At 37.0% G+C, this 269,980-nt stretch overlaps 3 protein-coding genes across 11 annotated transcripts; 1 reads left to right on the top strand and 2 right to left on the bottom strand.

Annotated features, from left to right (window-relative positions):
* Nucleotides 1–12,465: 12,465 nt before the first annotated feature.
* Nucleotides 12,466–189,713, top strand: PTPN13 (protein tyrosine phosphatase non-receptor type 13). Of its 9 annotated transcripts, none has more exons than XM_033106394.1 (48): nt 12,467–12,969; nt 56,474–56,593; nt 72,308–72,486; nt 79,592–79,657; nt 80,406–80,591; nt 86,004–86,091; nt 94,310–94,876; nt 107,892–107,987; nt 108,378–108,471; nt 117,144–117,363; nt 120,588–120,662; nt 120,786–120,960; nt 122,484–122,637; nt 122,909–123,047; nt 123,831–123,983; nt 125,766–125,948; nt 128,397–128,559; nt 132,957–133,374; nt 133,521–133,618; nt 135,216–135,272; nt 142,151–142,240; nt 142,552–142,659; nt 142,836–142,967; nt 146,752–147,215; nt 149,098–149,241; nt 150,467–150,560; nt 151,182–151,267; nt 151,965–152,127; nt 153,547–153,761; nt 153,876–153,974; nt 155,314–155,678; nt 156,889–157,063; nt 158,416–158,574; nt 159,828–159,999; nt 160,100–160,310; nt 163,165–163,235; nt 165,904–165,953; nt 168,136–168,229; nt 168,913–169,050; nt 169,149–169,237; nt 176,124–176,179; nt 177,555–177,658; nt 179,140–179,288; nt 180,606–180,696; nt 183,004–183,341; nt 184,890–185,105; nt 186,160–186,222; nt 189,033–189,713. In XM_033106394.1, the coding sequence occupies exons 2-48, from the start codon at nt 56,479–56,481 to the stop codon at nt 189,126–189,128; spliced, it is 7,458 nt and encodes a 2,485-aa protein (XP_032962285.1). In that variant the 5' UTR covers nt 12,467–12,969; nt 56,474–56,478; the 3' UTR covers nt 189,129–189,713. The 9 variants fall into 9 exon arrangements, with proteins under 9 accessions (XP_032962292.1, XP_032962285.1, XP_032962284.1 ...); XM_033106393.1 differs by having other exon boundaries at nt 117,141–117,363; nt 189,033–189,712; XM_033106395.1 differs by having other exon boundaries at nt 117,141–117,363; nt 149,098–149,226; nt 189,033–189,712.
* Nucleotides 189,714–194,073: 4,360 nt separating this feature from the next.
* On the bottom strand, nt 194,074–221,664 carry SLC10A6 (solute carrier family 10 member 6). Its single transcript, XM_033106778.1, has 6 exons — nt 221,040–221,664; nt 208,910–209,028; nt 207,213–207,301; nt 204,394–204,569; nt 199,560–199,717; nt 194,074–198,171 (listed from the first exon to the last, which is right to left on the bottom strand). Exons 1-6 carry the CDS (start codon nt 221,414–221,416, stop codon nt 197,957–197,959), a joined length of 1,134 nt encoding a protein of 377 aa, XP_032962669.1. The 5' UTR covers nt 221,417–221,664; the 3' UTR covers nt 194,074–197,956.
* A 13,565-nt stretch (nt 221,665–235,229) lies between these two features.
* Nucleotides 235,230–240,258, bottom strand: C5H4orf36 (chromosome 5 C4orf36 homolog). The gene is made up of 4 exons (XM_033106426.1): nt 240,125–240,258; nt 239,283–239,411; nt 236,042–236,196; nt 235,230–235,811 (listed from the first exon to the last, which is right to left on the bottom strand). Exons 2-4 carry the CDS (start codon nt 239,345–239,347, stop codon nt 235,678–235,680), a joined length of 354 nt encoding a protein of 117 aa, XP_032962317.1. The 5' UTR covers nt 239,348–239,411; nt 240,125–240,258; the 3' UTR covers nt 235,230–235,677.
* Between the last annotated feature and the right edge of the window lie 29,722 nt (nt 240,259–269,980).

The following is a 269,980-nucleotide window of genomic DNA, read 5'->3' on the forward strand; positions in this document are numbered from 1 at the left end:
GTTCATACCTCAAAACGAAGAGAGAGAAAAATTCAACATTTGTAAAAGAATTAAAAGAAGTTAAATATCTATTAAATAACTACCACAAGCAAAGAAGGCATATATGCCCCTTCCAACCACCCATAGGTTAAAAAATAACAATGCGCTATTAGAAACTTGAAGAAAAACTGTCAAATACAGATTATATCAGCTTTCTAAGAAAATTAAATCAAGATTCTGCCATGAATATTAATTATATTTACAAGCAGTAATATAAAAAACAAAGAAAAACAGTAAGCACTTTATCAAAACTCCACCGGTGATAATTGAATCACATCAAATCCTCCCAGTGAGTGTCTGTCTGAACAAATCTGTATGTTTATTCAGTTTTGCATAGCCAAGTCATCTTTCTTTGAGTTGTTTGTTATTGTGTGTATGTCTGCTTTTTGACGAAGATGAGATGTAAGAACTTGAAATTCTTTGTACAATCTATATCCATGCATCTTTGAATAGACTATCAATTTTAAAAAAATATTATTAATAGGAATAAAAGTACAATGTAACTGTTTAACTGCATGTTCTTGCTTGTGATTAGCTAGCATTAACAAGTTTCTAGAAATTATGAAAATATGTTAAGTCGTTCATACGTATCTTCAAACACTGAGGTGGAATACAAATCAAGTGATTTGCAGAATTGATAACCTACATAGGACTTTATTTTCTGTTAAAATATTATTAATCACATGCCAGGTATAATAGGAATTCTCAGGAGCTTCACAGTGAATCGATAGTCTTTTTCTTTATCTGCAAAAGTACAAGAAATATTTATCATCTATAAAAATGAAATAATAAATATCAAATCCATTTATGAAAGAATAGAAAAAGTAAGCCAAAAGTAATCTCTAGTTCTTTCAAAGTCAAAAATAATCCCTTTTGGGATGAAGAAATGTAAAAGTCCAAGGCAAATTAGCTAATACATTTTTCTTTACATTGTTAGAACTACAGTATACAATTATATTATTTTCAAGGGCTAGATCCATGTTACTAATATAAAATACATGCTTTTCAGAGAATGAGTACAATAGTAGTATGAAAGAGAATTAAGCAAGAGTTTTTGCACATTTCATGGAAATATAAATTCGGAAATTTGGTTTTACCAAAACTATACAAATTTTAACTCTCATTCATGATCATATCAAATTAACTACTTTAGCTCTTTGTTTTCCCCTTTGAAACAGGTCTCTTGTACCTTAGAGCTATTACATTTTACTTGGCTTAATCTATAACTAGAGCAAGACTGAAATAATCATCTGTGTCACCTACAAAAAAACATATTTATATGACACTGGGAGAAGAGAGACGCAGTGGCCTAGCACTGATGACCATCAAACAGAAATTGAGAACTAAACTGATGGCCCTTGAAGAGACTAGAAATTTGATAGGAAACTTTCTATAGTAACTGAGAAACCAATGATATTTTACATAAAATTTAATCTCTTTTTATAAGATTTTTGCATTTTACTTGATAACTTACAGTTATATTTTAATCTTACTACTGTGGCTGTAGTTGAACATATTATTAATACAACTGTTGAGGTGATATTTAAAAATATATATTTTTAATGAAAATATTGTATTATTTTTAAAATAATTCATTTAAAATTTGTTTTAAATTGAAATAGTCCATAAAGTTCTTGTTTGTTTACTTAAAGATTCTATGGAAAAAGTTATGCCTATAACCCGTTCACCCTACTCTCACCACCCACTGAACCTTAACTCTGCCTGTAGTACCTCCATTCTGGGGATGTGATGGTTGCCTAAATAAACCAATATATTTCCAAACCCTGTTTCCTGTGCCTGCCTTCACTAGAAGCTAGAAAGGGTAAGTATTTTCTTCCCTGCTTTCCTTGTATGTAGAAGGACAAAAATCTGGCCAATTATATGTAGGTGAAAGAGTACTGGAACAAAGTCTTTTAAGAAAAGTTCTTTAATTTTATATATTTCGGGGGTGTCAAAAAATGTATACAAATGGACACTTCGGTCAATGTTGCTCAAAAAGTAGTTCGCCATGATCAGAAGTGTCTGGATTCTGATGGTAACCACTCTGAGCACCTCCTGTAATAGCAGAAGCCAAACATGACTTGTGTTCATCTTTCATTATCGGTATATATTGAGTATTACAATTTTAATACAGTTTTCCTTTTTTAACATGTGTATACATTTTTTGGCACTACATACATACATACATATGAACAGCCAAGTCTGGCCCCACACTTCTCCATGCTTTTTTGGGTCTTGAAAGAGAATTGGATGTCTGGAGTTACAGCAGTCCTCTTATGATTATAGGAGGAAGACAAAGAGAATTGCAATAACTCTGGCTTGGACATCAGAAACAGTGGGTTAACACCTGATTTCTTATGTGAGAAAATAACCCTTTCTATTTAAGCTGCTGCTTATCAGATATTCTAGTGCTTGGAGCCAATCGCCTTTCCGATGTACTGCCTTCAAAGAGTTCATATTCTACTGAGAAAAACATGGTCCGATGCCCAAAGTAAATGACTATCTTTAAGTATCTCTCTCTTACCTTATTTAAAGAGAATATACCCATCACCCACTGCCACTGCCTGCAATATTCTGATTATCAGAGTCTGGCTGTGCTGAAAGGGAGAGCTGGTGACCTCTCAAAGCATCTATTTGAATGAGTTTATGCATAGAAGTGTTTTATTTTTGGCTGAAGAACAGGGAAAGAGTATGTGTGAAAGTGTGTGTGTGTGTGTGTGTGTGTGTGTGTGTGTGTGTGTGTGTGTGTGTGTAGGGTAATGACAGTAAAGGGAAAGGCATGGCATGGTGACCTCTTCCTTCACCTCCATCCACTTAAAATAGTTTATTTCATCAGAGACTTCATGGTATAATGAACACAAGCAACACTGCTTCAAGAACCAGGTAGCAAAGTGTGTCATAGTGGTGGCCTCACTTCAGCAGTTGCCCAGCCCAGCTCTGGCTCATTGGTGAATATCAGCAGTTGCCCAGCCCAGCTCTGGCTCATTGGTGAATAACTTGGAGCACTGAGAGACAATCCCATTGACACCAATTTTGTTTCTCTCGTGGAGGATAACAGCAGCAGTGGAAGTGACAAGCTCCCTATGTTCAGGCATTAGACTTTCAGAAAAGGTTTCAGCACAAGAACAAAGACACAGGTGAACTATCTCTTGGAATATCTTGGAAATCTGAGAAGTGGGTGAGAATTTTTCAGGAGTCTAAAGGTTCTATGAGAGCAGATGCGGCTAAATTTGAGTTACTAATGTAACTGGAATCTAGTCTGTAGCTCAAGCTGGTGAGAGTTATTTATTTATTATTTATTTATTGATTGATTGATTGATTTTAAGGAGGGCGCAGCTCACAGTGGCCCATGCCGGGATCCAACCAGCAACCTTGGTGTTATCAGCACTGTGCTCTAACCAATTGAGCTAACCGGCCACCCCCTGGTGAGAGTTTTAAAGATGGGGATTTTGGACTAGCAATGGTTTTTGGCTGACAGATGCTTTAACTCTTCCTCTAATTCAATTTGCCATTAGAGGTACTAAAAAGACTTTCCCATTAAGAGAACTAGACAAGAGAAAGGAACATAGGGGCAGCGGTTAGCTAAGTTGGTTAGAATGCAGTGCTCTTAACAAGGTGGCCGGTTCGATCCCCACTGGACCAGGGAGCTGTACCCTCCACAACTAGATTGAAACACTTACTTGACTTGGAGCTGATGAGCCCTGGAAAAACACACTTAAAAATAAATAAATAAAAGTTTAAGAAAACAAAAAAGAAAGGAGGATCAGTCAAACAACAATGAAGCAAGAGAATGTTTATTGAACGCTGAGTAATTGGAATATATTCTCTCATCAAAGGGAATAGAGTTCATTCTTCTTTGAGTTCATATTATTGGCATACTTTTTAGTAACTGTTTTGAGAGGGTAGAAAACACTCTTTTCCCCTCTGCACTCGAAGACTATGTATGCAATGCAAAAGCTCTTAGCTTTGCCCTTCCCTTTCTTTCCTTCTCTCCTCCTTGCTCTCTCCCTCCTTCCCTCAGTAGTGTAACAGAATAAAGAGATCAACCAACAATCAACAAAGATTAATATTTATGGAACATATATTGTGTATAAGATGTGTTAAACACTATATGGGGATTTTTCAAAATAAAACAGAAGCTCTAGCACATGACTTCACTTAGTCAATCCAGCAGATTAACCAATGTTCTCCATTCCATCTCTAAAACGCACAGATGAATGTGGGGCCTCTGAATGTTTACTGATGAGTTCTCTCATTGCACACCAGCACATTTATGCTTCCTCCATCTGAGTTATAACTACTAAGACACATTTATTCCCTTAATAGTATCTGAGTGCCTACTATGTGACAGGCATTGTTCTAGGACACAGGACACAGCAATGAATAAAACAAAAATCCTGTCCCTATGAAGCTTACATAAAACTCATTTTAGTTTCCCAAACTTTCAATATGAGTATTCTTGCTAATATAATAAGGCAATTAAATTTTCATATAATTATTAAAAATAAGGGCACAATATTCGTATTTTTCCTATTGAAAATGAGGTTGAAACTTAAAAATGGCAAAACGATACACTTTATGTTATATATGTTTTATCATAACTTTTAAAAAACGGAGCTGAATATTGTGGAAAGACAAATCACTGCTACAAATTATCATGGGCAAAACTGGAATATATTGCACAAATATGGAAGTATTCTAAACTATATTATTACACACGTGTCAGTTTCTGCGTTTGCTTTAACAAAAACCAAAACAGAACATTGTAGATTTTGCATTTGGAAATGGTTTATGTAAAAAAAGATAACCTAGAACTTGCAACAGCAAATTCATGGTCAGAGAGGCGCTTGGCCCAGCATCAAAAGATTGGCTAATAAATGCATAATGATAGGTTTTTAGTAAAAACAAAATGCTTAGGTTACATATGTATAATTTTTTTATAGTTCTCTAACGTTTCAGATGAGCTGAAGAACTACTCATCCTAACAGCTTCAACTCTCTAAGATAAATTTCCTCTCCTCACGTGGTTATAAACAGCATTTCCTCCACTTATATGAATATTTAGCCTGAAACTGATCATCCGTTTCTGCAGATAAGACCATCTTCCTTCTACATTTTCTATTAGACATTATAGAGGGAAGTGCAAAAATCAACGCACTCAACTTTCAAGAAATGTTTCACGAAGTGATGCTTTGTTTTATTAAACACTCCAACACCACTTAACAAAGCCCTTAATGAGCAACCTTCTTGCACAGCAACTCACTCCCAGCAGACAGTGCGAAATCACCCTCTTTAAAACAGAACATAAACTAGAAAGCTTAACTTCTGATTTGGCCTCCATTTCTGAGAACATTTAAAACAAGGAAAAAAATCAAGATTAGCAGTCGTGAACCCTAAGGCAAGTCCCTGTAGGTCAGATTTAGATGACAGCATATTCATATTAAATTACTCTGTGTATGTTCAAACATGGTTAAGTTTCAAACAACAGAAGGGTTACGCTTATTTGCCATACTCCCTTCATCCAAATTGAATAGGCGGTTACATAACTTGCCAGGACAAGTAGTAGAAATGACTCAGAGGCAGGACCAGCCCTAGTAAAAATTGTGAATTGGGCAGTTTGATTTCAGTGCCACACCCTCTTAGTGCTACATACACTTCCTTGATCCCCTCCCTTGGTATCATCGCCCTGGGGGTCACCCTCAAACCGCATTACCTCTCCCCCCACCAACGGCCTCTCTCTCCCTCTTTCTCTTCCACTCACACCGAAACTAGCTTCCCCTCTCTCCTCCTTCCCCTTCACTAATTAAAATTTACCTCTGCAGTGTCTCTTACCCTCAGGGTTTAAAGTGACAACTACCTAATCTGATAAACCTATCTACACTAAGTTCAAAGAGAGAAAGCTGGAAGGTAAAGTGCATTTTAACCTTGACCCTCTAAAGTTAACACCTTTGGAGTTTAACTCATTAGTGACTAAAAGTGAGAATTGCCAGCAAAGGCATTCAGGAGAAATATTTTGGTTCAGGTAGAGCCTGACAAGTGAAGCAGGAGTAGGCAAATGTTTTTAGCCTGATAGGCTGCCAGCCCTATTGAGGATACCTAACAAGCCTTGGTCAGTTTGGGGTCAGTAGGGGAAATTGGAAAGGAGCCAAGAATCTCTCATTGGCAAACAAAGTGGAAGTTATAGGAGCCGCACAATTAAATTTCTCTGACTTAACCTCCCATTGGACAAGCTAGCTTTGGTACCTAATATCTTCTAGTTTCTCTTCAGAATAAGAGATTATTTGAGAAAAAATTCTGAATAAGTCTAAAACACTAATTCCAAAAATCCGTACAGCTACTGTTGCTAATAGATTTTTTTAAAATAGTGGTTTAAAGTTTATAAATAGTTTCCATACATATATTTCATTTAATCCTATTGAATACTGAAAGAACATTACAGGCTATTATGTGTGGAACATACCAGCCATTCTTATTTCCTTCACTTTATAAATAAGGAAAATGATGCTCAAAGAAGTTGTTAAGTGGCTTGCCAAGATTTGTACTTAGGTCTTCTGAGTGCAAATGCTGTGTGCTCTTTCATTGTTCTAAGCTACTAGGCTGCCTCCCAACATTTAGTTATCTGTGCCATTGCTGTCATGTAACTCTACATCCTGGGGGAATTCTCAGGTTTTAAGGAGAGTTCAGCTACTACTAAAAGAAATAACCTGTTTATTCAATGAACCTGAGGGTAATTGTAGGCCTATCTGGTTTCCATTGCTGCATTATTTCCCTAGCTAATTCTTGGTCCACTGGGAAGTGTTAGTACTGCCTCACAAAGTCTTCCTTAAGCACCGTCAGAGTTTGTGCTCCAGTTACCTGCTCATGTTTTAGTGGATTACTTATCTGGCTTCTACTCTCACCTGGGCAAAGTTCCCATCACAGTCCTTACTCTGTAAGCAAGAAAGGATAATATGTTTCTGCGCTTAAAGGGGGAAAACACTAACATAGTTGATACAAGCCAAAATACAAATATTTCACATTGAGATGAACACAAGGAGCCAGCGGGGAAAAACACTGCTATTTACAGATTTAGATTAGCTCAGAGTTCATTTCAACCTTTGAGGTAAAAGCTGGTATTTTAAAAACATTAGCATTTAAAGAACACAGTCTTAACGTTTTGCAGAGATATAAACCCCTTTCTGAATTTATTGAAACATATAGATGCTTTCCCTAGAAAAATGCACAAACACACACACTTGGCATACAGTTTCAAGGGGTCCATTATGAGGTCCCCCATAAAATATTCCTAACTTAGAATGTCACAAGTATGGTCCCTAAGTGATGAACATTGTGAGGCCCATGGGCCACCCGGAAGCATAATTAAATTTCTGTTAGGATCAGCTATCTAATTTCTTATTAGCAGTAAAAATGTATGTTAACTTTTTGTAACAAAAATAACACGTGCTCGTTGAAAAGATTCTAAATAAAACCATTTCAGAAATGCAATGTTTTCTATAATTCTAATCCTCAGAGAAACTATTGTTAACAGTATGAATATTGTCATGTACAGATATATGTACTTTTGAAGAGAAATCAGATCATGCAGTACTGCAACGTGGTTTTGTCACTAGGTAATATATGAGTAGCTAGACTATAGTTTATGGCATCATTTCACTATCACGGACATTTATTTTTTAAAATTTTTATACCTGCCAAAAATACTGCAATGAATATTCTTGATCATATCTCTGCTTATGAATGTAAATATTTCTTTAGGATAAATTTCCAAAATGGAATAAATTAAAGGATATAAACATTATGAATTATGAAAGACATTGAAATAGCACTCCCAAATGAAATAAGCCAACATATAGTCCTACCAACAATCATGGGGCATTACCTATTTTACATATTTTCACCAAAACCAGGTATTATAAGTCTTTAAACATATTTCTCCAATTTGATAGTTATATATGCTAGCTCATTTTTGTTATTTTAATTTCTTCACATACCTGTTTTATTTTCAAATATGCATTGCTTTTCTGAATTTCTTCTTTTGTAAATTTCTTACTCATTGTTTTTATATAGAATCTTTATATTTTATGTAGTAAAATTTACAATTCTTTTAAAGTTTTTGGGGATAACTGGGTAGCTGTTGCTACCACCAAACTAAATTCCGCACAGATCAAAGAATAAAATGTGAAAAACAAAGCCATGAAAGTTCTCGAAGAAAACATGGGAGAATGTTTTTGGTAAAAGAAAATATCTTGTAAGCATAAAATACCTTTATGCTCATAATAGAAATGAAAATTACACCTGGAATGAGATGGCATTTTGTACCTGTTAGATTGGCAAAGGTCAAAAAAGTTTAATAATGCTATGTTGATGAGGAGTGGGGAAACATGGTCTGCTATCAAACTTTCTAACTGCGCTGAGATGACTGTAACTTGCACCGCTTTTCTAGAGGGCAGCTTGGTTTTCTTTATCAAAAGGTAAAACATGTTTGCTCTTTAATCTAGCAATTACACTTCTAGAAGCTAAACCTACAGTGTCACTCCACATATAAGCCAAGAGCAGGTACAAAGAAATGTAATTTAACGTGTAAGGAATAGCAGATGTTTGGGAATGACTTACATGTCCACTTAAAAGGTAGAAAAATAAATGATACTCCCTCTGTGAAAGGATTTCCATCTAACATGGAACTAGAGGATGTGAAATGGAAAATCTCACGCCTGTGCCTTCAGAATAACGGAATTTAGGAACGGAGAAACTGATTCCCCATAAATGCCTGATTTACAGAAGACTGAAACTTATCTCCTGACCAATGAACATCTGCAAGAATCTCTTCCCCTCTTCAAGCCAATGAATTTACTGCTTGGACTTCCCCCTCTTTGTATTCCTTGCCTATAAATAACAGCCCACCACAAATCCTCAACAGACTCACTTGTAGCTTGTTACAGCATGAGATTCCTAAATTGCTATTGCTAATTCTTCTGCTATTCCCAAATAAACTCAATTTCTGGTAATTTGATCTTGTCTAAGTTTACCTTTTTATTGAAGTTGACACATCTATGCAACAGATAGTATGGAGCCACTCAAAAGAGCTAGGCCCATCTAGAGATCTGATAATAGAGATCAAAGATTACGAAGATAAAAAATATCAAGGTATTAGATGAGTTTGTGATCTAACTATTCTTTGAAAAAGGATATGTATCTCTGTGCATGATGGAAATAACAGACTAGGAATAGCTACGTTTCTCACTGAACGATACGTTTTCCTTCTTTATCATATATTACACCTAGTCAACAACTTTATAGTATATCATACCTGGCCTGGAGTCAAGTCTGCTGCTAATCTTTGTCATTTATAACTTATTTTAATATCTTTTAGTGTGATTCCTCCTCATTTATTTTCTTTTTTAGCACCTCCTTGGATAGTTTTGAATGGTTAATCGTCCAAATTAACTTTTAAATTATTTCTTCAAATTCCCAAAAGTATTCCGTTACACAGTTGATTAGGATTGTAATGGATATAAGATTACTTTTAAAAGATATTATAATTATACAATGTTTGAATCTTAGTATTTAACCTAAAAGTATATCTTTTTTAAAAAAAAATTTTTGTCAAAAGTTTATAATTTTTAAAGTCAGTATTATTAATTTCTTTTAGTATTTATTTTCAGCTATTTAATTTTTTGTGGTTATTATAAATAGAATTCTTTTTATTATATTTTCTAAGTGGTTATGCTTTATACATAGGAAAGTTTTTAATTTTTGTATTTAATTTTTATAACTGGATACCTTAACTCATCTTTTATCGATTCTACAAGTTTTTCAATTGATCCTTGGGATTTTCATATCATTTACAAACAAATTACTATCCTAATTTATTTTCAGTATCTAATTTCTTATTTTTATTCCATATATAATTGCATTGGCTATCATTTCCTTACATGGTATGATGGTGGGCATTTCCTCCATGATTACCAGGGGAATAATTATAATGTTTCATTATAAAGCAAATTTCTGGCTTTGGTATAAAACATACATTTTTAAATTATCTATTTTAAATTCTTTAAATTCTTTAAAAGTTTTTATTAGGAATGATGCTGGATTTTACAAAATCCTTTTAGCATCAATTAAGACAAGCACACAGTTTTCTCCTTTGACTTATTCACATAGTCAACTGTATGAATATGTTTTTTACTATTGAACCTGGCTAAAATCCTCTTAATTTAGGCGTATCATTTGTAATGCAGTTCTGGCTTCTATTTGTAAATATTGTATTTTAATTTTCTATTATATCCAAAAGGAGGTTAACCTGTAGATTTCTCTTTTATGTGCTTATCAGGTTTTGGTATCACAGCCATTTATTTAAAAACTAGTCTCTCAGCTCACCAAAACAGAAGGATTACTCATGAAAAAGCCTTGAGGGCAACCACTTGAAATGATCTTAATGCAAAAAAAATGAAGAAAGGAAGGAAAGATGGGAGGAAGGGAGGAAGGAAGGGAGAAACAACACTGTGGTTTGTCTACTTTTGTGAAAATTTCCAACACCATACTCTTTCTATACCTTCTTTCTGACATGAATTCACAAGCTTTTCCAAGTATTATGAACATTGCTTTTCTTTACAACAAATACATGTACTTTCAGTGGCAGAGGCAGATGTCCCATGAAGATTTTATTCCCAGAAAATCTACCTCTCTCTCTCTACCTTACCAGCCTGATACATGAACCAGAGCAGTTAAAAACTCCTATTTCAGAAAATGGGGGAAGGGCTGGGAAAATGGCTCCAATCCTTCACTTCTGTCTCCAGTTTCGTTAGGTTGATCTTCTCACTGTTATTTACTTCCACCACTCTATTTCTGCTGCTGCTCTCTGGTTTTATGTTCTTTCCTTCAACTATCTTTCCTCATCTTCGATTCATCCATCCCACTACCTACCCTTCAAAACTGTTTAAATTTCCTTCCTCCGTAATCTGACTAATCCAGCCCATTCCACAGACTTTCATTTGCTAAGGTTCTCAAAGTTTGTCTGCACTTTCTAGGTATAATTGTTCTCAAATTGTTTCAAGAGTGCTAGTTTTCTTTTTTAGGCTTTGTGGTTAGCTTTTTGAGGGCAGGGGCCTTATCTTAAAATTCTGCTGTGCGTTTCCCATTGTGTTTAGCACTGAGTAATCACATTCAATGCATACTTGCAAGGCATATTTGACTGACGACCCATCATAGTTATTCATTTAGTAAATGAGATAATGAAAATTCAAGTGCTCGCCAAAGGTAAATCATTACTACTAATTCCCTCATTCATCATACATATACAGCAGCCTCAGGGGCTTGGGAACCTAGGATAGCAGCTTTTACTTTGATCTCTTCATTTTCATACCTAGGGCCCAACACTAGGGGTCCAAGATTAAATTTACCCCCAGGTCCCCTTCCCAGGGTGGACCAGGTTACCTTATACTTGTATCTCTGAGAATAAACCCAAACTTTTGAAACTCAAATGATAGGATTCCATTTGCTCATGAATTCAGCAAGATTTCCTTGTAAATTGTTGAAACCCAAATTTTAGCTTGCAGGAGGGAAATAACTGCTACTAGGACACACCTTTGCTAAATTGTAACGTGCAGTCCTACATAGAAAAGTGGATTTTTTTATTTTATTAGATTATGTTAAACGTTTTACTTAAATTTTAAACTTTAAGATACCTTAGTTTCAGAGGAAAACTAACAGTGCAAGAATTTACATACTTTTTCTTTTTTTCAAAAATAAGAGAATTTCAATTTTCCACAGGGCATTTGGCGTTGATGAAGTGCTCCCACCACAACCTTGAAGATCACTTTACAACTGTGGGAAAACTCACCGAGCAGCTTTCGTTGACCCCGCCATTTCCAAGTTGCTATATTGCTACAGGGAGCTGTCAGAACCCTGCCCTTTCTCTCTCTCTCCTCTTCTCACCCTTTAAAGCCAAATCCGCCCAGTGAGAATTTGGAAACAAGGCTGGAGGCAAGGGAAGGTAAGCAGGGGGAGGGGTTCTTTAGACCGATAGGGGAAGAGCTATCAGTTAAGCATTTTTCACTCTCCCTCGCACTCCCCAGGGCCTTAAAGTTCTGTTTCTGAAGTTGGAAGTGTGGGGGCGGTCTGCAGCATTTTCAACTTGGCCTAAAATTAGGAGTCCACACAGCAAGGGATAAGAACTTTGCCGCTGGGCCATCAACCTGAGCGTCTGGTTAGCCAGAAGAACACGAAAAGCCAGGCCCAAGGCACCGGTTGTCATGGGAACTGGAGCGCTGGTCTCCCGGGCGACCTCGTCCCTAGGGAGGGGGTGGGTCTGGAGGCCTAATGGACCAATCAGAACGAGGGGAGAGCGGGGTCGAAGATCCGCGGTCCTCTAGGAGCCCGGGAACCGTTGAGTGACAGGGACGGGGGCAGGGCCGGCACGGCCGCCTGAGGTGGAGCTGGAGTTGTGCAAGCAGCTCCTGCGGCCGTGGCGCGGCGAGGGTGACACACCATGATCACGGCCCCTAGAGACCATCGTGCTGGCGAGCAGCGCGCCCTGGTGCCCCCGTCCGCCTCAGCCACCTCGGTAGCGCTCGAAGCCGGCTGCAGGAGTTGAGCTGCCCCGCGCCAGAGGGGTTTGGAGAAGCCCTTGGAGGCGCGCTGAGCACAGGAGGGCGGAGAGGCTGCTTGAGCGCTCCTGGGTCAGGCGGTCGGCTGGGGTCGCCGCTCGAGGGGCGTTTCCGAGGCGTGGAGGAGGAGGAGGAGATGCTGCTCCTCTTCTCCCCCTCCCCAAGCTCCTTCTCTAGCTTCTTCTGCCCACGCCCGCAGCCGCTTGGGGGAGAAGAGGTGGTGGTTCTAGGCGCCCGCGGCGGCTGCCAGCTGCCCGCCCCGACGCCGTGTTCCCGCAGCCCTCGCCCAGCGCTTCAGTAGCAGGACTTGGTCTCCGGACGAGCGGGTAAGGACGTGAGCGGCCCTGGGCTCTGGGCAGGATGTGCAGAAGTGCAAAGCAAAGTACACCGCCCTCGCTCTCTTCCTCCTCTCTGCTTTTGCTCCAGCCCCTGAAACAACTCTGTTGCTCTGGTGGAAGATCGTTGTTTTTTTTTTTTTTTTTTTCCCTTGGTGGGGTGTTTTTGTATGTTAGAGTGGGGGTGGGGTGCCTGCACTGGGAAAGGATGAGATGAAGTTTCATTGTGAATTAGGTAGATCCCCCTCTTCCGCGGTGGAAAGCTGATTCTTGGGATGAAACCAGAGGGGGAGTAAGCGACTGGTGTTTAAAACAGGGAATGACATTGTCCCATCATGCTAGTATAGCTCTGCTCTCTGTGCGTGCTAAGGGAAGGGCTCCCGGAGTCTGTTTCTAATTTTTGTAAATGATTGTGGACATGGTGTGGTTAGAGGCCGCCCAGAAGAATGTGTATATGTAAGGGCTCGGAGAAGAGGGGCTGGGGTGGTGGGGACGGGGAGCAGAGAGAGAGAAAGAGAGAGACACTGCCTGATGCAGGCTCTATTACTGCTTTTCTTCTTCGTGCACAAGTTGAAACTCCCTCCCCCCTTTGCTCATTACAGGATACTGTAGTACAGGAAGCTGGGAAGCTGGAGTTTGGTAAAGTCAAGAAAGAGCTTACGAAGTTTAATTTCCTTCTGTTGTAAATATATTGGAGGAAGGGAAATGGGGAGAAATATTATCACTAAAATAGATTTACAGCAATATACGTAGGTTTCATTGGTCTTACACATATATGATCGACACCTCCACACACTTGCAATTAATCTCTTCGACAGCCTTGTGTCATTTTCGTTTAATTGCATCTTTGAAACAACAAACGCGGTGACTTCATAGGGAGCTGCCCCGAGCTGAGTTTACCTCTCAGAAAATGGGGCAATCGGGTTTGTTTTCAAGGCGGGGACCTAAACAAAATGTAGGACACCTGATCTGTGGGTTGAAGAACGCTGGTAACTAATTAGCAAGACTTAAAAAAATATATATCAGAGTTTACTAAAGGATGGGAAAAAAATAAAAGTCGCTGTATTATGAAACAAGCGTTGGTATTTTCCCAAATTCTTGATGACTTGGGCTGGCAGGGTCCAAGTGAAAACTTGCTTCACGCTCATTGGTTGCTTGTGGTAGTGCTATGAAACAAATCATTTCTCGTTTTAATATCATTAGCATTTTAAATTAAATGTATGCATATAGCGAGTCAGTAAATTCAGAGTCAAATTGAATGTTTTAACATCCAATCCTAAATTTATTGTACTTTTTCATAATAACATTGTGTTCTAACTTTGATATTCTTGAGGCTTTGTGGGAGTGTATGGGGGAGAGGCTAGCATGGAAACTGGAATTAAAAACAAGACTATCTAGGGTTAGATATTAAGAAAAAGATATTAGACTGTCTTTCACTTTTGTAATTGGAGAATTATGACCTCCTTTACCATTATGTCAGTTTGTCTTTTGAATTTACTTTTTCCCACCAAATTTTTACTTGCATGGAAAGGCTACTTATTTTTTGGAAGGCAATTACCACAAATATTTATAATTAGCTTTTCACATCACAAGTAACACGCATATACACAAACCATTAAAACCAGTGTCAATTTAAATGATATATTTTGATACTTTGATAGGAGTCAAAAAGTGTAAATGCTTACATTGTCTTCTTCTGGAGGTATGCTTCATAAATGCAGAAAGTGAATTTGAGAATTGGCTCATCAGTTGTTTTGGGGTAGATGACAGGTGTCAATCTTTAAATGAATGGAATTTATGTGTTAAAAAAATAGGTCAAATGCTTGCTTTATGTCACTTTTAAAAGGTTAAGGATTGGATGAGAAAGCATTGTAGCTGCTTTTGTATCAATTGAGTGTATATTTTTCCAGCTCATCTTATTGCCCAGCCCCAAGCATACTGGAGAAAAGTACATGGATAAGCTGTTGTTGCTGCTGCTGCTGCTGCTGCTGCTGCTGCTGCTGCTTCTGCTTTTTTGACAGAGTTGGTGATTTTTAAATAAACTACAAAACATTTTTTTGTGGTATAATTATATTGTAATTAATACCGTTTGAAATAAAAAAAAGAAACACTGCCATAGTTTAAGCCAGTGCATTTAGGAGTTACTCCTGTCAACATATTCTTATTTTGGAATATTCTCTGAGAGAAGTCTGTGCCATTAATTAGAATAGTGAGTTGAAGGTATTTTCCTATCTGGCCTCTGATGTAGCCAAGTGAGACTCATTTGAGTTAATGTCACTTTATAAGGTAGGGGCCTGGAAAAGGAGAAAAGATAATGGATCTCAGGATATAAGGATTAGTGCTAGTGGGAAGTTCTCTTGCTCTGGATTTCAGTTTTTCTCAGAAAACCTTTCTCTTTTAATTTGAAAATTAAGATGAGTTGAACAAATCAGGAACTGGATTTTTAAAGGATAGATTTTAGTGAGTATACCTATAAGCAAAGAAATGTCTTTGGCTGCATACTTCACCTATGCCTAATAAACAGTTTCTTATTTTATTTCTAGTTTAGTGACTGTGTTAGAATAATGAGTGGCTTTCAAATATCTTTATAACCAGGATTCAATCCAGACGAATTAAACAAGAATCTTTGCAGGGTGAGACTCAGGCATCCATATTATTGGAGACTCCCTAAAATGCTACAACATGGAGCCAACTTGTGAACCAATATTCTTTCTAGTCCACTCTAGAAGCTCAGTATGGAAAACTTGATTCCCAAAAATGCAGCAACATTTTTATATTGTATCATAGCCCTTTCCTTTTTATAAATCACAATTTTTTTTTAAATAAACATGTCTTAGAAGCATCTATGTATATGCTTGTCTACAGGATTTTTTACTATTTGAATCAGAATTTAAGGTACAAATGTTCCCCTCCAGTTCCTTAGAATTGCGCTGACCAATGTAGTAGTCCCAACCACAAGTGGCTAAATTTAAATTAATTAGATACAATTTAAAATTCAGTTCTTTGTTCCCACTAGCCCTATTTAAAATACTCAGTAGCCACTTGTGGCTAGTAGCTACTGTATTGGACAGCTCAGATGTGAAACATTTCTATCATCACAGAAAGTTCTGTATTACTCAGAGGTTTTAAAATTTGTATGCCAGTTTCTCATCATCTGAAATGGAATATATATATAGTCATTTCCTTTGGATTTATAATTTTAAAAATATATAATATTTTTGATAGTTGTTTTTTAAATGAGAGGAAATACCACATTTTTCTATGCTTATATTACCTCTTTCCTCAGTGTGTTGTACTTAGTAAGGTTTTCCTTTTTAAAGTTAACTGAGAGGAGGAACTTCAATGTCCTTATATTTATTATTTATATCAGTATGCTCTGAATCTAACCCTTGTGTATTACAACAGTTGCCCTTCTGGAAAAGGAGAAAGTCATCATTTCGACTCAAGTGTTGGAATTTGAGGTTTTTCTATCTGGTGAAAGTTCTTATTTTCTTTTACAAATAGATTCTTAGTTGTCATATGATATGATTGAATTTTTCAACAGAAAATCATCTTATTAGCTTTAACATGAACATGCAGGTACAACAAGAGACTTTGTTTTCCCATATGGGAAAGCATCCCCTTCAACAAAAAAATGAGGTTTCTAAATAATTTGAGATGGTTGTAAGCTAACAATATGTCATGAATTTTCATGGTGTTTGTTGCTGCTTGTTAACTACTGATGCACAGCTTAGAAGAAACTGTACAGTGTAGTTCATCTCACCCGCAACTCCTTAACACACCTAAAAAAATTTCAGTTTTCTCTATTGGTTTAGTGCACTCTGAGTAGAAATGGAAACAAAATTATTTTCAGTTAAAAGTATGCTTTCTTTAGTTTTTACCTTATTGGTAGATGGTACGTTTCTTTATACATAAATACATGCTTTTTCACCTACTCAGATAAGACAAATTTGCATCCAGAATGTGTGTTCTTTTTGAAAGGATGTCTGATGGAATGATTGGTATATAATACTATTTTCAAATATTAGTGCTTTTTCACCTAGCTCTAATGTAGGCTGTGGGACAAAAATGAAGCATTGTTGTTGAATAACTTAAATTAAGGTTAGAATGATTATATAATGTGAGAATGCAGCAAAAATATTCAAAGTTAGTGATAGTCTAGGAATTTTTTAAAAGAAGGGAACCCTTTTAAGAAATTTGTTTCTTTTAGCACTGCTTAAGTATTATTTAAGCACTTTTTTTAAGGAAAGTGTAATTTTGATAATAGACATTTAAACAATTAAGGGGTGATTAATTGTTTTAGTTCTTAGTGTAGTCAAATATCTCTTCTGGAAAATATAATGTAATTCATTTTTTGAAGTGAAAAAAAATAATTAGTATTTTGGTATAGGAATTTCCCTTATTGTTAAGGACTGAGCTTGAGGCAGTGATTCAAATGTAACGTCTCAATTTTCTAAGTACTGTGTGAAAATTGACCAAAGCTAAAATATATCCTTATAGCTGCACTTCATGAAAGCTGGAATAGATGTTTTGTTAAAACAAAACAAAAAAAGCCTAATAATTAAAACACCAATAAGTATAATAGAAACTTTAGTTCAGGAATGTTCAGTTATCAGATCAAAACTAGATAAAACTGTATTGTAGATACATACGATTTGCTTGAGTTCAATCAGAACTTTGAAATTCTGGCACTGCTTTGCAGTGTATAGAAATGAATAGCAAAGAGGATATGTGTTATTACATAGTACCGGCAGTATAATTCAAGTTGATATATCCTCCACTGTTCATAGTTATATAATTCTTATAGTTGCAATACAAATCTAGGCTACATCATTCTCTATTATTAAAAGAATGAGGGCCAGCCGGGTGCCTGAGGTGGTTGGAGCGCCATGTTCGTAACGCCAAGGTCGAGGTTGGATTCCACATGGGCCAGTGAGCTGCGCCCTCTACAGCGAACATTGTGAACAACAGCTCTCCCTGGAGCTGGGCCGCTGTGGGCTGCTGCTTGCTGCCAAGAGCAGCGGGTGGCCAGCGTGAGCGGCCGGCAGCTGGTGAGAGCTGCCATGAGCAGCCTACCTGCGACCAACTGCCTCAGGGGGGGAGCACAAGGCTTATCACACCAGCATGGGCCAGAGAGCTGTGTCCTACACAGCTAGACTGAGAAACAAAGGCTTGAACCAGAGTGGGGGTGGGGGTTGGGGTGGGAGTGGGGAGGCGGAAGAAGGGGGAAAAGATTAATGAGTATTTCCTTCAGCTTTTAAATAAAATATTTTAATGTGGTAACATACTATATGTATATTACACCCATTGTGTAACTAAAGACCAAACTGAGCTATGTTTTTTAAAATTTCCCCTGAATCTTTCTCAGTGTTTTTGTTAGTACATCAAGATTTCTAACTTCATAGGGATTTTAAGATTGTGTTGTGATACTAAGATTTAATTGAAAAATGGTTAATATTGTTGATATTTAATATTACTATTAAGGGGATACTAAAGAATCACTGTTGGTGAGCCAAGGTCATTGAGTGTTTTCTCGTAGTATCAATGATGAATTTGGTCTGATCTATCTACATTCTGATGCCCAGTTCTCTTTTTAATTGTTCTGTATTCTGTAAATATACAGTTAATTCCTATTTTCTTCCAGGCATTCTAGTAGGTACTAGTGGTACATAGAGAGGACACATTTCCAAGACAGCAGATAAATGGAATAGTCTGGCCACATAGCTTTAGTCATATGAATTCATGCCAAGTAAATCTATTGACAGGATATATTGATATAGAATAACTGAAGATAAAATTAACATGTAAAATTGCCTCGTAAAACTACCAACACATGGGTAACTATCTGAATATATGTGTATATGAATTTTTTTTAGATGCAGCTGTGCATGGCATTGACCACTCCTGTTTGATTTTGAGACAGTATCGCGTGGTATTTAGAGCATAGACTCTGGAGCCAGGCTGCCTGGGCTTTGATTTCTGACTTTATGGTTTATTAGCTCTGTGCCCTTGTGCAAATTTCTTAACCTCACTGTACTTTAGTTTCCTCATCTGCAAAACGAAGATAATAACCAGGCCTCTTTTATGGGATTGTTATAAAGAGCAAATGAGTTAATACATGTAAAGACTTAGAGCAATGACTAATGCATGCTAAGTATTTAATAAATTAGCTATTATTATTTTTGGTATATTTATGTTTGATTTATAACCGTTTTTTTTGTTGTTGTTGTTGTTTTTTAGCAGTAGTAAAGTTAATACATGGACTTAAATATGTATTTTTTGTTGCAGAGTTAGGGTCCTACTTTGTTCCTTGGGCTACATGTTTCTTCTATTCATTACTTGGGCTCATTGATATTGTTAACATGTGCCTAATTTTTATGTAGTTAGTGAAACTTATAAAAATAAACATTGTCTTCTTCAGACTACTCGTTTTTAGAACACTAGATCTCTTGTATCAGTTATTTCAGAGCATATGGCGTGTTGTTTTGAATATCCTTCCTAGTGGCATATCTCTTCTTTGAGAGTAGGTTGGTTCAATTAAGTAATATATATTCATGTTTTAGAAAGGTGAGTGGATGAGTATAATTTGAATTAAAATGAAAAATGATAATAAAGTAAAAGGAATCATTTTTGAGATACGGCAGTAAACTTTTGTTCACCAACTGATACTGTGCACACTGTAGAACTTTTAATATGTAACATACCTTATGAATCTCCAAGATGATATCGCATATGTCCTTTTTCATTAATTTGACCATTTAACTACAGAATTCATAGTACATCTCTTAGCATCTCTCATAATAGGAGCACTGATTTGGGAAATGCTGCCTGAGATATTCTTTGTGCTCACTCTGTTCAAGAATACTGCAATGAATGGTTTGTTCAGCTTCTTCCAGTTAGAAATTGCATTTGGGTTGTCGTATAAGAGACCGAGCATAACGATGGACTAAAGAAGGCAGGGATTTCTTTTTTCTAACATATCATAAAGAGCTAGTATGGCAGTTTCAAGACATGGCAATGAATCCAGACATCTTTTACTTTTCTTCTCCTCCTTAGTGCTTGGTTTTCATTCTCAAGATGGCCTCATGGTCACAAAATGGCTGATAACATTTTATTCAAAATGCTGTCTTTCCAGGCAGACAGACTATGGAAGAAATTGAGAAAATGGCAAAAAGAGTGGGACTTCCAGCTGATTCAGATCCTTTTAAAGAATTTTCTTGAAAGCCTTGCCCAATGACTTCTGTTTATATTGGCTACCCCTACATTCAAGGAAAACTGGGAATTGAAGTTCCTTGCTGGGCACTGGGTCGTCCCAAAACTAAAGAGAATAGATATTGGGCATCCAATTATTTTCTCTCTGGACTTCCTAACCTCTGATTTCTACTTGTTTCCGATTTAGTGGAATTTGGCTGTAGTACACATTGATAAATTATAGACCATATGCTAGGTTTGGTGTGTTTGTGGAGGGGGGGATGGGAGACTGGGTTTTATTCACTTGCTTACCACTTGATATCTAACACATAAATAATGCTGATTAAAGTGTCTTGACCTAGAGAATAGTTAAGAAACTGGATTCACTTTCTGTGAAGGTGATTTACAGCCATTAAGATTATTTGGTACTTGAATACTTTGCTTTGTTCGATAATTAATTCCTTGAAATAATATGTCTCATTCATACAATTTTTAAAAAATTAGTATTCAGCCTATCATTGAAATACTAAATTGAGTTTTTGTTAACCTTTAACAAGACAGAATTATTGTATTTATATCTGCTCTTGAATGTTTAGCTTTTGTGAAAACTAAATCTAGGTAGTGTCATGATTTATTTATTCTCATTAAGATATAAACTAGGAAGTACAGGGTAGTAGAAAACACACATTGTGAATTTTGATGGTCTTTGATTTGGGTTTTATCTCTTTTAGTAATTAGAGTCATCTTGGATAAGTAATTTAATCTTTCTGTGTCTGATCTGTAAAATGGAAAAAATATTATCTACTGTTAGCTTTTGTGAGCTTTATTCCTGAGTAACTGCACATTTAAAATGATTGGGCACAGCCCAGTGGTTAAGTTTATATGAATTACTTACCTTTTACTTCCCTCTTCAGCTCTATGTATTAGGGGAAATAGCAACCTAAGAAATACGATTAATAATACTGAGCTTTTAATACAAAAGCATGGCTTATCTCTTTATCACCCAGATTTTAGCCTCTAGTATACATTGTTTTGATTAGATAACTGGCTGCTTTGGTTATCAGATTGCTATATATGCTTATGTAAGGTCTTTTTAGACATGGTAGCTATATATAGGCCACTTTCAGACTAAACTGGTTGACATTTTAAAGGTAATAAAATAGGCAAATCTGCTATGTCCCCTTGAAAATGTGAAAAATATGGAAATTAGTAGAAAAAATACCCACAGCATTTATTATAGTTAAAATAGCAACTATTAGAAATGTTTCACAGTAATGTAAATTTATTTTTGTTTTGAATGTCTTTTGTTTCTTGTCTAAACTAACTATACAGCTTAAAGTATTTGACTGACTACTACTCTGTTCAGACTTGTTTTCTGTATTTTGAGAAATACTGAAAAATAAAAGGAAAATTGTCCCTACCAAAAACTTGAACACAATGTATAAGTGCATAACACTTAAGGAAGAAAGTGTGTCAGGATTTAATCAGAGGATTCACTTGGCAGGTAGAACTTGAGTGGTCTTGAAGACATTATTAGATGTCTGATAACAAGTAGTTATCATAGAGCAGAATAAGAGATGAGTGATGAAGATGGCACGTGAAAATGAGAGAAGTAGGAGGACAGACTATTAGGAAAGGAAAACAATTAGGAAAGTGTAATGTTAAAGAAAGTGCATTAGGAGAGTCTGTCAAGGAGTATGTCACCAATAGTGCTGAGCTGAAGAAAAACAGCTAAAGTAAAAACCAGAACAGAGTGATCAGTTGAATATTATTACCGTCAAAAGAGCCATTTTACTACACTGACAAGGAGGGGAAAAGGAAAGGAAATTGAGATGGATGATGGTATTTGGTGGCAAAATAGATGATATAGAAGATTTCATAGGTCAGAAAAAGATTCTTTTTAAGATTAAAGATGATGAAAGAACAGATTCTGTGAGATTAAGATGTTTAAAATGCCAGAAAGAGTGAAAACGAGTAATCTTTTGAGGCTCTGTTTGGATGGGAAGGAATGAGTCCTAGGTTAGAGGTGTTAGCTTTAGTCGTGAGGAGAGCAATGCTTTTCTGTAAGATTGAAGTTGGAAGGTTACGAAGATAGAAAAAGGCCTACTGATGATAGAAATGAAAATAAGGTTCTGTAAGAGAATTTGTGCTTAATGCTGTTATCTTCAGAAAATACTGGCAAAGGAGGCAAGATTACCTGCTTTCAATATCTACATTTATTGTAAAGCTGAAGTTGTGATCTGTTAGACATGACATTGTTTATGTAATCCAAAAGGTGGGAAAACTTGGAAATGGGGGATTAAGATTTCTGTTCAATTTTGGCTAGTGGTAGAGAATTAGAAGTTTGAGGAGAGAAGTAAAGGTTAGAAATGATCACTGTTGGGAAAGTAATAGGATATTGATAAAGGATTTACAGGCCTTATCAATTTGAAGTTGAATAATTTGTACAGTGATGGCCTAAATCTGTATCTGCAGAAAATGAAGAGTAAGGTCTAGGGGGATGGTGGAGTAAAATATGGGGACTCAAGTAAGGAGGAAACCTCACCCAGGCTGGAAAGAGTGGGTGAAATGGAAAGTGATTTTATTCAGCACTTTCTGAATTTACTCAATAAGCCAACCATTGATTGAATCAAAGATAATTTATCATTTGATGCTTTCTACCACTTTGTTAGAACAAGCTGACAAAGGATCTTGACTCTAAGTAAAGTGTGTCATGTTTGTTCAACTGATAATGCTATGTCGATTAGTTATTGTTTGGTTCACTTAATCTGAAGTTGGGGATTGTATTTAAAATGAGCCATCTAAACTATAAATTCAGAAAAAGTGTTTAGATAAAAACTTCATCCTGTTTAATATTCTGTTAGTTGGCTATCTTATTTGCCACTAGAGTAACTTTACTGTCAGCCATTATACTTATTTATTATGATGATTATTACTAGGATTTAAATTTTAAATTTATTGGGAATGTTTTCTGAAAATTGCATTGGGTACAAAAGAATTTTTTATTCTCTTCTTAGAAGTTAGCCTTATACTTGATAAATACCAACTCCTAAAAGATTTTGAAATGAGCCCTCTCCTTCCATTTTTAATTCAGATAAATGTTTTATCTGCTGTACCTAATGGGGTATAAAAAGTACAATTCAAAATATATTTACTATTTTACCAACTCAGGACTTGATTTATTTTTTTTAATTTCTGAAACAATATATTACAAAACTTCTTGGCTAATAGTGGATTGCCTAAACAGCAAAATTCAGTGTAGGCCTCTAAAAATAGTGTCTTATCTGGCCAAATCATCTAAAGGATTAATTGTTGTTGCCTTGATTGATAAAGTGTATAAATGGTGGCTGGTACATTTTCCTTTTCTGCTAATTTTTATATTACCACATATTTCTGAGCAAAAAAAAAAAAAAATCTAGAGGAAATGTTATTCTAGCTTATAAATTACTCCTAGTTCACTTAGATGACATGTTTTTTAATATATTTGACCTCTTCATCATGTGAAAAAGCCTTAATAAAGAATTTCTTGTTTTATCTCAATAGAAACAGTTTCAGTGATATGTGCTTTAAGCAGCAAAATTCATGTTTATGATTTCTTTAAAACTATTTAATTTTTTAAAAAATATGTAAATCCGCTTTTATAACCCTAGTGAGGGATGTTATATTTTCATATCTTTGTATTTAGACAATTAGCTTTTTAGACTGAACAATATTTTAAAAGCTATGATACAGCAGTTTATAAATGTGCGTCTGTACCATCATAATCTATAGAGTAAACTAATAGTTTATATACAAACCACACGTACTGTGTTTCCCCGAAAATAAGCCCTAACCAGAAAATAAGCCCTAGCATAATTTTTCAGGATGACATCCCCTGAATGTGTCTTTTGGAGCAAAACTTAATATAAGACCTGGTCTTATTTTCAAACCACCTCAATGAACATTAACAATGACAGGGTACTATTTGTGTATTTCCTATGTGCTCGATGAGAAAACTGAGGCTAAGAGAGGCTTAGTGAGGTGCCACAGTTCACGCAGCTAGTGGATGGGGGAGCAGGGATTTTGAATCCATGTCTCTCTGAGTCCGAAGTCAGTTATCTTAACCATAACTTCTCAGGTGAACAGTATCCTTTAAAATGAGCAGTATCAAAGAGGAGCAAAAATTATCTCAATTTACATAGAAAACATGAAAGAGAACTCCACAGTCTATGTTGGAATCGAAATTTTTGAAATTTTCATGAGCTTTTAAACACTTGTTCTTACTAGTATATTTTTTCAGCTCCTGCCTCCTCCCCCCCAAGGTTTCCCTCTACTAACCTGTGGTCTTCATATCATCAAATTTTACTCTAAACTGTTGAGTAAAGAAATGATAATAAAGTGTCCTTTTGAAAATGTTTAAAGATGTTTAAATGCTCATCACAGCATTATTTGTCATGGTATAAAATTAGAAACAACATAAATAGCTTACAGAGGAGGAATGGTTTACCGTGTTCTAAATCTTTACAATGGCACGTCTTATCAACAACTAGGTTGATAAGAGGTTTTTTTATAGCATGGGAATATAATATTAAATAGAAAAAATGAAACTTAGTAAATAAAGCATGATTATAACCATAGTTTTTGTCTTGCTTTATTTTTTATGAAAACTTTCATTTTTAAAAAAGCCAGAAAGAAAGAAAATTCCCCAAATGGTGATGATATATAAGGGAAAACCAACCTGTTTTAGAGAAGTGAAATGATTAGATTGTGAAGAATTTGTGACAGAGAATCTGTTCTGTTGAGTTGAGGAACAGATTATGATATTTTGCCTGAAGATTTGGGTTTTTTTTACTATGGAAAAGCCTTACTGATTGTAATGCATCCCATTATCTGTGCCAACGCTTTAGACAAACTAGAAGTTATACTTGAGGCTGGGTTACTAGTTTACAAGGATGTTTCAATGATAATATTGATAATACACACTTATAAAATGCACTGTTTAATGCACATTAATGTTTAATGTGAAAAATTCAATTTCTCAAAACAGCCTTAAGGTAGATACTACTATTATCTCCATTTTTACAGATACGGAAACGGGTAGAGTTAGATTAATTTACCCAAATAATGCAGATAGTTAAGTGAGAGAGCAAACATTTTATTTATTTATTTATTTATTTATTTACATTTTATTTTTTGTCTCTTCAATCAGCACCAATTTATTTTCTCATGGTTTTTGAGGTCAGGAGTCCTAAAATCAAGATGAGGGCAGGGTCTGGAGACTGTAAGGAAAATCCATTTCCTTGCCTTTTCTAGCTTCTATAGGCCACTTGCGTTCACTGGGTCATCATGGCTCCTATCCCCATCTTCAAGGACACCAGTGTAGCATCTTCCAATGTCTGGCTTCTCCTTTTGTCCAATTTTCTGTCTCTGAGAGCAAACATTTTAAATCCAGCTATGCTATCTGGTCCCAAACCCTGTGTACTTAAGCACTACGCACCATATATTTTAATTGTGAAAATCATTTATAACTTTTAGTTCAGGGTTAGAAGGAATGATCTTATTAAGGTGTGAATAGTTTATGACCAATTCTCCATTCCATTCTTAGTGCATTTAAAAAATGTCCTTTGGTTTGGTTGACAGCTGCTATTTACAGAGCCCCAGACTGTTGGTGACTGCTAACAAAGTTTCTTTTCTTCTCCTTTGAATCAATTCTTTCAGTAGGCTTGGATGCTTTGTATGTGTGGTATAAAAAGTGTCTGATAGGAGAACTACAAAAGTTTCTAAATTTTAGTTTAGCATATGGTTTTGAAATTCATTCACAATATAGTTGGTTGACATTAGCTCTTATTTGGAGAAATGGGAATTTATATTCTGGAGTTTTTCCAACATAAAATTAAAATCACTATTAACCCTTTCCCTTGTCTTCACATTCTTTTTTGCACTTAAGAGTCATATACTATTCTCATTCAAATAATTTAGATGATCATGCAGTTCTTTTATTAAGTAAACAGTTTTGTTGCCTTTAGAAAGGGATGAGTTGTGCAGACTTTAATTACCATATCAGGTAAAGTTTCTTTTCTTATTTTTAAGTATTTTATTCTTTAAAATGAGTAACATGTATATTGTACAAGATTAAGCCATCTTTCTATTTCTATTTCCAGGTCCCCTCCCTGGGGTGCTCTTCTGTAGCCTTCATTTTCAATAATATTAACAAAACCAGGAAGAAACATTAATGAATGATGTGACCAACTGATGTTTTAGTTTTCCTTAAAGTGAAACTTTACAAGTCCCCTCTTTGTATGCTAAAACGTTCTTTGCTTTTGAAAAATTTATACAGTCTCCTTTTTATAAATTGAAGTGCATTCTCATTTTTCTGGTTGTCATTTTTTTTTCCAAATTACCTCATTAGTCAAACATTTCTCACACTTTGACCTGTTAATCTCCATTCTTTTATTAGCAGTTAAAAAAATCTGTGAGTAAAATCAAACGTGGGTGTCTTACCATTAATTATACTGTTTTGTTTGTGAAGTTGAAAATTTTCTTTTAATTGAGATTGACAGGCACAGGGTATAGCTGAAGCTGGATCATTTTACAGTTGGAAGGGGAACTTAGAAATCTATTTCAACTCTTTATAGAGCACTGGGGTGCAAAGAAACCTCAATATATAGAATTTTTTGGTGTACAGAAATTTGGTATATAGCAGTTTTTTAAAACATGCTTTTCAAATTTCCTTTTTTTTTTTTTTTTGGTTTAAGCACAAATACTGAAGACTAAATATGAAATTACTCTTATTATGTACCTAATTTCACATGTTTTTTCTTGCTTAAATAGAGTGCATTGGGAGGGAAAGCATGCCAGAGCATAATTTTCTAATAACATTGTTTTACTTCTTTGTAATTATGCTTCCTTTTATGTATACCTTTTGAAATATAGGCAAAGGTAGGATAGAATGTGGTTTCCAAATTGAGCTATATCTGAATTACCTATGAATTTGTTAAAAGTGAACATTTTGGGATTACTTCCTAGACCCCCAGGAATCTAGTTAAAAAATGTGCTCCAAATATAGGTTTCCTACAATTGGGGAAAATGTACTCTTTTCAATGTATTTTTCTAGAAATCCTATCTCCCCTTTTAAAAAAGTAGATTTTTCAGTCATGCTTGTATACATTTGTACTCTAAATTTAAAAATACAAGTTAATTTGTTGCGATGTTATTGTATGTACCCTTGATCAGGTGTAATTAATTACCTGCTCAAGGAGCAAGAAGGGCCATTTGGGGAGGGAGGAAAACCATAGTAAATGATGGACACTAGTGAACTAAGTAAGGCCTTGGACTCAAGCTAGAGTGAACATCTGCTAGCCACCTTGAGTGCTACCATATCTCCAAGATTTTTATATGCAATCTCTCCAATTTGTGAAATATTCTAATTTGTAAATACTGGCCACAAATTCACACTTTTGTAAAATGTAATGTGGGCCATCACTCTAATATAACATGTCTGCAGGACAAATAGAGCCCATGTGCCACTAGTATGCAACCTATGCTCTAGATATTCTTAGCTATCTTATACTTGCATGAACTTGTTATATTTTGTTTTGACATTTATGAAGGGATAATGCTTCCAGCTATCTGCGTTGATTAATATTTCACTGTAGCATATTAGTTAAGTAAACATGGAATTTTTGGGTAGGAAGAAAGAACAGAACAAAAGTATTGCCTAAAATATGTAGAGATAATGCCTGATATGTCAATGTATCAGAGATTTTGTTTCCATGATTTTTCATAGAAAAATTTTAATCTCAACCTCTTTCCTTCTCAAGATCTGCCATTCTTCTTTCTCCTGCCTCTGCATTCAGTATCTCCCTGCTCTGCCCATGAATGTTCTTTTCATTTGCAAGAGTTATAAAAGAAAAATCCTTCTTACAGAAACTCTACAGAATGAAAATCACTTCGTGACTTACTAAGCTGCACAAACTTTAAGACATTCTTCCTTGTAGCATTAAAATTCCTTCCCCTTAATACTGTTTCTTTCAAATGTGCTTTTTAAACAGAAGAATGACTGCCTTTAAGGCAGTTAGTGAAAAGACCTACACAGAAACAATCTAGAGGGGCAGCCTCATAACCATGTAAGATCTGACCCCAGTCCATCAGGGATGATTGAACTGAGATGCCATTTACAGTGGTTCAGTACAGAAAAATAAACAAAATAAGCTAGCAAAACTTATGCTTTTAGCCGACATAGAGTAACAGGGACAAGATTTACCATCCTGCCCACAACAACTAAAAATGGACAATACATGTGAAACAACAATTTTCAAGACATTGAACAATGAAGACAATGATGAAGGCAGTGAAAGACAGTGATATTCCTGAAAGTCAAAAACAAAGTGAGCTTTATAATTGCTCAGCTTACTAAATTAACAGAATTTCTAGGCTGTGGTGCAAGGTGTGGGAAACCAGGTGGAGAATGGTAGACTCCATGAATTCAGGACATGTTCCTTAAAGTCTAGGGAGACACAGTCAGATAGAGTTAACAAGACAGAGTACTGGAGAAGTGAGAACTGCTGAGAGAGCACTCTGGAGATCTGTAGAGGTCCCCTTGGAGTATTCAGCTGAGTACTCAAACACTGACGTATGTGGAAACTTCTTGAGCTGGATTAGAGGGAATAGTACTGTGTATGTAGAGCCAGGGAAAATGCTTGTTTCCACAAACCAGACAGGAGAATCTCAAGATTCATGGGACACTAGGTAGAGTATATAGAAGAATTTTTCCCCAGTAGTGTGGAATAATTAGCCGTAGACTGAAAATTGGTCTTGACCAGCCTAACAAATCTTAAAGGATGAAAATTCCAAATTTTCAAATAATTTTAACTTCATCCACGAACAAACTCAAGAATATTTATAAACATATTCAGCCTTCAACAAGATAAAATTCACAATATGTGGAATCAAATTAAAAATTTTCAGGTATGCAAAGAAACAGGAAAATGTGACCTATATTAAAAGATAAATCAGTCAAAGTGATTCAGTATTAACACAGAGATTAGAATTAGCAGATAAGTGTATTAAAACTATTTTTATAATTGTTTTCCAAATGTTCAAAAGTTATGTAGGAACTCTTAAACTTGTAAAGATGAGAACTGTAATGCCTGAGATGAAAATTACACTGCATGGAATTAAAGGCAGATTAACTATTACCGAAGAAAAGATTAGTGAACTTGAAGACATACTAACATAAATTATTCATTAATGAAACAAAAATAATTTGAAAAATAAATAGTTCATCAGTGAATTTGGGGATAACTTCAAGTGGCCTATTATATGTGATATTTGAGTTCCTAGAGGAGAGGAGAAAGAAGACATGATGGCAAAAAGTATTTCAATGAATAATGGCTGAAACTCTTCTAAATTTGATGAAAACTATTCACAGATTCAGTGAATGCCAAGCATAAGGAAAGTGAAGAAAATTACACCAAGGCACCATGTGATAAAATCTTAAAGGCAGTTCAAAGAAAAAAAGATATTCTGTACAGAAGAACAAAGATAAGGATGACACCATATTTCTTGTCAAAATCAATGCAAACTAGAAAACAATGCAGTGACATCAGTACTGAAACTGTCAACCTAGAATTTTCCACCCAATGAAAGTATCTCAAAAAAGAGATGAAATTAAGATTTTTTTCAGAGATATAGTGGCTCAAAGAATTTATCACCAGGAGGTCTGCACTATAAGAAATATTGAAGTCCTTTAGGCAGAAGGGAAATAATACCAAAAGAACCTAGACAATGAAATAAAGAACATTGGAAATGCTAACTACATTGGTAAATATATATTTTTCCTGTTTATTAAAATATCTTTAAAAGAGAATTGCTAAAAGGTTGAGAAAAGTAGATTAATAGGCCTACTTTACAAGAATCCTGAAATGCAAAAATGAAATAATGACTAACATTTTGATCACTTGTTATGGGCAAGGAATTTTACCTATATCATTTCAAGTAATCCATGTAACAATCCTCTATAAGTACCATTATTGTTTTACCTCATTATTACAGATGAGGAAAGTCAGCTATAGGAAGGTGAAGTAACTAGTCCAAGATTACTCAACTATTAAATGAATAAGCTGGGCTTAAACTCATTCTACCTGACTCTAAAGCTTAGGTACTTTACCATTTTCTATGTTGCCATCAGGGAAGTAGGAAATAGTACAGAACAGATGATAGATCAAAGAGAATCAAGTAAAGAGTCAAGGAAGAAGGAATACAGGAGTTGACAGACAGCTTGGCAGATGTCACCAATTGTTCACACGTATAATACAGATTGTTTCCAGTTGGTTGCTTAAGGTCACTCATGTTGGCACTTTTAAATCTAATATTTTTTAATTCAAAACTTACACAGATGTGGGAACCAGCAAATCCAGGTCTCCTTTTCCAGTTTAATGTAGTTCAGAATGTGCCTCCTACAGTTATGAAATGGGGAGAAATCGTATCCTCATCTGTCTCAGGGAGGTGATGAACCCTGTCTTCAGGGAGCCAGCCTTTGCATCACCTCAGCCAGGTCTCTGACCAATTGGTTGGACTATAGACCTAAGTGATTTAACAACTTTTCTCTTTCATTTTTAATAACAGTTGTAATACTTTATGATTTTACTTACAAAATCAGATAACTAGGAGAAAAAAGTTTGGGTAATCTGACTTGTACTACAACTAGTAATGTTGATGTCACATGGTAATGGATTAAAAACTACCTGTGGGTAAAGATTGGTACTTTTTTAATGTGCTTATATTTGCTTATTTGTAGTAAACATTTTTTTGAAGGTAATTGTCTTTAAACAAAAAATAACATTGTATTATTGGGTTATAACACATGTAAAAGTGAAATGCATGTCAATAGCTCAAAGATTAGGTGAGGAGAAATGGAAGTATACCATTGTAGCTTTTTATATGAAGTGGTATAATATCACTTGAAGGTAGACTGTGCTAAGTTAAAGACTTGTATGTAAATCATATAGTAATGACAAAAATAAAATTTAAAACAGCTAATAGCTAAAAGCCAACAAAGGAGATAAAATGGAATCATAAAAATTATTGTTATTCCAAAGGCAAAAAAGGGGAAAAATCAGATGACAAATAAAAAACAAATAGCAAAATGATAAACCCAACTATATCAATAATAATACTTAATGTAAATGGTTTATACACCCCAATTAAATGGCAGGGCTTGTCAGATTACATTTAAAAAATGAAAATTCAGCTACATGCAATCTTGGTTAAAAGGATGGAAGAGATACACCTTGTTGACACTAATTAAAAAAATAACTGGCTGTATTAATATAAGACAAAGTAGATCTCAGGACAAAGAATGTTACCAGGGTGAAAAAATATTTTATAACAATGGGGTCAATTCATCAAGAAGGTATAATTCTAAGCATTTATACCCCTATAACAGAGCTTCAAAATACACAAAGCAAAAACAGAACGGCGAAGGAGACATTTTCAAATCCACAGATGTTGGAGATTTCAGTGTGTCTCTCAATAGTTGAGAGAACAAGTAGAAAATCAGTAAGATATAGAAGACTTTAACAACACGGTCAACTGACTTGATCTAACATTTATAGGACACTCCATCCAACAACAGCAGAATGCACATTCTTTACCAGTGCATACAGGATACTTACCAAGATAGTTCATATTCTGGGCCGTAAAGCAAGCTTTAATGCATTCAAATCTATTCTACTTATACAAAGCATCTCTGGGAAATCCTCAAATATTTGAAAACTAAATAACACATGGCTCAAAGAGGAAATGAGAAAGCATATTGTTTGGGATAGAAATAAAAAGACAATATATCAAAATATGTGGAATGCAAGCTTCTACAGCAAAACCTAGGGGAAAATTTACAGCACTAAATATCTGAAACCAGAGACCTCAGTTTCACCTAGAAAAAGCAAATTAGAAAACAGTAGAAAAGTAAGTAGAAGAAAAGATAGAATAAAGATCAGAGGAGACATCTAATAGAAAACCAAATAAAGGGAGAGAGGGAAAATAAAGCCAAAATCTAATTCTTTGAGAGGAGCAATTAAATATATAAATCTCTAGCAAGACTGATCAGGGAAAAGAGAAGACACTAATTACTAATCAGGAATGAGAGAGGTGACATCACAACAGATTCTGTACTTATTAAAAGAATGATAAAGGAATATTATCAATGATATTATGCCAACAAATTCAACAACTTACATGAAATGGACAGTGCTTTAAATAACCTACTGAAATATAGGCACTCTCCAACCTTAGATATTACTATTTAAAGAGATGTTACGAAATGAAAAATCTTCTGACACTGTTCTTTTCCCCCCCTTGCTTTTCTGGAGAAATTAACATACAATTTAAAAATCCCCAAGAATAATGTCTTCAGATAACCCTATTTTACTGTACATAATCAGTTTTTTAGAATCCTTGTAGAAGTACTTGTAAGGGTTCTTTGCAAATGATAAACTATCTTTTATTTTAAAATGTTGAACGTAAGTCTGGAGGTTCAAAGGTTTATTTTGTGGCTCAGTCATGGATTTCATAAGGTCTCTAGCTTTCTCTTGCTTACTTTTTTCTCCTACTGTTCTTCTGAATATTATCTTGCATCCTTAAAGCTTATCTTCTAGTGGTTGCAAGAAATATGGCTGCCACAGTTCCAGATACCGCCTATACATTGCCCACTGGCTTGTATGTTGGTAGTCCCCAAGACCAATCCAGGTTCTATTATTTGCTAGGCCTCACAGGAGTCAGCACAATAGATTTATTATAACAAAAGGGTACAAAGCAAAATCAACAAAGGGAAAAAGGCAACGGGAGGAGGCCTTGAGGAAACGAGGAGCAAACTTCCAAGACACTTCTCCCAGTGGAGCCACATGTGATGTGCTTAATTCCCTCAGCGATGAGTTGTTACAACATGTGTGAAAACGTCTACCAGGGAAGCTCACTGGAGACTTGGTGCTCAAGGTTTTTACTGGGGTCAGATCATGTGGGTAACTCAGACTAACGTGCACCAAAATCCCATGTTCCCAGAAGGAAAGCAGATGTTAATCTAAACCACATTGTGTGCACAGTGTAGATAGAGTGAGACACTCTTGTGAGTTCTGGGATGATGGGAACCCTCCTCCTGAAATGTATGTTTCCAGACTCCAGCCAAAGGCCAACTTTGCCAGCTGGCCAGCTATGTTAACTCTTTTCTGCATAGCAAGACAAAGAATAAAAACATTTCCTTTTGTGTATCATTTTTATTAGGAAGGAAAATCTGCTCCGGTTTCCCTCTCGTTAGATTCTGTCTCAGTACCATTGCTTAGGTTGGGTTGTTGCCTATATATCCTGACTGCAATGAGGCTTGGATATTAAATATCTGGCACTTCCAGCCTTTATAGTGGAAGACAGATTCTGCGAAGAAGGAAAAAGAGAAGTGGGAGTTGGGGGAGAATGTCTGTTAGGAAGTTGAATGTTTTTGTAACTCAATACTTACCAATCCTAGTATTTTTAAGAGTAAGGTACTAAGATATATGGCTAGGAAAAGTGAGTACCGTGGTCATTCACTTTTAGTATAATGGAAAATAGTAGCAGATTTTCAGTTTAGAGTAGTTTTTGTTGTATTTTAATATACAAGAGAGATTTGTATACAAATTATTTAAGACAAAATATCAGTAAACTAACAGGAAAATAAGGTTATATATTACTCCCATTTATAAACAAAACAAAATAATTCCAGTCTAAATTGCTCTTAATTGATTCATTAAAGGACTCGCTCTTTATTATAGTGAAATTTTATTGTCACACAGTGTTTTTGTCTACACTATTATAATGTTGATTATCCAAGTTGATGGAATACTGTTCTTCAAAAAGGATCACCTTATTTATCATAAGAACTTTCTTAGTGAAGTTATTATTTCTTTTTTTCCCCTTCTTTCTCCTCCCCGTCCCACTCTGGTTCAAGCCCTTCTTTCTCACTCTGGTTGTGTAGGACACAGCTCCCTGGCCCATGCTGGTATTGTGAGCCTTGCACTAGCCCTGGCTGAGGCAGTTGGTCACTGGTCAGCTCACGGCAGCTCTCGCTGGCTGCCGGCCACTCAAGATGGCTGCCAGCTGCTCATGGCAGCACACAGTAGCCCATGGCAGCCCGCAGCAGCTCACGCGAACCTCCGGCTGCTCACAGCAGCCCAGCTCCAGGGAGAGCCATTGTTCACAATCCTAACTGTAGAGGGTGCAGCTCACTGGCCCATGTGGGAATCGAACTGGTGACTGCAGCTTACTGGCCCCTGTGGGAATCGAACTGGTGACCTCAGCATTCAGAGTACAGCGCTCCAACCATTTGAGCCACCGGGCCGGCCCAAAATTATTATTTCTTGGTTTGACTTTTAAGAATTTCCTTTGCTTTTCATATAATACTTCTGCTTTGGTCAATTAAAGTCAACTGAAGCCAGAAACCAGTTGGAATTACCAATTGTAACAACTTGCAGCCTTTGAAGCCATCAGAATTCATTTCCTAGTATGAAGGTTGGGCTGTGTTGGCCATGGATTAAAACAGAACAGTCCTGTAATAGAGAATGTAAAACTTGCTTATCCAAAAATCTCAGTACAAAAGGAATGCTACCAATTCCAATAAGGTATTGTTGACTTTGGAAATGCTTCTAAAATTAGACTACTAAGATGTAGACTTAGGTTAAGAAAGCTGAAATGCCTTTCATAAAACAACATATGTAAAAATTATGCTTAGTTTTCAGATTAAGAGAAAACCTGATTGGAATATAATTGCACTGATTACCTAAGATTTAATGACTAATGGGAGTAAGAGGTTGTCATCCAGGTTCTGATTATTCACTAACAAGTTTGAATCTGCGGCTGAACCACATACGAATATTTAGTATTATACTAACATAAATTTTAATACACATTTTCTTTTTAGCTGTTTTTTTAAGGATCCTAAGGATTAATTGATCTATTCATGTAGATTTTAAGACTGCCTTTGTCATGGTCCACTGATTGGAATTAGCAACTAATGTTTTGTTGGTCTAAGTGGAATTTTAGAAGAAGACATATCTATTGAATTGATTTGTTTTCCCTAACCAACTACTTTTAACTTATGACTGACTCCCTAATAGTACAGATGCAGAAATTACATAGTGACCATGCGAATAAAATCTGGCAACTTAAGTAATATAAATGGTCCGTATTGTCAGTTTCATATGATTCAGCCTCATAGTTGGGTATATTTCTACAATACAGGTATAGAGTGTTCTTATTCAGTAGAATATTTGTTAGTTAACTCTATTTTGATTCTCACTTTCGTTCTCTGCTGTCTGTCAACCTTGAGAGTTATTACTTATGCCAAGCAGGAACCAACTTGTCAGAAAATGACTGATGTATTAACTTGCATTCATTATAGTATTTTACAGACAGTATAATACTAGACTTGGAAACATATTAGAGGTCGAGTAAGGCCACCCCATTCACCAAATATAGGAGAATGTGGCATCCCCCGCATATAGTTATATCCTTCTGTTTGACCACTTTAGATCAGTAGTTTCTCTATATTATTAGAAAGTCTGTATATTGAACTGAAAGTACCCAATTTTAACTCATCTGTCTCAATTCTGCATTCTGTTCAGAATACCATAAAAAGACTACTACTTCCAGTGGGCAATGTTTTTCTAATGTTTTGACATTAGAAAATAGGCACACTCTATGTACTTCACTCTCATCCCCAAGAGAAACAGTTCCAGCTATTTCCAATAAAAAATAGTTGTGATCTGATTTACAAAGTCTAGACTACTGTCAATTTGAATTCATCACATTGTCACTGATATTGTCATTGATGCAGCGCCATGTAAATAATGAGTACTGAATAAATATTTATTATATAAATGTGAGACTGAGAGAGGGTAAATGAGATTGAAGTTTATTTAGTCATTCAATAAATATTTATTGAGAATCTGCTGTGTGCCAGGCACTGTCCTAAACATTTGGGGATACACCAGTTAATGAGACAAACTCTGTCCTTCTGAGTTTTACATTTCATTCTGAGACATTCAAAACAGATTCATTCTATAATGTATTGTCGGATATTGTAAACACTATGAAGTGTTATGTAATTGATTAAGGGTATGAGAGAAAGAAAGTGGGTGATGCTCTATTTTAGATTGAGTGGCCAAGGAAAGCCTTTCTGCTAGGTAATAATTGATCCAGGGCTGGATAGAATGAGGAGGCTTAGCCATGTAGATATTTGAATCAAGAGGGTTGTAGACAAATACAAGGGCTTGTGTCACTAGGGCTGAAGTTGAGTGTGTTGGCAGTGATGGGGACAGTGAGAAGAGGTGGAAAGGCAGCCTGGGGAAAAATCATGTGGGGAGCTGTCAGCCTGAGTAGGGATTTGAGATTTTTGTTCTACGTGTGATGGGAAATCATGAAACAGGATTGATATGATTAGATCTACATTTCAAAAGGATTACTAGCTACTGCTTTGGGAACAGACCACAAAGGGGCCAGAGAGAAAGCAAAGAGACTCGTTATAACTCTATCATCATAATTTTCTAGATCTCCACCATCCAATACCCAATACGTTAGTCACATGTCACATGTAGCCACTTAAATATAAATTAATTAGAATTAGATAAAATTTAAAAATTCAGTTCCTTTCTTGCCCGTTAATGAAACCATCTTGCTAAGTTTTTCCTTAAGAATAGAATTTCCTTAAGTTTGTCTTTCCCATATTGTATTTGCATACTACTACCATCATAATCTTTGTGTTGTCCCAATGCCATTTGATTAATATTTTTGAAATGCATCATTTTTATGCTTGAATTTATTTATTTAGAAAGGAAATCTTAGATCAGTATTATTTCCTTAAATGGAAAAGCAGTAAAATAAATGTTCCATAAGTTGAAGGTAATTACAAAAGTCAACGTTATTATGATACGTGAACACAAAATGATGTTATTAAATATAAACTATAATAGGGTGGCCTGCCTGTATAGCAGTGCTCCAAGCTTGGGACATGTCTCTATTTGTTGAAAAGGGAGATGAGCAAGTAAACAAACATACAAGCTCTAAACTGGAATTTTCTCCATGACCAAATTAGAAGTATTGAAAGAGAATTAAAAACAGTCATTTGCTTATTGTGGAATTCAGTTTTCTAGAATTTAGCTGCAGAAGTTCTCTCTCACCACTAATATTACTCCACCTGAAGCCAAATTTAATAATCAGAGATGTTAGAAAAGACATTTAGGAATATGGAAATGGGATATAGTGATAGAGTTGAGTTTGGGTCTCTTCACCACCCTGCTTCTACTCGTAAGTAATGAAAGGCTTCAGGATGTGGAAGGCTTCCAGAATTGTCTCTCTTCCCTCTACGTATTTTAATGCAGTTTCAGTATGTTTGCTTACTAAAACAGCAAGCAATGCCCTTTTCTTTTTTAAGTTAAAATTTTCCTTTGTATTAGATATTTAAAAGATCAAAGAGCTTGAATTTTCTTTATCTGTAGGTTAAGCCTATCTCAGGCTAATGTGCTTGCAAAATGCAGCGTGCATTCTCCTTTATCAAATTTCCATCTCTGAGCTGCCAGAAAGACTGAAAAATCTAGTTATTTTTATTATGTTTTTTCATTGAAATCTCTCACTAATTTTTAATGATAATAACTAACATATATTAAGCAGTTATTATGTGCCAGACACATATTAACTCAGCGATCTCCGTTTTTTCAGATCAAGAAATCAGTCTGCCCATTATTAGCTCAGTTCAAAAACCAAATCTTTCTTTTTTCTTTTATTTCTTTTTATTTGCAGTTTGGCATTAGAAAAATACATTCTATAACTTGTAAAGTTCTTACAATAGGATTAAAGGGAATAAAGATACTTTTCTGTTTTTGGCGATATTGAAAAAGCTTCCTACTGGCACTTTTGACAAGTCCCTTATTCTGTAAAGTTATGAGTCAAAAAAAACCCCCAAAATTTAGTAAGGATTTTTATATGAGTACATAACATTGAAACTGTACTAGGCGGGTACTGAATGTTGAGAACATGACCAGACATTTCATCCATTTAGATACATGAAGTCTTTTGTTTACTGGAGTACAACGAGGTCTTCTTGAGTGTGTTCCATCCATTTATGCTATGATGTCACTAACATTACATGTAATATAAACAACAGAAAACAGAAGATGTTAAACATCGTATTCTTTTAATCATATATACTGGACCACATTCTCCTTGAGTAATGAACACAGAATATAATTACCTCACCACTATGCTCATTAATTAAATGTCAGTGTTTAAGTCTTGTTTGTACAATGCAGATTGCTAGAGTCCTAGCCATCTTCATATACTCTTAGATATTTTCAAATAGATAAAGTCACTGCTCTGGAGGTGATTTTAGAAGTATTTGTCACATAACTATTACTACTTTGCACCCCAGCTGTTTTCCCTCAAATTACCCGAGTTTACAACTAATTGATCATAGGGAAGATTTCTCTCTTTCTGGCAGTTTCTCTGTTTCTCTTGAAGCCTCTCATATCTCTCTAAAACACAGATATACCACATAACCCTCTGTCATGTTGGCTACCTTTTACCTCTAAGTAAATCTTGTGTTCCCAGTTTTTCACTGGCTTTTGGAATTCCTGTCACTCAGAAGGCAAAGCCCTGGCTTGGGTGCCCATGTGGAGTTCACACTGTAGGCCATGAATGGAGACTCAGTCCTTTGTTGAAGATGTGATCTCTTTAACACATCTTTAGTTAGTTGATTGAAAACTTATATTCACAATAATAAGCAATGGAACATTTGTCTTAAAATTTAACCTCCGTTTAAAAAAGATAGCCCTTAAATATAATCTTGACGTCACCATATAAATTTTAATTGGGTTCAATTCCATCCTTAAGTGCCTAGAATTATGCCATAGCGCTCCCAAAGATAATAGAATTTCTTATAAAGCTAGTGCGCCTCTTTAATGAAATATATGTTCACAATCCCTTATCTCCAGTTCCAGAATAAATACAAAAATGACTGAAAAAGCAAGAGTTTCCGTAACTCATTTGAAGGCAAACTTGACCTGAGCTTTTTTGGTGACAAAACTGACTTGAACTGACATGAGGCTGTTTATAGTTTTTATTCGTCCCACTTAGTGTCAATAGTCCTAAGTTTACTGCAGAAATGTTAATGTGTTAGATTACTGGACGCGGCCCTTGACCTCTGCTGGAGGTTGTTTCATAGGATACAGTAGAAGCACCACATTACTCTTCTAAAACTCGAGAACCTCTCACTACTAAAACACAGCTGGTCCACTTTCTCATAAGTGGTTGGGAACCCGTATATAAACAAGAGTATACATAAGAGATAATGGAAGCTAGATTTTTGTCCCTTTCTCATTCTTTTGCTACGCTCCTTTATCATATTCTTTTATCCCCTCTCCCTCTCCGTCTCTTCTTCTCCATCTCTTCCTCCTTATTCCTAAAAGTCAGCAGCTATAACTCAACTAGTGATATCAAATATGCTAACAGTTGTCTTTCAAACATTTTGATTGACCTTAAGTGCATTGTTTAAGTAATCCTTAATAGAACTTTAAATAAATACTGTTCTTTCTTAAAATCTTATGTGCTTTGTGTCTCTAAATGTCATTTGAGTTAATATTGCCACCTTGTCATTGGGTCATTTTATTTTCATCCTTCTAACTGCACATTGGGTAATTTACATACAGTGAAATTCTAATGAATTTATCTTCAGACTGATACAGTACGGAAAATAGGGCCATTGCCCAATTCCATGCCCAATGGAACAGTCTGAACAGAAATTATAAGTTTTACTTTGTATCATTTACTTTACCATAGATTTTTCTGGTAATGTTAATAAAACAAACACTGTCATTTTGAGAAAGATAATTGCAGAATACAGAATGCAGGCTTATGGAGTCTTTGCTAATAACTAAATAAATACATAAAATCTTTTTTAAAGTAATCAAATGAAGGCTAGAAAAATCTTATTTGCTGTGAATTCAGTTCATCTGTTTCTAGTGACGGGATCTAAAGCTTAACATAAGAGAAAAAATGGATTTTAAAATTATAACCAGTTTGTGTTCAACAAATCAATGGCATAAAATAACAAAGGAATTACTGTTTTAGATAAAAGAGACACACAATTATGGGCCTTGTTTGGATCCTGATTTGAACAAATAAAATTTTTAGAAAACCAAACCTGTTCTGAAGCAATTAGGATCTCTGAAAGAGGTGGGTTGGGGGCAAAGCCATTCCTGCTCAGTCTCCTTTTCTTATTAGTCCTTATTCCTCTGTCCATGGATGTTTCCTGTGTGTGCATGTATTGCCTTAGATATCTCATGAACTTTCAGAGCTTTAAAATACCATCTATATGCCAACAATATCTAAATATTTATCTCTATCTCAGATGTCTCCCATAAACGGCAGACTCATATCTAGCTATCTGCTTGGCATCTTCACTGGAATGTCTAGTTAGCATCACAGACTTGTACAAAATTGAGCTCTGACACGTCTCTTTCAAACCAACTCCTCACACAGTCTACTCCATCTTAGTTGATGGTAACTTCATTCTCCCAGTTTCTCAGGGCAAAGAGCATCTATAATCAGCAAATCCCTTTGGTTGTTCCTTCAAAATGTTTCTGAATCTGATCATTTTCCACCCATTCCACAGCTACCATCTTGGGCCAAGCTCCCATTGGTTCTTGCCTGGATTTTTGCAGGAGCTTCCTAATTGTCTCCGAGCTTCTACCCTTGCCCTTCTGTAGTCTGTTCTCAAAACAGCAGCCAGAGCTATCCTTTTAAAACAGATCTGCTCACATCTCTCCTCAAAACCTTGCATTTTCCATCTCAGTGTACTTGTCAGAGTTTTTTCAGTGATCTAAAAGACCCTATATAGTTTGTCTTCTATTTTTTAATTCCTCTCACTTAACTGTGTTTCTCTTTGCGATTCCTGGAATATTGTCCTGCCTCGGGATTTTTTCACTTCAGAATGTTCTTTCCCACATATCTGCACAACTTACTCTCTTACCTCTTTCAGATCTTTGGTCAAATGACAAATTCTCAGCAAGGACTTCCTTGACTATTTGAAATGCACTCTCTTTAAAGAAAAAATAAATAAATGTCATATTGACCTTTTTTGTCCTCTGTTATTTTATATTCTTTTTGAGGTTATTTTTCAGTATATCGGTTGTTGCTGTCATGGTTAAAAAAAATTTTATAAGAGTTTATTTGAGCCAAACTGACAACATATTTTGGGGAGTAAGATCTCAGATGTTCCTAAATATGAACCCTCTAACCTGGTATTCACTAGTCCTCCTTCTTGAGTTATTTTCCTCTGTAGCATTTATCACCTTATGATATTCTATTTACTTATTTATTTATTGTCTCTTTTTTCTCATAAAATTTAAACTCCATGAGGCCAGGTGTTTTTACAGTCTGGTTTGTTCACTGCTTTATCTTCAGTGCTGAAAAGAGTGCCTGGCTTATCATTGGTATGCAATAAATATTTGTTGATTGAATGAGTAAAAACCTAGCACTTAAACAATGCCTAACACACTGAGTTTTAGTAAATATTTGAATGAATGATTGAATGAGTGAATGAACAGTTAAATGATCCAGTTGCTGGATCAACCCATTCTCTCCCAATATAGTAAGTAGACTCACTTCTAACTTTATTTTCCTTTTATATCCAGCCTACATCTATGGTTTATGACTCAGTAACTCCTGGTGCAACTCTCAGCTGTTGCTCTTCTATCGTATCCACCAAGCAAACAACTGGCTTCTCTTTTCTTATTTGGTGGTTGCTAAGTTCAACCAGGACAAAGCTGAGCATCTGACTTCTGGGTCTATGGGTAGCAAAGAGAATACTTGGGGACCAGTATTCTCAATACGGGATGATACACAATTCTGTAGCTATATGCTACAACTCCAGCAGTTCCTTTGCTTTGGTTTTTTAGTTTTCTATGTTGAAAGGGTATCACTTAAAATAGCTCTTTATTCATTAGTTTATGAGCCTCCATGTGGGGACAGAGCCCCAAAAAGCAGTTTCCAGGCTCTCAGCCTCACATAGAAAGGTGCTGGCTCAGGTAGTAAATGGCCGTCGACTGTGATCAAATGGCCATCAGCTGTGGCTAGTTGGCCGTCAGCTGTAACCAGTGAGCCATTGGCCACTAATATAACTGCCGTGGCTACGCTAGCAGCAAATGGGGGCTAGCAAGAAGATGGTGGCTGAGCCTGCAAGCGGCGGAGTGAGGGTTGAGAATTGTGTGGCTCCTGTTTCTTGTTTCTCCAACCCAGCTGCCAGTGAGAGTATAGTGGAGTGACTCCCCTACCTATGGCTCCGTGGGTGTTCCTTTTTGGCCTCACCATGTCCTGCGTTCTTATGTGGGGAGCGGGACCAGAGACCCCGCATGACACCCTGCATGACACATGGCGAAGTCGGCAGGATCCCCTGCACTACAATAGGCACCTATATTTGTTGGGAACATACCACTATGTAGTGGAACTGGCAGATGTTTGCTATTGTGTCTTGACCGGCCGCCATCGAGAATATGTAAGCACCTTGACTGTGAGCCGCTGTTGTTCCAGCACGGTACCCTGAGAGGCCCAGAGAGAGTGGCAGTGCCCTGAGAGCCCTGGCTGAGCCCAGGAAGTCTGGCTGTGCCCAGAGAGAGTGGCAGTGCCCTGAGAGCCCTGGCTGTGTCCAGGAAGTCTGGCTGTGCCGAGAGTGGCAGTGCCCTGAGAGCCCTGGCTGAGTCCAGGAAGTCTGGCTGTGCCCAGAGAGAGTGGCAGTGCCCTGAGAGGCCCTCATGTGCCCGGGGAGACTAGTGGTACCCTATGAAGTCCAGGAAATCTGGCTGTGCCCAGAAGTACTGGTGGTGCCCTGAGAAACCCTGGCTGTGCCCTGGGAGACTAGTGGTACCCTAAGAAGTTCAGGAAGTCTGGCTGTGCCCAGAAGTACTGGTGGTGCCCTGAGAAACCCTGGCTGTGCCCTGGGAGACTAGTGGTACCCTAAGAAGTTCAGGAAGTCTGGCTGTGCCCAGAAGTACTGGTGGTGCCCTGAGAAACCCTGGCTGTGACCAGAGAGCTTGGCTGTGTCCAGGAAATAGCATTCACCTCCAGGCTCCTTGCACAAGGCCCCTCGCGGAAGACGCTTGTCGCGTAGATTGTGAGGCGAGAGCCTGTAGGGGTGGAGTGTGGGGACAGAGCCCCAAAAAGCAGTTTCCAGGCTCTCGGCCTCACATAGAAAGGTGCTGGCTCAGGTAGTAAATGGCCGTCGACTGTGATCAAATGGCCATCAGCTGTGGCTAGTTGGCCGTCAGCTGTAACCAGTGAGCCATTGGGCACTAATATAACTGCCGTGGCTAGGCTAGAAAGAAATGGGGGCTAGCAAGAAGATGGTGGCTGAGCCTGCAAGTGGAGCAGTGAGGGTTGAGAATTGTGTGGCTCCTGTTTCTTGTTTCTCCAACCCAGCCGCCAGCGAGAGTATAGTCCCCTACCTATGGCTCCGTGGGTGTTCCTTTTTGGCCTCACTATGTCCTGCATTCTTATGTGGGGAGCAGCGGGACCAGAGACCCCGCATGACACCCTGCATGACACTCCAATTGCTAGAAATCAAAGATGAGCATGGTAATAAAGTACTCAGATGGCTCATCTCTGAATCATAGGTAAAGTCTGACTTTGCCTACTCCCCTTTTAGAATTGGTATCAAGATATATAAAGAGCCAAATACCGTGTTTCCCCGAAAATAAGACCTAGCCGGACAATCAGCTCTAATGCGTCTTTTGGAGCAAAAATTAACATATTATTAACATCTTATTATAATATATAAGACCCGGTCTTATAGTAAAATAAGATAATACCTGATCTTATATTAATTTTTGCTCCAAAAGACGCATTAGAGCTGATTTCCGGCTAGGTCTTATTTTCGGGGAAACACAGTAGATAGATAGATAGATAGATGATAGATAGATAGATAGATAGATAGATAGATAGATAGATAGATAGATAGATAGATATAGATGATAAATATATAGATATAGATATATGCTATTCCTGAGTTGACTTAATTAGTTCTCTATAATTGAAACGATCCTTTAAAAATTTAAATTTCATCATTTTTATGCCTTGCTCTGAAATTTGTCAATGCCTCCCTGGAGGTTTCAGTATAAAATTCAAACAACTTAGCAAATCACAAAACTACCTTTCATGGTCTGGCTCATTTTTACTGGCTTCGCCTTATCTCTTGTCTCCCCTCCCTTTTTCTACATAATCTACAGAATTTGAACACCTTCCTTCATGTGTCACTGCTTAGATACAAAAATTGGTTGGATGTTTTAAAAATTGAAATGTATAAAATATTTCAAAATGCAAATTGGTAATAACAAAATCATTTTTAGAATAGAGCAGTTTGAGTAGAAATATTTGACTGTCTCCAAATATTAAGTTGGAACTATTATTGCGATTACTGGAATATGCCTGGATTTATTATGCTTCATCTGTCATTTGTGAACTTATTTGGGCTTACTGTTCTTGTTTTCTGTAGAATCAAAGTTTATTTTGTTCCACATTAATATAAATGACACTTGCTGCTTCATTTTACCCAAAATGTACCCTAAACTTTTTAGATTTAATATATTTGTAAGAAAGAACAAGAGAAGACAGACACTAACTTTCACCTTCAATATTCAACTTCTAGTATTTGCTGAGTAGATAGTGTTTGTTTTCTTCTGCCTTCTAATACCTTTAATACCTGGCTTCATGCTTACTAGTTAGATAATCAGAAATACTGCCTGATCCTGGGAATATTAAATGGTGGAAAATCAGAAACCTAAAAGGCACCTCTTTAAAAGGCTGTCACTGTTTGTTTTGCTTATGTTAGTTACTTTACTTTGGAGTGGAATGAGTTTTGGTCAAACTTTCTGGATGATCTAACCATACATCCCAAATAATATGATGAAAGGCACCTTGAACCATGAAGTGATAGGTTTGTAAGAAGCTTGAGATCTAGAAAGACAATTAATTTACCCAGAATGTTCCCAATCTTAGGAGATCCTTTTTAATAATCTGGCAGCGTTATCCAGAAAACCTAAGAGTGTAAGTCTAATAAGGGGGTTTACTTTATTATATTTTCTTCAAAATCTATATTCTGGTTGTATCAGTTTCTATTGTTATGCAATAAAGTATCACAAAGTTAGTAACTTAAAATCACGTAGATTTATTATCTTACAGTTCCTGTGGGTCGGGAGTCAGGAACATGTTAACAAGATCATCTGGTTAGGTTTGTACCAGGCTGAAATCAAGGTGTTTGCCAGAGCTGAAATCTCATCTGAGCCTTATGGTCTTTTTCTAAGCTCACTGGTTGTTGGCAAGATTCAGTTCCTTGCATCTGTAGATCCGAAGTTCCTTTTTTCTTGCTGGCTGTCACCTGGGGTGTGCTCTCAGCTCATCAATGCTACTGTCATGCTACCATCACATCCTTGCCGTGTGACCCTCTCCATAGGCCGTTTGCAACGTCGAAGGAATTTTTTTTTCTTAATTTTTTTATTGGGGAACAGTGTTTTTCCAGGGCCCATTTGCTCCAAGTCAAGTCGTTGTCCTTCAATCTAGTTGTGGAGAACGCAGACTCAGCTCCAAGTCCAGTTGCCGTTTTCAATCTTAGTTGCGGGGGCGCAGCCCACCATCCCACGTGGGAATTGAACCAGCAACCTTGTTGTTAAGAGCTCGCACTCTAACCAACTGAGCCATCCGGCCTCCCCAATATCGAAGGAATCTTGAGGGCAATCTCAGAATTCTGCCTACCACTCTAAATTTTTTACTATAATACACAGGACAAATATAAATTTTTAAATTTGGTCTTTTGTGCTTTTTACCTATTTGTTTCCTTTAGTGGCTGCCCGCTCTTGAGATATTTTAAGTCTGTATTTCATGAGGAAGACCAGCAAGTTTCCTGTAACAATGATCTTAATAAAAGTCAGTGGGTATGGAAGAGGGGTGATGTAGAAAGACAATACTCAAAACCCAAATTCTACCATAACATTGTTTTCTGTTGATACCTTTCAGTTGGTGAAGAGAAATACAACAAATATGAAATTGGAAAGTTTACTTTCTTCTTAAGTTTAAATGATACAGAGAGGGATTGAAGAATTCCAGCGTTTTTCTTCTGGTTTTTTGAAGCTGTCCTTTGAAAGCAGGGAGCAGGCATATATGATTTCTGTTTAGATAAGTAGTTGACATGAGCCAGAGACCCAGAAAGGCAATTTAGACTTGTGTTTGTTTTAGTTTCATTTCTCTCACTGGGAAAGTACAATGGAAAAGTTGACAAATATTAAGCATTGCTCCAACTTCAATAAAAACGTTTAGACACATGCTGTTTTCTACCTTGAGGCAACATCCAGTTAAAACTTGACTCAGTTTTCTCTTTTTCTCCTTAAAATCCCAATTCTTTCTTAGTCTTTCCTAACTATATTAGGTAATAATGTTTTTTTCTCTTCTACCTGGTCTATACCTACCCCTAATGGAAAGAAATATTAATATGTTTATTTTATTAGATTAGCTTTTAGTCTTCTAGAGCTCTAATAGTGTGCTTGTTATTTCTGCTTTGTATGCATATGCCTTTGTGTTGACCATTATGTACCAAAAGTTAAAAGGTAGAAATAACTTCACATTATCTAAATTGTCCTGTAATTGTAGTTATCATTTCAACTTTAAACTCTTTAGGAAATTAGAAGTTGAGAAAAATAAGAGATTGCTATGTTGAATAATGAATTTTTAAAAAATGATCGTGTTATCAATCCACAAATTCTGATTTTATAAACATATGAGTTACATGGCATCTTAGATATGCTTTGACTGTCTAAGAGAGAAGATCTCAGAACCTAACCTTGGTTTTGGTTTCTTTAGTTTTATAGCTTTTTGTTTTCAATGAGAAAAGTTAACTTTTAGAAAACAAATTCAAAAACAAAAACGTGTTACCTAGAGGTGTGGCTTGGTTTCTTCTGAAAATTAAAAAAAAAAAAAGAAAGGCGGGGGGAGGGGGGGTGGCGGCCCGGTGGCTCAGGCGGTTAGAGCTCCATGCTCCTAACTCCGAAGGCTGCTGGTTTGATTCCCACATGGGCCAGTGGGCTCTCAACCACAAGGTTGTCAGTTCAATTCCTCAAATCCTGCAAAAGGGATGGTGGGCTTCGCCCCCTGCAGCTTGCAACTGCAACTGGACCTGGAGCTGAGCTGCGCCCTCCACAACTAAGATTGAAAGGACAACTTGACTTGGGGGAAAAAAAAAAAAGTCCTGGAAGTACACACAATAAAGTCCTGTTCCCCTTCCCCAATAAAATCTTAAAAAAAAAAAAATCCAGACAGTTTCATGGGACAAAGGAAAGAAATACTGTCCTGGCTTTGTTTACTTTTAGTTTTTCTGGGGTTTTTTTTGGTGTTTTCTTTGTTTGTTTGTTTCATTAAAATGTATTAGGGTGACAATGGTTAGTAAAATTACATAGGTTTCAAATGTATAATTCTGTAATTCATCATCTATATACATATAACATTGTGTGTTTACCACCCCAAGTCGGTTCTCCTTCCGTCACCATATATTTGACCCCCTTTCAGTTTTAGTTTTTATTTTCTCTTTTTAATAGCTTTATTAAGGCATAGTTGACATAAAATAAACTATACTATCTAAACTATACAATTTATTAAGTTTTAACATACCAGGTTGGACAATTAAGTTCGTGAACTCATCCTAGAAAAAGTGCTACATTCCTCATTGCTGACTATTACTAAAGTCACCTTCAAAGTACTCTCCTTGGGAAGCTATGCACCTACGCCTGTACCTAGTCCACCCTTCAAAGCAATTTTGGGACTCTTTTTCTAGAATGGCCCTCAGAGCTATCATCATACTACTCCTTGATGTTCTGAATGTCATCAAAATGTCTTCCTTTCAGTATTTTCTTTATCTTCGGGTAAAGAAAGAAGTCACTGGGGGCCAAATCAGGTGAGTAAGGTGGGTGTTCCAAAACAGTTGTTTACTGGCTAAAAGCTCCTCCCTCACAGGCAGTGCCCTGTGAGCTGGTGCGTTGTGATGCAAGAGCCGTGAATTGTTGGTGAAAAGTTCAGGTCTTTTTTGTCTAACTTTTTCATGCAGCCTTTTCAGCACATCCAAATAGCAAACTTGGTTAACTGCTTGTCCAGTTGGTACTAATTCATAATGAATAATCCCTGTGATATCAAAAAAGATTAGCAACATCGTTGCAACACGTTCGTGAACTTAATTGTCAGACCTCGTATGTATGCACTGTGAAACCATTATCACAATCATGATAACGAACATATCCATTATTCCCGTTTTCTCATGCCCCTTTGTCATCACTCTGATATGCCTCTCTCTAGGGCACTGCCATCCTCAGGCAACTGATCTGCTTTCTGTAACAACACATCAGTTTTCATTTTCTAAAATTTGGCACAAGTGCAATCATAAAGCATGTACTCTTATCTAGCTTCCTTTATTCAGCATAATTATTTTGAGACCCATATTTTTGCATGTATCAGTGATTATTTACTCCTTTTTATTACTTAGTATTCCGTTGTAGGAATATATTAAAATCTGTTTATCCCTTCTCTTGTTTATAGATTTTGCTTGTTTCCAGTGTTTGTTACAAATAAAGCTGCTATGAAATTTGTGTGTGAGGTTTTGTATGGGTATGTGCTTTAATTTCTATTGGGAAAATAACTTGGAGTGGAATGGCTAGATCATATTACAGGCTTATATTTAACTTTTTGAGAAACTCTTTTAACAGCTTCCCAAAGAGTACCATTTCACATGATCACTAGCACTCCGTGAGAGTTCTGGTCCCTCCATGTCCTTGTCAACACTTAGCATGGTCAGTCTTTTTTCATTGTAGCCATTCTGATTGCTATGTAGCAGTGTCTCATTACTTTCATTTTCATTTCTCTAATGACTAATGATGTTGAGCATCTTTTCATGTGCTCAGTTTACCCTTTATATGTCTTCTTTGATGAAGTGTGTATTCAAATATTTTGTCCTTTAAAAAAAAAATGTTTATTTTCCTATTATTGAGTTTTGGGAGTTATGTATTCTTGATACAAGTCCTTTATCAGTTATGTTATCTGAAAATATTTTCTTTTAATTTGTGGCTTGTCTTTTCATTCTGTTGACAGTACTTTTCAAAGAGCAGAGATTTTAATTTTTCTTTTTTAGAGATTTTAATTTTGATGAAGCCCAGTTTACCTTATTTTTCTTGTAAATTGATCACATTTGGTGTCATATCTAAGAAAACTGTCTATTCCAGGATGACAATGATTATCTCCTAACTTAAAAACAAACAAGCAAACAAAAGGCCTCCAAGGTGTTCTCATACATAGAAAGCCTTAATTGAAAATTATTTTAAAATGAATACTTTTATTTAATGAAAAATTCTAAACCTAGTTCTTAAGCGGTTAACAGTACATTTCATTGTTGTATTTTTTCTGTAGATGTAGAAAATTTAAGTCACTTTCAAGGGGCCTTTTGATTGAGTATAATCCCATTTTCAAAATTTGTTAATTAAACTCCCTTAAATATTGTAAAACTGCATTTATATAATTTAAAGCCTATTTTAAAAGTATTTAGTAGTCTGACAAAAATCTTTCCAAGTACTTAAATAAATCTTCTAATGAATGAAAATGAATAAGTATATTATGGCTTAAGTGTCTTATGTACTCCAGTGACATTTTACACATTGTAAAATATCTCAACCCATTTCCTTAATTAACATTATTTAAATTGGAATCACAAGGCTGAGCTGTTACTCTAACTGAACTTATTTTCTTAAACATTATAAACAGCTAAAATACCAAATATATGTAGATTCTTTAATTAAAAAACTTTATATGGGTTTGCTTCTGTTAAACTTTTATAAACTTCATTGTGAATCTTACTGGATAAAAAATGCTTACAATTTTGCGGGTTGCCTTCTCAACTCACTGTGGTTTCTTACTGAGGAAAGAAATCCTGAGACAGGATGCTGAGTGTGGATCTTTGCCCCAAACTAGTGGCACAGAAGAGTTCTATTTTATAGTCGCTTTGTTCTTGAAACAGGGTACTCTTATGGCCTAATTTCCTTTGAATCAGTTTAAACATTGCTAATTCATTAGTCCACTCCTAGCTAGGTTGTTATATCATTTGATTGGATTCAGTTAATCTGTTTACTGTTTCATTCTGTACAAATCACTTGTGTGCTTCCTATCTGTGAGTGCCACAAATCCTTCAGGATTAAAATGACATCTGTTAGAATCCTTTTGTGGTTTTGTCTAACTGTGGGCACAGTTTTAAGGTCATGACAATAATACCTGTGTCAACCGAAGACATAATAATGGCTCGGGTTATGTAATATAATTGTTTTTTTCTTATTTGGAAGTCTTTCCAAAAACTGTCTAGTTATTATGTAGCCCACAACTTTCAAGGAAACAAAAGTGAATACCATGATTATGTTTATTGTAAATCAGGATCATTTTGATGGTAAGGTCATGCCAGTCATGTATCTGCACCCCAAGTTATCTAGTAGTGTGTCTAAAGGAAACAAACTAATAAACTTAAGAATTTCTTTCCCTCATCTGTTCATCTGTTGTTTGACATCAAGCTTTTTCTCCTCTACTTCCTTTCTTTTTCTTGCATCCTTCTTTCACGTCTGCATTTCTTCATTCCCTTGTCTACTTTTTTTTTCTGAGCTAATGATCAGGAGAGCTATGGCCAGTAAAGGTGAATAAAAATAACAGATGATGATAGGCATTTGCCAAACATAGTGATGACAGACAATTTATAAACTATAGTTTTGTTGTTGTTTGTCTGATTTTTAGAAAGTTACTTTAACATTACATTACATCTTGAGATTAGGTGATTACAAAGGTGAGGCAATTTTTTTAAATCTTAAACGTCAATTTTAGCAAAGCTATAAATTAAAAATAACAAATCTATTCTGTTACCTAGATGGCATTGTTTTACCAAAACAAATGTTCCATCTGTGTTTCAGAGTTCTAACAAGTTCCAACCAGAGATGCATACAGATACTTCACTGAATAGACCAAAAAAAAAAAAAAAATTTAGTAAAAATTCACAGAATTAATGAAATGTAATTCAGACCTGCTTGAATTAAGCCACAGAGGTGTGATTTGTAAACGTTGTAGATAGAAAAATCAAGCCATGAAAAAACTGTTGTATTGAAAGCTACTTTTACTTTTTCATAGGAAAAATTATATTTTAAAAACCAATTTCTTTAAAAATAAGTAAAAACCGGTATCTTAAGATTTAAAACTCTGTGTGTATAATACAAATACATTTGCTTTACAATATAACACATAAGGTATAATCAAAAGCAACTTATTTTGCTCGCTCTCTCTTTTTCTCTCTTTCTGTCTCTCTTTCATGAAGGGGAAGTGTTCCCCTTGTCTGTTACCGGTTCAAGGTTTGTGTGCCTGAAGCTTCAAAGTCCAATATTCAGAACATCAGAGTTTGAAATAAAGGCTTATTGATCGAGAAGGCTTGAAAAGATGGGGGGTCCTTACCACTTCCACAAATCCATCTTTAAGGCACCCCAAATTCAGGCATCTTTTATGTCAAGGGAAGGGAGGAGGGCGGGGTGAGAGGTGGGTGAGAACTGTAGACAGCTAGACGCTGACAGGGATCCAAGAAGAGCACGAAATCTCTAAATCTCTTTGTTCCCAACCGGTCCCCTGACCTCTGGTGATCTCAGCCTGAGGCTCCTATAAATCTCTGATAAGAGATTTTGTACATCTTTCCCCACCTTCTGGAGTCGTGTTCTGACAGGGGCCTTTTTTTTTTTTTTTTTTTTTTGCAAATACACAAGCCTTAAGCCGAATTCCTCCTGTTAATTAGCATATCTGTAGCAGGATCTATTAGCTTGAAGGCGATGGGAGAAATGCTGGTTGGTATTAGATAGAGTCAGAGAGAGAAGCATTTCAATGTTACACTTCTAGGTAACAACTCAGGTCCATAATTCTCTCCTCCTTTGATGATGATAATAACTATGGTCACTTAACTGGAAAACGCAATGTAAATTCCATAATTAAAAGTGACTAGTCAGTATATTAATCAACAATTCAATCACCATTGAAAGCTAAAACTTTCTCCTCCCCTAGCTAGGATTAGTTATAGGCTTCGGGGTTGGCTTTCTTTTTGTTCCTCATTTCGTCATTGGGCTATATCTGTTTCGTAAGTGGGCTATATCTGACCCCATCAGGATTTCAACTGCAGGAAGAAAGGTAAAGAGGCAAGCAATCTTTGCCTAATTCCTGATGTAAAATTGCTTCACTCTTTTTGAACTTGATTATGTGCATAAGGGTGACCCTTTCTCTTGTGTGTACTTTTGTGGGTTCTTCAGAGTCCTTCACCGGAGCACAAAGCACCTGTGACATTTCAAAACACAGGTTTTTTCTTATAGCCAATACCTAATTCTTCTTCCTCCTCTTTTCCCCCCACCCTTCCGCCCATTCTCCTTCTGGTGGTACTCTGGGAACCTCTAAGTGGTATTCCCGGTAGACTTTTTATTTTTTAACAGCTTTATTGAAATATAATTCACATATCATAAAATTCACCCTTTAAAAATATGCCTTCAGTGGTTTTTAGTATAAGCACAGAGTTGTACAACCATTACCACAATTTAAATTGGGGGAAGCTTTTTATCTTTCGGATAGGGTTTCATTAGCTCCAGGCTGACCCTCTGCGTTGCCCTGCTTCTGGTCCCCTCTGCATCCCTACCACGCTCCTTACTGGAAGAGTAACTAGCTCCCAGTCCAGCATGCTGTCTCCCGCTGACTCTCTGTGTGCTCTGTCCTCCCCACTGCTCGCTGCTCAGAGTGATAGACAAAGCCTTAGATCCCTAAAGTATCAGGCAACAGTCGGTCCCTACTAACTCCAGAGAACACACACCGAGCACTCCATGGGGTCTCACTGAAGCCTCTGTCACTGGCTTGAGGTAAAACAATGACACTTCCCACACCCCTCCTGTTTTGGGGAAGCAAGAAAATCAGCACAATTCTCTTTAACAAAATTCTCCTTATGTAATTTTCTCTCTACTCTTTATACCCTGTGTGTTGGCTTTAAAGCTAAACTGAAATTTGTAACATATTACTTCGGAAATTTGTAACAGGATAGTGTTTCTCACAAGTCATGTTGGTATCTCATTGCTAATAGTATCTTGGTGCCCCTACTAAAGCTTCCAATTTACCATATTTTTCCGTGTATGATGTGCTCCTGTGTATAATGCATACCCACGTTTTGGGCCCAAACTTTCAGGGGAAAAAACTCTTTCGTTTTAATTTTTTAATTCAAATGTTTATTTGTTTACATTAGGTACTTGTTTTTTTGTACTATAAAGGAATTTTAGCATTTATTTTTTTAACATATTATGGTACAAGAAATTTTATGTAACAAATAATTACAAAACACAAGAACAGATACAAAGTACAAGAAATTTTATGTACCAGTAACAAATTTAGGATATGTACGCATCATAGAAGGCCAAGAACTCTTCGTCATTGCAAGTCTGTTGTAAGTTCGACAAAACCGATTATCCTATTCCAGGGTATTATTTTGCATACGGATATCGTTATTGATTTCTAGAGTTACACTTTTAACTCATAAGCATAAATAAAAGAATTAAAAACATTTATATAGATTCAGGATTAGTATTACCCATGTAAGAAGTGCATTCTTATTTTTCGCTCACAAATTTGGGCAAAAAGTGAGCATTATACAGGACAAAATACAGTAATATAGTGTTGTATTTGGAAGATAACTCAGATGTCACTTAGAAAGGAATGAAGCTTCTATTTTTTCCCTTTAATAAATTTAATTTTTTTCTTTTTTATCATATAGTAAAGTACATGAAAAACCTAGAGAATTTTAGTGGGGGAGAGGGATCTGAATAAATAATCACACTTTTTATACAAACCAAATAAACTCGTCGTTTTTTTAAAGTAATACCTTATAGCTTCCCTTTTAACTACTACCTTGTGCATTTAAATAGACACCCCTCAAGGCAAACTCTAAGCATAAAATGCTATAGTAAACATTTGAAAAAGAAAGTAACGGGACAAGGGTGACCTAATTTGAAGCTGGAGTTGCTTTTTTCAGTCTGAGTTAAATTACCATAAATGTTAATTAAAACAAAGTATTGACTTTTTTTTTTAATTTATTGGGGTGACAATTGTTAGTAAAATTACATAGATTTCAGGTGTACAATTCTGTATCACATCATCTATAGATTACATTGTGTGTTCACCATCCAGAGTCAGTTCTCCTTCCATCACCATATATTTGATCCCCCTTACCCTCATCTCCCACCCCCCACCCCCCTTACCCTCTGGTAACCACTAAACTATTGTCTGTGTCTATGAGGTTTTTTTTTACTTAGACATTTATCATTTATATCCCTCACACTGTGGACCCCCCGCCCCCCATCCACTCTCTCTCTGACATCGCACCGAGCCATCCCATTTCCACTATCTCCACTCGCAATGCTGTACTCTGCCTCTTGTAAATATATACATACCTATATATACATATATATATATATATATAATACTATAGTTGGCATTCATTATTGTTCAGCTTCAGGTGTACAGTGCAGTGATCAGGCAGACTTTTCTTGTTAGTTGACAAACAGGTATTTTTATAGGTTAATTTCAAAATTTAATGAAAGGTATAACTACAGAAAGTATTTAACATTTCCACTCCCCCTAGCTTCTTTTCCAAACCCATCTGCTTCTACCTACCATTAGGTATACATTATACATTGTGCTTAAATTGGTTTGGTCTGGGTAGACATCATAGTAATCACTGTAAAGAGCAATTTTCTTTTCAAGACATCAATTCAGAAAAATCTATATAGGAGGTTTCGACTAGCTGCATTTCTCCCTTCCAAAATGAAAATAGGCTTATCGAGCCCCATAGAAAACCTTAAATGTTATCAGTATATCATCTACTTAATTGAATGGCATTATAAAAATCGACCCTACAAAAATGTAACCACAAAGGCACCTTTTTAAATTATTATTAATTCAACTTCTGTAGAGTCTTAGATTACAAAGCATGTTTATAGGCATAACCTCTCCTTGTCATGTTAATAGTGGCGTTATTATTACTATTATTATTCCTATGTCACAAATGGGAAACTGAGGTTTAGAAGTGAAAGGACTTTCCCAGGGGCAAATGGTAAACTGGCAGTGGAGTGGAGGAAGAAACTTTACTCGTCAAGGTTCTTTCGGTTGGTCTAATAGTTAAATCTACATGAGACAGATGAAAAAGAGAAAATAATCAAATTTGATTACATACGTACATATGAGAACCCCACATACATGAGAGGTTCAGAGACAGAAAGGGAAACTGAGGTACATATGGCATTCTGAGCTAAGGATGAGGTAAGGCTCCTTGAGGCTTCGGGGTGGGTGGGGGGGAAGGTCATTTGAAGGACAGTAAGAAGAGCAGATGTTCAGTAATTTGATGTTTGTCCTGCTCTCTAGATAGTTCCAAAAAAGTTATCTTTTGTAATAACTCTTGTTATGGACAAGGCCCCAAATTTAAATTCTTCAAGGGAGAAGTACAAGTTTCTCAAGAGCTCTCAGGGTCTCAGTTGCCATCAGCTCAAAACAATTACCATGCCAAAGTGGCACATCTTGGAGAGGCCTGTTGTGAACCCCTTTAGCAGCAAAGCTGGGTCTAGAAATAGTTAAGTACATTCAGTGCACAATTTATAGTTAAAGTATATATATATATATTATATATACAATATATATATATAATATAATGTATATATTATATACAAATCAATCCATGAATAGAAGAGATGTATTCCATCTTATTCCCAACTATACCCCCACTATGGCTATAGGGTCTCCTCTGTAGTCCTCCTCCTCTGTTTACTTGGATGGACAGGATGAAACCCGGAACTGTAATCTGAAGACCTTCAGTATAGTCTGGCTGTTTTGGCTTCATCATCTGCACTCTGGCCTCCCAGGACCCTGCGGTCTCTGTCTCCTCACATGAAGTAGTCGCACCACTATTATGCAGTTCTGTCTCTGTGGTTGACCCTATTGTGCTAGGGCAAGTGGTTGTTTTCAGGGTTTTTCCCTCCAATTCTTTCACCCTCTACGAGTTTAAGTATTTAGATTGGAGACCATATTGAGAAATTAGGTAGACCGGGACCTCATAGTCCCTTATCTCTGATGTAGAACTTTCACTACTGCAAGTGCAGTAAAGTTGTGGATGTGCAGACCATCTGTTATCTTTGTTTCCTAGGTAATATGCACGTGTCACTAGCTGAGGCCCTGGAGGTTCGGGGTGGACCACTGCAGGAGGAAGAAATATGGGCTGTATTAAATCAAAGTGCTGAAAGTCTCCAAGAATTATTCAGGAAAGGTAAGCCTTTTCTTAATTTGAGTGTTGGGCAGCTGAAAATAGATAAAGGAGCAGAGTATAGAGGAATGCTTTTCTTACCTCTCTTAGGGCTAAAATAGCTCAGATTTTGTCTACCTTTATTTGAGCATCTTCTATATGCCCTAATACTGATACTGTGCTAGGGACTGAAAATATAATGATGATGAAAACCAAAAACATTCCCCGTCTGTCGGGAACTCACAGTCCAGTGTAGAAAATAGATATTAACAAAATATTTACATAAACAATTGTAAAACCTTCAACCATGACAAGGGCTACAAAGGAGGGGATTCAGTGACTCTATGAGAGCCCATGAGAAGAAGATTTGACGTGGTCATCGGGAAGGACAAAACGGAAGGCCTCCCTGCCTAAGTCACCCACAAGCTAAGACCTGAACGAGGAGAAGTTAACCAGCTAAGAGGGAGGAAAAGGCCTTCCAGGCAGAGAGAATAATATGTGCATCCCTGTACTTCTAAATTGGGGTAATGTATACTGAATAACGGGTTTGCTGCCTCTCTGTGGAGGTAGTCATTGCCCCAAATGGTTGTGTGGCATTTTGGAGCTGGAAAAGTGAGAGTCACCCTTTGGTTGTCCAATAACGTGATACCACGCTGAAAAACTCCACCTGAAGATGATGTTTGCCAATCATTCCACATGATCAACACCTATTTAGAACAGTAGGTAAAGAAACCAGACTTCATCTAAGGGAAGAGTAAATCTTTATAAATGACTTGAATGACTACATCAGGTACAATAAACGTAACAGAAATAGATGAGGTTCTGAGGATAGTAGCAGTTCTCAAAGTCTGGGCCCTGGCTGAGTAGCATCAGAGTAATCTCAGTGATACAGAGAAATTGAATTTGGGTTCCTTGGCAGTCTAGAGATTACCAACTATTATGCTTGCCAATTGGAAATGCTATTTATTTGATTTAGTTTATCCGAAGTCTATGGTTTTCCATTTCTTGTATTTGATAGTGCAATGTCCTTTTGCCACAGGTTTTTCTCCTTACTCTTGTAACAAACTGAAATTTTAAAAAATTACCGGTTCCCTGCTATCCGAAAGTCGAGCATTCCTATAAAACCTTTCATTAAGCCGAAATGGCGTAAATCGAAGAAGCAATTGCCGTTCATTTATATGGAAAAATTTTTGAGTGTTCCCAGACCCCCCCCTAAATAACCTACCAAATCACACCAGATACGTTTAAGTACATCTAGTTTTATGCTAAACGTAAGTAACACTTTTATAAACTCTCTCAGGCTTTGCTGATACCTTAGGGTACATTTTTGTAATGGATACACAAAATAAATGGAGATAAAGCACAGATCCTCACAGACACAGTTCCAAGCTATGGCAGCTTGATGCTGAGATGCTGAGTGTGCTTCCAGGAAAGGAGCTTGGCGGTGCCACTTTCTTTGCCTGTGGTGCACTGCCTCTATAATGGCTCCCTGCAAAACAAACACTAAATACTATTTTTGCTTTTGGCCTTTTTTTGTGAAAGCGAAAATCCTCTTTGGATTTTAGTTAGCAGAAAACAAACATTAATGTAGATATTTTTAAAAAGCCACGTGGAGTAAAGCAGACTTTTGAAAAACGGGATACCTATATTTGCTTGTTTTGTGGATGAATGGTGTTGGTCTTGGTTCTCTACCCTTATGAATAAGGCAGGATTGTTAGGGGGGAAAAGTAGGAAAAATACAGTGGTCTCCAAGAAGTTTGGTTTTCTAAAATGTGTCTTCCTCTCTTGGTTTTATCTTCCTGTGTCTGTTATACAAACCTTTGTTTTAGTTCTTATGGATGGCTTTTCCTCCTGTCTTTTTGAACTTGTATGTTGCTCCTGTGTCTTTTTTAGTTTTTAAGTGAAAGTTGATGTTCCTATGAATAAAAGGCTGGAAATAAGCATTTCTACCAGAGAGTTATTGAACTCTAGTAAAGAAAATTAATCTATTTCTTCATCGTTTTGAGCCTCCTAGTAATCTAAGTCTTTCACCCTTTTTTAAGTAAATTGTTGTAGTTGTTATTCATAGAATAATGGTACCTAAGCATGACTTTGTTGAAAAACATCATATTCAAATGAGTTTCTCCTCAGAAGACAAAAAATTTAAAACTGTTTTAAATACATAATTCCAAACATTTAGATTATTATGGTGATACTGATTGGTTTTCTTTGTTATAAGTTTCTTAGTTTTATTGTTTTGTGATTATTAAAATGTATAGTCTGTGTGATTACTTTTTAGAGTTTTTTTGAGATTTGCTTGTGGCCTTGTACATGGTCTGTTTTTGTGGGCATTTGGAAAGAATGTATGTTCTGTTTCTAGGGTATAACTTAAGCATTCTATCTAGTCTGCTTTCAACATTGCCATCTCTGCTTCTTTTTCCTTGCCATTTACCTAGAATATCTTTCCTCCTTCATTTTCAAATTATGTGTTTTAACGTAGGTGTTTCTTACAAATAGTAGATAGCTGGATTTTACTTTTTTGGCCAGCTGAGGAGATGCTATTTATTAATTTGAAAATTAAATGTGGCCATTGAAATAAAAATTCTGGAGAAATTTCATTAGGGATCCTCCCTTCTTAATTATATGTTTCTCAGTCCATCTTATTAACTGATTAGACAGCATAGCTTATGTCAGAGAAAAACACTCATTTAAGATTTTATCTTTTTACATCATGGATGAACTCATGCATGGGCTCAGTGGTCCTAGATAATAAAAAACAATGCCATTGTCATATACATTCTAGATAATCTTTAGAACTGAAATTATTGCTGCTTTGGAAAAAATAGTTTACAGTTATAATAGTTGCCCAAAAGAGTGATTTTTTTTTTTTTTTAAAGTTATAGAACTGTTGCTCCTTGCAGAAAATAGATCTTTGGAATCTTTGGGATTTTAAGATACTAGAGTGGTTGTTTTGAAAATTGCCTCTTCAGAACTAATGAGAGAAAAGACCCAATCTTCTGTGTTTAGGCAAGGATATAAATCCCATATAAATCCCTTTATGTGTAGTCATTTCTGGTTCCCTGTTTAATAAATAAAATAATAATGAAATTAGTAAATTAAACACAAAGAAAATAGAATAAAGAATTTTGATAAAGAGAACTGCTAAAGAAACAAGCAAAATTCATTGCCTAAATAAAAAAATTCAAAGAGTTACCAGTAAGTGTCCTGGGAAAATTCAGAAGACCATGTCACGTGTCTTATTGTTTTTGGAAAACTAATTTGGATACAGTTGCAGAGAGCAGGGCATATGGAATCCTTTGGCTATATTTCATTATAAAGGTTTGCTTGTTATATGCATGAGTGAAAACCACAAATTACTACAGAAAGCTGGGGCAAATGTCAGATAAACTTCTCTGCTTTTCACTCATTAAAAGGTATGTAAAAATTCGAATTTGTAGGCACGTGTTTAAAAAGCAGTCTTACTAGAGAATACATGATCTATTACTTTATTAGCAGAATTAAGTGAAATACCAGCAGAATTAAGTGCTTCCTGTTTTTGTTTTACAGAATTGCTTTCATTGAATAAATACTTTCAGGGAGATATCCTTGCTATGGGAAGGGGAAAAAACATGTAAAAAATATGTAAAGTTAAAACAACACATATATATATATTTTTATTTATGGAATTAAACTCTTTGAGCTGGAATGATCTTATTCCATTTCACCTAAGTAATCATTTTTACAGATAAGGTCCAGTTTAAATGACTTGTAAGAATTAATATTGGCAGAACAGAAATAACATAACTATTTTAAAGTAAGTATTTATGAGCAGTGCCTATTTAGAGCTTTAAAATCACTATGTATACATGGCAATGAAATTTTAAAATTGATAGCTCTTCTATGAACATAGCAACTTGATGTTTAGAAAAATATCCGATGGTAAAAGTTACATCACTTCATGTTCTACAGATGTTAAACGAATAATAAGGAAAAATTATCAATAAAGTTGTTGGAAAACTTTAACTTACATGAAATGGATACCTGAAAGACACAAACTACTAAAAGCTCACTCAAGAAAAAGTAAACAACCTGAATTGTCCTACATATGTTAAGATGATTGAATATATAGTTTAAAATGTCCCATGAAGAAAATTCCAGGCCCATATTGCTTCACTATGGAATTTTTTTAATTTAAAGAAGAAATAACAGCAATTCTCTATTAAATGCTTGAAGAAGATTAAAAAGGAGGAAATACTTCCTAATTAATTCTGTGAGGCCAACATTACTATAATACCAAAACCAAACAAAGACATTGAAGAGCTATAGACCCATATACTTTATGAACATTGATGAACAATTCTTAACAAATTTTTAAAAAATTGAATCCAACAATATATAAAGTGATAATATATAGGTCCTAGGAGTACAATATTAGTTTAACTTTCACAAATCAATCAGTATAATTCACCATATTTATAAACTAAATAGAAGCAGAACTGTATAATCATCTCAGTAGATACAGAAAGAACATTTGATAAAATCCAACATCCTTTCCTGACTTAAAAAAAGAAAACCTGCCAATAAAAAGGAACTATATCAACCTAATAAAAGGCACATACAAAAAACTTATAGCTAACTCATACTTAATAGTGAAACATTGACTCATTCCCCCTAAGATCAGAATAAGGATGTCTGCTCTCATTACTTATATTCAACATAGTACTAAATGTCTGACTAGTGTAGTAAGGCAAGAAAAAGAAATTAAGGAATCCAGATTAGAAAGAAAGCAGTGAAACTGTATTTATTGAAAAATGACATGAATGTCTATATAGAAAATTTGGTGGAATCTATAAAAAAGTCTGTAGAACTGAATGGTGATGTAACGATTGGATATCTGCATACAAAAAAAAATCATCTTTGACTCGTACCTCATGCCACGTATGAAAACTAAATCAAAATAGGTCATAGATCTAAATATAAAACTTAAAATTATAAACGTTCTAGAAGAAATCATAGGAGACCATAATTGTGACCCTAGGTTAGGGAAAGAGTTCTTAGATATGATTACCAAATGCTTGATTTATAAAAGAATAAAAATTATAAACTGAACTTTATCAGAATTAAACTCTTCTAAACACGTTGTGAATGAAAAGTGGAGTCAAAGGGTGGGAGAAAATACTTAGAAACTCATATAACAGATGAAGGACTTGTATCTGGAATATATAAAGAACTCTCAAAACTCAGTAGTAAGAAACAGACGATACCCCAAAATTGGGCAAAAGATTTGAACACATATTTCACCAAAGAAGATACACAGTTTCAGATTTCAAATACTAACAAAATTATTAGTCATCAGGGAAATACAAAATCCTCACATCATTAATCATCAAGAAAATGGAAATGAAACTACAGATATACTAGTATACATCAATTAGAATGTGTAAAATTTAAAAAACTGACCGTACCAAGAGTTAGCAAGGACTTAGGGCAACTCTTATACTCGTACATTGCTAGTGAGAATGTAAAACGATACGATTTAACATTTTGGAAACTGTTTAACAGTTTCTTAAAAAGTTAAATATATACCTACCATATGCACTCCTAGGTACCTCTCCAAAAGAAATGAAAATATATGTCCATACACAGGTTTGTACATGAATGTTCATAGGAGCTTTATTTGCAGTAACCAAAAGCTGTAAACAAACCAAATGTTTATTAACACATTGAATGCGTAAACAAACTGTGGTACATCCATATAATGAAACACTACACAGCAATAATAAGGACTGAACTATTGATAAATGCAGCACCATGAATTAATTTCAAAATAATGAATTGTACAATGAAGGAAATAAGATGGACACAATACCTATTGGATGATTCTAATCTAAAATTCTAAAAAATGCAAACTAAACTGTATTGATGAAGCAGATCAGTGATTGCTTGGGGATGAGAGGTAAACGAGAGCTAGGATGCAGGATTACAAAAGTGTCTGAGAAAACGTGGTGGATATGTTTATTGCCTTGATTGTGGTAATACGTAGTTACACAATGTCAGAACATCAGATTGTACTCTTTCAGTGTGTGCAGTAGTTGTATATCAGTTTTGTCTTAGTAAAGCTACTTTTAAAAATCGATCGCATATTTTCCAAAATTGTTTAGTTTTTAAATTTAGAGCTTGACCTTTTCCCTTATTGATTTGAAACTGTTATTAAAAGAAACTGTTTTCCAATCAAATGCTTAACCTGACTTTCTTGAGCAAGAGATTCTGTTTCCTATTTTTAATCAAATAACCGTAGATTCTCCACCTTTAAAAAATATCACCTAATTCTAATAGTAGAATCATCTTAGTATGTTTAAATTAGTATATTGAATTTAGTATATTAAAATGACTTGATATAGATGAAGAAAATAAGAAAAATTCAAGACACTGAAGATTTTTTAAATAGGCAGTGTTATAGGCTAAATTGTGTCTCCTAAAATTCCTATGTTGAAATCCTAACTCCCAGTACCTCAGAATATGACTATTTGGAGAAAAGGTCTTTAAAGAAGTAATTAAGTTAAAATTAGGTTATTAGGGTAGGCCCTAATCCATTGTGACCTGTGTCCTTAAAGGATAAAAAGAGGAAATTAGAAGAGATATACAGAGAGGGAAGTCCATGTGAAGACACAGGGAGAAAGAAAACGGCCACTTACAAGCCAAAAAGAGGAGCCTTAGGAAAAACCAACCCTTCCTCGCACCTTGATCTTGGATTTCTAGATTCCAAAATTTGCGAAAATAAATTTGTGTTGTTGAAACCACCCAGTCTGTGGTATTTGTAATGGCAGCCCTAGCAAATTAATACAGGCAGAATGGGGGAAAAAATGAAATAAAACTTCTAGAAACAAAGTATATAGTGACGAAGTTTACAACCTCAATGGAGATCTTAACAGATTACACAGATTCTCTTTTCTTTTTAAAGAAAAAATTAGTAAATTGGACAATAGCGCTGAGGAGATCACCTGGATATTAAAAATGAAAGGGAGTTCAGGTTCATGGATAATTGAATGAAAAGTCCAACATACCTCTAATGCGAGTTCCAGAAGGAAAACTAGAGAGAATGGGAACAGAACAGTGAATGAGAATATAATGGTAGGTAATGTTTTACAATCGCTGAAGTACATAGATTCTCAGATTCTAGAAACACAGAGTAAATAAAAGTATATCCACACTTACATTTGTGGGATTAGAAGTACAGAAAAAAACTAAAGAGAAAAATTTTAAAGCAATCAGAAAAATGATGGATTACTTACCAAGGAAACCCAAGCTAATAGCAGACTTCTTAACAGCAACAACAGAATCAGAACTTGATAAGATTTCATCTTAAAACCACTACAAGAATGCTTCATAATTATTTTTAAAAGAAAAAGAAAAATCATCAAAGAATATTGCTCAACCTAGAACAATACTGTCTAGTATAAATATGGGTATCAGATATATAGTTTAAAATTATCTAGTAGCCACATTAAAAAAATAGATGAAATTAATTTTAACATTTAATTAATGTGTTAAAAATATTTCAATACGTAATCAATATGAAAAACTATTAGTAAGGTGTGCACCCTTTTGTACTAAGTCAAAATCTATTTTACACTAACAGCGCATCTTGATCCAGACTCTAAATTTAATCAAAAAATATTTAGATTTCATAAAATATACAGATGAAAAAGTAGATTTATATACTCAAGTTGTTCCAAGAATATATGAAAGTTTTCCAATAACTGATTAAGTATTCATTTGAAAATTTAAGATAAATTTAAAATTCAACTCCTCAGTTATATTTAGCCACATTTCAAGTTCTCAAAAGCCACATGTGGTTAATGGCTATGCACTGGAATGTGCAGATAGGATTTGATGTCTTGCTCGATTGTGCAAGAAAAAGGTCAAAACAATAACATTTTCATATGAAAACAGAGCAATCACCATCAAGGAAACCCTCATTGAAGAAATTACTAAGAGATATATTTCAGGGAGAAGGAAATTTAACCCAGAAGGAGGAAGAAAGCTTCAAGAAGGAATGATAAGCAAAAGAATTAATCAACATTGTGGTAAATCTAAACAAGCACGTTAGCTGAATAAAACATTAATAATGATGTCAACTTCAAAATTATAAATAAAATAACATTTAGAATGACGCAAATGATAGGATTTAGAACAGTTTAAGGGTTTGATTTTGTTCATGAGAATGGTAGGGATATTGACTTTAGAGTTAGCATAGTCAAATATTCCTAAAATGAGTAAGAATAATCACAAACCAAAAGAGGGAAAATGTAAAACTTCCAATCAGGTGGAACCACAGGAAAATAAGTAACTCAATGTGTGAGAAGGAAGACAAAGCACTGAACTTCAAATTTAATTCCTGATTTGTTTTTTTAAGCCTTTATAGGAAATGTAGAAAGTTTTTATGGATTAAAAGCTTTTGCGTAAATATTTGTACAGTATATGCAGCTTGTAAAAGACCAAAACCTAACTAGACTACATTACATTCCTAATTATCTACAATCATAATTTTGTTGATTAACAGGGTGCATCAGTTGTCTTTGACACGCTACATCTTGCCCTGCATTCACAAGGCCAGAATTAACTGGTCCTTCAAGTTAAATGTGTTTGAACTGATAAAATTGCCCTATTTGTTCCCTGGAAACAAACTATAAAACATGAAATTAATTTAATATCTAGCATTCTTAAAATGAATAATGTGGGCTGTTTAACAAGTGTATGAAGCACTTAGAGTAAACCTCTCCTGTCCCACCAATACCCAGTCAAAACACTGTGTTTTCATTTGAAATTATTTTGGCTCTAGATGTTACAAACAGACCATTTTATAAATTTAAAATCATACATTTAGAAGGGAAAGTTGCTACAGGTCGTGCTCCCTAGCTCCATACTTGCTGATACATGTAATTTTACTCACTATATTTATTGTTTTAATTTATGTATTGATAGGGATTAAAAAAATATTGAGGTATAATGTATACAGTAAAGAGCTTTATTCTTAATTGTACAGCCTGATGAAGTTTATGAATGTATACACCCACATCCCCACCACCATCACAACCACTGGGTGCTCGAACATTACAGGAAGCCTCCCTCATGCTCCTATGTAGTCAGTCAATTCTGGGTTACCAACAGCAATCATTATTATGACGTATCACATAGATTAAGTTTTGCTTGATTTTAAACATCATACAGATAGGATCATACAATGTGAACTCTTTTGTGTCCGCTTTCTTTTACTCAACATTCTAAGATTGTTTTTCACATATAACTAAGGTTTTTAAAGAAAATGCTTTACAATTACTTCACTCTTTTTTCTCAAATATAGAAATTAAGAGGTGGCTTTATGCCTTGAATGATTTAGTAACAAGTTAAGATTTTTGCTTTTTTTTAATTTTTATTTTTCAATTACAGTCGACCTTCAGTATTATTTTATGTTAGTTACAGGTGTACAGCATAGTGGTTAGACATTTATATAATTTACAAAGTCATCCCCCAATAAGTCTAGTACCCACCTGGCACCATACATAGTTATTACAATATTACTGACTATATTCTCTATGCTGTACTTTACATCCCCATGACTATTTTGTAACTACCAATTTGTACTTCTTAATCCCTTCAACTTTTTCACCCAGCCCTCCAATTCCCCTTCTATCTGGCAACCATCAGTTTGTTCTCTGTATCTGTAACTGTTTCTATTTGTTCATTTATTTTGTTTTTTTAGATTCCACATATAAGTGACATCATATGGGATTTATCTTTCTCAGTCTGACTTACTTGACTTAGCATAATACCCTCTAGTTTCACCCATGTTGTCGCAAATGGTAAGATTTCATTCTTTTTTCTGGCAGAATAATATTCCATGGTATGTAGGTACCACATCTTCTTTATCCAATCACCTATCAGTGGACACAGGTTGCTTCCACATCTTGGCTATTGTAAATAATGCTGCAAGACTTTTACTTTCTTAGGGTGATGTGCATAGTCGTGGTTAACATGTATACAAGAAATGTGTCCTTAACATTTCTTTGAACAATGAAATAGTATACCATTCAAATAAGCCTCATCCCCATTTTTATTCTTTGAGAAGAAAAAGTTCTTTACAATGTGAATAGGGGAGTGTTATCTGAAGAATAGGAGAGAATGCCATTAGTAATCACAAAAATATTTTTCATATGTAGCTGCAGATGAGGGTTATGTGGAATCATATTGTCAAAAATAAAGCAAGTTCCTTTGTAGAAAACTATATATTTCCTTCTTCCTCTGGAAACTGAAAATATATACTAATCTTTATTGACCTTTTCATACAACTCTCCAAAAATGAAATGAATGCCAATCGCCCTTGATATTATTAGTTTTTCACGCTTTGTATAGATTTCCAGACCCTTGAAAGTAAAGAGAAGTTGCTGAGGTCATTTTAAATTTTGTGCTCTTTTTTCCCCCCTGGCTTTATGCAGCTAGCAGAGGTGAAAAAAGATCTCCTTTAACTTGAAACTTTGTCTGTATTGGGGGAAAAACACCCACAAAAACCTGCTGCTTTATAAAGGGCCTTTACATGAAATTTAATTTTATTGCTAATTACCCCAATTATCGTTTATTTTGTCTGGCAAAATATAATGTGGCAGCTGTGTGGCCTAAAGAGGCTGTTATGAAGTTGTTAGCTGGCAAAAGAGATGCCACTGCTTTAAGAAGCTTAGCACTTGGTTTCAACGTTGCTTAGAAAAAATGGTTAAGCTAGCAATAAAATCACGTTTTTAAATAGACTTTACCATTCAAGATTAACATTGTTCTAACGGCTTGAATAGGTTGGTCAAATAAGATATGACTGGTGTATTTTAAGAAAGAAACCACCTTCGAGCAAATTTGTCTGTTAAAAGTCTGCAGCCTAAGACACTACATACATGTGGAATCATTTTGCTCTCAAAGTTTGGACCTCCCTTGGGGAAATAGAAATTGGTATTAGTCCCAGAATCTTTTCTAGGTACTGGTCATATGCTTAGTGATATAGTCATATACCACTTAGGGTGGAAGAGATCAAAGGTACTCACCCCAAAGCTTCAGGAGATACAATAGGTATTCATTGGATTTATAGAAAGTGTCAGAGAAGTAACAAAATGTGTAGGAAGTTCATTTGCAGCTTGCTTTACATTGGGAGTAAGATAAAAAAGCCAAATAAAGATAAATTTTTTTAGGTGGGTAAGGCAATGTATTTCTAATGCACAGTCAACGACATCCTGCATTTGGTGTCATTTATTCAGCTTCCTTCTTATAAATGCTCTTCAGGTCTCACTTCTCGTTTAAAATAATTTCTGATAGTCACAAAATGACTTTTTTATAATTTAGATGAAACAAATAAATGTCTTCATTTGATAATTTGTGTCATACCTAAAGATAATGACTAGGTACACTAAAAAACCCACTTCATATGTGTAGTTAGTTACTCAATAAGTACTCATTAATTGGCTTGATTAGAAAATTTTAACCCAATTTTTCTAACTGGGAATCCATGCTCACTAGGAATACCACTTAATAAATAGAACACTTACAGAAGATATATTACCCTTACACTTACAGAAGGAATTAAAGAAGAAAAATTAGTACTATTTCAGGATATTTTGTACATTAAATCATCTGTTTTTATAATATGACTTCTAGGTAAGAGATGCTTGCCCCCCAAAAAAAATTTCTGGAGATTTAAAATAGAGTAGTTTGAGAATTTGATCTAATATTGTGAAACTTATAGTGTTTGTTATGTATTGTATGCTCCTTGTCTTCCATTGGGGGATAAAAGCTAAGTAAGTGACTGAGGAGGAACTTAAACAGTGACTTTTATTTGGTGTATTGTGTACATCTGGTATCTTTAGAGAAAAGTTTTATTAAATAGTAATAGTTATCACTTTTGTATGGCACTTATGGTGTGCCAGGAGGTGTTCTAAGTGCTTTTTCCATTAATCCTCATAACAATCTTAGGTATAAGAACTATTTTTACAGAACAGTAAATTGAGGCACAGAGAAGCTAACTTACTTAAGATTGTAGTATAAGTTATAAATGTCAAACCTAGAAATTCGAATGCAGGAACTCTGGGTTCAGTCTGTACTTCTAACCGTTGTACGATACTGCCTCTCTTAATTAAATGAGACTACATGCTAAATTAATGAAGTCAGATATTAAAAGGAATGAAGTGAAGCTGACAGTTTAATATCTTTCCAAATCTCTAAATCAGAGTTTAGAGATTTGTATGATTAGCAAGGTCTGGGACCTACTACACCAGAACATAAGTTCATGAGGACCAAAGGCTTGTAGGAGTTTATGAAATGCTGTTGAATGATTGGCTATATCAAGAAAATTTACATGATGTAAAATGTCTTTGAAGAGACTATCATTATCAGTTTACATTATATGGCTGTCTTAATTCCAACCATCTACACAATTTTATTGTCAAAAAGGGATTGCTATTCTGTTTCATATTAGAAAAAGTAAAGTTTGTAAAAGTAGTAACAAAATTTAGGAGGCATTAATAAAATTTTAATTGGGAATCAATCTGTAGCATGTACTGTAATTTGCAGTGAGCCTTAAATAATTTATCACAAAACTTTACTATCAAGAAAATGTTAAAATACAGGGGAAATATTCTCAACCACTTGTTTTTTTGTACATTGTTATATCAGATAATTTATTTAACAATGTATATATTTTTATGCACATATGAACTGAATTTTTGAGAGACTTCTGTGTTATATTGTAACTTCATCAAATCCTTTGGAGTTTGGAACAGTTGCCTCTGCATAGATTTTTGCAAAGAACACTAATAACCCAAATAAAATGGGAAGACTACCATTTCTCTGTATGTGCCTAAATAGGCAAAGGGATTTTTCAGGTCAAAATGGGGTCGTTGTTCTAAGTCTTTAGATGATTTCCTGATACTTTGGATTAGTGTTCCTTTATCATATTTGTTACCGAGTTCTGATCATTTCCCTAATTTTTATACCATGAGTTTCCGGAAGGCCAGAAAATGAAATGAAGGGGACAATTTAAAGGAAATGGGAAGATCTCTCAGGGAACAAAAGTGTGGTTTTTAAAAAAAGATAGGTTTTAGTTTAAGGGAAAGTTGGAAAGAAGCTCTAAGATGTTTCTTTGCATATCAAATTTCTGTTTATTTCTAACTGCCACTAACTGTTTGAAATTCTGTTTAAGCAACTTTTTCTGTGGAATGTTGGTAAAGTCTAAAAATAGAATTATTTGACTACTGTAATCGGTTCACATCAGATTTACTCTCATAATAGCATTCTTGAGGATAATCATCACACAACTAAAACATTATAGGACATAAAATTACAAGCTTCTGGAGTTCCATTTTTAAATATTCTTTTGTTAGTATTCTTTGAAGGATTTTGTATACATTTGCTTTAAATTCCTTTTAGTTAGATGATGAGATTGAATTAGACTGATTCTAGCCATGATTCTACATTTCCTCACTTGTATGTTTGCATAGCACTTTACAATTATTTAAAAATATATTTTGTGGTTTGACTGTTTTCTAAAGAATCTAGTACTTAAGTGTCATGTGTGTGTTTGGGGAATTTGACAGCAACGTAGTTTGTTGTCACAGCTGCTTTAGCTTTATTACAAGACATTTAAAAATCACACTTGAAAACAATGAAAATAATTTGTGTCTTTTCTGTGGGGAGTGTGTGTGTGTGTGTGTGTGTGTTTCATCTAGCATATGATCCACCTTAGTAATTCTGTTTCTTACTGTCCTCCACCATTTCTCTGTCCAAAATTTCTGCTGTTTCGTGTACAAATTTAATAATTTCCTGTCCACATGCCCTTGCTTTGGCTGTTTGTTTTTTTTTTTGGAATCTCCCCTTTAAAACCCTGGTCAAATCTTACTCATCTAAAGGGCCACATATAAAAAAAGAAATTAATTCTCTTCTCTGTAGTCGAATCCCTTTTCTGTCTTCTGTATCCCTTTTGTATTCTCTGTTACTCTGTTGGATACCTATACTTTCTATCTTGTATTTATTTTTGCATACAATTTATTTATGTATACATTTTATCTCCCCAATAGTACTATAGACTCTATGAGCAAATGACCTGTAATGTTGGGAAGATTATGTCTGCATATGTAGAGTGCTTAGATTGTGGTGTACTGTAGGTGTGCAGTAAAAACAAACACAAACAAAAGCCTGTTATATAAAGCGAAAGTTAAAAGGTACAATTATAGTTTTGCTGACTTTGGTTGTAAGTAAGCGAATAAATCTCTTAGTAATTTCAGAGTGATAAGCAATTAGGGATTGCTTTCACCTTCAACGATCTCTGTTCCATTGAAACATATTTTGCCATAAGAATTGTGAGCCATGTTTTTAGCAGCCTGGTCGTATTGTGAAAACCACTGGTCTGTAACTCAGCTTCAGTGCAACATCAAATACGCTGACTGATTAAAAGATGCATTTAAACACTTTTTTTCTTAGACACAGTTATATTAAAGACATGTTTCAGATTCATAAAAATGCAGAACATATAGTTGGTTTTTTAGTCTTTAAAGGAGGAATGAATATTAGCAATTTACTTTTTATTATAGAAATCAAATTCTGGTCTTAGGTAGAGGTTAAAAACTCAGAAAGGATGGATGAATTGGTTCTAATAAACATAGTTTTCAGAAACACATAAACACTGTGTGTTTGATAAACTGTTCCATAGACTTTTGTTAATTTCTTAGGGTTTGACTTAGAGAGATATCAGTATAACCCATTCAGATTGAATAGTAATGGCCTTGGCAGTCACAGGCCTTTTTTGACTCTTCTATAGCAGTTTCCAGAGTCTATAATCCAATTCACTTAGCATTTACCTTAAAACCTATATTAACTGCTTTTTGAAATGGGGGGACAAAATAAAGTTCCCTCTAATAAGTCTGTTTTGTTGAGTGTAATGTATATAGCTTTACTTTTGGAAGGAGGACTGCTGAGATCCTAAGGAATTTTTTTAATACTCTTAATTAAATGTGAGCTCTTCAGCACCCATACAGGCAAACAGAATAAAATCAGAGACCCCAGTGATCTCATTTGGTAACATAGAAGCTGCCTGAATTTCTAGTGAAATAATGAGCGCATGCAAACAAGACAAATCCAAGTTCAGACAAATATATCTTTGACACACACACAAAAATGACTTTCACCGTAGTTGGAAATTTTCCTAATTCCAAATCTGATGAATTATCAAAAGGAATTATTTCTATCAGTTTCAGAGCACTATAGTCTAAATCAGGGGATCTTCACTTGGAGTTCATAAATGGGCTATAAAAAGATACACGATCCCCTTTTGTATACAGAGTTTTGTTTTTATAGGCAGTTTTATTGAAAGAAAGATCATAGTTTTCACCAGATTCTCAAAGGAATCCATGAGCCCCCCAGTAGTTTAAGAACTACTGATCATTATCGTGTGTGTGTGTGTGTGTGTGTGTATGTGTGTTTCACTAGTTTCTAAGATCTACCATCTAGGTTTTGAAAGATGAAGCCAAATGAAGGCATTGTTGTTAATAATGCTAACAGTCGTAGACGTGTGAAACCATCTTTCGTGGCATGTTGATTTAACGTATGTAACTGCACACTCACCACAGGTATGAATGGGCTTGGATATTCACTTAAATCTAGTTCCTCAGATTATAATTCTAAGCAGTTCTCTTTCCTTTTTCCTTTTTATTCTGTGGGGTTACAAACCAGTAAGCATCGCTGATCCTGCGGCCCTGGGCTTCATCATTTCTCCGTGGTCTCTGCTGCTGCTGCCATCTGGTAGTGTGTCATTTACAGATGAAAATATTTCCAATCAGGATCTTCGAGCATTCACTGCACCAGAGGTTCTTCAAAGTCAATCACTCACTTCCCTCTCAGATGTTGAAAAGGTAACTGTTCCGTCTTTTTTGCTTGGAAAAAATGCATTTAACTTAAAATGATCGTTCATATTTATTTTAAGAATTCAAAGTCTTATAAAAATGTATGGATCTAAGAAAAGACATAAAAAAATGTGAGCCATTATTAATTGATGCTTACAAATACTTACTAAATGCCTGCTGTGTATAAAGCATTGTGCTCATAAGGAAGATACAAAAATAACTAGAAAATTGATCCTGGTCAGCATGCATATGACAATCTTTAGTATATGACAGAAAGAAGTCAATACTATATACAGAGGTATAAAATATTTGGGGAGTCTAGAAGAGGAATATTTAATTTTAGTGTGGAACGATATTACAGAGAAGGTAGCATTTATGTTGAGCTTTGTAAAATGAGTAGAATTTCGTACAGTAGAAATGAGCATTTCACACAGGGTTATTAGTATGTGGAATGGTAGGTAAGAAATTGTCCACTATGATGGGGGAATGTTTGGCTAGACTAACTAGGCTACAGCATTAGCTACCTGGAAGCCGGTGGTTAGGGAAAGAAAGGGAAGCTACAGTTCATGCAGAAGAAGATTTTGAATGCCAGAACGTGAGACTCTATTGTCAGGCAATGGGTATCTGTCATATTTTTAGGAGAATGATACAGTGAGATTTGTGATTTCAGACCGTAACTTTGACAAAAGCAGATAACTAGGTGAGATGAAAGATGGTGTAGGAATATAACTGGAGAGCTTAATAATTTAGAGAAAATAACTGAATACAGTATACAGTGAAAGCAAAGCTGACAGAGTTTGATAATTCGTTTGAAGGAACAATGAAGAAGGAAGTTTATGACAGAAATATTTAGTCTGAGGATGGTGATGCCATTGACATCAGAAGATCTAATTTCATTGTCAAGGCAATGAAAAAAATTAGAACAAATGTATATGTGTATGTAGCAGGCTGTGATAGCTTATATGTAGAACTTTGGAGAATTCAGTATTGGCGATGAATATCATTGCCTATATAATATTCCACAGAATTATGAAAATTAACCTAATAATTTCCTAAGAGTAAAGTTGTTAAATCAAAAAGTATGTGGATCTTAAATTTTGCTATACATTGAATAATTGCCATCTAAAGGAATTGTACTAATTTATCCTTCACTGACAGTAACAATGTTTCCCCCTTCAGAAAGGGAGAGACAGAGAAAGAAGGGGGTGGGGGGTGGGGGTTGAGAGAGAGAGACACAGAGAGAGAGAGAGAGAGAAAATGAATGAATGAATGAATGAGTGTGTGTGTGTGTGTGTGTGTGTGTTGATTAAGCTAGAAGAAGGTACCTTGATTTGAGCCATTGTTGTGTATCTGAAAAAAGACTGACAAGAATTGGTAGAGAATCCAGGTTTAAGTTTACATTTTATATTCCATGAGCTGCTTAAGAATGTTGGGAGGCACAAACAACCATGAAAGGAGATAAATGCTATGAGGTAGAGGTAATGCTTAAGTCATTAGCCCTAAGAAGTTTCCCATGAGGTATTTGAAAGGGACTTAGTGTACCACAGAGTATATATATACAGTGTTGGTCATTGTTCTATGTATCATGAAGATATTCAAAGGTACTGGTAGTGTTTTATTAAGCTGGATAGTTTATACATAGTTATTCATTTTTATTGTTTAAACAATATGCCTTTATTCTGTACACTGTGCATTATTCATTTAATAATGAACTTTTAAAAGATAGAGGGTAATTAATTAAAACATTGGAAATAAGTATGTTGTATGTGCAAATTATGTAACCCTTGAGAATTCTGGATCTTAATTGAGCTTCTTTGGGTATCGACAAACCGATGAAATGGCGTACTACGTTTTGTGTGTCTGAGGACTTTTGGGGCAGGGTGTCTATAACTTTATCCATCTCAAGTGGGTCTGGTGACTTCAGAAAAATTAAGAAGTACTGCAATAGACTAAAGCCATGAATGTTTTAGTTTAAAAAAGTTCTACTGAATTATAGGAGAGTTTTCTCTAATTATGAAAAAATTTGCACAGGAGTTTATGAATTCTTTCTACAAGACATTTAAAATCCATAACAAAAACGAAAAAACCACTTAGTAGAAATCTCAGGTGCACAAGTGCTTTTCTGATTTGCTACAGGTTTTCCCAGTTTGCCCTGAGGTGTCAACATGCCCAAACAAGTAAACCCTGTGTTTAAGAACAACTGTTATGTCACATGTTTGGGAAAGTGATTGAAGTCTCTCTATTACTGTGGATGGGATGGTTGTGGATTGTTGCCACTACTGTTCTCAGGTTGATTTATTTGAGAATAATGGGGACTCCTAGCTTACCCTAAAAGTCCAGTGAAATTCTAAATACAAAGAATACGAAAGGCAAGTTTTTTAATCCCATTACTGTTTGCAATGTAAACATAAAGCAAGGGTCAAAGGAATAGCCATATATTCTAATATTCTGATTTGAATGTGGCATGGATATTTTGAAAAAGAGAAGAGTAACTGCATCTCATGACTTTCGTGAGTTAAGGATATGCCATTAACCAGCACCCAGTAAATGGTTGCTATTGATGGTATATACAACTTTAAAAAAAACCTCAATGCCTACCTAGCCCAGTATTGTAAATAATAAACAAACAAATAATAGTCGAGTGCTTAGTAAGATCTTGACCATGAAATTGTTCCCTTCAGTCAATGAAACTTGTTTTATAAACTGTATACATATCATTGCATGGAAAAATGGACCTTCTACTCGCTATATAAATAAGCGCTTTCATTTACCTGCCTTATAATTTTTACTTTTCAAGATAACATGCCTTTTTAAATAATTAGACAAGTTAATGCAGGTCACACTAAGCTTTTTAATCCTCTGGCTTTTTCCTTTTACTGGGTAATCATCTACTTTCTCCTTGCTTGTCACATGGTGTGCTTAGTTGGCAATTGTTTTGAAGTCACTGATGGGATTGGAACCTGAATCAAATTCTTGTGATTTCTCTTCAAGAATATTGGTATGGGGCCAGCCCGGTGGCTCAGGTGGTTGGAGCTCCATGCTCCTAACTACGAAGGCTGCCGGTTCGATTCCCACATGGGCCAGTGGGCTCTCAACCACAGGGTTGCCAGTTCAATTCCTCCAGTCCTGCAAGGGATGGTGGGCAGGCCCCCTGCAACTAAGATTGAACATGGCACCTTGAGCTGAGCTGCCGCTGAGCTCCCGGTTGGCTCAGTTGGTTGGAGCGCATCCTCACAACCACAAGGTTGCCGGTTTGACTCCCACAGGGGATGGTGGGCTGCGCCCCCTGCAACTAGCAACGGCAACTGGACGTGAAGCTGAGCTGTGGACTCCACAACTAAGACTGAAAGGACAACAACATGAAGCTGAACAGCACCGTCCACAACTAAGAGTGAAAGGACAACAACTTGACTTGGAAAAAAGTCCTGGAAGTACACACTGTTCCCCAATAAAGTCCTGTTCCCCTTCCCCAATAAAATCTTTAAAACAAAAAATAAGAATATGGATTTGCACCAGGAGTTTATACTATATTCCTGATAAACTAAAGGAATATTGATTAAAGTGTCCATTGCCACTAACTCACAGTCTAAATGTCAAGAATAATGGCTCCTACCATGTCTATGCTTCATGAAAATCGAGGGTCGTCTTTAGAAGCACATACTAGTACATCTACTTCTCCAACCTTAGCAGAGGCGTCCACTGAGCTTGTCAGAAAAAGACCAAATGCCGTTAAGCACACTGTACCATCCTTACTCTCTGTTAAATCTTGTTGGTCCATCTTTTCTCCCCTCCTTCCCATTCGTTCATTCATTCATCAGTAAATTTGACAAGTATGGTTGTTATATGCTGGCTCTGTGAGTCACTGAAGAAGAGACTCCAGGACTATCCAGTGCTTGAGTCCAACATGTAGTTACGTAATCAAATGGAGAAGTTTAAATGCTGGGGTCGTGGAGATGTCACCTCACACCTATTAAGATGGCCACTCTCAGAAGAACAGAAAATAATAAATATTGACACAACTGCAGAGGAATTGGAACCTTTGTACACTGTTGGCAAAAATGTACAGTGCTGCAGCCATTATGGAAAACAGTGTAGAGGTTCCTCAAAAAGTCAAAGATAGAATCACTGTGTGACTCAGCAGTCTCACTTTTGGGTGTGTATCCAAAGAATTCAAAGCAGGATCTCAAAAGAGATATTTGCATACAAGTATCTCAAAGAGAGCATGGCACCATAATTCTCAATAGCCAAGATGTGGAAGCAACCCAAATGCCCATCAGTGGTTGAATGGAAAAGAGAATATGGTGTATGCATACAATGGAATGTTATACAGACTTTAAAAAAGAAGGAAATCTTGTCACATGCTACAACCTGGATGACTCTTAAGGACATTATGCGAAGCCAGGGGTGTCCAAACTGCGGCCCGGGCCAACTGCGGCCCACGATCCATTGTTAATTGGCCCGCAGCAAATTCCAAAAATATATTTAGTTTACTTACATAAACCAGGTGAGGCAATAGTGGCCCGGCTGTTTGTGTATTTTACCACATGTGGCCCTTGGTGAAAACCGTAGAAAAAAGTTTGGATACCCCTGTGCTAAGCAGATAAGCCAATCGCAAAGGGTACTGCATGGTTATACTCATAAGAAGTATCTAAAGTAGTCAAATCATAGAAACAGAAAATTATGAAGGTATTACCCAAAGCTGGTGACAGGGGGAAGGAGGAATTAGTGTTTAATAGGTATAGAGTTTCAGTTCTTCAAGATGACAAAGTTCTAGAGATCTGGTACACAGCAATGTGAATATGCTCAACACTACTGAACCGTACACTTAAAAATCGTTAAGAGGGTAAATTGAATGTCATGTTTTTTACCACAATAAAAAGGAAATCAAATGGCTTTTTTGGAAACAATCTAACTGTCCAATGGATGACTGGATAAAGAAAAAAAATACACACGTGCACACACACACACACACACACACACCACTAGAATATTTAGTCAAGATATGGAAACAACATAGATATCCATTGATGAATTAATACATAAAGAAAATGTGGTGTATGTATAATGGAATATTAATATTATTTAGCCATGAAAAAGAATGAAATCTTGCTATTTGTGGCAACATGAATGGACCTTGAAGGTGTTATGCTAAGTGAAATAAGTCAGACAGAGAAAGACAAAAACCATATGATCTCACTTATATGTGGGGTCTAAAAAACAAAACAGCACTCACCTCTATAAGAAGCCATCCAGGCCTGCTATATTACTGTACTAAGGGATCACCTCTGTCCATCAGGAACAGATAGGTACAGAGAGCTGTGATACAAATAGGGCATAATCAAAGATCACAAAACTACAAATTCCCTGGGAAGCTAAATATATAAGCAATAGAAGTGAGGGACAAACCAAAAACAATTTTTTAACTTCTGCTGCTTGAATTCCTTTAGGCTCTGGGATTGCTGATATCTTTAATAAATGTATTTATTTGTTAGTTGGACTATGTGAGCCATTTTAGTCTTCGTTTTTTATTAAATAAAAAGCAAAGGAAAAATACTTGCCTGTTGTTGAATAATCCTTCCTTACGTGATCTTCCTACTTTCTACACAATGTCTGTATATGTAGACTATGACCCATCAGTTGCCATTTATCAACCAGTGCTGTCAGTGTTACTGTATTAAGTTAATTACAGTCTGCTGTCATTGTTCTTCTATATGCCTGTGTCTTTTCAGGCTGCACCAAGAGTAGAAACTCTTAGCTTATGAGTAACATATGTGGAAATATTACCCACTTTTACTCTGTAGGTTGTTTTGGAATAAATGACAAAGGAAACACTTTTCTTGGTATTCTGTAAAACAACGTTTCTCTATGACTTGGTACCAGACCGTATTATATAAACCCTGAATCTCTTAATAACAGGGGGGGAAATGGAAAATGATTTCTTAAAAGATTCACTGTCCTCATTTTTAGCTGATAATCTTGCTTCCTGTTTCACAGGGAAAAAAGTAGAAGCAATCAGGTGAGATTTTTTTCCCCGGGTCACGGTACCAGATTACCCGTGATAAATCCCCATCTTCTCTTCCTGCTTCCTACAGATGAACTGTCTGTGCTCCTGTAAAGCTCAATCCTCCATTTCTACATCAGCATCTACTTTCCCCTACCTACCAACAGTGTTCTCCCAACAATCTCCACTCTCTCCTGCAGCTCTAGTTTTCCCTGTTGGGTTAGTTCTACTAGCATAAAAATATGCTGTTATTTTTACAGTCTTTAAGCAGCAAACAACACAAAAAAGTCTTTTTTGACCCATCTTCATTCTCCATCTACCACCCCAGGCATTCATAGTAAAAAAAAAAAAGATGCTACTCAAAACTGCAATGAGATTTATTTCTCCCTTTCCAGATTGTCAGATGTTTGTAACACATTCTATGGACAATGTGTGTAAAAAACATTTATGTTGCTGGTAGAAACTCAAAATGATACAACTTCTATGTAGGGGAATCTGACAATATGTATCAAGACTACAGATGATTTACCTTTTATCCATTATCTCAGAGAATCGATTCAAGAGAAATACCTGTATGTACAAAATGACGTATCACAAGACTGTTTGCTGAAACATTATTTGTAATAGCAAAAGTTTGGGAAAATCCTACTTGCCCATTAATAACAGATTGGCTAAATAAACTGCTACAGCCAGAAAATGGAGTTCTATGCACTACTAAAAAAGGATAAGATCTCTAAGCATTGGTATGGAAATATCTCTTGTTAAATTAAAAATGCAAGTAAGTTTTAAAGTTTCTAACATTTTGTAAAAGATGAAAAGGATATATATTCATATTTGCTTGAGCTTGCATAAAGAAATTTTAAATAAGAACTAATAAAAATAGTTGCTCATAGAGAGTGGGCTGGGGAATTGGAGGAAAAAAAGATCTGTTCCAATAATTTCTAGCCTTATTTTCTCTTTTACGTTCTCACTTTTACGAAAAATACGAAATAATGATTTTTGCAAATCGTGTTAATACTTTTTTAGAACCAAAGACCATGACTAAATAGTATTTGCAAAATTGTTTTATTTTGTTTTACCATCAAATGACTTTTTAAAAAATTCTCTCTCTAGATCCATATTTATTCTCTTGGAATGACATTGTACTGGGGAGCTGATCATGAATTACCTCAGACCCAAGTAAGTCCAGTTGTCACATTTGTACAACTTTACACTTTTTAAAAACCTCTTCCACATACCGGCATTTCTGTGCCATTTGTTCACATTAATTCACTCTCAGAGTGAAATACCAGAGTACTAACGAAATTTTTTTCTTAGAATTATAACAGTCACTACCCAGGTTTCACCAATTTAGTCTGTGAGATGTAGCAGCCTCTTACAAAATTATAGCAAGAGAAATGGGAATGTACTTATTTCTTCTAATTTAATGACTGATAAAAAGGGATTGTAAATGCCTTTGGTGATTCATTCTTGTACTGAAAGTGATAACCTTTTTTGAGGCGAAAACTGGACGGAATACCAGCTCTCACTATGTCTGGAAATTGTTTATTCTCCCCAAATAGTGTGTATGTGTGTATATATATATAGAAACTGCTTATCAAAACATTAGAATAAGCAATGAATTCCATTTCATTATCATACAGAAAAACCCAGAGTTTTTCTATAATATTCCTTATCTAGGGAGATGTATATTAACCATCTTCTGCATATATATATATATATACACACACACACACACACACACACACACACACACTATAAAAAGGCAAAATGCAGTAAAATATTTATATACTACTAGAGAAGGAATTCATTTCCTTCAAGTATTTGAAGTGTGTTTGGTGTGGTTCCCGTGACTTGCAGAATGACTTGCCTCATGTTAAAATATACCCACACTTATCAACATGGCTTCTCCTTTACTTATACTCAGCCTATCAAGCTTGGAGATCATCTCAACAGCATACTGCTCGGAATGTGTGAGGATGTTATTTACGCTCGGGTTTCTGTTCGGACTGTCTTGGATGCTTGCAGTGCCCACATCAGGAACAGCAATTGTGCACCTTCGTTTTCCTACGTGAAACAGTTGGTAAAACTGGTTCTGGGAAATCTTTCTGGGGTAAGCTACAGTTCCAATTGGTACATACAGTCATATTTTTCAATTTAGTAGCATATAGCAAAATTTCCTTTAAAGAAAATATACAGGTAGCATGTTCTCAGTGAAAACTGGGAACAGGAGATTGAATTTCTTGTTCTAATGCTAATTGTTTATTTGAAAAAATATTTAAAATTTACAAGCCCAATGCAATAACTTAGTCTCCCAGATTTTATAAGACTTAGTCTTTTTTCAGACCTTTATTCCAGCAAGTGTCATAGAATCACAGAATATTAGAAGTGAAAATATCTGCTCTCGCCTAATGGTTCTATTGATTGTGAAAAATGCATTGACAATGCAAAAGGGATTTTAAGAATTATTAAATGCACTTGCTGTTGCTTTATATTTCTTTCTTGGCCTCTTATTTGTCTGAGCCCCTTAGGTGTTCCCCAAACCTTTCCCACCCTCTGTGGACACTGGCACCTGGTGTATATGGGGCGGGGGGGTCCTTGTATGTATGTATCACTACCATATTGCCTCAAACCTGAACTCTTCCACTTTCTCTCTTGTCTTGGATATGAAGAATCCCAAGAATGGCAAACTCTGTATCTAATAGCCCCACCTCTGCATTTCTTAACCTATATTCTGTCCTATTTGCCCAACTTTGGATACACTTTGAGGTTGGATATCTGATCTAGACCTACCTAAACTTTGTTCTTACCCTTTACGGTTATGTTCCCTTAATAGTGGTCCCTCTCCTTTGTGTGGGCTACAAATTTTCCCGTGTCACACAATGTTCTTGCTGGCTTCTTCATTCCTAGGGGTTGAGTTCTGCCTTCTTAACCAGGATGCCATATGGCTGGCAGGGGTGTGTCCAAATTCCATACACTTTGTCAGTTGATAAGAAACAGGCTCAGAGATTCTTCTATGCAAATGGTTTATCAACTGTACCCCATGGAGCCTTTGCAATTTTGTAGTGAGTGGAATGCAGGTAGTAGAGGCTGAGTGAATGGGGTTCTTGGCTGCTTATTCCCGCTCCTAACTAGAGCTGCTCTGCTCTTATTTGGTTTATTTGTTTATATTCCTGCATGTGACTTTTTTTTTTTTTGGAAAATTGTAAAGCCACTAAAAATCTATGAAAGCCCTCTATCCAAACCAAACTTTCCTACATATATTCAAATACATTTATATTTTTGAAAAAAAAATCCCTCTATGATTAAATAAGCTTGAGGAAAAACTATTTAAGGGAAATTAAGTATATTTTTGATGCAGAACTTCTCAGAGCCTTATTACACTAGACTATATATATTACTATAACCTTCGAGAGAGAGAGAGGCATGAAATAGGTGAAATATTTCCCAAACTTATTTGGGTCTTTTTTCACAGATCTTCTCATAATACTAATGTTATATAAAATTCCCTTTGGAAAATGTTGATCTATACTAATGCCTTCACTTTATAAATAAGAAACCTGAGACTCAGGCAGCTTATGAGATTTATGTTTTCTATTAATCCAGGGATCTTTCTATCATACCACACCCCCTCTAAGACTTTTGTCCTGTTTGCTAATTTTACTTGGGTAGTAAAATTGCTGGAAATATTTTCTCTTCCGTCTTTCCATGAAGAAATATTTCACCGTGAAATTCTATTATTCATCCAATAATTATAAATATTAGATAAAAGATCTCTACCCCTTTTAGTATTTACTTCAGTTTATTACAGTAGCTATACATTGCTCATCAACATGTGAAACCTGTGCTAGACACTGTAGGAGATAAAAATTTGAATAAAATATGCTCTACCTTCTAAGAGCTCTTATTTGAAGTTCTACAACCCTTTGCTTAATTATAAAATATAAAGATATGAAAAATAACTTAGTGAAATTTTCAAAGCTATGAGAGTTTAGGGGAAAGGATACAGTTATGACCACATTGAAAAATAGCTCATTTTGCAAATTATAGATGTTTAATTACTATGCTATACACCTCAAAGTAATATAAAACAATAGTGAATGTCAACTGTAATTGAAAAAAAAATACTCCATATTATAAGCATTTTAGACTCTCTAGCACAAAAATCTCACTAATTTCCTGGCTCTGTTAATGTTTTTAGTATTTACCACTTCCTTTATAGATCAGAGTATTTGATATTTGTGAGTGGTGGATAACTTTTATCTAACCTACCAGAAATGGAATCCTAGAACTTATAAGGAAAAGAACGTTAGTTTCCTTCATGTACATAAGAAAGTTAGGAGGCAGTATTAAAATATGAAAAGGAAATACATTTTACAGACTAGGACATTGTGAGTGGGTAGGAAGAAGAGAAAGAGACATTGATTAGGCCAAGGCTAATTGACTAAACCACCTCCCCCTCTGTTCTCAACAGCCATCCTTTGGACTCCACCAGGTGTGGCCTAACTGGCTCCCCAAGTCTACCCCTCCGCTCCCCATCTATTCCCCACACCACAGCCAGAATGACCCTTTAAAGTAAAAATCTGATGATTCTACTGCCCCATTTTCTCTCTTCCCTGACTTTTCCTGTTAATAACTTGAATGTTTGTGTCCTCCCAAAATTCATGTCGAAGCTCTAACTCCCAATGTGATCCCAAGCTCTAACGATATTTGGAGACAGCCTTTGGGAGATGACTAGGGTTGGATGAGATCATGAGGATGAAGCCCTTCTGGTGGGAATTAGTGCCCTTATAAGAAGAGACACTAGAGAGCGTGCCCAAGTGTGCAGTCTCATTCTCCTTTTCCCTCCCATGTCTGCCATGTGAAGTGCAGCATAAGGAATATTGTCAATCACTGTACGGTGCCAGGTGGGCACAAGACTTATTAGGGGGATCACTTTGTAAGTTATAGAAATGTCTAACCACTATGCTGTACACCTGAAACTAATATAATACTGAATATCAACTGTAATTGGAAAACAAATTTTAATAAAAAGATATTAATCTTTGAAAAGAAAAATAGCACTTTGAACTAGATCCTAAGAACTAGACAGAAAGAGGCAGAAGGAAGTGAACTTGAATAAATGCTGTGAAACGGGAAAGAGCAGGTGTGTTTAAGGAACAATAAGTCTGGTATGAGATGTGTTGTGGGGTTGTTTAGCGAGCGAGAATAGAAGGGTCAACTGCAATCAGTATATAGACAGCCTGCCTTTCCAGAGACAGATTTGTACTAAGGTAGACATAATAATGTTCCCCTTCATCTTTCCATCACTCTTGCTAGTTTCCTGGACATCACTGGACAGAGGTAACTCTGACAGCTACCGTTTTTCGGCTGTTTACTTTGTGCCAGGCTTATGTGCTTTTTCACATGTGTTCATAACAACCCCAGGTTACAAGCGATAATTTTAATTTGATCCTCATTTTAGTAATGAAGGAAGCTAAGGCTCAGAAAGATTAAATAACTTGCCCATTGCCACACGCCTGGTAAATGACAGAGACACAGTTGGAACCTGGATCTGTCTGACCCCCAAGTAGCAGTTATATTCCTCTGCAGCTGTCGTTACCTCCAGTAGCTGGTAGAACGAGTTCGTCTTTCACCCAGTGTGAAATTCATTGTAAGTGACCATAATTCTTACTTTCCTAAAATTAATTATCATATAGTAAAAGTCAGCAGGCTGGCTTACTTGTCCTGGTTCTTCCACTGGTTTAATGTTATAACAGTTTTTACCTCAATTTTGCTTACCTGTAAAATAGGAAAAGTAGTACGTATCATCATCCACCCATATTGCTTCAATGGTGATAAGCTGCTTCAAGGTTCTTAGAAGTTTCCCTGCTATTTCTCCCTTTATTTGTAATAAGAGGATAACAATCCTCAAAAAACCTCTTCCAAATGAGGTGGTTTTGAGGACTAACTAACAAAGTATGTAAAGCATTTAAGATAGTCCCTGCCTTGTAGTAATTGCTCAATGATGACAGCTGTTATTAACAGTAGTGTCAATGCAGAGATTGCCAAAGATGTCGGATGTTCTTTATCTCTTCAGTTACTGATAGTATAGTGCAATCTGGAGTTATATCATTTATGTAATTTAGATGATAACATCATTTCAGAAATATTTCCATTTCAGTCTTATAGCTAGAAAATATAATGCCTTGAATATACCACCTTAAACAATTTTTTTTTTTTAAAGATTTTATTGGGGAAGGGGAACAGGACTCTATTGGGGGACAGTGTGTACTTCCAGGCCTTTTTTCCAAGTCAAGTTGTCCTTTCAGTCTTAGTTGTGGAGGACGCAGCTCAGCTCCAGGTCCAGTTGCCGTTGCTAGTTGCAGGGGGCACAGGATGGTGATCCTTTGCGGGAGTCGAACTGGCAACCTTGTGGTTGAGAGGACGCACTCCAACCAACTGAGCCATCCGGAGCTCAGCGGCAGCTCAGCCCAAGGTGCCGTGTTCAATCTTAGTTGCAGGGGGCGCTGCCCACCATCCCTTGTGGGACTCGAGGAGTTGAACCGTTGAACCGGCAACCCTGTGGTTGAGAGCCCACTGGCCCATGCGGGGAATGGAATCAGCAGCCTTCGGAGTTAGGAGCATGGGGCTCCAACCACCTGAGCCACTGGGCCGGCCCCACCTTAAACAAATTTTTAATCCATACTCAGCTTTCACCAAAGGAGGAATATTAGAGAGAGAGAGAGAAAGAGGAAACTGATGTGTATATGTGCTCTTGGTGCCAGATTTAAGTAATTTTCTCTTCACCATTTTCTCTCCTTCCACTTATTTCTTGAAATTTCCACTCTTAATAATTATCCGAATAAACCCAGTATTCTAACTTTTCACCCTTTATAATATGGACTTTGATCCAATTTGACATGCTTTATTTTAAACAGGTACCCTCGGTAAAAGTTATTAAAGACTTCTAAAACATTTTATTATAAAGGGGACAGAAAAGAGTATTTATTTAAATTTAATTGTCATGCCTCCATATGTCCATTTAGTTTAAACCATTTCTCAAATGCCATTACTGGCAGGGAAAAATCTAGAAAATTATTTTTGAAAATAATTTAAATCAGTACCCTCAATGCATAGTTACAATTAGGTGAAAGTTTTATTATACCAGAATTAATATGCTTTTAAAATTATAATCTAACTTGAGAGATGAAAGTAGTTAACAATTCAGAAAAAAAGAACACTTCAAGTAAGTGTTTTCAAATTGAACTTGTTATACGTACTTTAATTTGGCTAACTTAATTCCGTAGTTAGCAGATTACTCTTTGATAACTGTGTCTTGCCTTTTATTTCTTGAAGATAAATTGGCCAGAACTGAGCTATGTAAATCTTATCCAAGGAATAGAATTTAATAACAAATGTGGAGTGTCTTTACCTAATGCTACACCCTCCAAAAATTGTCTAACTAGTGTCATTCTGTAGCCAATTACCATGAAAACAAAGGAGATTCTTTTGTCAAATTTGATTTTTGATTACCTGTGTACAGACGGATCAACTTTCCCGTAACAGTGAACAAAAGCCTGATCGAAGCCAGGCTATTCGAGACCGATTGAGAGGAAAAGGATTACCAACAGGTAAGAGTATATTAATAGGAAATTTTTAGGCTTTAAGCTTATTTCATTGTTTCCTTGACTTACCTGGCTTGAAATCTTGTGATCCAAGATTGTGACCATAATTAAAAACTAATTATGCAAAGTAGAGGCAGGGAGCAGACAGGAACACTAGCTGTATTAATGTGTCAATCCATTAAAGTTATGCAGAAATGTCATTGATATAATCAAGACTCCCACAATAAATCATTTCCTTTCTAATATTGTTATTATAGCAATAATATCAATTATTTACTTTATTGTGGTATTTTATATCAAAAATACATTTTAAAGCAAAGTGAAACACACTTGAACACATAACACATTTATGAACATAAATGCTACTGAAACAAAAGTTTCAGAAAGCAACATTATTCTTACTCCACTTTTTTTCTATTCTATTTCTTTTTTTAATGTTAGTCTCAACCCACTAAATTGATTTCATGACCAACTGATTTCATGACTTGCAGTTGTAAATACTGTCTTAGGATATATGATGCTTAGTAAATAAAAACTGATAAAGAATGATTTTACTATTTGCCAATAACATTAGGTAATTATGGGTTCTATATAATCATTAAGTTGATTTTTTTTAAGGAAATGAATAGAAATTCCAAACATGTGAAATCAAAGTTAAGTTTTAGGCTGGCTTATTTATAAATGAACTTTTGTTTTTTTGATTATCTTTGTTCTCTTTTCCTCTCATCAAGCAATATTGATAATTATGATAATCTAAACATTAAACATATTTTGTGAGTGAAACACTTAATTGTCTTATTGTGATTGGGGAGAAGTAAATGTAAAGATGGCTTAAATATATTCTAATAAAGCATATTCTAATCAATATAGTCAGATTATAAAGCTAAGATGCCTAACTTTTCAATTTAATCAGATAATCAGAGCACAGTTATCTTATTTGAAATCTATGAGAAATTCTCATTGTGAAAATAAATATAGATTCTTGATTATCTGGACCAAATGTTTTGTAGAATTCAGAACTTTTATATCTGAGAGGGAAGAGTGTGCCCTAAGCAAGCGTACTGTTGATATTGAGAAGTCAAAGAATAGCTTCTAATAAAATCGTTTCCAATGGAATGATTCTGTAGTGATGCAGTTAGTTAAATGTCTGTTTTGGTACTTCCATTTTACTTATTGTGAATAAGGACTATTTATCCGAAAACATATCGTAGCATTCATATCATCAATATAATCAGTTTATTTCTGGTTACATAAGGTTCCTTTTCTAATACGTATATTATTAGTTTATGTGGAAGTCAAAACAAACAAAAACAGAAAGCAGACTTTGTTTAACTTTGTTTTTACAATTCTTTCAGGGCAATTTTTAAACTATTTTTAACCCTTTTTTGTGTTTCCTTAATGTACTTATGTTCCCACATATAGACACCTTTTTGTAGGTAAAAATCTGTTTCCCTTTATTTTAAAACTATAGTAGGATTTGAAATATGATATAGTGTGAACCTTGGTGCTTAGAATAGCAGCACTTTGTTAATTCATCAAATTTTCAGCCAGTCTCTTGTTTTAGAACTGAGCAGAAATTTAGGGGTGAATGTCAATAGCAAGCTGAAAGAGTTTTTCAAGGGACATAATGAATACTTTAATAACTGAAACATTAGATTTAAAAGAAACGATTTTCTATTTCTTTTATTTATCATCTTTCCAGTTTGTCCCTCTCTCTCCCTTCCACCCTCCCTCCCTCCCTTTCTCTTTCTCCCTCTCTCTGTCCTCTCCCTCCCTCTCTTCCTTCCTCCTTGCTTCCTTGCTTCTCTTTTCTGTTCTTTCTTTAGTCTTTTTTTCAAACTCCCCTGTATCATCTATAATTAAGTGGCCATGTTATGAAATTGAAGTTTGTTTGCTTGTTTATTTGTTGACTTTGTAAATATAATGTGATATTATTAATTATTAAATTTTAAAGATAGTTTGTTTCTTTTTAAGAATATAAAATGTTCCTATATATATGAGAACCTAATTTTATCCCTATCAATTATAAATCTATAGAAAAGATCACTCTGCCATATTTAATTTAACAAATTTTAAAGACTATCAAGTGTTAACGTAGTTTAGATTATATTATTTTCAATGATTCAGTCTTATTGTTACAGACGTTAAATATTACATAATATGTTTAAGGTAGTAATTAGAGATTGAAATGAATCTATACCTACTCTGTAACATAGCTTAAATAGCAAGTTATTGTCATTTACATATAGACTTTTTTAGTAAAAGTCATATGTAAAAATTAAGCATACTATACATGTACATGGTAGGCATAGGGAAAACCTCATGTATTGAGTACATTAGGTTTTTTTTAGGTGTTTAATGAATATTTGTTGGTTGAATAGGTATGAGAAAGTTTTATAAAAGTATTAGATATAATAATACATTTGTAACACAATTTTTAATGGTTCCATAAAGAAATACATGACTATGATTTATTATTTTAGGTAACTTATTTTAAACATTAAGTTCTATGCAAAGTAAAAAGAAAAACTGTAGTTAACCATCTTGACTCAAATTTATAAACTATTTTCTTATTCTAACAACAAATATATCAGAAGTTTTAAACCAAATTATTAATGTCTTTGATTTGTGACTTTGTTTTTATAATATTGAGAAAAAGTTAGTATTATTTTCTAATAGTTCTTATATACTGTCCAAATACAAATAATCTAGGATTAGCAGTAGTGACTTTAAAAAATTAACAGAAATCTTTAAATAGACTGTCACTGATTTTATTCTCTGTTAGTCCTATCTCTATTGGAGAATAAAATCTCTCCTATATCTAAACTCATGAGAATTTGTAAGGAATTAGTTTGTTACTCAGGGTAAACCAAATTTTATTTATGTTTATATTTTGGGTAGAATTAGAGGTCCTTATGCTTAAACAATAGGGTTGTGTGGTTTTTTTTAAGGTTTTTTTTTAGATCAAGTGTAATGGAAGAGGACTGTCAGTCTGTTTCAGCCATAGAGTTCCAGGGCTTTCTTAATTTACCATTAACAAATTTATAAAACCACATCTCAAAAACAGAATCAAAATAATATACTAATTATAGCCATTACCAGACAGAAGCAGTTAGCAGCTAATAGTCAGTGGCATATAGTAATATAAAAGTTTTTAAGATTAAAAATAAAATTACCTCTTGAAGAAATATTCTTCTAGGACACTGGGGTTACTTTTGGGCAGTGCCAGTTCTCAGCTATCCAAGGTCACTTGCAGCAAAGCAATTTTGTCAAACTACTTTAGTAGTAAAGCATTCTTTTTGATGTAAACCAACCTAACACCTTTATGTGGTAATAGCTTCAGTTTATTAGGCTCCTGATCCCAGTTTTCCATAAAGAAAATGTCAAGATGAGCAGTGAGATACAGATTTAGATTAAAAGAAGTAAACAATTTTAGGAATAATGCCTTGTAACTACATGATTTGATTGTTCAACTAAAACTTAACAAAATTTTTCATCTATGAGTAAATGACCTTAAAAGGTCCCCCCTTACATCTTATCTCTGAAATCTGTCACAGAAGCTAAGGCCCCAACTCGTGGGCTGTCTGCCCCCACTTTGTTATTTAATACAGCCAATGCTGATAAAAAGGCTTCACTAAGCAGAAAGAAAGCAAACATTTCCTGCCAAGCTCAAGGTGGAAACCTACACCGTGATCAGATCAGCATGATAGAGCTTCAGAACTTGGGCGTATTGATAATATCATGTTTCTTTTTTTATTGTACTTGAACACGTTTGTGAGAACAGATGGGGAATCGAGGAGCCTCTTTTAATACTGAAATGTCATGCTGCAGTTAGCTTCTAAGAGATGCTGTGAATTTTTTGAGTCTGTGTGTGAGGGGAAAAGTACGTGACGATATCCAATTGAGGATAATGTTAGTCATTTATAACAAAAATATTAATAGTTAAAATACAATGTAATTTACAAGGAAGAATTTTTTTCAACTTAACTAAAATAAATGGAACATGTTATATTATGCAGACTTTTTATGTTCTTAAACTCTTTTATTCATAGCTCTTAAAAGTTTATTATTCCCCATTTAGTTTTTAGCAAACTGCACTATCCAAAAGGAAAATGTTTACGGTTTCATTTTAAATTTGGATAACTGTATGTAATTTAATGTTGTTTGTAAATTCTCTCTGAACTCAGAGCCTCCTCAAGATATAGAAAATCCACCTATAATTACCACTTATTCTATTGAATAATGTGATTTTTATTTTTTAAATTTTAGAGTAAACCTAAAACTTTTATAGGAAATCTTTTGATTTCTGGTTTCATGATTTCCTCTCAAAAGAACTTTCAAATTCTCCCTCAATGCATAATTATATGCTGAGGAAAATAAAGCAGAAACAAAACGGAGGCAAAATTTAGAATTTTATGTTGCTCTTGGTCAGAAGAGCTCATAATAGTTCATACGGGTTAGTTCATTTATCCTTTCATGTCTAAGAAGAAGGCATAACAAATTATATCCACATTTTTGTAGATGAAGTAAGTGGGAAACATGGAAATTAAGTGGCTTGTCCAACCTCGTAGATTGAATGGTAAAGCTAGAATTTAAAGCCAGGTTTTTTGACAGTAATTTTTCTGGTGGATTATGCTACCTACATTGGCTTTAAAATGTTTCAAAAAGTTATGTAATCAATCCATTCTACAACCATTCTTTTGAAATCTCTTTTATCAAGAACTGGAAATACAAAAACAAATAAGAAATGGTCCTTGTGTTACTGTTCCAGTTGGGGGCAAGGATGGGGAAATGAGTAGGAGTGATGATGGATATATAATATAATGGATCATTTTAATACAGTGAAAGAAATGTCCCAATACAGATCCAACATGCTCTGTGAGTATTGTAGAAGGAGCTACTATACCAGGATGGGGAAATATTAAAGAAGTTTCCATCTGAAATCTTTTAAGAGTAGCTCCAATGGCATTGCTTTCAGAAACAACATTAGTTTAATTTCCTGTGATCAAAATGCATAATGAGCACAGCCATCAGATGTACTTAGGCAATAATGATTTCAGTGCTATTTATTGCCTATCAGATAAAAATAATTTTAATAGCCTGCGTTGGGTTTAGAAATATCTGGAAAGCAGTTGAAGAAATTGCATTTTTATTTATTCTTAAATACTGTTATTAAGTGGCACTGGTTTACAACACTACATGGTTTTTACTGGTCTAGAGACATAGCATCTAATAAATGAGCCTAGAATTCCATGTTTCTCCTCATTCGTATGGCCAGATTCTTTATTTAAACTCTCATTCTTAAGTTTTCAGGTTAGTGAATTTTTTCCCCCTAGTACTTTAGCAACATGAAACAACCATCGTACTGTATTGCTGTATGTGATACTATACATATTTTGTCTACTTCTAGTTGGGCTTTGAGATTTAAATAGCCAGCACACTCTAATCTATTTGTTATGGGGAATAAGGAGATGAAGGATTTCAGGATGGTGCCCATATTTCTGTTTTGAGCAGTTATTTGAGCATTGTGCCACTTACTGAAATTGGAAAGACTAGGGTAGAATAGACATCTCTGGATGTGGGAAGTAACAGGTTAGTTTTAAGCATGTTCAATTTGAGGTGTTCTGAGATATACTAGTAGCGGTTCCAATTATACAAGATGGGAGCTCTCAGAAGAGGTCAGTGCTGAGAATATAAATGTGGGAATTGTCAGTACATAGCCTTGTTAATAGATGAAATTCTTTAAGCAAAAAGTGAAAAGATAGGGTCCTAAAAATTGATATCTGAGGAAATCCAACATTTGCATATCCAGTAGAGCAAGAGGAAAAAATCAAAGAGTAAGAATGAGTCTGAGGAGGAGGAGGAGGAGACCAGACTTGTAATGAGAGAAAAGTGATTCATTAAGGGATTGTCAACAACAAATGTTGTTGCTGAGAGGTAAGTAAGATACGGATTCAAAAGTGCCCATTACATTTGGCAATATGGAGGTCATTAGTGATACATGAGGAGAGTTGCCAGCATGTGGAGGAGTTGACTAAAGTAGGTAGAATAATGAATGGAAACTGAGAAACTGGAGACAACAGTAATAATAGGGAAATGTAATGACTAAAGGGAAATACTGTAACATAGAATAACATATCGACAAGCTTTGTTTAGTTTCATTTTTATTATGAGGATATTAAAGCAAGTTTGTATACTAATGAGAATGACTCAGTAGAAAGGGGGCGTAATGAAGATGTAAGCAGAGAGGGGAGAAGTTAACCAAAAAAGTAAAATCTTTGATAATGTTAAAGGAGGGAGGAATTGAACACGTGTTGGGAATTGGCCTTCAATTGGTAGGAAGTTTCATCCTTTGAGACAACAGGGAAAAGATTTGCAGACCTGGGTAGATGTGTAGAATTAGTCATGGACAAATGGAATGCTCTCTTCTGATAGCTTCTATTTTCTTGGTGGAATATGAGACAAGATCGTCAGGTAAAAGAGAAGAGGGAGTGAAGGTGAGAAATTTGAAGGAGGAAAAATGCAGCAGTCATTGTGGAAATTGAGTGAATTTACAGTTAACTCAGGATGTTAAGTGTCCACAGTGGTTGACCATGAATTTATGGTGTTGCCAAAATAATTACTTATTTGATTTTCTCCAAGTTGTGACTACTTGCTGATAGTCAAAGTAGTTAAAGAGGAGATTGCTGAGTGTATCTATGGTTGTATGATCCTTAAATCCTTTCAATTCTTATTTTTTATCTAATGTATTGTATCATTTTTTCAAGAATATCTGTTTCTATTTTTTAATAAAATTTTAAATTAATGAGTTTCAATATGTAATTTGTTTAAGAATATAATTTATTCCTAAAATATTGCAACATAGACTTCTGTTCATAATTTTTAAATTAGATTAGAAACTGGAGTCTGTGACAATCTATGTGTCTGGATGTGGTGTGGTATGTTTCTCAGTATTCTTTACATGACATGTCCCAAATATTATTATCCTTATTTGCCCTTAACTGAATCCATGTTTAGGGAAGGATGACTTGCAAGAAAAGCAAAATGTTTGAATCTAATCCTCAAGTAAGCAAGTTACTTGTTGGCATTCTGAAATGAATTCACTTTCTAAGATTTTTAAGGTGAATTTTGTGGTCAGGGAATTAAAGCTTAAAGCGATTACCCTAAAGAGGCTATTGACTTCTTCAGATGAATTAATAAGCAATTTATTATTACTAGAAAGGTTTTAGTCGTTATTTTATATTGTATACATAGCAAAAAGGTAATCATGCAGGAATCACAGAAGGCCACATAGAAAATCTTCAGTGTTTATGGGCTATTGGGTTAGTACACTATAAAGTATTCTTTCTTCTGTGTTTTTTTTTTCATAACCAAGTCATATATATCATTTGTTTGTTGTTGAACTATGCATTCAAAAACTTAATTTGTGGTTGGGTGTTCTTGCCATGTCTCAATGCATTTACAGACTGCTGCCTTAAAAAAACTTAGAACGGCTTACTGATTTTTAACTACATCAAGGACTAAAGAATAAATAAGAATTGGCACTTTATTCCAGCTGACAAATATTGATACATAATGTTTGAGGGGAAAAACTATGTTAGTTCATGAAAAAAATTAAGTTTTCTACATAATTTAAACACAATCAAATTATCTGGATTTCAAACACAATCAAATTTTCTGAAAATATATCTAATTGTAATTAAACTGTGATACTTATGAATTCCAAATGCAACAGTCTTTTTTCCATCCAGAATATACAAGAATTCTCTGACCAGAAAATACCAGTGCTTTATATTGAAGTAATACATGTTTGAATTATACTGTTAGAAGTTGAAGGAGTTAACTATACATTCTATTATTACCCCAAATCATTTCATAGATAATTAATATCTTACCAAACTGAATAGTATCAGAATTTTTATCAATTTTTTAAATCCAATAATTCACCTTTGATGAATATAAAATGATACTACTCAAAAAAATAAGTTGAAAATATTGATTTCATTAGATAAGAAACATTGGACTATGAAAAGTTATACAAACATAGTATGTCTTTTCACTTCCACCACTACCACCACCACCACCACCACCATTCCATTCCATCTTTGATCCTCCATTTGCAGAATTTAGAAAATTGCTACCACTTTCATTGTCAATAGTAAGGTTACATTCCAGTTATTTTCTAAAAATTATGTGCATACATGATAGACTCTTATCATTCCAGGAAGAAGCTCTACTTCTGATGTACTAGACATACACAAGTCTCCATTCTCTCATCAGACCTTTCTTAACAAAGGGCTTAGTAAATCTATGGGATTTCTGTCCATCAGAGACACACAAGATGAGGAAGATTATTTCAAGGACATTTCATCAGATAATAATTCTGGACATGAAGATTCTGAAAATGCCTGCTCTCCTTACCAGTTCAAAACTACTGACCCAGAAAAAAAAGCTATCCCTGGCATTGATGTGCTTCCCAAGAAGAAGATTTGGGCTTCATCCATGGACTTGCTTTGCACAGCTGACAGAGATTTCCCTTCTGGGGAGACTGGCAGATACCGACACTGTCTCCCTGAAGCAGTAACAGTGCGGACTTCAACGACTCCTAGGAAAAAGGAAGGAAGATACTCAGATGGAAGCATAGCCCTGGATATCTTTGGCCCTCAGAAAATGGATCCTACATTTCACATGCGAGAATTGCCCACCTCCTCAGCAATATCAAGTGCTTTGGACCGAATCCGAGAGAGACAAAAGAAACTTCAGGTTCTGAGAGAAGCCATGAATGTAGAAGGTTAGTAATTTTGTGTGTTTGAGAGAGAATTGAATTAAAATATTTACAATTGTGTCTTGAAATAAAGAAGGGTTACTAAACAATTCCACAAGTCTTATTTCCACTGCCAAACCTTTTACCCAGGTTAGTCTTTCTTCTCTAGCAATTGCTGTTCTCCCTTCCACTAAAACCCCCGTTCAAAGTACACTGCTTCCACAAAGTCATCCCTACTACATATGCTTAGTTCAGTCACTTTATAGTCTCAAGCATTAATGAAAACACATTTAATCTGTTAAATTATGCTACAATAGTCTATTTAATATATTTTGTTTTAATAGGTAATATTTTGATTTCCTATAAAAGTGAATATTAAGCCAAATTATGTCCTAGTTTGCATATTTGCATGTCTGCCTTTTATTTTCTCAGGTAATGTGTGTATGCATGTGAGTTAAGGAAACTCAAATAGACTAAATCGCTCCCACATGTGCGCGTGCATGTGCGTATACACACGCACGCACACACACACATACCTGGGGTGCCCAAACAACCTATACAAGTGGACACTTTGGTAAGCGTTGCTCAGCAGTCGTTCGCCGTAATCAGAAGTGTCTAGATACTGATGGTAACCATTTTGAGCACTTGTAATTGCAAAAGTCAAACATGACTTGTATTCATCTTTTGTTATTGGTATATATTGAGTATTATAATTTTAATACAGTTTTCCTTTCTTAAAATGCGTACACTTTTCTTGGCACCCTCTGTATATTATATATATATATATACATATATATATATGTATATATATATATATATACACATAATATGTATATATATGTATATATAATATATATGTTATGTATATATATATGCAAAGATAATATATAATCTTTGTACATCCTCATTTGTTAAAAATGGTAACTTGTTATGAAACAGTTTCCATATTTAGAAATTTTAAGTTCATTACAAGAGATACAAGAAGAGAAAAAAATTTCTTTTTAAAAATAAAATGTGCTTTGAATTGTTTGACACAGGACAATTTCCATTCTGAAATCTTTCTGTGCTATTAAAGAGTTTTCAAAAGCATTCGCTCCCACACAGAACCTACTCATTTTTTTCCCAGAGTTTATTTTATAACCAAGTTAAATAAATACCTTGAAATGTTGGTTTATTATGGAAAACGCTTACACCGCCTTAAATAAACTCCATTATTATATAGTAGCTTGCAAGTAGTAATAAATTATATTTGCTTTAGACTAAAAGCATTATTTAAAAGGAATGTTTGATGTTTGGAATTCAAAAGCAATAATTCTTATTAGTTATTTAGTTGAGTAATTTGTTGGTTTTATGCTGTGCTGTCTTTTTCTAAAGGTGAGATAATTTATGTTAGCTGTGCAAACAAAAGTGCAGATTGCTAATAGATTTTAGCTAGTATACAAAGAAGAAAAGAGACTAGAAAATATTATAAATCCCATTTATCTCATTTAATTCTTGTGAAAAGTAGGCTCCCCAGATCCCTTTTCAGTGTGATAAATCAAGCAGAACAGTGGATGTTACTAATGTATACATTTTCTTATACACATTTCTTTCTTTTAAAATAGTCTTCTTTTAAATCATTTAAAAATATTACTAATGCTCTGTGCAATTTTTGTGATCTTTAAATTTGGCAGTTGTTGCTGGGTATCAGCAATTTTAGAATTAAAAGAGGCCTTAGAGCACATGTTCTTGGGCTTCTGAAAATTAACTGACATACCCAATATTACATAACTAGGTTATGATAGAATTTTCATCATTATGGGAGATTGCAGATTTCCATCACAAACTTCAGCATTCCAGCCAAAGGATTTCCCACCACATATTACTTCCTAATTTTTAAAAAAGATGTGTTCCAGTATTGATTGGGTTAATGTAACAGTCAGAAGAAAAGAAATTGGTAAATTTCTATTTGTCCTTGCGCGTGTTCGAGGAGGTTCATTGAACTCATAGGAAAGATAGATGTATAGCCCTTCAATCTCAGATGTACTCGTATAGCCCTTTCCTTAGCCCAGGCCTCATCCTCTTGAAAGAAGCCTTTATCTAAATTGCCTGCACAGCATCTCCTCTGCTAAAAACATCAACCAGCCAACAGCACAGGGAGACCAGACCTTAAAATCATGGAGTTTGGTACTGGAAGGGAAATGGATACCATTTACACCAAATATCTCAATTTCAGAGGACCAGAGTAAACTAGTTTGCCAAAGGAGATGCATAATTTATAACAGAGTTGTATTTAGAATCCAGGTCTCTGGAGCCCCAGAATAAGATTTTTTTCCACTGCTATTCTGATTTCAAGCAGAAACCACGTATATTTCAGATATATTGTCAGGAAAACTTTTTTACTGCCTGGGAAGTTGGACATTCAACTAACCACCTAACAAACGCCTTGAGTCTCTTCCAAATCTAATAAAGTTATATAATTTTGTAATACAATAAAACAAAATAGTGTTATGAAAGAAAGGCTCAAACTGAGGCACTTTGGGTTCTTTCTATAGTAAACCACACTAGATGGGGGTTAAGATGGAGCTCTGTGTCACATGCTCTGTGGTAGATAGTGTTTTGTTGGGCTTTACTAAGGAAGGATCTGTAAGATGGTTATCCTGTAGCTGACAAGATAAGGCAGTAAACTATCAAAAACGCGGTGGTTGGCACTGAGTGCTCTGGTTTCTTTGGGAACTAAATAGGAAAGTTAAGAACAAAAAAGATCCCAAGAAAGAAACTAGTTGAAGTTTAAAAATTATTAATATAAGATTATTACTATGATTATTATGTTAACTCTTAACCTTTCCGGTAATTCTCTACGTACATAAAGCAGTAGGGACAGGGCAGGAAGAAACATAACAGGTTTTTCTTGTGAAAACTAGTTTTAAAATTTAATGTCTCTATTATTGCTTAATTTTTTTAAGTTTTCTGTATTTTATTATTGTTATTTTTTTTGTTTGGTTTTGTTTTATAAAACTTTAAAATTTATTTAAGTGTGTTTTTCCAGGACCCATCAGCTCCAAGTCAAGCAGTTGTTTCAATCTAGTTATGGAGGTGCAGCTCACAGTGGCCCATGTGGGGATCGAACCGGCAATGCTGTTTTTAAGAGCACTGCACTCTGGGGTGTCTGGATGGCTCAGTTGGTTAGAGTGTAAGCTCTGAACAACAGGGTAGCGGGTTCAGTTCCCACATGGGCCAGTGAGCTGTACCCTCCACAACTAGATTGAAGCCGAACGAGCTGCCGTTGAGCTGCCAGAGGGACAGCCAGATGGCTCAGTTAGTTAGAGCGCAAGCTCTCAACAAGGTTGCTGGTTCGACTCCCGCATGGGGTGGTGGGCTGTGCCCCCTGCAACTAAAGATTGAAAACGGTGACTGGGATTGGGGTTGGGCTGCGCCCTCCACGACTAGATTGAAGCATAATGATTTGGAGCTGATGGGCCCTGGAGAGGCACACTGTTCCCTAATACCCCCTCACCCCCAAAAAGAAGAGCACCACACTCTAACCAACTGAGCTAACCGGCTGCCCCCTTATTATTGTTTTTTAAGTAAATTTCAGACATCCAAAATCCACACAGAAAGGCCTTTCTTTGCCTTCATACAGGGAAAAATAGCTTTATTCTTTTCATTTCACTTTTTTCACCTCAGCACAGGACTGTCCTATTCTGCTCTTTTCTTTTCTTCCTGTTCCCAGTATTTTCTTTTCTACCTCTCTGTACTCCATCTTACCATCTGAGAAATTGTCTGTTTTCTAATAGGAGTATTTGTTGCCATCTCTCTTGTGAAGTAATTACCACACACCCCGTATCCATTGCTCCGTGGGTTGGCAGCACATTCCTGATTGTGAGAGATTGACTTGGAACCAGTACTGTGAGTATAGTATGAACAGCACTCCACACCCTGGGTGGGGACCATAAATAGTATTCTGTTTCCAACAGTCAAAACTCCTCAGCATTCTGCATAATACTAGAAGGGAAAGGAAGAAGAACAGATATAATTACTCCTACAAAAGTGACTGGTTAAACATGACTTATTTAGGGAGTTTTAAGTCAATCTACTATACATCAAAATTAAATAATTGTTTCCTTTCTTTCAATGCTGTGACCACTGGTCTAGCCGAGTTTTGCTTTCTGTGATTGCCCTGTGAATACAGCTTAAACTCTGTTGTGCAACTGGAATATGTAAACACTCAAGTATGTGAGCCTGTTCTCATTATTGAAGCACCTTAATGTTTCGTTTATACGAGAAGATTGTATTTAAAAGTTCATACATTTTTATAGCTACATGTCAGGAAAGCAAGGGATGGGTTTATCATGTAAGGTACTTCTAGTGACATTTTATGGGAATGAATTTTTTTTCAAAACTTACCTTTCTTTTCTAAAATCCAAAACTGGTCAAGATGAACTATTCAGTTTTTATATCTTCCCTTGATTTCCCTTTGAATAGAATAATTAAAATGATATGATTGTTATCTGGATTACTCCCAGAACTAAATTAAATAATTTTAATACTCAGTTTCTGTTTCACTCCTATCTGTTTCACAGAAGTAAATATGAATAAGCAGGGATTTTATGTGGTATTCATCAGATAGCACATGTACTTCAGGTATTAATGACTTTATTATTATACTACTAAGTTGCAAATATATTTCGAATCTCTGAAGAGCACGCTTTTATAGATGGATTGAACATTTTAGCCAGAAAGAATCAAGTGCCTACTATGTTTCCAGGGCTGAATTGTAAAAAGATCCCTATTTTAGACCAGCATTATCCAATAGAACTTCTTCAATGGAGGGTATGTTATATATCTACAAAGTCCAACTCAGTAGTTACAAGCCACATGTGACTATTGAGTGTTACATTTGGCTAGTGCAACTGAGGAAATGAATATTTAAACTTACTAGGTTGGTGCAAAAGTAATTGCGGTTTAAAAGGTTAAAAAATTGCAAAAACCGCAATTACTTTTGCACCAACCTAATACATAGCTCCATGTGGCTAGTGGCTACTACATTACAATAGTGCAGCTTTAGACCATTCTCATGTAAAGTTAGTCCAGTATAAAATACTAATCTTCAGTGAGGAAGATTGGTTTGAGAAGGGGTGGGGTAAAGGGGAGTTGGTTGTTCTTTAGTTACAATACAGCTGAGAAGAGACATTTCTCGTTTTGATTTTTGCAAGTAGAAAAAATGAAATTTCATTTGTAAGCAGTAAGGAAAGTTAAAGAAGAAACCAGTACAAATTTTTCATTGTCTCTATTCATAGTAAGAAAATATTAATTTCAGAGTCCACAGAAATCACAGGCTACTTTATCAGAAACTAGTGACATAATTTAAATCAAACTCATACACAGTTAACGTAAACCCAATTTGGCTTTGACATAGACACCTTCTCAGAAGCATGGATTGATATGCTTTAAGAAAGATTTAAAATGGATCTTACTAGCAATGAGTATCATTGCAGTATTTAAGACCCACCAGTTTTAATCTCCAAAATATTTCTTTATTTCATCCCAGTCAATTCCTTCTAATGTTCATGGACCATGGAGATAGCTTTCTAAATTGATCTCACAGTTACAATTTGTCCTCCATTTCCCTGCCATGAAAATCTGAACACATTTCTTCTCTGCCTTCAGCCACTTAATAACTTCCTGTCATCCGCGCAGGATAAAATTCTATCTAGCTCCTAGATCATATTTGAGGCTCTCCACAACTCTATGTCTCCGTGTCTTCCTGTAGCATGTCCCATCTCACACCTCACTCCAACACTAGGTACACATTCTCTGTCTGTGTCTCTCCCTCCCTCCCTCCATTCATGCATGCCCTGTTATATTTCCGTATCTTTATTCATGCAGCTTCCTGCCTTAAGACTATCAAAGATTTTAGGCATTGCGTGGTTCAGGAAGCTTTCTCTCACCTTCCCAGTTTAGGGTGATGGCCTATGCTTTTCATTGAAATCACTTGTTTTGAAAAGCTTGTTTCTCCTGTTGTAGACATCAGTTATTTGGCCTATTCTAACAGATACTCATAATTTTCTACCTACACTGAATATTGCAATATTTTGTCACTCATAGCCTAACCAACCAACAGCAAATGTGATCGATTTCCTTTAGAACTGTACTACTTGAGAGCTTTAGAAGGGGAGGGGAAGTCCTAACAGAGGATCTAGAGGATCCTAGAAGATGCTAAAAGAGTGGTACAGCCCGTTCAGGTGCAAGTCATAGCCCAGATTTGTGGCTAGTACCTTACACAGGACCCCCACAGAGGGAATTGCAGATGATTCATTCTTTGTGCCATTCCTCCTCTGCACAAATTTTATATCTTTAATTTATGGTTCACTAAGCATTTCTCCATATATATTCTTCCTCATTTATATGTATTCATACTTGCATGAGTTCTGTTACTGGTTAAAATTTTTATCGATCATGTCTAGCTCTGATGGGATTTTAGAATATATTCTATTCATATATCATGCAGCATGGTATAATATAGAATGCAGTGGACTCCAGTGAACATATAAAAAGTGCAATATCTGATCTCCAGAGATTAATCCCTCGAAAAGAAAGCATAGAGAAAAACACTTCATACATGAATACATAATGTTATTATTTTTCTCTGCTATATTTGAAAATTGAAGTATTTTATTTGTTATGGTCCTTACGTTAACAATGCAGGGTTTTTAAATTTTATAGTTCTCAGCTACGAAACCAGTCATTTTGTGCATTTCTCTCTGAAACTTGTATCTGTAATTTGAGTCATTTATTTAAAGGTAAAGAAATACCAAGCTTAAAGTGGTTATTTAATTCCTGATGTTGCAATTGGCTGAGTCTTACTTTCTGCGTGGTGTTTGTCTGAACTTGAATGTGTGTCATTTGTAAATTGTGTTTTTAGATTACAGTTTATGCTGACTTAGATTTTTTTTTAATGTGGAGATTGTAGATTTGAATATTTTATCTGAAATAGTTTTATGTAAACTCAGAATATCATGCAAATCTTCATAATCTCCTAACCATTAAAACCATTGTAGCATTCATGATCACATGCCACAACTTTATGTGTTTAAAGTGTTAAGTATGTTAAATGGTGGTGGAAATTGTGACTCTTAGTTGCCAAGAACGTATGACCAAACATTCTAGCCTATTGAAAAGCTGCTTTTTATTGTTACTGTGTAAGTGGAGTCAATATGATATTAGAGTAGGAGTGAATTTTGTTTAGAAAATCAGATCACCGTTAAAGCATAATAAAATGTTTCTCAGGTTTTTATACCTTGTAGTCTCACCAAAAAAAAAAAAAAAAAAAAAAATTAGTATACTCTGAGTTATGGTAAAATAGTACTAGAAATTAAAAGATATCTTCAAATGTCAGAGTATGTATGATTATGAAGTCTCCATAACTAGACTTCTTTCTAAATGTTCATTCTTTAAGCCATTTTTCTGTAGTTCCTGTTCTTTTCATTTTCTCACCGCTATTCTACAGAATGTATTTTAGAAAGAATGTATTCCTATATGTTTTATATGTTTATATACATATATTCACACACACCCTATTTGGAGCTTCTGACTTGGTGACATGTGTGCAGGCTGATTTTTATTTTCTTCTCCCATTTGTTTTTTGCACTCATTATTATTTCTACACTAAGATTCTTTATTACAAATTCATTTTCCACATCAGCAAACTATGTACTCATAGGAAGTCAGAGAAGGAAATTGTCTAGTGAAGTGAGGACTATTCGTGACCCTAAATGGACCCTAGTACACTGATTTGTACAATGTAGGCTTCATTTAAATATTTACTAGCTGAGAAAAGAAATTTGCCAACCAACAAACTAGATATTGAGTCTAATTTCATCCAACAAAAGGCAAATTCAGTTTTGTAATTGTTAATAGTGAAAGCTTAAATTTTTACTATTACAGTTTTAACATCGCAATGAAAGCAGCCACATGTGCGTTTTATAAAGTGTGTATTTGAATATTTTTAATAGGTCCATTCAAGAATTTTGGCATTCAGGAAACTTTGTAATATTATATAAATTCTTAGGAGCATCTCTCTGTTTAAAAAAAATAGTCCGACACGCTCTAATTAAAATAACATCACTAGATTTTGTTGATGCTGGGACGTGGGTGCGTGAGGTCTTAATGTGCTCTGTTTTCTTGTCTGTTTGAAGTTTTCATAATAAAAAGTTGTTGTTGTTGTTGTTTTCTAAATCATTCCGTTAATACCACATTTCTGGGATCTGGACCAAATCTAATGTGCTAATATTATACATTTGAATATAGATAGAAAACATTTGTGGTGTCTGGATCCGTCAAAAAGAAAAGTTGTTAATAATGTTAGGACAGCTTATGGAAAACTAGGGAGTACCATTCAGCAGACGAGAACAGAGGAGGACAGCTGCTCTCTATCTCGTTAGTGTCTATAGGGTGCCTTTGTGCAGGTCATCTCAGAAAGCCAATAAGTGTTCCTGCCCAAACGATCTGTAAGTGTGGAAAATGTGGCCCTCTGTTTACACCAATAACAATGCAAGATACTCGTGGTGAAGGACCTGTAATTTTATAATTCCCCAAACGGTGACATTTATTATTTAATTCAAAGCCCATACTTACAAGGGTTAACCTTTCTTGTAAGCATGAGCAAGTAATAAAGTTTGGCTGAGAACTTAATCTGATTATAACCCTTTAAGCGTGACCAAGGATTTCAGTATTGCCTGGGAACTTGAATCTGGTTATATCTGCCGTGTCATTATGTGAAAGGAACGTGGCTAACAACATTTTAAAAGATATATTCCAACACATAAGAAGCTCACAAAAAAAATTCCTACTGTCTTAAGTAATATAGATACCCACCCCTACCCCAGTTTTAGGGAAAAAATAATGTCTTCTTACCCCCTAATAATCCTGCCATTTTAATTGTTCATTTCGTGTATATGGAGTGCTAGTGCCCTATTAACCACAAAGCAGTCAAGCATTATTAAGTTCCCTTTCTGCCCTGACCCTCCTCAGGTGTAGTACTGAGAATATTGCGAGACTAATAGATCATCAAGGAAAGATGATTTATCGTTATAATTTTAAGAGGGGTTCATCCAAGTTACATTACAGAAGAAATCCAAGAAGTAAAAAGTTTTCAGAGTAAGCTAAAAAAGAAAAGGAAAAGAAACGAAACATAGGCTAGAGAGAGAGAATATGGACATGTAAAATAAGAACAATTATAAAGCACTACCAAAGAATGGAAATTAAAATTAAAACTTATTTACTATCTTACAGTCACTTTAAAGAAATAGTGATGAAACACAAAGTTCATTTAATATGGGTTGTGACATTATTATTGCATGGCATAACATCTAAGTTCTCTACTTCAGTCATAAAACAGGCTTATTGTGATTTGTAAGATAGAACTATATTGACCCTGTGCATTTGGGTCCTCTCCTTGGCATTGTTGGTTTTACTGTTCTGTACGTTGCAGAGCTGGGTTTGTAATTTGATCAAGTTACCTTGGGAAAATTCCTCAAAAATTTTAGCATGGGGGTTCTGTAACAAAAAATACAAAAAATTCTTTGGTACCCGTTGAAAATAGCCGTTATTCTTAAGTAATCATTTAACTATGTTCGTTAAACAGTATTATATATAACTATCGTTTGACATCTTCTGCAATCCTGTCAATCCTTTCATCTCAAACTAGAGAATTTTTTTTAAACTATCGTATTTATTTTACCATAAGATTTACATGTTGAATCATTTTTTAAAATATGTAAATACATAGATTTTCAATTCCAAAACTCTTCTGATTAATTGTAGTATTATTTTGATACTCATGTATGCTGTATACAAAGTTGGACAAAGGAAGAATCTCATGTGTTATACTTCTCATGTATTATACTTACCTACTTCTCCAGGTAAACATTGTCATAGAACAATACACAACTTCCCTCCATCAAGTCCATGGCTGGTCATTTATCCTTCTATTCACTCCTTTCATTTATTTAAAGCTTTGTCTCATCATGATCTCCTAATTCTTCCAGGCATTATTTCCATCCTGGTTCTACAAGCCTGATTCCTGTGATGTCATTTAACTCATTCATTCATTTATTCATTCATTCATTCATCTCTTCTTCTTTTAACAATCTCTGTTGAGTAACTACTAGCACAAGGAATATTCATTGTGTGAAGTCCCTGTTCTTAAATTTGCAATCATGTAAAACAGAATTCCTCACATACCTTGATTATCTGTTGCCATCTTCCCATGTCACTTCTCAGTTCTAGGTATTTCCCATGGTCTGCGTTTTCTAGTGCCAAGAAAAAGCCACAAAACCATTCTGATTGGTTCCAATACAATTCATGCATTCTAGCCACTCTGAACTCTCATGGCTACATGAAACCTTTCATGTGGTTTTTGCTGACTTACCACATTCTTCACAGCAGAATTTCTTTACTCTTTTCAAGCTCCCAGCTAAACTGGGTCCCAGAAAGTGATTCACTTTTTATTACCAGGAGTGAAGCAACTTTCTTACATGAATATCTTGAATTCCCTTAGTATTTTCACTCTTTCCCTTGTCCATCATTTCTTTCTCTTAAGAAGAAAAGATTCTCCTTGCCAAACTATCCACCTCATGCATGTTGAATTTTTTTTTTAATCTTCTGCTTCCCTCAGCACATTTTTTAAATCTGTTTTCCCCACGATCATTTACAACTTCAATCTCCTCCAATATACAGACTTAATATCCACTGGCTAAAATTATGCTCAGACATTCCACTCTGCCAAAAAGATGCTGATAACTCATTCAATCTATTTTTTAAAAATCTTTTTCCTTTTTCAAACCCTTAAACTTATTGAAAGAATAGTGTAGATCTATTTTCTCAATTTCATACCACTAGTCCTTCTTTAAACCTTTCTGATTTGAACTCTGACTTGTCTCTGCAATGGAAATAGTCCTCTTAAAGGTCATCAGTGGCCTTTGTGTAACACTATGTTCATCTATTCGTTCATGCATCCATTCTTATTCACTCAGAAAATAATTTATTTTGTGCTTGTATGCACCAGACATTTGGTAGATACTATAGGTACACCTAAAAATACTGAGAGAAAAGTCAACAACAACAAAAAAAGACACAGTCCTTTTAGTCAGACAGTTTATAATTTAGGCAGAGGAAACAAACAAGTAGAGAATTATTAGACAGTGAAAGAGTTGCAAATACCGTGTTTCCCTGAAAATAAGACCTAGTCGGACAATCAGCTCTAATGCGTCTTTTGGAGCAAAACTTAATATAAGACCCAGTATTATATTATATTATATTATATTATATTATATTATATTATATTATATTATATTATACCCGGTCTTATAGTAAAATAAGACCAGGTCTTATATTGATTTTTGCCCCAAAAGACGCATTAGAGCTGATTGTCCGGCTAGGGTCTTATTTTCGGGGAAACACAATAGTTAAGCATAAGGCAGTATGAGAGTCAGAGAAGCAGTGTCTAACACGTCTAGGTGGTCATAAAAGCTTTTGTTGAAGTTGAGGCTTCTCTTAAAGGAAAAAAGAAAAAGTATTCAGGTAAAAAAGTTGTGGGGGGGACAAGCATTTTTAACAGAGAGAGTATCTTTCTTGAAGGAATCTAAGAGTTTTTATGTGTTTGGTTATAAATTTGCAAAGATGGAACAAGATTGCAAAATTTGGGGAAGCAGATGGCAATAAGGCCATAGAACAAGGGTATTGCCTGCATTGAGTTTTTAAAGTTTTATTTAAATGATTGTGTATTTGTATGTTTTGGGGTGTGCGAAGAAAGAGGTCTGTACTTTCCACCTGTTTCTAACATATAAATCTGTGACTTGACAGTATCCAGAGCCACAGCTATAAATGTAGTCAGAGGTCAGGTTATAAAAGGCTTTGAATTCGAATATCAAGCTAAGGAACTTGTAAACTGTATCTTAAAGACTGTAGTTTGAAGAAGTTTAAGAAATATGGCAATATGCTCAGATTTTTGTTTCTGAAAAGTTCACTGTCTGTAATGTGAATTATTCTACAAGATGAGCAAGACTTCAGAAACGGGAATTAGGACACATGAAGGTAGTCCAGGAATGAGATGAATAGTGATCTGTGATCACTACAGTGAGTATGAAGAAGAGGCAAGACAGAAACATCTAGAAAGTAGAATTTAGATGTTAGTGGGGCCCTGCCCCCACTCCTACATGGCACACACCGCACAACCCTTCACAGTCTCTCCCACACCTCATGCTTACTCATCTCATTCTGCTGGCACCAAGCACCCTGTCTTGAATTAAGTATTTTATATTTCTACATTTAAAATTACTTGAGCTTAGGACTGTGTCTTTGGATTTTCTATCCCTTATAGCACCTAACGCAGAGAATTACACATATGAAGCATTCAAAAACTGCTTGTTAATGATTATTTTTATACAGCATCCACTCTGTTCGAAAAGCTTTGTGCATATTCATTTAATGCTCACAACAACTGTGTGAGGTTTGAGGAGTGCACTACCATGTTTCCCCGAAAATAAGACCTAGTCGGACATTCAGCTCTAAAGCATCTTTTGGAGCAAAAATTAATATAAGACCGGGTCTTATAATATAATATAATAACATAATATAATGTAATATAATATAATATAATAATATAATACTGGATCTTATATTAATTTTTGCTCCAAAAGACACCTTATAGCTGATTGTCTGGCTAGGTTTCATTTTCGGGAAAACATGGTATTATTATACCCTCTTTTCAACTGAAGATGAGTCACATGAAGGTTAAATTACCTTCCTAAGGTCACACACCTAACAACTAGTGGAGCTGAGATTCAAACCCACGCAATCTGGTGTCAGAGTCCATGCTCATAACCAGTATGCCAAACTGCCTCAAAATTGGAATCATGTTTGAATGCCAGCCAATAATTGGTAAATTTGAAGCAATGTATAAAATGTTCTAGTCTCACAAGAGTAAACGTAATATTTGATTTGATTTGTGTGGAACAGCTAATGAGTCTGCTTTCTAATGTTTTTGTTTTAATCCTTTTAGAACCAATTCGAAGATACAAAACTTACCACAGCGATATCTTTAGTACCTCCAGTGAAAGTCCATCTATTATTTCCTCTGAATCAGATTTCAGACAAGGTGAGAGGCATCTCAACAAGCAAAATGTTTTTAAGAAACCATGATTGTTCTTCTTTATCAGTCATGTTGAGATATGAGGTGTCAAAAGAATAATTCTACATAAAATTTAAGAATTATAAAAAGCTGCCAGTTTCTCATTTTAACAATATAGAAACAATATACAAACAACAAACAACATTGTTACAAACAACAATGTAGTCATTTTCATAATACAGAAAATAATTCATTGTCTTAAAAAATAACATGACTTGGTTCTAAAGATATGTCAGTCATTGGATTATATGAATATTATTTGTAAAAATTATATGTCTGCTAAATGCTTAAGTTTTAAATAAGATTACTTGATATTATTATCATCTGTGCTATTGCTCCTTTTTCATTCATAACTAGTGAGAAAAAGTGAAGCTTCAAAGAGATTTGAATCCAACAGTGGTCTCCCAGGAGTAGATGAAACTTCAAGTCAAGGCCAGTCACACAGACCAAGGTATGTGATATGAAAAAAGAGTAATACTATACACAATGACAGGTTATTTTCTTTTAATTAGAGTCAAGTAGGATTTTTTTAAATTATCCTTTTTCCTCTGTTTTCTCCATTTTCCTTTTCCTTTCCTTCCTAAGTTCTCACAAATTTATTCAGTTATGTGAAAGACATTGTAGTAGTTTGAGTTATTGGAATCTTCTAAAATTAGAATTGGCTCTGATTATTTTTTTTTTTAAAGATTTTACTGGGGAAGGGGAACAGGACTTTATTGGGGAACAGTGTGTACTTCCAGGCCTTTTCTTTTTTTTCCAAATCAAGTTGTTGTCCTTTCAATCTTAGTTGTGGAGGGTGCCATTCAGCTTCAAGTTGTTGTCCTTTCAGTATGAGTTGTGGAGGGCGCAGCTCAGCTCCAGGTCCAGTCGCCGTTGCTAGTTGCAGGGAGCACAGCCCACCATCCTTGCGGGAGTCGAAACCAGCAACCTTGTGTTTGAGAGGATGCGCTCCAACCAACTGAGGCATCCAGGAGCTCAGTGGCAGCTCAGCTCAAGGTGCTGTGTTCAATCTTAGTTGCAGGGGGCACTGCCCACCATCCCTTGCGGGACTCAAGGAATTGAACTGGCAACCTTGTGGTTGAGAGCCCGCGCTCCAACCAACTGAGCCATCCGGGAGGCAGCTCAGCTCAAGGTGCCGTGTTCAATCTTCCTTGCAGGGGGCGGAGCCCACCATCCCTTGGGGGACTCGAGGAATTGAACTGGCAACCTTGTGGTTGAGAGCCCACTGGCCCATGTGGGAATCGAACCGGCAGCCTTCGGAGTTAGGAGCATGGAGCTCTAACCGCCTGAACCACCAGGCCGGCCCCTGGCTCTGATTATTTATAATTTGTACTTGAAATCTGAAATTGTCACTGTAAATATAATATAAGTTATTAATAGTTAGGAAATTACAAAGGCATGGCATTAAACTTCTGTGAGAAGACAGTAAACCTTGATTTCTAAGAAATAATACCTCTTTCAAAATGTTGAACAGGCTCAACCAGCAGGCTTTCAGTGAGTGCTATTTGTTGAATGAATAATGAGTAGGTTATTCATTATTAACCTACTAAGTAACCTATTACTTGAAAAGTTAATTATTCGCTACATCTTTCTAGCTTTAAAAGGGGTTACCTTGTATTTTTTAAAAACCCAATTCAGGCTGTTTAGAGTTCATTTTCATACTGAAATACTTAGCTTTCTTATATAGTGTTAGGTATTATTCTTGTGCCAGGCTTAGGATGGTGGTATTCTAGCTGTGTGTTGATTTACTTTGTTTAAACTGAAAAGTGTCAGGTCAGTAGTGAATATATTGATGTGTATCCTTTTCATGTGAGCACAGGTCCCTTACATGAGCAAAAGCATATTGTTAATGTTAAGCATTAATTTGAAATTTATAATGTGATGTTAAAGAACCACAGGTTGCTTCAGAATTTACTCCCAAACTATGGGAATCCTTTTAAATTCAGTACCTCAGTTTGTATCTTCAGGTGCCACCATATACAAAAGAATCATTTGGAAATTAACAAAAAATTGCCCCGTAGCTAATTAATTCTGGCAGACACTGTTTCATACCCGTAAACTATTAATAGACCAGGTAACCCTAGCCATGTGATTAAAGCAGACAATTTATTCAAGGTTTAGATTCCAAGTAATTAAATACATTGCACTAAAATTATCCTTCATGTTCCAGTTTTTGTTAAATTTATGTCTTTTTCTCTTATCTCTTTTGCCTTTTAAAATAGTCCATATTTTATTTTCTTTAAGGAAAGTTTTAATAAGTATTCAGTTACCTAAAATGATGTTATATTTGCTTAATAGCATTTTATATTACTATAACTCCATTGTGGTAATAGTAATTGTGATGACTCCATTTTGGTAATTTTGAACAAAGAGGTAAGAGACAAAGACAGATCTATGCTTCATATTACATAGTTTTCTTAAAGAAGCAAAAGTGTTTGGCAATGAACAGAATAAAGAGCAAATAATTGAATTGCACTAAGATATATGTTGAATTGAGGGAGTCACTCCTCTCTATATATCATTTGGAGAAAACTTAATAAATAGTTAATATGATGTCCTTTTAACTTGATCAAATGTAGGAATAAAGGAAACAACTGGAAGAATTATTGGGGTTATATGTTAAATTTGATTGATTGTTATATAGTCATTTAAAAACATATTCTTCCCAATAAAATTAAACCATTTTGTGTGTCTTATGTCAATTTTATTGAGGTACTTTTACCTCAAAAGTACCAAGATTATGAGAGAATCTTAGTTTTGACTGTTTTCAAGTTTTACTATAGGAAACATTAACATTAAGGTCACCTTAACTCATCAAATCATGTTTTGGTGATAAACTATCTTTTATTTCACACTTTAAGAGGGAAAAATAAAACAATGTGGTGTTCATGGTTATCTGCATTAGATAAAAGGTATAGGTGAAAGTAAAATATTTCAAGAAGTAAATCGTTAGGTCTATGTATATGTTATATCAAATGTAAGATGCCAAATTCGACTTTTACACTAGTCTCTTCTCCTTTTTCTGCCCACAGGAAAACACACTAACTGAAATACTGTCTAAATTCTGTATTCAAATGCAGAATTTTCTGAATGTGTACAAAAGTTTCTGATAATATTCTTAACATGCTGGTATACAGTCAGGAGGTCCTGTTTTGTTCTTTAGATCACATATTTGTGAGATCTATAAATAGCGCTGTATTTAAACATGTTGCATGCTTCTTTATAAGAATTTCCATTCCCTTTAGCTAGAATGAAGTGGAAAAACAGATCCAGACAGTACTATTGATTTGTATCATAGGGGGTGGGGGGAGATTAACAGGAAATCATGAGTCAGATGCAGCAGAATGAGTAATTTTTGGATTCTGAGCTATCAAAAGTGTCTTTCAGTGATCAAAAAGGATATTCAAAGCTGTTTTCCAAAGAGCATCACTAAGTTGTTTTCTGTACTAACTTTTGAAATACAATTTGTACATAGCACAGTTCCCACTGGTTCTGTACCTATCTGCTTGACAAGGTAACCTTTTTTTCTGACTCAGAACAACCTATTTATTCAGTCCAAAATGATTCAGGTTTCTGAGTTTTTTGTTTGTTTGTTTGTTTGTTTGTTATTTTGTCTCTCAAGTTGTTTGGTCTTTAAGGCACTTTTAACAGATACTGTACTGGGTGAGAGAAAAATGATAATCAGTCTTTTTTACTACCTGTTTGTAGCTCTGGTATAAAATGATTTGAACAAGAAAGCTAATATATTTGGTGAAAATAACAAGTGTGGATTAAAATATATAGACTCTATTCTTGTCATTATCCTTGAGTCCCATTAAGTGAGATTCGTGAGCCATAAAATTATATTCAATGATTTGATCAAGAAATGGTTATTGAGCACCAACCATGTACTGGGTACTTTTAGGTACTGGACATAGATTCATGAACAAGATTTTAAAAAGTCCCTCAAGGGTCTTTCTAGGGCTGAGAGATAGCCATTAAAAAAGAAGTAAGGGATGCACCATCAGATAGTGATGGTGCTTTGAAGCAAAATAAAGCAGGCTAAAGGGATAGAGAATGCAGGTGTGTGGTGTCCAAATTCTGTTTTACATAGGGAGGATTATCAGAGGAAGCCTCTCCCAAAGGGTGATGTGGGGACAGAGTCCCAGAGAGCAGTTTCCAGGCTCTCAGCCTCACGTGGAAAGGTTCTGGCTCGGGTAGTAGATGGCTGTCAGCTGTGACTGGTTGACCATCAGCTGTAACCAGTTAGCCAATTAGCCACTGATATGACTGCCGCGGCCGCATTGGTTGGTTGGTTGGTTGGCAGGCAGAATAGTGGATGGTGGATTGCGGATCATGTGGATCCTACTTCTTGCATCTCAGCAGGCCACCAGAGAGACTGGGGTGCAGAAAAACCCCTTGTTGGGTACTGGCGGATGTTAGCTTTTGTATCTCCAACCCAGCCGCCAGCGAGAATATAGTGGTATGACTCCCCTACCTATGGCTCCGTGGGTGTTCCTTTTTGGCCTCACCGTGTCCTGCGTTCTTATGTGGGGAGCGGGAGCTGAAACCCCGCACGACACCCTACATGACAGTGATATTGAACAGAAAACTATTTGAAGTGAGGAGTGAAACATGCAGGTATCAGGAGGAAGAGGATTGCAGACAAAAGGAACAGAAAAAGCAGAGGCCCTGAGATAGGGGAAATGTGTTGCCTGGTAGAGGAATAGCAAGAAGGGCAGTGTGGCTGCAGCAGAATGAGTGATGATAACCAGGACCCAAAACATGTCAGAGCTCAGAAGCTAAGCTGAGCATTTCAGATGTTATTCAAGTATAATGGGAAGCCATTGGATGGTTGAAAGCGTAGGGAGCCAGCATCTACTTTACATTTTAATGGAATTAACGCAGGTTTGTTCTGTGAAGAACAAATTACAGGAATACAAGACCAGTTAGGAGGCAATTACTCAGTTTGAGATAGATACAGCACAGGTTGTTAGTGATAGAGTGGAGTCGGATATACATGTCTTTAAGGTTGTGCCTTCAGGAATTGGTGCTCTCTCAGGGATTTGCAAGAAAAAGCAATCATGAATGACTCCACGTTGTTTACTAAGCAACCAGAGAATGAATGATTGAGAGAAGGGTGAACATGGGGGAAAACGTATCAAGAATTTTGTTGTAGACATATTAGGCTTCAAATGTATATTAATACCCAACTAGGTAAGTAAATAGAATTAGAATTCAGGGGAGAGACTGGAGTTATAGGAACATACAAAACTATTAAGGCCAGGTGACTAGATGAGATCATGTAGGGATGGAGTATATATGGAGACTAGAAAAATCTGGAGGTCTGAGCATTGATATAGCCAATATTAAGAGATTGGAAATGAAGGAGGATCCAGCAGAAGAGATGAAGAAGGGTTAGACAGTGAAGTAGAAAGAAAACAAAAAGAGCGTGGTTTCCCAGAAGTCAAATGTTTCAGGAAGGGGGAGGACTGAACAACCATGTCGCATGGTGCTTAGATGCCAGGTGAAATAAAAATTGGGAATTATTCTTTGGCTTTGATAACAGAGGTCAGTCATTTTGTGACCAGTTTTGGTAGAATAATCTGGACTAAAACTATTGGTGAGAGTCCGAGGGAATGGGAGATGGAGTAGAGATAAAATTTAAATGACAGTTTTCAGAGATTTACTCTCAACGACAGCAGAAAAATAGGATAGTGTCTAAAAGAGGATATGGAACCAAAGGATACTTTGTTCTGAGTAGGAAATAGTACAACATGTTTATATGCTGATAAGAATAACTAGTGTACACAATTATTGAGGTGTGTGGGAGGATAAATTGTAGAGTAAAGTCTTTGTGTAGGAGAGAGGGGTGGAATCCCATGCGCAGTAGAGGTGTGAGGCCTATGTAAGTGGGCAGGAGATTCATCCATTGAAACAGAAGAGAAGGCAGAACACATGGATGTAGATTTGGAAAGTCTGGCAGAAGGATGAGGAAGTTATTTCCTGATTGCTTCTTTTTTCACAAAGAAAACTAAGGAAAAGTTATCAGTTAAGAGAGGAAGAGGGAGAGAATACTGGAGCTTTGAAAAGATAAGACAAGGAAGAAGAAATGAATCAGTTCTCTAAGAAAATGAGTAACCAGGCAATGCCGAGAGCCCAGTGAGATCAGTCAGTATAATTCTACAGTTTCATAAGAGTTAAGGCTGCATGCAAAGAAATGATTTTAATGATGGGCCTTAGATTTCAAGCAATGTAGGGCCAGAGAGAAATTGGTGGAGCCAATGGATTAAAATTCCTGAAAGAAAGATCTGGTTAAGATGGCGGAGTAGGTAAACGCTGTGCTCACCTCCTCTCATGACCACATCAAAATTACTACTAAACTACAGAACAACCATCATTGAGAATCACCTGAAATCTAGCTGAACTGAAACCCTACAACTAGGCACATACAGAAGAAGCCACCTTGAGACTGATAGGAGGAGCAGTGACCCAGAACGGGCTGGTCCCACACCCGTGTGGACCATTAAAAATCTGGAGTGATAGCTGCACTCCGAAGTCCCCTGGCAGGAGCGAGGGGTCCCAGCGCCACACCAGGCTCCCCAGGCCAGGGTTCTAGTGCTGGGGAGAGAAGTCCCCATAACTTCTGGCTGTGAAAACCAGCAGACATTGTGGCTGAGTGAGACAGAGGGTGGCTGCAGTCCCAGGCACTCCTCTTAAAAGGCCCGTGCTAGGACTTTCTCACAGATGGACTCACTTGCTCTGAACGCCAGCGCTGGGGCAGCACCTCAAAAGTCATCAGGGACCTACCTGGAGGAACTGAATTAGCTCCAGGGCGAAGGCTGGAGAAGCAGCTTTCTGCCAGATGGAGGAACAAGCAGAATTCGTTGTTTCTTTGTTGAGCCCTTCCCCTTCCCAGGTTGCAGATGCAGGCAACTGCTATATCTCAGTCTCCATCAAACTCACTGGCACCATTCGTTCGCCCTGATTCCCTGAAACATCACCGCACCCAACTTTCAGGCACACCCAAGAGGCTCTCCTGCAAGGCTATCATTTAGAATCAAAGGACAGATAAAGAGCTTTCCAGACAAAAAAAGCTGAAGGAGTTCAAATCAAACGAGACTTATAAGGAATCTTAGAGGGACTTCTTTAAAATGAAAAAAAAAAGAAAAAGAAAGATAAAAAATGTGAATAAAATGGCAATAACTACATATCTATCAACAATTACTTTAAATACAAATGGATTAAATGTTCCAATCAAAGACGGAGTGGCTGAATGGATAAGAAAAGAAGACCCTTACATATGCTGCCTACAAGAGACTAACTTCAGATTGAAAGACACGCAGACTGAAAGTAAAGTATGGGGAAAAGGTATTTCATGAAAATAGAAACAAACAAACAAAAAAGCTGGGGTAGCAATACTTATTCCAGACAAGATAAACTTTAAAAGAAAGGCTATAACAAGAGGCAAAGAAGGACGCAGTAATCCCACTTACGGGTATTTCAGAAGAAACCCAAAACACTACTTCGAGGGATGTGTGCATCCATGTGTTCATTGCAGCATTGTTTACAATGGCCAAGATGTGGAGGCAGCCTGGGTGTCTGTTAATGGATGAGTGGATAGAGTAGGTGGTTCATATGTACAATGGAATACTGTTTGGTCAGGGAAGGTAATGGGTTCTTGCCATCTGCGGTAGCATGGATGGACCTGGAGAGTATTGTACTGAGTGGAGTGTCAGACAGAGAAAAACAGATGCAATGTGATGTCACTTACAAGTGGAATCTAAAAAACAAAATTAAAAAAAACAGAATAGGAGCAAACTCATAGATACAGACAACATTTCAATGCTTGCCAGATGGGACAGGGGGCAAGAAAGGGGAAGGGATTAAGAAGTGCCAATGAATAGTTATGAAATAATCACGAAGATGTAAAGTAATAAAGCATAGGGAACATAGTCAGTAATATGGTAATAACTGTGTATGGTGCCAGGTGGGTACTAGACTAGTCAGGGGGATCACTTCTTAAATTACATAAATGTGCAATCACTATGCTGTACACCTGAAATTAATATAAGATAATATTGAATGTCAACTGTAACTGAAAAGTTAAAGGGGGGAAAAGATGAAGGGGAATGAGAGGTTCAAATTTCCAGGTATAAAACAAATAAGTCACAGGGATGTAATGTACAGCATAGGGAATATAGTCAATAATATTGTGATAACATAGTACAGTATCAGATGATTGCTGGACTTACCATGGTAATCACTTCTTTAGGTATATAAATGTTGAATATAAATTGTGTACACCTGAGAATAATATAATATTGTATGTTAGCTATATTTTAATAAAAATCTTTTTAAAAACTTTTGAAAAGAATAGTACCTTGCAAATAAAAAAATGATAAAATTTTTGAAAGAGTCAATGAGTTATTTGAAGAAGAATATTAGAGGAAATAAGCTAGAACAAATAAGGAGATTATATTGAGAGGGTATTAGAGGATAGAAATAGGAAATCTTAGAGGTGGTGTGGTTATTGTTAATAGCCAGCATGACCATGGGAGTAGATTGTTGGCTAAAATGGAGGGGGCCAGAGTGTTGGAGGACTCTTCAGTCTATGTATGAACCACCACCATGAATGGTAACAGTTGTGGTGAAGAAGAAAACTGAGTCAGGCATTTAAATCGTTAATGAGTCAGGGGGAGTCAAAGCAGAGCAGTGGATGGTATGATGTCATAGCATGTACTTCAGGGGGCCGAGGGTCTGTTGGAGAAAGGGTCAGCAATCATCTGGAAGCTGAAATAAGAATTAAGGGGAATCTCAATCCCATCTCCATGCCCAGTGATTCAGGACGAATAAACCTGCCCCAATATGAGAGAACTGTAGGGGAAGCACTTTTCAGAGGATGCTGAATATTCAAAGAGATGGAGGGTATAGATCTACCCACTGAAAACGGGACAGCATACTATATCCGCACATCAATAGCAGAACAGAAAGGTTACTGCAAGGATTCTTCTGAGATGAATATATATATATATATGTTTAAATTATCAATATCTTACTTAACATGATTTTTTTCTTGATTAGATTTAAAATAATCCTTTTCTTCCAGTCCTTACTTTTCTCAAAATCTTTTCTACATAGCAGACAATATGAAACACCCCTTGAAGGCAACTTAATAAATCAAGAGATCATGCTAAAACGTCAAGAAGAAGAAATGATGCAGCTCCAAGCCAGAATGGCCCTTAGACAATCTCGACTCAGCCTGTATCCAGGAGACACAATCAAAGCTTCCATGCTTGACATCTCCAGGGACCCTTTAAGAGAAATGGCCCTAGAGACAGCCATGACCCAAAGAAAACTGAGGGTATGTTGATTCTCAGGGTGACGGCATCTAAACTTGGTCTCACAGGGAAATGTTTTGCAAAGTCCTTTTAAAAATTCTGTAGATATCCTAAAGTTGCCTGTAGATGAAATTGAAATTTCATATTAGTATCCATTGGTGTTTAATATCTTGTGAGTTGATATTAAAATAAATATTTAGCTGTTTTCATGATTTCGTTTTTACGGTTAACAATCGATGGATTTAGAGTATCTTAATTGTATATCTTTAAAGTATATTTATAACCCTTAAAGTTAACTGGCTTTTGTCAGTATTATGGGGAATTATTTTTTGATATTAAGAGATGTATTATCCCACATACCAAGAATATCAAATACAGACATTCAAGGTTGGTTCAGTAGCTCAAGAATGTTATCAAGTACATTCCATCTTTCTTCTCTGCCATTCTCAGAATTTTACAGTAATTCACTTTTTACTCCAACGATGACCATGTTAGCTTCAAGCATCATATCCTCATATTACAATGTCCGAGCACAAGAAGGAACAAATCTGCATCTTGTATGTGTGGATGATATTTTTTATGTGTGTAGTTGGTTTATTTTTGTTTTAACATATAAATATACGCTCAAAATTAACAACCTTTTCTCATGTAAAATACCTTGAATCTTTTAAAAACGTCTGTACTCTTAATATTGTTAAGACCTGTAAAGTACTCCATTATGTCAATTTACCATGTACCATGATTTTTTTAATCAGTTTCCAATTATGAGACATTTAAAATTTTTCTAATTTGTTGCTATTGCAAGCAGTGCACTAATGAACATCCCAGTAGCTAAACCTTTGCAGATTACTCCTTCCAAGTAGAATAGCCACTTTAAAGGCAAACACCTTTTAAGACATTTGATGCATAATTGTCAAATTGCCATTTAAAAAGTTTGTACCAATTTATGCTTTTATGATTATGCCTATTTCACCATAGTCATGCTTATTCTATATATTATCATTCTTTTTTATACCATCACCAATTTGGTAGGTGAGACAGTATCTCATTTGTATTGTTCCTTTACAAATAATTCTGGAAAAGCAAAATATATATATCAGTAAAAGTGATAAAATCTGTATTGAATTTTTTCCTTTTCAGTTTTGTGCTAAGGAAGTATGTTAACACCATTCTGTTTTGGTTTTTGTTGCTGATTTCAAAGAATTATCTTAAAAGCATATTTGTATGCCCTGTAGTTGATAGACCTCAACTTTCCTTCATTATTTTTGGAGGAGAAAAAACAGTATTGAAAACTCCATTGAACTACAAATTAGAAGACTTGGATTCTACTGCTAATATTGCTGTTATATGACTTTATGTAAATTTTTAAACCTCTTTGGGCCTCATCGTGCTAATTTTTTAAATGTAGAATTGACTCGTAATTTATAAGACACTGTCCAATATCAAAGTTATTAGATCCTACTAAAATATAACTGAATTTATTTTAAGCTGAAAGTATGAAACTCAAGGCTTCAATTTATCATTATAAACAATACCTCTGTCAAAATTAATCTCATAGGTAGGATATCATACAAAATAGCCTGGGCTTCCAGTAATTAATGGCACACGCAAAGCATAAAGGACACACAGACATATATACACATCTTTTCCCCAAAGTATAGTTTCAGAGTTAATGCAGAATGTTGGCTCATTAAAGTTTCATAAATGATACTCTATATCTTAACAGTGCCACTATTATGTGTCATCTCAAAAAATCCTGTGTTTCCTTTAAGGCAGTTTCTGGCCACTTCAAAAACAATCATTTCTTCATCAGAGACATGCTATATCAATGACTAGACAATTTGAACTGCTGGTCATTTAAGGATCAAGTAGTGTTTTTTCTGAAAAGGACAGGAAGGGTATGTGTTTGAAGCTGAAAAAGAATGCTAGTATTTGGAAGAAGTTTCACAATTGAATTAATGGTCTTTCTAAAACATAAATGTTTACTTAATTTTTTTCTGTACTTCGGTGCAGACATATTTTAATTTGTTCATACCCTGTCGCCTTAGTTGATCTATAACAGATTCTGTATTGCCCATGGCAGACCATTTTCATTGTTTCTACTCTATTTCTATTCTCATTTAATATGTGTCCTGTTGGTTCGTTGAATATTAACAAACATTTAATGTTAAACTTTAAATGGCATCTGTCACATGTTCCACATTGTTAATTGGATAGAATTCCCACACCAAGGAACCAAATGAGCTGTACAGCCAAATGCAAAGAAGAAACTAAATTAACAAAACAAATCTTCCATAACCTCCATTAATTCAAACACACACACACACACACACACACACACACACACCGCGTTTGGCCTCAAGATTTGCCCTGCTTTCATTCTACTTCTTGCTCATTTGGACATTATCTTTCGATCTATTCTGATTCTGTTCCCACCTAGAGTCTAACTTGTTTTAAGTTACCTCCTCACATAGTTCTCCCCTCTTGGAAGAACCCCCTGGATATACAAGAGGTCAAGGGGAAGAGTAGGTTGAAAAACAGTAAATGCAGTGTGTAGACTCCACTTTTCCCCAATCCCAAGTCCCCCCAGCTCCTGGAATACTGTTTTCATACTGGAGACATAGTGGTGGGCAGAGATTGTGATACCTCTACTATCTCTAGTTGTTGCCATTTAGAACAAAAGAATATGGTGTCACAGTGTTCCGAGAACATGATTACAGATGAATATACATATTTTTGTTCTTTAACTATGACTTGTTTTAGCAGAAAATGAATATTACTCTAAAACAATGCGATTGTGTTCACACATTAGCAATATTAAACCAAATCCTTATAGGAGCTTGATAATTATATTATTTCAGCAGTTTAACCTACTATTGGTTTTTGTTTGTTTGTTTGGTATTTTTGAGAGTCTGAGTCTATCTGGAGGCCAAATAATGAAAAACTTGCAAAACAATATAAGCAGTCCTTTACATTTGACATCACTGGTAGAAAATAAAGCTGAGAGAAAACTCCTGTTCACACTTAACGTAAGGCGCATTCCATTCCTGTTCTTGGTAAATTCCACTGTATTTCTTTAGTGGAAGTTTCTTCATTTGTTTCAGATCACCTAGTTCTAATCAGGTGGGTTTGGTTTATATGTAATTTATTGTTATTATTTTTATTATTATTGTTATATTATTTTCCTTTCAAGGAAATAGCTAGAATAACTAGTAAAAGCTGTTAATTCTACTTATGTGATTTGCAGAATTTCTTTGGTCCTGAGTTTGTGAAAATGACTGTTGAACCATTTATATCGTTGGATTTACCACGGTCTATCCTTGTAAGTAATAAAACCAATTTGTGTCACTCTTAGAAAATAATTTCAGTCATAATATTTTTTAAAAACAGCTGAAATTCTTATAAAGCTTACTTTAATAGATGCCACTTTTTTTTTCCAATGTAGACCAAGAAAGGAAAGAATGAGGATAACCGAAGAAAAGTAAACATAATGCTTCTGAGTGGGCAGAGACTGGAAATGACTTGTGATACCAAAACTATATGTAAAGACGTGTTTGATATGGTTGTGGCCCATATTGGTTTAGTGGAACATCATTTGTTTGCTTTAGCTACCCTCAAAGGTACCAAGACATTTTAAATTCCGGGTACAGAATGGAAACTTGGCAACAAGTTGACTTTCTATATACATGTTATGCCCACCATCCAGCCTTGTTCTGAGAAATAGTAACTACATGAACATTCAGCATCGAGATGTAGGAGTTAGGAACTCCCTTCTAACTAGATGCATTGTTTTAATAGCTTTTTAGAATCTTTTTAATAGCTTTTAGCATCTTCTGTACCTGACCATAAAGATTTCCGTTTGGCTCTGGTATCATTTTGGGGACCATTATATATGTCAACTTCCTATATATGTACTTCAGGAATTAGTATCCTGCTAATGCCAGTTTGAATATATAGCAGGACACTGTTTCTGAATCAATTTCTTTAGCCTAGTATTCCAAAAATACAGTGTCTTTTTAAAATGTTGTCAGTTGATGAGTGACAAGATTTTTTTAAGCATACACCTGCTGAAATCTGTGATGTTTGCAACCACAGTGGTTTCAGAGCACAGCTTCAGTAGAAGCCACTCCCATTTATCAATTACAATTGCCATAGTGGTAGGAAACTCTTTGGAATTGAACTTTAGTAAATCTTTCTTTAATAAATCATTATATTTATAAATTATTCTTCAGTGTTTCAGATTCCTGTTTACCTCAAAATTTAACTTAGAAACCTTAGACAACCAAGTACTACAAATTATAACTGAAGGATCAAATCATCCTAAAACCCTACAAGACATGGATAATGTCTTCTTTGTCATAAGAGAAATATTTCCTTCAGTTTAATTTATTGAATTCTTGTTCTTTAAACACTAATGATTCATTTTATAGAGTCTTCCAATAAATATTCAATTATTGCCTATTGATATTCTGTCACTTTACTAATTACAATCATAAACTAAGCCAGTAATACTACCTATATGAAAATAGTCAATTAAACAGAATTTCTATTTATAATACATCTAATTTCTTAAACATTCTGAATAAGTCAAATTTTACTGAATAATCTTTTATTTGGAGAGAGTCAATATTTAAATGATCACATTAAAAAATAAAAATAAAATGATGACTATTGTTCCTACTAGGTTTCAGCTGGTAACTCAATAAGAATAAATAATGGTTGATATCTATTGAATGCTTACCATGTGCCACATGGCTTCACCAAGTATTTTATATCCATCATGTTATTTGATCCCTACAATAACCTTATAAAACAGGAGTTGCAGAAATTAACACTATCCTCATTTTACAAGCAAGAAAATTGATATCTATAAAGGTTAAATTTATTCAGTGTCACACAGATAGTAAATGATGTGGCCAGGAGTTGAATCCAGGTCTGTGGGTCTACAGAGCCCTCATTCTTAAAAGACTGAGCCATATTGCCTCTCATGGATAGGCGGTGCCTCAGAGCTTCCCACTGTATTTGTTAATCTTGTTTTATTCTTGTGTGAAACTATTTTATGCAAGTCTGACAAAAAAAAAAATTAGAAGAAAACATTAAAGTATTTTTATTTTATCTGAATCTTTTTATCATTCTGTTTTAGATAATGAATATTTTTTTGTTGATCCTGATTTAAAATTAACCAAAGTGGCCCCAGAGGGATGGAAAGAGGAACCAAAGAAAAAGAACAAAGCCACTGTTAATTTCACTTTGTTTTTCCGAATTAAATTTTTCATGGATGATGTTAGTCTGATACAGTAAGTACAAAAGAGTTTCTGTTTTTCTCTTTTTGACCGCTGGTCTTTTGCCCCTTTAGTTTACTGATAGTGAATTATTTGATTCTGATCAATGATAATGTCTTCTGTATCATAAAAGAAATATTTCCTTCAGTATAGTTTATTCAATTATTAGCCTTCTAAGCTTAATGATAAACCATCTTGGAAACTAAACTTATATGCCAATGATAAAAATCACCCCAAGATTCAAGTCAAAAGCCTAGATGTTTTGTGTGTGTACTTATTTTTGCAGACATGCTCTGACCTGTCATCAGTATTATCTTCAGCTGCGAAAAGATATCTTGGAGGAGAGGACGCACTGTGATGACGAGACTTCTTTATTGCTGGCATCCTTGGCTCTCCAGGCAGAATATGGAGATTATCAACCAGAGGTGTCATTTATTTTTTTCTCCAGAACCACTTTTGCGTGCTGTTCTGATCCTCAGCATAATTAAAGACTAAACCTAGTTGACTGGTTTGCCCAACTAGGTTTAGTACTGTTTAGATCTGGAGATTTTTGAGACTAATTTGATGCCTCAAAATCACCAAGTTCCCTACGTGCATTGGTTTTATAAAATCATGCAGTATGGGATTTCTTCTGTTTTCTTTCTTTTTTTCTTTTTTTCTTTAAATCGTCCTATTTCAGAGTTTGGGGCTATCTAGCACTTATCCTTCCTTCTCCCAATTTCTAACTAATAGATATAGATACAGGGTTACCAGCCAAATCTAATCAAAGGGATCTTCTGAAACCTTCCCCATGGATCCATGCAGTGATGGGCTAAGAACCTAGCAGAGCTCAAGTATGAAGAGCAGATGTTCAAGGTCAAATGTTTCTGAATATACGTGGGTCTAAGCAAAGGGCAAGAGACTATACCAGTTAAGCAGCATCCTTCACAGCATTAATCCTTAACATAATGCTGTGAAGTGACAGCATTATGTCACCTTAACATAGTGACATTTGGACCTTGATTGTTAGTCTCTCCTCAAGCTTGCCAATCAGTCCAGTCATTCTCCCTCACTGAATAAAAGAGAAATAGACTGATGCATTTTCTCTAAAGCTCACTCCTCAGAGAGAAGTATAAATAGAAGTAGTTTATCTCTTGGTCAAGGCAAGAACTTTAAGATAAGAGGAAGAAGGCAAACAAAATTGCTTACAAAAACATTTTCATTTCTAGGTTCATGGTGTATCTTATTTTAGACTGGAGCATTATTTGCCTCCCAGAGTGATGGAGAAACTTGATTTATCCTATATTAAAGAAGAGTTACCCAAATTGCATAATACCTATGTGGGAGCTTCTGAAAAAGAGACAGAGTTAGAATTTTTAAAGGTAAGCATGCAAGATTACAAATGATAAACTTTGTATATTTTTCAAAGCAAGAATGAAGTGTTGGAGGACATACATCTAAAAGCTCTCATTTCATTTATTCCTGACTAAAACCATGGTGCTTTAATTCTCATTTTGTAAACGAGGGAACTGAGGCTCAAAGAGGAAATGTAATGTTCCCACAGTCAAGGAATGTTATATGGCGCAAAAGTATGATTTGAACTCATATCTATCTGGCCTATGGCTTCCATATTTTTATCCTGTTCCATACTCTTGAAATCAAGATAGATTATAAAGATGAAACTACCGAATTTTGTGACTATCTGGATATGAGAGGCAAGTTCATACTGATCCTTGAATTGTTTTGCTTCATTTTTTTTTTTCAAAAGCCTTAAAATTCAATTACATCCTCTAAAAATGGTCTTTCTACTAATCCCAAGTAATTCACATAGGGGAAGTGGGTCAGAAAAATTTGGTTCCAGTTCTGCCACCAGCTTCCTATGAGACCTCAAATAAATAGTGCATTTATGAACAGGAAAGATGGCACTGTGTAAAATTCCAATGCAAATAACGAATATAAGATAATATTCTATTGAAAAGAGAAACTTTCAGAACAATATCCTGTTCCAGCTCCCTAGGATGTAAGAGTATGCCTTCCATTTACTGCTTCACATTGAAGGGAGCCAGGTTTCTCAGGCCTACCAAAATCTATGAAGAGGTTTCATTCACAGACTTACACCACCCTTAACCTAGGATTCATGGTAAGAAAGGCAAGGTGGTTTGTTTTGGTTAAGATGAGTATACATTTAAAGACGTTAAATTACATACTTACATTTTTCCTCAGTTATTACATGTTTATACTTGTAAGAAGTAAATACCAAGTTATATTTTTATTAACAAAGGTAGAAGGCAGATTAACAGAATGGAAAGTATTTTCAAAGGGATTTACAGTCAGACAGTCTTGCATTTGAATTCTTGTTTCAACCACCTGAGTGAACTTGTACAATGTACTTACCCTCTGAGCTTCAGTTTTCCCCCATAAGTACTGTGTTTCCCCGAAAATAAGACCTAGCCGGACCATCAGCTTTAATGCGTCTTTTGGAGCAAAAATTAATATAAGACCCAGTCTTGTTTTACTGTAATATAAGACCGGGTCTGATATGATATGATATGATATGATATGATATGATATGATATGATATGATATAATATAATATAATATAATATAATATAATATAATATAATATAATATAATATAATATAATAAAATAATATAATACCGGGTCTAATATAATGTAACATGATATGATATAATATAATGTAATATAATACCAGGTCTTATATTAATTTTTGCTCCAAAAGACACATTACAGCTGATTGTCCGGCTAGGTCTTATTTTCGGGGAAACACGGTATTTCTAACACTAAAAATTTCCCTCCTGTCCTTTTGTAGTAAATCTCCTTCCACTACCCCTAGCCCCTGGCAACTACTGATCTGCATTCTATCACCAGTTTTAGTGGGTTTTTTTCTTTTCTAGAATTTCATATAAGATCATATAGTATGTAATCTTCTGTGTCTTGCTCTTTTCATTTAGCATAATGCTTTTGAGGTTCATCCTTATATTGGGTGAAGTGAAGGTTGAGATTCATTTTCCTGACATGTGACTTTCCAGTTGCTCCAGCAACATTTGTTGAAAATACTATCCGTTCTATATTAAACTACATGGGTGCAACTTGTGTATGTTTATATCACCTTTTACCAAGGTGTATGGTATTATTCCACTAGGTCTGCCAAAGACTAACAGAATATGGAGTTCATTTTCACCGGGTGCACCCTGAGAAAAAGTCACAAACTGGAATATTACTTGGAGTCTGTTCTAAAGGTGTCCTTGTGTTTGAGGTCCACAATGGAGTTCGCACACTGGTCCTTCGCTTTCCCTGGAGGGAAACCAAGAAGATTTCTTTTTCGGTATGTCCACTTTAACCCCTTTTGATTATATTTTAAAAACAGGTGTGGTCAATTTCAAATATAACATACTAATTGACTTTTCTTAAGTGAACTGTAGGCCTTATCATTCAGTAGGGCTAATATGTCTTAAGACTATTTCACTCTTCTTTCTTAGCTGTAGGAAGTATTATTGAGGTTTTATTTGCTTTTGGTGTTCTCAGGAGGTGATTTTAAAAGAATATTATACATTCCTAGCTGGTTATACGCTCAATTAACTTCAGTTAAATTACAACCAATTTGACTTCTCTGTTAATTCAGAACTTATTCTAGGTATTAACTTCTCACATGGAGAAACATCTCTAATGTATTTAAGGTAGATAATTATCTGAACCCCAGTGAACTTTGTCTTGTTCAGTAATAGGTCCCTCACAGTGACTGTTTTGAATTTCAGTGGTCCAGAGATCAACTGCGTTTTATGAACTAGAAGTTTCTGCAGTTTCAAGTTTTAGTGTATACTCTTTATGGACGTAAAGTTAGATAAATGATTTTTAGAAAATCATGTGTATAAAAGATCGTGAGCTATAAAGATACATTTTGATTCTAGACATAGTTGGAGTATCTGAGCATTGAAATGCAACTGACAGACCCAGAGATGAATCAAAAATATGTTCAGGTGTTTGTTCTCCTGGTATTCAGAGACTACAGACACCTTTAGTTTATATATTTGGGCTGAAATATGGTCTCACTAGAACCATGTTCATAAGAATATCAATCTGAAGGTCCCAACTGAGTGGATCATCTTCAATCTAGAGACTTTTGAAATCAGTTCTAGACTTAATGGTTAATTGGATGGTGTCCTATGAAGCCCAGAGGCACCACTAAGATTACCAGATAATAGTATGTTCTCTAAGGAAAGCCAGACCTTTCTCATCTTCTCAAGAGTGTCAAGACCAGGAACTTACCTGGATTTAATTTACCTTCCCCATTGGAAATGCTAGCAGAGCAAGTATCTGGAGGAAACCAAGATTAATTAAATACAGTTCGAATTTAGACCAGTCTTGAAAGTCAACAAATCAGATATTCATCCAGCATTCAGCTCTCTGTCACCTGCTAAGCTATCACACCAGCCCTGCCGTATATAGAACTAGCTGTGATTAACTCATTTTGAAAGATCTCCAGTAATGGACAATAGACCACATTCCAGTGCAAACTCTTCCTATGTTTAACTTGTTTATCCGAAGTGCTTTCTTTCACACAGAGCTCTCCTTTTTAACCCTCCTTTTTTTCTTCCACTAGCCTCTGAGGAGATGGAAACGTCACCCTTCGCCCTTCTCATCTCTCACAACTGAATTTTGTTTTTAATACATTGATTATGTATTTTTATAGCTGGATTCTATTCATGGCAAATTGTACGGGTTTTATATTTACAGTTGTGTTACAAGGTTTCTTTAAGTGAATTTTTGTAAGTAAGCAAAGTCAATTTAAAATATTTATAAATAAACCAGAAATTATGAAGGTGGCACCTGTATGAATGAAGTTTGAGTAATACTGTTATTGTGCCTTTTATGAGCCTATCAAATTTGACTTTTCTGTGCTATTTCTGCATTTGAAGTTAAGACAAGGGACATGAAGTAGAGAGAATAATTTGCACAGTAGAAGAAGCCAAGCGCTGGAGTAAAATCTAACTGGACTTAAGCAATTCTCCAGCGACGTTCGTCTTAGATCCCCGGCATGTTGAATGCTGGTCTTTTAAGGAATAGAGATCACCTGCAAGCCCCACCACATGGGTCATGACACTTTGGGATGCCCTCTTACATAAGAGACATTTGTTTTTCAAGAAACATCAGGGAGATGAGACTGATTTGTGGTTCTCCTCCTTTCCCTGAATTTGGCAAGTATCACAGTGTCTAAATATTGATGTGTTCATCTTTCAGCCCAGCCATTACATTACCCATTGCTTCTCCATTCCCACATTTTCTTTTCCCACAACTTCCATCCCAGCCTTCATGCCACCAAAATTCTTCTTGACTGAATCACGGCTCTTATTATTATATATTAATAAATTAATTTTTGTTTAACTTCTTTTCTTTACTCAAGGGAGTAGACCATATATTTCTTGTAATTTCTTTTCAAATAGATTTGGTATTTGTAAACATTGCAGTAACTCAAAATATCAATAATCTCATAAAAGGAAACTGTTTCCCTTGTGGTGGCTGGTGTACAGTCAGATTCAGGCAGTAATTTCTGAAAAGTGGCAAATGATGTTAATTTCACTTATTTCCTGAATTTGTAATAATACAGAGCTATTTTTTCTATACTGATATTAAATGTAGGTCAAGGAATACTCAGGCCTACTAATATGAAATAAAAATAATATCTACTTATTCATTGTTGTTTATAGAAGTTGGTCATGTAATAAAAGTCATAGGAAAACATCCTAATTATTCATACCCCTGCTAAATATTGTAGAAAAAGAAAATCACATTGCAAAATACATCAGATGGAATAAAGCATGCCTTCCAGACGGACAACAGTAAGGTATGCCAGTACCTGCTGCACCTCTGCTCTTCCCAGCATAAGTTCCAGCTGCAGATGAGAGCAAGACAGAGCAACCAAGATGCACAAGATATTGGTAAGGAGAAGCAAACTGATAGATGACTCCAGGGTATGTGCATGATTTTCACCACAAATTTGAAAAGAAATTTTAATTTGCCTGTTTAGGATGAAAATTACAAGGTATAAAGATGTTACATGACCAAGTTAAGTGTATGAAGCCAACATTTCAACTTCATGTTCATTTTGAAAACAGCACCGCAGCTCAGTCAGGGAATACCTGTTGAAATGTCTGTTTTGTGCTTATCGTTAGGCTAGCTGATGTAAATATTATAAAAGTTTGGATCAGATTTTTCTACCCATAGTACACTTACATACTATTTGGGAAGGTAAGACCAACGTACATGAAACAATAGTACACAATGGAGCGTCAAGGTTGTAATAACAGATTATGTCATACAGGTTCAATGGTCTACACTACAAGAGGAGAGGGAGATCAGAGACTAGAGTACTGGAGTGGTACTTGAATTGGAATTTGAAGGACAAAAATAATTAAGTAGCTTGAAGATAAATGGAAAGGCTTTCCAGATGAGGGAAAGAACATAGGAAACAGGCAGGGAGCAAGGGGAGTACACATCCAGCATGGTGAAGTTACATACCGTAATAGTTTTAGGAGTGACAGATTTCCCACCTGTTAGTTATTTGGAGACTGAGATAAATAACCACAGTACCATGTAAATGGTCAGGTGAGTGGTTTCAGTTCCTTTTGAAAAGGAACAAGCAGAAGAAACTAATTCCGCTATGAAAAAAATATCTCAATCAGAACTGAAATATTTAGAAGTTACTCTGAAATATTTATGTAGAGATTAAAGTTATACAAAATCTAGTTCTGCCTAATAAATTCTTATAGACTTCAGTGAAACACTCCGAAGAATTTGTTTAACAAATTTAATGGCATATCACTGACGACCTTGTGCAACAGAGCTCTATGAATTCTTTATCCGAACTTTTCCACGTGCTGCTATCTTACAGAAAATAATATCCCCCGTAGGATCAGAATGGGGTGATGGCAACCTATGACTAGATGTTTGTCAGCCTTTCAAAATCATGACGGTAGGGGCTATATGCTTATTAAAAATGAAGGTTCCAGAAACCTACCTGAAACTGAAACTTGGTGTTTGGGCATCTGGTCCCTGGAATCTGCATTTTAATAGGCTTTTCTCATTAACGATGTTAATGCATGCTAAGATATGGTAACTACTGCTATAAAGTAATCTCATTATTCTTTTTCTTTCCCTGCTTTGCTCTGCTAAAATATGTGTGTGATCTTATATATTTTCAAAGTACAGTGAAATATCAACCTTATTAGAGCTATCAGTATTCTTATTTGGCTTAATATTCTGTTCAGTACAAACGAGAATTGAAAACTAAAGCTTACATCATTCTAGAGATGGCATAGTGTGCTGTAGTGAAAAGAGTCACTGTGGGGCCAGCCTTCCATCCTGACATTTCTTATACTAAAGAACGATATAATCGTGCACTTAAGAACACGAGATGCGGATCCAGACTGCCAGTGTTCAAACGTGGCTCTATTACTTACAAGCTCTGAAACTTTGGGCAGGCTACTTAAAGTTAACTCTGCTTTAGTTCCCCATCTGTAAAATAATGATCATGATGATAATACGTATATCATAAGGTTGTTGTGAACATGAAATGCATTCATACTGTAGAGTACTTTAAAAGTGCCTGGCATAGCATAAGTATTGAATAAATACTCTCATCACCATCATCAATATTGTTTTAGCTCTGCTATCACCAGTAGTAGTAGCAGTAGCAGTGGCAATAGTAGCAGAATGACCTCAGGAAAATAACAGACTTTTTGGAGTCTCATTTTCTTCATCCACAAAGTGGGAATGCTCTCTCGTGTCTCACAGGTTTGCCCCTAGGAACCCATGAGCTTTGTATCCTGTACTCATATGTGAAAGCACTTTCAGATGGTATTATCTACATTTTCCCCCCAGATTTCGTTAAATCTTCAAAGGAATTATTTCCTGCTTAGAATCGGCTTAGAAGTAACTGACTGCCTACTTACCTATCTGTATTAGACAAGTGAAGATAACTGGTGTTATCGATGGGAACTTAATGGGCTAACAAATGTATGTTACTACTTTAGAGTCATAGAGTATTGGTGCTAGAAAGAACCTTAGAAGCCAATAAGTCCAAATTTTTTCTGATGAGTAAACAGGTTCAGAGAAGATAGTGTTTCACCTAACCATAGAGTTAGAGGTCAAACAAGGAGAGTTAGAACCTTGATCTCTTAAGCCCTAATACAGTACTCTTTCTATTTGATGAGTTCCCTGAAAACTGATTTGCATGGAATTAAATTAAGATTGATAATCATTTATTGAGCACTAACTACTTGTAAGACACCATGCTGGGTGCTGTGGGTTAACAAAAATGAAGTCCCTCTCCTCAAAAGAGCATACCATTAAGTTGATGATACAAGGAACTACAAAATAGTACAAGGGACTTTTACACAAATGGAGATTAGGAAGTGTGGCGTACAGGCGGTGTGGAACTAGGAGGCTTTGAGTTCAAATTTGAAACATTAGTGTTAGGGTGTAAGCTCATTCTAATGTTTTTTCACATCCTGGCTATGTTGGAGTCCTTTCCAGGTTTATGATCCCATCCCATGAATATAGGCAATATTTTAAGTCCTACCCAGTAGTAAGCTATGAATGGATTTGAATAGCATAATCCTTGATGTTTAATAAAACAGCAGCTACATCCTAAACTGAACTAGCTGTCCCTATTCCTGCCCAAGTTTGATCTAACTTTTCCTTAAGGGTGAAGAATCTAGTGGATGTGAAGGTATTTCCTCGTAACTGATTCTGTGTTAAGACTCAGTTTTGCATCTTTTAGTAAAGTCTGTTATCAAAGTAAAAATAGAAATAATGTGATCTGCTCTAATAAAAACTGTATTTTAGTCTAAAGATCGTTCAGGGAATTGTTAAACCATAGTCTTTTTTGTTTTTTTCTTAATCGTGTTTTAATTTGGTGTCCACTTCTGCCGCAGAGAAAGAACATTGAATATTCCTGGTGACAGTGAGACATGTTTATTTAAACTTCATCATGATGCATGAATATTAAAAACCTTCAATGTTTTCCTTTCTGTTTATGCCTGAGATGAAATATTGTTTATTAATCTTAGGAATTAGAAGATAATGAAACAGAATCTAAAAACCTGAGTCAGCAACAATTGACATTTTCTTTTTAAAAGACTGTTTTCACAGCTGTTTTACATGGTGGTCAAACTGTATTCCTTAGTTTAACACAGGAAAGGTTGATACCTTCCATGGAGCGGCGTCAAATGGGTGGCTTGTGATGTGGATTACTAATGCATGAACAACTAAATTGTTTGAAATTCTGTGCTCCTGGTCCTTTATTTACATGAAAAGATTTTTATGCTAAAATTGTGTGATGCAATGCTTTTTTGTTAATCGCCTCAAATGTTCAAATACTGCCATGACATTGGTTCTCCAAAATAGAATAGCCAAGCACTTGTTATAAAGTGTCTTTAAACTTAGCCTCTAAAAGAAAACCTGGGATGTATGGTTAGGAGGAAAAAGAATTTAAACATGAAGAGAAGCCCAACATTCTTGATCATGTTAATTACCAGAAACCAAGAGAAAGAAGACAAGTAATATTTGATTCTCCCATGGCTCCTGTGCCTCAGTTAAATCATGAGAAGTAACCAAGGTGGGATGGTGGGATAGACACAGTAATGAAATAACAAAATAAATAATTTGCCTAAAAGGTCTTTTTTTTCATTTTTTTGGTTATAGTCTTATTGAGATATAATTCACATACCATATAATCCAACCACTTGAAGTGTACAATTCACTGGTTTTTAGTATATTCACAGAATTTTGCAACCATCACCACACTCTACCATCAGCTTTTAAAAATGTTAATAATCAGAACCTTTTCCTCTGGGCAGAACTCTGCACAGCTTCTTTGTTAGGCATGATCTCACCATGTCGGCCTATCCAGGTTTCCTCTCTCCCTCTCCCCATCCTTGGTTTGCTGGTATTTTAGCAGATACACTACTAGGGTAGAACATTTCTCTTTCAAATATCATTATCATTTCTAACTGAAACTCATAATTGGGAACTTGGGGTCAGCAAGCCTGAAGCCCCCAAACATTATTGAAGCCAAGGGAATCATTAGATGAAGTAGGAAATGCTGATCAGTCCCTGGATGTGAGAAAGCTACAAGGATGGAGAGATGGAATGAAAACCAACATCTTCCAACCTCTTTTTAAAGTCCTTGATTGCCACACTCTGAAAGCTACCTGCTTACACTGGCAGTCAAGACAATAAAAAACTGCATGCTGTATTTTATTTATTGAAATAGCTCTTCTCGTAAAGGTACTGCGGTGTTTCCATCGTGTAAAGCAATCCTATTTCCTTGTAGAGAGAGCTTCGTTTAGAAGCCTGAATCTCCAAGCAGAGTCCGTTAGAGGATTTAATCTGGGACGAGCCATCAGCACTGGCAGTCTGGCCAGCAGCACCCTGAACAAACTTGCCGTTCGACCTCTGTCAGTTCAAGCTGAGATTCTGAAGAGGCTGTCCTGCTCAGAGCTATCGCTTTACCAGCCACTGCAAAACAGTGCAAAAGAGAAGAGTGACAAAGCTTCCTGGGAGGAAAAGCCTAGAGGGATGAGTAAATCATATCACGATCTCAGTCAGGCCTCTCTCTATCCTCATCGGAAAAATGTCATTGTTAACGTGGACACACCACCACAAACCATTGCGGAGTTGGTAGGAAAACCATTTCACCAGATGGCAAGATCTGATACAGAATCTTTGGCAGGATTCACAAAACTTAATAAGTAAGAACATAACGAACTAACCCAAACTACATATTTGTAAATTCTGCATTTCATACATTTGTTTTTGCCTTGACGTTTTATTATTTTCATCTTTTTTTTTTTTTACATTGACACTTGCCCCTCCTACCTTCCTTTTCCCTCTTCAGTGCAAAGTCTGTTGCAAGTTTAAATAGAAGTCCTGAAAGGAGGAAACATGAATCAGACTCCTCATCTTTTGAAGACCCCGGTCAAGCATATGTTATAGGTCAGCATAAACAAGCTTACCTTCTTTCTCCCGTACCTCGTGCTCATAGTGAAGTGAACGAGATAATGTAATTTACCAAGAAATTATTTTTGGCTCTGTGTCCTAATTGCAAAAACTGTAAATATAAAATTTTAGGCTGCTTAAAATGCACCAAGTCAAATAAAAACTTGACAACAAGTGATTGTTTCATGGCACAGACTATCACTTAGCTTTCTCTTAGTGGCAGTTAAAAGCTTTAATAGTCTTAACAAGAGAACCTGCACAGGCTGGTACCGTGGCTTTGGATATCCTTCCTTTGGATTTTCCTTACAAGCCTGTGAAAGTAGACTCCACTAATGCTTTGTTTTTTGAAGAAAGGTTTTATTTAGGGTACTTGCAGCTTAACATGAATGGAATTATCACTAAAAACGGACAATTTTATGAATGTGCTATAGCTGATAGGTAGAAATTCTTAGTTAAGTTTTTCACATTTCTCCCAGCTTACAGGGCCTCTTAATTATTTAAGTATAGAAGTTGTGTGTGTTTGTAAACACACACTACCTTATAAGATAAATAGTTCAGGTATCCTACTGCTTTATGCAACTTGAAAGGGAAATGCACTGAAATCGATCTTTCAGAAGAGTAGATATTTAAGCACAGAGGTCTGAACAATAACTCAAAATAGGAAACAGCTGGGGAGACAAAAAGGAAAGGAGGATAACCCTCTTCTGCTCTTGTTTAACCATATAATGCTAATTAACTTTCCCTTAGACCAAAGTTTGATCACTGAATTCTAATTACACAAAGTTAGAAAGTAGTATTTTCTCATCCTGTAATTGGATTGAGGATATGTGGAGTAAATGAAGTCAAAAGAGAACTCTACACTACAGTTGATAAATATTTATAGAAAGCAATGTTACTTTATTAATGTAGGCTTCCACAACTTTCAGAGATTATACTGTCATAAATTTAAATTGAATTGATTTAAAAAAAAATTAAACAGATAAAAGGCAAGATTTCATTCTATAGGTCACCTTATATGTTAAAAATAGCCCAAGAAGACACTGATTCAATCTTTTAGAAAACACTTTTCAAAATATGTTCACTATAATGGGATTTCTTATATAGTCTAAGCTATTTTCATTAGGAAGGCTTTGGTCTACATAAAAATCCATCACATATCAGATGTAGAATAGCAAATATTCCATAGAAAAACACAGGTGAACTACAACTCACCCTTGAAAATTTATTTTCTGCATTTGTGTTTTAATTAAGATTATTCATTCTTCTTGAATATTGTATTTTCATTTAACATTTGAACAAATGTTTTCAAAATTCATTTCAGTTCATCATTTCATATTTGGCATATCAAAATGTCATTGTCAGAAACGATACATTTGTGTTTAAATTTTTTCTGCAAAACAAGTTAATATGCTTAACTTGAACATTAAAAATAGTAAGTAAGCCCATGTGGGAAGACATATTTTTCTGAGTATAAATAGGAGAAAATGTTGCTGCCTTAATGTTTTATTGCTTTTTATGAATTTATCAGAAAAAATTCAATATCTAGTATCTAACTATTTTATAAACTGTCTAATTAATTTAATTTATACCACAGGAATGACTTTGCATAGTTCTGGAAATTCTTCATCCCAAGTACCCTTAAAAGAAAATGGTAGGTTTACAAAATATTTTTCCCCTCATTTCCATCATATCTTTTCTCTTGTACCTTATGAGACAGTCTTAGGCCTAGTAATGAAGAGGCTCCAAGTCCATGCCAAGAATTTCAGGCCTTACGTTGGAGTCAAAGAGTCAAAGGAGAACTGTATTTTGCAGCATCATAGTGATGTGATGGGACCTGTAATTTAGGCTAGTGTTGATGAACTAGAGAAATGACGAAGGTAAGGACACTAATTGGGAAGCTAAGCCAGTAGTTCAGGTGAGAGAGAATTTTGATTAAAAAGAGTTTCAACTGGTGAGTTATTTTAAAGGGATGCTTGAGCTGAATCTTGAAATAAAAAGGATTTTGTGGGCAGAATGGTGTGGATAAGCATTTCAGACCAAGGACGTAATGTAATCAGAGGTATGGAGACGTGGGAAGATAACAGGTTCAGGGAACTGCAAGAATCTCAGCATGGAGGCATGTGCGTGCTAGGGTGGAGCTCAAGACTAAATAGGCACTAGCTTTGAGTCTTATCTTAAATATTATGGGAAGAATTTGAAGACTGAAAATGGTGAGGTTTATAGTTTAAAAAAAATTGGAAGAAACAAAGTTGTAGGAAAACACTTTGCAGAGTAACTTGACAGTAGTTTCAAAATTTTTAGAATTCTGATTACAAAATACTTGCATGCACGTTATCTTATTTGATCTTTCTAATACCTTTCATGGGTAGAAGAATGTTTTATTACTATGCATACAGTACTTTCTTCCAAAAAAGTTTTAAGTCTTACCCTCAAACATCAGAAGTCTAATGAGAAGGAATGTTAATCAAATGTGTTAATATAGTTAAACTTGATGAAACTTTAGTTCTAATTTTCCTGAGAGCCAAAGCAAAAATCAAGACATAAGAATAGGCTGAACCATATACATCTGTTTTTGCAGGTCACAACTGTCAAACACCAGGGAGCTACTTTGTATAATTCTCATTCTCTACTAGAAATACACATACCAGTTCTTCGAGAGAGGAAAATTTTTCTTGGAAGTGAAATTGTATCAAAGTAAAAATACATAAAATATCTTAAATACTCACAGTAAATGTAGGATTTTTTTCATCTCATTTTTAAATAAAAGGCATCAATCCTGAAAAATCTCAGGGCATATCATCAAACAAAAAGTTAATGAACTTATACTTGGGCCTAACTTATTAAGACCCTGGTATATAGCTTTATGATGATTAAATATCTTACATGGATGAATTTAGAATACCACTGTGCTTAAAATAACTCAGTAACATATCCATAATGGTAATAATTATTGACTAACAGTTATTTAGTGCTTACTATGTGCCAAACACTGTTCTAAACACTTTGTATTTAGCTCTCATTTAACCTCCACAGCAATCCTATGAATCCCATGCTAATGTTATTTCCTTTTCACAAATGAGAAACCAAAGGATACAGAGGTTGAGTTGTGCAGAAGGTCATGGAGCTGGCAAGTGCCTAAGCCATGATTTGAATGTAGGAAGTCTGTTTCCAGAGCCCACACTCTATTCCATTCTTTAGGCTGTCTCTTAGCATCATAATGCCTAATTAATCATAGATACTATTTCTCCCAGCTAAACTTTTGAAAGACGCTGCATAATAATCTATTCGAGGATGAGAACTTGAAATGTGTTTTAACCTAGTCTCTGATGGAAAAGAATATGACTTTACATTAGACACCACATGAGCAGCATGTGCAGGGTAGTTTCTCTGTTTAAACCTTTAGAAATGTCATCTTCCCACCTCCCCCCTACAGAGGAAGGAGTGATCCACCTTCTTGTGGACGTGTACCCCAGCTGGCTTGCAGACAAGTCTATGTTTTCTTCAAAAATATTTTTGAATCTGCCCAAGTAGCCCCGAATTACTGCTGTGTTGAGAAATGAGTTTTCACATAGTAGAGCAGGTCAAACATACTTTTCCAAATAAGGTAACTAATTTGGGATCAAAAAATTTAGTACTTGCCCCTGAGTCAAATATGGGACTTCTTATTTTAATTTCAATGTCTTTCTTGCTGGTCAAGATTATTAGAAAATTAGAAATGACCATCAATTAGTATTGAAGTATTTGTCATTTAATAATACAAGAACCAATGAATACAATTCAATCTTAACCTTTTATGACTTTCAGAGACGCTTAAAGAATGTGAAACTTGAAAGAAAAGTTAAGGGGGAAAAGGCTTTAATCTTTTAATCTCATGAAACAGAGATATGGAAAGGATTCCTGTTTTTTGACTGTGATTTCAAAAAAATGTTGCTTAACCTTTCAAAAAACATATTTCTTATTTCTACCTAAGAAAGTGAAACCAAAAAAAAAATGTAGAACTTGTATAAGAATTATGTAAAGTTGTTTTTCAATATTTCTTGTTTTACTATAATTCAGAATTGTTATACAATTGAAAAGTAACTTTTAGCTAGATTTGTCACCTTCCTTCCTCTCCAAACCACAAAAATAGGGTCAAACACTCTTAACAAAAACAAAATGCAAAAAGCAAACAAAAGGTCATGTAATAAGTTATTCTGGTTCGAAGTAACTTGGTACAGACAGTAAAATAAGCTTTTCTTCCCAATATTAAAACTGATTATTGTCTTTATGAGCAGTCTTAATTCCAAGTAATAAAATGTTACCCAAACAGAAGTGAGATTTTATAACATACTTTGTTTATTCAGATGTCAATGACCAATATAATTTTAAATGCTAGTTTTTTTCCACATAAGGTTTAATTACGATATGTATAAAGTTGAAAATTATAACTAAAAACCCCATAGCATTCAGATATGAGAAATAACCAGAAGCAAAAGAGTCTCCTAAATTGAGGACTGAAAGGAACTTAAAAGTGTATACAAACCAAGCCTTTTCATTCTATGGACGAGTTAAATGAGTCCCTGAGATGTTATGTGGACCCAATTCACTCAGTCAATTAGTGCTGGCACAGAAAACACCAAGATTTCCGTTATGATCCCCTTTTCCTACCACCACAGCAGTTAATATATTAGGTAGTATAACAATGAAAAATATTTCTCTTCGGTTTTATACTGACCCACCATCCCCAGTGTTTGAAATGGATCTTTTTCCCTAGAGTGAGTGATGGATTTATCCAGTGCCTCCTTTATCTATAGTCCAGTTCATCTTAGCATCAGGGGCATCGAGCTGCCCTATAGTTAACAAGTGTCTGTATCTGTAACCAAGAAATTAGTTTTTCTTGTCAAAAAAAATTGTTCATACTGAGATTGATTATGTGGCTTGGCTTTACCAGAAATATGCTCTCAGTGGGAAATTCAATTAGTTTACTCATAGGTACATCTATCATTAGTATCTACTGTTATTCTAGTTGGGAGCTATCTATATCCACATGTACCTTATGAGAGACGAGAAAGGCAGCATTGGCACAACAGTAATGCAGAGAGGCTATCCATTTAATTTCTAAATTATACATTTATCAATTATTCTTAAGATATTTCCCAGGTAAGAATGATTAGGAATGACACTAATAGTTACTGACGTGATACTACTATGTATCACTCAGTGAAGTAGGAATTTCAAGTTGAGGTTCTTTTTCACTTTAAAATGTTTGCAGAATTTGCTGGGTCATAGAGTACAGTAATGGGAAAATTCTTTTAAGGATTTAAAGACATGTACTCCTTGAATACTAATGCTGTTTCCATATAATTACAATATAACTCAGAAATATCTTGGTCCATGAAATATCTAGCAGCCTCACTTTCAGAGATTCACATTCTATTCAATCCTCATTGAATTCTGTAAATATTTTTTAAGTTTACTTGGGTTATCACGTATTATATACCCTCAGATACTCAACCCCCCCTTTTTTTAAAAACCAATGGAAAAATATTTGAACATCTATGTGAATAGAATACAAAGATAAATAGAAACTTGGTGTATGCAGAGTACTATCTAGTAACAACATGTAGTTACATATCAACATCCATCTTTCCTTCTGTCCTCACATTAATAACTCATTTTGTATGGGCAGGGAGCTTTGCGGAGCATCACTATTAAAAAGAGTGGGTTAGCAAAGCTTCCCCTTCCAAAAGAATATTCAACTCCACCCTACTGAAATCTCGTTCTCTAGTTAACCAATCTATGACATTTCCCCAGAACCCTTTCTGCCTTCTTTCCATCTCAGCTTTTGCTAATGCCTTACTTGTTGCTGTATAACCATTTCCATAATCCGCTTATTAAAATCCTCCCCCATTTCCTGGAAGTCTTCTTTGTTTCTGTCAGGAAGAAGCTTCTCCTTTCTGATAGGTCTGACTCATGCCTTTGCAATGCAGCTACTTCACTGAAAGTCCAGCTAGATCTTTGCTCATCTAGCCTGGTCGGATTCAGCTCACATTTAGCATAGCAGCTTTCATATACATTATCTCGTTTTATTTTCCCTAATGGCCTCGTGAGGGACATGGACAGGAAAATTGTTCAGTAAACATTTGAAGGATGAAAGGATAATTGAGTGAATGCTCAAATCTCACTGGTGTATCCTTGAATATAGAGAGCTTAATCTGTTGCTTCCAGTTAGGGAAGTAAATATGCAAAAATATTGTATAGTGTGTGTGTGTGTGTGTGTGTGTGTGTGTGTGTGTGTGTGCGTGCGCGCATTCCAATAGTGTTTACCTAGGATATATCTTAATAGACATTTATTAGCCAAATAAGTAATATAAATAACCAATCTTGTTAGTGTGTATGTTGGAAATGAAAATAAAGAAAAAGAAAAGAAAAGAAAGAAAATGGTAGTTTTATTCTTTGAATCAATACCTTTGGCTTCTAGCAGATAATCCTTGTGAATGTTAGAATCAGGCAAAAACACTGTGTATAAAGCAAATGGACATTGTCTTCACGATGGTGACAAAAGTTTATATTTAATACCTATGTGACCTCACTCCCTTATTTGTTTTATTTTATTTTATGGATTTTATTCTGTTGTATTTTATATTTGGTTCTAGCTGAAAATTAGAGTTAATTATCTACTTTAGGATAAAACCATCTTGGATGCTTAGAGGATAATACTAAGTAAGCGAGGCACTCACTAATTCATGGAGTTTATGCTTATACATTTATGCCTAATGGAGAAGGCGCTTCACGCCACTGTCCAGTGATTTGGGGGGCGTCTCAATAATTAGGAATACTGAATTACTGTTACTCTCGTTAATTATAACTAAGTTTATAACTGAGTTTTGGTCAAAAAGAGACAACAAGATAGGCACATGCATACTACAGGGAACTAGCAAACTTGCAGTAATACTTGGTATTTAAAGGACAAGATGAATTCACTCCAGAGAGTAAACGATTGTTTTCATTTTCTGAAAATAAAGGAGCTTATTTCACATATACATCATTTAAGCATTAATACATGGACAACAAAGTTACTACTTGTTTTACAACAAATTAATACAATCTTAAATCCATGGGTAGTCATCTGTTGGCAAATAACCCCTAATTTTCAAAAAGCTTCAACGTGCTTAAGAGCTATGTAGAGATGAATTTGAAGATATAGTTTACAAAAGTATCTGAATTTGCTGAACTCACTCAGCACCACTACCACCACCTCACACACAGACCAGTTTGAACTATCAAATTGTAATTGACGTGAAGAGGTGTATTGATTTGCTAGGGCTGCCACCACAAGGTCCCACAGGTTAGGGGTGTAAACAACAGAAATTTATTGTCTCACAGTTCTGGAGGTTAGTAGTCTGAGATCAAGTTGTTAGCAACATTGATTTCTTCTGAGGCCTCTCTCCAAGGCTTGTAGGTGGCAGTCTCCCCTCTGTCGTCACATGGTCTTCCCTCTGTGCACACATGTCTGTATCCAAATCTCTCTTACAAAAGACAACAGTCATACTGGATGAGGGCCTGCCCTAAAGACTTTATTGTAAATTAATTATCTCTTTCAAAACCTATGTCGAAATATGGTCAAATTCTGAGGTGCTGGGAGTTGGGGCTTCAACACATAAATAGAGGGGTGGGTGGGAAGAAGCCGTGCATTTCAGTCATAACAAGAGAGTGTGTGTTTTTCAAACGATCAGATTGCTAAGTAAATGAAGTAATGTTATTAAAATGACAATTAAGTGACATATTTACTGGTTTAATTTAGGAGACACTTGGAATGATTACCCAATGTAAAAAAAAAAAAAAAAAAAAAACCAAGTGGAAATAAGAAAAAATTAATTGTAGTATTTAACCAGCATAACCAAGTACTGACTTAATGACATTTTGCTGGACAGTGATACTAGCTGTAATGTTGAATAAGTCATGAACTGTGATTTCTCATTTACGAAACAATGATTAAAAATCTCTTTATCTACCTCATGAGGTTGTTCCACAAATAAAATAAGAAATAAATGGAAGTCCTCTGAGAATGTAAATATGCTAGCCAAGTCATTATTAATGACATTTTAAAAAATAAATCATTTTTTTCTTATTGCTGTTTAAGTCCAGAACTTACCATGAATGTTTTACTTGTGATAAATAAAAATGTCAACCACTTATTAGTAGGAAACTCTTAACACATTGAGCATTGTCAAATTCAGGAAGTTAACTGTGATGCAACAGAAAGACATGGAGTCAGAAAACCTAAATTTAAGATTTGGCTCTTGCCAGTACTAGCTGAGTAAATCTTCTCAAATTATTAAACCTCTTAATATTTATTTACTCATTTCTAACTGAAATATACTTATTTCACAGGGAATCATTTATAAAGAATAAATGTGATAACATACAGTCATTAAAATGTACTTTTATAGTGACCAAGAAATCTATTAATGAGGTATGTTAAGCAGACAGTCTTAATGCATGAGCATGTTATATTTATTTTATCTTAAAATTTTACATTTTCAATAGATGTGCTACACAAAAGATGGAGCATAGTAACTTCACCAGAAAGGGAGATCACCTTGGTGAACCTGAAAAAAGATGCAAAGTGTGGCTTAGGTAAGTCACTGTGAGATTCTTAAAGTCTATGGCATAGCATTGGCGTTGAGGCACCAACCTGCTTCTGATCAGGATACTGGCTGCCCACCCACAGCCCCTATACCACCCGCCCAACCAGGAAATGTCAAAGGTGAAGTGCTTTACCAAGCACTTACAAGCAGTACTTCCACCAAATTTAACAGTCCCATCTCATGTGTGTTACCTATTAGTCATATTTGCTGTAATAGTCTTCTGTGTGTTAAACAAGCTAATCATTAGTCATTGAAAGTACCAGTATCATGGAGACCTTTTTTAAATGTGCTGTTTCACAGGATTTCAAATTATTGGTGGAGAGAAGATGGGAAGACTGGACCTAGGTGTGTTTATTAGTTCAGTTACCCCTGGAGGACCAGCTGACTTGGATGGATGCTTAAAGCCAGGTACTTTACATTTTAGGTAATTTCCTAAGTCCTTATATATTGATAGGCAGGAATTTACAGAGATGTCAAAAGTGGAACTTGGGCAAAACAAAAATAATGAGGGGAGCATGACATTTCTAAGGTTTAGCATGGATTTCTCTTTGTCATTGAAAATACTGGATTGTCTATTTTTACAGGAGACCGTTTGATATCTGTAAATAGCGTGAGCCTAGAGGGGGTCAGCCATCATGCTGCAATTGAAATTCTGCAAAATGCACCTGAAGATGTGACACTGGTTATCTCTCAGCCAAAAGAAAAGATATCCAAAGGTAATGTTGTAAATGTCTCTTAGCTGTGTGTTCTGTTTCACTTTTCACAGGAACTTTAATACCTTGGCCCAATAAATTAGATTTCAGCTCCTTATTTGCTTTCTGGAAATTTTAAATGTATAGTTTTGATTGTTTTAATTTTATGCATCAGTATAACTCTTTCATTCACTACTTCAAAGATTTTCTATCTCCTTCTTCTTTAGTAAGGCAGTTGACCCTTCAACAACCCAGGAGTTAAGGATGCTGATCCCTTCCCCCCGATGCAGTTGAAATTTTTTGTATGTCTTTTGACACCCCAAACACTTAAGTTGTCTCCCAGTAGGGGATTGGTTCCAGGGCCCCCCGTGAATACCAAAATTCACGAATGCTGAAATCCCCTGTATAATATGGCTTAGATCAGCGCACACCATCGGCCCTCTGCATCCACAGACTCCCAACCACAGATTGAAAACAGTACAGGTATTTATTGAAAAAAAATTGTGTATAGGTGGACCCATGCAGTTCAAACCTGTGTGGTTCAAGGGTCAACTGTACATGCATTAAAATAGATTTGCTGTGCAAAATTGATGTCATGTAAGTAAATCCTCCTGAGTACTTGGTGTTTTCCATCATTTCTTAAGCCAAATCAGAAATAAAATGTTTTATCATTGCCTAATTAATACAGTGACATAATACTTATTGATGAAGTCCTGTCCTGAATCAGATTATACAAAGGAAAAGGATAACTACATACCGGAAATTTAAAAACAAGACCATATCATTTTATCTGATCATCTGCCATTGGCATGTGGTGGGAGAAAAGGTACTGGAAGAGGTCAGACGACTTGAGGTTGAGCCATTCCTGGGCCACTTATTAGCTGTGTGACTTAAGTCCCCTTGAGCCACAGTTTTCCTTTCTATAAAGAGGAAAGGATCTCAGGTCTGCCTTGTCTGCCTTGCACAGAGTAGTTATGAGGTTCAAGTGGTAGGGCAGTGTTTGTGAAAGAAGCCCACACTGGACGTGCACTGCAGTGGGCAGTGGGCAGGGCTCCAGAGCCTGGGGTTAGAGTCTGTCTCGGCCGCTTAATACTGTGTACTGAGTACTGAGTGCTTAATACTGTGTACTGAGTGCATCACTTGAACTTGCTAAGCCTCACTCTGCTCATCTATCAAATGGTGAATATATAAATGCTTATCTTGTAAATTGTGAAAATTAAATAAGATAATGCGTGTAAAGAGATTGGCACATTGCCTGGTTTCTATTAAGCACTTAAATGTGAGTTTTAGTTGTCATTGTTAACAGTATTACCTGGTATCTATTAAGCACTTAAATGTGAGTTTTAGTTGTCATTGTTAACAGTATTACCTGGTATCTATTAAGCACTTAAATGTGAGTTTTAGTTGTCATTGTTAACAGTATTTTTCAAAAACATTGATGTGCTGGTACATGTAAATTACTTTCATCCCAAAGATACTGGGAAATATGTAAAAGAATTAGTTCATAGATGGTTTAGATAGTGAATTTTAGGCATAACTTTAAACAATTATAAAATAGAAACAAAAACCAAACATTCATGCCATATGGTGTGAAAAAAATTTCTTAAATTTTATACAGGTGAATCATACATTGTAAAAATTTCTTGCATTTTATACCGATGACTATGGTTTCTTCTTTTATTCACTAAATACTATATATATATGTTGGGTGTATATATAACATATACCTATATAAATAATATTTTCAGCACTTGTTTACTATGAAGAGACATAACAGAGAGAAAACACCACCACTGCCCAAAAGAGCCTTAGGATCTAATTGTTGTCTAGGGAAAGGAAGGCGATAGCAGTTGAAAATGGGGCGGCATACTTCTGGGTTTTAAGCAGCTAGGACCAAAAAAAACCAGAACATTGGATTCCATTCCTCACCATTATTTTGGCAAAAGAAGCATATGAATTCAAAGAAACTGATTTTCTCCCTGAATAATGCTCTAAGTGATTCTCAATTTTGTTTTCAATAGATGTTTTATAGGAAATTGATTCATTTGTTCAATTGAAGGCCTGTGATGTACAAGACACAGAACCCCTAGTCTCATGGAACTTACACTTTAGTGGGGGTGACAAGTATTGAACAACTAAAATACTAGATAAGTGTTAGAAAGAAGTCCAAGGTGCTGAGCGAGCATGTAACAGTAGAACTTTACCTGGTGTGGGGATCGATAAAGCTTTCTCCCCAGCAGACTTTCATGTGGTTATTTTATCTTTCACTATCCAGCCTCAATAAAAGTTAAAAGCATAAGGTATAGTTCTGTGAAATTATTGATAAGGTATAGTTCTATGAAATTATTTTTTAGAAAGCTAGATTAATTGTGGTGTGTAGCTATACTGTAGCGTAACTTGAAAAGAGATAAAGCTCAAAAAACCTAGAACATTATCAGTGTGTATCTCGGGCTCTCCTCAATTATCAACTGCCAGAGAGGAAGGCTTTTTGTTCACTAATTTGTTTGAAGTTATAGAATGTGTACTAGTTTATTTAAACGAATCTAATTTATACAGAAACCTATGAAGTAAAAACTAAAAGTCCCCTTATCCTGTTTCCTAGGGAAACTGCTTGGTATATATGTAGCCTTGTGTATCTTATAGATAAATTAAAAAAAAAAAAAATAATGCATGTGTGTATACATACACTGTTTTTCACTAAAACTACAATTATTATTTATACTCTGAATATCAATCTGTAACTTGCTTACTCAATATATTCTGGAATCCATGAATATATATCCATTTAATGTGGCATTATATTTTATGTTTATGTATATCAAAATTTATTTAATTTTTTCTTTTGTTGTGCATCTAGGTTAGCTATAATTCTATTACAAAAGTTGCTCCAATAAATACACTTGTTTACATACCATTGTATTTATTAGTTTCGATGATTTTACTCTGAATTTCCAGTCTATATATCATGCCCTTGTTCCATAGGCATTTTAAACTCTTTCTTATTGACTTTTAGAAACTCTTTGTATATTAGAGATTTTTACTCTTTGATTATTTTTTGTTATTGTTCCTAATATTTTCTCTCCAGTTGCTCATTACTCTTTTAAGTTCTCCTTGACTTTCCTTGCTACATAAAACTTTTAATTTCTTATAAATTTGCATTTGTAATTCTTTTGCATGTGTCTTCTGTGGTTTGTGTCTTAAGAAAACTTCCTTAAGTAGCTTTTGATAAGAACTATATATAAAAAATTTAGAGTTACCTTTCTTTTTTTCTTTTTTCATTTTTTTGAATGTTTATAAGAGAATATTTGAGACAAAGTGATGACATGTGCCAGAGAGCAAGATCTCAAATGCTTCCTGGAGTTACATTTCTTGATAATTACTTGGAGTCCAAAAAATGCAATCTAATAGGACAGTATAAAACAAATATGTAAATAACCATTAAACAAAAATCAAGGATTTTTGGAGACCCAAATTATCTTTATCTAGTTAGAGAATCAAGAAATTCTTCACAGAGGAAACTCACTTGAAATAGTTCTTAGAGAATGGAAATGGGGAGTTAAGGTGAAGGGGTACGCATTTCAATAGAAGTTGCCTCAAGAATGAACAAAGGAGGGAGCAGAGGAAACAGAAATCACCTTCTGTATTTGTTGCGTCCTTGTCATGGTTCCAGGTCCCAGGTCAGGTGTTGTACATGTATTATCCCATGTAAGATCCTCCCAGCAGTCATCAGGGAACATTGTGCATGTGTGTAAGCACAGGCATGTGTGTCACTAACCTGTTATTTTTATTGATGGATTTTGACTTTTAGTGCCTTCTACTCCTGTGCACATTGCCAATGGCATGAAAAATTATATGAAGAAGCCTCTCTACATGCAAGACGGTACTATAGATTCTTCTGAGGAGCACCGCTGGCCACGTGCTACCCCGAGACACATCTCAGAAAGCCCTTTTGGGCTGTCTGGGGGCCTGCGGGAAGGAAGCCTGAGTTCTCAAGATTCCAGGACCGAGAGTGCCAGCTTGTCCCAGAGCCAGGTCAATGGTTTCTTTGCCAGCCATGTAGGTGACCGAACCTGGCAGGAATCACAACATGGCAGCCCCTCCCCATCTGTGATATCCAAAGCTACTGAGAAAAAGAGGACTTCTACTGACAGTAACCAAAGCAAAGTGAAACAACCAGGCAATTCTGATGCAACAGATTACTCTGACCGTGGAGATTCAGACATGGATGAAGCCACTTATTCCAGCCGTCAGGATCATCAAACGCCAAAAAAGGCATAGTTTAATTTGAATCTTTGTTTTTTCATTTAACAAAGCAAACTACAGCAAATATATTACAGAGCAGAATAACCTGCTGTAAACTGCTTACATTATTCTGGAAAGGAGGAATAATTTATATATTACGCTACTAACTGCTACTGCATTTAATGCTAACTTTCAGAGAAATTACCAGCTTTCAATACTAACTCTAGAACGGCTATTCTGGGAACTTGCTACCTGATAATACAACAGAATGAATAATATTTTTTTTTCTACAAGTTGTTCATCTCTTGCATACTTAATGTTTATAAGAGAATTTATTATCTAAAAAAAAATTGTTCCTAAATAGCTTTTGTAATGGGCATTTGATTTTATTATTGATAACGTAAATTCTTCTGAGGTTCTGAATGTATGATAACAATAAGAACAACAACACAGAGAATTGCTCATTTCCTAGAAATGATACAAATTTAAACTCACATTCAAAGCAGATTCAGAAAAGAACCTTAAGCCCTTCGTTCACTGAAAAACCAACATTCCTCATAAGAGGGTTATGCCCTTATAAATGGGGATCAGCTGTTATGCCTATGTGTATATTGGATTTGTAAACATAAGTAAAGTAAGCATGAAGCCAACTCATCTTAGAAACTTCTAAGTTAAAAGCTACTGCTTGATATATGAGGTGTGATCAAACAGTGCAGTGACTGCTTAAATAAAAAAAATTATTACACTAAAAGACATCTCACCATTATTCCCCTTCCAAACACTCCTTCTCGCTTCAAACACACTTATTCCATCATTCTTGCCACTTTCTGAAGCAGTTCTGGAAGTCCTTTTTTGTGAGTGTCTTTAGTTGTGCTGTCATGGCTGCCTCGATGTCTTGAATCTTTTTGACTTTTGGGAAGAGCCAGAAGTCTCACGGTGCCAGATCCGGTGAATAAGATGGATGAGGACACACCATAATGTTTTTATTTGACAGGAATTGTCGTACTGGAAGCAATGTGTGATGCGGAACGTTGTTATAATGTAGGATGATTTACAGCACACTTCAAACACCTTCTCTCAACCATAGCTCACACCCCACTGACTGCATCGAACAAGTTGAAACTTGTCACACACTGTTTCATCGTGCCACTTCCTGTATTGAAGATCCCTGCCTTTCCATTGGATGGCACTCCACAGCAGCATTGATCACAATGGAAAGGTTCTGTGTCACACATTGCTTCTGGTACAGTAATTTCTGTCAAATAAAAACATTACGGTGTATCCTCATCTACCTTATTTACCGGATCTGGCACCGTGCGACTTCTGGCTCTTCCTCAAAGTCAATATGATTCAGGACATCGAGGCAGCCACGACAGGACAACTAAAGACACTCATGAAAGAGGACTTCAAGAAATACTTCAGAAAGTGGAAAGGATGAGATAAATATGTTCCAAGCGAGGGGGAGTATTTTGAGGGGGTTTAATGGCAATGTGTCTCTTACTGTAACAAAATATTTTTTTAATTTAAACACTGTATGTTTTAATCACACTTAATATATTGATTTTTAAAGGAAATGGAAATAATTTCTAAATTTGGGAGTATAAAAAGCATTGCAAAGGGTTATGTAAAAGCCAAGTTTGAACTGGGTTCTGGGCTTCTCTCTGCCATATCTAGCTGTTTGATCTGAAGCAAGCACTTTAATCTCTGGACCTCAATTTCCTCAACCATAAAATATGAAGGCATTGGATTAGATGATCTCTAAGATCTCTTCCAGCCCTCATCATCTTTGAATTGACTCTATCCCTTAATATCTTGCTTCTTCTTAATTTTTCCAAAAAACATATTCAATCTTCCAGTAGCAATTCATTTTGAGTCTAACAAGAAATCCTTTTGTCTGTTTTTCTTTGTTAAGGAATCTTCCTCAGTGAATACATCCAACAAAATGAATTGTAAAACCTTTCCTTCATCACCTCCTAAACCTGGAGATATCTTTGAGGTTGAACTGGCTAAAAATGATAACAGCTTGGGGATAAGTGTCACGGTACTGTTTGACAAGGTTTTCAACTGTTTTCTCTTCTCCATTTCCAGCAGCCTATTATATGCCAATTTATTAATTAAATTATTTTTCTTCAAAAAGGAAACTTGTCAAATACTTCCAAAATTAAAAATTGAATAATACCTTAAAAATTTTTTTTGAAAACTTCAGTGTACTAGTCACTTTTCCTGTGGTTTTAAAAAAAAGGTTAGACAAATGCTGCCTTTTCCCCCCATAGATTTCATACTTGCTTAATCTAGTACAAGACTTGGAAAATACAAAATTAATAAGTATGCTTTGTATACATTTGATAGCTTCTGCATGAATGTGGTACAATACATTTTAAACTACGTCATAAATTAAAGTCTAATGTATGTTTTTATGCCCTTTCTCTCTGTAATATAACTTATAAGCATGATTAGTATCTTAATATTACAGATTCCCAAGGAATATGTGTACTTTTAAGGTAATTAAAACATGAGCATAGACTACTTGGTAAAATTACTTTAGGATTCTATTGATGAATGCACTATACCCTAAATTATAACATTATCATTTATGATATTTGAAGGGTATTGTATGAAAAGCCATTTAGAAACATGGTAGAAATAGCACTATTAATATACAGATATCAAAAAGAATATCTAATTTTCTACCACTTTTTAAAATATTATAACCCTTCTCCTTTTGCCTTTAACTTCTTTAGAATTTTATTATGTTCCTATTGTGAAGAGAAATAAAAGCTGTATATCCACAGGAGATGGAGAATCTACTCATTATATTTCATCTACACTATAACTAAACTTATCTCCCAAAACCTTTCAAAATGAAAAAATAATTTTCTTTGACTCGTGAGATTTGCTTTCAGATTAGCAAATATGATCTGAAGTATATTATTCCACATGTTGTTTTTTCTGACAGTTATGTTCTCACACTAATTTTACGTAGATGGATTTTCCTTTCTGCTTGCTCATAATGCATGGTGTAGACGTGCAAAGGAAGAGCAATTCTTCATATTGTCAGGATCTGGCATGTTGTTACTTTTTGAATAAAGAGTTTTTCCTAAAAGTAACTGCTTTAATATTTGGAAAACTTAGCTAGGAATATTCTTGCGTATTGAAGTAATTGCATGTGCTGATGTTATGTGGCTGCTTTGGCTGATGCTTTCTAGGTCTCAGCTTTGAAAAATGGAGTGTGAAATTTTTCATATTACAAAATGTTATTTCATTTGTCTTTTTCCACTTAGGGAGGTGTGAATACGAGTGTCAGACATGGTGGTATATACGTGAAAGCTGTTATTCCCAAGGGAGCAGCAGAGTTCGATGGTAGAATTCACAAAGGTAGAGTATTTGTGTGTATATGGGAATTATATATATATAGGATTATCACTTTAACAAATAAATAAGAAATTGAAAAGTTGATGTAGACCTTCAAATTATTCATAACATAAGAACATACAGAATTAAGACTTCAGCATTACAAAGCTCCTTGATGTCATTCCAAAAAATTCTCCTGTCTTATTCTCTAGTATCTCCTTTCTTATTCTCTAGTTTATTCTCTAGTATCAGAAAATATTTTGACAGTGTTTTAATTCATGTCTTGTAAACAAATTGCCAGAGAATGAGAAAGGGAGAGTGCCCTTGTAAAAACACTGATATCTACATTTCTAATAAGAGCTAACTAAGTTGGTTCCCTCCAGTTGCTCTATATTGGTAGTTCAGTTTATCTTTTTCCATAATTTAAATTGATTTTACAGTTTATACAATATTTTGTTCTAAAATGTACCTAGGATTAGCCATAGAATTGGAAAAGAAATTAAATTCATATTAAAGAAACTGTGACAGTTTTGCCCAGACCCTGAGTCTCTTCTCAAACAAATTAGTGTAAAACAATACCCAAAATATTAGAGCATGATGATATTTTATGATTTGCTTCTTTCAAAATGACTGCCTAATTTATAGGTGATCGTGTCCTAGCTGTCAATGGAGTTAGTCTGGAAGGAGCTACCCATAAGCAAGCTGTGGAAACACTGAGAAATACAGGACAGGTAATAGATTGTTATACCAAATTTGTAAGATACCTTAGAAGAACATAATTGTGAATAACATCAATCTCATTGAGATCTCCAAATTTATTAGTCAAGAAAGCAAGCCTGATTTGTATAAACATTCTGGTATTTTTGTTTCCTCCAAATTAGGAAGCAAGTATTATGACAAAGACATTTTTTGCTGAGGAAACTGGCTTTCCATATCATATCACATTTAGCCCAAATATAACCAGAGATCTGATAGGAGGAATGGTGGAGATTGCATTTTTTAAATTTTTCATAAACATCTAAGTGATTTTCACTTCTAGTCATTCTTCAGCCCAAAGGCTAAATTCACTTCCATCTAATACATTTTCAGTCAGGGCACTTACCGAATTCTTTATAATGATCTTTATATTATAATACAGTGGTGATTTTATTCAAATGCTTAAATTTTCTATAACATGGTTACGTTATTTTTATAATAGGTTTTTTCTTTTTAATCATTTATCTTTTTTATATAGAAAATAATAAAATCCTGATTTTGAAATTTTCAATCCCTTGCTTTTGTCCTTATATATTTTTTCTCTCTCTACCTATATTTTGGTAAACCAGGTATTTACTTTAAATGGTTTTATATTATCAACTAAACAAAGTCCTGAAATTTTATCTACTTATAATTCTTTTTATTTAATGAAGTACTTTTTAATTTGTCCAGTTGGTTCATCTGCTGTTAGAAAAGGGACAGTCTCCAGCATCCAAAGAACATGTCCCCGTAACCCCACAGTGCACCCTGCCGGATCCAGATGCCCAAGCTCAAGGCCCAGAAAAAATGATGAAGAAAATGACACCGGTCAAAGACTACAGCTTTGTCACTGAAGGTCAGGCCACACAAAACTGTCATCTCACCTTTAACTTATCCCGGCTTATTCAAAATTTGACTTTTGCATGTTGAATCACAATTCATGCCTGAGTCTCTTTAATTATCCTTGTCAAGTTTAAATAATAATCTGACACAGCACTATAGTGAATTTTAAAAAAACAAAACACATATTTGCAGCTCTTAGTGTCTGAAAGACTAGATAATGAAGTCAGGCATAAAATAGATTATGGTCACTTAATAGTACCTTAATTAGTTGTAAAATTAAAAATGATATTTACAAGGCAAAAAAAATAAATATAAATAATTGCTGAGAATGTCTTCAAACCCATATGAAACCTTGAATCTTATATTTTCTATGTTTCCATTTAATTTTATAGATTTGTCAAGTTAACCTTGGATAGAAATTCTCTTAATACTTCCCAGATACTGGTCTTTCCTACAAATTTTTTTTTCTTTTTTTTTTTATTAGTTACAGGTATATCTTTCCTACAAACTTTGACAGCCCTTGTACATACCACTAATTGATAGTAAAATAAGAAAATTAAGATTGACGTAGTAATGAGCTTTTCCTAAGACTAAATGTGTTTATAATCCAAAAGTACCCTTTATTCTGAGATTCCATTTATCGTCCTTTTAAGGGGCATGAATGTCCTTTATAAGTGATGGTGAGGGTAGATAGTCATTGTTTTGTCTCTTATTTTAAATCATTATTTATTACAAAAATGTTACAATTGTGAATTTAGTCCCAAAAATAAGGAGAAAAAGTACCCCAGCCTATATTTTTTCTGATTATGAAAGTAAAATTAATGTACTCACTTTATCTCACTGCCCTGTATTCTTTATTTATTCCATCATTCTTTCTTTAAGTACGTTTTTTCATTCTCTTCTGGTTGTTCTTTTTCTTTCTTTTCTTGATGAGAATTTTACAATGTCATCGCACTTTACTGGATTACATCATATCACACCAAAACATTAGAAAGAATGTCATCTTATTTCCCCATGCCCTTCTCTAACATTTGTTTTGCTCTTGTTACTATCTCTCTCCTACTGTATACCTGAATTTCTCTCATTCTTCTTCTCTGAATTTTTTTTCTTCTTTTTCTCTGTTATTCTACAGTCTTAAAACACGTGGCATTTAAGCATAATTTCATTTTCAGAATCCTGATTTTAGAGCCCTCCATTCTGTTCAAGCAGTTAGTTCACTCAGCTTAGTTCATTAAGTTAACTTTTCTTACTGATAGAGAGTATGAAATAGGATTTGAGTATAGAATAAGAATTCAATAAGTGCATATAAAGCTATAAATGTGGTAGAAATGGGCTTTATAAAAATGTGTCTAAAAGTGTATTTGTTTGTATGTTCCTATGTATACATAGCATATTAAGAGTCTTCAAAATTTTTATATCTTTTTTTCTCCAGAGAATACATTTGAGGTAAAATTGTTTAAAAATAGCTCAGGACTAGGATTCAGTTTTTCTCGAGAAGATAATGTTATACCCGACCAAATGAATACCAGCATAGTAAGGGTTAAAAAGCTCTTTCCTGGACAGCCAGCAGCAGAAAGTGGAAAAATCGAAGTGGGAGATGTTATCTTGAAAGTGAATGGAGCCTCTTTGAAAGGACTATCTCAGCAGGTGAGTCCCTGGCATGTGGAGTGCATCATTTTTAATGATGAGATGGACTGGCCTTTCAGAATGATTTCATAATGCTGGTTTAACTGTATTCATTTGTCATTCATGGTACTCCAGGAAGTTATATCTGCTCTCAGGGGAACATCCCCAGAAGTGTCTTTGCTTCTCTGTAGACCTCCACCTGGTGTCCTACCGGAAATCGACCCTGCTCTTTTGGTGAGACCTATGAAAAGTAATTTATATTTTTATAGAATATCAATTGAGTGATGAATTCAGCTTTAGTGGTTTCATCATTGCTTAATCTCCTGGGTTTTATCCTAGTTACTTCTTCAGTATGTCACTTCTGAGTGCATTCTATTTTTCTAATATAAAGTAATTTAATTCACTTTCTCTTCTCGCCCTTCCAATTCTAGAATTCTAGGAATTTAGGAAGTTGTTTTCTAAGCATAAATAGAAAAAGACATAAAGTAGTGGCTACAAAAACCTTTTATTTCTTCATTGAACCAAATTGGAGAACATAATCCTCATTCTAAACTAGCTTAGATAAAAATGAGAATTATTTAAGATTTTTTTTTGCCTTTTAATAGTAGAAATCACAGAGTAAGTGGTATGTTTGTCCATTTCATTTTCTTATATCAAGGAATAGCTAAAGGATCCAAAATCTATTTTTATGGTTATTTTTAAATTGCATACTAATTGGTAGGAACCCATACATAGATGAATAATAATACAACTGAAAAAAGACAGCCTTTGTCCTGTGTACTTAAAATAATGTTCCATTACAAGTGAACATGAAAAGTAGGAGTGTCTGGCCCCAGCAAATTTAACCCTTATATCAGGGAAAACGGCAGTTTCAGAAAGACATTAGTAGGAATAACATTTCTGTAAAGCGTATTATAAATAGCATTTTAAGAAATTACATTGATTTAGGATACCAGTTAGGAACTGGTGGAATTCTCTTGATGAGTAGTTAAATTGATACAATCTTTCTGAAGAACAATCTGGAAATATTTAACAAAGCCTTTCAAAACATCCTATGTGCTGATTACAGAAAATTCTATTTCTGTTTTATAGAAAATTACAAGGAAATAATGAGAAACTCAGGTGAAAATCTACATACAAAGCAGTTCTCCTAGATTTCCATTAATAGTAGAAAGCTAGAAACAACTCTGTATCCAATAAAAGGAGAATTCTGAAATAAATTAAAGGTATAGCCATCTGTAGGATTATTACACGGTTTGTATGCAGTTGTTTTCAAAACATATTTAAGAACCTCATAAAATGCAGAAACCTAAAATTTGAAAATAGGGTACAAAGTACAATATATAGAGCATAACTGTAATTCTGATTTAAAGTATAAGTTGTACAATATTAACAGTTGTTATTTTTATATACAATTCTTTTTCTATAATGAGCAAAAGTACTTTAATTATTAAACAATTAATTGAATACTGTATTAAAAAATGCTGTTATTCAACATGTTCATTTTCAATTACGTATTCTAAAGTTAATGTAAGTTGTCACACTCTGATTTCTTTAAATGTGTCCATTACAGACCCCACTGCATTCACCAGCACAAGAACTTCCAAACAACAATAAAGACGCTTCTCAACCAGCATGTGTGGAGCCAGGCACCAGCTCAGATGAAAATGAAATGTCTGACAAAAGCAAGAAACAGTGCACATCCCAATCCAGGAGAAACAGTTTTAGTGACAGCAGTGGGAGTGGAGAAGAAGACTTGGTGAAAGTTCCAGCAAAGATACCAAATATGAACTGGAGTTCAGCTTTGCATCAGACTCTAAGCAACATGGTATCACAGGCACAGAAACAACATGAGGCGACCAAGAGTCAAGAAGATACCATTTGTACCATGTTTTATTATCCTCAGAAAACACCCAATAAACCAGGACTTGAGGACAGGTATTATCAATACTATACATACATAGCACTCAAAGCAACTGGTTGTTAGTAACAGGAGCAGCAACCTACATTTCTCTAAGATTGAAATGTGTCTATCTGTGAACTTCACAATGGTTAGGCATAGGATGACTCTATTGGATATCTAACTACGTATTGTGACTGACAGTTTTAGTTAGAAAACCAGTAAGCTCTCTAGCTATTTGACCTGAGCCTCACTGCTCTCTTGAGCATATTTACTAAAAACTGGGAAAGTTATTTATATTGCACCATCATTCATATTACTTAACAGAAAGAGAAGAAACCTGTTTAGATAATGTTGGAGTGGGAGCGTAGGGAGTAGAAATATAAAGAGAAATGGTGGGGAATACAAGGGGGTAGAGAGTTTGCAAAAGGTAAGATGTAAAAGTACAGAAGATGGAGAAAGAAGAAATGATTGAAAATATAGAGGCATAAAAAGAGAAAGACTACATCTATACCTCTACTAGTTAATTCATACATTTTGCTATTTGGTTATGTTTTTGTGTATATCCAGGTCCAATCATATTTGTTCAAGTTTTTTTTTTTCCTACTGTATCCTCTAAAATAACCCCAGGAATAAGACTTTCATTCTTTTCTTACCGTGTTTCCCCCAAAATAAGACCTAGCCAGACCATCAGCTCTAATGCGTCTTTTGGAGCAAATATTAATATAAGACCCGGTATCACATCACATCACATCACATCACATCACATCACATCACATCATCACACCTGGTCTTATATTATAGTAAAATAAGACCAGGTCTTATATTAATTTTTGCTCCAAAAGACGCATTAGAGCTGATGGTCCGGCTAGGTCTTATTTTTGGGGAAACACGGTATTTCTTCTCTTTTTTATTATGTTGACACACATGTTAATTTTCTGATAACATTAGGTTCAGCCTTGAATTAACAACTAGGAATCAAATGTATATTTATTTAGCCTATCTTACTAATTTATGCAGCTTAAGAGAGCTTCAAAATAGAACCTGGACAAAGAATAAAAATTGGTAATGTTAGCATATAACAGATGTTAAATAAATTCATAGTCCAGAGTCAGATAAAAAGTAGCTAGGATCTCAGTCAAAAGCAGACATGAATATTTGTTAAACATTTGCTGTTTATGGCACTAATTTACTATACTGACATTGAAATGTATTTGAAAAAAAAGTCTTGCTTCTTTGTCTCTGTAGTAATCCTCCTTCCCCTTTCCCACCGGATGTGACTCCTGGACAACCCCAGACAGAATCTGCTTCCACTAATTCAACGACTGCATATCATATATGTCACACTTCTGAGTCAACCCGACAGGAAAGCCTACCATCTTTGAAAAATGACTTGGAAAACCATCTTGAAGACTTTGAATTGGTGAGTTGTTTGTTCTATATAAAAAAAAATTCCAAAGGAAAAAAAAAGAGAGAGAATTCCATATTTTCTCTCAAGTAAAATGTCATCTCACAAAGTTTCCCTTTAGGGAAAAGGCTGTCTTTTAGAGTAGCTTCAGATTTGTGTCCAATAAATAGATAACATATCTGATGTGTTTCTCTGCTGAGAGTTAGGGAAGAAAGTAAAAAGACCTGGGTACAAATCCTGACTGTCCTACTGACTTGCTGCAATTTGGCAGATGGCCTGTGGACATAATTACTTAACTCTCTGAGTCTTAGTACTTTGGCTATAAAATGAGGTTAGTAACCTCACAGGATTGTGGTGAGGATTAAATGAAACAGCATATAAACAGTACCTATTATAATATAGTACCTACTGTTTCCCAAATTCTGACAAGTTACCTATTTAATTTTTAATTCAGTTTGAATGTAATTTTTTTCTGCACACTTTTTTTTTTGTTGTGCCTTTACATTATACTGATGGCCCTAGAACTTCTAAACTGGTAAATGCAGTTTGGAAGCCAAATTTCCAAGAATAATATTCTTTGCATTGATTGAAAGTCCACATTTTCAGTACTGTTTTTATTATCCAAGTAATATTTATTGTAGGAAAATTAGAAAACAAAGAAAAAGATTAAAACTACCTATATCCTCACCACCCAAAAACCATAAATATTTGGGAGTTAATCTTTCCAGATACTTTGCCTATAATTTTGTGTGTTGTGTGTGAAGCATGTATAGCTTTGGTTTCATTCTCAGCAATACAATGGAAATAATCTGTGAATGATTTCCTTAGAAATTTGCCATTACCCCTGTAACCTGTGAGCAACCTTTATGTTTCAGTTGAAATAGTAAAAAAAAAATTTTACATAGCTAAATGTGTGAAGTTGTGATATTTAATTACCCAAATACTTCATATTTTAAAAAAAAATAAAAATAAAAATAAAAAACTTTCTTTTGTGGCTCTTGCCATCTTGGATTTTTAGAAATAGATGAAGAATTTTCTGAACTTTCCCTTAAAAAGTATTCTCTCGTCATCAAAGCATAACCACAAATGTGTCCTTGTTTGTCCTGAAAACATAAGAATTGAAACTTGAGTAAGTTCTGTCTCAGATATCTCTGGACAAGCACATAATGTTGTATTTAAACCCAACTTTTACATGGGGGACATTCTATCTAGAGTTAGAAAGACCTGGCTTCTTCACTTAGGCAAGATAAATAACCTTTTAAGGTTTAGTTTCCTCGTCTGTTATTCAATGGAAATAATAGTCATCTTTCTGTTTGTCTATAGGGCAAAATAGACAACCTAAAGGAATCACTGTTTTCTTCCCTTAGGAAGTAGAACTCATCATTACCCTAATTAAATCAGAAAAAGGAAGCCTGGGTTTTACAGTAACCAAAGGCAATCAAAGTATTGGTTGTTATGTTCATGATGTCATTCAGGATCCAGCCAAAAGTGATGGAAGGCTAAAACCTGGGGACCGGTTGATAAAGGTGAGACATTATGTGGAATGGATTTGTGCACATGCAGGCAAAAAGCAAGCCAGGGCTGGAGAAGGAAGAACAAGAAGGTTGAGTTAATATAACACTGTTTCTGTGTTTGGTTTATGTTTTCCTTTTCCACCTCTTAAAATTAAAGGCCTTTATAGAGTTAACAGTTTGGGAAATGCTTCAAGTTCGCTTTGTAATTTGGAAGTCTTCCTAATCTCAGTTAAAGCATTAAGTCAAGCTATCTTGGATTTCAGGGACAAAGTTTCTGAAATCACTATGAGGATAAATTTCCTATATGAGCAAAATAATGATGCATTTGTTAAATATTTTACATTATTACCATATTTTGCCGTGTATAATGTATACATTTTTGCCCAAATTTATGAGGGAAAAATAAGGATATGCATTATACATGGGTAGCACTACTTCCGTTTCTATATAAACTTTTTTTTTTTAACTTTTATTTACTTTAAGTGTGTTTTTCCAGGACCCATCAGCTCCAAGTCAAGTAGTTGTTTCAATCTAGTTGTGGAGGGCGCAGCTCACACTGGCCCATGCAGGGATCAAACCGGCAACCCTGGTGTTATGAGCATCGCGCTCTAACCAACTGAACTAACCAGCTGCCCCTAAATGTTTTTAATTCTTTGACATATGCTTCGGAGTTAAAAGTGTAACTCTAGAAATCAATAATGACATCCGTATGCAAAATAATACCCTGGAATACGATAATCGTTGAACTTACAATGTACTTGCAACAACGACGAAGAATTCTTGGCTTTCTATGATGCGTAAATATTGTAAATTTGTTACTGGTACATAAAATTTCGTGTACCTTGTATCTATTCTTGTGTTTTGTAATTATTTGTTACATAAAATTTCTTATACATAGTATGTTAAAAAATAAATGCTGGAATTCCTTTATAATACAAAAAACAAGTACCTAAATGTAAACAAATAAAAAATTGAATTAAAAAATTAAAATGAAAGATTTTTTTCCCCCTAAAAATTTGGGCCAAAAACATGGGTGCACATTATACACAGCAAAATACGGTGTTTCACTTATAATTACTTGATCATTGTGTTTATGATTTCCACAGTACAGGGAATTAACAATAAATTAGAAACCGTTCTTTATTGTGAATCCTTTACTGGCTAATATATCTTATATAAAAAGTTAAGGAGATTACTGTGTTTTCTTGGCAACTTCTCTGTTCCAAAAATTGTAATCCTACTTTTCCCCTTTCTCATTACTGTAGGTTAATGATACAGACGTTACAAACATGACTCACACAGATGCAGTGAACCTGCTGCGAGCTGCACCCAAGACAGTCAGATTAGTGCTTGGTCGAGTTCTAGAATTACCCAGGATGCCAGTGCTGCCTCATTTACTGCCTGACATTACGTTAACGTGCAACAAGGAGGAGTTGGGTAATACAAATTCAGGCTTTGTGAGCTGTGATTCTCTTAGCTAGCTTAAAAGTAAGTACTCGTAAAGCTATGGAAACAAATATTTTTCTATTCCCTGAAGGTTTCACCTTATCTGGAGGTCACGACAGCCTTCATCAAGTGGTGTATGTTAGTGATATCAATCCGAGGTCAGTTGCAGCCACTGAGGGTAATCTCCAGCTACTAGACATCATCCACTATGTGAATGGAGTCAGCACACAAGGCATGACCTTGGAAGAAGCTAAGAGAGCTTTAGACGTGTCACTTCCTTCAGTGGTGCTGAAAGCAACAAGGTACTCTGCTTTTTTTGTGAGTTTTTTTTGTGCGTGCAAGCTGTTGATTTTACTCATGTTCTCTTAAAAAGCTATTCCTAAATTAGTAATTCACAGACTAAACTGGAAGAATTTAATAAAATTAAACAAACTTCCTGATGGGAGACTCTGAGAGCGCTCTCAGTGGATTAGTGTTTGGATACATGTTTGCAGTTATTAACAGGGTGGGTACCATGTTTGTTAGGATGTTTTCATTTGTGAGTCACAGAAAATACCACTCAACTTGGTTTAAACAAGAAAGGGAATTTACTGCCTTGTATGGTTTAAAAAGATTAGGTGGTCATCAGGTAAAATTGGATCAGGCCTCTGGCTCCATGTCTTTGCTGTTTTCAGTTATTCTCTCCTCTGTGTATGTGTTTCTTTCATGACAGTCAAATGGCTGTGTCAGTTTCATGCCTCACACCTGCACACTACACCATCCAGAGCAATCTTCAATCAAAAGTCACCAATCACCATGGTAAAGCGAGGACTGTGTACTGATTGCCTTAGACCTAGGTGAAGGCCTGTCCCTGAAGTGAAGCAAAGGGCTAAGAACATATCGATCGGGCTAGGATAGGCCTGGCCCATCCCAGTGCTGAGACCATTAGTCCTTCCAAACCTCATGTCTGCAGCCGATAAGGCGTAGAAGTACCATGCTCACTCTACCTCGTTACAAGTTCACGGTACAAGAAATGCTGACAACTTTTCTTTCACTTCATCATGGAAATAAATTGGGCAAATATATATTAGTTTCAAATTACTATACGTTACTATAAATATAGTGGCTTAAAATAACACGAGTTTATTGTCGTAATAGTTGTGGAGGTCAGAAATACAAAATTGGTCTCAGTGGGCTAAAATCAAGGCAGGGCTACATTCCTTTTGCAGGATCCAAGAGAAAATCCATGTCCTTGGCTTTTCCGCCTTCTAGAGATTCCCCATCTTCTGGGTTCATGGCTTGCTTCCATCTTCAAACTTTCTAAGGATCCCTATTGGGCCCAACCAGATAGTCCAAAACAATTTCCTCAATTTTAGATGCTTAATTTATTTACATCTGCAAAATCCCTTTTACCACGTAAGGTACCATATTCACAGTTTCTGAGGATTACAGTGTAAACATGTGGGGTGGGCTGGGGGTCATTATTCTGCCTACCATAATGTACATAAATCCAGGCTTTCTAGATTACAAGCTTATATTATATAAATGGAAACTTCACATTTGTATTTGTGATACATGGTGAGTTTTATATAGTGTGTCTTTCAAAATACAGGAACTATTAATTAAACCGTTCGGTCATAAACTTATTTGTTCCTTCTAAACCTTTAAATTGAATCGTGTACTTTTTTCCTCGAATGTAATCCCTGTCCAATTTCCCTCATATATTTCTAAAAATTAGATTTGGCATGCAGTTATTTTCATAGATGTAACTGAATGTTAATTAGTGGGGGGATGAAAGTGTTCAAATAACCTGGAAAATACTTTTGTGAAAATTAATTTTGTGAAAATCTCTGTTAACCATAGATCTAGTTAAATGTGTGTGTTTTTTTTTTGCCTCCAAATCAGTAGAGCACCCGTTACCCTAGCCTTGAAATCACTTTCTCTTTTCTTTCTACTTTCTATTTTTTCTGTAGTCACTAAAGGTATAGTAATGGTAGTCACACTTACTTTCCTCTTCATTCTTCTTCCAGTTCTCTCCCCACTGTTGTATATACCTGCTGTCTTTAATGTCTACAGGGTAGCTAGCAGTAATGGAGGGGTATAGATCTGTGGTAATTATCTGTATGTCAAGAACTGTGAAGGATTTGTGAATTTACCCTACTTGCAAGCTAATAAGTTAGCCAGTTATTATTGTTTCTTGGATGCTGGTAGAAGGTGTGAAACTCCTGGCTCAGAGACAAAATACTTTATTCCAAATGACAACACAAGCAGCAGCATCATGGGATTGGTGTCAGTTCTACATGTCCTCTGAGTCCTGTGGACATGACATATGTGGGCCGAGTGGATTCCTGCACATGCATTGGGGTGCGTTGTATTACAGGAGAGGAATAATATAAGAAGAGCCCAGGAATCCACCCCTTTATCGCAACCTGCAAGAAAGCCTGCTTTTTATTTGGAAAGAGAGATTACCTCATCCTTCAAGCTTATTCCCTACAAACATAGCCTTGAGAATTGACCCAGATGAAAAGTGGTCATGGCCTTGTATTTCTGAGGTACCAAGGAAGAATATACAGGGGTGCTTAGGGCCAGTGGTAAATTGTCTCCCCCAACACTGTATACCTTAGGCAACCTCCAGTTTCTCTCAAATATTAGCAACAATAAGATTGCAGACCAAGCCTCTGTTTCCAAGGTGTTGTCTTTTTTACTGTTCTTCATATTGGTTAGTACTATTCTTACAATCCTTTGAATGTACTATATATTTTGGTAGATTTTCACTTTAACTTAAAAGGAAAAACATATCAGGGGCTTTAGATTTATAACATTTAGTGATCTGTGATTTTGAACTATCACCTGAGGAATAGTGAACTAAGTTACTGATTGTGACTTTCACCGTGTTTTCAATCAGAGTGGAAACATGGTGCTGTGTTGAACTGAAACCCAAAGAAAGATTATGTAAAGAAGCGATTCTTAATCATTTTGGGGTCAAGAATATCTCCCTCCAGAAGTTACTTATATGAAGACTGATGAAATTTTGTCTGCAGCTTTAGGGGGAGCCTAGACCCCCCTGAAGCCCATTCAAAATAAAACTCCTGAGGCTAGTTAACAGATGGGCCGAAGGGTATTTAAACAAACATCATATGGAACTTGCAATTGCCTTTTTGTTTTTTTACAACACAGAGATGGTCATCCAGTGGTCCCCAGTTCTAAGAGGTCTGCTGTTTCAACTCCAAAGTCAACCAAAGCTAATGGTAAGGATATATTCATTTTATGACACAAGTGGTTACGGAGAGGTAACTCTATTTTTCCAAAAGCGAGTATGGGGACTATCACTAAAATGTTTTTCTTGCCCTCCCAACATGTTTTACAGGATCTTTCTACGTGGAAAAAAATTACATTTAAATAAAAGCATCTCTAAAATTCAGGGTGTAATAGGAAATAGAGCAGCATGGACCATGGGATTTAGAACCAGATAGACCTGAATGTATAAGTCCTGTGTGACCTTAGTAAGCTATTTGATCCATATCTAAGCCTTTACTTCCTACCAGTAACATAAGAATATTGTTAGAATCTACCTTGTAAGATTATAATAAGGCATAAATACAATACTATATATGAAACACTTACCGCAATGATTATCACATAATTTATTCAGACAGTCATTGAATTTCTTATCTGTACTGGCACTGTCTGGGCATTGTGAATACGGCAATGAGTGAATAAAGTCTGCTTCTTACATTCTAGCATAATCATGGACATTGTAGTATTAGTATTGTGACCGCAGTTAATGTTAAGTTAATGCTTACTCTGAACTAAGCATTCTTCTAAGTGCCTTAGTCCTCAGGACAACACCCTGTGACACTCGTGTTACTATTATCCTCCTCTTAGAGAAGGGGAGACTGAGGCACAGAGAAGTGTCATAATTTGCCCAATCTCACAGAGTTGATAAATGGTAGCGCTAGAATTTAAATCTAGGATGTCTGACTCCATGCTCTCATTTATATAAACTGGGCTCAGTAACTGTAGCTTTTCATGCTGGTATTAATGTAGTAAGAATGTTACACACAGGGAATGTGGTTGAAATTAGTGTATTTGAAATGTAAATTCAGTACTTCATTAATAACTAAACTTTGAGGTTATCAGGCAGTAATATCTAAATGCCAAAAGTAGCTAAAAGAAACCTCACTGAGATTGCAGTCGTGGTTTGATTATCTTCTGAAAGCTAAACCAGATCTGTTACTCACCTCCTCTGTTGTTATCTTGAATGCCTCAGGGGTCCTTCTTGCTTCTCTCTCATAGTTCCAGTTCACATTAGAGTCAGACTATCTCACAGAACAAACAACAACAGCGTTTTTCTCACGACTTCCGGGAAGACTCCTGTTGGTAACTTTCAAACTAAAAAGAGTAGCTGTGCCCTGCCCCCCTTGTAGAAGCTGCCCATACATCTGTCTTTATGGGGCTCTCTGACTTGACTCCCGTAGAACTAATTTTTTTATGAGTTCTGAAAATTATATAGTATCAATAATAGGAACTCTCTCATAGTGATGGGAAGGTAAAATGGTACAGCCATATCGGAAAATATTTTGACTATTTCTTAAAAATGTAAACATACACCTATCATGTGATCCAGCCACTCCTTCCTGTTTGTTCACTTAAAAGAAAACAGTTATCCATAAACAAAAACTTGTACACGAATGTTTTTAGAAGCTTCGTTTGTAATAGCCAAAATCAGAAACCACTCAAATATCCAAAAACTGTTGAATAAATAAACCAATTGTAATATATTCAAGCAACAGAATACTACTCTGCAATAAAAATGGTCTATTAATACACATTGCATCATAATTAAAGTAACCTCAAAATAAGTCTCCTGAGTCAAAGAAGCCTGACAAAAAAGAGTTCATAATGTATTATTCAAAATTATAGAAAATGCAAATTAATTTATAGTGACAGAAAGCGGATCAGTGGTTGCTTGGAGACAAAGAAGGAGAAGGGTGGTTCAGGAAGCAGGAGGGAGAAATTACAAACAATAAACTATTGTGTTTTATACTATTCTAATATAGTTTATTATTGGTATACTTTTTCATTATTTTTCCTAAAAATTTAATAATGTATTATAGCTCCTGGAAGTAACATTAAAAGGCATTCTCAGATTCTTTATAACATCATCCACATAACTATAGAAATTTATCCCTAAAAATTCCATTTCAACTTTCTTTCTAGGTGTAATTATTTTTAGGTCATTTGCAAATAGAAGTCCTTGAATATACTTGCCTGTATTCTTTCTTTTTTCTTTCCTCTTTTTCTTTTTAACTTTTCCAAACTCTACCATATCTTTCAAAATCTCTTGAAAATATAACTAATGAATCAAATTATTTTTTAAATGGCTTTTTTAACTGTAAGAGAAACATAATCTCATTTTAATATATATATTGAATTTTTATACTGATGGCTAAGAGTTAAAATTAACATTTGGTTTAGACATATATTAAAAGTTCCTTTCCAGTTATATCCATAACTGTCTTTACTGTGTTAAGTTGATGCTCTAAAGGCTTGTTATTGTTTCTGAAATAGTAAAATAAATCGAGTTTAGCACCTGTGATGGCTCTCCAATTTGGTTGGAATAATTTACATTCAGTACCTCGCACTAGAATCACACTAGAATCATTCAGCCTGAACTGAGCTTTTATGCAAACTATTTTCTTTTAAGAAACTGGCTTTTTCTTTGGGATAAAACATTCTCTAATATTTGATTACAAGTCGTCGGTTTTAAATCACTTCGGAACACGACTTTTAATATATTAATATATTAATGAAAATAAGAGAATGCACAGAAGTGTGGATTTTCCTCCAGTACTTTGATGTCCCTCTTGTGGTTCTGACTGTCTCACTCCTTACCTTCTACATTGTCCCTTTCAGGCCATCACACCGTGGAGTCTGCCCTCACTCCTAGCAATTCGTTCTCCAAGGTAAGTGAAAAGCCACCTCCTTCCTGCCCTACTTCCTTATCTAAATAAGCAACTTGTTTGTGTCTTGAACCAAACTGATTTCACATTTAAATATTTGCCCTTTATAGATATATAAGGTAGGAATGTTGATGGTAGGAATATGTTTTAGTGAACTAACAGGCCTTGCCAAGTAAACCACACAACACAAAACTCACACCCAAGTAACCTTACTTCATTTGGCACATACTCGGATCTTAAATAAGCTTATTACTTAAGTACATAGGTTTGATGCTGGAATTTTTATATTAATGTGCACAATTCTTTTGGGTGTCTCTTAGACACCCAGAAGAGAAGAATGTAATTAAAAGTAGAATTGGTCCTTCAGGTTAATGTTGACCAGCAGTGACTCAAATGACAGATGTGCTGTAAGTGAGGAAGAAAAGTATTGGCAATAGAAATAGGCTTACTTGCTTTTAGAAAAACATAGAAAATACTTTAATAAAATGAAAGCACCTAAATCACTTAAGATTAGCACAGATTAGAGAAATCTGGGGGAGATTTAAGAAAATTATTTTAATGCAATACTAAATTCCACTTCAGGGTCTCTCTTTAAGGCTATATGTCGGCCCGTTTGTTTGCTTAACATTTCATTTTATGATTTTCTTTTGGCACGTAATGTACATTCTAAAATGATTACAGCTGGATCTTCATTTTGTGGGATTGTTTAATCCCACACACATCCCATACAATCTATTCTGAACCTCACTATTTGAATGTCTTTCCATCTAAGCTGAGTCTTTGGTCTCCTACATAGTAATCTGAAAATCTCATCATCTCAATAAGATTTCTGGACATGAGCTGAATTTAGTATAAGAGGAGAAAATGAATTTAGTGAACATAAGCCCAAAATTCTATGCCTTTCATCTCACTTGTTATCTCAAACTTGTGACATAGTTTAGCAAGTCCTAAAAAGATCACAGCAGAAGAATTATTTGGAAGAATCATTTGGGCACAATAAAAATTCTTGGTATTTGTACATTTGTGGATTGAGATACAGCAACACACACTATTCTGTTTATTCACAAGACCTTTCATTTCATATAGCTGAAGCAACTGAATTTTCATGTGTTTCCAGTGTTAGTCACACCATGTAGAGCTTTTCTCTTTAAATATCAGCATGTTGTTGAAAGGGAGAAGGGGAGAGTTTCTGTCTGAATTAACAGAGAACCTTAGAAAGTAGGCCTTTTGTTATTCTTAGTTGCAAACATTCTTTGTTAAACACTTCCATTAAGTCACTCAAACAGTATGTTGGCCTCGAATACTGTTGTCTGTACTGTGAATTTCTCAGAAAGATTGGAGTTTTCACAATAGAGTGAAACTTTTTGACATTATGTAACCACTATTTATGAAAAAATAATTGTATTGTTTCTACCGTCTCTACTTTTTATATTAATAAAAATAGTAAAATCTTCAAAGCAAACATCTTTTATTTGCATAATTTTTTAAATTTATTCTCACTGTTTAATTCTGCATCTTTGCCCAAATCATTTTTTTCTTTCAATAGGCTATGCACCATGAAGTACTTCACAGTTTACTCTTAAATTAGAAAGTTACATTCTATTCCATAATTGCTTTATAGTTGTAAACCCGTGATTATGTTTCTTAACTTGAAGATAAGAGTTGAACATCTTTATACCTAACAGTTGATTGGGTTGCTAAACTGGAATCTATGTCCGTATAACCGCTTCACAAATACGTTTTTCCCCCTTTCCCTCAACTTCTAAGTTTAGTAGTCCTATGAAACGTTCCTAAAAAGTTCTATAGAAGATAAGTCCCATAAAATATGCCACATAAAAGAGGTTTTTGCAGTCAAATAAGTTTAGGAAATATTACATAATAGATTTCTCTTTTGACAGCTCAATTTATATTAGTAAGCATTGGAAGAATTCTTAGGATAAAAATATTGATTCAATGTTTAATTTAGGGTTTCCAGACATATTTGATGATGGAAAATGCCATCTCCTTTGAACATTTTATTGCACTGGTATTTTCTAGAAACACGTCTAAGGTAGAGAGATATAAAATGGATTTTGTACTAAGAAAGAAGGGGAGAAGAACATGGAGAGACATTATGCAGTCCCTCACTAATCCTGGAAGTTAATAAAATAATAAACTAATGATTTGCTTTGGTTTTATACTTTAGGTTAATGGGGAAGAAATCATTGAAGTTTTGTACCCTGAAGGAAAGTGTTCCACTTATCAGATGAAGGGATCAGCAAATTTGATTCTGTCCAAAGGTAGTTTTCCAAATCAGTCATTCAGTTACTCTAAATGCCCTAATAACACAGGTAATAAAGAATTATTAGGTATCCTTTCTTATTTGCCTTACATGTTCCTATAGTTTTAAAAGGAAAGATTGTTGTTCAAAGAAATAAAAGAACAATGTAAAATTAATTGTTAGCTACATTACTGTACAGATGTCCTGTGTTCATTCTCATCTATAAGATTAAAATTATTGTTAATGATTGAAAAGATAACTGGGGTGTTTTTTTATAGTGTTTCTTTCGTGTATTCTTTGAAGGAACAATTCACAGCCTACCTAATAATTTAGAAAATTTTTCTTGGGGATGTTTGGGCTGCCCTATTATATTCTTAATCTTTATAACATAATTTGTTCAGTCAAGTTTCTTTCATGGATTAACAATCTGGGATTCATTTAGGAAAATAGCATTAAATTATTGATTTTGGTTTATTCTTTGTAAGTTGCATTTGTATGGTCTTGTATCAGGTAGAAGCCAAAGTAGTTCTAGACGTAAAAATGACTAGGCCCCATTAGTGTAAACTACTTGTCCAGTCACGACTACTTTCCAAAGTGTATGCTTAAAATTTGAAAGACCTGCTATATTCTCTTTGACACATTGTCCTTTTCTTATATCAGTATTTTTAAAGTAAAGCCCCATGTAAATTACTGTTTTTCAAGAATCTGATGTACAAGAAGATGATATTTATGATGATCCTCAAGAAGCTGAGGTTATCCAGTCTCTGCTGGATGTTGTGGATGAGGAAGCCCAAAACCTTTTAAACCAAAATAATGCGACAGGAGATGCCTGTGGTCCAGGTAGGTGAACCAGAAAGAATAAGTTGTTACACTAAGGAGTGTAAGAAGGCCTCTAGGGAGCATTTTAACTCCTCTTGGCCTCTTTATTTCTCTTCCAGGTGCACTAGAAACCAATGGGAAGTTATCTGAAGAGAGAGCAGAAGATATAGACTGTGATGGATCACCTTTACCCGAAGATTTTACAGAGGTAAGGATAATACCTAGGTAAACACTCTAGGATGCTGTATCTTGTTAGAATTATATATCTCCTTACTTGAAAACTTGCTTTCTCCGCTGACACCTTCTCCCTATCTCCGAACTTCCCCCTAGACAGGAGTTAAAGATAATATCCTGATGGCTGGTTAGTAACCTCAATAAGAATTAGAACTGATGTCACTTATTCATTTTGGAGAAAGAACTTGCCTTTAAATCATCTAACTTCTTTTGGTGAAAGTTTCCATTCAAGAAAAAAAGTCAAAAAAATTTTTTTGTTAGTTTGTTTTGGATTTTTTTTTTAATCTTCATTATTTTTACACCAAATTAAAGTTGGGAATTCCAAGATCCCCTTCCAGTTACTATCTAACCTAGGCAGACAACTTTATTTTTTTAAAAAAAAGAAAACCTGGCTTTTATCCTTGGATGCTTCCTCCTGCCCTTCATGGATAAGTATCATGGAAACAGCTAATTCCTCCAGTTATTCCATGGCTTTTGCTATTATTACTTTGAGATTTCAGTTGTGATTTGTTTTAAAAGACTTGGATAGATGACTGGTTCGTAATACATTGAAATAGTTGGATCCAAACTAGTAGAAATAAGCTGTATGGATATATCTGTGTGTGTGTGTGTGTGTGTGTGTGTGTGTGTGTGTGTGTGTGTTTTATAAAAATTATAACAATTTTTTGAAATTAAAAAGAAGTTGGCATCATCTGAGATTATTGCCTGTTTTACTGAAACATTATGTTTAGGGTGGAAATGGAGGTTAAATTCATTTGTTACATTTAAGAGTTATCCTATCCCAGTGAAAGAATCATTACTGAAGTTTCCTCAAATCAAAAAAAAAAAGAAAAAAGAAAGAAAAGAAAAAGAATGGAGTAGTTTTATCATATTGTAGTGATTTTACTTAAGATGTTGTTCTTTCACACCATCAGAATATTAGTAGTTATAAAAACAATAAGCTCTTTGAAAAAGGTTTCCTGACCATGTTAAATTATGCTAACTCTAATTATATTTTTCTTAATATTAAAAGTGCTCCGTAAAATGTGTATTTTGAAGGCTCTAAGAGAATAAATAAAAACCTTTAATCTCCATTTCAAAAATGTTATATCCAATGCCTTTTCTTTAAAAAAAATTAAAAATATAGATTCTCATTTATACTAAGCTATAATAAAAAAAAGTTTATAGCAGAAATTTCATTCAAATTGCTTTTTTGTTATTTCAATATGAAAATATTACATCCTCATTGTAAAAAATTTTTCAAACAGAACCATCTAAAAATACAAATTCCTTTTTTTGCCCATTCCTCATCTTCATCTGATGTAGCTATTATTAAAATTTTGATTTTTACCTTCCATTATGAAAATGAAAACATATTTATATGCATAGGTGATTTTTTAAAAAATAAACTTTATAACATGGTTCTAAATTTGGTTCTCACTTTACAATTGATCATGCCCTCTTTCCACATGAGTACATAAAAGTCTGCCTCATACTTTCTAATGCCTTCCTGTTATTCACAGATAGACCATGATTTATTAAATTGGTTATCTGTTAATGAATTTTAAATGTCGTGTTTGTTATAAACAACAGTGCAACAAAGATTTCTATTTTTTTGTACTGTGAACTCTTAGGATTCACAAGAATTAATTTTACTGAATTTAAATTTGTTATTTGTCTGATTCGTGCAGGCATTTGAGTTTGAAGTCTTCCCTATTCTGCTTGTGCAGCCATAACAAAATACCACAAACTGCGTGGCATAAAAAACAGAAATTTCTTTTTTCACTGTTCTGGAAGCCAGAGGTCCAAGATCAAGTTGCCATGAGGGCTGGTTTCTTGTGAGATGACCACCTTGGCTTGCAGGCGGCCACCTTCTTACTGCACACACACGGCCATTCCTCTGTGTTCGTGCTCTCCTGGTGTATCTTCCTCTTCTTCAAAGGACACCAGTCCTTTTGGATTAGAGCCCTATCTTTATGACCTCATTTAGCCTTAATTACCTCCATTAAGGCCCTATCTCCAAATATAATCACATAGGGGGTTAAGGCCTCAACCTGTGAATTTTGGGGGGATACAATTCAGTCTATAACACAGTCTTTGCTTTAACCAGTTATAAAATACAATTGAGTTTTTATTCAGAATAGTTACAAAACAAATACAAGCTCTAGGCATAACTTCAACCAAAAATGAACAAGATTTACATTATTAAAATTTTAAAACTTTACAAAGAAGCACTGAAGAAAAACATTCCGGACAGCCAGATGGCTCAGTTGGTTAGAGCGTGAGCTCTTAACAACAAGGTTGCTGGTTCAATTCCCTCCATGGGATGGTGAGCCGTGCCCCCTGCAACTAAAGATTGAAAACAGTGACTGGACTTGGAGCTGAGCTGCGCCCTCCACAACTAGATTGAAAGACGACTTGGAGCTAATGGGACCTGAAGAAATCCACTGTTCCCCAATATTTCCTAATAAAAATTTTTAAAAAAGAAAAGAAAAACATTCCTTGTTCTTTGATAGAAGAAAACCTAAATTTAAAATTCTTTCTAGATTTACCTCTAAATTAAATATGATCTCATAAAATATTTTGACTTTTTTTTTTTTTTTAATGAGAAGCCGGGTGGCTTGGTAAAAGGATTCTAAAGTTCACATGGGAGAATTGAGATGTAAAAATATCCAGGAAAATTCTAAAAATTAAGATTCATGGAGGGAGAATATTCCTATCAGTTATTTGGAAATATTATATAAGTTGTCCTGCCACCAAAGTACAGATAGACTCCACAGATTTGTGCCTTGAGAATTCATGTGTAAAACCAAATATTTTGGGCACGATGACAGAGTAAATAAATGCGGTGCTTACCTTCTCTCACAACCACATCAGAATGACGACTAAACTACAAAACAACCATCATTGAGAATTGCCTGAAGTCTTGCTGAAAAGAAGCCCTGCGACTACAGACAGAGAAGAAGCCACCTCGAGACTGGTAGAAAGGGCAGAGATGTGAAAGGAGTTGGTCCCACACCCTCGTGTGACCATTAAACATCGGGAGGGATATCTCCTGATGCGGAGGTTCCCCCAGAAGAAGCAAGGGGTCCCATGCCACACCAGGTTCCCCAGCCCAGGATTCCAGTGCCAGAGAGAGAAGTTCCTAGCACAACGCAGACAGTGGCCATCTGAAGATTGCTTTGTGGCTCCTGCCAGTAGCTCTGGGCAGGGTACGGACTACAGCTGAACTTGGCCTGCAGCAGGTCCCCTACTTGGTGGCCCTTGGTGGGACTGGTACATGCAGTGGCCAGCTTTGAAATGAGCTGGAGTATCACCCAGCCGCCTCCAAGGACAACACACCCAAGGGGAGGATTGGACAGGCACCAGAGCCCTGCTGAGGTAGATCCTGCTCTATAGGGTTAGGCCCTGCACAACAGCTTCTCCACTGTAGTCACAGCCAGTCCTGATACCAATGAGCCCAATGAGCCACATTGACGTACAAAAAGCACCCAAGGCCCAACTACAACAGGAGGGCACATATAACTGACACAAGGGACACACCTGGAGTATGTGGCTCAGGTGACCAGGAAAAGTGCCCCACAGCACAACTACTACATAAGGCCACTCTACTAAGACCGGGAGACATAGCTGCCCTACCTAATACATAGAAACAAGCACAGGGAAGCAACTAACATGGGGTGACAAAGAAACATGTCTCACATAAGAGAACAGAGCAAACCTCCAGGAAAAGAACTAAACAAAATAGAGACAAGCAATCTACCAGATGCAGAGTTCCAAACATTGGTTATAAGGATGCTCAATGATCTCAGAGAATTTCAACAAAGAGATGGGAAACATGAAAATGGAGATAGAGAACATGAAAAAGAACCAATCAGAAATAAAGAATATAATAATGGAAATGAAGACTGCATTACAGGGAATCAGTAGATTTGATGAAGCAGAGGATCGAATCAGCAATTTAGAAGATAAGGTAGCACAAAACACCCAATCAAGACAGCAAAAAAATAATACAAAACTGTCAGTGGCTTCCCATCACCTATAAGGTAATCATGCTTGATCCAGGAAGGATTGGCTTTATGGTCCTTCAACCAGTGCAGTCACAGAGAGAGAGCCCTGTGCTTAGAAGAGATCCACACTTATTTATAAAATAATGCTGTGCTATCACCATTAAAATTCTTAATAGCTTTTAACAAGAAATACTATAATTTCATTTGGCACTGAGCACTGTAAATAATATAGCCAGTCCTGGATCTAGGTGATATCTCCTCTACTTTTCCACGTTGCTGGATCTGGATTCTTTCAGCAGAATCCAGAGCTGGCCATGATAAAAATCTTAAATCTTTTCCTTGAGGCAATACTACAGCTGCCTCTTCCAAAGAGCCTGCAATCCAGAATGACCGAATGAGAAGAGAGACTGAAGGTCAGTCTCTAACCCCACTCTACCCACTCTACCCCATACATAGGTGAACTTGGCAAAAATAGTGGGAAATTGGTTACTACTACAAGTATCTCTATAGTTTGTTTGTTTTTCAGTTGGGCTTTATCTCACCATTTGAATGTTAATAGCACTTGACTCTTATAAAAGGCTTTATTCTTTTTTTTTTTTTTTGGAGTCTAAACTCTTCCTCTTTATTCACTGATCATTTTATTTTTAAACATATAACTTTTTTTTAATTTATTGGGGTGACAATTGTTAGTAAAATTACATAGATTTCAGGTGTACAATTCTGTATTACATCGTCTATAAATCCCATTGTGTGTTCACCACCCAGAGTCAGTTCTCCTTCTATCACCATATATTTGATCCCCCTTACCTTCATCTCCCACCCCCCACGCCCCTTACCCTTTGGCTTTATTCTTTTCAAAATCATTGCATACACAGTAGATTCTTAGACCAGATTCTATGATGCGGAATCAGAAATCCAAATGACTGTACTTGGGGGGAAAAAAACTTAACCCAGAAAAAATTATCAACTTCTCAAAACCAAAAGAATCAACTTCATAAGGACTGCGACGTCCTTTTAGTTGTCAGTGGATAACAACAACCTACTTTTTTTCTTTCTCCATAGAAGTTTTGCATTTCCCTCAAATAAATTGAAATTAATATCAAAATAACAATTATAGATACTTTTTAACTCTACCAAGTCTGTAACTGATAGGTCAGATTAAAGGTTTTTTAAATATTTTTATTAAATAAGTGAGACAACCTTCTATGGCTTAGGCAGAAACATGGGGGGGCACACAGTGTTAAACAGACATGATTCCCACCCTCGTGAAGCTTACAGTCTAATGGAGAGGAAAAGAGAATGATCAAATAAACATATAGATAAACATGCAATTATAAGTTGTTATATGGTTTATGAAATTTTTTAAATTTTTTTTTTTAAAGTGGTACAAAAGAGAGACCAAGGAGACCTACTTTAGACTGGGTGGTTAGGGAACAGTCTCAGAAGGAAAAGATACACCGAATAAAGAGAAAATAAGTTCCATAGGAAGAGCTTTGTGGTGAAAAGAGATGAGCAGTTTTGAAGAACTAAAAGACCCCATTTGAATCTTACTAAGTGAAGGGTTTGAATCTTACTAAGTGAAGGGAAGAGTGCAACTGGATGGTTGGTAGAATTAGACAGAGGCCAGATAATTCAGGATCTTGAAAGGAATTTCCCATTTGTTATGATAACTTGTCCTGATAAAGATTGAAATGTGAGATTTGTTATCTGTGTAAAAATGCAACTTGGCATCTTGTATCAGACTGCTCTTGCAGTATTTGACTCTCTCAGGTACCAATTCAGGTAAAGTATGGGATGATTGATCTGTGTTCCTTATGAAGAGACCACTCACTTTAATAATATAAGGGCAAGATAATTTAACACATTGGAAATTACTGAGATTTTTCTGGAGAGACCATTTTTCAGATTTTAAAATTGAAGTAGTAAACAAGTGGAATCAGCAAAAATTCTTGGGCTACTGAAGATACCTCAGCCACAGTTCAGCATGTATTAATCAAATGTCATATCATTACCGAACTCAGGTTCGGCTGCTTGCCACTCATGAGTCAATGATCAAGAGAAAAGAGTTGGTGGAAAGAAAAGTGAGTTTATTCAAAATACTAGCGTTCCAGGAAGATGGTGGACTCCTGTCTCAAAGGCCGTCTCACCTGTTCCTAGACTGACCAGAAGGAGATATGACTTTTGGTGGTGAACACACAATGCAATATATAGATGATGTATTATAGGTATGTACACTTGAAACCTATATAGTTTTACTAACCAATGTCACCCCAATAAATTTAATAAATAAAAAAATTAAAAAAGAAAAATAAGAACAGCCAGAAGATTTGATAGGTGCATAAGAAGGAACAGAACAGGGGGAGTTAGGCTATTCCCGAGTGTTGATGTCCAAAAAAAATGCCAGAAAAACACCCCGGAGTTGGGGGTGTGTGGAATCTAGTTTGCTTCAAGATAATGTTATCCTGAACCCAGTCGGAAGGGCAATTCATGTGTCACCTGGTGGAAAATTTCAAGGGAGTTGCAGCCTGATTATCGGTGTCCAGAGGTCTAAGGGCTGAAACAATTTCTTTCAAGTCAGTGTTCTGGCGATTAACCAGATTAATGCGGTATGCATGCAACCTTGGGAAATGCATGCAGCAATTGAATCAGAGAGGAAGGGAAGGAAACAAACTTTTAAGAAGAAAAATAAACTAGATTGTTAAATCTTGAAAAGTATACCATCACTCAAAATATGTGTATTTATAATATAAAGATCAACAATAACAGTACATATAGGAAATACTTCACAGAAAAAAAATGAACATTTGCGGTTTATTTATTTTTTTATTTTTTACCATGGGCAAATTTGATTTTGGTTTCTCTCTATTGTAGTCTACCAAAATGAATGGCTGTGAAGAATATTGTGAAGAAAAAGTAAAAGATGAAAGGTAAGAAAATAGCTTTTAAAGTATTTATAACAATTCCATTCTTTTTTTAGAAGTGCTCTGAAGATTTCCTTTTAGATGTTAATTTTAAAATTAATTTGTTCTTTTCCAATAAAATAGAATTGGTGAGTAAGTTATAAAACTATGGCTGAATATTAACAGTGTTTTAAAAATATTGTTACAAGAAGATTCTAGTAACATAGGACAGTGTATTTGTTATAATGTTCCTCCAAAAAAGCAGTATTCTCATGAGCATGGGAAAAAAATGGAAGAAAGGTTTAAAAGGAATGTGTCGACACTGATGATAGTGATTATCTTCTCCTGGTAGGATTATAGGTAACTTATTTTTCTGTTTCTCTATTTTTCCATACAATTTTTTTTTCTTTAATAAGAAAATAAAACCAAAGAAGAAACATTTTAAAACTCCACTAATTTTTTTCTTTTTGAAAAGTTTCTAATATGAAATAAGATTCTTTTGTAACACTAAATGATGGGTCAAGAAAAATTATATATATTGTTGGCCAACTAAATGGTTGTACATAAATTTCACTTCATGTTGGATAACCAAACAGCCAAAAGAGAGCTATTTGCATTTTATTCAAAAAGCAAATTGGCAGTGAATTTCTCACTAAGTTAGACAAGAAGCCACATGTTAATGTAGAAGTGCATATAGTTTTCTACTTAAAAGATTAGCAAATATCTGGGCCAGCTGCCTGTAATTGTAAAGATACCAGATCTCCCCTATTGGGCAGGGGAATGGGAGGAAGGAGGAAGGGTAAATTAGTGTACTTTCTTCAGGTGGAATTTGGAAACACTGTTAACACATAAACTTTATTTGCATGTTACTAATTCTTTTTTTTCTTCCCCCTTTCTTCCTCCTCCCCCCTGCCCCACTCCGATTCAAGCTGTTGTTTCTCGGTCTAGTTGTGTAGGACACAGCTCCCTGGCCCATGCTGATGTTCACCAATAGGGACTTCTGTAAATAAATTAATATACATCCATACAGTACAATACAGTGGGCAGCTGTTTAAAAAATAAGAGCAGTATACTGACAAAATTGTCATCAGTCATCCTTGTTGAAGGGTGGAAACAAACCACCACCTTCTCCATCCCCAAGAGGACTCCTTCAGTCTAAGGTCCAAAGACTTGGGATTTGTTTGAGGATAAATTTTAAATGATATTAAATAATTCTGTACCTCAGAATTTACATCCACCAATAAATTTTAAGAATTGTGGATTCTGATTTTTTTTGACCAGATGATCTATTTTCAAATCCCGTAATAATTAGAGAGGAAACAAGTGCTTCAAGGACATAATATTTACATTTATTTGGGGACAAAACTGAGGAAAATATTACAAATGTGTTTTTATTTCATAGTTTAATTCAAAAGTCACAAGAAAGGAAGACTGATGATGATGAAATAACATGGAGAAGTGATGAATTGCCAACAGAAACAACAAACCACGAAGATTCCAATAAAGGCAAGAATTTTATTATCAAGTTTTTGATCAAAAACAATGGATAGAGAAGATAAGGGTTTGAAAATTATAATTTTCATAGTATATGGATGTTATTTCATCATATGTGTACTTTATTTGGTTCTATATGTAAAGTTAAATGACATGGACAGACATCACCATTCATTTATGTAACCAGATGTTCTTACAGTTGTAGTCTAAAATTCTCGGTGGCTTGGATAAAACATGCAAATAAGCATGTAAATACTTTAAATGGAAACACAGTTTTTCCATTCTGGAATGAGAAGTCAAGGAGCACATTTCACTTATAGTAAAAATGGGTAGAATAGCTCAAAGATAGGAAATTACTACACTTAAATCTCAACCTCACTGTTTAAGAGCAAGAGTCAGCCGGCCTGGCTTCCCTAGTATTGCTTCTCTCATTTTATAGCTGAGCCAATAGAAAAATGAAGTCTTCTCCGGTGTTTCTCTTTTTTCAATAAGGAAATGTTATACTAATGCAATGAAAGAACATGGTTTTATAATTTGAAGTCTTAGTTGTTAAAAGACATCATAGAAGTTGCATTAACACTTTTGGATTTCAGTAGACTGTTGTTGCCAGTGACAGTGCTGTCATCAGCTCCTGTAGCCCATGCTCTTCTCTCCAGCCGAAAGTTAAGCTTCTTGAGTGGAGGGATCTTACAAAGCTTTGTATCCACCACAGTGCCTAGCGTTATTGTTGCCTAAGTAGTAGCTGCGTCACCAGATTACTTTAATCAACTGATTGACATAATTAGAGCTACACTTGCACAGACTGGATACCTCTCCTTTTTGTCCAGGATACGAACAGTTGCCTTCTGTAATCAGCAGTTTCCATAAAGCAGGTACTAAATTAGATGCACAGCTCTTCTAAGACACCGACATCACTTGTTTGACCACCTCCTGAAGACCCCAAGGGTTTCATCTGCATGGAGAAAACTATCAAATGCCAGAGACACTGGTACTGAGTACCAAGGGTGGGAGGACAAGGGAGAGGCCGGTGTTTCTCTGCATTGTCCCCTTGTAAGGAGTTTCTGAAGCGTCTCCCTTCCTGTTTCCCCATGTGCTTGGTGGCTAATTTAAATGAAGAGTAGCAGTAGGCCTAGATACATGTTCATCAAGAAAACAGTGCCATTTGAGTCAAGAGAAGCAAAAAGACACCATTTAAACTCCTTTAGAAACTGTAAGTAAATGAAAACCAACAGCCTTAAGAACCTCTGCACGGTCAGTGAAGTATTTCCTTGAAAGGTGGTTAAAAGGTCGTTGTGGCCAAGATTTTCCTGTGTTGATTGTACTTACCTGCCTACTTATCAATTCTATTGCCTTATTAATTCTAAAGACTCTCACTTTGGTAAAAATAGATGAGGTGAAAATAGGCTCAAAGGCTCAAATTAGTTCCCTTATTGACTGAATTGGTTCTGGGGGAAATTAAAAAAAAAAAAAATCAATCCCTGTCTTCTTGTTAGATCATCCCTTTCTGACACACGAGGAGCTTGCTGCACTCCCCATCGTCAAAGTACTTCCCTCCGGTAGATACACTGGTACCAAGTTGAAATCAGTCATTCGAATGTTGCGAGGTTTACTAGATCAAGGAATTCCTTCTAAGGAGCTGGAGGTAAGTAGCTCCTGCTGCAAAGTTACGAGACATTTTGGAAATGTCTATCACTTTACAACTTTACTTCCAACTATAAAAGCACCATCTTGTCATATCTAGCAGTAAATTAATTTTTCTAATTAGGATCCTAATACGTAATATTGATTTAAAGGGATCTCTTTAGCCATTTTGGAGCCTGACAAATCTCCCTGAAAGATTATCCTCCCTGCCTCATATGTAGGGATAAAGAGGTGGTTTTTCTGAAGTCAAGGATCAATTCCAACCATCCACAAAACTTCCTAATTAATACATGCAGATGTGGTTCATCATTAGCAATAGTTTCTAATTTAATACAGCTCTAAGAACTTGCCTTCAGTTGAAAGCTGCAGTGGTTCGGAGCCCTTGCTCCTGAGGTCTTGCTGGCACCATCCATATTTACCACTAAGCAAAAGAGAAATTTGACCCATCTCCCTCAAACCATCTCTTTGACCACTTCCTGAGTTTTTCATAGCCACTGAAGTAAAAGGAGCTAACTTCTACTGAGAGCATCTGCAATGTGCTAGATGCTTTGTACTTAATACTCAAAATATTATAAATCCCGTTATATAGATTTGGAAATAAGGTTACAGTTGTTAAGGTATACTCTCCCCCTCCATTTTGCAGAATTAATTCTACGTTAAGATCTTAAGTTTAAATCTCAGAGACCTTCCATCACTACCCTTTATAAAGTAGGTCTTTATTTTTCACAGCAGTTTGTTAATTTCTTCAAAGCACGTATAATATTTGTTTGTTTATTTCTTTATTGTCTCTTCCTCCCAATAGACTGTAAGTTCCAGGGAAGCCAGAATCATATCTTTTTTTTTCACCACTATTGCTAGCACTTATTACAGTGCTTTGCATATAGTAGGTATTTTCAGTATATATTCATTGAGTGGCTATCTATGACCCCACAGATAATATTGTCAAGAAATTCTGCTCCAGCTCATTGTTTTAAGCCAAAGTTGGTTTTATAAGTTGTACTTTTTTCTAAAATATAATTATAGACATCTTTAAATTGAACTTAAAATTAAGGTACATACAAAGTGTCACCTCGCAAAGTTAGTTGACTACAACATGTTAAACATATTTGCAATAATATGTTTTAACAACTGGTGTATCAAATTAGTATTTTGATTTTAGGCTTACTTATCTTGATAAGGCATCATCTGTTTCTTAACATTCAAAGTCTGCCCTGATCAATAACCAATTTTGCACCCTGCACATTTAAAGCATTTGCAATTATTACTGAATTGCTGCTTATCTCAACAAATTTAACTTTATTTCCATTTTTACTTACAGAATCTTCAAGAATTAAAACCTTTGGATCAGTGTCTAATTGGACAAACTAAGGAAAACAGAAGGAAGAATCGATATAAAAATATACTTCCCTGTAAGTTCCAATATGGTTTCAAACCAAATATATAATTTGAACGGATTTAAAACTTTTGTGCTTAATTTACCCTATCTTTCTCTCACATAGTGCATGCACACACATTCAGAGATTTATATCAGTAACAAATTTAGATACACAATGTGAATTCTTTTTAAAATATCTGTGTATTCTAAAAACCAATCAGAGGAATCTTAAATATTTCTTCGGGCATGCATGAATTTTTATTAGCATAGTATTAGAAATTAATCAGTGATGCCAAACCAGTAATTTTAAAGTCTTTTTAAAAATATGGATTGTTGGGGGTGGCTCAGTTGGTTAGAGTGTGGTGCTCTTAACAACAAGGTTGCTGGTTCGATCCCCACATGGGCCACTGTGAGCTGCGCCCTTCCACTCGTTGTAAGTTTAGAGAAATGTCTGTGGTATATAACAGCTGTGTACATACATGTGGCTACAATAATACCACAGGTTGCATTATACTTTGAATTGTTTCGGGTACCAGAAGGGAAAAAAAGCAATTAGTTTTACCCATGTTTTAACCATTTCACCAATCGACATGGTTTTTTATGATTATACATGAATTACATATATAGCCAAAATAATAGTGTCTAGCAACTTCTTATAGAAAGTGTCAGCCATATTGATATGTACAGTGGGTGCCAAAAAAAATGTATACACATTTTAAGGAAGGAAAAAACTGTATTAATTGTAATACTCAATATGTACCGATAACTGAAGATGAAGATAAGTCACGTTTGGCTTCTGCAATTACAAGAGATGCTCAAAGTGGTTACCATCAGCATCCAGACACTTTTGATTATGGCGAACTATTGCTAGTTCGGAAAACTCATTGGAAGTATTGGAGCATAGATGACATTTCTTAAAATGTGTATAATTTTTTCTTAGCACGTTGGATTACACTATATGACACACTGACCCTGTCTTTGCCAAGAAGTCAGAAATCCAAAGATAAATAACAAAACCAGTAGTGACAAATCATGCAACAAAAAATAATATAATTGCATGTTTTCAATCAAACTGGAAGACACAAAACTCATTTTGGAAAACTTATTGGAAGTGTATTTTAGCATTTTTAAAATGGAATAGATCATGGTTTGGCATAAAGTAGGTGGGAATTATGTCAGGCCAAAAAAATGGCCAGACTTGTATCTCAAAATCAGGGTAGGATAAGCCATAAATCCAAAACTACTGAGTGGGCTTGTTTCTGTGAAGTAAAAGAGAGAAGTCAAGTAATAGAAGGGCAACTGATGGAGGATTTTGAAATCTATTACTAAAAGTCATAATTTGGTAATCACAGAAATTACCAGTTAAGTTTATAAATATTTGAAATAGAAATGACTCCTAATATATAAATGCATACAAATTCTCTTCGATAAAATGACTTACATATACTTTTCACTGGGGCAGCCTGCTTTGAAAATTTTTCTTTGGACTATTTTAAATTACAATTAAACAAAGACAGGAATCTATATGCCTGAAGAATAAAGTGAGCTACCTTTTTACTTATTTTGTTAGTGTATTATTTTGGCTGCATATTAAAAAGACTGTAACAGATGAGCAAGAATTAATTATGCCAATTATATTCGCCATAAGTACTTTAATAGTTTCACTGTAATACTCATTTTTAAGAAATAATATTTTGGCATTATCATTCATTATTAATTTCATTAGTCATCATTAAAATACCAATGGAAAAGAAGTAGCCAACTTGTATTTCTCTAGTTACTTATTAAGAACTTCTAAATGCACTTTATTAATTTATTTTAATTTCTTCAATCAAATCTATGTAAATAATATCGAATTTTCTGTCATAAACTCACTGAGTTGACATCTTAGATATACCTGTAACATATATATATAGACGATGTATTACAGAATTGTACACCTGACATCTATGTAACTTTACTGACAATTGTTACCCCAATAAACTTTAATTAAAAAAAAAAGATATACTTGTAACATGAGTGAAATGAGTAAATATAAAGTGACTTGACTGTACTACCATTTGAAAGTATACTTTTATTGAAATGTATTTGTGGTAGTGGCTGGTTAGCTCAGTTGGTTAGAGCATGGTGCTAATAACACCAAGGCTGCTGGTTTGATCCCCGCATGGGCCCTCCTTAAAAAAAAAGCTGTGCCCTCCTTAAAAAAAAAAAAAGAAGTATTTGTGTTTTCATCTATGGTTATGAGGAATTTCTCATAATCTTTGACTCGCCTGTTTATAAAGCTCTTGTTTAAAAATGCCTGATATATAGGTGGCTCTGTTTTGTGGTGGGAAATTCACAGATGATGCTACAAGAGTGCCGCTTGGAGGTGAAGGTGGATATATCAATGCCAGCTTCATTAAGATCCCGGTGGGGAAAGAAGAGTTCCTTTACATTGCCTGCCAAGGGCCCCTCCCTACAACTGTTGGAGATTTCTGGCAGATGATTTGGGAACAGAAATCCACAGTGATAGCCATGATGACCCAAGAAGTAGAAGGGGAAAAAATCAAATGCCAGCGCTATTGGCCTAACATCCTAGGCAAAACGACAATGGTCAGCAACAGGCTTCGGCTGGCTCTTGTAAGAATGCGGCAGCTGAAGGGCTTTGTAGTCAGGGCAATGACCCTAGAAGATATTCAGGTAAGTGAATTAAACCTTTCCATTTATTAAGGCTTATCTCCTAGTTGGAATGCAGACCTGGACTCTTTCCATGATTGCATCAGTGTGTTTCTAAATAAAAGCCAGTGGCTTCTTTGGTTCCCATTTCTGTTGAACTAATGCTACCTATTATTTTTTATCTGATATAAGCTTAAGTGTGACCCTCTTCATGAATTCTGCCAGTACGTACTGTAGTAAAATGAAAATGAGAATACAGGACTTTTAATGTGGTTATCCATCATCCTTTGCTTAGTGATAGCATAGAATGGCTCAGAAACTGTGTGCTGGAAGCTCATTCTTTTTAAGATCAAACCTCTAAATAGACTCAATAAAACTGTTTTTTAAAATCTTTTAAGTTGAAGATATCCCTCCATAAAGACAACTTAATATCTTTGGCAATACATGGACGATTGTGGCGTAAACATTTGTCATTCAAGTAATTCCTACTGCAGCCACATAACCACTGAATAAATTTAGCTTGAATTAGATGAGTGCTATACCTTAAGTAAAGCAACTACTGTTTTCTCACCTCCATACTTTATTTCACTCCTCTGTCCAGTAATACCAGCTAAGTGTGAGTAATGTGTTTCCTGTTGGAGTTGCAGCTTTCTTAAAAAAACAGAAATTTTACTTGCACAAAAGCAAAACGGATTAGCTTATTTACTCTGTTCTACTCATGGCATGTAAACATAGCCTGAGAATATCCTTCATAATTTTTCATTTTACAAAGAATTAAACTTTACACCTCCTTATTCACTGACACCAGCTTACATTACTTACTAGCACAATTATTCGGTATTCCTTAAATGATTGGTTTATTTACTCAACACATGTTTGTAGAACTTAGGCCCCGTTACGGAATCTAGGGATTCAGAGGTTAACACAGACAGAAAGAACTCCCTGACTTCATGGAGCTTACTTTCTAATGAGATGGTATTGGTGCTGTGGAAAAAACCGTGAAGGAGTTGAGTGAGCCACCAGGATGTCTGAGGTGGAGGGGGTTGGGGGCAGCTATTCAGTTAGAAAAAGCAAGTGCAGAGACCCTGAGACTGAACTGTGCCTCATTCTGTTCTCTTCTGTTCTCTTCTGTTCTGTTCCGTAGAACCACAGAGAGTTCCCTCTGGCTGAAGCGAAGTGGCCTGGAGGAGGAGGTTAGGTCTGAGAGGTAGATAGGTCCCTGGGCCAGATTATGCAGAGCTTTTACGCCAATGCCATGACTGGTTTTTATCTGGGGTGAATTTGAAATGGGGTCATGAAAAAAAAAAAAGGCTGTTATTTGTATCAAAACCGAATGGGCTTTTAGGGTTTCCAAAGAGTAGTCTTTACCAATATCTAAAATGTGGATCCAGCCACTTCCTTGATAAAGGCCCTCTGTGTTTTGTTTGATGGAGACTTTTGGTCTCTTTTGCTTTTCCTTTGATCTGATCCAATGGAAAAAACAAAATTTGAAAGGACAAAATAATATTAAGAGCTAACTACATGGGAAAAATACAGTATGCCTTATATTCTTACTCTGTTGTACAATTTCAGACAGGAGAGGTGCGACATATTTCTCATCTGAATTTCACTGCCTGGCCAGACCACGATACACCTTCTCAACCGGACGACTTGCTCACTTTTATCTCTTACATGAGACACATTCACACATCTGGCCCAATCATCACACACTGCAGCGCTGGCATTGGACGTTCTGGGACCCTGATATGCATCGATGTGGTTCTGGGATTAATCGGTCAAGATCTTGAAGTAAGTGCAAGATAGAGCATTTGACCAGCAATAGCGATGAAATCTAATTCTTCAATAATGTGATGTGATCGTGGGATTTTTTTTTGTTTATCAGTTTGTATGAGTACCTTAATTTTCTTACTATACAGAACTGTCTTTTAGTATACATTGTTCAAAACTTCATAGGCCATAATCAAGAAGAAATAATACTTCAAATTTGTGTTTGTTTCACTGGTATTTTGAAATTATATGCTCAAAAGCCCCTTACGCAATACGGCATTTTACTCTTTATAATCCTTAAGCTTGAATAAGATAAAGTCAGTGTTGTTATCACACTTTAAGGGATAGAAATGTTGAAGCAAAAAAAGAAAGTATATTTTTGAAATGAACAAGCTTATATTCTCTTTTTGTTATTGTTACCTATAGATAGAAAATGTGTAGTTTGTTAAACAAATTGATGCTAAATAGTCTATCTCTAAATAAACATGGCCAATAAGAATATAATCTTACATAAAACCTAAGTAATATAAACCTTATTTAAAATGTTAGAGTATCTTATGGCATATAGTATGTAATTAAAATTATTGTCTTTTAAAGAATTTCATTTAAAAACACTTCTCTCTGGCACTTCACACTCTATTATATCTAACAATAATTTAAGTAGGACAAAACAAAATAGTTTATTTCTCCATTGTTTCAAACTGTTAAATAAATATCAGTGAAAGTAAAGCGCTCAGGAATTTCATTCTGAAAAGCAAAATGTAGGAAAATTTGTTGGCTTTTTTTTTTTTTACTAGTAGTATTAGAAAGGAGTCAAACTTCAGAGGGACAAGAATTTCTGTTGGGAATTTTCAAATAGAATGACCTTCCCTAATTCTTGAAAAATCATAAATAAAATTATCAAACAATGTCAAAGTCAGTTCACCCTCTTACTTTATCCGGAATAGTTTTCCAAGACTGCTAGAAGGGGAACGATAATGGGGTACAGAAATCTATATAAGCCACTACTCTGAATCTTTAGGGTTCAAATTCGGTTACCCTTTTTACCTAACATATAAATTCTTTCCTTTGGCAGTTTGACATCTCTGATTTAGTGCGCTGCATGAGACTACAAAGACATGGAATGGTTCAGACGGAGGTGAGTCTTGGTTGGTGTCTTCTAGTGAGAATTTTCGTGATGATTCTGATAGTTTAAACGGTCTGGTTAAACCATTTCCCTTTTGAGGGTTTCCACATTATTGCGTAAATCCAAAGATATATGGTAGTAAGGGATTCTTTTTTTTTTTTTTTAAGCATGAGCACCAATTCAGAAAAAAAGAAACTATTTCTAGGCTATCTTCTTTTAAATGTTGCCTTTATCTTTAAAAATGAGGAAATGCAGTATCTGCACTGAATAGATTACAGAGCATAGCGTGGCATGTTGGAGGCAAAAATTGAGGGTGGTACAAAATAACATGTAATGAGTGGCGTTCCTTCCCTATATCCAACCTAAAAAAAAGATAGAAGGCAACATTCTTGCTACAGAAATTCCCCAAAAGGGAATGGGATTCAGCAGTATGGACTAGAAGGCAAGAAGGCAGGCTGGATTGCTTAAGTCTGGAGAAGGCACTCTGGGAGGGGAGTGAGTAGGTGGGTCCATTTGTCTTCTGTTTTGGATGATTTTCATTTCACTCCCCTGAAAGCAGATGATGGGTTTATCACCCGCTGACCTGGAGTCTTGTATCCTTCACAGGGACTGCATTATCTAGAGTATCTGTCTGCTCTGATCGGTTCTACTATCCTTTTTGTTTGTCCTGGGGGAAGGGATGTGGAAGCTATTTTCATATATCTATAAATTCACTTTTCTCTACTTCTTGAATAATGTAGTTTACTATCTTTAAAATTAGAATTTGTCTACTTTCCCTTCATATACCTGTTTAATTTAAATTAAATATCCTAACTATTACACTGATTTAGAGCCACTTTTTTTAGTCAGAGAAAGCCTACTGATCTGTATAAATAGTTCTTTAGACCCAGGAAGTTCACTTGTTCAGTAGATATCTATTGAGTGTCTGCTGCATACGAGGCACTCTTCTAGGTGCTTGGAGCACGTCAGTGAATAAAAAGGAACATCCTGCTGGAATAACAAAGATCTTCTAGGGGGGAGGTGGTGAGGAAGGCAGATAATAAACACATGAAATAAGTAAGTTCTATAGGCTATCTGAAAGTGATAAGTGCTTTAGAGGGAAAAGTGTAGAAAAGGGTAAAGAGGATGAGTCCTGGCGTGTTGAGGTGCTATCTTAAATAGGTGGCTCCACTGCGAAGTGACACTTGAGCAAAGATTTGGAGGGGCTGAAGGAGGCCATCATGTAGATGTCTGGGAGTAAGAGCCTTTCGGGCAGACAGAACTTCCTGCGTGGAAGTCCAAGGTGGGGGTGGTCTTGTGTGTTTAAGAACAGTCACGGCCAGTGTGGCTGAGGTGAGAGGGTAGGTGACAGGGGCCAGGGCTTGGGCTTTCTTCTGAGTGAAATGGAGCCCCGCAGTATTGTATGGAGTGACATGATCTGACTCAAATTTTAAAGGACCACTCTGGCTGCCATGTTAAAACAAGATCCGATATAGGAGGATGGGGCAGAGATGGGGGTACAAGGTTAGAATTAGAGGTCAGTTAGGTGGCGAGCAGTGGTGGCCCAGCCTGGAATGGTGGGTGTAAATGTAGGGAGAAGAGGAGTAGGTTTGTCAATGGATTGTTTGTGGCATGAGAGAAGATTATAGATGATTGTGTGGAAAATGTGGAAAAGTTAAAATACAGATGAGCAAAAAGTAAATAAAAGGGTTGCCTGTATTCCTGCACTTCAGAGTTCTTAACATTTTCGACAACGTTCTTACATTCTTTAGTCTAAGCATGTGTGCACAGGTGTGCAAGCTCTCAAACACACAACAATTTTCAGTGAGATTCAACAGTACTTACTGTTTTATTACTTTCCATTTGGCATATTGCGAATTTTTCTACTTATTTTCAGGCTCATTAAATCTTTGTCAAATAACGAGAAAGCTCAGATCCTTGAATAAAGAATAATTTTAGCCCCAAAAAAGTTAATTTTCAAAAAATTTTGATTTCAGTATTCTTTTATTACAAAATATTTAAAGAAAATTATTTTGTGTAGCATCTTGGATATTAACTTCTTTCCCCGCCCCCCGCCCCTTTTCCACCTCCCCCCAAACCGACTCCTGTTCAAGCCGTTGTTTCTCAGTCTAGTCTAGTTGTGTAGGACACAGCTCCCTGGCCCATGCTGGTATTATGAGCCTTGCATTCTGCCGGGCTGAGGCAGTCGGTCACCAGCTCACAGCAGCTCATGGTAGCTCTCACTGGCTGCCGGCCACTCATAGCAGCGCACAGTAGCCCAGCTCCAGAGAGAACCGTTGTTCACAATCTTACCTGTAGAGGGCGCAGCTCACTGGCCCATGTGGGAAATCGACCTTGGCATTAGGAGCACAGTGCTCCAACCACTTGAGCCACACGGCTGGCCCTGGTACTTCTTGAAATTTCAAAACATCTAAAATGAGTTCAATACATCTAGAAGAAATTTTGTAGGAAGTTTCTTTTTACGTTATAAAAGCAAATCACGAAAAATAGAAGTGGCCCACCAATCGGGCACAATTGCAGTTAGCACTCTGGGAGATTTCTATCTCAGAAATGTCCTCCCTCCCCAAAGGCTTTTTCCCTCCTCATTTTGTCAGTGTGGTTTCTGTTTTTTATAACTTTTATGATACTACACAATTCTGTGTCCTGTGTCTCATAGTCTACATTATAACAAAAATTTTCCATACTTTCAAAATTGCTCAAACATCACTTCAAATAGTGTTGGAATCTATATTTATAAAATATTCGCATTTTACATCTCAAGTTTTCTCTCTCCCTCCCTCTCTCTCTCTCTCTCTCTCACTCACTATCTTTCTCTGCCATAGGATCAATATATTTTCTGCTATCAAGTCATCCTTTATGTCCTGACACGTCTTCAAGCTGAAGAAGAGCAGAAAGAGCAGCCACAGCCTCTGAAGTGACCTGAAAGAACAGCCTTCTGGATGTCGTTCTGCTTCTCCCCTTAACTTCCAACAGATATTCCTGCTTTCCATTGAAAATCAGGATCACAGGGCAACAAGTCCATACAATATCATTATGCCTTTTCTCCTCTACCTTAGAGGGGCATTCTTATAACAATAAATAAGTTGAAATGCTGTATTTTTACAGCTACTTTGACCTGTTATAATTATTTTTAAACATTTTAACACTAATAATGCAGATCTTAGGGACCATTAAGGCAGCATTTGATGGTAATGGACATTGTTACAAGAACGAGCCGAGTCTATTTTTAATGAACCAATCTTGTTTATAGCAAAATTCTTTTCCACTATTTTAATAAAGTAGTTATTTTATAGGGGATACTAAAAACCAGTATTTAAGCTTTAAATCGTAGTAGTATTGGCACAGAAAAAAAGTAGCAAAGGTTTACTGTATCAATTTCTAATGTTTACTATATAGAATTTCCTGTAATATATTTATATACTTTTTCAAGAAAATGGAGTGATCAGATATGTTTGTAACTGCATCGTCTATTTGGTATGCATCCTTTCACTTTGTAAATAAAGATACACTTTAAAACATGAACAAAGCCAAAAGTGTATGCAGACAATTGAAACGTTTTCAGTGTGTTATTTTTCACAATACCCAGGCCCCTGGGAAGGCAGGAACTTCTGGACCCCAGCTTCCCATCTCCCCACTTGGGCCAGTGGTGCCAGCCCCAGGGACCTGGAGTGTTGTCAGACGCCCCATTAGACCTGCATGCAGGTCAGACGTGAGGGGCAGGTACTGACTGACAGTAGCTAAAACATTCGGTCTCCCTTCCGGCTGCCTCCCTGTTAGTGGTGGCGGTTACAGTGCTTAACTATTGTATAAATAGAATATTTCCAAATCCTGGTTGTGGTACAGCTCAGAATATCTCAGCTGACAATGGGTCATGAAAGAAAACTGTCACCCTACCTGGGAGGTTTATATTTGGTTCTGCCTGAAGGGAAAGAGATGAACTTCAAAGAGCCTCCTTCTGATTCTCATCATTGAACGGGTTTCACTGAATCCTAATTCTGACAGCATTCCTCCCCTCAGCCATGAGCGATGCCATTCCAAGACCCAGGAAACTGCTTGGTTCATCCTAAAGGATCAATTCTGAGCTAGGTAACTTGAATTTCTGATCATTCTCAAAATGCAACCATGTGATGGGACCTATTCCTGAGGGCCTCAGTCTACTGGAAGGCAGACGACAGTGTCAGTCGATGACAAAGCCCCATGGTGACGCCCTTGATTCCTCACCAGGTAGCAGGTTTGAAACCCACCTCAGCAGTGGCTCCAAATCAGTCAAAAGAAACATCACCACCGCTGTGGGGACAGAGTCCCAGAGAGCAGTTTCCAGGCTCTCGGCCTCACACATGGAAAGGTGCTGGCTCAGGTAGTAGACGGCCATCAGCTGTTACCAGTTGGCCATTAGTCACTGATATAACTGCCATGTCTACACTAGGGGATTGGTTGGTTGGTTGGTTGGTTGGTTGGTTGGTTGGTTGGTTGGCAGAGAAGCTGATGGTAGATTGCAGCTAACAAGTGGGGTTAGCAAGCGTGGATGGCAAATTGTGGATTATGTGGATCCTGCTTCCTGTGTCTCGCCCGGCCACCAGTGAGACGGGGGTACAGGAAGACCCCTTGTTGGGATACTGGCAGATGTTTGCTTTTGTGTCTCGACCGGCCGCCAGCGAGAACATAGTGGTATGACTCCCCTATCTATGGTTCCGTTGTTGTTCCCTTTTGGCCTCACCATATCCTGCGTTCTTGTGCGGGGAGCAGGAGCTGAGTCCCTGCATGACACTTGGCACAGTGAGCAGGGTATGGTGCCGGCCAAAACTCTCCGAAGGGCGGTGGAGCAGTTTGTGTGTATGAACACTCAGTCTCAGGGAGTCAGTGAGGACTCATAGTGACGTGATCTGCCTGGGAGAAACGTGACCCATCGGTGATTTGGTGGTCCTCTCTAGCCTCCGGATGGTACACCACCCTATTGGCCATAGCAGGAGTCGCCTGCTTTTTGGTGGTCTGCTGCTGCCATAGACCCCTAGATTTGTGGACATCTTGCACTGGGGCCACCACCCACTCAGATGTCTGGCGAGGTGAGCAGGATTCTGGCCAGGTAGGAATGATGTCGGACCCTGGGCAGGAGGACATGTGGCCCCCACACTGTGTGTGGTACATGATGACCACTGTTCTCAGGAGTTGGACCACCATGGAGGGATGGGAAGACGTGGATGGTTCTCTGACCAGCATAGAAGGAACCATGGAGCTGCTGGAGAGCTGAACCCCTGTGGAAGGGTGGAAAGACGTGGATGGTTCTCCAACCAGCATAGGCCAGAGAAAGCGAAGGTTGTTGCAGCCGTGTCAGCTGGAAAGTGCTTGCTGAGGCAGCCCAGATGTGGAACTTGTAGTCCCAGGAGGAAATACTTGCTGAGTCCTTGGTGGAAGATGCGGGTGAGGTCAAGGTCGTCCCTCACCACCAGGTTGGGGAGGACTTGGAGCTCTCACCCTGCGGAGAGGGTACACTTTGTGGGGCCGGTGCACAGCTCTGGCAAATGACTGTGGACTGTGGGGAATTGCCTTACATCCCTGATTTGATGGACCGCTTGACTGTTTGCTTGAGAACTTACCACCATGTAGTGGAATTGGTGGATGTTTGCTTCCTGTGTCTCCCCCAGCCACCAGCAAGACTGTGGTGCAGGAAGACCCTTTGTTGGGGTACAGGCGTGTCTCGACCAGCCACCGTCGAGAATATGTAAGCACCTTGGCTGTGAGCCACTATTGAGACAAGCATGGTATCCTGAGAAACCCTGGCTGTGCCCAGAAAGTAGGTAGACATCGAGGGACACCCCCTGGTACATTACTTGAACTGGACTGAAACTTTTTCTCATGAGCTGGGTACCTGGCACAGGGCCCCTTGCGAAAGACGCTTGTCACGTATATTGTGAGGCGAGACCCTGTAGGGGTGGAGTGAGGGGACAGAGTCCCAGAGAGCAGTTTCCAGGCTCTCAGCCTCACGTGGAAAGGTGCTGGCTCTGGTAGTAGATGGCCATCAGCTGTAACTAGTTGGCCATCAGCTGTTACTGGTTAGCCATTAGCCACTGACATAACTGCTATGGCTACGCTCGGGGGTTGGTTGGTTGCTTGGTTGGTTGGCAGAGAAGCGGATGGTGGATTGCTGCTAACAAGTGGGGTTAGCAAGCGTGGATGGTAGATTGCGGATCATGTGGCTCCTTCTTCCTGTGTCTCACCTGGCCCCCAGAGAGACTGGGGTGCAGGAAGACGCCCTGTTGGGGTGCTGGCGGATGTTTGCTTTTGTGTCTCGACCGGCCGCCAGCGAGAATATAGTGGTATGACTCCCCTATCTATGGCTCTGTCGTTGTTCCCTTTTGGCCTCACCATATTCTGCGTTCTTGTGAGGGGAGCGGGACCAGAGACGCTTCATTACAACCACCATGCCTATTTCATTAAGGACGGATTTTATAGATTGGGTTGGAGCTGAAGGTTTTGTTTGGGGGGGGGAAAAGGGTTTCTATTGCTTTAAAAGACGTTTGCAAACTCCTGTTTTGAGTGAGTTGAAATCATGAGGGCTTGTTTTCCTGTCATGGAAATGAGAGGAAACGAGGCCAGCAGGGCTCGAAGAGCCAGTACAGCTGGAGGTGATTAGCCACCATCTGAAGTCAACAGAGATGGGAGAGGGGAACGCTGAAGAAATCTTTTTTCTGGAAACAATATAGCTAGGAATGGAAACTGTGGGAGGAAAATGCTGTTTCAGTTTTCAACCCTGGAAACTTCATTATAGTAAACATGTTGCCGCCCTCATCTGGGACCTGGCCCCACTCATGGAATGGAATGACCTGTTTGCTAGGGCCATGCTGGTTAGAAAGGAAGCTGAGGCTGCAGAGCCGGGAGGGGGTTATGGAGGCGCTCAAATAGCGAATGAATAAATGCAACTCGGCTGTAAACCCACATTAGAGAGCTAAGTAATATAAAATGTACACCCTAACATATGACGGCTCAAACATAACAAGCTTATTTCTACTTTATCAACAGTTGTGGGCAGGCGAACAGCTCAGCAGGGCAGTGCTCCCCCCTCCGATGTTCAGGAACCCAGGCTGATGGAGTTTCTGTAATCAACACATAGCTTCCAAGGTCATCCCGGGAATCATCTCCATTCCTCCAGCCAGAACGGGGAAAGCGTGTGGGGGGGCCACTTGTGGAGGGGATTTTATGAGCTGGGCAGGCCCAGAAGCAAAGCGTTTGACCGGCACTCATTCCATCAGCAAGAACTGGTCATGGTGCCCCTAAGGACGAGGCAGCTGGGAAATGAGTTGGCTGAGCCGCTGTGGCCTTGTGACAGACAGCTCTGTACTACAGAGAGGGAGGCACAAATCACGGTGGAATCTCAAGCTGACCTAAAGTTGTATATTCTAAAAGAATAGTATCTCGGCATGGTCCTGAGCATGGCAGTATTAGAAACATCATTTTGTCCCCAAATCAAACTTTGGTAGGTGTCATTCGTAGAAATATTTCTGAATTATTATTAAGAGATAAATGGCTTTTGAGAAAAGATCAGGTATTCACATCTGTGGTTCCAGATACCCTGCTAGATCTCTTGATTTTAAAATGACTAGTTAATCTAAATGCAATGTGATGAATCCAAGAAACTAAAAGAACAGCTCACCAAATCTATCATCTGGTCATAGATACCTTAACAGTGAGAGAATGTGTTCCCATTTTACAGATTTCAGAAATATTCAAGGTACCTTGTTATGGGAGAGATGAATGCAACAAATTATGCATTGACCTGCATAACATTTTTAAAGCTTTATTAAATTTTAATGTATCAATTTGGAATTGCATTTGATTGCAAGTAACCAAAAAACAACCAAATGGGCTTACACAAATTAGAGATTTCTTTCCTTAAGAAAACAAGTTTGGAAATAGGCAGTTGCTGGGATTGATTCCACCGTTCAAGAATATCAACAGATATATAATTATCCTGGCCTTTATTACTTCATGGTCTAGAAATGGCTGCTGCAGCTCCAGCTAGTACATCCACATTCCATAAAGGAAATAGGAGATATTGACAGGCATAAGGGTTAGTCAGTGCCTAGGGCAAAAAAGCAAAATTTTCCAGAAATCACAAGCAGTCTTCTATTTCTATTTTATTAGCAAGAACTATGTCACACGGTATCTCTAGCTTCAAGAAAATTATTTTTAGCTAGGCATATTGTTGTCCTGCACAAAATCTTGGTTCTGTACTAAGGACGAAGATAACAACAGATACTGTTGCAGCAAGCCGTGTGCCTTTCCAGTTCTGCAGGTTTCCACCATTCCTTAGTAGCTAACACTGTCAGTCTGTAATATCTTCCTGACCCCAAAACTATCTGAATTTGTAATTGTTGAAATGAGATTCACAAATAGGAAGTATCTGAAAGTAGTCTTCAACTTTGCAAATTTAGAGACTAATTTTGTATCCACCCAAAATTAGGCATATTCTAAAGGTCATGCTAAGCAACTTTAGTATATTTGCTGATACACCACGTTGCCAGTTTTTCAGCTTAGCTCTCTCTAGCAGGATGAGTGAGCCTGGACATCAGGTTGGTAAAGTACACACATACAAAGGCTGGTCAGAAGGTGGCTTAGAGGCCAAGGTGATTCCTTAAACTGGGTTAGGTAGAACTCCCCCTTACCCCACTAGGACTAATTGTGACTGCACAAGAGAAAGGAAGGGGACAGAATACTTACTGATCGCTTCCCATGCATTGTAACAGGTGTTTTCACATTACCTACGTTTCAGGGTATATAGGATTGAATGTTACCGTTTTTTTTGTTGTTGTTGTTGTTGTTTTTCTTTTTCAGAGAGGAAGTTGAAGTCCAGAGGGATTATCACTTGCCCAGGTTGCCCAAATAACAGAGCTGGGATTCAATTCTAGGTCAGCCTGACTTCGACCCACAACTCCAGAGGCATCCCACCTCTTCTAGTGGAATACAGCAAGTAGCCGGCAAAGCCCGTGTTCTTCGCTGTAGCATGCTGCCCCACCTGTCCAGCTGGCTCTTTTCCAGACATAGAGTGAGCTCACTCTGCTTAACATTCTCTCTCTCGCCCCACTTCTGAGCTTCATATACACCCTGACTTCTAGGAACTCATGATTGCTTAGATCAGGTAGAACACAATTGACTGTTTTTTTAGTTACATTCTTCATCCTAAAGATAATGTGTGGACCCTGGGCCACTTGACTGTTTCCAGTTCTTAGTAACACATTTATAAACCGTCTCTGGCCATGGCCGTCTGCTGATATGACTACTTTCAAACTCTTACGTTGATTCGTGTTGTTTCTGCATTAAACAATAGCTTTTGGTAGACTTGTCCCCCACTGTCCCGACGGTGGCAAATGCTGACCATGTTGACTATGTAGTTAATTCTTTCAGAACGGAGGGTTGGATTATACCATTTTATATTAAGTTCCAATGTAGAGACACAATTTAGAAGTTTATTTTTTGTAGAGTCTTAAAAACTCGTGGTAATGCTCATTTTAGACCTGGGAATGCATGTTAACACCCAACTCGACTGACTGTTCATTGCAGTGATCTATTACCCACCAGACTAGAAACCACGAGGGCAGGAACTCTTCCTGCCTCCTGACTACCGTGTGTACCATGTGCTTGTACAGAGCACAGACTAGCTTCTCAATACATACATGTTTATTAGGTGATCCATGGGAATTCCCAAGCAGTCAAGCAGCCCTTGAGAATTAACAATCATGTCAGAAGTCTACATAGTTTTGTTCCATATATTGTAAATATACTTGTGACACCTAATGGGGTTCTTTCTGTGATACCTGAAAGGCATTCTTGTTGTGAAAATACCATAATGAGTATTGTCATTATACTAACCACACGTTCTTGGGAATATTTACAAAATAAAATTATAAAGCATTAAATCTCAGACAATAAATTTTCTCACACATTTCCAACTTATGAATAAAAACAGAAAAAAAATGAAACCAAACAGAGTCCCAACAAAAACACATTATATAGGAAGTTATGTGATAAAGATGGCATTTCAAATCAGAGAAAGGATGAATGATTCAATATGTGATGTTGAGACAATTGACCATAAAAAATTAGATTTTGAACATACCATACAGTAAAATAAGTTCAAATTGGAATAAACATGTACATATTTCATCCATAAAAATAAGAGAACAATATATGGAAACCATTTTTAATAATAAAAGAATAGAGAAGGAGGGTGGGTTTTACCTACTGTCGGGCAGTACACACAGCAGCTAGTAAATACGTTGTGTAAACCTCCAAACACAACACCCTGAAAAGGGCTCAAATACATTCTCGAAAAGGAATCCTTTCACAATTCACATACCACATAAAAACATAACTATTCTAACATTTGACAGATATCAAGGTCAAAAACAGTTTTTAAAGACTAATACAGCTGAATATATAAGAAATATAAAACTTCTATACAGCAGAAGCCATAGAAAAACAAAAGAAAAAAGAGTAGGAAAATGTTGACAATAGGGCAAAGAGGTCACTATCCATAATGTTAAAATTTACCAGCCATTAATGAAAATAAGGTCTTCTCAACACAATAAACTTTTCCTTTTCTTCTTTAAAGAGATTTATCAGTCAAAAGAACAAAATATAATAGAAAAGCAGGCAAAGGACATGAATAGGCAAGGTGATGATGAAAAATACTTCACCCATAATTTTAGAATGCAGTTTTAAATGAGATATTTTCACAAATCAGAATCGACCACTCTTCAGATGTTGTGACTGGGGGAAACCAGGCCCCTTCAGGCACTGCTGTCCATACCACATTGCCGGAGAACAATCTGTCCAGCATTTTAATGTGCAGTTGGCCTAGCAATTCAAGTCGTAGGAAGTGATCCTATAGAAATACTTGCAGAACGGCACAAGTGGTTTTTCGGAACAATTGTAGTATCAATAAGTGGAGAGCTATCTAAATGTCCATTAATAAGGAATGGTTAGCTAAATTACAGTCCTTCCGTGCAATGGGATACTTCTATGAAGCCACTGTTCTAAAGAATGAGGTAGCTCAGCAGAGACGAACATGTAAAGATGCTTGCTCCATAATGTGTCATTAAGTGACTTACGAAACTGTACCTATGCAATGATCTCAATGTTTTTTAAATGCTATAATGTGTAAACAAAAACTAGAAGGATATACATGTGCCTATCACTGGGGAGCGAAAATACAGGACATTGACCTTTGAACCTCAAGTGTTCATTAAGTTCCCTCTAAATTTGTATTATACCTGTAATCCAGAGAGATTTTTAAGCCCTTAAAAAAGTGATTTGAAAAAAGGCCCTATTTTTTAATAAGAACTGCATGCTTCCTCCCCAGTGCTCAAAGGATTTGGCCAAAGTCAAGTGGGTCTAGACTCTGTCCTTGCTCTGCAGTATAAGATGGCATCTCTACACAGAGTCCCAACACTTATGAGAGTAAAATCCACAACATGAGAATGACTTCACATAACAATGAATGTTACTCTTCACTGCATGGGAAGACAAAAACACAGCAGCTAGTAAATATGTTGAGGAAAGCGCAAAAGGATTCCCTGAAATAGGCAGAATACATTCTCAGAAAGGGATCCTATGACAATTCATTATCCACACAAAAATATAAATATGCCAATATTCCCAATGGCCCTGCCAATGAGATCCACATGTCAGCTCTGCACTGTCTTTTCTGGCTGCCGAGAAGCCGGCAACCAGTCAGGCGAACAAGTCCCTCCTAGGCACATGAAGAGATGTGGCTGGTGGGCTCGAGAGCCGAGTGACCAACCATTGGCTCTGATGGCCCACGAGGTACAGCAACTTCTTCATTCATCTCTAAGAAAGCACTGGTCTCTTTGGGAGAAGTAGATTTCTTGTCATGGCAGCCTTCTGCACAACCTGGGTTCCTTTTTCTGTGTTTATTCTTCAGTATCCTCTTGTACATTTTATATGCTAGGTGTTAAAACATGCACATATTAAAAAATCACTTTAGCAAAGACTGTAATTTGGTGACTTTGTGTACTTGTCAATACTTTGGGAGTTTGTTTGCTTTGGGTCCTATATGTATAAAAACACGGGGGGAGAAAAGAGGAAAAGGAAAGGAAAACAAGAGGAAACTATGAAACCAAATAATTCAGTGTAGCAAAATGGCTATTTCTGTCTGGAATGAACCATTTGTGATTGAGCTTATTCATCAGGTTACTGACAGCTCATCCATTCAGTCAGTCGGTCCACAACCCCAGTGGTGTGCTTTCTGAGTCAGGTGCTCTTTTGGGAGCTGGAAGATAGCTGGGAACAAGCCAGACATGTTTCTTCATTCACGGTCTCACCATGAGAAGGAATTAAAACTTGAGTCTAAGACCAGGAGTTTCATTCTGCTAGGATTTCTCTTATCTTGTGGGAAAATTAATCCCCAAGTATTCCCTTTATTGATTGTTATATCAGTAATCAGTATATAATCAGTTATGTCAGCAATTATTGAGCCTTACTCAGAACTTCCTCCTTGACAACAGTAAAAATTTACAATGGCCCAAGATTAAAATACAATTGTGTGTGTACATTATCTATCCATGTGTATTTTTAAAATTAACCTTCTGTGAACCTACATAATAGATATATGACTCCGAATAGATGTATGTTTGGCTATATGAATAGATAAGCATGTGTGTGAGTGTGTGTCTGTATAAAATTTCAATATCTGTGTATGTATTATATTCCATAATTGAAAAATATGTCACAGCCATTCAGCACAATTCTTAGTCACAGAAGCACTGTGAAATAACTTGACATTTGGCTCTTTTTTTTTTTTAAGTTCTTTTTTCTTTTTAAGTTTTATTTATTTTAAATGTGTTTTTCCAGGACCCATCAGCTCCAAGTCAAGCAGTTCTTTCAATCTAGTTCTGGAGGGAGCAACTCACACTGGCCCACGTGGGGATCGAACCGGCAACCCTGGTGTTATGAGCATCATGCTCTAACCAACTGAGCTAACCAGCACCCCCGACATTTGGCTCTTGATGAAACATAACAAATGTCATTTTTGAGATAAATGATTGCTCATGGAGACTTATCAAGTCCTGAAATCTAAACTCTGATAGTGCATTGTTTTATGTGAAGCATACTTGTTTATAATTATAAGCTCACTTTCACATGATTTTTAAATATTTTCCTGTGAAACTTCCACTTGTGGCAAAGGATCTTGTTTGGGCACTCGATTTTCGCCAAAAATTTTCAGGTTGAAAATGTATCCCAAGGGCAGCACATGCATGTTTGGATTGAAACAGGGGTTGGTAAGTTGGGTCAGCAATTTTCAATCAAGTTTACCCAGTGGGGACTCTGCTCACCTGCAATAATGAGAATTCCATTCACCATCTGAAAGAGTCCATAGGACAATGGGAAGCTAAGCATCTGGACCAACTGCTTGGCACTGAAAGATAACTGGAGCATAGTGAAGCACATCTGAATGTTCTGAGCTCCAGTCTCTAAGGAAATCGTCCTGCACCTACCAATGAAAAATGTTTTTGAGAGTTACATATTAGCAATAAGGACTATTCTTCAATGTTCTGTTACATAGAGCAATAAATGTAAGCTATGAGGTCAGGCCACTAAAAATATTTACTCATTCAATAATTATTTGTGGAGTACCTAGTCTGTAGGTGGTCTCCTGAGAGGAACTCGGGAGGAGGGTCCTGTGAAACCTAACCTAGGAATCTGAGTGAAAAGTCAAGACATACACACAAGAAAAGTTCTGTGGCAACACCAGAAAAAAGTATGATGGAGCGTGGAGGAGATGCTGTAGAAATTCAGAAAAGTGATTAGAGAAGCTTCACAGGGGAACACTGGAATTAAAGAACGGGAAGAGGGGATGAGGCATTTAACGTGGGACAGTAATTGAAATTAGTTTCAGGGACAGGTACGAGGTTGGCCTATTAGGAGGCACTGCACATGCTATAAGTCCATTTGCATGCAGTGGAAGATTGGAAGAGGTGTGTAGGGACAGAGTCCCAGGGAGCAGTTTCCAGGCTCTCGGCCTCACATGGAAAGGTGCTGGCTCGAATAGTAGACGGCCATCAGCTGTACTAGTTGATCAGCTGTAACCAGTTAGCCATTGGCCACTGATATAACTGCCGTGGCTAAGCTAGCAAAGGTGCATTGCAGTTAGCAAGCGTGGATGGCGGATTGCGGAGCGTGTGGATCTTACTTCCTGTGTCTCGCCCGGCCCCTAGCGAGACTGGGGTGCAGGAAGACCCCCCTGTTGGGGTACTGGCAAATTATTGCGTTTGTGTCTCGACCAGCCACCAACAAGAATATAATGGTATGGCTCCCTTATCCATGGCTCCGTTGTTGTACCTTTTTAGCCTCACCATAGCCTGCAGTCTTGTGTGGGGAGCAGGAGCTGAGACCCCGCATGACAAATGGCCCAACGAGCAGGGTATGGTGTTGGCCAGAATTTTCAAAGGAGTAACAGAGCAATTTATACGTATGAAAGCTCAGTTTCACGAGCAGGGTATGCTGCCGGCCAGAACTCTCCGAAGGATGGTGGAGCAGTTTGTGCTTATGAACACTCAGTCTCAAGAAGCCCATGAGGAGCGGCGCCAGGAAGAAGAGGCGAGATCTGCTTGGGAGAAACATGACCCCTCAGTGAACTGGTGGTCCTCTCAAGCCTCCGGATGGCACGCCGCCCAATTGGCCAAAGCAAGCATCACCTTCCTTTTGGTGGTCCGCTGCTGCCGTGGGCTCCTAGAGTTGTGGACATCTTGCGCCGAAGCCACCGCCCACTCGGACGCTTGGCATGACGAGCAGGATTCCCGCCAGGTAGGAATGGTGTCTGACTCTGGGCAGGGGGACTTGTGGCCTCCACACAGTGTGTGGTGCCTGGTGGCCACTGTTGTCGGGAGCTGGACCCCGTGGAGGGGTGGGAGGATGTGGACGGTTCTCCAACCAGCATAGGATGGAGAAAGCAAAGGTCATTGCGGCCCTGTGGGCTGGCAAGTGCTTGCTGGGGCAGCCCGGATGTGGAACTTGTAGTCTCAGGAGAAAATGCTTGCTGAGTCCTTGGTGGGAGATGCGGGTGAGGTCAAGGTCGTCCCTCACCACCAGGTTGGGGAGGACTTCGAGTCCTCGCCCTGCGGAGAGGGCACACGTTGTGGGGCCGGCGCACAGCTCTGGCAAATGACTGTGGACTGTGGGGAATTGCTTTCCATCCCTGATTTGATGGACCGCTTGACTGTTTGCTTGGGAACTTACCACCATGTAGTGGAAGTGGTCGATGTTTGCTTCCTGTGTCTCGCCCCGCTGCCAGCGAGACTGATGCAGGAAGACCCCTTGTTGGGGTGCAAGCGGATGTTTGCTTCTTGTGTCCTAACCAGCCACCATCGAGAATATGTAAGCACCTTGGCTGTGAGCCACTATTGAGACAAGCATGGTACCCTGAGAACCCTGGCTGTGCCCAGGAAGTCTGGTTGTGCCCAGAAAGACTGGTGGTACCCTCAAAACCCTGGCTGTGCCCAGAAAGCCTGGCTGTGCCCAGGATATTGCATCCACCTCCACGTTGCTGATGCAGGGCCCCTCGCAGAAGATGTTTGTCTCATCGATTGTGAGGCGAGACCCTATTGGGGTGGAGTATGGGGACAGAGTCCCAGAGAACAGTTTCGAGGCTTTTGGCCTCACGTGGCAAAGTGCTGGCTTGGGTAGTAGATGGCCATCACCTGTAACTAACTGGCCATCAACCAGTTAGCCTTTGGCCACTGATATAACTGACATGGCTGAGCTAGCAAAGGTGGACTGCAGTTAGCAAAGGCTCATTGCAGTTAGCAAGCATGGATGGTGGATTGCAGATCGTGTGGATCCTACTTCCTGCATCTGGCCCGGCTGCTAGCAAGTCTGGGGTATAGGCAGACCCCCTGTTGGGGTACTGGTGGATTATTGTGTTTGTGTCTTGACCAACTGTTATCGAGAATATAGCAGTATGACTCCCCTATCTATGGCTCCACTGTTGTTCCTTTTTGGCTTCACTATATCCTGTATGCTTGTGCGGGGAGCAGGACTAGAGACCCTGCATGACAAGGTGACAATGGAAAGTTGAGTTAGAGATATGAAACAGTATGAACTAAACAACACTTGAAAGTAAACACAAAAACCTTAAGTGAAAACCAAATGTCTAAAATGGTTTCTTTGGTGAAAGAATTTAGTAATAAGTTTTTTCTACTTTTACTTTTCTATATTTTGTTGGTTTTCTAATTGCAAAACAATAAAATTAACCTCACTTGAAAAAGAAAAAGCAGGAGGGAAAAGAAGGAAGACCATAGGCAGGACCTTGGGGGCTGGGCTAAGCAGTTTCATCTGTGTCCAGTTTCTAAAAGGAGCCCTCAGGTTTCTAACAGATGGAAGAGAGGAAAGAGGTGTTTCCAAAGATAAACCAGCATCTCTATGCAAGCTGAATTGGAATGAGGAGGTAACAAGAGTGTGTAATGTGGGAGGGAAAATAGTGTCACCGGTACAGGACAAGTTCTGTGGCTCTATTTTAATTCTACTTACCCTGTTGTTTGCTATACTTTCTTCAGACTACCCTCACTTCTTTCACACCCCTGTCAATAAATTGATATGATTAAGCTACAAGCTAGACCTCACACCTGGACCATTCCCTAGGCAAATGTATTATCTCTGTCCTGATACTTCTCAAGCCCTAAGGTGTGCGGAAAAAAGAGATTGTGGACTATAGTTTGCTGTAGGAATACATTCTCTGCAGATGCAATTATATTGCAACCACTCAACCGTCCGTGTTCCTAATTGTTGACTTTGGAAACAATCCAGGTCCAAATCCTAACTCCACCACCTTCTGGCTCTGAACTTGATCAAGTTATTTAACTTCTCTGAAGGGTTTGCTCATCTGCAGAAGGAGGTACTGATATTATCTACCTCTCAGGCTTGTAGTAAGAAGTAAATGAGACAGAGTTGGCGAGCCTCACCCAGTACTTGATAGAATACTAAAAGTTCTCCCAAGTGAACTGGAAACAGCATAAAGCTAATTTAAAATTTCCCAAACTCCACCTTTGGAATTCACCTGCATAGCTTACTTTTCTTCAATAATTCTTTTCTGATTTTAAAAGTAGTACATACTCATTGAAAAACATAGAAACTATACCAAGGAAATAATAAGCAACTAAAATTGTTCTTAATCCTACTACTCAAAATAAATACTGTTAGCATATGGTGTAACTCTTCCACGCATAAATTCTTTTGCTTTCTTCTACAATATGGGAATCAAAATGCATATCATTTTCCATTCTTTTTAACTCAAATTTATCTCTTAAGTATTTCCAAAAGCATTCAAAATTGATACATCATGTTCCCTCACATAGCCACATCATGAATTAAATATCTCACTATTGTTAGATATTTACACTGTTTCTGTTTTTCATATTTATAAATAACACTGCAGTTAACATCTTTGCACATCAGTACTGGAGCGCTTTTCTGATAGTGCTAGCTTCAGGACAGAGTCCTAGAAGTAAAATCACTGTGTTAGCAGCTATAAATATTTATAAGGCTATTGAGAAGATTAAATTGCCTTTCAGAAAGTTTATACCAATTTATGTTCTCCCCAACAGTGTATGATAATGCTCATCTCATCTACATCAATTCAACATGAAATATTATCATTTTTAATATTTCACAGCATTTATTAATTATATGCCCCAACTTACAATGCCCCAACTTATAATAAATTTCTATCTTATTTCTCAAGTTTGTCCTTTTTCCTCCTGCCCCTTATAATTAGCATTTTTAAAAAATTTGGCACAAATAATGGATAAGTGCTTTATCTTTTGAATCTTCTTGCTTATGCCCTAGAATGATCTCTATATTTAGTGAAACCATCTCACCCCTCCTATTTACCTACTAGAATGTGAAGAGAAAGGTGTCCAGACTATAAGTGGTGCTCAACACCCGAATCCTAATTCCATAGATTACAAATTCTCATCAATTTGGCCTTTGCTTTCATTTACAGAAAGAATTACTATGATCTTTTCACCATCTTTAGGATGAAGTGCCCTTTTCCATCTACCTTGTAAGTCAAAACTCTTTGTGTTTCCAGCCACAGCTAGGCAGCAAAACCTGCCAATGGCAGTGTGTTTAATTTATCCTTCTCAAAAATGTTTATGGATACTTTAACTATACCTCGGCCAAGATTGGTGGGTAAGAAATGCCAGCAGAAAGCCCATGACATGGCCAATCAAAGGAAAGATGAAACTGATGGTCAGTAGGGTGATGTCTGGATTCCAAGCCTCTTTCGCCAGTATCACAACAGCAACTGCGATCACCAAAAGGAGGACTCCACCAACAGTGGCCCCAATCTGAAGCAAACCAATAAAATAAGTACACATAAGCATCCTGGTCTTTTTGATCTATGATGCAAAGTCCATCAGCACTTTAAAAGGTTTGGAAACCAGAAGTTGTAAAAACAAAGAGTAGACATGGAGACTACCAAATCCAATCTCATTTTATAGAAAATAAACCTGAAGTCTAAAGTGGGCAAGTAACTTGGCTAAGCTAGAAGTTGGTAAGGCTCAACGCAAATCTAAGTCTTCTTAGTTCATGATCGGTATCTTTTCCCTTCAAGTAGAGGGTTTGGCCAGGGGATTGAGTAGTAAAAGTTTTCATGGATAGGACCAATTTATGAAATCTGACAATAAGCATCCAACACCGCTACACACACCTCTTAGACACCTCTCTGGTAACCTCCTGTTGGAGATCTGCCCTGCCTGACAATCTGCCACTCTCTTCCCACCACCCCTTCCACCACCAATGTCTTCTTACTGCTTTGATCCCTGCCCTTCCCTCCTCCAAATGAAATTTACCCATCCTTCATTAGACAATCTGAGCTAACATTATCTCCATCCCCTCCCAAAAGAATACTGTCTCTTACTTTTCTTGTTTAGGGGAAACAAGCAAAAAAAAAAAAATTCCAATGGTTTGAGTTTTAGATCAGATAGGAAAAAAGCAAGACCTAAAATATTTGGGGAAAATTAGGATCTTGGCAAGCTCCCATTCATATCACAGGGAACCAAAACCAAACAAAACAACTCAATGTACCATAGATGTGTTCTGGGGGTCATTTTGACTGCCCAGATACAGGGACAGGTTGGGTTCCACCTCACGGGAAGATGCTGGAACACACAAAGGAGGCCTCTCATTGTAAAAATCTCTCTTCATCTTTCTACCACAAACAGGATTTAAAACTTCAAAATTCATCAAAGCAACTTGTTCAGAAAATGAATCAGATCTAAAATTAAAAGAGGACTAGGACCAGAGAATGAAGATATACCAAAATAATGATTAAATTATCACCGGTGGTTTTTTTTTTTTGTTTTTTTTTTTTACTAAGGTGCTCTAGAATATTTATGCATATTATTAAATATTTTCTGCCACAAATTCTGTGGAATAGCCAAAGGAAAGGGGTTTTAAATCTGCTTTGTACAGATAATAAAGCTGACATACAGAAAATTTATCTGATTTCTCCATTGACGCTGACAGACTAAAAGAGAATCTGGAAACACCAAAATCATGATTGTTGTTGTTGTTGTTGTTGTTGTTAGGTGGCCTTTTAAGAAAATAAAGATAGAGTACTTGAAAAGTAAGAGGTCACCATGATCATACTCTCCTCTCATGTTTTTTTCTTCTTTTTTTTTAACTTTTATTTATTTAAGTGTGTTTTTCCAGGACCCATCAGCTCCAAGTCAAGTAGTTGTCTTCAATCTAGTTGTGGAGGGCGCAGCTAACACTGGCCCACGTGGGGATCGAACTGGCAACTGGCACGGCTGCCAAGAGAACCGTGCTCCAACCAACTGAGCAACAGGCCACCCGTCTTCTCATGTTTTATAAACAAAGTTATAACCATACACTGCCACATCGGAAATTTTATCCTACTGAACTAACACAGTCACTCACATACAATCCAAACCCACAACATGGAAGACTTCCTCCAGCTCTCTGCCCAGTGGATTTGTCTGCTTGCCATCCCTCTTTTCTCATTCCTTGTTTCTTTGGAGGAATGGTGGAAGTTGTTCTGTCTTGTGCCACACTGGGAAAGCAGTATTCATTTGTGCAGGCAAACGGACTGGGTGCATTCCGTCAGCGAGAGCTAATCAGCAAGAGCTTAAACTGAACCAAAACATAAATCCCAAACTCAAATCAACTGAGATGTATTTGCTGAAGCTCCAATCAGCACCAAATGTTTATTTCGCTATAAATGTAAAATACAACAAAACCATTTTTAAACTATTGAAGCACATAATATAATCTTCTGTCTTCTAAAACAATACATAATTGGAAAACTGAAAAGCACTCTAGGAGATTGACACCACTGTTGAGAATGCCTTCTCTCTAGCTAGGTATTTTTAAAGGCCATGTGCTTGTTTCTCCAGCAGACAAAAGACAACCCTGGAACCTCCAGATGAGATCATTACCATTATTCATTCCATGGTCCGACCCCTCAATGTGTTCTGGATGACTTCATTGGGACGGGTATTCACCTGGTGCACAAACTACAACTCTAGAAGCTCCCCCCCTGAATGCTTCTGAAAGACAGCCCGTCATCCTACTTTTCCACAAAACCAGCCATATTCCTAAACACTGGGCTCCATTTCTCACACACGTGAAGAGCTTTCACTTTGAGGGCACCTGTGCTAAGCCTTGTGAATGACGAGCCCAAGGTTCTCTCTGGCCACACACAGGCCCTAGTTTTTCTGCCACTACAGCCAAGAGTCCCACACTTTCCAGGGTGTCATCAGCCTCGGTTTATGGGCCTAGGGGAGTGACAGAGAAAGGCTTAGAGAATGAGAGGAAATGGGGTGGTTGGATCCAAAAATGCAGGACACGTAAGGAAAATTACTGGGTGTGGAGCTGTGTTTGACCGGCCCATTTGTCCACGCATGGCCTACATCTGTGCCACGTCTCTGAGTCTGAGAATGTGCTAACTGCCCTGTGGAGCTGCTTACCTTGAGAATTATTTTGGATTGTTTTGGGAATCTATGATTCACATAGACTCCGAAGGCCACAGGAATGGTCAGGCACACGAGGGAAATTCCTGAAGAGAAGAAAAATCCATCAGATGGTATCCCCTCTCATCCTAATTGCCCAGTCCTCAACAGTTTTCATTTTAATTAGATAAGAGTTTTCATTAAAGCTGCATTTTGCTTTTTCAACCACCTCCAAAACAATTTCTTTTTTAAATCTTTGGAAGACCGTCTTTGAAGTGTATATGATACTACTGAATGCCACCATACTTGGTCCATCATTTCTCTCAGAATCCCTCTGACAATCACATGGAATTTTAGAGACAACTGGAATTGTAAACGTTTAGAAAACAGGAGGACCCTTTTTTGGCTGTGATATTCTTTGGTTCTCTGTATGGGGTCACTCTCTACAACCACAGCTATTCTTCCCTATTTGAAGCCAATGGGTCATTTACTTCACAAAGGAAGAATACCTGTTTCAGACATAAAAACAGCATTTGCTACACATGCCAAAACAATTTCTCATATTTTTCAAGTGTAGCTAGGTAACCCAAAGGCAGGTAGGGAAAAAAAGCCTTTTAATTAACACAAGTAAATAAAGGCATGGAAGGCAGGCTCAATAGAACAGAGGTCTACTTGCTAACAGCATCCATACACTGACAAATCTGGCCAACTGCTGCAATACTGGCTCCAGGGTTATGTGAGTTGCTCATTATATTTGAAGTTTAATTTTTTACAAGTGCATATCAGAATATATTACCAAAACAGAATATATTAAGCAACTTACTGATCGGAAAAGGTTGCACATAAAATCATGATTTCTAAATTAAGAGTTCACTCAAATTTTACAAATTCAATTGTCTCCAGCTGTTCTTAGGAGATGGCTTTCTTCATGGTTTTGAACTATGGGCCCTGCTCCAGGTGCTTACTTAAGACTCCAGAGTGACACTTTAGAGTTGTAAGAATCATAGTTTCTACCAGTTCTCCAAAGCCTCTGACCAAACTAGCACAGGCAGATCATTTCACCAAGTTTTTCTTCCACACCTAGTAAATCCACAGAAGTCTCTAGAAAAAGGGCAGAGTTTAATGAGAAAGAATAGTCAAGAAAGGAGGTAATGAAAGAGATATGGGTATATTTGTGACATGTGGATATACTATACATGAATAATCAATAGGTATCATTTATGTTGATCAGTAAAAAAGTCAAGACGCTCAGGCAATGTCAAAGTTGGAGTTTGGGGACTAAGGTCTCATTAGAGCCACTGTGATCCAATTAACCTTTTGGTCATAATGAGTCCAATTGCTTTATAGTGAATTATATAAAGGTTGTGTGTGTGTGTGTGTGTGTGTTTAATAAGTACATTTTCTGGCTTTATTTTCAAAAGTGAACTGTTATAGGGGTTAAGAGCTTGGACTTTGTAGTCAGACTCCTGAGTCAGAATTCCAATTCTGCCGTTACCAGTTGCACGACCTTGGTCAAGTGACTTAACCTCCCTAACCCTGAAAAATCTAGGAAATGGAACTAGTAACAGAATCCGTACAGTGAGGTTATTTAGAGAATTAAGTTAGATGATATAGTGAAAAACCTTGCATAAAGGAGGCACATAGTCAACAATAGCTATCATTCTTACTTGCAGAACCATTATTGTTACTATTCCATTGCATAAGCTTATACTGACCTATGTTCTGATAGGGAAGGGTGAGAGTCTCCTCAAGATTCCAGGACAAGGTGTAGAGATAAAGACATAGTGGCATCATTCCCAGGGCAGCCACTGTGGAACAAGTTGTCATACTGATGCTGAAAATAAAATGAAAACGATGAGTAAGAGGGAGAGTTTGAAATGAAGTTAGTTGTTACCAAAAGCAACTCCCGGGACACAACTTCTTAGAGATTACATAGAGTACGTTACTTGAAGTTCTCTCCTGCCTTATTCAACAAATGATGGCTGTGTTTGTGGTCTAGAAAAAGATTTCCAGATCTTGATATCCATCAATGAACTCAGATTTACTTCAGGATTTATTTGTCCTAAACATTTTGCTTGACACTATAAGGAATTTTTTTTCTTCATCCAGTTCTTTTCTATTAAGATATAATTCAAAGACCACAAAATTCATCAGTTTAAAGTGTTTCTAGTATAGTCACAAAATTATCCAACAAGAGCACTATCTATTTCCAGAATATTTTCATCACTCCCAAAAGAAACCCCACCCCATTAGCAGTCACTCCTCGTTCTCTTTCTCTCCCCAGGCCCTGGCAACCAATAAACAACCTACTTTATGCCTATAGGATTGCCTATTCTGGACATTTGCTATGATTACAATTATACAATAATATGTCCTTTTTTGTCTGACTGGCTTCTTTCATTTGGCATAATGTTTTCACGGTTCATCCATGTTTTAACATATATCAGTAGTAGTTCAGTCCTTTTTTGTGACTGAATAGTATCTTGATTACTGTACTTTTATTGCAATGTGTGAAATACGTTATTTGTTCATAAATTTGTAATCTATTTTTATTTTTTCCAAATATGTAAGGTCTTAACTTTTAAGTCTTTATATTTTTTTTAATTGGAAAGAAGCACTTGGTTACACATTAAAATACCTAACTTCCGTGCAAGGGAACAAGCATGAGAAACCAGGGACTGGGGCACAGAGCCTTGGAATGGCCCCTCCTGCTCTGACCTGGGGAGAGGCAGAAGAGCAGATGGTGCATATAGAGAAAGCTCAGACAGAGACGTGAGTGGAGAGCCAGAAGGTTACATTCCGTGAAAGCCAAGAAAAGAGAGCTTCCAAATGAAGGCAAAATGCCAACAAGAGATCAGGGAGGATGAGAACCCAAGAAGTCGATTTAGTGCCATCCAACCTTCCGCCAGTTTTTTATGCCTCCAACCCAAATCTGCCCTGTCTATCTCCCACCTCCACCTCCAACTCCCAAGCTTAGGCTGTCTTTCTTCCCCATCTGGGGTGAAAGAATGAATCAGTAAAATTAGGGGAAATACAGTAAATAGAAATGAGATTATCTCCAGGCATACTAAATATTTTATCTTTAAACTGCTGGAAAAAATTACACAATCTGTTTAATTAAGCACGTACAAACTGTTTCTAGACACTATGAATGCTCCTCTACCTGATGAGAGGAGGCAAATGGCACATCACACAACACAACCCAAGGGTAAAAAGCAAGACTTCATTCACTTTAACACCAGGCCCAGAAAATCTGGGAACTTTTTAATATTCATCGTTGACGTTCTCACACCAGACTGCCTCGCACATACTATGTGCCCAGTCTGTGCCCGGGGCACAAATGGCTGAGGGACTAAGAAGTAGACTAGCCCCCAGCCCACCAAGCAGAGGAAGAAGAGCCTTTGTAGGGCTGAGGTCTGCCGCACAGATAACAAGGGGCCTCTGGCACTTTATCAGGCCTGCAAATCACTCATCATTCTTCCTCATAATGTGTATCACCACTTTTCCATCTAATTGCCCTGCCTAGAAAACAACTATGATTACTTTAACATTTCCTATCAGACGAATGTTTATACTTTCGGCAAAGCAGCAACCATTTTACTTTAATGAGATTCAAAATACTCTTTCTCTCATTCACTGTGGGTAAACATGCAAAATGGCACACCCCCTCGGAGGGAGTTTGGCAATATTTAGCAGAATTACACATGCATTTACTCTCTGACCCAGCAATCCCAAGTCTGGGACTCTATTCCAAAGATGCACTGTCAAAACTATGAAAAGATATATCACCTGGCAGTGTTCGGGCAGCGGCATTCCAGAGAGTGGGAACAGAAACTGCAAGACCCTTTGAAATTTCCATCTGGACGTTACACGTTGTCACTTCTGCCACATTTTATTGGTCAAAGCCAGTAACCAGACCAGCCCAGGCTCAAAGGATAGGGAAATATGCACCCCCACATGGGAGGAGGGCCAGCCTTATCACATTGCAAAGGAAGGTGCTTATGAGACTAGAAGGACTTTTGGCCATACTTTGCAATCTATTACAAATACTGAAATATTTATAGGTAAAATAATACCTGCAGTTTGCCTCAGAAATAATCCACTGGGTGAGCGGGGAGTGGAGGTGAAATCAGAAGGATCCTATGTTGGTAATTGCGGAAACTGGGGGAAGTGTACGAGGGGAGCGGAGGGTTCACTACACTGTTCTATCTACCTTTTTATATATTTGAAACTTTCTACGACAAATAATAAATGAATGTCCCTTCGATCTTTGTGGAGGACTGTGCTGTCAGTCTGGATAGATGAGGTCTACTCTATCCCATTTTACCTTGATAGACACCTTGCCCTCCATCTAGTATCATGCATACACTGGCATGGGGGCATCTAAAGCATTGCCCACCCAAGCCTGGCTGGCTGTGGGCTTTTCTTTCCTCAGCACTGCTGTGTACCACCTCTCTGCTCTTCGAGTATTCGTTCTTGGGGGGTGGCTGCCATTGCCCTCTGGACACACATTTATTGGCATTACCTCACATGCTGCACACATACTGTACGAAAGCTGTATACCTGTCAATGTGCGCCAGACTGTGAGCTGCTGCAGGACAGGGCCTTTCTTATCTCCTCATCTCTGGGAACCTGACATAGCCTCATGCTGCAGCATACTGGAGGAGCTCATTAAATACTTATTAAATGAATATAGGAATCAAAGAATGAACCAGTAGGTCAATACACTGGTGCTACGAACATGTTTTCTCTGCCTTCCTCATATATCATGTGTCTGCAGGTGAGCCTCAAAAAAATCTTAGTGAAATGACCCCTTGACACCGAATTCAAATGTTAGACACCCCTTGACACCGAATTCAAATGTTAGACACCCCTTACGGCAATCCGAGGAACAGAGGCTTTCTAGTAAAACATAACAAAGACCATGCTCTTCCAAGTGGTAATACAAATGTGAGTAACATTTTAAGAAGCAAATGTTTATCTGATTGGAGCCCTTTTCAGAAATCCAGACTTAGGTGATTGACAAGTATTTGTATACGATACATTCCTTCCCCTTTTATTTTTATATTAAGCATTGCTGTTTCACACATGCTTCTTTATTCTTTATTTCTTCTTTGTTTCTTCTTTTTGAAGCAATCACACAATACACATTACTCTGCAAACTGGTTGCTTTTTTTTCCTCCACTTAATATCACAGACAACCTTTCAAGGCAACGCATATAGCTTAAATTCATTATTTAAAAAAATTGCACAGTTCACCCTAATCTAAATATGCCATAATTTCTTCAGTTACTTCATTAGTGATGAGTAAATTGCTTTGAGTATTTTTCCATTATAAACAATGCTATAATAAACATTCTTGCACATATTTCACTTGAAATAATTATTTTATTTCTGTAGAATCGAGTCCCCAAAGTGGAATCGCTATGTCAAAAAGTCGTTTTTTTAATTATTTTAGTAGATAGCACCAGATTGTTTTCCAAAAAGATTGTTGCATTTCACAGTCGTGTCTCCACTGAATGTGATCAATCCCTTTTTAATTCTCATGAGAACATTGAAAAATGCATCTGACTGTTATTCTGTCATACACGCGACTCTTCATGAGGCTGTGCTTTCTTTGTGTTTGCTGGCCTCTTGGATGTCCTCTCTAAACAGCCTTGCTTGTCTGATTTTTTTTTCTCAACTTGTAGGAGGTCTTTTAAAATTAAGGTTCATATTATCATGTGAATACAAATACCTTTGCCAAGCTTATTGTGTATGTTTGACGATGCTTATGACTTTCAAATCTGTCTGGTTTTTTTTTTTGTCCTCTGAATTTCTTGTCTTGTTAAAGATTTCCTCCTATCCTGAGGTTATTCAAATATTGTCCCCACTTTTTACTTTTTTATAGGTTGATATTTTATATTTACATTCTTAACTCATCTAAAATGTATATTTTATATGGTGTAAGGTATGAAACTGATCTACCATGTTCTATAATGACAGGCACATGTGTCAATACTATTTACTAAATAAATAATTTCTTACTAACTTGAAGTGCTAACTTCACTACACGTTGTCACACAGCAGCCTACCCGTCTGTCCCCTCGTACCTACGCCTAAAGAAAGAAGATTCTGTGAGACTGATCCTTTCAGGGACTTTGCTTCACCTTTGGGCTTACACCTTATATCTCCCTGTTTGGCCCCAAAAGTTGGCTGGTTAGTCAATGATGGGTAAGGTTCCTCAAGGAAGGAACAACCTAAGGCACAGTCACATAGGGGCCATCAGGAGAACTCACGGGGTTGATAGAGGTGGGCATAGACCCCCACCTTCCCCCAGCTAAGGAGAGCTTCTGCCTCTGTGGCTATATTCCCTCCCACAACCTGCTTGGGAAGTGATTCAATGATGTGATAACATCAGTTCTCCATCTATTCTTATCAGTAAGTTTCAGCATAAAGGTTTTGTCCCTTGGGGAGGTACATACAACAACTACTAATACATCATAGGACTTTCGGTACCGGCCACTTGCAGGCAACGGTGATTGGTTTGAATCAGTTTTCTGGGATGATGTATGAGACTCACAGACCGTGGGAAAAACAATGCTACTTCCTTGTGTGGACATCAGTAAAAGCCACACGGTGGCCCGATTCGGGGCTCTCAGTCCTTTGAGGCTGTGAGACCCTTGGCCCCTATTACATAAATCTCTTGACTTCGGTTTCTTTCTTAACCCTTCGCCGCCCCTTCTTGTTCTCTCACTGCCCATGTTGTGCTGGTCGCAACACACACTAAATGTGTAAGTGTATTCGGAACGTTCTTTTTTCCTTAGCAAATACCAAACTGTTTGAATTAGTGTTTTCATAGTGTGTTTTTGTATATGACAGAGCAGATAATTCTGTGTAACTTTTTCTTTGCAATCTTTTCTTAGCAGTTCTTGCATTTATCTCATTCCATATAAAATTTAAAATTATTTTATCCTGTTGGTTACTTTGAGCAAAGACTTCTTCCTAGTATTTAGAGAACAGATAAAGAAAGAAAAGCAGTTTGCCAAAGCTCTCAAACCTCTGTGTCCATGAAGAGATAGTATCTGGAAAAAGTGTGTCCGGGAAGCTTTTCCAAATTCTTAGTCTGTAATAGTGCTACTATATTCCTTGGCTCTTCATATGACCACGTCCTGAAAAGAATCCCATATTACATCACTTTCCTCTTAAACCTCTGGAGAACTAGCATAGCCTTGTCCCCTTTTATGGCGTTGGCTCGAACAGCAGAAAGGTGAGATTCATGACTATGGAAATCAAAGTTTTAGATTTCCATCAGAGTGATTCCAGATCATTGGTTACATAGGTTACTGCCTCCATCCTTTATACAATTCTTCACGCCCATGATGCTCACGGGAGTGGACAAGATGATCTTGGTACTCTGCCAACTGTTATAAATGAAAACAAAGCTGGAGAAGAGCACACCGAACACGTGTGAGTGCAATGGAAAGTCACACCTTTTGTTTTACTGCCATGAAATTCCAACGTGGCATAAACAGAGGATGTGGCTAACTGGGTGTCTCGGCTATTCACATATAGGAAAATTGTTGGCAAATTCTGGCTTAGACGTAACAAGATTCCACTTGCACTAAGAATGGCATCAGCATCCCAAGCTATTATAGAAAATAATGAGACAGATTCAGCAAGTCTGAACCAACAGGTAAATCCTGAATCTCCCTTAAAACATGGAAACTACATTTATACACATTGTTAAAATGTAGTGCCAGTTAAGTATACCATTTTGCAATTAGGGTTTAAATTATTCAGACGTTGTTTTAGTTTTAAACCAATAAAATAAGAAAGTATGACGCTCAAAACTATGAAAGTACATACTTGCTTCCCTACTGAAAAGAAATTAAAAATTATCTGGCTAGCCAGAGGGCAATAGAGTATGTTATAAGGTCAGGTCACCAGACTTGGCTCTAGAAAAGAGTTCAAGGCCAGACTTTCCATGCCCCAATATAAATGTTACTCCTGTCTGCTGCATCTCAGTAATAATGACTAGCATTTATTGAGCACTACCTACAAAGTATTACACCTCGTGCTTTCAGATACATTTTCTCTTTTCATCTATGCAATAACCTATGGTATTATTTCCATTGTATAGACAAGGAAACTAAGGTACATACAGTGTTACAGAAACTTGCACAAAGTCATATGGATTCGATCTAAGTTCTGTCTCTTAAGATGATCTTCAGTTCTCTACCACACCATGTCAGACAGACATGATAAATCTGAAGTCCTATTTCCAGGGCCTCCGCTGAAGGACCAAGCGCTTCTTTAAAGGTCAAAGGTCAAAATTGGCCCCTGAATCCCTCAGACTCCACCACCACCATCAGAATCCCTTCTCTGCAGCTGAGGACATAAATACATCCTCATGAAAGAATGGACCTCATATATCAAAAGTTGTCAAACAGAAGACATGGGAACTGTCCGGAGTGGCACCAGTAAACTGATTGCATTTCAACAGCAGTTTTTGTAACACACACAGGCAGTCAGAAACTTTCCTTCAGTCTTTCACTCGGCGTTTATCAAGCACCTACCACCACCACGCTGGCACTGAGCACCCAGACATGAACAAGCCCTCAAGGAACTTACAGACCTGGTGGGTGAGGCAGATAAGTAGTCCAGCTATTGCAACACTCTCCAACAGATGTCAAGAAAGAATTACATATTTGGCACTGAGGACAGAGGGGAGAGGCATCTCTGTCAAACAGTTTCAGGAGAAACATTCAAAACTGGGGTGGGGAGAGAAGGACACTTAGACTATATCATTTGCTTTTCTTTTCCTATTGTCACAAGATACTTAAAAGGACCTCAAATCCACTTCTAGTTTAAACTCAAAAGAATTGAAAGCAGGGACTCCAACAAATATGTGCACACCCATGTTCATGGCAGCATTATTTGCAACAGCCAAAAGGTGGAAACAACTCAAATGTCCATCAACAGATGAATGGATAAATAAAATGTGGTACATACATACGATGGATAATTCGGCCTTTTTTAAAAAAGGAAATTCTGACACATGCCACAATACAGCATGGATGCACTTTGAAGGCATTATGCTAAGTGAAATAAACCAGACACAAAAGGACACATATTTTATGATTGTATTTATATGAGATACCTAGAGTAGTCAGATTCAGAGATTGAAAGCATTAGGTTGGTGCAAAAGTAATTGCGATTTAAAAGGTTACAAAAAACAATTGCAAAAACCGCAATTACTTTTACACCAACCTAATAGAATGGTGGTTGCCGGGGCCTGGAGAGAAGGGGGAGTTAGTGTTTAATGGGTACAGAGTTTCCGTTTGGGAAGATGACAAAGTTCCAGAGATGGATGGTGGTGATGATTGTACAACAATGTGAATGTGCTTAATGCCACCGAACTATACACTTAAAAATGGTTAAAGTTGTACATTTTGTTACATATATTTTACCATACTAGGAAAAAAGGACCTCAGACAATCTAACCCATTGACTGTACAAAGGAGGAAACTGTGGTCCAGAGAGGTAAATTGCTCAAAGGCACGCACCTCCTTGAGCAGAGACTAAAACAAAGACCCACGACCCAGTGCTCTTTTGCCTACCTCACATAATAATAATAATAATAACAACTCACATAGCATTTTATGCCAGGTGAGATTCTAAGCATTATATATATAGCATTACATATGATATATATATATATATATATATATGTAAGGATATATATATATATATATATATACATGTAAGGATATATATATGTAAGGACATATATATATATATATATCCTTACAACCCATGAGGTAGGTTATGTTTCAGTTTCTCCCTATTATAGAAGTGAGGAAACTGAGGCATAGAGAATTTTCATAATCGGCTGAGGAGACCCAGTTAGTAAGTGATGGATCTACCTACTAGCTCTGGAGTGGTGCACTTGACTACTACACTATACTTCCAGATCTTAGTTTTCATGTCCTACCCTCAAAGGCAAGAATTCTGTCCATCCTTAGTATAGTAGATTGCAAAAATCTCCCCAAATATTCACTGCTCTGCTTTCCATGCCTGCTGCAGTGTGACTTTGCAGCTTATCCCATCAAGGTCCAGACTCTACTTCTCTATTCCTTGAATCTGGGCTGGCCTTGAAATTTGCACTGGCCAATGGGATGCAATGAAAGTGATTATAAACTGGCTCCAAGCCCGGGCCTCAAGAGATCTTGTATGCTTCCTCTTTTTCAGAACCCTGCCACTGTCATGTGATTAGATCTAAGCTAGCCTGCTGGAGAATTAGAAAGCATGTGGAGGAGAGCCCAGTTGTCCCAGCCAAGGTCATCTAAGACCAGTCTACATTTAGCCAGTCCCCAAACATGTGAGAGAGCCCAGCCAAGGTCAGCTGAGCTCAATCCAGGGGTTTGGATAATTTTTTAGGTTCTCCATACATACGGGCCAATTGCTTTTCAAAATAGTTATAATGAAGGATGACATTATGACTTGAAGGGATAGAATCAGACCAGTTGGCATTCCAGGCTTTGGGGAAAACATGGGCAAATGAAAGTTGGAAAAGTGTGGGGTTGTTTAGAAAACAGTGAATATGAGTAGCCCGTTATAACTGTAGAGCAGTTGTGTTTAAACGGTTAATGGGAGATAAACCTGGAGAAGTAGTTTGGACCTGGCTTAGTTTATACCCAATTTAGTAGGTGTTGAGAAGCCTTTCTACGTGTAACATGTTCATTTTCTCCTCATAATACTATAAAGGAACTACTATGCTTTTCAGTTACAGAAAAGAGGTCTCAAGTCAGGATTCATAGATAGGCAACCTGACCCCAGAGCTTGCCTTAACCACCTACTACAAAACATGACAGAGAGACTGAAGGTAGAGGAAACATTGTCAAGATACTGCAACTGGCCAAGAAAGAAATTATGAGAGTTTGACCTGAGATAATGGCAGTGGGGATAGATAGAAAGCAACAGCTACGGGTGTCATGGAAGACGGTGGGCTACAGGACTACACAGCAGATTGAGTGAACAAGGTCAAGAATAAAGGGAGTCTCAGGGGAATGTTAAAATGAGCCTCGGTAACTGGAAGAATGATTGGTATCGTCATCAGAAACTCAGAACGCAGAAACTGGTTCAAACATGTTGATTCTGAAATGGCCTGTTTAGGGTGCACACATGGAGAACTGCAAGTAGATTGAATGAACACAGAGTTAAAGCATGAGAAACATGTTTGGGGTCACCTGCAGAGAGCTAGACCTCAATTTCCTCATTTGTAAAATGAAGGTGTTGTCCTAAATGCTCTTGAATTTTATCCAGCATGAAAAACAGAATTCCTATTGATGACAATCTACTGAGTTTTGCTGAAAAGTTTTCCTTTGTTGGCAATCAAGGGGGAAGAAACATAATGAACTTGGATATTGTTTCACTCAATAATACTGAATTTTCTCCCTTTTGCATTTTTTTTTACTGAGAATTAAGAGTTTATTACTCTTGTATCTATAAGCTTTTGAAAATCTAATATTTAGTCCCCATTTTACAATGGCATTTCTTACAGACTATTTTTTTTTTACTTGTTTTTTGTTTCATTTTGTTTATGAGACTCAAAGTCAAAGTTTTAAAAGAAAAAGGGGAAGTAGCTAATATTTATTGCATACCCACTATGTGCCTGTCTTCCTCTTTAAAATATAGTCTTGTGACTGATGGCTATATAATTTTAACCCTGTTTTACAAATGAGGAGATGAGGTTTATAGGTTAAATAATTTGACCAAAGTTAAAGGGTAATTAAGGGAAGTAAAATGAGTTTTCTCTTATAGACTTCCTAGTCAGTGGTGTTTTTATTACAAGGTTGGCTAATAAGAGATGAAGGTAATAAATGTTCTCTTTCCTAGAACAGCAGTAGTTGAGAACACTGTTAAAGATTTACGCTCCAACTCAGAACAGAAGATCTAGTGTGTTAGTAAATGCCATGGAAAAAAGTGCCTAAACTACAGCCTGATGAGAAACAGATGTGAATTCAAATCTGAGTTCTGCTTACTCATTTGTAACATTTGACAAACTACTTAACCCATGTGAGTCACCATTTTCTCAGCTGTAAAATTCAGAATAATTAAAGGTCATGAACAAGATTATTATGAGAGCCAAGAAAGAAGAGAAAGAGAGTCCGTGAAAGCATCTACCTCATGCCTATCCGGGTACTTAATAAGTATGTTTCCTTTTTCTTGCCAAAACACTTTCAGGTCCCAGAATTTATGGCTGACATAAGGACTTTGTGTAAAGAATATTTATCCTTTCCCAATTATTATGTTGATGATCAACTTTATTGAATTTGAATTAGCAATGGATATTAGCGGGGCTTTATTTTGAATTCGCAATGCTTCAAGTGATACTTTTCAAATCTCTGAGAAGTGGGTAACTAAAAACATTTGCCATATTAAAATTAATTATTGGTCTGCACTCATTAAAATTTATAGGTGAAATATGTTCCATATGTTACACATTTAGCACAGCAGGAAACTAGAACCCCGTACCTGCAGCTGACTCACTAGTGTGAACTCCCAGCACAGTCAGCACTTCTGATTCATTCATTCATTGAATAATAAATCTCAACTAAATGACGTACACATCAAACACAGATTTAAATATATAAGTAGTTCTTTCTCTGGGGAGGAGGTGAAACAGTTTTTTCATAAGTAAGCAAAGAATCTCGAAAAACCACGGTTTTTAGCTCTTTCATTTTTCCAGTTGTGACTATTCTTTCCTCAAACACTCTTTTTTTCCCCATCCACACATGGACTCCAAAAAATATGTGATTAATTTATCCTCGTTGAAGTATAAATTAGTGATAAAGCCTAATGTCTTCCAGACGTATTTGTTTACACTATAATTGGGAATAAGGTCACTGGTTTAAATGAAAGGAATGGGATTCTACTGATGAAAGTTAAGTATCTGAAAAGCAACAAGAAAGAACATTTGTAGTCCTAAGTCTTTTTGTTGCGGCCCACGTGAATTCAATAGGCCACCACTGGCACGTAAAGCAAGACATGCCAATTACATACCCCTAAAGCTCCTTCATCCAGTCCCCCAAAATACTGATTTCATAAAGTTGGTGCTCAGGCAACACTTGCTGACTAGAGCTACAAGAGCATCGTTTTGGTTATGCCACCACCACCACCACCACCACCACAGCTTTCAAACCATTGTCACTAGCTTCCTGGGATTCTCAGACTAAGTCCTGGGAGATTGTGAAGCTAAGACTGTGGTTAAAGCTGCCAGTGGGGGTAGGAATGAGTTAATATCTATTGTGTTTCCCCGAAAATAAGACCTAGCTGGACCATTAGCTCTAATGTGTCTTTCAGAGCAAAAATTCATATAAGACTGGGTCTTATGTAATATATTATGTCTTATGTCTTATATTACATAAGACCCAGACTTATATTAAAATAAGACCTGCTATTATATTATATTATTTATATTAAAATAAGACCAGGTCTTATATTAAAATAAGACCAGGTCTTATATTAATTTTTCCTCCAAAAGATGCATTAGAGCTGATGGTCCAGCTAGGTCTTATTTTCAGGGAAGCACGACAGGAAGGGCCATTGGGTGAGGAGAAGACCTGCCTCCCCACTACTCAGAAAAGTAGTCGCCACACAGAGGATGATCATAGCAAAGTCAATTTTAAGCTCAGAAAGGCAAGTCCTTCCAGGACTGAACAAGTCTCTGTAAAATGTTTCCCACTGGGATCTCTACCTAAAAGCTGGCATTGTTTTCAACGCAAAAAGTATCCGTTACCCCTCCCCCAAAGGCAAAGTGCTATCAGAGGAAGATGGCGCGGATTCCCCAGCGGAACTTACCTGAGATCCATATCTCCATCCACCCAGAAGGTGAAGATGTTAGAGATGGTTCCCCCGGGACAGCACCCCATGATGAGCACGGCAATAGCTTGCACAGGCTTCAGAGAGAAGCTGGTGGCCAGGAAATAGGCTATAAGAGGCATGAGCCCAAACTGGCAGAGCAGTCCCACAGCAATGCCCCAGGGTCTCCTGATGTGCGACCACAGCTTCTGGAGCTCCACAGAGCACCCCAACGAGAACATGAGCAGGCCCATCATCACGGCTGACATCACAATGAAAACAAGTTCCAAGTTCCCAGGTACCTGCAGCCCCACCAGCAGCTCCTCCTCCGAGCTGTTGGCAGGGCAGGCTGAGCTGCTGGAACAGTTTGCTCTCATCTCCTCAGCTCCTTAAGGCAGCATTACAAATGAACATCTGCCGCGACGGCTGGGCAGGTCTATCCTGCCACGTTTTGTAATAATGCAACAAAGTCACACGTGGAGAATCATTCCAATAGCTATTGGCCAGCCAGGTGATTCATCCTAATCTGATCAATTTATTTACAAATGGCACTATAAAAGCAATTAACATGGGCACGAAACGTATAATAAACTGTGGTAAGCAAGGCTTCCCACTTCTGTTTCTTACCACAGAATTTTCAAGTGAAGTGAAACAAGCGAACTTATTGTCAAGTGGAGTGACTGGGCGATGTCGTCAGCATCACATTGTGTTCCAGGAAAGGAGGTTAAATGCCAAGACATAACTTCTCCAAATGGGAATTTCAAAGAGTAGAGATGGCAATGTTTTGTAGAGATAAAAGCTGACTGCAGAAAAACAAAGGCAGCTAAACCAAAGGCCCATGTCATCGCATTTCTGTTGAAAACATTAAAGCAAAAGGAAGCCAAATAAGGATGTCTCAGGAGGGAGTAAAGATAATTTCAAGAGAGCTTCACAATTAGTCTCAGCTTTTCTTCTTTCTATTTCTATTAGAATTTGTGGTTAACGTCAGTAATTAAACACCTGTATGAATAATATGATTTTAAGTACCTGATTATGTCTCATGAAACATGTGGAAACTCATTTCTATACTCAAAATAATTCAAGGGAGCTGTCTGTCACTTTCTTTTGAAAACTAGCGTTGGCTTTGTGATACCACACCCCTGAGCCTCCTGGTGAAGTCTGAAAATTCTGCAAGGGAATATAGTAAAGACCTTGTCTGGAGTCTGAAAACAGGATCTGAGGTCAGCATCTGACTGCAGTGGCCCAGGGGCCCCTCTTTGTGTCCTAACCAGGCACTGCTGGTGAAACCAGACAAGGAAAATACGGTTCTGTGAAACTAAACCTCCGGAGAACAGAAGCCACATTTTTTCTCACAGAGAGCAGAAAGGTTATTAATGGGGCAAAGCCGGTGACAAGGCACACTTTATAAATGCTTCCACCAATCTTAAGATGAATACTACCTATGCATTGTTCATTTTTGGATTAGCAAATTATTTTCCATGACAAAATGAGCATGTTTACTGTGTAAAAATACAAGCTGAATACAAATGTAAAATAAAAAGCTAACTATTTGAAAAAGTATAAACCGCCTTAGGCCCACACACCCTAAAAGCAGCTCTGAAGGTGGAACCTTGATGGAGGCCACCAGAGGTCAGCATGATGACCTGTTGCCACCAATTCTTGTTTTATGCCTGAGAACAAGCCAGCATTTACATTGAGCTTGGTGAGCCGGTCAGAAGGCAACCCAGGACCATCTGGAGTGTATTTACACAGAGCCAAGCAGAGAAATGGGCACTTAGGAATGGCTTAGGGCTCTGAAAAGCTACATGTCCCCAACTTGAATAACTTAGAGGTGTGGTAGCGCTAAGAAGGAATGGAGGAAGGGAGAGAATTAATTTTCTTAGTATTTACTGGATGACAGGGACATGCTAGGTGCTTTATGCACATGTGGCTACGTCTGATGAAACAGAATTCTTTTTTAAAACTTATTTAGTAAGAGAAGGTATCAGACATTACAGTCTGGATAATATCAAAAAATTCCCTGGCAGACCTTTGTTCCTAGAAGAGTCACTGAATGGGAAGCTAAGTTTGCAGAGTGGACCTAAGAAGCCTCCTGGAAGGGAAGGTGACCTTGGCCACTACTCTTTCAAAATTCATTGTTACAGAATTTCTCAAATGAATTAGGATGGTTCCAGCTGACATCCACCAGCACGAAAAGATACCAAGATCCAATAACCCATCATGAAAGAAAGGGATGTCTGGACTGGTGACAAGTTCCTCTGGCTCCAGTTACCCTGGCACAGGTATCACAAGGTAATACAGGACGGGTGACTGAGTATGTGGATATAACCTGAAGAGAAGTAACCGAGAGCAGCCACATTTGGGCACAGCCATGTTGTGTGCAAGGATTCAGACCAGAAAGCAGCAGACCAGAAATGGGCTAAGTGTCCATTGAACTAGGTGGGACAAATTCCTTTAAAAGGTCCCAACAAAAATAATAGCCGCTGAAACCAGGGCCTACCAGTGGATTGGTCAGGCATTTCTGAGTCTCATTCTGTCTGGGGTTGGGAAGGAGACTTCTTTGGAAGAGTAAGTCTCTGGGGTTCTTGGTTAATTTGTAAAGGAGATTTTAAATAGGGGATCCCAAACTTATTGGCGTGTAGGGATTCAATGAGTAATTACAAATTGTTAAAAGGTATGACCAAACTTATACCCCAAACTAGTGAGGTAGGACATGAGATCCCATTTAATCTTCTCATCCCTTCTAAGAGGTAAGCACTAGCATTCTTCACTTCACAGATAAAGAAGCAAAGGCCTAGTGGGGCTATGTGATTTGTCCAAGGTTACTAAGCAAGTAAATTGTAACTTTAGGATTTAAATTCCAATGTAATTTTCAGCCTTTCCCCGTTTCCCTGGAACTCACTGAAGTAGAAGCAATGGAAAGTAGTCTATAGCACGATCATGTTGAAAAGACTGGCAACCAGGTAGGTGTAGCTCAGGGATAAAACACTATTTGGCATAAAGATGGAGAAATAAACCAACTAGTCCCTTATCTCTAACTTTATCTCGTATGCTCATAAACTTAAAAGACACCTGAATATGTTCCACATATATGCATCTTAAGTTTCAGATGCAGTTCTACAGGATTTATTTCATGTATTTCGGTTGTATGCCAATAAAATTAGGGGGTGACAGATAGTCTTCAGGAAAACCAACTCTGTGCTCTTCACTCTGCTCTTCAGTCAGAATATAAAGGATGAAAGAAAAGCACCGAAAGGAAAGGTCATTAAACCTGGCTGTAGAATTGTTCTCCAACTCAGAAAATTATCACAAGGGGAAACTTCTAAAAGCTTGAAGGACATAAAAAAAACTCTATACGTGCCAAAAGAGTTTAGGTAAACTTATAAGACATCGATCTAAAACAAGTTTAAAGGAAATTGGTGGTCAGGAAGTACACTATTTACTCAGACATAACACAAGGTAAAAAGTCTAATTCTATATTTTTTTTTTTAAAAATCAAACCTCAAAAAAATAAAAACACTATCACATCACAGAAAAAAAAAAAGAGCCCAATAATTGAAAAGGAAATTCACAAAACAGTTAACAGGCATTGGGAAACAACATCAGTAATAATTTTTAAAGTGCATTAACATAAAATAGTATGTGTTGCCTATCAGTAAGAAAAAAACAATATTAAGGTGACTATCTTGTTGGTAAGAGTTGAGTAAAAGAGACATTCTCATATACTGCAAGTGAGACTGAAAATTCACAGAACCCTTCTGGAAAAGTCTGGCAATATGTACTAATAACCTTTGTCACGATAAACCTAAGAAGCTGTTTTAATAAATAGGCTGCAATACTAGCAAAAATGTGTTATTTATTTGGGGCAGATATTCCTATTTATAAAGGCATTGTTATTTATAAATGCATTGTTATTTATAATAGCATTATTATGCACAAAAGCAGAAAACTGGGATTCACTTAAATGTTCAAAGTGAGACTAATTTAAGTAAATTATAATACAACCATACAATGAAACATTATGGAGCTATTTAAAAAGCAAACATTTTAACCAAGGGAAACATTTATGTTAGAAGGTTAAGCAAAAATAAAATCCAGATCAAATGGTATAGATACAATGCTGCCAGCCATGTTAAAATAATAAGCACAGGAATAGACTAAATGGAAAGACTAAAATTTTCGTAGTGATCACTCCTCTTTGTAGGACTATGGATGATTTTTAAAGTCTTTATATTTTTTGTACTATCTAGTATCTTTGAAATGGCTGGGAGTTACTATTTTTATAACCTGCTATTTTTATTATAATTATAGAATAATGTAATTTATACTATTTTTATAAGGAAAAGGAGTAAAGATAGAGGAAGTTGTGGTTATTTCAAGAAGCTCCCCAAAAGTTGATGACAACTCCATGAAAAGCCAGACTGTTGAGATGGCTCAGTCATTGTCTTTGTTCCCAGGTTTTTATAAGGGAGCCTAATAAATTCCAGAGCTTCCATGTAAAAGACACCTGCAGAAAAATGGAATGCAAGGGTGTGAGAAGGACTTGAGAGCCAAGTCAGGACCTAGAGAAGGGTTCACAAAGTGTTTAGCCTGAAACAGTACCTGCTCCATCTGCAGGATAAAATGAAGGGGGAAATGAAGCACCTTGTCAACAAAACTAACCAGAAAGACCTGTTTAGCCTGCACTGGTGGTATGCTATATAATATATTTGCGGTTCTTTTCCCAACAAACTTTTCTGGCCTCAGCTCATCAGATCAGATGTTATTAAGATTATAACCATAAATGCGCATACCCTGTTTCCATCCTGGAATTATGAGAAGAAAATCCACAAGTTGTAATAAATGAGATTAACAGGACTGGTCAGCCATGAGAGCAAATTACTGATACTGATTTTTCTATAATTACAGAAACAACAAATACCATTCGTTGAGTTCTTCCGGTGATAGGTCCCTTACGTGTGAAGGGTAGTAGAATCCGTCACTTTAGCATGAGGATTATTTTGAGTGGAAGACAGTTGAGAAGAAGCAGATACAAAACTAGCTCTCTGCCCTCCTCCTATTAGCTTAAACCAGGACATAAATTTATAAAGATGTCTCCTCTCCCCTCTCTTCCAGGAAGGACGGAACTTAATCACTGAAAACATGTCTAGACCTTTATCATTCCAGAGGGATCTACATAACCTTACTTACTTGCCCTTATCTACCACTAGTTTCCCCATATATTGTCTTCCCACAATTTGCCACCCCTAGAAGTTCAAAGTCCTTTTGTTTTGTCTTGTCACTTTTATCTAAGAATCTATTGTCCTTTTGTTAAAATGCTATATAAACCCAAGTTCAAACCGCCTCTTTGAGTTACTCATCTCCAGGTGCTCCCATGTGTATGTGCAATGCACATGTTAATAAACTTCTATTTGTTCTTCTCTCATTAATCTGTCCTTTAGTCTAATTTACAGAGTGCCAGGGCTCCAGGTGGACAACCCAAGATGGGTAGAGGAAAAAGATTTATTTTCCTCCCGTATATGTATCTCATTTAATCCCCTCAACAACTCTATTATGCAGGTACCACCATTGCCCTCATTTACCCATGAGTAAAAAGAGGCTTATAAAGGTTAAACAGCTTAACATGGGCTAATCTACTAAATGACAAGGCAAAATGGCAGGAGTTGACTCCAGAGTCTATACTGTATATGAAAAATAAATGAAATTTTAAAAGTTCATGAGTTTCACTCATGAATAATAATAAATAATATTATTCATGCTACTCAAACTAAATATCACATCCTGGTCACTATTATTCATCAACTTAAAACTTTAATTCACATGCCATAACAGGTACTGAAATATAGGTGCATGGCAAATATGCATTAACTGATATTAGGAAAGAATAACATCCATGCTGAAAAGGGTAATATCCTAATTTACATGTCTGAATCAGTCCTTTATTTTAAAGTAATTACCTAATTCAAACATTCATGATCTTAAACACGAACAGTATGTCTTAGCATTTACTGTAGGCTGTAAGCTACTTTATAATGGCTTCCCTAAAATAAAAGTACGTGAGCAAAACAGATCCTGGACCGTATCAACCAACTACAAAGAATGAGTAGAACCAAGGCAAGTCAGACATTTTACAGTAATGATGAAAATGGCCGTTTATCTCTTCCTTATATACTTTCAACAGAGGTTAAGCCTTAAAGCCATGGCTAGAAAGGGCCAGAAGCATTTTTTCACCATTCTCAATTGCTAAGCCAGGAGGACAGGCACTTAGTTCCCTAGCCAAAATTAATCAAAATAAAGGGTGCTACTGAGATCAAGCATTTCACGGGAAGATCAACCCCAAATACATCTAGTACAAACTTACTTTTTTTTTTTATCTTAACCATAGCTACTATTCCTGAGATATTAGAAGTACTCAATGAATATTAGCTATTGTATTGGTTATTGATGCTGGAGAGTGATGAGTTCCCCCGGAGTGGGGACTCAAACCCTGAGCCAAGAAGGTTCTTGGCTTCATGTAGGAAAGAATGCAAATGAGAGCCGATATAGAGTTTAAAGTAAAAGTAAGTTTATTTAGCAGAGAGTAAGTAAGAAAAGAAAGGCCACCTCACAGAGTGGTGTTCTCTAATCGCTAGTGGAAGAGAGACTCTCTCTATCCCCCAGGCTAGGGTTTATATGTGTTTTTGTTTTGTTTTTTTATTAAAACTTATTGGAGGGACAGTGGTCAACAAAACTACATAGGTTTCAAGTGTACAATTCTGTAATACATCATCTGTATGTTGCATTACGTCCTCATCACCCAGAGTCAGTTCTCCTTCCATCACCATATATTTGACCCCCTTTACCCTCTTCTACCATCCTCCCTCCCTGCTAATATCCAAAATATATAAGGAACTCATACAACTCAACAACAAAAAGACAAACGATACAATTAAGAAATGGGCAGAAGACATGAACAGAAATTTCTCCCAACAAGACATACAAACGGCCAACAGATACATGAAAAAATGTTCAACTTCACTAATAGCTCTGCATGTTAGGGAAATGCAAACCAAAACCACAATGAGATATCACCTCACACCTGTTAGAATAGTTATCATCAACAAGACAAATACATACGTGTTTTTTGTTTCCATGGAAAGTTTGATGGCATAGGGGAAAAGAGAAAAGAAGAACAGTGGTAAGTTTATCTTTAGCTTCTGTAAGCTGCAAGAAGAATAGGGGCAGGTTTATCTTTAACTTTTGTAAGGCATAACCTGTGACTTGTTTGTAGTAGGCTTAACTACAGGAATGCCATAATGGGATCTCTTTGCTCAGTAGCCTTTGGATGGTCTGTTCTGTGTGATTGATTGTCTGCCTGAGTTCTGTGTCTGGCAGCACATAGGCAGCAGGCTTGGAATCCAACCTCCTAGTTCCTTCTTTTGTAGAAACAGTCCTCATGTCTCTTCCCTATATTATTTTTAATAACATGTGTTACATCTAACCCAGAAAAATAACAATGTCGGTATCAAAAATAAATAAATAAATTCTCCCTTTTTCCTGTTTCCGATTCTGATTTGTTTTTCAAAGCCTTTTGTTAGTAAAACTTAGAAATTTCTTTCAAATATTAAAACACTAATGAGAAAAAAAAATACATACATAGGGTGAGAGACCACCGTTAAGAAATAACTCTCCTGGGGGTGGCCAGTTAGCTCAGTTGGTTACAGCGCGGTGCTCTTAACAACAAAGCTGCCAGTTTGATCCCCACATGGGCCACTGTGAACTGTGCCCTCCACAACTAGATTGAAACAACTGCTTGACTTGGAGCTGATGGATCCTGAAAAACACACTTAACAAAATAAATAAAAGTTTAAGAAAAAAAAGAAAGAACCCTCATCTTACCTCAAAGGAAATTATGTCAGCTATTTTCACTACTTATGTCATTTCAATATTGTTAAACTGCAGTGCTAGAATTCTGACAGTCATTCACCTGGGAACACCTGAGCCTTGGTGCAACAGATCTCCTGGGAAAGGAGATGGTGCAGGTAATACAGCCCAGGAAGTGTGCGGTCATTTGTTGGGTTAAGGATGTGCTTTCTCTTTACCTGGCCTACATACTTGATGAGAGCAGGAGACTAAATTCCAACAGGACATACCCCTATGGTGAGCAATCTCTAAAATAATGAGTGAGGAAGTCTGCCTCTGGCACTTGAAAGAAGTTGCTTTGATGTAAGATTTGATTTGATGTAAGAAAAAATGGCCCCTGAAGTTGAAGTCCATGAAAGAGATTATACCTACATTTCAATGCTGTGATTGAAACTGAAAGAAGCAGATGAATGGAAAATAAGAGCCTATTAGAAAATTTCAAAAGAAAGCCTGAGACTCTCAGTACATGGGCAACTTTTTCTTTCTTTAGGGATCAATTAAAACTAATGAATTATGACCATTATTACAAATAAAGTAAGCCAAAGTCACTAGTTCTTTTCATAGGTTATATCTATTCTGAGGGACCATGAAAACATCTCTAAACTTCCCTGTCAATACCCCTATTGTGTTGTTCCTATCCCTTTGTCTCCTAAATGAAGCAAAAGAAAATTGCAAACAGATTGCCCCTTGGACTCTGTAATGGTGGGCTGATGGCTCAGTGAAGTCTGAAAAGCTTCAGGAACCCCTCTCTGCACCCCCAAAAACAAGGGAGGAACTGCCAGCTCTGTGACCCAAAACCATCTGCAAGACTAAAGAGCCCAACCTTTTCATTGTATGCATCTATTCTGTACTCCCTTCATCACAGTGTATCAATTATGTTAGGGTCAATACCACATTGCTTAGCCATTGGCTGCAAGGTCCAGACTAAAGACAAGGACCATTTATCACCCTGAAATCCTAAACTTGGGCCTGATATAGTAACTAGATACAATTTTGAGGAATCCATGAGTGTGTTTATATACATGGAAAGACGGGTGAGAGTGAATGTGAGTAGCCAAAAGGGTACTGGAGACATCTGTTAATTGCTACTTAGCATTCATTCTCCTCCTGTCATGGTAAAAATAGTCTGCATTTCTTTTGGGGAAATACTTCATCTCATGATGCTCAGCCATGCAGTCTGACACAACCTTCTGTTTCAGCGATGAGTCCTGAGTAGCTAAAACCGATCAGTTAAATCAGGGTTTCTCAGCCTTGGTACTATTGACATTAGGGGCTGAAAAACTCTTTGTTGTGGGGGGCTGTCCTGTGTATTGTAGGATATTCCGCAGCATCCCTGGACTCTCCCCCCGGGTGCCTTTATGATATCCCACAGTTAAGGTGACCAAAATGTTTTCAGGTGTTGCCAGATGTTCCCTGAGCAGGAAGGGGCGGCAAAACCACCCCTTATAAAGAACCACTAAGCTAAACTCACCCCTCATTTTACTAGTCAGGGTTCTTTTTATTTAATATTCTTTGTATTTATATTTGTCCAGTTTTATTGAGAAATAATTGACATATATCACTGCAGTAGTTTAAGGTATACAGTATAATGGTTTGATTTACAGATATTGTGAAGTGATTATAAGAGGTTTAGCTAACATCTATCTTCTCATATAGATACAATATAAGGGAAAGAATTTTCTCGTTGTTATGAGAACTCAGGATTTACTCTCTTAACAACTTTCCTATATATCATATAGTAGTGTTAGCTACAGCCATCATGTTGTACATTACATTCCTTGTACTTACTGATCCTATAACTGGAAGTTTATACCTTTAGACAAGCTTCTTCCAATTAGTCATGGTTCTTGATTTCAAAAACACTCTTAAGAGTTATACCTTATGTAGTACTTATTATATACCAGGAATTGCTTGAATAATCCTCAACAGCTCTATGAGGAAGTTAGTGCATTAGTCACAGTACAGATGAGGTTTATGTAACAAAGAGATCCCAAAATGCAGTGGCTCAGAGAACAAAGACATTTCTCTCACATTCAACAGTCTTGATGTGAGTAGTCCAGGTTGGGAGAAATCCACACAGTCACTCAAGGACCCAGGCCCCTTCCAAGTTGTTGTTCTACCATCAGTGTCTACATCATCACTGTATACATAGCCAAGCCGGGTGACCACCACGTCAGGGCTCCACCCACCAAGAACGACAAAAGGTAATGGAGGAGGTATACACAATGCCTTTTAAGATTCATATTTGAAAGTGGTAGACATCACTACCATACATTCCATTGGCAAGAACTTAGCCAGACTTAATTATAAGTCAAGTAGCACATGTGCCTAGCTGCACAGTCATGTAGCTTAGTTACAACACTACTACAGGCTGAATGTTTGTGTCACCACAAAATTCATGTTGAAGCCCTAATGTCCACTGTTGGTATTTGGAGGTGGGGCTGTTGGGAGGTATTTGGGTCATGAGGGTAGAACCCTTGTTAGTGGGATCAGTGGCCATATAAGAAGAGAAACAGGAGAGGTGATATCTCTCTGTCGTGGGAGGACACACCAAGAAGGCAACCATCTATAAACCAGGAAGTGAACACTCACCAAGAATGTGACGGTGCTGGCACCCTGATCTGGACTTTCAGCCTCCAGAATTATGAAAAATGTTTATTGTGTAAGCCACCCAGTCTTTGATATTGTTTTGTAGCAGCATAAACTAAGCCAAACAGCATATTGATGAAAGAAGGGGGAAAGAATTTTGGTAGAAAACCAGCAGTCTCCACATGTTACCACATTACAGATGAGGAAGGCAAGGCACAGAGCTAAAGTAACTGGCCCAAGTTTACAAGGCTGGCAAGTGGGACTGGAAGGCAAACAGTCTAAATGGAGAACACATGCTCTTCAACATCACTTTTCAAATGTTTGAGCCATAACCTAAAATAAGAAGAGCATTTTCCTTAGCAATCTAGCACACGTGTTTGTGTCTTTGTATGTTTATATGTACATATGTTTCATAAAACAATCGCTACCCTTACAATAGTCGATGAACTCTGATATTTGTATTCTATACTATTTCATTTTTTAAATGTTGGTCATACCCACTAAATTGATTTCATAGCCCTCCAGTGTATTGTGATTGACTGTATGAAAAGAGTGCACTACACTCAATTCTAGTAGGAGAAAGGGAAGTCATTGGAAAGCTAGTGGAGAACTCACAGTATGAACTGTATGAATAAGAAAGCTAGAGAATTACGTTCAGAAAACAGGTAGGCCCAGGGGTTCCAGGAAACCCAGCTAAAATCTTGTCATGGGAAGGGTCTGTTAAGATGCACCTGACACCACTGCTGATGTTACTTCCACCCCTGCCACTGGGCATTGGATGCCAAGGCCATTATCACTGGAATTAATTCCAAACCAGTTTGGCTTGTGTATGTGTCTCTCTCTTTCCAATGTCCCAGGAGGAAGAATCCAGTTGGCATACTTTGGCCATATGCCTGTGCCCAGGCTTTTAGCACCAGGCAGAGCAAAAATCTGGCTTCTCAACTCACAAAACCACAAAAAAAATATTAGATTCTGGGCAGCCCAAAACTGAATGAACAAACAAACAAAAAGGCAAATGTCCAATATGCTCATTCACTACTGGAGAAGCATACGTTGGTACAGCAACTTGAGCAAGTAATTGACAATATTATGCAGAACTGAAATATGTATCCCATGACATAGAAATTCCTCTTCTGGGCCTTGAGTCTGAATCGAAATTCCCACACAATGTGCATAATGAGACTTGTTTAAGTATGTTCACTGAAACAGTGTCTGTAATAATGAAAACTGGAAACAACCTAAAGATTTATCATTTAAAAAATGAACAGGGCTCAGTCCATTGCTCTTCTTTAGATCCCAGCACCAAGCAGCGGTGACAGATGATCAGAACCAAATAAATTCTTGTTGAAATGCACTATCACTGAATCAACTGCCGATCAGAAGGGATCCAATGAGTGATGTGCAGGGCTAGAACAACGTGTCCAGGGGACCTTTAGAAGAAAACATCATATAGTGCAAAGAATGTGAGCTTGAGATTAGGAAAAAGCTTGGTTTGATACCAAGTTCTGCTTGTTCAACCTAAAGCAAGTGGCTTAGCCCATGAGCCTCAGTTTCCTTGTCTATAAATGAGACGATTAACAGGATAAGGGATCCCAGGTGAGCAGTGCAGAGCTTCCCAACCATTGTGGCACAATGTTGTGCTGCGCATGAGTGATGGGTATGCCAAGGAGGTACTCCCTCAGCCTTTGGGTTGATCAGAGCCCCTGGGCCATTCACCTCTGGCCTTAAGCATCCTCATTCATCTTTGACTCCAGTATGGCATATGAATGTATGAACAATATAATTTTCTATGTGTGCCACGACCTGAAAGATGTGGGGAAGCACTAGCACAGTGCAGTCCCTGGCACATAGGATTCAGTAAATGTTAGTTCCCACTACTCACTGATGGAATGTGGGACTCTCTCAGGATTTTCTTACCTACCGGGGTTGTAGGGGATCGAAAATGATGTGGGCCTTGCCAGATCTCCTGAGAGCAGCTCTCCTGAAAATTATCAAAGACTTAAAAATGGCCTCCATAGGCTCTTCACACAGAAGACCACCCAGAGTAGGAACTGAACAAATATACAGAACAAAAGTCAAGGGGTCTAGAGTGAGTCAGATGAGGGAAGGAAAAGAAATGTCCTTCCATCTTGCCTCCTGAACTTCACCTTGACTCAGGCTATCTTTTTCCCTATTCTGTCTCATCTTTTTTCTCTTTATGTGTCTCGTATGTCATCACACATAGAGGTGTTGAGAAGGAACACTTCTCTAGTGTAGATGTTTCCTTCCATGTGAAGAGTATCCCAGCAGCATTACCTGGCCTCTTTCTGTCCCCTTGTTCAGTCCACCCCAAGGGAAGTGGAGCTGACTGACAGGAAGGAGAAAGGAAGCACACGTGGCCCAACTCCTTCTTCCTTTCTTCCCCTTGGGAGCTGATATCCTACAAAAACAATCTGTTCTTAACGTGGGACACAAAACACTTACTGGAAATTACCCTGCTGCCCAGAAGGCCTTCTGCAGCCCAGGGTGGCCAGTAATTAGGTGCGGAATTTCAGAATAGGGCGTACTTGCCCCACACCAACCATGTTCTCCAATATCAGCTTTTGCAATAGGGCATACAGGCAGTCAGGCCAAAGGTGGACCGAGCAGGTGGCTTAACAACATGAGTTTTGGGAAAAGGTTGGACTTTGAATTCACAGGAATCTAACATTTTTGCTATTAGTTAAGTCTTAAATTCTTAAAAATCAGATTTACATTAAGACAGCAGTAGAAAGAAAACCAGGTTTCAGTTAACAGGTCTGGGCTCTAGTCCTCTCCCCTCCTTTCCCTGATTCATTGTATATCCTTGAGAAAATTTCTTAATTTCAAAGGAACTCAGTTTGTTTTTCTCTTTTAAAAAATTATCAGTTGTAAAAGTATTTTAAAGGGTAAAATAAATATTTGTTTTTAAAAACAGTAGTTCTGTGCACCCCTGCCACTCATTTTAACCTCCACAGAGGCAACTAATTTCACCCATTTTGTTATTTACCTCCATGTCTCCAAATTACACTTTGGTATTGCTAGTTCTTGGTTTTTCCTTTTCAGGCATCCTCTATTGAGGATAGAACTATAGAAGATAGTATTTTGTTTCTATTCTTTCCTCCACTTTCAACATGCATACATACTATTCCCATGTATACTTTCTATTATGGACCTTTAACCATATGGAAATTTTCAATCAATAATCAATAATGGGTATTGAGTGCCTACATGAGTTAAGCACTTGGCTAGGCCCTAGAGTGAAAATGTAAGTAAGAAACCAGGCAGCCAGGTGTAAAGTATGTACTCTTAAACATTATGCCACATGCCTTTCATAATGACGGTTAAGGTACCAGAAGATCCAAAAACGTCTACTGAATCATCTAATAAACACTAAGTTGTGCTTAAATAGAACTTTCATATTCGTGCTTTACTGAATTCAAATTCTAGGAAAATTGGTTCATGCAAATCCAATACTTTCCAGTTAACCAATACCCCATACTCTAGCCACTCTGTACAAATAAGAGTTTTCCTCATAATAAGTTATTTGTATTTTCATGTCACTTTCACTATGTATGGTTGTTCCACATGCTCCCAGGGCATCCCAGAGAGACAACATGAAATTAGGCGGGAAGAAAAAGACAATTTTTTAGGAGAACAAAACCTAAATAAGCTACTTGCTACTTTAAAGTACCACATGAGAATAATGATATTTTATTGAAAATTGGGAACTGTAGAATTACTAAAAAGAAATCTACAATTTTTCTTAACCAAACAAAAGTTTTCACCATTTATCATTTTTAAACGAATTTCTCTCTCTCTCCTTTTTGGTGCCTGCTCCAGATCATAGATGCAAAAAAATAATGTCTCTAACAAGGAGTTTCCTCTTCCCTTAGTACAACTTTTCAATAATTCAAATGAATAGCAGAAATGACTCAATTCCAGATGTATTTTTCATCTATTTACCATGCTGTTACTTGTGATACAATGGAACAAGTATGTGGCAGGGACCCAGAAGATCTGTCAGATTAGCTCATCAACCAGTGGGCATGCATATATCTGCACCAGACTTCACATAGTGAAAGGTCACAGCCTTTCATCCCCTTCAGACGCGGAAAGCCAGAGTGCAGATTCGATTAAGAGGTGACTGTCACTTAGGTGGAAGAGGTCTTCTCAAACCAACTTGCCTTTCCCTTAGGGAAAACTGAATTTTCTTAGCTGCATCTTCCTGACATTTCAGGTTATTCAGGCGCTTCATTTCATACTCTCTTTCCAATTTGAGGGCTAAAAAATAAAATACATGAAGCAATCCAATATTTTTTCACAAGGCATAATTTAGTCAAAACTGAATATTTATAACACAGTAAAATTCACATTCTTGAATACTAAAAAAAGAAGACAGGGCTACATATATAGGGGGTATGGGTGTGAATGAGCATATTTAAACATTTATCTGATAGTAAGCAAAATAAACAAAATTTGCAATTTATTAAAATAGTTCTTATGAAACTTACATTCTGCAGAAGGGAGCAGACCATCCTTATTGGTTTTATGTATTTTGAGGGGTATAGGACTACCAAATGCAATTTCTTTCAAGAAAGGCAACTTGATTTTGGCTAGTTTCGTGCACCAGACCTTTGTAAGTAGTGCAAGATCCCAAGGTTCCTGTCTGGGGCAAAAATTCATTAATTCATTCAACAAATATTTATTAAGCATCTACTATGGGATTCAGAAGACATCTTATTAATTCTTAGTTCCATTTTCCAGGGAGGTATTCATGATTTTCCAGAGTTGCAAATCTAGCCAGCAGGAGCCATATACTAACTAATGTAAATACATATTGAAAAATTACCACACATTTTAACGACATGAACGTTTGTTCACAACACAGCCTCCCTGGAGTCAATCCAATCATCTCATGTCTTGTAAGAGGATGTAGTTAAGAACTGCAAGCTGCAAGTCTTTTATGGCTGATCAAAAATATGGTCACGGGGGGTGGGGGGGAGGGTGAGGGTATTGGAGGGCAGTCGGTGACCACAGGATGGCCACGGGGTTTGAAAATTAATCTGGGGAACGTAATTTGGTGGTTACCAGAGCGTAAGGGGGTTGGGGGGGGGATGAGGGTGAGGGGGATCAAATGTATGGTGATGGAAGGGGAGCTGACTCTGGGTGGTGAACACACAGTGTGACTTATGGATGATGTGATACAGAATTGCACACCTGAAATCTATGTAATTATACTAACAATTGTCACCCCAATAAATTAAAAATAAATTAAAAAAAAAAAATGGTCACATTAGGGAAAGAACAAATCATGCATTGAGCAGGGTGCATTGAGCACTAAGGCTTTGAGTATGTGATCTTACTTTAATCCTTACAACTACGATGTAGGTAGACAAGGAAACTGAGGCTCAGAAGTTAATTAAGAACCAGAGCTAGTACTTAGCCTAGGTATATTTATTTAGAAGCACCAATACGAAGAGAATCCTTAGAAAAACTGGAGAAAGAGATGAAATCCTAAGCTACAATATTAAAAATAATCACTATGAACTTTAAATGAAGAGTTTTATGCATCCTAATTAGGAAATTTAAAATATCAGCTATATGTGTCTCATGTACAGTCAATGTGAGTTCACATGCATGAGGAAAAGGGAAAGACCTGCTTTGGTATGAGAAAGGGAACTAAGGGTATTACACACATGCCACCCTTTTGTTTTCCACCTCCAGCTCCCTTGCTACTTTATCGTCTAATTTTAAGGAGCGACTTGAAGTTTACAGTTATCATAGATGTACTTGAATAAGTTCACTAAGATGTATTTATAAGAATGCTCACTGAAGCATTGTTTGTCAAAAAAAAACCAAAGAAGGAGCTTTAATGGTTATCAAGAAGAGCCCGGTTATACAAACTATAGCACATACATATAAGGAAAGAATAAGGTTTATCCCTATGCTAATTTGGGGAGATGAACAATAAAACAGCTAATATTTATCTAGCACTTACTACATGCTAGGCATTGTTTAAATCAGCTTACGTGTACAAACTCGTTTAATTGCCACAGTAACTCTATTAGGTAGGCAGGTGGTATTATTATCCATGTTTTACAGATTAGGAAATAAGGACAGAAAACAACCTGCCCAGGGTCAACAAGGCTGTTGGTTGTGGGTTGGAATCTGAACCCAGAAAGTCAGACTTTAGAATCTGTGCTCTTAATCATTAGGCTTTACAAGATACAGTGTGGTAGGGAGCAAAGTTCAATATAACCCCATGTGTAAAAACGTGTGTGTGTATCTTGTATAACAGACAAATATAAAACATTTTACCTCTGAGTGGGACTGGGGTGAGGGTGGGAATAGGGTATGAGAAATGGCATTTTTTATTTTCCCTTCAAATGCTTCTATACTGTTTGCATGTTCTTAGTGTATCTTTAAAATAATCTTCTAAAAACACTTTAAAAAAAAGAAAAAAGCCCAAGGTGAGGAGCTGCCTTAGCAAATGAACTCCAAAAAGTGCTACCACCATTCTGTTCCTCTTAATTTTGCTGCTCTTATAAATAGTATGATATCAAATACTTTCTTGTGAGAATGATAGAGAAGGCATTACTTTCACAGAAATTATTTATAATATAAAATTCTGCAAACCCAAACCGCAGAATCAGTGCTTTAAATCATTCTCCAGACATAAAAATATCTTCATTATAAAAGCTAGGTTTATAATAATATTGACTATAATTGTACTTGCCTATAGTTCAAGGTCTAAACATATACTGAACTGACAAAACTAAATAAAATGCAATAGTGAGTTTTCTCTGGTTTTCCTATAGCTCTCTGGTTTTACCACCCCATACGGTGTCTCCATTTACTTCTCAGAATATTGTTCGAAAGAAAAATTAAATTGACCCATAATGGTAAATATGTCATAGACTGTGGCAGAGAGGTTAAAAAAAAACCAAGTCTAAAAATTAGAAACAAATAAACATAAAACAAGGTAGCACGACACTACAGAGTGAAACTACCCTGTAGTAGCATTAGCAACCCATGTTCATTATGGGTTTACGATATGTCAGGCAACGTGCAAGAACTTTACATCCACTATTTCATTTGTATTCCACACCATATAGTAGATAGGTATTGATATGTCCATTTCACAGATGTGGAGTCCTACTCACAGAAAAGTTAAATAATTTACTCAGGGTTGCATGGGTCGCCAGGGGCAGAGCCAGACTTTGAGCCCAGGTCTTCTTGATTGCACAGCTCATCGTGGTCCACACACTTCTTGATTGCACAGCTCATTGTAGTCAAAGTGTACAGGATGCAAAATCAACCCTTTGAACCAGCTAATTAAGGATTCTTGTTAAGGTATACCTGACACGAAGGCATTTGTAGATAAACGTGCACTATCTACAGAGGTATTTTAAGGTAGTGGGCAATAGTAGAAAATGTTGCTTTAGAATACAGAGACTTCTAACCCTGCTCCATGACTGTGTCTTTGATCAAACCATTTTTCTGAACCATTTTTCTGAACCTCAGTTTTGTCATTTCAAAGTGTTGTTTTGTTGTAAAAACCAAGTAAGGGAATTAAATTCCTATAAAAGCAGTTGCGAAAACAACAACAACAAAACAACAGTATCCAGACATCGGAATATGTCTCATACAGTCTAGTATCTCATGGGGAGCATAAGATTGTCCAATACTTTTATTTTAGCAAGGCCACTCCCCACCCCAAGTCTATGCTTACCATAATAAAAAAATACTTACACTTCATAACAACTGCCCCGCAGAATGGTTTTCACTGTGTTCTTTCTTGGCAAGCCATAAGCCATGGTGAATTATTACAGCCCAACCTCCTAACACTGGTGCCTGATGACGGGATACTCTGTTCACTGCCTGAAATGATTGCAACACAGCTAAGTAATGGCTTTCCCTTGAATATTTTTAAATGTTCACATAATAAAAAGAGTCAGAAAAAAAGCATTTCTGAATATCAGAACGTTCCTAATAAATGTTCATTGAAGCTGAACTCCTAATGTAGAACAGTGTTTTTTCTCTTTTATTTTTCAGGAACTCATTTTATCACTTCTTGCCCTGTAAGGAGAAAATGCCAGGTTAACAGCATCGATTTTCCGTCATGGTATTTTGTCACTGCCTGAGCCTGCCAAACCTGCTCAAACACCGCATCACCAAAATGCCTCAGACTGTGGCAATGTTAAGAGATAAATAAAGGCTTGTACAGGGCACAGGGAATCCCTTCCCCAGCCCTAGCCCTTTAAAAAATGCAAACTTACCCAGATATTTCCTCTTTCAAAAAATCTGAACTCATAAAGTGTCCAACTCTAAGCACCCCTCCCACTCCTTCTCCCACTCACACGTTTTATAGTAGGTGAGTCTGCCCCCACCCCCGTGGGCAATTCCTTGTGCGAACCCCCTCGGGATTGCGGGTGGATCCCTCAAGCCGCCGCGGGACCCCGGGGAAAGGGCGCGTCCTCCTCCCCGGGCGCCTTCCCACGCCCGCGCCCGGCTCCTCCTTCCCACCGGCGGGCGCGCCCTCTCCGCGGGGGCCTCAGGGTCAGGTCCCAGAAGGGGTGCCGGCGCCCGCTCACCGACGTCCGGGAGTCCCCAAGGGTAGCGGTTCCTCCGGACCGACAGCAGAGGGCGCGCCCCATTAGGTGCACATGGCCGCGCACAGCTTGCCGCCCCGCGCTGCGGGCACACGCTTCTTCTCCACTCTGGTCGGGAGCTGTGGGCGGCACCCAGGGCTGCAGCGCCAGGCATCACGTCGCGGCCTCAATAAAGGGCTTTGTGGTATGGGCCCCGCCCACGAGGGGTCCGGGGCGCTGTGCCCCGGACACTAGTTCCGCGGGGTCCCCTCGGAGCGAGGGCCTCCGGGTTACACAGCCAAGGACCCGCACAAGCTGAACAAAGCCCACGAGGGAAAGTGGGCTGTGAGCCAGGCCTTTTTCTGAAAACGACACTTTTAAATGTAAGGAGCTTGTGTTGAAGCTATTTGGAGACCTCGTTTGGGAGACCATATGGGGACCCCACTTAAAGAAACGTGTCGAGTTCTGACGTGTTCACCATGAGCAATTCTCGCTGGTGACGCTTGAAGGAGCGTGTTCACACGCCCTAGTAAGTCACGGCAGTTTTAAGCTCTAAAACTCGAAACCTGTGCGTGGTAAATTACGTGTTCGCGTTAAGAACAAGATGGGATCCTAAAACGTGGCCTGATGGACCAGTTGCTGAAACCATTACACTGGTGATTCAGGATGGATCCACATTTTAACACATCAGATGGTCACCACTTAATGTTAAATGAAAATAGCTTACCTTTCCATTTTGGGTGAAGGTTTTGGAGTCGGAACTGGTTTGGAATTCTAGTTCTACTTGCTTCTATAGCTATGCCAATTCTTCTATAAAACGAGTATAACATTAATAATCGTCTTATCTCTTATAAGGTGGTTGTGAGGATTAAAGATCGTGTCTATTCTGCCACATGGTAAGTGCCTAATTATCTAATTCTGAGCCTAATAACAACTTGATGAAATAGGCAAGTGTTACTTATTATTCCTGTTGTAGAGAGGAAGAATAACCTGAGAGGTTAAAGGCCTGCCCAGGGTCACAAAGCTAGTGAGTTGCAGGGCCAACTTTTGAAGCTAAAACACAGTACCCTTCCGCCCTGACAGCCACCTCTGATACCAGCTTCTGCCTAATTAGAATAGGCTCCTGGGGTTGACCCACCTACAGAAGGTGCTTTTGTTCCTCCCAGAAACTAGAAGGTGAGGACTGGCTTGCTCTTTAACATTTCTAGTACCAATGGAAAATAAGCAACGAGGAGTAAAGGTAGGTGTTAGTATTTAATAGAATGGTGAAGTCATTCATGGATTGTGAAACCACTGTAGTAGATTTTGACCTGACTAGTGTCAAAATAGTGTCATGCAGGGCAGGCTTCGGGGTCTCTTCTGAGGTCTCTAGTCCCGCTCCCCACAGAAGAACGCAGGATATGGTGAGGCCAAAAAGGAACACCCACGGAGCCATAGATACAGGAGTCATACAACTATAGTCTCACTGGCGACTGGGTTGGAGATACAAGAAGCAAGAGCCACACGATCTGCAACCTGCCGTCCACTTGTCTGCCAGCCAACCAACCTCACTTGCTAGCTGCAATCCGCGGTGCGAACTGCAATCCGCTCTTGCTAGCTCAGCCACCATCTTCTTGCTAGCCCCCATTTGCTGCTAGTGTAGCCACGGCAGTTATATTAGTGGCCAGTAGTTCACTGGTTACAGTTGACGGCCAACTAGCCACAGTTGATGGCCATCCAATCACAGTTAATGGCCATTTACTACCCGAGTGAGTACCTTTCCACATGAGGCCAAGAGCCTGGAAACTGCACTCCTGGCTCTGTCCCCACAAGTAGAGTTAGAATTTTTTAAATGAATTAGCATGGAATGGTGGGAAAATGAATATTCATTACACAAATGAGTATTGTTTTGTGGAACTTTCATTTCTGTTATACATATGCACTCATGCACATGCCTGTGTGTGTGTGTGTGTGTGTGCAGTTTTAATGTAAAATATAGTTCTTACAGTGGGTGTAAAAAGTTTGAAAGCCACTGTCTAAGACCATTTCATTTTAGGGATGAAAAAACAGAGACTGCGTTGTTAACTGACAGGCAACCTTAGAGTTGAAGTGGTGCATGGATCCATGGCCTGTTCTCTTTTTATAAATGAAGAAATCAAGACCCTAGGGAGAGGATGTAATGGGCCCAGGGCCACAGTGAGAGAGATCAGACAGCCTGTGATTGCTCCATGTGGGAACTTCACCTTCTGCATATGTATATAGTTCCTGACAATTGTGTTTAGTTAGTTCCTGTGTGACTGACTCACTTTGAACAAATGTGGTGCAAGTTACAGAGTGTGACTTCTGAGACTAGGTCATAAAAGGTATGGGGGAAGGAGGCTTCTTCCTTCTTGTAGTATTTCTTGGAAGAGGTTGGCTGCCATGTCAGGAGATAAGTCAAGACAGATAAGTCAAAAATGCACGTGCAAAGGAATCAAGGCTTGTAGCCAACAACTGGTGAGAAGCTGAGGCCTCTTGACACCAACCACGGGAGTGAGCCACCTTGTAAGCAAATCCTCCAAGGTTCAGTTAAACCTTCAGATGACTGCAGCCCCAGTGTCTTCACTGAAACTTCACAGGACACCCTGAACAAGACCACCTAGCTAAGCGCTGCAGGATTCCTGGCCCTCAGAGAGCTAAAGATAATAAATACCTATCGTTTTAAGCCACAAACCTTTGAGGTATTTGTTACAGAGTAGTAGATAACTAATAAGTGTCTTACTGTAGAAGAACTATTTTAAGACACATTAAGTGTCTTACTGTAGCAGGACTATTTTACGTAGAGGAAAATAGCCATGTTTTTATAATTTTGAGGTTAATAGTTTGATAAAAATGAACAGTAAAACATGCTTTACAGACATTTTCTGGGAAGCAGCGTATTTTGCCAGATCTCATCTAGAACCGGTTAAGATCCTTAAAAATTTTCAACACAGAAAATATATGGTAACCACACCTCTCCATGTATTTCAAAACAAAAATAACTCTAAATCCTATAAAAGGGAGAAGAGTATCCAGTAAAGGATGGTTTTCACCCTCCTAATGATTATTTCAGTATTTTCTTTTGAAATACCAAGTTATTTCTAAACCTACCTGCACAGCTCACTCATGCTCTCTCTAGTTCCCTCTCCCTCTTCCCTGCGTCTCTCCCACCCGCTTCTTCTCTTTTGCCTCCCTCCTTCCTTCTCCCTTCCCTCCTTTTCTTTCTCTCTATTTTGATCCATGCTCTCTCTCCCCCTGCTTTTCTGGTGCCCTATGCATATCTTCCTGTTGGGTAGGCCTTCACTGATGTCATCAATTCCAGAGTTAGTTTTCATTTAAATTGGTTAAGAGAGTGTTGCTGCCACCTAGTGGTAAAACTAAGGTACAAGGAAGAATGCAAAAGAGACAAAAAATCATAACACAAACCTACCGGTTAACGTTTACTATGCTTTGGGCCCTGTTCAAGGTACTTCATATACATTGTCCATTTAATTATCACAACAATAGATGCTATTATTAATTTAGTGATGTGATTTTAGGGATATTAGAAAAGAAAAAACTGAGGCATCTCAAATGTGAATAACTTTCCCAGGGTCATAGGATTTGACCCACGACTATATGATTCTGATTTTTTGTTCTCTTTACCACACTATACATTCTCCCAGGATTGGAATTAAGGCAAGGTTTTATAATATATACTTATAAATATTTTTGCAACTGCTCATTGCAAAATATTGAGTTAATTTCTCGTCATATATATAGATATTCATTCTACTTTCAAAGAGTGATGTTTTATTTCTTTTAACTTAACAGGTAAATCACAGAGGCAGCCAAAACTTTTTTCATGGCCACATCCAAAACTTCTCTAGTAATGACACCAACTCTAAGATAACGATAAAACAATTCACCTGCAAAAACTTTAAAATCATCGAAACACAGCACCAAGAGTCCTAAATAGTCTCAATCCTTCCGTACTAGCACCTTCCTAATTCTGTCACATCTTTAGCCACTCCTTTGTTAGTGAACTGACCTGGGGTTCGGCCACTTGGTAGACGTCAGCCAAAAGAACACCCCAAGATGATTTTGTTAGTAGGAATTTTATTGCAAGACAGCAAGCAAGGAGCACACTGGGCATGGTTCCCAAAGCAGTGCCTCTCGGAGCAGAAAGGACTGCAGGGCTTTCTAGGGCCAGCTGCTTCCATCGTAGCATGTTGAGGTATGTTTTGGGGTGAACATGCACAGTGAGTGAACATGGCTATACATACATCGCATGTACAGAAAATGGTGAAAAAGCTCCGCTTTGGGAGATTTCAGTATTATTATGAGAGTATAATGAGAAAAGTTGCTGCTGAGGTCACTGAAGGGGCCTTCAGGCAACTTCAACCGGTCTCAGGTGGTTTCAGGCAGTTTCCTAATCTTTACCTTCTGGCTCTGAAGAAAAACATCTCAGGCAAGACAATGAGCATAATAAATATTTAAATAATTATGTAGCCTTTCTCCAAGTGTTTAATTGAGCCCTTGTATACAACCTAGGTAGGCTATTCCTTCACCTGTTTCCTTCTTTCTTCCCCTCTTGAAATCTGTGTATGCCCAGGTGTGTACACCTTTCTCTATTCCTTCTGCACAAGTACTCTCAGTGGCTCTGCCCTCACTACTGCAGCCGTCACTTCTCTTTGGATGTCCCCCAACTCTGACTCTCTAGCCAACCTTGCCTTCTTTCCTGAACTCATATCCTGCATTTCCATCAGCTTATGGGACTTCCTAGCTGACTATCCTGTTCAGATGAAAGTGTCAACATATACATAAGCTAATTCATCACCTACTTCCTAAACCATCTCTTTGGTTTCTAATTCTGGGGATGGCACTTCCTGGTCCTTTGAGGGAGACACCTTTACAAATGGCGATTTCTCTTACAAATGTAAATGTCTTTTACAAAGAGTTAACTTCTACTTGGTTTTCAGAGCTTCGCCCAAGTCTGCTGTTTCTTAAAATTAACCAGCCTAAAACAATCCTTATGCCAAATAGACATACAGAGGGTGCCAAAAAAATGTATACACATTTTAAGAAAGTAAAAAACTGTATTAAAATTGTAATACTCAATATATACCGATAAAAAAAGATGAATACAAGTCACATTTGACTTCTGCAATTACAAGAGGTGCTCAAAGTGGTTTCCATCAGTGTAATTTTAATATAGATTTTTCCTTTCTTAAAATGTGCATATGTGTTTTTTGGCACCTTCTGTATTTTGGGGTAGTAAATTCTGTTCCATACAGCTCCTAGGCTACAAACCTGTACAGCATGTTTTTAATACTATACTGAATGCTGTAGGCAATTGTAACACAATGGTATTTGTGTAATACATTGCGCTAAGGGCTATAATGTCACTAAGTGATAGGAATTTTTCAGCTCCATTGTAATCTTATGGGACGTGTATGCCGTTTGTTGTTGACAGAAAGGTCGTTATGCAATGCATGACTGTAGTAATTTGCAGAGCCATATTTAACACTCCTGACCTGTGTGGATGAAAAAAGGGGTTCTATGGAAACTAACCTCACAGGGTGACCTTATCTTAAATTCCTACGTGGGCAGGTCAAAGTGGGGAGTCATGCCCCAGGCCTAAAACTTCTTTAAGGAAAGGTCTTAAGCCAACCCTGTCCATTGTTCTTAATACCCACTTCTAGAGGTATTATTATCTGTTAAAGTGTATTAACAGATAGTAATACCTCTAGAAGGGGATATTAACCCTCAAGAGAGCACATTATCTTAACTATCCTGTAATCCAACACCCTTTCCCCCTTGCTTTCTCCAGTCTTTCTTGAGTCCCCTCTTTAATTTCAAATGCATAAAAGAAGCTGCAAAACTGTTATTCTCTGGAGCATTTGTGATCTTGCTTCCTGACATATGTTGTCAGTTTGGCTCAAATAAACTCTTATAAAAATTCTCTACAGGTTTGCACATTTCTTACATCAACATCTACCTCCTTGGAGTTCTCTGGATCCCCTGGCTAGGCTATATATCCCTCTGTCCATCAGATTTCCATTGCATCCTTATAATAATATTCACTACCCACCCCTTTTATTATATTTGAGGTTGACAGAGTAGGTTTCTGTACCTTAAACACATTAGTGCCTGACGAGAACAGAAAATAATGGCCACAAATAGTGTCCAGTCCCCTCAGCTCCCCTTAGAGGCAGACGTTAAAATTTCCCAGGTGTCCAGTTGATTAAATTCCTGTTCTTTTGGAGGCACAGCAGATCAGAATCCATTATCCTGATTCAAGACTATGGCACGTGACTTACAAACTAGGATTCTCCCCAGGACAAAATCTGGAGCAGTGGGGATCCCTGGCTGGCTCTCAAGTGGGCACCCCAAACCTACATCTGTGGTGGAGAGGTTTACACCAGGAGAGCTGCACTTGAATTCCTCCACTACGTAGGCATAAAGCACTAGTTATAAAAGTAGGAAGAAAAGTCTTTCTTTACACATTTTAATATTTGAGGCCATTAGAGTGTTACAATTTTGCCCTGTAAAGTACTAGTTGAAAAAAGGATTAATCTGCTTCAGTCCAATTGACAGTTTAATTTCATTCTAATTTATAATATGTTATTTTAAGAGTAACTAGGAAAGAAGGAGCAAATAGAAACTTAAGATGAGATCTCTAGTTATTCAATAAATATTTGTTCAAATGAGTCACATTTTATTGACTTTTCAAATATATTATAAATCACATCAATTCAACTCTTTTCCTTGGGAGACAGAAACCAGATGGAGGGAGTATGCTCTGATAGAAATAGTCTAACTAGGAATCCAAAAACCCTGTAGACTCCTTTCCTAAATATGAAAAACGTCTAAGCCTTTGTATCATTTGTGAAATCTAATATATAGCCCTCAAAACTATTTTTTGATAGATTCCATGCATTTGTCTAATCCTTCACATAAATATTATAGTGCTAATAATTATAGTGCTAAGATAAGTTACTAAATGACTTTTAATAATTTTACCTATTTTATATCTTGCTATATTTATGTCAAGAATTCATTAAAGTTAGTGTATAAAACGATATAAACTTTATTTGTCCTAAAACTTCTTCCTTTGAAGATTTATGTCCCAGTTTTATCATTTTCATATACTCTTTTTAATTTTATTCATTTCAGTGATTAATGTTTCGTCTTAAGCTTTAATTTAATTAGATAAACCAATTTAACACCCATCTCTTGAGCAGTTTCTGTATGCAAGGCTCTATAATTGGCCTCTGCAATCTAAAATTTGTACCCCTTTTCCCTTTTCTCCCATATGCAAGAAAAGCTCATTTTTTTCCCTTGAAGATTTAAGTCAGTTATGAAAAGTATACATTCTCAGCTTGGAGAAATATGGAAAAAGAAATTATCACCTCTCTTTCTGTCAGTTGTGAAAACTGTCTTGAAAGAATTAAGATTCCTTTTTTAAGCCAAAATCTAAAGTTGGAATGCATATAAGCCCCCATAGGCAATAAATATCAATCCACTTAAATTCAGGATTTAAAAAAAAAAGGAATTACTTCAAAGTGTAGAACTTTTTGTACTTGCTCAAATACCGACTTCCTAATGATAAACCTGTCTGTGATTTCACCCCTTAATTCTTTTTTGTCTGCCAGAACCTCTAAGATAAATTCCTTTCTTAAACTTTTTTGATGCATATATATTGTAAAATGATTACCAAAATCAAGATAATTAACGTTTAGAGGGGGAGCAAAGTTTGCCACCCCAAAATATGCCTCTTTTGGGATATTGATTATTTTAAGCTGGTTACTTTTAAAAAACAAAAGACTCAGGAAAAACCTTTGACCTTCCCCCTAACTGCCTAAAAGAATTTAGAGACAGAACCTGCTCCAGGAAGGGAGCTATCATCGCAGATAACTATAGTTTAATAGGAACTAGGTGTGATAGGAAGGAACCTAGCAAGGCCCATTGATCAAAGTCCCCTCTGTGTCCCATTGTTAAAGATGGCCCAGCAAACATTTAGTAACCAAACATTTGGTTTTCATCTCCATCTGAATTACCGTCTTTTTGAATTGTCACACCACTACCACTTTCTCCTTAGCTCCAGAGGGCAAGTGCAACTGCAACTGTCCGATTTATCCTGATTTATCCTGGGTCCCATATTCTTATGGAACCCCTTTATGTACACGAAGAATGAATTTGGTTATTTTATCCTGTTAATCTGTGTCTTGTCAATTTGGTTATTAGACCAGCCTGAAGAACTAAGAGGGAGGAAGAAGGGGGGAAATTTTCCACTCTCCCCCACAACATCCGTCATCCCACATAGTTAAGTGTGTGTGTGTGTGTGTGTGTGTGTGCGCGTGTGTGTGTGTGTGGTGAGTATACTTAAGAGCTGTTCTCCTCAACTTTCAACTGTACAATGCTGTATTATTAACTAGAGTAAACAATTGTTAATTGTTTCTCAGCTTCCGTTTCTACTTTCCATAAATCAAAGTAAACCCCCTGCTGTTCATTAGGAGGCATTGCAATCTAATATGCTTTGAATTTTTAAGATTGATCCCATATATACTGTATATATGAGAAAGGAAATGACAGAGATAAAACAACGGTAGAACAAACTCATTTCTATTTCAAAGTTAAGCAAAGTTTCTAAAATGTATCTAAGTAGCTTCATAGAGTTTCCTCAGATATCTAAAAACAGGTATTTTATTCTAAATCTCAGGAAATTAGAAATGTTCAGAATAATACTTCAGATTCCAGGGAATGCTTTACATTTGGCAAGTGTCTAGTCTTTCAAAAAGGACTTGAAGCCCCACAACAGAGTGTAGCAATTAATGACCTTCTAGTAACTTTCATAAGAGCCAGCGTTGACCTTACAACTCTAGCCAAGATGTTTGTGTGGGAGGGAGAATTCTAAAATGATCCCAGTTATGGGCTGAATTGTGTCCCCCCCCAAATTCATATGTTGAAGTCCCAACCCAGTAACTCAGAATGACTATATTTGGAGAAAAGACGTTGAAAAGGGTAATTAAGGTGAAATGAGGTCATACGGATGAGCCCTAATCCAACGTGACTGGTGTGCTTATAAGAAGAGGCGATTAGGACATGGCTGTGCACAGAGGGAGGAGCACATCAGGACACAGGGAGGAGATGATGGCTATCTTCAGGCCAAGAAAAAGGCCTCAGAATGAAACCAACTCTGCTGACACCTTGGTCTCAGACTTCCAGCCTCCAGAATGTCAAGGGTGTAAATGTCTGTGGTTTATTTAAGCCACATACTCTATGGTACTTTGCTATGGCAGATCTTGTAAACTAATACAGCTCCCCAAATTCCTACCCTGTATAAGCTGCCATCTTGGAGCCCCGAGCAACCACTGCTTATAGCCAGTAAGATAGCAAGGGCCTTAATCTCATAACCAGGAGGAACTGAATTCTGCCAATAGCCTCCAGGAACTTGGAAGAGGACGCTGAAGAGACACTGTACTCTGACAGAAAGGGCCTGTCGGAGGAGAGTGCAGGCCAGCTGACACCTTCATTTCAGCCACGTGAGGCTCTGAGCAGAGAACCCAGCTATGCCAGGCCCAAAGCTCTGACCTTTGAGATAATAAATGCGTAGGATTTTAGACTGCTAAAGTTTGTGGTTCTGATTCAGCACCGAAAACAGTCTGAATGTGACCTAACCCAAAAGTTGGGTCATCACTGTGCGTGGTTCAAGGTCACTTAATTTATAACAGAGGACACCCAGTGCCCAGGAGGATTTTTCTTTTTCCCATGATGTCTTATTGAGTCCAGTATTTTTAAATTGGAATTCTAGGCTGAAATTTCCCATCCCCCTTTGAAGTACCACATTGTTTATTCAGAATTATAGTGGGCAGTTTTCATCTTTTTGGTTGCCCACGATCTTATCTCCTTCTTTTTTGGAAAAAGTGCCTATGTGAGTTTTGAGGGGAGATAGGACTTGCCTTGAACTGCAAAAAGACCAAACTCCTTTTTCTCTGCCCCCAGTGGTCAGGACACAGACTCTCCCCCTGTTCTTAGCTCCCCCCTGGGTTTTGGAATCAAAGCAGGTAAATCCAAGAAGCAGGGAGAATTACTGAGCCAGTGGTGCCGGAGGTAAAAGGTTAACACCAGGAGTAGAGGTGCGCTGCATAGCAGCCTGTGGAAGTTAAATGCGTGGATCCTGGAGCCGGACTGCCTGGGTTTGAATCCCTGCTCTGCGTCTGAGTAGCTGGGTGTCAGTCAGTTTTACTAGGTTAACTAGTAAAATCAGACCTATCAGTCTTGAACATTAAAATTTTTCTCAACACAGCAGCCAGAATGATCTGTTTAAAATCAATACTGTATTATGAACTAGAGTCACCAATTCTTAATTGTTTCTCAGTTTCCATTTCTACTTTCAGAGTACCAATAATAAATCAAAGGACACCCCTTTCAGCTCATTAGTAGGCATTGTAATCCATATGCTTTTAATTTTTAAGGTTGATCTCATATATACTATATATTTGAGAAAGAAATAAGAGATAAAACAATGCTAGAACAAACTCATTTCTATCCCAAAGTTAAGCAAAATCTCTCAGATGTATCTAACTAGCTCTAACCTCCCTGGCTTCCTTGCCGTTTCCCAAGCTGGCCAGGAGTGTTCCCACCGGTCATAGGTTGAATTGTGTCCCCCAAAGAGATGTTGAAGTCCTAACTCCCAGTACCTAGGAATGTGACCGTGTTCGGAAATAGGGTCTTTGCAGATGTAATCAAGTTAAAATGAGGTCCTGTCAGATGAGAGTGGGGCCTAAATCTTATCACTGTGTCCTTACAAAAAAAAAAGACACAGAAACACAGGCAAAGATTGGAGCGATCGAAGGAACAGATTCTCTCTCAAAGCCTCTAAAAAGGATACAACCGTACCGACACTTGGATTTCAGACTACTGGCCCCTTGAGGTATGAGTGAATAGATTTCTGTTTGTTTGTTTGTTTGTTTTTCCTGTTACCCAGTTTATGGGACTTTGTCAGAGCAGTCCTATGAAATGAATGCACCACCTTGGGCCTTTAAAACTAGCTGTTTCTTCTACCCAGAACAGTCTTCCTCCTCCAGAGATCAATAAGTCTCTCACCTCCATTAAGCCTTTGCTCACCAAGGCTCTTCCTAACACTCTAGTCAAACCGATACCCCTCCACAGCACAGGGAATGTAGTCAATACTATCGTAATAACTTTGTACAGTGAGAGATGGGTCCTAGACGTCTAGCGATCCCATTGTAAGATATATAAATGTCAAGTCACTGTGTTGTGCACTTGAAACTAATATTACCATGTTTCCCCAAAAATAAGACCTAGCCGGACCAGCAGCTCTAATGCGTCTTTTGGAGCAAAAATTAATGTAAGATCCGGTCTTATTTTAATATAAGACCCGGTTAATATAATATAATATAATATAATATAATATAATACCTGGTTAATATAATATAATACTGGGTCATATATTAATTTTTGCTCCAAAAGACACATTAGAGCTGATGGTCCAGCTAGGTCTTATTTTCGGGGAAACATGATATATGCCAAATACACTTTAATAAAATTTGAAAAACTGCCTTCCCTCATCCTGGTACAGTCAATCCCCTTACCCTGCCCTACCTTTTTTTTTTTTTAGAAGACTACTGTATTAGCTGGCAATTCTCACAAATTCCAGGCATGGTGCATAGCCTCTGCTCAGCCCAGTTATCTGTTATGGGCTCTGAAATATCCACCTCTACAACAACTGGTTAAATTTTGTGCAAGTATTATGGAATACTTTCATGCAAGCTCAGTTTTAGCTTATATAATATTAAACATAAGCAATGTGAAATATAGGAAATATAGGAATTTACTACAGTAAATCCTCATTTAATGTCATTGATGGTTCTTGGAACTGTGGCCAAATGACCGTACTACTCGTATAATGAAACCAATTTTACCATCAGCTAATTGATATAAATTAGAATTAAGTTCCTATGGCATCTCATCAACATTAAAACAAAATAAAATGATGTTATTAGATGACCTGCTGTACTCCTTTTTATCAAAATGTAAATAAAGTGGTTCCAGCTCAGGGTCTTTTCAATAACCCTCCAGGTTGGAGAGAACTTTTAACCTCCCATTTTTCTTTCTCTACCTTATTCTCCTTTCCCCTTTCTTCTCTTTTCTTAACGCCTGTTCTATTTTTCTCTGTTGTTGACATTGTCTTTTTCCTTCCCCTGTTGTTCCCTCTTCTCTTTTTTCCTCTTTATTCTTTTCCTCCCTCTTTGCATTTACTTTCATCCATCCATACTTTCAATTCTCCCGTTTTACCTCCCTACTAATGCTGAAATCATTACATGCTAATAGAGCCAAGTAAATTCCAGTTCTGCTTTTTTTTTGCATTTATTACCTTCTAAATTCCCAGATAGTTTATTTATTTTGTTTATTGTTTCTTATGTGATCATCAATTATTGTCAGAATGTGAACTCCATAAGAGCAGGGAATTTCTGTTTACTTCACTGCTGTATCCTTAGGGCCTTGAACATTCCATAAGAATGCATATTTAGATAGTAAAAAATAAAAAAATGGCAACAAAGTGAATATTGTGCAAGACAAGACAGTGGTGACCTCTGGAGCAATAGAGGTGCTTATAATTTGGAAGGTACATATAGGGGGCTTTCTGACTTGCAGGAAGTGTTCTATTTCTTAACCTGGTTAGCAGTTAAAGGGATGATTACTTTCTCATAATTTATTAAATTGTACATTTATGTTGTATGTATCTTTTTGCATGAGCTCTTTTTCACACTAAAAAGATTCTTGAAGAATCACTTTCATTTGTTCCTATAAAGATTGTTGCTTTAAATATTATTTATAAAAATGTTGAAACCTTGATGATTATTTTAAATGGTATAATATAGTTATAATGCCCCCAAAAGCCACAAAGCCATTTTATTTTAAAATATGATTTTAATAGAAGTAATGTGCAAAGCGGCAACATGTAATACATAGCTACTGTCATGGACTGAATTGTGTCCCCAAATCAATATGTTGAAGGCCTAAATACCTCCCAAATGTGATTGAATTTGGAGAAAGGGCCTTTAAGGAGATAATTAAGATTCCATGAGGTCATAAGGATGGGGCCCTGATCCAATAGGACTGGTGCCCTTTGAAGAAGAGATACCAGGAGTGTGTGTGCACAGAGGAAGGGCCATGTGAGGACATAGCAAGAAAGTGGCCACCCAGAAGCCTAGGAGAGAGGCCTAACCAGAAAGCAGCCATGCTGGCACCTTGATCTTGGACTTCCCACTCCTCTAGAACTGTGAGTACATAACTAAATGTCTGTGTTTAAGCCACCCGGTCTGTGGTATTTTGTTATGGTGGCCCTAAGAGACTAATACAGCTACCAATCCATGACTCACTTTTCTTCGCATTCCTCTGTTCCTTCTTCCCCTTCTCCCTTTCCTCCTCAAAAAAAATCCTGAGGTGGGAACATTAAGTGACATATAGATGTGGTGGTTTAAAAAACAAGGATCCACAGATCCTTTGCTACTCCTCCCTTCAAGAAGGAGAGCTTAATTCCCCTCCCCTCAAGCGTGGGCTGGACTTAGTGACTCCCTTCTAGCAAATAGAATGAAGTAGAAATGACAGTATAAGTCAGAGACTCTGTCATAGGCACTGTGGCTCTCGCATGTTCTCTCTCTCCCTCTCTCTCTCTCTCTCCCTCTCTCTCTCTCTCAGGTCACTCGCTCTTTGGGGAAGTCAGCATCAATGTGGAGCAGTCCTATGGAGAGGCCATGGAGTGAGGAACTGAGGCCTCAAGTCAACAGCCACCCGAATGAGCCATCTTAGAAGTGGGTCCTCCAGCCCCAGTCAAGCGCTCAGATGACTGCAGCCCTGGTCAACATCTTGACTACAACTTCATGAGACACCTTGGGCCACAAACACCCAACTAAGCTGCTCTCAAATTCCTGAGGCACAGAATCTGTGAGATAACGTGTTTATTTTAAGCCACAAAATTTGGGGTGATGTGTTACTCCAATCAATCTGTAACACCATAGGCTAGATCATATTTCTATTAATAAAAAAGAGATAAAGAGGCATAGAAAAAAAGACCTGGAAATGAGGAGGAGTTAGGAGGAGAAAGAAGTAAAAAGAGGGTATAGTGAAGAGAAGCCCAAAGTATTTACTCTTTTGGAGAGAGACAGGATGAGCTTAGGGTGACTGTTATAAGATATGGGACTTTGGGGACAGAGAGACTTAAAAGATATACTTAGGGAACTTTGCTGTGCCATGTGATAGAAATCTCTCCCTTGTGTTCCTGAAAATATTTAAGTAAAGCTCTATATATTTTTAAAATAATAATAAATAACAATAATCCAACACTGCCCAGTGATTTAACTTGTCCCCGTGACCTATTTATTTAAGTCAACCGTAGTAATTTTATACTAACTGCTCAATTTTTTTACTAGTTACTAGCTACCCCTCTTTTACTAGCTACTCAATTTCCCAGTGTTTCTTTTTTGTTTGTTTGTTTTTAATTTAGTTTTAATTTATTGGGGTGACTTATAGCTAGCGGTGGTGATAGACAAAGCTCCAGCCGTTAGTTGAGCACACTTACTAAGTACTTCAAAGAATGCCTTGCCCATCTTATACGATAAACAAAGTCTCATTATTTTGAGAGCTTAGAAAGTAAAAACTTAGTGAGTTTTTTGAAGTCATTGATAAGTCACTTTAATTTCACACACACAAAAATATGTGTATATAGCTCCAGAACTAGCTGATTTTTAAAAGATTTTCCTATATTTATTCTGAATGTAAGACCTTAGACTGAGGTCTTATTGATTGCAGTTGAAAAAGTACGGGTTTTGGAGCTGTCTATAGATTGGGTTAAAATTCCAGTTACACCACTTTCTAGCTATGTGATCAGGAGCAAATTCCTTTCTGTGAGCCCCAGTTTTTTTGCCTGCAAATAGGAGTGGATCAGCAGTCAGGACCGACTCTCCAGGGTCCTTGTGAGAAATAAATAGCAGAACAATTGTGAGTAATAGCTGTAATTTGCTAAACAAGCCAGGCACTGCCCTAAGCACTTTTCCTTTTGTATCTTTAGTCCTTGGCACTTGGCTCAGCAAATGTTCCCTTTCAGTCTCAGAAGCAGGTTTTACAGCATTGAAGATGACAGAGTGATGGTGTGGGTTGTGGAAGGCTGGGGAGAGAAAGGAGTCCTCCCCAAATGGGGGTCTGGTGGTGGCTGGAGAAAGCCTTCTCAGATTCAAAGAGGAGTGCTGATATTAGCAGCAAGGAGGGTGAGGGGTAGAGAGGACAGGAAGGAATGAGGTTAAAAAGAAGTGCAGAGTCAGGAAGAAAGGAAAGTATCTGTATTGTGCCCCTCCTGAGTGCTTTGCACACTCCCTTTGCTGACTTCACACCGCCACTCCCAGCAGTTATCACTCTGCACTTAACCTTGGGGCCCAGGAGTTGGTCCAGACTCAAGCCTAGGAAGGGGCCCAGATTCCAACCACATCGGTCTCAAGATTCTTCCTTCCTTCCACAGGGCCACTTTATGCCCTTTTTAAATTATCTGAATGACAGTTATTTTTTACAAAACTAGCATCTGGTATGACATGTGAGGCATGGCTTTGAGAATGGGGGGTATCAGGACGGTGGGGTGGGGAAGCAGACAGGTGACCTGAGGTTGGCCCCAGAAAGACCACAGCCCCCGTTATCCAGGAAGGCAGTTCCCAACACCTCCTTGGCTTCTGAGGTTCCCATTACTGTCTGACGGACCTGCAGATAACATTTGGTCTGCAAATCAGGACTAGCTCCATGGGCCCATCAGCGGTCCTGACCACCTCAGAAGGTACGAGGCCTGCCTGACCTTGGGAATCTAGCCACTTTCCAGGACATGCTCAGATCAGCAATAAGCTGGGGATGGATTTGAAGAGTGAGGAAAGGATGATTCTAAAATCAATCTTTATTAGAGAGGAGGGCCTTCCCTTTTTACTATTTCTCTTTCTAGAGGGCTTTGTGTCTAGACTGGGCTTTAAATGTACAGTAGGAGTTCTAACAGTACTGCTCAAACAGGGATCTGTGGACTCATAAGACGCAAGTGAGGAATGAGTTTAAAATGCATATTCCCGGGTACTGCCACCAAAATTATGATTCAGGTGATTGGGGGTAGGGATCAGGAATCAGCTTTTAAATAATTAAGTGCCCATCATAATAACTACGTATGGTGACGGATGGTTACTTATTACAGACCTGTTATGGCGATCACTTTGTAAGGTATATAAATGTCGAATCACTATGTTGTACATTCGAAACTAACATTACATGTCAACTATAGTTAAAAATAATGTTTCTAAAAAATAATAAAAAATAAGTGCCCAGGTGATTCCCTTTCAGGTGTTTTTGGGCATTTTTGAAATAGTGACCTGAACACCATTGCATCAGATAAGCACCTGGAGTCTTGTGAAAAACACAAATTCCGTGGACGTCCTGAATTTTAATCTGCAGGAAAAGCGTTGGAGGGAGAGTAAGGAAGGAAACTCAGGGTTCTGCATTTTAAAGGGGCTCCCAGGTAAAGGTTTATGGATGAATTTTAAGAACTACCTGCCTAAGGGAGTAACAAAGTGTTCCCTTTGAGGGTCCCTGGCCTGGAGGATCTATTTCTGAGGAATCTCATAAGCTACTTTAGGTCTATGTTCATGAGGAATCCACAACCTCCGACTCAAGTGAGGAATGAGAAAAAGGCAGAGGACTGAGACTAGGAATTAAATAATAACCCACACTGGTTCCATAAGGTTTCTCTCGTAGGAACACTACAACACATCTGCCCTCTGTGTGTCCGCATTGTGCCTTTAGTGCACATTTTCTTACACAGAGATGCTCAATCAATAGCCGTTAAATTAACTTAAATGTACTTTCAATAAGTACATTCATAAGTTTTTACTGGTGGTGTTTGGACAACCACACGTGTGTGTATGGGTAAGGGGCAGGAGAGCTGGTAATGAACAAAAGTGGGAGATAAAACTCAGTGAGTTGCTGAGTAGACTTAAGTTGTAGTGCGGGAAAACATAACTACAAGTTCTAATTTTAGTTTACTTCCTCTCTTGCCCTGGGATCTTAAGCAAGCTACTTTCATTTCTCTATTTCAACGGTGCCTTTCTTTTTTTCTTTTTTCTTTTTTTTTTAAGGAATATGCCTTGTGGAATTATTTTAAGAAAGAAGCATTAAGAGATTGGAAAGCACCTTTTCCTCTTAGCCAAAATTGTGCGGAAGAGAATCTCTACCATCTGGGCCAGTTCAAGGAGAGTAGTACTTTCTTCTTCCTTGTTTTCTGTTTCTTCTTTTTATAAACTAAAGATCATTAGTTTAATAAATATGTATCGAGGATGCATTATATGCTAGAAACTATGATGACATCTGGCAGAGCAAACAAGACATAGTTACCACCCACTATTGTTGGAGAAGCTGGGGAATTAAGAGTCTGAAGTTGAAGGATCAGAGAAAAGTCACTTGCCAGCCCTTTTTATTGCTGACACAGATGGTAAGGTGGAGCTTCCGAAGTCATCTGGGAAGCCAGGGACTTAGCTGTCAGAGTGGAATTGCCCAGCCTGGAGTCACTGTTGATCAGCAGAGCCTGCTCTTGAGAAAACAGCTGAGTGTGGAGCAGGGGAGAGCAAGGACGTACGGAACCTGCTGCCACCTATGCCTCTCTGTCACTCAGTATGGTGGAAAGCGGGGATAAGCTGGGATATGCCAACTTCTCTTGAGTGTTTCTCCCAAAGCATGGCCGCTGTTTTACGTCTACTTACCAAATTTCATGCTAGTTCTCTCTCTCTCTCTCTCTCTCTCTCTCTCTCTCTCTCTCTCTCTCTCTCTCTCTCTCTCTCTCTCTCTGTTTTTCAACTAATACAAGGAAGGGAGTTGTGGGAAATGTAGTTTCAACATGTCCCAATTAACAGCATACATATGAGGAACTGTGTTGAGAAATGATGCAAGTTGACCAAGAGGTGGCAAATCAATGCAAAGATTCTGAACAAAAGTGTTTGTTCCGGTCCCAAGCTGTTTGTAACTCCTCAAGACTTCTCTAAGCACTAGAGCTGTCCTACCCACAGCAAACTCGCTGCATAACCTGAAGGTAGAAGGCAGCTGGTAAATGTAAGGCCGACACCCCAGCACAGCCACCACAGGTGTGACGATTAAGGATGGTCACTGAGTTTTTATAGTTTAGTGTGACACAACAGCTATTCACAATCACTTTAAATTTTCATTTTTTATCAGATTCAGATTTATGAGACATAGAAGGCTCATCTGTTCAAATACTTATTAACGCTTACTATATGCCACATGAAAGAAAATTGAAATGTCCTACTAGTCTCTGCATGAACCAACACAAACCCTTCTACTAGTTCTTGCTTGCCACACCACAGATCCCCTTCCCAACCACACCAGATTCCCGACAAGGTCTACAATAAATAAAACCGGGTGATAAGGGAGAGAGAAAGAAGCCCTGGGCCACATGACAAGTCACAAGCTTTAAGGTTTCATAGCCCTAGTCCAAAAGGATTGGTCATAACTTCTTAAAGTAAGGTGCTTTGGTTAAAAATAGCAGAATTTCCAGGGAACTATTTTAAATAGAAAAGGGGGAGTTATAATCAGGATGCTGGCTTATCTCAGTAGACTCAAGGGTAGGAATGCAGCCAACCCTCCCTCAGGCAGGCAGGGCCTGAATCAGGAAGTGGAAAGCCAGGAGTGCTCCAGTCCATCCCATTTTTCTTCTTTCTGTGCATTTGCTCCTTCTCCCTGCAAGCTGATTTCTCTGTTCCTCAAAGTACAAGATGGAGTTTGGCTGCCCCTCTTGAAGCTGAAGTTATAGTTTGAAGCAAATGACTGTTTTTCAGTCCTAATATCAAATAGGGAGAGAATCTGATTGGTTAAACTTGAGTTCAACATCCTCTCCTTGAACCAATTAGCCTTGGTGATGGTGGAACAAAGCTGCAGCCGGGGCCCCACCTCAGTGGGTAAGGAGCTCCCAGTACCAACACTCTGACTTTACTTATAGACGATACAAGGTTAAGACAATGCCAGTCAAGTGGAAAGTGGAAAGAGATAAAGGACTTCCTAGGAAGATTCCAAAAATCAAGCCTATTCTTCAGTGTTTTATAGGAACAGCATTAGCCAATGCAAAGTCAGGGGCCTAAAGATATGAATATTGGGGAACTCCATATATTCCATATGAACTTCGATACTTCACTGTAGTAAAGTCAGGATCAATTAAGCAAAGCGTGTCCAGGAGTATAGTAGATATTGTTGATTGCCTTCCCAAACCATTTCCCCTTCTCCTTGCTGTTACAGCTCTAGTTTTATTTGGGTATATCCTTCGCTTGGTCATGTGCTTGTGTGGATGCTGGCTACTTCCTAAACTCCTGAGGGTGAATCCTGATTAATCTAAGGCAATCAAGATAGTACCACTCCTTTGTCACCGAGTTAGGCTTGGGCAGGTGATATAGTCTCACCAATTAGACAATTGGTGAAACCAAGTGGGAGTTTCTGGGAAAGGTTTCCGCATTCCTAGAAAAGATATGGATGAAGTGACTATCTTTTCCTCCTTTATACCTTCTTGTGTCTGGATATTGGATACACCTAACACTGCCACAACCACGTTGGGACCATTAGGAGAGCTAATCTAAGGGGGAAAAGAAAGGAAGGAAAAACTAGAAAATGGAAAGAATAGGGTCAATGATAATGTCATTTATCAATGAATTAACTTGGGTGCTATCCTACGTTTGGACTTCTTAGATGAAGTACATCTTAGTTTTTAAGCCACTTTAAGTTGATTTTCATTCACTTGCTGCTGAAGACATGCTAACTAAAACAGGGTTTCTGGTTGGAATTAAGGTTTAAAAAAGACAAGCAAATCAGATTCCACATACAGAATCAGGAGTCAGAATGGAGTCAGACTTCTCAGCAACAACCTTGAGAGCTAGATGATGAAATCATAAAGGAAAACTTTTTCCAATATAGAATTTTCTGGCCAGCCATATTATCATTCAAGTACAAAAGTAGAATGAGAATATTTTAATACGCACAAGGTTTCAAAAAAATATACCTACACTAAGTTCTTTCTAGGAACCTAGAAAGAATGTGCTTCTGCAAAAGGAGGGAGTAACGAAGAGGAATGGGGTACAGTAAACAAGACCTCCTTCTTGAGAAGTGAAGTATAGCTGTGGACAAACTTTGAGGGAACTTCTATAAGGGGAAAGCACAACGCTCCAGAAGAGATTGCTTCAAGACGATGAAATGATAAAAAATGTGTATCGAATGCATGTGAATATAATGTGAGTTTTACAAAACTTACAGAAATGTTGAGAAAATGGAGGTGTTAAGCAGAAAAGGGAAAGTCAAGATATACTACATGACTCAACTTGAATTCGCATTTAAAAGAATATTTGTGCAAAATAATGGTATAATTTGATTGACAGGATGTGTGAACAAGAAGGGTATGAGTGTGTGTATAAAAGAGCAAAATCTTCAGTAATACAAAGTTTATAGAAAATGCCTAAAATTTTAAAATTGAGTAGCAACATAAGTATTTAGAGATCTGGAGGAAGATATGAAAATAATCAACAAGAGTGAAAGTTATAGCCTCTGAGGAGAGGGAAATTATGATGGGCAGGTGGCAGGGGACTGGTACTTACTTAACAATCTTTTAGACTCTTTGTTTTTCTGCGGGATTTTAAAACTGTGATTTAAAATATTTTAATGGCAGGATATAAAAAGAAACAATCATTGCGAAAAGGAAAAGGAAAGAAAACTTAGGTAAACAAAAGTTTAGGTAGAAATGTGAAAACAACAGCCACAGAACAAGGAGTAAATGAATGGCCTCTAGCGGTTGTAGCTGATTGGATGGCAGGAGGTCCTCGAATGTTACCCTGCAGAGTGCAAAATTTATCCTGGAAGAAGTAGGATTTTGGGAATTTCAGTGTGTGTGTGACAATCAAATTAATCCTTGGATAAAAAGAAATGACTGCATGACAGGATGGAGAATGGTTTGGAGAACATAAAAACTAGGCGCAGGAAGACCAGTCAGATACTTTTGCACAAATTAACCAAGTCAGAGTTGAGGGCTGGAACCAAAGCGTGAGGTGCAGCGGAGCAGATGACTGTGGGAAGTTGAGGAGGAAGGCTTGGGGATTCACTAGATCAAGCACTGTTGGCGGAGGGAGGACACTTAGAAGCCTGGTTTGAGCAGTAGTGACATCCCACTGGCTGCTCATTTCCATAGGAATTTCCCCCGCTCATTAGTTTTGAGGAATAAAATAAAATTGGTATAATTCCTCTCATCCCATCCCCATCCAACACCCCACTCTTGGGACTGGGCAATACAGCTCAAATCTCTCACCAGAAACTTTATAAATGGGCTTAATTACCACAGAAGTGTTACATACTGATTTTATGGTTGATATATGAGTTGGAAAGCCCCTGGAACTCCACCAAGTTCCTGGCCTTCTGAGCTTAGATGAAGATTTTGGAAAGTTTTCAGTTGTCGTTGTTGTTGTTGTTTGCTTTTTTGATTTTTGCTGTTGTAACAGGCCTTCTTGGTGTCAGTGAGAATAGTGAGTGCTCACAACATGCCAGGCATTTGACTTACATTGTCCCCTTCTCTCCTTGTCCCCTTCTATCCTTGTCCCCTACGACCCTATTCACATAGGAAGAGCTGAGGCTCACAAATACTACGGAGCCTGTTGTCAATACATCATTAGTAAACCCAGAGCTGGGATCAAACTCACTGTTGGTGTGGATTCAAAGCTTGATCCCTGAACCACTATGGTCTCACTGTGAGTGGCTCCACTCTCTGCCTTCCTGGGATGAACAGGTCTCCCAACAGTCAGTGCCGGCCTTTGTCTGTGAGTCAACTGCTTGGCCTGCTCTCAAAATGGTATTTAGAAACCACTATCTGGGTACAAGTATTACTCGTTACAATTGAGATATCTCTACTCCCAGGTTCTTTCAGGGAACAGATCTAATCAATATATGTGTGTATATATGTATACATAAATACATATATGTAAGTGTGTGTGCATATATTTACATCTACATTTCTATATCTATATACATTAAAAACCGCAAGTCGACACCAATACCTCTGATTCTAATCTCCACCATAAGGTTCATTCTAGTTTTCTTCCTCTCTATAGTTTTAATCCCTTCTCCAATAGTGAGAAACCTGGTCCTCATTATCCGTAATATTTGATCAGTCTTCCTGAATAGAGCCAATCTCCCATCACCTCCACCCTCCTCTCCCCCAGGCAGGTACCCCCCTCATCTCACATGTGTTCCAATACCCTACGCCTGGCCACCCCACCCCCTGTGTGAAAGCCCTCTCATGCCCTTTGGGCCCTCGCATGCACTGAGCTGCCCGCCGCCCCACCCCACATGAACACCCTTCATAGCCCATTTAGGCTCTGACCCCCCACATTAGGCTGTTTCCATGTGTAGATGCCATCTCCCTTTCTTGGGCTCCAGCGCCCAGTGCCAGGCAATCCTCATGCATGGATGTCCTCCTAGCCCCTGTAGGTTCTGACCCTTCACATAACCCACCCCCCCCAACCCCCCCGTGGATGTCCTCACCTTATTCAGGCTCTGATGTCTCATGCTGGTGAGTCATTTTTTTAAAAAAACATTCTGAGGACTCACCTACTGTACTTGTGAGATCTTATGTGTAGAAGAAATAGAAATAACCTTTAGTTTAAAAATGCCAGGTTTAGAAGCAGTAAGAGTGTCATTTTAAAAAAATCAAGCAATGAAAGAAAAAAAATGGATAAATTGGACCGAATCAAAATTTTTAAATTTGTGCTTCAAAGGACACTATTGAGACAGTGAAAAGACACCCCACAGAATGGGAAAAATATTTGCAAATCACATATATATGTATGAATAGATCTTCTTCCAATGAAGACATAAAAACAATCAATACACATGCTCGACATCATTAGCTATTAGGGAAATGTAAATAAAAAACCCACCCCGAGACACCACCGAACATCTACTAGGATAGCTGTAATTTTTTTTTTAGAAAGATAATAAAAAGATCCATCTGGGATGTGGAGAAATCAGAACCTTTATACACTCTTGCTCTGAATGTAAAGTGGTACAACCACTTTATAAAACAATCTGGTAGTTCCTCAAAAAGTTAAACATACTGTTACCATTTGACCCAGCAATTCTACCCGTAGGTAAATGCCCAAGAGAAATGAAAACACATCTCCACCCAAAAGGTGGAAACAACCCACATGTCCTTTAACTAATGAATGGGATAAATAAAATGTATCTATATATCTATACAATGGAGAATTATTCAGCCATAAAAAGGAATGAAGTACTGATACATGCTATAGCATAGATGAATCTTGAAAACATTATGCTAAATGAAGATGCCAGTCACAAAAGATCACATATTATTCCATTTATAGTAAATGTCCAGAATAGGAAAATATGTAGACAAAAAGTGGATCAGTGATTGCCTAAAGCTGCTGGGCCAGGGGAAATTAAGGGAGAGGTAATGATAACTAAAATGTTTCTCTTTGGGATGATGAAATGCTCTAAAATTCATTGTGATAATGGTTGCAGAATTATGAATTATCAAAAAGCTATTGAATTGTGCACTGTAAGTGGGTGAATTGTATGCTGTGAACTATAGCTCGATAAAGTTGTTTGTTTGTTTGTTTTTTAAAGCCCTCTCATTATGTGATGAGGAAGTGAGGAAGGGGCTTTACCAGTTTCCAAGGTACTCTTCCTGTCCAACCCCATCTCTTATACACACAGCCATCCTGAAATTCAAGTCAAGGTCCCCTCCAATCACCATTCCTCTGGTTCCTGTAATATTTTCATGTATGTGTTCTGTTGTCAAAATGAACAATAAAGACAAAGGAAATGGAAAAGCTATAATATCTATTATTTTTGTCTACCAAACACCTCCTCGTCTCCTTTTTTATTACAAAACCCTGTGTTCCTATGGGAAACTGCCCTTACCCCACGGTTAGTACTCATAAATTGGATGCACCTGACCCTGCCCCAAATGCTAGGGATGATCACGTGACACTGGCTCAAGCTAATCAACACAAATGCCAACAGCCTGGCTACAGTGACTGGCTCAAGGATGAGAAAGGGAATCAAGTTAATCCAGTCAAGATATATCCCAGAACTTTCCCAAGAGTTGACAACAGAAGATGCTCTTTCCTTCTTAAAACTGTGAAGAGGTAAGTCTGAAACCACTGGGAACATCAGACAGGGCACATGTGACCCAGGATGAAAGAGCCAGGAGATAGAGACAGCTTCCTGAAATACATTTGGAGCACGTGAATCTAGCCATGCTACAAGTCTACTCATAGACTTTACATGTACCAGAGCTAATAATTCCCCCTCATCTTTTTGTTTAATCCTGTTGAATTGGGCTATCTATAACGTGAATTAAAGTATTCTCCCAGATATAGACATATACCAACGATTAACAGGAAGGAAGATGTGCAAGTGGAAAAAGGGCATTTGTAGGGTTGAGCTCTGTATTTAGTACATTGCAAGTTCTATCTTTTGCCAGTCCATTTTATGGAGATACGGAAACGAAGGCTCATAGTCACAGTAAGTGAAAGAGCCACGACTTAAACTCAAGTCTTCTGACTCTAAACTTTATTCCCTTTATAATACTGTGCCACAGAACTGTCTTTTATCTTTTCTCTTATAACCCTTTTTTTCTTCTTTCCTAATAACATTGGCCAAGACCACTAATTCTATACTAAATATTACTGGTAATATTGGAAGTTCTTTTCTTTCTCCTGATCTCAAAGGAATACACTTCAGATTTCTCCATTTGTTTTCATGTTTGCTGCTGAGTATATATTATACTACACATTAATTATGCCTCAAAACTTGGGTGTAAATTATCTACATCTTGCGGTTTTATTTTGTTTTGTTTAATCTTTATTGACTAGTCAAGTTCTCTCTTCTTGCAATATTTTTGCAGTTTTGCATTTTTTCTTGGGCTTTGTCCATTTCATTTAGGTTTTCAAATTTATTGACATATACTTATTCATAATGCTGTTTTGTTAAGTTTTAATTTCTGTTGAGACTGTGGTTATTCCCCCTTTTTCATACTATTATTTATTTGCATTCTCTCTCTCTCTCTCTCTCTCCCTTCTTCCCTCTCTCTTTATCAACATTACCGGGCATTTGCCTCTCTTACCTAATATTTCATTACTATTTTCTATCTTCTAAAAAATATTGTTGCTTATATTTCTTCCCTTTATTTTTATTATTTGCTTCCTTCTTGTTTCTTTGGATATTACTTTCAAATACCATATTTAAATGCTTAGCTGCTTTGTTTTAAAGCTATCTTGTTTCTTTTTTTTTTTAATTTTTTTATTGGGGAATATTGGGGAACAATGGCCCATCAGTTCCAAGTCATTGTCCTTCAATGTAGTTGTAGAGGGCGCAGCTCAGCTCCAAGTTCAGTTGCCATTTTCAATCTTTTGTTGCAGGGGGTGCAGCCCAAGCGGCAACCTTGTTGTTGAGAGCTCGTGTTCTAACCAACTGAGCCATCCAGCCACCCCAAAAACTATCTTGTTTCTTAATAAATATATGTAATTATAATTTTTTCTCTAAGAACTGCTTTAGCTGTCACCCACAAACTTTTACATGTAGTATTTCCATTATCATTTATTTCTGAGTATGACTTTACTTTGCTCTTTCCTTTTTAACATAAAGGCTATTTAGTAATATGTAACTTAATTTTTAAATGTGAACTTGCATCTATTCTTTTCTGATTAAATTTAAACTTCATTGAAATATGCTTAGACAAAGCTCCACCCCTAAATGACCCGAAGGGACAATGGTAAAGGGAAATCCTCCCAGTAGGATTGTCTTCTATACTGGGTTGAATAGTGTCCTCCTCCAAAATGCATGTCCACTCAGAATCTGTGAACGTGACCTTCTTTGCAAATAGTGTCTTTGCAGATGTAATCGAGTTAAAATGAGGTCATAGTGGATTAAGGTGAGCCCTAACCCAATGACTCGTAGTGTGAGGACAGAGTCCCAGAGAGCAGTTTCCAGGCTCTCCGGCCTCACGTGGAAAGGTGCTGGCTCGGGTAGTAGATGGCCATCAGCTGTGACTAGTTGGCCATCAGCCGTTACCGGTTAGCCATTAGCCACTGATATAACTGCCGTGGCTGCGCTGGGTTGGTGGATTGGTTGGCAGAGAAGCGGACGGCGGATTGCGGATCGTGTGGCTCCCACTTCCTGTGTCTGCAACCCAGACGCCAGCGAGAGTATAGTGGTATGGCTCCCCTATCTGTGGCTCCATTGTTGTTTCCTTTTTGGCCTCACCATGTCCTGCATTCTTGTCCAGGGAGCGGGAACAGAGAAACTGCATGACAGGTGTCCTTATAATAAGAGGGCAATCTGGACATGACACACAGGGAAATGCCATGTAATGACAGAGGCAGAGAATCAAGTGATACATCTGCAAGTTGAGGAACACTAGGTTTGCCAGCAACCACCAGAAGCTAGGAACAGGAATCATTCTCCGCCAGAGCCTTCAGAGAGAGCACGCCCTGCTGACACTTTGATTTTGGTCTTCTAGTTTCTAGAACTATTAGAAAATAAACTTCCGTTGTTCGAAGCCACCTGGTTTGTGGTAACTAGGAAACTATGATATCTGCTTTGTCTGATGTGAGACGTCAGGTGTATGTACCTACACTAATTCATAGTTTAGTGTGCTTGCTACCAATTTGGTTGGATGGTTAGGGAAGGACGTAGACTGAAAGATTAGTGACAAAGAAGTATGGAGAAAAGGAATGTCCATGGTCTTTTCGGAAAGGACACAAACTGCAAAGATGTGTGTCAATCTGAATGCTCACAGGGGAGGTTCACTGCAGAGAAGGCTCTTATTAATCAAGTGGACAAAACAACACGCTCTGTGGGTGGCAAACAACCTCTCTCCCCAGACACTGAGGATTGGAGTGCTTACTCAATGGGCCATGAATAAAATGGTCATGGCAGGGATGGAGGCTACCCATGGACTCGACAACAATGACCTGTCCTTACCAAGGTTAAGCTGGCTAATGCTATCGCTGAGCACTCATCTGCCCGGCAGCAGAGACCAGCACCATCCCCTGGTAAGGCTCCATTCCCCAGGGGGGTCAGCAGCCACCTGGTAGCACACTGGTTACACTGGAACTCTTCCATCGTGGAGAGGGCAGGACATCTTCCTCATTAGAACAGACGTCTTCTGGGTAGAGATGCCTTCTCTGCACATAGTAATTCTGCCAGGACCTCCATCAGCAGACTCACGGAATGCCTATTCCACCATCCTGGCATTCCACACAACCCTGCTTCTGATCAAGAAACTCATTTCACAGTGATAAAAACGCAGCAGTGAACTTAACTCGTGTAGAATTAACTGGTCTTACCACATATTCCATCATCCGGAAGTGGCTACTCTGACTTGAGGTGGAATGGCTTACCGAGAACTCAGTTATGGCGCCAGAGGTTAACAACACCTTTACAGACTGGGTTCTGCCCTGCAACCTGAGATGATTATTACAGGGCTCTCTCCTCCGTAGCCAGAACACAGGGATTCAGGAAGCAAGGGATGTAAGTGGGAGTGGCTCCTCTCACTCTTATATCAAATAAGCCACTCATAAAAATTTTTTTTAAAAGCTTTTAAAATTTTTTTTCTTATTTTTTATTTATTTATTTTTTTTATTGGGCAAGGGGAACAGGACTTTATTGGGGAACAGTGTTTACTTCCAGTACTTTTTTCCAAGTCAAGTTGTTGTCCTTTCAATCTTAGTTGTGGAGGGTGCCATTCAGCTTCAAGTTGTTGTCCTTTCAGTCTTAGTTGTGGAGGGGGCTCAGCTCAGCTCCAGGTCCAGTTGCCGTTGCTAGTTGCAGGGGGCGCAGCCCACCATCCCTTGCGGGACTCGAGGAGTTGAACTGGCAACCTTGTGGTTGAGAGCCCACTGGCCCATGTGGGAATCAAACCGGCAGCCTTCGGAGTTAGGAGCATGGAGCTCCAACCGCCTGAGCCACTGGCCCAGACCCCACTCATAAAATTTTTGTTTCCCATCCTGGCAACTCTGAGATTTGCTGTTTTAAAGATAGATCTTTGCTCCCAAGGGAGAAATGCTTCCATCAAGGGACACAACAACGTGCTCCTATGCATTAAATTGGAAGATGAGGCTGCCACTTGTCCTTCTTGAGCTTCTTATGTCACAAACCAAGGCAGTAAAAGGGGTTTCTCTACTACTGGAGTGATTGATCCCAACTCCGAAGAGGGAACTTAGGCTGTTCCTAACCCGTGAGTACAAACAGGGCATTTCCTGTGGCATCCCTTGTCTGGAACCCAGGAGATTTCCTGTGGCATCTCTTAGTACTTTCATGCCCAATAGTAAGTATTGGGGGGGGGGAAAGCAGTAATCAAAAAAGAGGCAGGAATACCGAGAACTCAGATGCTTCAAGAATGAAGGTGTTGGTCACTCCGCTAGGAAACTGACCAGCTGAGTTTCTTGATGAAAGCAAAGGAAATATGGAAGTAAAGGACAGAGGGGCTCATAAATACCAACTGTGTCCTCATGACCAGTTACAAAAACAGGGACTGTTGTAGTTTTGCATATTTCCTCATTGCTTGTTGTGTTGATGTGCTTATTTGTAAATATTAACCATTTTCTTCTTTTTCCCATTACTATTTCATATATAAGTTGTTGGAGGTTAACTTTACAATTTAGTCTTTACTCTTTAAGTAATAGAATAATAGAATTATTGCTGAAATTGAGAAACAATTTCATATACCTAGTGGTAAAGTATAATTTTTTAATTTTTTAAATTGTGGTAAAATGCATAACAAATTTACCATTTTAACCATTTTTAAGTGTATAGTTCAATAGCATTAAATACATTCACATTGTTCTGCAACCATCACCACCATCCATCTCCAGAACTTTTTCAATGTCTCAAACTGACATTTTATACCCATTTAATAATAAATCCCCTTGTCTTCTTCCCCCCAGGCCCTGGCAGCTACCATTCTACTTTCTGTCTCTATGAATTTGACTACTCTAGGACTGGTTTATTTAAGGTTCATATGTAGATAGATAGATATAGACATAGATATAGATATATAGATATATATAGATATATAAAGTCAAGATCATAACTCGCATACAAATATAAAATGAATATGTGTCAGAGGTTTTATTTGCCTAATTAATTAATGAGGAAATCAGTAAGGTATTACGATTAGATCAAAGGCGAATTCAAATGACCACACATATAGATAGGCAACAAGGAATGCTAGAATGAATTCACAAAAAGACACAAAATGGTCTAACTGCACGGAAATGATCAGTTATATTCTACTGGACACTTTTCATTTCCATTTCTATGGACTAAAATTCTTTGCATTATTATTAATTTTCTATAACTTACAGAACTATAACATTGCCCAAAAACAATGAAAGGAAGAGATCACCAAAAGTTGTGCTCAAGACAGAATATTTGATAATTACACACAAAACACATGGATGAATATTGACATTAGAGCACTGAGTGAGGAAAAGAAAATCTGGGAGAACTGGGACAGTAATCAGTTTATTAGCTGTCAGCTCCAATGCCACCTGGAACTGGACCCTGTGAATAATTCCCATTTGCCAGCTGTTACAATGTTAGGCCTTATCAGCAGAGGGCATTGCAGGGACACTGCAAGGCACAGCAGAGGAAGTGGCTTCCCTTCCTAGATCTTCCTGTTTCTGTGACGCCATCTGTGGAAACCCAGTGGCACTCACTGTCCAGCCAATTCCACCCCCACCCCCCCCAGTGGATGGCTTCCAGCTGATC

The sequence above is a fragment of the Rhinolophus ferrumequinum genome, chromosome 5 (genome assembly GCF_004115265.2).
Source record: "Rhinolophus ferrumequinum isolate MPI-CBG mRhiFer1 chromosome 5, mRhiFer1_v1.p, whole genome shotgun sequence".
Lineage (NCBI taxonomy): Eukaryota > Metazoa > Chordata > Mammalia > Chiroptera > Rhinolophidae > Rhinolophus > Rhinolophus ferrumequinum.

Bases quoted from the DNA above. Each gene is read 5' to 3' on its own strand.
- PTPN13 (XM_033106393.1), top strand. From the start codon at position 56,479: ATGCACGTGTCACTAGCTGAGGCCCTGGAGGTTCGGGGTGGACCACTG. The intron at 160,000-160,099 runs GTAATACAAATT...TATTCCCTGAAG, and splicing joins GTGCAACAAGGAGGAGTTGG to GTTTCACCTTATCTGGAGGT. The intron at 186,223-189,032 runs GTGAGTCTTGGT...TCTCTGCCATAG, and splicing joins ATGGAATGGTTCAGACGGAG to GATCAATATATTTTCTGCTA.
- SLC10A6 (XM_033106778.1), bottom strand. From the start codon at position 221,416: ATGAGAGCAAACTGTTCCAGCAGCTCAGCCTGCCCTGCCAACAGCTCG. The intron at 209,029-221,039 runs GTAAGTTCCGCT...TTTTATTTTCAG, and splicing joins GATGGAGATATGGATCTCAG to CATCAGTATGACAACTTGTT. The intron at 199,718-204,393 runs GTATAGTTAAAG...TTTCATTGGTAG, and splicing joins ACCCACCAATCTTGGCCGAG to GTGCAGGACGATTTCCTTAG.
- C5H4orf36 (XM_033106426.1), bottom strand. From the start codon at position 239,347: ATGGCTTATGGCTTGCCAAGAAAGAACACAGTGAAAACCATTCTGCGG. The intron at 236,197-239,282 runs GTAAGTATTTTT...TTTTTGCCCCAG, and splicing joins CGGGGCAGTTGTTATGAAGT to ACAGGAACCTTGGGATCTTG. The intron at 235,812-236,041 runs GTAAGTTTCATA...TTTATTTTTTAG, and splicing joins TCTGCTCCCTTCTGCAGAAT to CCCTCAAATTGGAAAGAGAG.